Source organism: Chenopodium album, chromosome 7, assembly GCF_948465745.1.
Source record: "Chenopodium album chromosome 7, dcCheAlbu1.1, whole genome shotgun sequence".
NCBI classification, from domain to species: Eukaryota; Viridiplantae; Streptophyta; class Magnoliopsida; order Caryophyllales; family Amaranthaceae; genus Chenopodium; species Chenopodium album.
Window position 1 is genome coordinate 16241672 of NC_137840.1, and position 282571 is coordinate 16524242.

General features: G+C 38.1%; 1 protein-coding gene, 1 long non-coding RNA gene, 1 other non-coding gene and 2 pseudogenes across 5 annotated transcripts; 2 read left to right on the forward strand and 3 right to left on the reverse strand.

Annotated features, from left to right (window-relative positions):
• Positions 1 to 20890: 20890 nt before the first annotated feature.
• LOC145640952 (uncharacterized) lies at positions 20891 to 25026 on the reverse strand. 3 transcript variants are annotated; one of them, XR_014115033.1, is made up of 5 exons: positions 24548 to 25026; positions 23008 to 23138; positions 22339 to 22425; positions 22177 to 22244; positions 20891 to 22011 (listed from the first exon to the last, which is right to left on the reverse strand). It is a non-coding gene; the product is annotated as an uncharacterized LOC145640952 (long non-coding RNA). The 3 variants fall into 3 exon arrangements; XR_014115034.1 differs by lacking the exon at positions 23008 to 23138 and having other exon boundaries at positions 20891 to 21943; XR_014115032.1 differs by lacking the exon at positions 23008 to 23138.
• A 1862-nt stretch (positions 25027 to 26888) lies between these two features.
• LOC145640054 (uncharacterized) lies at positions 26889 to 225040 on the reverse strand (annotated as a pseudogene).
• Positions 31887 to 31984, forward strand: LOC145641290 (small nucleolar RNA R71; annotated as a pseudogene).
• On the reverse strand, positions 63193 to 68579 carry LOC145638942 (squalene monooxygenase SE1-like). Its single transcript, XM_081690019.1, has 8 exons — positions 68180 to 68579; positions 67498 to 67609; positions 67182 to 67356; positions 65129 to 65297; positions 64789 to 65007; positions 64386 to 64661; positions 63756 to 64034; positions 63193 to 63632 (listed from the first exon to the last, which is right to left on the reverse strand). Exons 1-8 carry the CDS (start codon positions 68423 to 68425, stop codon positions 63525 to 63527), a joined length of 1584 nt encoding a protein of 527 aa, XP_081546145.1. The 5' UTR covers positions 68426 to 68579; the 3' UTR covers positions 63193 to 63524.
• LOC145641350 (small nucleolar RNA R71) lies at positions 90091 to 90197 on the forward strand. The gene has a single exon (XR_014115386.1). It is a non-coding gene; the product is annotated as a small nucleolar RNA R71 (small nucleolar RNA).
• Positions 225041 to 282571: the final 57531 nt, after the last annotated feature.

Sequence of the window (282571 nt, forward strand, 5' to 3'; positions counted from 1 at the left end):
TGTTTGTTTTTGTTTCAATTTTTAGCGGAACCTTTCATAGGAGTCGGCTTCTCAAGAGTCAGTCGATCCTTAATCTCCAAGAGGATGGAGTAGCTGTCCTTGTGGAACTCGTACCTTGGAACGTACGATTTTCACTCTTTCTTTTTCTTCTAGGCCGGCTGATCGTAGTTATCAACCGCCCAGATTTGTTTTTTCTTTTTGCTCTCTTCTAGCTTTAGAGATGGCTGAGCGGGCCGACTCTCCTTCTGTCTGTCAAACTTCTTAGAGTCCGACTGCTTATTAAAGGAGCAGAGCTCGGTCGCCTGTATATAGGCGTCCGCCTCCATCAGGGCTCCTTGGAGGATGAAGATTTACTTTCGGACGAGTTCGAACTTGAAAGTCAACCCGTCCTTTAGACCTTTGAAAAAGTTTGTGAAAGCCAATTCGTCAGACAGTTCTTATATCTGGATTCTCACCAGATTGAACCGCTAAACGTATGAGCGCATCCCTTCTCTTTCTCCCTGCTGCACATGGCCTAAGTGAAGGGTCGTTTTCTTTGCAAGGATGTTCATAGAAAATGTGGAAGCAAACAAGAACGCAATCGTCTTAAAGTTGTTTATGCAACCAGCCGGTATGTTGCTAAACCAATGCTGGGCTATGCCCTTCAGGGTGGCTGGGAAGCATCGACACCAGGCGGCATCATCTAACCCCAGTAAGTACATGAGGTGGGTGTATGCCAAGAGGTGATCTTCAGGGTTGGAAGTACCATCATAGGTTCCAACCATGACAATTTTAACCTTGGCCGGCTGCTCGGCCTCTGCTATTTCCCTGGAGAACGCAGAGGGCTGTTCCCCAAGGTTTTGTAGCCGAAGCTGCCAGTCCAAGGGTTGATATTCATATGTCGCATGTCCTTCGAAGAAGGCAGGCTGGATGTAAGGTAAAGTAGGCGATCTGTATGGTGGTTGTGCCACATACTACGCCGAATTGATTAAGTGAGGCCCCGACTGTATGAAGGGACCGCTTGAAGGAGTCCTCAGCCCCGAAGGAGATTTCCTCACCGAGATGTTATAAAAACTGTCATGATAAGTTGACGTTGAAGCCGACTCTGACAGCTGTTGATTCCTTAGCTGGTCGATGTAATAACGAGCAACAGGAAATGTCTGTTTGCTACCATCCGGCTGAACATGCCGGATGGCTTTCCTTTCCCTGTTTGAGGGAAATGGAGTCTTGATAGGTCAAATAGAGGCCGAGGCCCAATCTTCTCCGGATGAGGAGTCGATTGTCGGTCTCGGACCGACTTCTTCTACCCAAACTTGGAAGGCATTTTAGCCGACTGCTCCTTTCTAGGGGCAGTTGTCCGCTTGTTGATTAGTCCTTTGACTTCACCCCTAAGGCTACTCATGTATTTCATGAGCTCATAACGAGTGACTGGGGCTGATCCTGCCGCCTGGGAGGCATCAGCCTCATGCCTTGTGGGCTTACTAGGTCCAGGGGGCCTATTAGTACCGCCTGGTTAGCATTGCGCTTCCTGCTCTCTTTCTGGCGGAGGCGCTTAGAGATGAGTAACCCATTAGGGGCCACATAGGTTTCGACATAAGCGTCGACACTTGAATCTGAAAGGAATGGTGTCCTTCGAACAAGTGTATTATTCTGATAGCGGGTTCATAATTATTAGAAAGCTAATACATTCAGTAAGGTCAAGTGATCGAAATGCCTGGGTGGAGGCCGCTTCCGATCAGTAATATTAATATAATTAATATTACAGCTTAATCTTGACTGAACCCTTCGGGTCACACCCAAGCAAAATATACGAACCGACTCGACGAATTAATTCAGAAGAAATTAATTCGTCGTCTGAGTGTTAAATATTTAGACGTCGGTAATTCGAGCTTGGAGCGTCGAAACCGGTCGTCGGAAGTCGAGTCAAAAATAATAAAAAGACGAGACGCGTAAAATAATAATAAATCGACCATATTCCCAAAATACCCCTAGCATCGGAATGCCCTGAGCATCCGAATGCTAGGGGCAAAAATGTCCAAGCATAGGTGGCTAGCAAGCGCACCAAGCCGAGCCTAGCATGGCTGGCTAGGTGCGTGCTAGCGCACCGTGCTAGCAGCCACGCACAGCAGCAGCTAGCAGCCGCGTGCACGTGGTGCGTGCAGCAGCTAGCTCCCGCAAGCTAGGCGTGCTAGCAGTGCACGCACTAGCAGCCACGCACAGCAGCAAGCCCGCACCAAGTGCGTGGCTTGCGCGCACAGCAACAGCCCGCATCTTGGTGCGGGGCTGGGCTCGGGCTGGGCTCGTGGCGCCACTTGTAGATTTATTATTAGTTTGCAATTTTAATTTAATTTAGCTTTAAATTAATTTGTGGAATTTCATGATCCCACATTGATGGGATAGAAATTCCCACTCATACTTTCCTCTATAAATACCAACCTTGGAATTTGGAGTAAAGTGCTTGAGTGGGAGTTAGAAAGAGCATTCCATATTTTGGAAAAACTCTTAAAATCCATTAACACTTGGGTTTTGGTCGGACCTTGCTAACTCCAAGGTAGCGGACCTAAAAAGTTGTGTTCGTCCTTTGTAGGTGGATACCGTTGGAGGCACGGCATTTGCGGTGCCCAAGGCTTTCAAGTAAGAGCCCGTTTTGAGAGGGCGAAGCTCACTTCAAGGGTATGATTCGTACTTCCATTTCTTGTGTTTATTTATTTATGTTTTATGGTTTTATTAATTACGAGTGGTTCCTTGGGTCGGGGTTGTTTCCGCGGTGAGTCGGACTCACCAAACCCCAACAGCGGTATCGGAGCCCCACTCGTTTATTTTTATAATCATGTTTTTCAAGGTTTATTTTGGCTTATTTTTCTAGTTTAAGTTGCTAATTAGATTAGTAGCTCGGTTTATTTATTTTAATCCCGTTTTTCAAGGGACTGTGATTTTAGCCAAATTCTGACCACAAATGCCTTTTTCAAGTGATTTTTTGTTTTTAACGAAAAATTTTAAGTCTTTTATAACCTTGAAATTAATGGCATAACTTGTTGATTATGTGGTTGATTATTTGCATTATTTTCTGCATTTTTAAGTCCCCTTAAAGCACACTTACTTGGTAGTATTTGATGCTTAAAGGTTGATTTATTTTCACATAATTGCAAACTAATTGCTTTTTAGTGTGAAAATTTTTGTTTTGAGGCTTCCTAAGTGTTAAAGATTCAATCTTTATTTGTGATAAGTGATTGAAACTTTAAAAACCACTAAATTTCATGTTGTTTTGTGTAAAACTTTGTTGTTTTAATCATTTAGAGTTGATTGGAAACATAAAGTTTCAATTTTTGTGATAGAAATTTGGTTATCTTCATGTTGGAAGATATAATTTTCAAGGATTCACAAAATTTAGATGTTGGAATTTTCATTTGAACATTAAAGTTCATATTTTTCCAACTTCCCCTTACTTTGTCAAATTCTCAAGTTTAATTTAAATTGATTAAATTAAAAGTGAGAAATTGCCTCAACTCTGTTATTACACCAAGCTAAACCAATTTAATTAAGAATGGTTCTTGGAATATATTTGGTTATTTGCACTTTGAAATTTTATTAAGTTAGACTTGTTTAAAATTTTTATTTTTTGCTCATTAAGTTAGTTCTAAAATTAATTTAGAATTAATTAATTATGTCTCGCGAAATGGGATCAAATCCTGAGGCCATGGCACGCAAAACGAGGCAAAGAACCACCCTTGACTAGCCGGGCTGCTATCATGTGGCTGCAAAGGTAGCTGCCCCGCCTTGCGTGCGGCCACACGCGCGGCAGCAGCACACGGCCGCAGTAGCCACGCACCAGCAGCCATGGTTGTGCGTGCGCGTGCGTGCGGCAGTGGCAGCAGCCCATGGCTGCTTGCCGCGGGCCGTGTGTGCGGAGTTTTTTTTGTGTGTGCATATGCTTGGTGCGGTGAGGTGAATAGCCGTAGTATGCTTGGTTTGCATGAGCCGCGATTATTTGAGTTTCCTTGGCAAAACGCTTAAAGCGAAAGCCACTTGAAATTCGGTTGGCTTAATATTGCTTATTTTGCAGTTTTATTTATTTTAATTTATTTTGTTTATTTTAATTAAAATTTTGGGAGGCTAGGCCTCGGTTTTGAGCGGCATTGGCAAAATTTTATTTTGACAAGTTTGGGTGCTACCGACTTAATTAATTGGATTAATTAAGGGAAATGCGGAATTTAGTTGGAGCTTCAATTATTAATGACGTCAATTACATAATCGGTTAAATAACTTTGACTAGTTTTAATTAGGCGTGTTAATCGGATTAACCACCTAGATTAGTTACTAGTGCGTGCGTTGTTTAAATGCATTTTACTTGTTTGATATTGTAAATTGCATGGGCCATTCACAAATAGTGAATGGATGAATGGAATATATATTCTCTCTCACAGGTTTTATGAAATGGCAACTAGTGGGACCCGATTAGGATAGAAAATATGGACTACGTGCCGTTATGTATTTTTGTAAATCTAAATACGGTCTACGCATCGTTAAGTATTTTTGTACCTTAATATTTAGATTATTCCTAGTCGTAGACACTAATATTTGCATAGTTTGGTTAAGTCTTGAAGACGTCGTATCTTGGAAGACAAAGCCTTGAATTGCAAATGAAGACCTTTTGAAGATTTGAAGAATTCAAGGGGTCATGCTAGTTGCCAATATGCATCTATAATTTCGCTTTATATTTTATGCTTATATATACATGTGAATTATTCGTTAGATGCATGTTTAGCTTTTCTTTATGTTGCGATGATTAGTTAAGTTCACTTAAATCAACCAACATAGAAATACTAGGTCCTTAATAATATTGAGTCAAACTTGTCTTTCCAAAACAACACTTACCAACCGAACGAGGGTGATGGTAGGCTACGCCAAAGCGAGGTGCCATCACATCTCCAAGGCTCATAAGGCACACCGGGTGTGCACGTTGGTTTTGGTTTAACTCATCGGTATGAGTGAGGAGTCCTTACATACCGTGGAAAAAGAGATACATCGTCAAAGATGCATTAGATGCGACGATTGTCTAACCAAGAGTGGCTTAGAGCCATTAGCAAGGCAATGCTTACCCTAGAAGATTAAGTGTTAAGACAAGTCAAAGCATGCTTAACCACTCTTTGTTTCTTCGGATCTTGGAATCGCCTTATTTTCACAAAATAGGGACAATTTTACGTGTAAATAAGACGTTAAATAAGTATTGAAAATTTGCATGAATAAAATTCAATCTTATTTAAGTAATTTTGAATGATTTTTCATTAAAATTCTTTCAATTGTAGAATCATGTCTTCAACCTCAAACAACTAGTTTTCATTACGCTCAATTCTCGACAAGGAGAAGTTGAGTGGTACCAATTTCCTTGATTGGCAAAGGAATTTGCGCATCGTTCTTATGCAAGAACAGAAAGAGTATGTCCTTGATGAGGAAATGCCCGAGGATCCCAATGAGGAGGTAACTCAAGCAGCCCTTAACCGATGGCAAGTAGCCGATCGTGATGTCAAGTGCGTAATGCTAGCCACTATGTCTCCTGAACTTCAGAAAACCATCTTCGAGAAGGAATCGGCCTATGAGATCATTTCTGAGTTACAGAATATGTTTCAAGAATAGGCTCAAACTGAAAGGTTTGAAACCCACAGGCAGATCCTTGAGACTAAGCTCAAGAAAGGAGAGCCAGTAAGCCCACATGTGCTCAAAATGATCGGATTATTTGAGAACATGGGAAGGCTTGATGCGGGGTATTCAACTAAAATGGCTATTGACATCATTCTCCATTCCCTTCACAAAGGCTATGACCAGTTCAAGATGAACTACAACATGCATAGCATGGAGAAAACCCTCACCGAGCTTCATGGGATGTTGAAGCAAGCTGAGCAGACGCTCAAGGATGAGGGAAGTCATGATATGCTAATGATTAAGAAGGGCAAGCCATTCAAAAGGGCAGGCAAAAAGAAGAAGGGCTTCAAGGGGAAAGGAAAGAAGAACTTTCCGCCTAAGCCGAAAGCTACCAAAGACAACAAGGAGAAAAAGGTAGCATCTTCTAAGTCTGATTCCGAATGCTGCTATTGTAAGAAGAAGGAACATTGGAAGAGAGACTGCCTAAAATTCAAGGAAGATAAGAAGAACGAAACCGTTGCTTCTACATCAGGTATTTACGTTATAGACTTTAACTTCACTAGCTCGGCTTCATGGGTATTAGATACCGGATGTGGCTCACACCTTTATTCCGATTCACAAGCTCTAAGGAACACTAGGAGGCTAGCGAAGGGAGAGATTGAGCTCCGGGTAGGAAATAGAGCAAGGATTGGTGCTATATCCGTAGGATCTCTTAGTTTGTCTTTGCCCACGGGGGTAGTTTTGGAACTTGACAATGTTTATTGTGTTCCCAGCATTACCAAAAACATCATTTCAATTTCGGCGTTGGACGCCAAAGGTTTTGAATTTCGAGTTAAGGACCAATCATGTTCATTTTATCTCGATAATGTTTTATATGGTACGGCACATTCAGAAAATGGTCTTTATGTGTTATCTCTAGACAAAGAAATTTATAACGTTAATAATCCTGCAAAGAAAGCTAAGACTACACCGTCTAGTCAAACTTACTTGTGGCTTTGTCGTCTTGGCCACATTAACATCAAACGCATCAAGAAGCTTCTTCAAGAAGGTATTCTTGACTCATTTGATTTAGAATCCTTTGAGAATTGCGAAGGATGTTTATTAGGCAAGATGATAAAGCAACCATTCTCCAAGTTGGGAGAAAGGGCCGGTGACTTGTTGGGACTAATTCACACCGATGTATGTGGGCCAATGAGTACACCCGCAAGGAGTGGTTATCGGTATTTCATAACCTTCACGGACGACTATAGTAGATATGGTTATGTCTATCTAATGTCGCACAAATCTGAATCGTTTGATACATTCAAGGAATTTCAGAACGAAGTTGAAAACCAACTCGACAAGAAAATCAAAGCGCTTCGATCGGATCGAGGTGACGAATATTTGAGCCAAGAATTCGATGACCATCTGAAAGAACATGGAATACTTTTAGAGTTGACACCTCCGGGAACTCCTCAATGGAATGGAGTATCTGAAAGGAGGAATCGAACCCTGTTAGACATGGTCCGATCGACTATGGGTCTTAGTAAACTTCCAATCTCTTTCTGGGGTCATGCACTTTTAACTGCAGCACTTACACTGAATCGTGCTCCGTCAAAGGAAGTGGAAAAGACTCCATATGAATTATGGACAAATAAACCTCCAAGGTTGTCTTTTCTCAAGATTTGGGGATGCGAAACATATGTCAAGAAACTCATGTCTAACAAACTTCATCCGAATTCTGACAAGGTTTACTTTGTGGGTTATCTAAAAGAAACCAAAGGGTATTACTTCTACAATAAATCCGAGAACAAAGTGTTTGTTGCTCGTGATGGTGTCTTTTTGGAGAAGGAGCATCTCTCCAAAATGACAAGTGTGAGGAAAATCAAACTCGACGAAGTTCGAGAGGACGAGCAACAAGGACAAGTTAACAATTAAAGTGCTCACGAAGCATCTGTTGACATTGGTCAAAATTAAAATATGCAAAGTCAAACCGACAATGAAAATGCTCAGTCCATTACCCTACGTAGGTCAACTCGGCCAAGATCTCAACCTGACAGATATCTTGGTGTTGTATTAACCGAAGATCAGGACATCCTAGTAGTGAATGGAGATGAGCCGGCAACCTACAAGCAAGCTATGACGAGCCCCGACTCTACAAAATGGCAAGAGGCCATGAAATCCGAAATGGACTCCACGTTTGAAAATCAAGTATGGGACTTGGTTGATTTACCCGTAGGTTACACACCTATCGGATGTAAATGGATTTTCAAGATGAAAACCGACAAAGATGGAAATGTATTCATTTACAAAGCAAGGTTGGTAGCAAAAGGTTACAGGCAAATTCACAGCGTTGATTATGATGAAACCTTTTCTCCATTAGCTATGCTTAAGTCCGTTCGAATTCTTCTAGCGATTACTGCATATTACAATTATGAAATATGGCAGATGGACGTCAAAACCGCCTTCCTCAATGGAATTTTGGAAGAAACTGTGTACATGACACAGCCTGAAGGTTTTGTCGACCAAAACAATCCTGAGAAGGTATGCAAGCTTAAGAAGTCCATTTATGGATTAAAGCAAGCAAGTAGAAGTTAGAATCTGCAATTTGATGAAGCCATCAGTAAGTTTGGTTTTGTCAAGAATCCAGATGAGTCTTGTGTTTATAAGAAGCTCAGTGGGAGTGACATCGACTTCCTAGTCTTTGTTAAGGTTTGGTGAGTCCGACTCACCGCGGAAACAAACCACGACCCAAGGAACCGCTCGCAATAATTAAAATCATAAAGCATAAATAAATAAACACAAAGAAAAGATAACGAATCTTACCCTCGAAGCGAGCTTCGCCCAAAAACCGGGGCTCTTACTTGAAAGCTACGAGCACGTCAAGCGCCGCGCTTCCAACGGTATCCACCCACAAAAAGGCGAACACAACTTTAAGGTCTACTACCTAGGGGTTAGCGAGGTCCGACCAAAACCCGAGTGTTATATGAGTTTAAGAGTTTTTCCAATATTATGGAATGCTCTATTTAACTCCCACTCAAGCATCATTTCCAATGCCCAAAGTTGGGTATTTATAGGGAATGATGGGAGTATGAAAATCTCTCCCATCAATGTGGGACAATGAGATTTTCTCATTTTATTTTAAAGCTAAAATAAAATTATTAAGCAAACTAGTAATAAATCAACAAGTGTCAAGTATACATGAGAGAGTAGGTGAGGACCACTTGGAGATGGGGACCAAACTTGCTCCCCACTCTCTCCCTTTATTCACGGCATTATGGCCCGAGCCCGGCCCGCACCTGGCCCGCACCCAGCCCGCACTTGGCCCGAGCCCAACCCGCACCTGCTGCTGCTATGGCGTGGTGCGGCTGCGGCTGGCCGTGGCTGCCAGCACGGTGCGCCGGCTCGTCTTGCCCTTAGCATTCGGATGCTCGGGGCACTCTGATGCTAGGGGTATTTTCGGGAATATTGTTGATTTATTATTATTTTGCGCGTCTCGTCTTTTATTATTTAGACTCGACTTCCGACGATCGGTTTCGACGCTCTAAGCTCGAATTACCGATGTCTAATTATTTAACACTCGGGCGACGAATTAATCCGTCGAGTTGGTTCGCATATATTTGCTTGGGTGTGACCCGAAGGGTTCAGTCAAGATTAAGCTGTAATATTAATTATATTAATATTACTGATCGGAAGCGGCCTCTAACCAGGCATTCCGATCACTTGACCTTGCTGAATATATTAGCTTTCTAATAATTTTGAACCCGCTATCAGAATAATACACTTGTTCGAAGGACACTATTCCTTTCAATCTCCCACTTGTCCTTCCGGACAAGTGTGCATTTAGTGTATAGCCCTTATCCTATGTCTCTTCATGTCTCTTCATGAACTACAGAGTAAGATTACTAGTCATCTCTGTTACGTCCAGAAGTGTTTCTCGAAATCCGAGTTTGACTGTCAATAAGCAGATGATTTCTAAAATCCATCTGAGCACGGCCATGCATTTTTCACAGTCTCGCTCTTCGAGAGGCCTTGTAAACAACAAGACATGTTCCCTATTGTTAGTAGGGGGACATTTCCAGTCTTGTAATGTAGCTTCTCTTACTAAGAGGACTCACCCCGCCCAATATCTGTCTTTATAATCCCTAGTTACGGCGAACGTTTGGCGGATACCAAAGCGGACCAGTACTCAAACAACAGATCTCCCACTACTCATGGTCAAAGGAAAAGAGTTCCAATAGTAATAATGAGAAAATACTTATGACGATTTTTAAATCTCTTAAAGTATCCTCATAAGTCGATCCAGTATGGTTCTAAACCAATACCTGTGAAAATGATTTATATCCTCATAGCACAAGAAACGGTGCTACAAATCATACTACACACTAATCTCTGATGGTCATCAATCGTCCACAAAATATGACCTTGATTAGGGATAATTTTCGATTAAAATATTCAATGTTCACTTAATAGGTGTTTCTTTATCCAAGCCATTGACTTGATACCCTATTTTGAATATTTATTAAAATCGGATGGGCTCATTATTTAATTTTAAACCACAATTAAATAGTTTTGTGGAATATTTAGAAATATTTTATTCCACTATGAAACTTCACAATGTTTCATCTTATGATAAATGGTTTTTCCCAAATGTTTAAAGAGTAATACTCTTCAAAAAACATTCATAGAAATCACACCCATATTTGATATGCTTGATTTCTTTCATGCAATTATGAATGTTGTCGTTCACTTATTGCATAGGTTTAGTTATAATTACTTTGCAAACCTTAGCATCTTCATTATCCACCATTTCCATAATAAGATGATAAAATTTTGAGAGTGTTAATGGATTACATGTGATTCAGGATTTATTGTCCAAGCAATGGCTCCCACTCATTTACATGATTTGAGACCTTCTACTTGATAACCTACAATCATTAATGTTCAACAACGAACCTTTCCATTTAACATCTATCTTATTATTGCCTTTAAGGCAACAATATTCCCAACATATATTTTAGTAGACTCCCCGATGATGCCTTGCTTGGGTTTTACTCCAAGCGACTCACAACGATTTGGGATACCCTAATCACTTGTGATCATGGAAATTTTCCTTAAATTCCCACACATTATACATGGATGCACATCCATGTTACCATTCTCAAGCCACGACACTTCTTGCCTCGTGCTTATAAATGGCTTCCTTGCTAAGGATCTAATCCTTGTTAAGGTTTGTGCTTGCAACATCAAAACTCAAATTATATTTGTTTCCATGCGTCAAGAACTCATTCAACTACTTATCTAAGTTCTTTGGATGTTCTTGACTATAATCTGATGATCTAATACTTAGATTAATGTCGATTGGTATTATATAAGTACTTCACATGCTCTAAGCATGTAAGTCATCTGACAATTCCATATCATAGCCTTACATGATGGATTTAATTCTAGAATGATTCTCAATTTTATTCCATCCATGTGACATTTAGCTCATACAGTTACACTGAGTCTTGCCAAATTGTTCGTTGTATGATATGATTGAAAGTCTCTTACTAGAGTCTTTCTTGTTTGATTTAGTACTTAGCCTAGCTTATACTTAGTTCAAACATTTACTTAGCTTCATACATATGAGTCGAAAGCCTTTCAAAGTCTTTCATGTTTAACATGGTAATTTCTTTTACTCATTTAAACATTTAATTAAGTCTATACCATAGAACATAATTCCCAACATGTACTAAGTATCGTCTTTAGCTCGGTCCATTGTCGAAAATACTTTCAAATCTAAACATTTAGCATTTGATGGTTGTTTCACAATAGAGTTCGTAAACTTCTTGTTGGACCATTACTTTTGCTCCCACTAAACTTCTTGTTCATCAGAATTTTTTATGTTTCTCCATAAGTCAATCCTCTTATTAACTTTATGAGAAAACACGTTCCAATTCCTTCATGCAATGCTTTCTTTAATCCCATGACGGATTCCATGTGCTTGCTTTCAAATCTAGCATTATTTAGATTTTCAAAACCCTTTGACTATTCCATAGTCACTTCTAAAATCCTATTTTGGCTAGGCTGTTTTTGTATCTATTTTGCCATATTTCATATGTGCAATTTTGCTAGATCAATCACGAAAAGACTTGAGCATTCCGATTGGTGAATGGGATTTTAAAATCAACTCTTTGATATTAATTATATCCTTTACAACCAATCTAGCTATGTATGCATATGCATTTCCACATTTGTTAGTTTTCTCCTTGAAAACTTATTTGCAATCAATGGGTCTTTCACCTTTCATGCAAATTAATCAAGTTTCAAACATGATTTTCAAACATGGAGTCTATTTCGGATTTTCATGGCTTTTAACCATTATTCAAAATTTGGATTTGTCGTAGCTATCTTACAAGACATTATTCCTTTACTATCTAATAGTAAGTAGTATGCTTGTAAGTCTTAGGTTTATTTCTAACTTAATAGAAAATTTATAGGATTCAATCCAAGCCTTTGGTGAATTCTATACCTATACGGGGCAATTGCATCAAACACTGAGTTTTAAGGCGCTTTCAAAGCCCTTTTATTATGTTGATCTTACTCCAACCTCTTTAATGTTTTGTGAGTAATGAATTCTCTTTTAAGGCACTTGTAAAGTCCTTTTGAGTATTCTTGATCAAGCATTATCACAAAGTCCTTTAAGGTCTTCCGAGATTCTCAGTTCTAGTTTGTTGCTAATATCGATGGTCATCGAGTTCATTTTCCTCCCACTTGTCGTTTTGGAAACGTGTTACTTTCCAGAAAGACACTACTTAGAGCAACAAACAATTTTTTTTGTTCTCAATTGGGATGTGGAGGTAATACCCGTAGTCTCACTTGAATGCTTACAAAGAGACATGTATATTGTCTTTGGGTAAAAGTTCGTTGTGAAACAAACAGTTAGCTCCTACTTGAGCTATCTTAGTCTTTATTGAGCCATTCAGCTCCCACTGAGTCACCTAGCTCCCACTGAGCCACTTTGCTCCCACAAAGCTAGTGAACTCCCACTGAGACTAAGAGCCTTAGACATATACTTGAAAAGACTTTTAGAAGTTATTTCTATCCATAACTGAATATGGCGTCCTTTCTTAGCTTCGACACATTGTTTAGTGTAACATTTGTCATTTGTGCAAATCTTTAAGAACTTTATAGGAAGGGTTGTGAACCATCATTGTTCGAGTCATTTTCAAATGACACCAAGGTCTCCGTGAAGACACACCATGTTCTTTGTGGAGTTATTTATGAAAATTTCCATTCATAACTTTGAGATATTCACGCTTGGCTCAAGCAAACATCGCTCGATCTAATCTAGACATTTTGATATCTTGCCAAGTCAATTCTGTACTTCACTGAACTCTTGAGCTACTCAAGTCAAGTTTGTTCACATTTGATGAATATAGCCATATCCTTTCAAATTCTTTGTGAAACGTTGAAGTAATTGAATCCTCTTTAGCCTTCGGAGTCAACTGTCTATACCAAGAACAATAGCTCTCTGCTTTATCGGTTTCAACAAGTAAGACTTTCTTGTCTTAGAACGATTCCAATTCAAGCAACTATCAAGAGCCTATTTAATAGAGCCTTGAGTACGTTCTTGTCGATGTGACATTGCTAAAGATGTCTGGAACGCAAATCAAGCCCATGACTTGAACTTAGTGAGTTTATCATGTTAGAGAAATGTTTGTTTATAATCAAGCATTCTTAACTCAACGCTTGGATAACCATCCCATTCAAATAAATCTCGCAACTATTGCTCATTACTTTGAATGTGAGTCTTTCCGTGTGTAAATGGATCAGTTGCTGATTATGGAACATAATAACCATTACTTGTTCCAGCCTTTGGCTTAAAAGGTCTTTAAACAAAACATACGATCTTACAACTGATGTAGCTCTTCTTGCTTCATTCTAAGCTTGTAAGTCGATAACTTAGCTTAACTTCAATAGTTTGAGGTCACTCTCATAGTGGAACACTCAAGCAGTATCCTATACTTGTGAAGATAACGAATTGCTAACTAAAATACAATAACATGAACTCATGAGTTGAAATGAAATCTAATTCCTTTTTTTCGTTCCTTCTTTCCTATATTTCTTATCATACAATATCTCATAATCTTACTTTAAGAATCATTTCTTTAAGTACCTTGACTCTTATACTTTGTTAGGCATAATCAAGCACCTAGTGCGCCGTAAAACAAAGTTCCATCTTTTCCATTAATTCTTACTCGAATTGCTACATCAATGAGTCCTACTCAATTGTGATGCGAAAAGATACGTTGGTTGTCAAACATTGACAATCTTGAGTTTGCAACTCAATACCTCATGTTTTATCAAAACTACCTAGTATTTTGAATACATGATGTCCAACCGTCCTTTCGGACTTAATTATAAAAGTAATTTATGAGAATTGTATTTTAGAAATGTTTTTCCTTTCTTTGAGAACTATTCTCAAGGATTTCCTTTACTAATCATGGAAACAATATTATTTGATTTGGAATACTATAAATATAAGTGTTAAGTATAACCATTTATCAAGAACATAATAAGTTTGAAATTTAATAGCATTCATGCAAACTTCAATCTTATTAAACGTCTTATATACGCATAATAATTGTCCCTATTTGGCGAAAATAAGGCGATTTCAAGATCCGAAGAAACAAAGAGTGGTTAAGCATGCTTTGGCTTGTCTTAAAAACTCAATCTTCTAGGGTAAGCATTGCCTTGCTAATGGCTCTAAGTCACTCTTGGTTAGACAATCGTCGCATCTAATGCATCTTTGACGATGTATCTCTTTTGCCACGGTATGTGAGGACTCCTCACTCATACCGATGAGTTAAACCAAAACCAACGTGCACACCCGGTGTGCCTTATGCCCCTTGGAGAAGTGATGGCACCTCGCTTTGGCATAGCCTACCATTACTCTCGTTCGGTTAGTAAGTGTTGTTTTGGAAAGGCAAGTTTGACTCAATATTTTTAGGGACGTAGGATTTCTATGTTGGTTGATTTAAGTGAACTTAACTAATCATCGCAACATCAAGAAAACCTAAACATGCATCTAACGAATAATTCACACATATATATATAGGCATAAAATATAAAGCGAAATTATAGATGCATATTGGCAACTAGCATGACCCCTTGAGATCTTCATATCTTCAAAAGGTCTTCATTTGCAATTCAAGGCTTTGTCTTCCAAGATACGCCGTCTTCAAGACTTCACCAAACTATGCAAAAACTAGTGTCTACAATTAGAAATGATCTAAATAATAAAGTACAAAAATACTTAACGGTGCGTAGACCGTATTTAGATTTACAAAAATACATAACGGCACGTAGTCCGTATTTTCTATCCTAGTCGGGTCCCACTAGTTGCCATTTCATAAAACCTGTGAGAGAGAATATATGTATTCCATTCATCCATTCACTATTTGTGAATGGCCCATGCAATTTACAAATTAAAACAAAATAAAATGCATTTAAACAACGCGCGCACTAGTAACTATTCTAGGTGGTTAATCCGATTAACACGCCAAATAAAACTAGTCAAAGTTGTTTAACCAATTATATAATTTACGTCATTAATAATTGAAGCTCCCACTAAATTCCGCATTTCCTTAATTAATCAAATTAATTAAGTCGGTAGCACCCAAACTTGTCAAAATGAAATTTTGTCAATGCCGCTCAAAACCGAGGCCTATCCTCCCAAAATTTTAATTAAAATAAACAAAATTAATTAAAATAGATAAAACGGCAAAATAAGCAACATCAAGCCTACTACGGCTAGACACGTCACCGCACCAAGCATGCACACACGCCAAGACAACGAACACACGGCCCACGGCACATGGCCGCGAGCTGCTGCCACGGCACAGCCGCGCGTGGCTGCTGCAGCCCGCATGTGCTGTCGCGCGTGTGCTGCTGCCTTGCGTGGCTGCTGCCGCGCGTGTGGCTGCAAGTAAGGTGGTGATGCCACCTTGGCAGCCACATATGGGATGTTGTGAAGCCCGGCTCGCTAAGGTGATGCATTGCCTCGTTTTGCGTGCCACGGCCTCGGGATTTGATCCCTTTTCGCGAGACAACAATAATTAATTCTAAATTAATTTTAAAACTAATTAGAGAGCAAAATAAAATTTTAAACAAGTCTAACTTAATAAAATTTTCAAAGTGCAAATAACCAAAATAATTCCAAGAACCATTCTTAATTAAATTGGTTTAGCTTGGTGCAACATAAAATTGAAGCAATTTCTCACTTTCAATTTAATCAATTTAAATTAAACTTGAGAATTTGACAAAGTAAAGGGAAGTTGGAAAAATATGAACTTTAATGTTCAAATGAAAATTCCAACATCTAAATTTTGTGAATCCTTGAAAATTATATCTTCCAACATGAAGATAACCAAATTTCAATCACAAAAATCGAAACTTTATGTTTCCAATCAACTCAAAATGATTAAAACATCAAAGTTTAACACAAAATAACATGGAATTTAGTGGTTTTTAAAGTTTCAATCACTTATCACAAATAAAGATTGAATCTTTAACACTTAGGAAGCCTCAAAATTAAAACTTTCACATTAAAAAGCAATTAGTTTGCAATTATGTGAAAATAAATCAACCTTTAAGCATCAAATACTACCAAGTAAGTGTGCTTTAAGGGGACATAAAAATGCAGAAAATAATGCAAATAATCAACCATATAATCAACAATTTATGCCATTAATTTGAAGGTTAGAAAGGACTTAAAATTTTTCATAAAAAACGAAAAACCCCTCGAAATAGGCATTTCTGGTCAGAATTTGGCTAAAACACAGGTCCTTTAGGGAAAAAAAACCTTTCCAGAACACGTTTTCCATCCAAAATTCACTAGTCTTGGGCGAAAATCTGGGTTCTGGGCCAAAATCGACATTAAAACGAGATTAAAATAAATAAAACCGAGCTACTAATCTATTTAGCAACTTAAACCAGAAAATTAAGCCAAAATAAACCTTAAAAAATATGATTATAAAAATAAACGAGCGGGGCTCCGATGCCGCTGTTAAGGTTTGGTGAGTTTGACTCACCGCGGAAACAAACCCCGACCCAAAGAACCGCTCGCAATAATTAAAATCATAAAGCATAAATAAATAAACACAAAGAAAAGATAACGAATCTTACCCTCAAAGCGAGCTTCGCCCAAAAACCGGGGCTCTTACTTGAAAGCTACGAGCACGTCAAGCGCCGCGCCTCCGACGGTATCCACCCACAAAAAGGCGAACACAACTTTAAGGTCTACTACCTGGGGGTTAGCGAGATCCGACCAAAACCCGAGTGTTATATGAGTTTAAGAGTTTTTCCAATATTATGGAATGCTCTATTTAACTCCCACTCAAGCATCATTTCCAATGCCCAAAGTTGGGTATTTATAGGGAATGATGGGAGTATGAAAATCTCTCCCATCAATGTGGGACAATGAGATTTTCTCATTTTATTTTAAAGCTAAAATAAAATTATTAAGCAAACTAGTAATAAATCAACAAGTGTCAAGTATACATGAGAGAGTAGGTGAGGACCACTTGGAGATGGGGACCAAACTTGCTCCCCACTCTCTCCCTCACCTTGTGCCACATGGCAATCCCAATTAATCCCATATTCCAACCTTCCCTTTATTCACGACACTATGGCCCGAGCCAAGCCACGAGCCAAGCCCGAGCCTGGCCCGCACCCAGCCCGTACTTGGCCCGAGCCCAGCCCGCACCTGTTGCTGTTGTGGCATGGTGCGGCTGCGGCTGCTGCTGTGCCTAGCCGCGGCTGGCCGTGGCTGCCAGCACGGTGCGCCGGCTCGTCTTGCCCTTAGCATTCGGATGCTCGGGGCACTCCGATGCTAGGGGTATTTTTGGGAATATTGTTAATTTATTATTATTTTGCGCGTCTCGTCTTTTAATATTTAGACTCGACTTTCGACGATCGGTTTCGACGCTCTAAGCTCAAATTACCGATGTCTAATTATTTAACACTCGGGCGACGAATTAATTTCTTCCGAATTAATTCGTCGAGTTGGTTCGCATATATTTGCTTGGGTGTGACCCGAAGGGTTCAGTCAAGATTAAGCTGTAATATTAATTATATTAATATTACTGATCGGAAGCGGCCTCCACCCAGGCATTCCGATCACTTGACCTTGCTAAATATATTAGCTTTCTAATAATTCTGAACCCACTATCAGAATAATACACTTGTTCGAAGGACACTATTCCTTTCAGTCGTATATGTCGATGACATTTTGCTCATTGGAAATAGCATTCCGTTGTTAGAGTCTGTAAAGGCTTGGCTCGGGAAATGTTTTTCAATGAAAGGCTTGGGAGAGGCTTAGTACATACTAGGCATCAAGATCTATAGGGATAGATCAAAGAGGATGATAGGAATGAGTCAAAGTACTTACATCGATAAGGTACTAGCTCGATTCCAAATGGAAGGAGCCAAGAGAGGGCACCTACCCATGTCATATGGCCTAACCATAAGCAAGAAGCAGTGTCCAAAGACACCTGATGAGCGAGAAAGGATGAGTCGTATTCCATATGCTTCGCTTATTGGATCGATCATGTATGCCATGATATGTACTAGGCTGGATGTATCGTATGCCTTGAGTGCTATGAGCCGATACCAATCAGACCCCGGAGAGGCGCATTGGTCTGCGGCCAAGAATATTCTAAACTACCTGAAAAGGAACAAGGATAAATTCCTGGTCTATGGCGATAAAGATGAATTGGTTGTTGAGGGATATACCGACGCAAGCTTCCAGACAGATAGAGACGACTCCAAGTCACAATCCGGATACATATTCTATCTCAATGGAGGAGCGTTTAGTTGGAAGAGTGCAAAGCAAAGCACAACCGCTGATTTTACAACTAAAGTCGAGTACTTGGCAGCGTCTAAGGCAGCGAATGAGGCAGTTTGGATTCGCAAGTTCATTGATGAACTTGGTGTTGTACCCTCCATCAAGGGTCCAATAGACCTCCATTGTGACAACAATGGAGCTATTGCTCAGGCTAGAGAGCCACGAGAACATCAGAAGGTCAAACATGTCAAGAGGCGATTTCACATGATTCGAGAATGGAAGACATTGGGTGAAATCAGAATTTGCAAAGTGGGAACGGATGACAATGTAGCCAATCCACTTACTAAACCCTTGTCTCAAGTGAAGCACAACAAACACATTGAGGCAATGGGAATCAAGCATGTCGCGAACTGGCTTTGATTTCCATATTATAGTGTTTTAATTAAATTTTGGACAATGTTAATGTAAAGCACTATGATGAACCATTCAGTTTTTGAAGTAATTAAATTTTTCATGCAATTTAAATCACTCCGTCTCTATTTAATTGTGGTTTAGTATTAAATAATGATTCCATTCAATTTTAATAAATATACAAAATAGGGTTTCAAGTCAATGGCTTGGATAAAGAAACACCTATTAAGTGAACATTGAATATTTTAATCGAAAATTACCCCTAATCAAGGTCATATTTTTGTGGACGATTAATGACCATTAGAGATTAGTGTTTAGTATGATTTATAGCACCGTTTCTTGTGCTATGAGGATATAAATTATTTACATAGGTATTTGTTTAAAACCATACTGGATCGACCTATGAGAATACTTTAAGAGATTTAAAAATCGTCATAAGTATTTTTCTTATTATTACTATCGGAACTCTTTTCCTTGACCATGAGTAGTGGGAGGTCTCTTGTTTGATACTAGTCCGCTTTGGTATCCGCCAAACGTCTGCCGTAACTAAGGATTATAACGAAAGATATCGGGCGGCTAGGTCCTCTTAGTAAGAGAAGCTACATTGCAAGACTAGAAATGTCCCCCTACTAACAATAGGGAACATGTCTTGTTGTTTACAAGGCCTCTCGAAGAGCGAGCCTGTGAAAATGCATGGCCGTGCTCAAATGGATTTTAGAAATCATCTGCTTATTGACAGTCAAACTTGGATTTCGAGAAACACTTCTGGACGTAACAGAGATGACGAGTAATCTTACTCTGTAGTTCATGAAGAGACATGAAGAGACATAGGAAAGGGGCTATACACTAAATGCACACTTGTCCAGAAGGACAAGTGGGAGATTGAAAGGAATGGTGTCCTTCGAACAAGTGTATTATTCTGATAGCGGGTTCAGAATTATTAGAAAGCTAATACATTCAGTAAGGTCAAGTGATCGGAATGCCTTGGTGAAGGCCGCTTCCAATCAGTAATATTAATATAATTAATATTACATCTTAATCTTGATTGAACCCTTCGAGTCACACCCAAGCAAAATATACGAACTGACTCGACAAATTAATTCAGAAGAAATTAATTCGTCGCCTGAGTGTTAAATATTTAGACGTCGATAATTCGAGCTTGGAGCGTCGAAACCGATCGTCGGAAGTCGAGTCAAAAATAATAAAAAGACGAGACGCACAAAATAATAATAAATTGGCCATATTCCCAAAATACCCCTAGCATCGAAATGTCCCGAGCATCCGAATGCTAGGGGAAAAAATGTCCAAGCATAGGTGGCTAGCAAGCGCACCAAGCCGAGTCTAGCATGGTTGGCTAGGTGCGTGCTAGCGCACCGTGCTAGCAGCCACGCACAACAGCAGCTAGCAGCCGCGTGCACGTGGTGCGTGCAGCAGCTAGCTGCCGCAATCTAGGCGTGCTAGCAGCGCACGCACTAGAAGCCACGCACAGCAGCAAGCCCGCACCAAGTGCGTGGCTTGCGCGCACAGCAGCCGTCCGCATCTTGGTGCGGGGCTGGGCTCTGGCTGGGCTCGTGTCTGGGCCATAGGGGCGGTCACTATGGGGAAGCTTGAGGAATATGGGAGCAAGTGGGTAAGGACAAGAAATATAATCAAGGTCATATTTTTAATCGAAAATTACCCCTAATCAAGGTCATATTTTTGTGGACGATTAATGACCATTAGAGATTAGTGTGTAGTATGATTTATAGCACCGTTTCTTGTGCTATGAGGATATACGTCCAAATTTTTTACGAAGTGTCGAATTTTGTAATTTTGGCGCACTTTCTCAAGTTTATCGACACTTTTTTGTGTCTAAAACCTCAAGTTTTGCGACGCTTTATTGTGTCCATTATCTTATATATTAGATGTTTTTTATTTTGGCGACGCTTATTTCTGTCTATATTCTCATTGTTTGTGACTTTTTTTTGTACAGATTCTTTACAAAAATATCTAGAATATAATTACCTAAAAATTATTTCACACTAACAATTTACTAGTATTACCAATATATACACGGCAAAATAAAGCCAGTTTTTTTTATTGCATATAAATATGTTATAGTACATGTACAATATCTTATTGTAATGAGTTTTCTATTAGGTAGTACAAGAAATATAATTCCAACCTATACTTCATTCAACACTAGTACTAGTGAAACAAATCTGCTCATTTCTTCACAAAAAAAAAAAAAAAAAAAAAAAAAAAAAAAAAAAAATACTTTAATCGATCTCCAATTAGTTGCTCCTTAATCTGCTTGCAAGGAGCGTAAAGCAAAGTTCATATTGTTTCAAATCATTGTTGGCCTTGAATTCACAGCACACCCTTTGATGTTTGTAGATCCTTCGGTAGGAACTAAGTGATTTAGTGTGGCCCGGGAAGACAGACAACAACATCATCATGGACCAACAACATCAGCAACAATATTATGGAGCAACAACGCAAGGTGGAGCGACAACAGTGTGATCAGCATCCTGCAACAACAACATCAATCTTTCTACAATTTATTGTTCTAATTTTGGTGCTATAAGTGTTAAGAAGGAACAAGGATGTTGAGAAATATCGATGAGAAAATCTAGTTGAATAGTGGAGATGCATTACCAAGACAATAGATGGGATATTCCACTCAGATATCCCCACACAACCATTTATATTTCACATCGACCAGCTCAAACTGAGTCTTAAACTCATTATTATGAAGAACGCAACTCCAGAAGATAAAATACAAGGAAAAAAGAGCTAGATAGCCAACATGATAACATGTACAATTTTTAAATAGTTACAGCACAATATCACTACAAATTACTATATGCAAAACATCATATTTTCAGCAAACTCAGATGAATACATCAAGGCTAAGCCTAGTACTTAAAACTTGTTTGATAACTTCACTACTATCATGCCTATAAAAGAAGAAGCCTTTATTGTTGACCAATTGCACATTAATAAAATAAAAAAAAAATTAAAAAACCAAAGGTCTAGGCAACAAATTACAGGTTACCTTATCAGGACGGATCCCCCTCTTGAATCATTAGGCAAATATCTATGTTAGAAATCAACCTTGAACTGAAGAAGCACCAAAAGTGATGGTGTTGGGAGCATCACATCAGTTTTGAGTAATTTAATCATTTAAACTGAAGATAGACATTAAAATAGTAATATAAATATGCATTACTATAAGGCAATAACTAGAAGCCACCCTCTTGTTTCAGAATAAGGGTATTCAAGCATAAGAAATCAGCAATTAAACTGATGATAGAAATTTAACTCAAGGGAGAGAAAACAAAAGATTGAGGCACCTTTGTAGGGCAATTTGCCTCTATAAACGTTTTAGCAAGCTGAGCAGCATCTGAATTCGATGTTACACCTTCAAAATAAAGAAAAAAAGAATAGAAAACAATCATTAAAAGAAGCTGAGTTTAGTCGTTTGGAAAATCTTTCTACTAGAGCTCTAGAAGCACCTCCAATTAATACAAGGCCATCTAGCTTCAAAGTTGTGCACGAAGCTAGTGCAGCATTAATTTGCTCAGTTGAACCTTCTGTACCACCTGCAAGAGGCAAAAAGTACAATGGCTTTAGTAAATATCCTTTCTAATATGGCCACCAAGGCTCTTGCAAGAAAAATATTTTTTTACAAAATCCAAGAGATAAATCCTACTCCAATGCAGTTGTGATCAAACATCTACAACTTACATAGACTAGCTACAAGAAAATAAAATCACTCTATTGTCCATGTCACATTCTACATCCCAGTTCTCCGCTTCTCATAAAAGAGAACCATATATAAAGTAATGTCATAAACAACTTTATGCAAAAACATTAACATAAAGGGATATGCAGCCTCCACTCAAGAGATACCAATCAATTGTCTACACATATCCTATGGATGTAACCAACAACTGCACAGACAAAACATGGTGAACCACACTGAAGGACTGTAGCAACAAGGACATTAATGTTTCTACAACTTATATTTCTAATTTTGATGTTATTTGTGTTTAGCAGAAACAAGTGATGTTGAGAAATATCGATGAAAAATTCTAGTTGAACTAGAATTTGTTTCACAAAAATGTAAAGCTCAAAATTAAACACCGCAAAGATCAATCTTATGTACAAGAAATGCAATTTACCATAACTCTTCGGCAAAGTAGAGTTTTCAGCCTACAATTCTATGTAATAAGCCAGCCTCTCAGTTAGGAAAATCTTGGAGTTGATATAACAGTTACAGTGTAGTCCTCAAGCTGTAATACTTATGGCATGTCTAAACAAAAATAAAGGCAAAACACTACCCAAAATTAAAAACGGTTTACAATAATAGGAACATAGGGAGCAGAAACAATTGGAACAAGCAAGCACTTCAAACAAGTAGCATAGTTATAACGAAAGCAATATTTGAACAATAAATGCAAATCAATACAGCCAAAATAATGAAGCTGAGTATTTTAGAATCTAACACTAAATCTGAAATAATTCATCTACAACTAAATAAAAGATTATCACCAAGAACTCTTCTTATTTAGAAAATTGAATTCATCCCAGCTAAGTTGAGAAATCACCAATAATAAATCACATCAAAGGAAAAAATAGAAAGCAAAGTTTCATATCAATTTCAGATATTACTACTCCCTAATCACCTATTAAGTTTATTAAGCTACGTAGCAAAAGCAAAACTATTACACTTATTTAATTAATTTAGAGAAAAAACTCTATGTAAAAGAATAAAAGAGGGGTTAAGTAGTGAGCATATTGAAATTTAAATATCAGTCAAATACAATCAAATTCCACTAAACTAATCACCTCTTGTGGAAATGAATCAAAGTATACTTGCTCTATCCAATTAGAATGATTAAGTCTAGCTATCAAACGGGCATTAGTAAAAAAAATTAGCATAGCCAACTGAAGTGATAACGGTTTAACACATAATCCGAATTTCCATCGATCATAGAAATTTAACAACCCTTCATTATATCAATCCACATTAAATCACCAACCATATGAAACAAAGCCACATTGAATAATAACTTAACCAACCCAACACTATCTAGATTTGGTTGATTGAATCAAAACTAATATTAATTCAATTAATAAGCGCAATTTAATCGAACATATAAATCTTCTACAGTGAACTTTTATAAATTGAGTTAAGGATGGAACTTGTAGTGAGTACTCTACTACACCACCTAATCGTATAATATGTTGTTGTTCAAGGAACTTAAGTTATTTTCTTATCCCAAATAACTATTGCCACCAAGATCAAATAAGCTAATTAATACAACTTCTTACACGATTTATCTATATACAACTAATTTGTCAAATTACAAGCTCCATTAATTTCTAGCAATGTAAGCTCACGGAATCAAAATCATAGAATTTTAATAACATTTAAGTATAAGAAAACTAATAAACATATAGAAGTCATAGAAAAGAAGCACTTCGACTAAATTATGCTTCAAACAGCACTAAGCCCATCAAAATTGCGCTTCAGCTGTAATAAAAGGCTAATTTTTAAAAATTGAATTAAAAAAGTAGCACAAAAAAAACCCTATAATATCTATTGTTCATGAATCAAACTCATAAATGAGCATAACTTTTTAACATTATTAAAAAATAAAATTAAAAAACAAATCCACGAAACTAGAAAAAAAATTGAATCCAAAAAAGAAAGGATACCTCATTATTATCAGTAGTAAAAGAGACAAAATTGGTTTCAATTGTAGATGAAGATCTGGATTTGAAATTGCTATACCTCAATGCTAAATTGATTCAGAGATACGAAGATCTGAAATTTCAATTGATGTACCTCATTTCAAAATTAAATCAAAGGGGCTATCTAAACTCGAAATTGATTAAGAGAGATTCAAACATTTGAATTTGAAACTGATGTAGAGTACCTCATTCGAGATTGATTAGTATAGAAACAAAGATCTGGATTTAAAATTCATGGCTCATTGAGTAGGTTTGTACTCTGAATGGAAGAGAGAAGAATAGTCAGGGTTTGTGTTTATGTTCAGTCGTTCGTTTTTCCCTAAATACGACAGTCGTGGGTTTTTTATTCACGTGTAAGCACGTGCTAGTTGCTCTCGACGCTTTTTAGAGTTGAAAATTAGTTTCGACCCTGAAAAGCGTCGCGAATACACGCATAGTATGAATATTAGTTGATGTTCCTTACCTAGCGTTGAGGGTTTAGCATCGAAAAAGCACTCGTTTTATAGTAGTGACATGTGGCACAAGGAGAGTATTGAGTGGGGAGAAAGTATGGTCCCCTACTCTCCATGTGGTCCTCACCAACCCATTTCACATGGTAATGCCACTTGTAGATTTATTATTAGTTTGCAATTTTAATTTAATTTAGCTTTAAATTAATTTGTGGAATTTCATGATCCCACATTGATGGGATAGAAATTCCCACTCATACTTTCCTCTATAAATACCAACCTTGGGATTTGGAGTAAAGTGCTTGAGTGTGAGTTAGAAAGAGCATTCCATATTTTGGAAAAACTCTTAAACTCCATTAACACATGGGTTTTGGTCGGACCTTGCTAACTCCAAGGTAGCGGACCTAAAAAGTCGTGTTCGTCCTTTGTAGGTGAATACCGTTGGAGGCACGGCATTTGCGGTGCTCAAGGCTTTCAAGTAAGAGCCCGTTTTGAGAGGGCGAAGCTCGCTTCAAGGGTATGATTCGTTCTTCCTTTTCTTGTGTTTATTTATTTATCCTTTATGGTTTTATTAATTATGAGTGGTTCCTTGGGTCGAGGTTGTTTCCGCGGTGAGTCGAACTCACCAAACCCCAACAGAATCATGGTCCGTCTGGACATGTACTTCTTCCAGAGGTCGGGTGGTCTCTGGAGGCGGCACATGATTATCTTGAGAAGCCATCTTAGAGGTACTCTCCCCACAGAAGGCACCAAATGTTTCAGGGTTTTTTGTGTCCCTTGGGAGAGTTACAGCTCAAGACTGGATTCACAAGGTTGCCTGTACCTGCAAAACAAATGTACCGCCGGATGTTCAGTGGTCCGCCTCCGAAGAGTAAAGGGTTCGGATTAAAATGTGCGAAAATTAAGTTATCTGCTCGGATTCCAAACTGAGGTGTTGTCTGTTTCTTGAGAACGACAGCTCAAAATTAATTGCAATAATTAATGTAACGTTGTTCCCATAAAAGAGGGAATTGTCCCTATTTATAGGGTCTTTTGGGGAAGTGTGCCCTCCCTAGGGTTTTATTACCTAGGGATTAGGGCACGCCGTTTTGCGGCGCCTCAAAGTTTTGGCCTTTAAAGGCCGCCATTTCAGTAGTGAAATCTGAGTGACACGTGTCGCTCATCTTAAGAGGCCATTTGGGCGTCTCTTAGGGCGACACACGTCGCTCTTTTATTGGTCCACTTTTGATCATCAAATACCCCAAATCAAGGGCAGTATCTGCCTAACACGTGTCACCATCTGAAAGGTCCAAGGGGGCACCCCTTCTAGTGACACATGTCAGGCTCTGGTTGAGCCACTTGGCCGGGTATAAAATACCCAAAACAGAGTGCGCTTAAGGGGAACGCAGCAGGCTGGAGCGCCCACTCCAGCCATTAGCGCGCCCGCACCCGCGCCCTTCTAGGTTGTCTTGAGCTTGATCAAAATATGGTGCGCACAGCGGTGCACACAATATCCATGATGATGATCGACACTAACTTGGAAAGTAACTAAATCCATTTTCAGCGGCTTCAACATCCACAAATCATGTGCCCACCAACTTGAACCCACCAAAGCTCTAATATAATCCTCCCAATCCTTCCAACAAGTTCAAGGAGACTTCTATTTTCAAAAATTTGCTACCAACATTTCTTGGAAATTATCCTCCATCTTCTCGAAGCTACCTTAAATCACAAATAACAAAGAAAAGAGGTTAGTATAAAAGTAACAAGAAGATAAAAAAATAAAATCAAATAAGGAAATGGAAAGAAAGTTAGAAATTTGGATTGGCTCCCGAGAAGCGCTTATTTAACGTCATTAGCTTGTCGTTCCCCACCCCTCAAGGTGGGTCATAGAGGGTCATATTATGAATGACTCGGACAAAAGCTCCATCATAGTAACGCTTTAGTCTATGGCCATTAACTTTGAAAGAGGGTGATGAGTCCATTGAAGAGATTTCCATAACTCCATTAGAAAAAAATTCTTGCACCGTGAAAGGACCACTCCATCTAGACATTAACTTTTCGGGGAACAATTTCATCTTGGAATTGTAGAGAGGTACCTTGTCGCCAACACAAAACTCTTTTTTCTCTATAAGCTTGTCATGACCTTCCTTAGAACGAGCTTTGTAATTTCTAGCACAATCATATGCATCAAGGCGAAGCTCCTCTAACTCATTAAGATCTAACCATCGTTGCTCTCCCGCACTTTCCAAGTCAAATTTGATTTTCTTAATTGCCCAAAGAGCACAATGTTCAATTTCCACCGGAAGGTGGCAAGATTTTCCATATACAAGACGATATGAAGTGGTGCCAATAGGTGTTTTAAATGCCGTTCGATATGCCCACAAAGTATCATCAAGTTTTTCCGCCCAATCCTTTCTGTTCCTAGCAACCGTCTTCTCAAGAATCAACTTGATTTGACGATTTAACACCTCAACTTGACCGCTTGTTTGAGGATGATAAGGGAGGCCGAAACATTGATGAACTCCATGCTTCTTTAACATTTTTCGAAAAGAATTGTGCACAAAATGTGAGCCATTATCACTAATCACCTCTTTGGGAACATCGAACCTTGGAAAAATGATCTTCTTAAACAATTTCAGCACCACCTTGTGGTCATTTGTTGGGGAGGCAATGGCTTCAACCCATTTTGAAACATAATCCACCGCCACAAGGATGTATTGGTTCCCATAGGAAGAAGGGAATTATCCCATGAAATCAATTCCCCAAACATAAAATACTTCCAACTCAAGGATTGGTTTTTTGAGGCATTTCATTAGGCCTTGAGATATTCCCGATGTGTTGGCATCGATCACATGTCTTAACAAAACCCCATGTGTCCTTAAATAGATGAGTCCACCACAAACCACTTTAAAGAATCTTAGTAGCGGTTTTAGAAACACCCATATGACCACCACTAGGATCCGAATGGCACATTTTCAACACACTTGGAACCTCCTCATTGGAACACAACGTCTAAGCAAACCATCAATTTCCCTTTTGTACAAGATGGGATAATCCCACAAATAATGCCTAACCTCTCTCTTGAGTTTCTTCTTTTGATTTTTGGAGAATGAAGGCGGGAACTCCCCACATGCAAGATAGCTCACCAAGTTGGCAAACCATGGAAATTCTTTTACATTAATGGCATACAAGGATTCTTCAAGCATCCTATCTTCAATTAGGGAACCATCATCTGGAACTTGAGAATTATCAAGGCGAGAAAGATGGTCCGTCACAACATTTTCCGCTCCCTTTTTATCTCTAATATCAATGTAAAAAGTTTGAAGTTCGAGCACCCAACGGATCAACCTTGGCTTTGATTCCTTCTTGGCAAAGAGATATTTAAGAGTCGCATGATCCATGAAAACAATAGTCTTAGAGCCCAATAAGTAACAACGGAACTTCTCAAAAGAATACATTATTGCCAAGAACTCCTTCTCTGTTGTTGTGTAGTTCCTTTGAGCTCCATTAAGAGTCTTTGACATATAATATATGACATGAAGATTTTTATCCACTCTTTGACCTAAACTCCTCCAATGGTTGTGTCACTAGCATCACACATCAATTTAAAAGGCAAATCCCACCTCGGGGCTTGAACAATTGGAGTAGAGATCAAAGCTTTCTTCAACTTGTTAAAAGCTTCCAAACATTTGTCATCAAACACAAATTCAACATCCTTTTGGAGAAGATCATTGAGAGGCTTTGCTATGAGAGAAAAGTCTTTGATAAACCTTCTATAGAACCTGGCATGTCCTAAAAATGATCTCACACCTTTCACATTAACCAGAGGTGGCAACTTCTCAATAACCTCAATCTTTGCCTTGTCCACCTCTGCCTTTGTGAGAAATCTTATGCCTAAGAACTATGCCTTCCTCAACCATGAAGTGACATTACTCCCAATTCAATACCAAATTCACCTTCTCACACCTAGCCTAACATTTCTCAAGATTTCTAAGGCATGCCTCAAAGGAAACTCCGCCTATGGAGAAGTCATCCATAAACACTTCCATCTCCTCCTCCAACATATTCCCAAAGATACTCATCATACATCGATGAAATGTTGCAGGAGCATTAAAAAGTCCAAATGGCATTCTCCCATAAGAAAATGTACCATATGGGCAAGTAAAAGTAGTCTTCTCTTGGTCATCGGGGTGGATAGGGATTTGGAAAAACCCCAAATAACCATCAAGAAAACAATAATACTTATGCCTTGTTAGTCTTTCTAGAATTTGATCAATAAAAGGAAGGGAAAATGATCTTTCTTGGTGGATGTGTTAGACGTCTATAGTCTATACACATTTGCCAACCCACCTTGTTGGGATAAGCTCACCCTTTTCATGCTTGGAGACGGTCATGCCTCCTTTCTTTGGAACGACATGAACGGGAGAGACCCACCTAGAGCTTGAGATGGGGAATATGATTCCCGCATCTAGAAGCTTAGTAATATCTTTCTTCACTACCTCCCCCATTTGGGGATGTAGATTCCGTTGTCGCTCAATAGAAGGAAGAGCGCCCTCCTCAAGGGTTATGTGGTGTGTGCATAAAGCGGGGCTTATACCCTTGATGTCATCAATGGTATATCCCAAAGCACCTTGGTGCCTTCTCAAAACATCACATAACTCTTGCTCTTGGATCTTGCTCAAAGATGCACTAACAATCACGAGATAAGTAGAATTTGGGCCTAAGAAATCATACCTAAGGTGTGATGGTAGAGGTTTGAGCTCTACCGTTGGAACACCTTTACCTACCTTGGTTGAGGCCACTTGCAAAGCTTCTTAGCTTGATCTTCATGCACAATTGCTCATCACTTCCTTCCAAGCTCTCATCAATGACTCTTTCAAGGAAAGCCATTTCTTTGCCATGCTCACCTATCTTTTCTTTGTTCAACAAAACACACTCAAGAGGATCATTAGAGGCGAGCAAGTGCTCTTTCATGGAATTCACAATGTCATCTAAAATTTTTATCCTCATACAATTCTCTAAAGAAGAAGAAGGGTATTGCATATTCTCATTCAAATCAAACGCAATCTTTTCTTCCCCCACCTTGAGAGAAATTTTAGCACTCTTGACATAAATCAAAGCTCTCGATGTTGCAAGAAAGGGTCTACCAAGAATGATGGGGATATTGGAATCTTCGTCCATATCAAGCACAACAAAATCTACCGAGATCAAAAATTTCCCTACCCTTAAAGGAACATTCTTTACCTTACCTTTTGGATTTTTAATGGACCTATCGGCTAATTGTAAGGTAATGTTGGTAGGTAAAATTTCTCCTAGCTCAAGTCTTTGATAGACCGAGTATGGCATAAGGCTAACACTAACTCTTAGGTCACACAAGGCATTATAAATTTGTGTCTTTTTAATAGCCTAAGGGACAGAAAAATTCCTGAGATCCTTCAACTTAAGCGGCATATTGTTCATTATGATGGCACTAAAATTCTCTATCAAGCTAACCGTTTGCGCCATATCACAAGTTCTCCTCCCACTCAAAATTTCATTAAGGAATTTTGCATAATTCAGCATTTTGTCAATGACATCGGTAAATGGGAGGGTAAGATGAAGTTGCCTAAGCATCTCTATGAATTTGCCAAATTGTGTATCTAATTTGTGCCTATTAAACTTTTGGGGGTATGGGAGCTTAGGCTTGATCACTTCTCTTACTTTCTCTCTTCCTTTCTCAATTGGTTTTACAACCTCATCTTCTTTCAAAGAGCTTCTTTATTCCTCATCCTCAACCAAATTCTCCTTAGTACTCTCATTACCCTCACTCTTCCTAGCCTCTACACTTTCAAGAATCCTACCAATCCTTGTCACTATGGAATTAATTGGTCTTTTAGGATCTACACCTTGAGATGATAGTGAAGAAGGGCTAGCATGCACTTTCAAAGCATTTTTCAATTGAGAAATTTGGTTCTCTAACATCTTTCTATAAGCCATCATGTCATTAAACTTCTTTTCACTAGATGACATTTAAGTGTTCAACACCTTGATTTGATTTTCAATGACATCCTCCAAGCTACAACTGCCACTTGAAGGAGATGATTGGCTATAAGAACTATCATATTGAATTTGAAACTTTGGGGTTAAACCGGGTGGGGGACCTTTTTTACCATGTTTTGAAAATTTCCCCTATTTTGATTGTTACTCTAATTTCCTCTAACTTGGTTTTGATTACCATAATCTTGATGGTTACAGTTGCCTTGGAAACCGCGATTTCCTTGGTTTCTATAACCCCCATTATGGTTATAATTATCAAAATTCCCATATCAAAATTCCCATTATATCTATGACCATCAAATCTAGGTAAAACATTATTATTAGACACAAAGTTCACATGGTCATTCTCATTGCCAACATAGTCATCACATCCATTAAAAGAAGCATTAGGACAACTAAAAGCATCATGGTCATATGATTCACACAAATCACAATACATACAAGCACTAGACATGTTGCTAGAAGAGGGAAAGGGATTTGAGTAGGGAAATATACCTCTCCCCTTATTTTGGGAGGGATGAACAGGTACTTTAGAAGAAGCACTCTCAAGCTTGGCCTTGATTGTGATCATTTCCTTTCCTAGTTCCGAGATTTGCGAAGACAAGCTGTTTATGGCATTGATGTGGTCAACCGAATACACTGAAACACCTCCTTTGCTTGTCAACTCTTTCTCCCCCTCTTTCCTATCCATGTAGTGTCTAACCATATCTTCAATTACATCCACTACTTCATCCTCCGTTTTATTCATGATAAGGCCTCCGGCACCAGCATCCATGCAGGACTTGCCTTAAGGACTCAAACCTCCATAGAAAATTTGAATGACTTGGTAAGTTGGAATCCCATGATGAGGGCATTCTCTTTGGTACTCCTTATACCTTTCCCACATCTCATAAAGATTCTCGCTCGGCTTTTGCTTGAAACCTTGAATGAGGGCTCTCGCCTCGGCCATCTTCTTTTGTGGATAGAAGAGGGATAAGAATTCCTTTGTAACTTCACCTCCTTGTCTAACCATTCTAAAGCACGCTCGATGAGAAAGAATGGGAAAATCTTTAGGCGGATGAATTCTTGAGAAACCCCGTTCACCTTAATTCTATTGCAATATTTCTTGAATTCCTTAAGGTGGTTGAGAGGGCTCTCATGCTTTGCACCGCTATATTGTCGCCTCTCAATCAAAGTAATCATGCCCCATCTTATCTCGAAATCATTTGCAGGTATCGTAGGTAGAGCAATCCCTCTCTCATACCTATAGGCTCTCGGAACTCCTAGTTCCTTTAATGACACTCTTGAATTTTCTCCCATGCTTCAATTGGCAATGGAGAACAACCACGTGCTCTATACACACAATCTCAAAAGAAACAATTAGTAGCACAGCTACAAATGTTGCCTAAAAGAAAGAAAATCTTTATGTATTTTTCAAATAAATGGAATAGACACGAGCAAAAATAGCAATCACCATGCCTTCCTCGGCAACGACGCCATTTTTGACACGAGGTAAACCTAGGTCGTTGGGGTCTAGATTTCCCGGCCAAAACAATATTTATAAAGCTAAACCAACCCGAGGTATAGGGTAAGTCTAGGTCAAATCCCAAGGGAAGGAGGGAGTGCTAAGGTTGATGCTAAGCTATTCCGAAAGCTAGAGAGTGGGTTGGTCTATACTAAGTTGAATCAATTTAATCGAACAACTACAAGAAAAGTATAAAGGATGATAGGGAATCGGGATTCACATGAACTCTCGATATACATGCTATTGGGAAGGAAATCGATCAATCATGCAAACGCGAAGGAAAGCAAGAAATTCAATCAAAATCACTCAAAAGGCTATTTCCTAGGGTCAAGCTAGATGTCTCTACAAATTACTCCAATAGGAAAATCATGAATTAAGCTTAATCAATAGTAATAGATTTCAAATCAATTGTTCGTGTCAATGAAACCTAATTTGCAATCTAGCACGATAGTTGAGGTTGATCACTCCTCAAGTTATCAAACACATGCACAAATTTCACTAACCAATGTAATCACAATGATGATTAATCATATTCCCCTAATTAATCATGAAATATTACATGTTCATGCTTCACCCTACCCCTAACAAGAAAACTACTCACTACTCATTGAAAATTCAAACAAGAAAGCTAAATCAATCACAAATTTCATCATCATCAAAGTAATCAAAATATGCTCAAATTTATCCAAATCTTATTAACCAAACAACAAGTAATTCAACTAAATTCAAAAATAAAACATCAAACATCAAATTGCATTAAATATAAAAAATAAGAAGATTTGACATAGCATTCATCAACATCATCAAGTTCCTCTCTCTAAAAATCCAAGAACAATCATCAAAATCTAGAGCTTCTTTCTTTAAAATTTCCACAATAATCTAATTTAATCTATTTTCTAATTAATTCCCTCTCTAAAATTAAGAAAAACTATATATAGTAAAACTAACTAAAGGGAAGTTAGTTAGATATTCCAAAAAGGACCTCAAAGAGTGTGGTCCCTCTCTTCCATGCCCGCCCGCTATAAAAAAGGGTACGGAACAGGGAGAAGAAGGGGACGCGGCCGCTCCAAGGTGGCGCGCGGCCGCGCAGCCGAGCTTGTCTTCGTGAGCTCGGGATGAGCCATGATGCTATAGGTAGTAAGAGCACTCTTGGTGGGTTCGACACCACTCCTTCATGCCCACACGGCATGAAAGCACAACCTTGATGAATAAACTCTTGAATTCCTTTGCTCTTGGACTTCAAATGGAGAAACGGGACATCTCTTTTGACTTGAAAACTCTAAGGAGATTACACTTGAGACTCTCAAACATCACCAAATTCCTATAAACAAAGAAAATCAAGCAAGTAAAGAAGAAAATGCAAAATACACTAGAAAAACAAGAAAATAAGAAAACTTCTAAGGAAAAAGCAAAGTAAAGAAAATGTAAGCAAAACTAGAGAAAATGGAGTTAAAGGAATACAAAAGTCATGTAAAATCATCCTAAAAGAATCTAAATGAGTGCCATAAATGACACTTATCAAGACTATCCTAATACACTGGAAGTGGCTGCTGACTGTTGTCCTCCTCTTGCACCTTTTCCACCTCTAATTTCTCTTCCTCCTCTTCCTAGCAGTGTGGGTTGTGTAGAGATATCCTGGTGTGCAGCAGGTGCACTCTCGGTTGCAGCCAAAGTGATTTGGACTGGGTTTCCCTCTTTCCTAGGCCTTCCCCTAGCCTTTTTCTAGGGCGGTTCAATTGTGGTATCTGCATTATCCTTATATGGGCATCTCCTCTTGATATGTTGTTTGGCTTTGCAGACATATCAAGACAATCCAATACCAGTCTTAGTTAAAAATCCTGGTTTCTTAGGGTACTTAAAGGGGTCCCTAGCTCTTTTCTTTCTTAGCCTCCTTAGTCCAATTTTGATGGGAGGTGGGTCTAGGGGGCAGAAAATTTTAGGACAATATCTTTCACCATGTTAGGCTAGAATTGATCTTGTCACATGTGTATACATTCAATTAAACACATATAATACACAAAATAACCAACTAACCACATATAATACATGTGAAACAAATATAGGAAGGGAAAGATAGTATACCTGCATATGCTTTAAAATAATTATCTCTAACAAACTCTTCAGCTTCTTTGTTTAGAAAGAAGATGGTTGCACATGCATGACAACATGGAATGCCTAGCATATTTCCTGCAGGTACAATTTTTTGCTTTCAAATTCACTACTACCTAATCAAGGCGGCGCAATAGGAGACATTAAAGAGAGTCTCTGCAGAAGGGAAGACCTCATAGTATGCAGCCTTATCTTTCTCCTTGTTCAACTTTGACTATATTCTGGGGTTAAGAATAGAATTGGACTTGAGCACTTCTTGCCTCTTCTTCACAAGCCTTTGCATGAGACCAAACCTGATCTATTCAAGCATGTACAAAAAATGCTTGGTTCTATCTTGAATAATGTAACCATTGAAGGTTTTAGCAATGTTGGAGGTGATGGCATATGTCTTGGTTTCAATTTTAAGGCAAGCTCTGCAAAAGGAGGGTAGGTTGTACTGCTTGAAATCCTCTACTGCATCAATGTTCATTTCAACCAACTCTTTCAAAGCATGATCATAGTTTGCCTTATTGTAACACTTGGCAATTTTCCAAAATTGCAATTTAAACTCAACTCCCTTATGTAAGACATGCCTGGCACAATGCCTATGCTCTGCTTTTGGCTGAATAGTTGACACAACATTTAGGATAGCCTGTCACATTTAAAGTAAACACACCAACAAATAACATCAAGCATGTTAAGCAAAAGCATTTAGATCATGGCAGATTATTAGTAAAACACAAGTTTTTGACATACTTGGTGCTCATCATAAATAATACGAGCTCCATCTCCTTCACCCAAGTCTAGGCATACTTGAAGATGTTTGAAGAACCATTCCTGGCTCAAGGTGTTTTCTTCCTCTTTTGAAGCCCAAGCTACATGATAAATTTAATCATTTTCATCCTTTCCCACATCACAAAGAAGCTAGCCACCCAAGAAAGTCTTTAGAAAACAAGAATCCAAAGCCAAGACCTTTCTACAACCTTCCTTCCACCCTTTAGCTAGGCCCTCAAAACAGATGAACAATCTTTAGAACACTTGTGGAGGAATCTTTCTCATTACTATGACTAACTTAGTGTGACTTCCAAGGCAGCTCTGTTGCAAACAAGGCAGGTAACCTCCCACCTTCTGGTAATGCTCAAACATACTCCCTTGAAGAAGTCAGTGTGCTGCATACTTCACCTTGTATGTAAGAACCCTAGTCACTATAATCTTGTAAGCCCTCTTAATGCACTCTACTCTATAATCTCCTTGGCCGGCCAATGGAGTCTAGTTTTGAATACAAAAATAAACTATTGAGCCACCCATCTGGCTTTCAACTGCCAATTCTTTTGCATGTTTTTTAACATGTGTGCTAATTACACACCCTTTTGACTAGCTATGCAGCCTTCCCAGTATGCCAAGAAGCATACACCTTAAAAGGACAACCCTTTATGCATTTTGCGCCAATTCTCTGACCCGCTTTCTCTTGTTACTGTCATTGATCACAAGATTCTTGCCCTGGAACACTTCATACTTTGAAACTGCTTCCTTGAAGTCATCCCTTGTAGAAAACCTTGATCCTAACTCTGCATCTAAACCATCAAACCCCCCTACAAAACCCTCTTCTTCAAACTCATCATCATCTCCATCAGTTGACTCATCATCAGTATAAACTCCCTTACGGAAGTTTCCTTCACTAACAGCCTTCCCCTTCTTACTACTCTCCACTAACACACCTTTCCCTTTATCTACTACAAAATTAAGGGGGGTCCTCTCCCTCACTCTCATCACTAATATACCCATACAGAAGCTCATTAAGCCTTAGAGGACTATCAAGTCTGTTATTCTGCCACTCATAGTCATCTAGCACCCTAGTTGTTTTTACCACATTAGTAGGTCATTATTTCGGGGTTTTTTGTGGAGTTGGGTGCTTTCCTAGACCTAGATCTAAAGTTGTTGTAGTATAGGAAAGAAGGGGTGAACTTGGGGCAGCTTTTTATTTGGTAGATGGGGCATAATTCTTTTATGGGCTGCTGCTAGTCAAGAATGCTTGGTTTTTTATAATCAATGGTGGGGCAGTGGATTTTTTTTGTTCTAGGACTTGACCTAACTTAAGTCAGTACAGTTGGTGGTCCCCTTTTTCACTACTACAAAATCTTAAAAAAGGACCCCTAATAAAAGACCCATGTTTGATGTAGAAGATCTTATATTAGAGATAACGGGTCTCTAATGTGAAATAGGCCCCACCACTTTTATCGGAGGAAAGATAAGAGATCCGTTGCTAAACATGACGGGTCTCTAAAATGCATTAGGGCTCACAACTTTATGGTCGGAAATGAATTCTCTTGTATTTCGAGATATTATTTCCTCAATTTTCTGATGTCATTTATCTCTTCCCTTCTCTCTCTAAATTCTTTGTTATCAATTCCCCTCTTCTTTTAAGGTCATATATTGAAATCATCTTCATTATTATATCATCTTTACCAATGTCACCTAAAAACATTTCATTTTCCCCTCAGCACTACCAGAATGAAATCATCTTCATTATTCTATCATCTTAAAGCTCATATATTGAAATCATCTTCATTATTCTATCATCTTATAATTGCCACCGACTTCATCACTGTAACTTATTTTTTCTAGAGAGTGTTTGCCCTTGGCACTACCAGAATGAAGATATGTTCAAGATTCGAAGTTTTTTGAGATAAGGTCCGAACATTTTGAGAAAGGGGAAACGCAGTCTGTTTGTTGTTGTCATGCCGACAATAGTAGCGACTAGTCTAAATTTTTTTAATTTGTCTTAGATCTAAATCGATTGTGCCAACACTGATTCAAGCAGAAACTGGTAACTATACAACTACTCTTTAATTTTATTATTATTTTTTAATTTAATTGCTAATTCATGAACTGAATTTTATACTTCTTTTTTGTTTGAGTAAATTTCTAGATTAGACTTTTAATGGTGAAAAGGAATTTAATTCGTTAGAGGAGATTTAGCGTTTGGTTATATTTTTGTTAATATATTACTCCCTCCGTTTTTAAATATTTGCTCCACTTTTCTTTTCCGGCCGTTTTTAAATACTTGCTCCATTTCCTTTTATGGAAAGCTTTTACAATATTTAATTCATTTCTCACACTTAGTGGACGCAACATAATACTCCATCTCCTCCTATTCTTCCACTACTTTTGTTTTTTATAATTTTTTATTTTCTCAACTACCCTACTACATCCATATTTTATTACTTCTTCCAATTTCTCCTAAAACTCCGCACATGGAGAAATGGAGCAAGTATTTAAAAACGGATGGAGTATTAGTTTAATTCTAAATCTATTTGGTTTGTTTTTTCACTAATATCCCTATTCTATGTTTTAATTTCTCTCTTTTGCCCTTTTGGTTTTTTGGGATTTTTTTAATTGAATTTCTTTGGTTAAATTTCGATGATACATCAAGATTAATTAAAATGGCCAAAAGCCAGTTGGAGCTCAAATTGATATAGTGAAGTGATTATGCATTTTAATTCGCATTTTTTTGCATAGTTATTTTCATTATTGAGTGATTCTTTTTAATGAATGAATTTGGTATGCATGTACTATATAATTGGGTTTAATTTTTTTCATTGTATGCATGCACTAACATTTAAATGAAATTGCATTGCAGATTACAATGATGAATTTGAATTTATCGAGCTGAGGAATGAAGACTACAAATCGACATCCACCAACAATTTATTAGTTCATTGATCCGTGCCATTTATGGCACCTTTAGGCTATGTTTTCTTTATATTTTTATGCTCCTTTGTAGTCGTTTATGTCATGTTTTTAGAGAATAATGCTCGACTCCCGTGTTTTTGTGTTAGTTTAGAGAAATGCATGCTTTTAATGGCTTTCTTATCATTTTATTCATTTCTCGGCTATTTCTCTTGCTTCTCCGTTTCTTTATCTTGTTTTGTAGGTACTTCGCGGGCTATATGCATGGGAATTGAAAATAGCACCCACTAGGATCAATATGCACTTTTCGGAATTGAATTTGAGTTTGAAACAAAGAAAAACGAAGGATTGCAAAGTATCAAATAGGACCTTTGTACATTGTTTTAGTCATATCTCAAGTTCTATTCATGGATTAGGGTGATTCAAGTTGGGTTGGAAACTAGACCTGAAGAGCTTTTCAATGATAGGTCGCACGCCTTCATACAATTCTTAGATCGGAAGTTACAGCCTTCTGAAGTTGGCCTTGGAAAACTGTCGTGGGCGCGGGGTTGTTGCGGCTCCAAAACTGTCGTATTTGGGCAGTAAGCACCCGCGGTTGTCCCGAGGGCGCGGGCATTGGCCCTGCGGGCGCGGGCTTGGGCCGCGGGCGCGGATATCGGGGTGTCCGTTCCCCTCCGCGGGCGTGGCCGATTTCTCCGCGGGTGCGGGTTTCTGGGTCTTTTACGATTTTAAGCTTCTTTTCTCCTTTTGTTTATATAGTTTTTGGTTTCCTTTATTCTTGATTCATGTAATTCTTTAGTTTTAGAATAGTTTTCTCTCTCTTAGATTGAGAGCTTCTCTCTCTAGATTAGGCTAGATTAGGAGTAGTTTTAGAAAGAGAAAGTGAGGAATTTCAATGGTGATTGAGAGATTAAAGATGCAAGTGTGACAATTGTGTTGGAGATCTTCTTAATTATCAATGAGCATTTCTAAACTCTATCTCATTCAATTGCTTTGTTTAATTTGATGTTTGTTTGGTTTGATTTTGATATTTGATGTTTGATTAGAGTAATTGTTCTTGATATTTTGTTGATTCTTGTTCTCTATAGTTGATAGTTGATTTGATGATGTTGTTTGAGTAGTTGTTGGCTAGGAATTGGGTGAAACTTGTATGATTGATTAATTGTGATTAATTTTGGAATTGTGTTGATTAATTGTTGAGATTAAAGTGATTAATAAAGGTTTGCATGTGTATAATTCAATTAGGCCTTGAGAATTATGCTAGATTGCATTGTAATTGCTAATGACATGAACAATTGATTTAGGAATTGCAATTATCAATTGGTTTTGATTGTGATTCTCTTAGTTTGTTATTCATAGTGAACCCTAGCTTAACAATTAGGAGATAGCTTTTTGATTCCTATTGATTGCTCTTATCATTTAGTCCTCACAACCTTTGATTGGCATGCTCTTCCCAAGTTGTTGCAATTGACATGATTACTTGTTGATCCCCGTTCCTAGTGTTTTATTTCCTTGGTTACTTGTTTTGTTAGTTGTTAGTATTCTCTCTTACCTTCGTCTTCGACCTAGCTTAGGCGCATAATTGAAAGTGCTTGAACATTACCGTTCCTTTAGGTTCGACCCTTGACTTGCCTCTATACTCGTATTTAGGTTTGTTAAGTGTTTATAAATTTAGTTTGACCGGGGGAAGATTAGATAACGACCTAGTTTTCCTCTCGTCATTCATGCTTTACTTAGCTTGTTAATTTTGATTTAAGTTAGTTTAACCTTGTAGATTTCAATTTCACTTAATCTATACTTGTAAATTTCAATTAGTTTGTAAATGAAATTTACTTAGTTTATGATTCGTATAATTTTTTTTTTCACGTATATCAAATTTCCCCAATTTTAATCTAGTTACAATTCCGCCAATATTAATGGAGCATAAAATTTCAAATTTCAAATTCGAAATAACAAAAAATAATAGCCCTCCGAACCAAATTTGTTTTCAAAAAACCTGAGATGTAAGAGACCCTCTATCTATAATATGGGGTCTCTTATATTTTACAAACAGACCTCGCTTCTTTAATGACTGGTCTTTTTCATCTAACAAACAGACCCTATTTCTATAGTAACGGGTCTCTTTCAATGTTTAGTTTAAATTCACTTTAACAACCTAACAGACCCCATCTCTGAAGCAACGGGTCTTTTCTTTTTTCAAACAAACCACCTCACTTGGAAGGGTCTCTTTATCAAACAGGCCCCTAAGATAGAGACACGTCCAAGAGTGGTCTCTAAGGTAGATTTAGACGGGTCTCTTTGCCTGTTTTTGTAGTAGTGTTTGGTTTACTTTTCTTTTTTTTTTTTTTTGGTTTGGATGTGTGTGGGGTAGATTGTGAATCTTGTGTTAGTTGTTGGAAGTGTGTTTCAATAGGTGGGGCTCCTTTGGTTCTAGTTTTGGCAATTCCATACCATGGTGGGGGCTCTTTTAGGGAGGGACTTTAATGAGATTCTCACCTATGAGGAAGGAAGGGAGGGGCAGAGGGAGAAAGAAGAGAGCTTGAAAATTTCAGGGAAGTGGGGACGAGTGTGAATTACGAAATTTGGGATACACTAGGGTCTGGTATACTTGGGAAATATGGAGAATCCCCAAAACCTGCGTTCAAGAGAGATTAGACCGATTCTTTGGGTCGGTTTCTTAGTGTTTGATGTTCCGTGAAGCAACTATGGAGCATCTCTTGGGATAAAAGTCGGATCATACTCCGATTCTGGTTGCTTGTGTGCCGAAAAAAACAAAAAAAAGGAAAAACAAAGAGTACAAGTTTGAAACTTGATGGTTGCTCGAGGAAGGCTGTGAAGAGGTGGTTTGAGCTGCGTGGGGTGAAGTTGGTAGGGGTGGTGTGCTGGCTAAGGTTTCAGCTGTGAGCATACAGTTAGCCAAATGAGGAGGGGAACTTTGCAACAACCTTGGTAAACAAATTTCTCAGACAGAAGCTACCCTTAAGGAAATTCAAGGCTGCCCAATTAATCTGGAGACTTGCGAAGAGAGTGTGAGAGTGTGAAGCCTACTGGTATCTAAGATCGAGAGTAGCTGAGGTCAAGGATAGAGATAAAAACACTCCTTATTTCCATCATAAGGCCTTTCAAAGGAAACGAAGAAATACCATTAAAGGTCTGCGTAATAAACTTAGTGTTTGGCACAATAAAGAAGAAGATTTTCTTAAAATTATGAGTGCACATTTCAAGGGAATTTTCACGTCCTCAAATCCTAATTCTTAGGATTTTGATCCAGTCCTGAAATATGTTAATGCAACTGTGACCAACGACATGAATGCAAGGCTGCTACGTCCTTATACCAAAGATAAAGTTATTGTGGCCCTAAAACATATGCATCCTAGTAAGGCACCGAGACCGGATGGCATGCACACGGTGTTTTATTAGCGTTTTTGGCACATTGTAGGTGATGATGTGGCGAGCTTTGTTTGTGGAGTCTTGAATGGTAACTCGCTTTCAGAGCATATTAATCATACTAATATTGCTTTGATCCCTAAAATTAAAGAGCCCCAACTTCCTGTTGATTTCCGTCCAACTAGTCTCTGTAATTGATTTATTAACTCATATCTAAGTGCTTAGTTTTGAGATTGAAAGATATTCTTTGTGATATTATCTCGGAACACCAAAGCACTTTTGTTCCACGCAGACTAATAAATGATAATGCTTTAATTTTGATGGAACTCTTTCATACCATGAAAACTAGAAGCAAAGGGAGGAAGGGCTTTATGGCTATGAAGCTCGATATGAGTAAGGCGTATGATAGAGTGGAGTGGGGTTTCTTGAGATAACTTTTGCTAAAAATGGGTTTTGATTGGAGGTGGGTGAACATGGTGATGTCTTTGGTGAACTCGGTTAGATACTCTTTCATTATCAATGGTGAAGTTGATGGTTCTATGACTACGTCTAGTGGGTTGAGATAGGGTGATCCCTTTTCTCCGTATCTGTTTATTATTGTCGCTGATGCTTTTTCCAATATGATTCAGAATAAAGTGACGGAAGGCAAGATCCATGACGCCAGGGCTAGCAGAAGTGGACCAGGGGTGTCTCACCTTCTTTTTGCGGATGACAGTCTTCTCTTCACTAGGGCCAACCAAACGGAGTGCTCAGTCTTAATTGATATACTCAACCAGTATGAAGCAGCTTTGGGACAAAAAAAAAAAATCAATTATGAGAAATCAGAAGTGTCCTTTAGCAGAGGAGTTCGGGAAGAGCAAAGGGAGGAAATCTTGAGTAATATGAGATATGTTGATAGGCATGAGAAGTGCCTTGGTATTCCTAATGTTCTGGGAAAATTTTAAAAAAAAAGTTGTTTTCGAGGCCATTCTTGATCAAGTGTGAAAAAAAATTACAAGGTTGTAAGGAAGAATTGCTCTCTCAAACCGGGAAGGAAATTCTTCTAAAAGTAGTCATTCAATCCATTCCCACATACTTGATGGGGGTCTACAAATTTTTGACGGAGATTATCCACAAAATTCACTCGGCCATGGTAAAGTTTTGGTGGGGGCAAAGCGATGAAAAAAGAAGAATACATTGGAAGAGTAAGGATTATCTCTGTACTCTCAAATGTCTTGGGGTTATGGGGTTTCGTGACTTATCTGTATTTAATGATGCACTTTTAGGCGAACAAGCTTGGAGGTTAAACTTGTAACAGAACCACTCTTCTTAGTAGAGTAATGAAAGCCAAATACTTCCTACACTGCAATTTCCTTGAGTCGTATTCGGGTCATGGTAGTAGTTACTCGTGGCGAAGCATTTGGAGTTCAAAAGAACTTGTAAAAGAGGGCTTGATTTGGAAAGTGGGCAATGGACAGAATATAAACACATGGTCTTACCCTTGGCTTGTTGATGATGAAGGTCGATTTACAACAAGCAACTAGTCCGAGCAGATCACAAGAGTCAGTGAGATTATATATTCGGATACTGGGGAGGGGGATCATGATGTGATTAATTCAGACTTTAATGACAGGGACTTGAGATGTATATTGTCCATTCCTTTGAAAGAGAGTTGCTTGAAGGATGAATTGACCTGGGAATTTTCGAAAAACAGGGAGTATACTGTGAAATCAGCATATATGCTTGGCAAGGGTTGTGACCTTGATGCTTTTCATCATGCCTGGGTCGATATCTAGAAATTTAATGTACAACCTAAGGCTAATTATTTCCTTTGTAGATTCTGCACTGAGCCCCTCCCTGTTCTAAGCCTGCTCAAATTCAGACATTTGACAGAAGATGCAATTTGCCCGTGGTGTGACAAAGAAGAGGAAAGCTGGAGACATGCCTTTTTTTAATGTGAAAGAGTACAGGGACTTTGGTCAGAAATTGATTACTTGAAGATGCGTAAACTGGAAAAGATGGATATTCACTAGTAGAAAAAATTAAAAAGGAAACCCCTAATTGCCACCGGTTCAGTCCAAACTATTTTAGTCTATATTAAAAATTAAAAAGGAAATCGAACTATTTTATTAATCTATATTGTAATTTTTTTTATTATATATTGCAAATTTTCGATTATATTGATTGATATTCGCTTTATGTTTTGATGTTGTTATTTATTTTAGTCTATTTAACTTTTAAGTGGAAAAAACAAATATATATATATATTTTGGGCACTTTTGAATTAATTTTTTTTGGCCATTTTTTGCACCGGTTAACCGGTGCCAATTCCGAGTTTCAAACCGATGGCCTTTTTAAACCACTTATTGGCACCCCCCACATTGACACCGGTTCAAACCGGTGCCATAGGCCAGGTTTGAACCGGTACCAATTTTATTTTTTCACGTAGTGATTGCTCGCAATTTGGTGGAGCTGGAGAGAAAATCAATCTGAGAAAAAAATACGGGGCATTTATCTCATGTGGGGTATTTGGCTTGATATTAATATGAGAGTTTTCCAGGGAAAGAGTACCCCAAACTCTGTGTTACTTGCTCGGGTTTCAAGGTTGGTAGAGGAAAATGAGAATTACAGCAAGGCTATATATACTTCCCCGGTTGCTGGTCAGAAGAGCAGCTCGAATACCTGGGTGGCACCTCCTACCGACTGGGTGAAAATTAACATTGATGCTACTCTGACAAAGGAAGGATGGGTAGGAGTGGTTGTTTTAGAACGAGAAAACCTTGACAAGGTTTTGTTCTCAGCTTGTAAACGCTGGAAGGCATGGTGGCAAATTGAAATTGCATAAGCTAAGCCCATTATATTAGTTTTGAAGTTGGGCAGTTGTAAGCGTCGTTTGTAGTGCGCCTACGTTAAAGCATGTGTGAATATGATTGGCACTCATAGGAAGTGGGAATTGACATATACGATTAGGGACAAGGAAATTAGGGAGCCGCCAAAAAGTTTTTAAGGAACTTGTAAACAGTTCAAGGATCATAAAAGGCAACCACGAATAAAGGGACAACGAGGCAACAACGATTGACCCGTGAAGGTTACACACCATTCATAATCCATGAGATTACTCACTCCATATGGTTCGGAACTACGAAAGGAGGATCGGGGATGATGGTACGAAGTGAGTCATGGAGTCACATTCGCCCGTATTGGCCTCTACTCGATTCATATTGTGAAAAGTGATTCCTGCGATCTCAAAGGCATACAAACAAAAATTCAATTTGCTCCAAACTATTATTAGGATAAATTGGTTTAATATTAATGCAACATATAATTCTAATATATTGTGATCACTTGAATTAACAACAACATTAAAAAGGAACCTAAACCGATTGTCCAAATTATCTTATTAGGCGTGATTTTCAATTACATATTCCTTTTAAACATGCAATATGGTGATCAATAAATAATAATAGAATAAACATTAATATTTGAAGCAATTTAACAATAAATTGTTGGTCAAATAAAATATAAATTATAAACCTAATATATCATGATACTAGCAACAAGAATAAAATAAGAGTAATTAAGTGATTAATTACTCACTTTTCGCGTTTCCTTGAATTGCTACATCATGAATAAACTGTTAGTAACTTCAATTAAAATATAAATCAAATTGAAACAATTAAATTAAATAAAAATTAGTGTTGATTTAGTCCAAACCATCATTCAATTATACCTTTCACACCTTGGTTTAAGTATAGAACTTTGGGTATTATATGGACTCCTTGGAGTGCTTAAAGGAAGGAATAGTGAAAGAATGGGAAGGCTAATGTTTAGGCTAAAGAGGGAGAAGAGAATTATTTGATGATCAAGCTTGTTAATGATTGAAAAAGGGGTTATATGACCTCTATTTACAATGAAAAAAGAAGGGTCGAAGAATTAAGATAAGATCCAAATTAAATCGGAATAAAACTCGATAGACAGCAGTTTTTTATGTTTTTGTTTTTATCATATCTTTTGATCCAGAAATCGAAATAAGATAAATAATATGTCGTTGGAAATATGTTAAAGTCTACTTTCTAACCCAATTAGAATCAGATTAAATTCGTTTGTATAATAAAAGATATGGCCGAAATAGTGGGACGATGTCAGTTTTGGATAGAGTTTGATATTTCATTCATATCTTTTTCGTTATAGCTCGGAATTAATATTATAATATATCATTGGAAATATAACTTCAAAGGATATCCAATCATCTAATATTTAGATAAAAAATATAAGGCACGAAAATAATATCTTTCTATCTTTGAATGTCTTTCAATTTGAATAGAATTAGGATTTTCAAAAAGAAAAGTTTTATCCAATTTCAAACTCTTTAATCTTATTTTTTCAAAAAGGATAATTAAGATCTTTTAGAAAATTATATAATATTATAATTAATCCTAATTGTTTTAGGAATGGGATTAAAGCTTTTGGACCCTCCACATGATCATTGGGTCGTAGGCAAGGTGGGCTTAGGTTCGGTTTGGGCTTAGTTTAATATTTTGGCCATAACTTATTTGTTATAACTCGGATTTGGGTTTATAATATATCGTTGGAAAGATCTTTTCGATCCCCATCCAAATATTCAATCATTGGACCCAAATTTTGGACCAAAATAAACTTCTTAAAACGTTTTTATAAAAAGGACACGAAATGAATTATTTTGGGTTTAAAGGCACAAAAAAGAGGAAAATAAGTTATGGTTTGGGGAAATGGGCTATGAATTGGGTTGGTTTATGAAATGAAAATATGGATTTAAGCACTCTAAGTTTAAATACTCAACCCGACCAATAATGGCGGTGAAAGGTTGTTCATCATCGGGTTTGGTTTTGGGGAGACATTTTTAGGTGTCTACAGCAGTAACTTTGGATGCAGGAAGATTATCATAGAATCAGACTGTCAGGTAGTCACCAGCCAATTAACAAAGGGAGCTTCTCACTTGACAGACCTTGATGCTATCCTTGGGGATGCAATGAAGCACTTCCTTTGAGCAAGTCTACTGGTCTCATGTGCAACGTGAAGGAAATGAAGTGGCTCATCATCTTACACGTTTTATTCCTTTCAATGTAGAGAAAATTTGGGAGAATAGTGTCCCTTTGGAAGTGTCTCCCTATGTACTCATGGATTCTCTTATTAATGAATGAGTTTTGAGCTTTGCTCCCTATTATAAAAAAAAAATATAGCTCTACAAATCTATACTTAACACCTAAAGCTGCTACCTCCAACGCATCTTCATCACCCTCCAACTTCCTCAATCCATTCACCATACTAAGCCCAGGAACCAAGAACAAAATACCTTACACTTCTTTATCCCCACTAACCTCCTTGGCTAACTTAACAAGGTCAAAGAAATTAACTAAATCTAGATCAATGGCTTTAGTTTTGCCAACACCTCCCTCATACACCAAATCACCATTATTAATGAATTTGAACAACCCACTATGCCAAAATTTCAAATTTATCGTATCATCCATTGCAACCTATAGTTTAAATGCAAACAAAACAACAATTACAAATCTACAACCATGTTATGACCTAGTAAAAGTGAGAATCAATATCCAATTAAGAAAAACTAAAACCAGAAATTCGAGAAATGAAATTCAATTATTTCAAATTAAATCGTAAAACACAGACCCAATTCACACAATTCAACCATAATTATAGGTTACAAATACCATTTACATGATTAATTAACACGAAAAAATGATAAAAATCCCAAATTTAAAGGATTTAGGGTTTACCTGGTGCACGCAATTTAGCTTCGTCTGTGCTACAATGGCATCTTCAACTACTTCTTTCACCGTCACTCCTTTTTTCCCACAAATGGAAACCCAGTTGTTGCATGAGATGATTTAATGGAAGAGAGGAAGCAATTATGGCGGGCTTCAATTTTTACAAAGAGTAGTTAAGTGAGTGACGTGGCAAATTTTAATTTTTAGGATAAGATAAGTTAACCTAAGGTTTTTCCAAGTCAACAATGCTACATCATCATTAAAAAAAAAGAAAAAAAATTTAACTTCTTTAACCAGTTCCCAGTAAACTGCGACTACTCTTGGCAAACACACCCAATATTTAGGATTATTAGATAATAAACCATAGTTGGGCTTATTAAAAGTAAATCAGCCATAGTTAGGATTAATAATATGTATTTTTCCTATATTTTATTGTAAAACTTTGGCTATATAATGAGAGTTTTACATAGTAGCACACTACTACATTTACACCCCATCTTCTTTCACTTTTTTTTGTTTTTGCTGCTTAAAACTTTCTATCTGTAAAAGTTTTTAGCCAATATCATCACGGTTATCAGCACGGATTGCTAGTCAGGTATATTCATACATACTTCTCAAAATTTATAACAAATAATATTATCTACTTCTAAATGTTTTGAGGAATATGTTCTACAGTTTTCCATATTTGGGACCCTCTATACCAGAAACTCAAATATTTACTGTATTATATATTGTGCAAATTTTACCTAAAAAACGATGGTAAAATTAGAGCTGTCAAAAGCTGACTCGACCCGAAATACCGACCCTACCCCGACCTATTAATCGACCCGTCTGAACCCGAAACAAATGGTGACCGAAGCCCGACCTGAAACCAACCCTAGACCCTAGTTGACCGGATTATTTTAGACCCAAACCCGAACATTAACCGACCTAGAAACGACCCGACCCGAATGTAACCCGTAAATTATTGACCTGAACCGAAATTGACCCCAACCCGTTTTAATCCGTCAAAACCCGAATTCAACCCGAACCAAATTTTGCCTAACCTGCTACAAACCCAACTCGAATTTCAACCCGACCTGTCACAAACCCGACCCGAATCAACCCGACTTGTTATTGACCCGACCCAAATTCAACCTGACTTGTTATTGAATCAATATGTATAGGTCGTTGTCTCATGTTGGTATTGGAACGGAAATTGAATCCTAACTCTATTCCTTCAATATTTCACTTTGAATTTTAAGAGGTTAATTTCACAACATGTTTTTAGGGACGAATTTCAGTGACAAAACATGTTTTCCGCAAATTATTGACTTGACTCAAACTCGATAATGACCCGACTTGATTATAACCCGCAAATTATTGACTTGAATCGAACCCGACTTGAACCCGAGAATGACCCGACCTGATTATAACCCGTAAATAATTGACTTGAACCGAACCCGACTCGAACCCGAGAACGACCCTAACTCATTTAAACTCGTAAAGACCCAAATTTAACCCGACCTATTTTTCACCTGACCCGAATGTAACTCGACCTTTTACTAACCCGACCTAAACCCGACCCAAACCTGATAAAATGTATAACCCGACGTGACCCGACTCAAGTATGACCCAACCCGAATCCAATCTACATATGTTATGACATTAACCCATATTGACCCGACCCGAGATGACCCGACTCACACTAACCCGACTCAAACCCGACCCGTTTACCTGAACAGCTCTAGCTAAAATTATCTTACTTATGATATCGTTACTATTCTTCCTTGTTTTTGTTCAATTCATGTTGATATTATGTATACACATATTACGTAAGATTTGGTTTTAGTTATATGATTGCACCGTAGTAACCTACGTAACTTTGTATGCATATTAACTATAATTGACAAAAATATGAATCGTTTCATATTTCTTATTTTTCTTGTTTTTAAAGACTTTCTGTGTTTATTTTTGTCTTCAAACCCATAATCTTTTAAAAATAAAGAGCTCTTATTCCCAGTGTGATAATCTTTTACAATTATAAAAATTTGTATTTGGACCATAATTTTTGCCATTATATTAGACTATTATATGATATTTTTACATTTGTACAAAATAGTTACGGATAAACCTACCTCTATAAAAGTCTGATTTTTCTCCCGATCGATGTCACCACAAATTCCTTAACATTTCCCACCTTTTAACCAAAAATCACCCAAATAATTTCAAAACCTTCTTCTCCGATCAATATGTTTGCCGTTGATGGCATTCAAAACACTCAAATCTTTACTTTTTTAGAAGATTTAAGGAAAATAAGACAATATTTATTTCTAATTGTGGCGCGAATAGTTTTGTAAGTAGTAATATTAATTTTTGTCATTATACACAAGTGAAGCTTGTTTATTTTGTTGTTTCGGTAGATTATAAGCTTGTTTTTGTTTTATTAAATTGTTATATCCAATCAATAATGCTTTAAATTCAAGTAAATCTCGAAGAAATCTCATAAACTTTAAAAATAAATGGCTATCATAGAATCAGTGACAATGGGTTAAAAAGAGTATTTAGCCTCACAATAGAAAAATATGGCAATAAATAATTATGAGAAATAAGCACATTCTTCGAGGCTATATCATATAAACATAAAAGTCAAACACATTTAAACCCGTGGAAATCAATATGATACCTAAAAAAGATAGATGGCAAACAATTTATTATTTTATTGCATGATAATTTGGGACATCTAACAACTAAGATAATGCAAAGAGTTATAGCAAATTCGGCTGGACATTCAATAAGAAATGTCAAAATTCCTCGACCAGCTGAATTAACATGTTCAGCATGTACACTTGGCAAATTGATAATGAGGGCATCTATGTTTTTCAAGGTTTTAGGGGCCATTTTAGCCTTTAAGAGTCCGAATTGAGCTTAGAATTGACAAAAAAATAACGTAAGTGTCTCGTTTTTACAAAAAAAAATAACTGCCCAGATACATTTTAATTACGCAAAACGAGGCACTTACGTTGTTTTTTTTTTTTGTCAATTCCGAGCTCAATTCGGATTATTAAGCGATAAAATTGGCCCCTTAAACCTTAAATGAGCATTTTTTTAACACGTAAATAGATGAAAATATTAAATGCTGCAATTTATAATTTATAGCAACTTTTGGTTTGCAATTTGCAAATTTTTTTTTAAATAGCTGTAATTTGCAAAATACAAGTTTGTTTTAAATGACTAATATTTGCAAATTTTCCTTAATTTGTGCTGAATTTGGGTTGTGATTATGGATTGTTTCACTTTGGGTTGATCCTTATGAGTGTTACGTATAAACCTACAATATCAAATATGGTGATGATCAAATCTCATTCAATTGCTCTTTAGGTTCTCGATACACCAAAACTTTTAACCGTTAGTATTATATTGAATGTAAACATTAGATGCACTTCCTAAAATAGTATAAATTTAGGGATTCGTGACAAAACACTCGCGAATCAATGTTTGTAATCTATGTTTATTTTTAAGGCAAAAACTAACGAACATTCCGGAGGCGTTGGATAAAATAATTAAAAGTAGAAATATTAACGTTAAATAAACGATAATTACAACGATTGACGCGTGATCTTGCCATGTATTCCCAAATAAATACTTGTACTATATTAGGAAATATTTTAAAGGGTTATCGAATGCCCCGGAGGTGTTTGTTAACAATATCCTACTTTTAAATATCTTTACAATTTTTTTTTTTGGAGAAAAGTAAATATCTTTACATTTTTAGCATTAATCTATTGATTTACACATGTTCTTAGAACACTATAAGCATTAATTAATTTAATTAATACGTGTTTTTGTCATGAATTCCTAAACCTTTTTAAATCCCTCATTTTGCAAACAAACCCTTTAAACGATATTCTGTTAAAAATAACCACCACGGTTAATTTTTTTTGTCTACAGAAACCTCCCCTCTTTTCCGACATTGACTATAACTTTTCGGCGTTGACCTCTTAGTTTCCTTATTTGCACCCTACATTTTGATGATTTTCCCTCCTTTTTTTGGTAGCCTAATTTTCCCTCTATAAAATCTACGGCAAGCCTCCCCAAATCAATTCACAAAAAATATAGGGAAAACTTACTCAAATCAAAGCAATTGAAAGGTAATTTAGGGTTCTTCATGTATTTCTTCCACAATTGCAGTGGCGATTTCACCATTCTAGGGTTCACTCTACCGTTCTTCTCTCCTCTGTAACTTTTCTCTTACTATGAGTTCTTTTTTCTACCATTAAACCTGACAACAACCAAAACAAAATCGAAGACATTCAACATATTAGAGCAACATTTGAACAATTATAGTCAATAAATTTAACAATCCATCAAAGTTTGTGGGTTTGGCCTCAACATCACAGTACAAATTATCCAACAAGCAGCAACAATTAGGTAAATTACGTTTTCATGCATGCAAATGAGTGCTAAATTGAAGAACATACCTTGGTTTGTACTTGTAGGGAATAATTTCAAACCTTAATCCCACTAGCTTGAACCCCACTTTGATCATACACTAAAGTACGGTGGCATCCAAAAGGGAAGAAGATAGAGCAAAAGAGTCGCCAACAAGTTTTAGGAACTTGTAAACCGTTCACAGGATGAAGGTTACACCCCTTAACGATCCAAGAGATCGTCAACTCCATAAGGTCATGAACCAAATAAGGGTTCGGGGATGATGGTACAAATCCAACATAAAGAGATTGAACTTGCCCTAATAATAGGCCTCTACTTTATTCTGCTCGTATTCATGTACGCTTTCTGACTAACATGCAATCAATAGGATTAACCCTAAACCTGTTTAATCTACGTTGGTTGAATATTAATGCACAAATAAACTATTATTGGCGATCACTTGAATTATAATCATATTAACCCTAACAAGATTATTAATTATCTTATTAAGCGTGATTACAAGTACCAAATTCCCTTTAAGCATGCATAAAAGGTGATCAAGCAATAAAAATAAATATCAAGCAACAATAATAATCATAATAATCACAAATAAAATAATCACCATTAAAATAATAATAATAATAATATTCATAATCATCATAAATTATAACAATTATAATCATAATCATGTTCATGTTAATATTAAAGCATAACAAAAGCAAGATCCTAGGCATGATACTAACAAGATTTATAACAAACCCTACCATGTCACTAAACAATAAAAATCAAATCTTTAACCCTAACATGATACTAACAATCATAAATATTAGGAAGAAAATAGGAAGTATCGTACTAATCATACTTAATATTAAAATTACCCTAGACATGATACTAGGAATATCATAATAATAATATAAACATGAATTCTACATCATAACATCAATAAAAATCATTAAAGCACTTACATCGATGCCTCGTACCTCTTTCTAATAACAAAATACACATGTTAGTAACTTCAAGGAAAATAATAAATCAAACAATTAAATTAAATAATTGAAAGAGAGATTTGGGACCAAACCCTCATAAATTAAACCTGTCACGTCTAGGGCGAAGGCAACTTCGAATATGGCTAGGTGTTTCTAGATCTTGCGAATGCGGAATTTTGTATGAAAACAAGGTAAGAAAGAATTGAATGTTTTTAGGAGATGAATGAAAGATTAAAGAATGCTAATTAAAAACTTATTGTAGATGAGAACTCATGAATGAGGATAATTGGTGAATGAAAATGTAGTTTTTAATACGATCTTTATAGAGAAAATCAACCAAAAAAGATAAATTAACAAAACAGAGTTTGACGCTCAGGAAACAGAGCTGGCGCCAACCCTGGCTAGCTGGCGCCAGGCACCAATGGCTAGCGCCTGGCGCCAAGCCTGGTTCCAGGCGCCAAGGCCTGGGGTTGGACGCCAAGCTTGATTTCGACGCGTTTTCGAAAATCTGATAAATTTACCGTACTTGAGGATAAAATAATATAATTTCTTCGAAAATGCTATTTGATTTTGATTAAAACTTTGAAAAGTCAACAAAGTCAACTTATCAATGCTAATTGAATTAGGAATGAAAAGAACCTTCTAGAAGATTCTAGAAGACTAAAACCATTCCTAATTGCATTAGGAATGATAAATCATATTAGGCCCTCCCCAAGATCATTGGGCCGTACATAAAGCTCAAACCGGGCCCAGTTTAGTAAATTGGTCATAACTTCCTCAATATTCATCGAAATTGGGCTTATAATATATCATTGGAAAGGTCTTATCAAGCCCCATCCAACTACACCACTATTGGACCCATATCATGGACCAACCAAACTGGATTGACTGTTTTCTTAAAATAAAGTTTTCAAAAACAGAGAGAAGAGAAAAGAAATAAAAACTTTCCGCAACACTAGGCTTTCCACACTTTCGTTTCATTCGATTATGATTCGACGTGAAAAGTACTCATCACCGGGTTTGGTTTTGGGGAGACACAAATGGGTGTCTATAGAAGCCCCTACTTTGACTGAGTTTGGAGAAACGCAAGTTTCGAAAACAAAAGTCAAAGTATCGATAGGGACGGAGAATGATTCAGAACATTCTGCGATCCTAAATCAATCTTGTAACGTCGATACCTGCAAAACTAACATTAGTTAAACAGATAAAAGAGTCAAGAAACGCGTATCTTGCACCGTCGAGCACACGTCTCTGAAAGTAACCGATTGTTGCTGCTTTACTGTTTTGATGACCTCCTGCAAGCTAGAGAATGTCATCCTGCTTGAAAAACCGCTATGCCCGTAATCGCTTCCAAATTAGAAGATTGCTTCGCCTGAAACTATCCTCCTCCGCAATGATAATATTCCACATCCTAGGGAATACTATCGAAGATTGCTTCTCTTGAAACAATCTCCATCCGCATTGATAATATTCTGCGTCCAAGGGAATACTATCGAAGATTGTTTCTCTTGAAACAATCCTCAGTTGTTTGTGACAACTCTCCATAATCCAGGGAACGCCACCTTGCTGTTTCGATGTTCACTCGTCTCTGAACAAAGAGCTTCCTTTTGATATGTTCACGCGCCTCTGAACAAAGAGCTTCCTTTTTTATATGATCTTTTGAATGAGGTGTCCACGCGTCTCTGAACGAAGAGTTTAATAATAGGATGCCTTTGATGATATGTCCACGCGTCTCTGGAGCAAAAGAGCTTGATGGAAATGTTCACGCGTCTTTGAACAATAAAGCTTGAATAATATGCCCACGCGTCTCTGGAGCTGGAGTAAAGAGCTTTGGTGGAAATGTTCACGCGTCTCTGAACAATAGAGCTTCGGTACTTGAATGTTTGTTGCGATAATGTTCTGAAGAAAAATTTCCGAAAACCAATGTTTGTCGATCTCTAAAGCTTGTCTGAATTTTATTTCTGCTAAAACCAGTATGCCGGTGTTTCCGTGATGAGCCAATTCTTAGGCGCTTCAAGCTAAGTGAGACGATCTTTCATCAGGTCGACCACTTATTGTGATTGTAATCAAACTGACTACTTATTCATGTCAAATTTCTTATAGGGGCTAACTGGCGCACCAAGGAACCCAAAATTGTTGTATGAAGTCGAAATCACCTTTCTGAGAGGCTTCGAGCTCTATCGCTGCTGAAATATCTCTAGCGCCAAGAATTGATTCTGTCGCCGAACGCTGTGATAGGGTCTTCCCTGTTCTGCTACACCTGTATTTATTTTGACTATCGAATTTTGCTAATCTTTTTAATTATCTTAGGGTTGACCTAAGGTTTAGCATTGCTTGACTCAATAACTTAACACGACTCAAGGTATAAACTTGACTCGCTGTGATTAACTGACTCGAGGTTGACTCGACTCAAAGTAAAATGACACGTGTGTTAGACTCAAATCAAAGTGATATGACACGACATGACTCAATGTGTACATGACTCGTGTGTGCATTGTAATGTGATCGTGCGACTCGAAAATGCAAAAAGCAAAAAGCAAAAATTTCCGTCATTTTTATGGAGGGTACCGACTTTCTCCCGAAAAAGAAAGACGCGAAAAAAGAATCGAAGTGTTGAAGATGCATGTTGAATGAGCATAGTCAAATGTCATTTGATACTGTCTCTCAAGGTGCAAGGATTAATCCATCCTAAGCTATCTCAATGGTTGACTCAATGATGAAAGTATTTGGGTAACTTAGGCACGGAGGCTAAGCACTTCATACTTCGTGATGCAATGATAATTATGATTGATGAGTGAATTTTGATATGACAAGGCATGCTTCAGCATTAAGATTTCATGACAAAGGGTTCCTAGGGGAAGTATATTTTGTCATGTATCTGTGTAGTGTGTGATAGTGATTCTAAAGCTAAGCCACAAGAGCTAAGTGTATGGAAAAAATATTATTTGTTAAAAGAGTCAAATGGTGGTGACTCTTAGGCTAGGTAAGCTAATGATATAGGGATCAAGCCCCCAAGTCTAGCTCTACATGAACAGGGATGAGCATTGGAGATCCCTTGATACGATCATGGTGTAAGTGTGTGAATGTGAATATGAATGCATATTTATTACGGTCGCACCTCGATGTGAGGTTGCCTACGTATCCGTTAGGAATCAGGCCAAACGTAGCTCTAGTCGAACCTCGCACAAGTGTGTATACCTCAAAAAGGTCTTTTTAAGGGTTGTAACGTGGTTAGGCTAAAGGTTATAGAAAAAAGGGATAAAGGCTCAAGACCCTAGATAAGCTCCCAAGGTGTGAAACCTCGCTTTCGAATCTTTATATTTTTATGCTTGAGTTTCTACTCTTTTTTAGCTCTCTTTTATCTTTTGCTTTAGCATTTATTTTATTTTTGCAAGTGTGGGCAATCCCGATCATGCGGTCTATCACTCACTTGGCATTCATGTTTCTCAGGCATGGTACCGAGCACTCGATAAGAGACGCAATTTGAGACGTGCTCATATCAAAGATATTTTCATATCAAAGACATTAGAACACTTGCCCTTTTGTACACTTTTATTTATTTATTTTTTGCTTATTTTTGCTATCTTTTGAAATACTCAAGCTTTTGTTTAGAATTGCATAAGTTGTACACTGTCTCATCCCAAGATTAGATAGATGTAGGTTGAAAGAAGAAGGGTCTATCGTTAGACGAGGCTCAAAGTGGTTTATGAAGAAAGGATTGTATATTTGAAAGGTGAAAGGAGATATGATGTGGCTACAAGGGTTGCCTTAAATCATTGGTATACCTTGTGTTTAATTCGACATTGTTATTTTTTTTTTTTTTATGCAATATAATGAAATGATCATATGTAAGGAAATAAATGCTCATTTTATTAAAGGAAAAGACTACAAAAATAATCTAAAGGAAAAGAAAAGGTGCCTATGCTAGACTTATTGAGGAAAGGGTAGATAAAAAAGAAATAGAAAACAGAGGTCACAAAATCTTGTCGTTGAAGCTCGCCTCTTGTCTTGTGTTTTTTCCTTTATCATCACTCGCTCTTGTTGTTAACTGGAGGTATGGGAAGCTTGTTGTTATCAATCAAATGTTGGATATCCTCCTTTAGCTTCCAACAGCTCTCAGTAGCATGACCTTTACCTTGGTGGTACTTGCAGTGTTCGTTTGGATTCCAACTAGGCAATCTTTTCTTGAGTGGGGGATCTTTAATAGGTCCAATGGGAGTAATGATTCCCTTGGCATGGAGTCGATCGAAAGCATCATCGTAGCTAATTCCAATAGGGGTAAATTCCCTTTTCGGTTGCTTTCGATTACCCATGGCTAGGATCTCACTAAGGTCGAAAGTACCAACACTATTACTAGAGTAGGTGTTTTCGGAAGGAGAAAGATAGTCGTTCTTCTTCCCTTTACAGCCACTGATACTATTGTTACTAATCTTCGCCTTCTTGTCGCGCGGAGGAACATGAAGGAGATTTGAATCAATGAGATCTTGAACACGATCTTTGAGGGCGAGACATACTTCGGTGGTGTGACCACGACCTCTATGGTATCGACAATAAGAATTTGGATCCCAATTGGGAAACCGCTTTTCAGGTGGAGGGTCTTGACTGGGACCAATGGGGTGGATAAGATCTTGATTGTGAAGACAGTCGAAAGCTTCATTGTAAGTCATTCTTATTGGTGTGTATTCTTCAATGGTCCGTTTTGCTTGTGGCTTAGGAGCATTGAGTTCTTCATTAAACCCTTGGCGAGAATTTTGTTCAATGGCCATCACCCAATTTGCTAATCCTTCTACTACATTCAAGAGCATGGCAATGACATCTTGCAGTTTTTGAATTTCCTCTTTTAGACTTGACGAGTCTTCCTTGGTATTATCTAAGAAAAGACTTTCATCCTCCTCAATTATGGCCACTTCATCGAGAGAGGTCATATAAGTTGTCTCGATCATAGGCTCTCCCACAGGTGTGATAAGAAGTGATGGATCAAAGGATGCTTGGTCATCTTCAATGGCTAGAATCTCAGAAGCTTCATTGTTATCGATCAGATCTAGAATAGCTTCTTTGAGTTTCCAACACTCTTCAGTGTCATGACCCTTTCCTTGATGATATTTGCAGTGCTTATTAGGATCCCACTTAGGTGGCCTGGCTTCTGGAACTGGATCTTTGATGGGCCCTATGGGCATGACTAGTCCTTTGTGATGTAGCTTCTCGAAAGTCGTTTCATAACTCATACCAAGTGGAGTGAACACTCTTTTTGATCTCTGGATTCGTGGTTTAGAGGCGTTCGTGGCATGTACTTCATTAATGGGAGAGGAAGAAGAAGGATGGTCGTTCTTCTTTCCTCTCGCACCATTGTCTTTCAAAAGGTCATCTTCAATGTCAATGCCTATATTATAGACAGCTTTGAAAGTATCTAACTTGTGTTGGTACTTTAAGTGTTTTGAATACTTCCCTTAGAGATTCTTGATAAACATCCTCACAGATTCTTTTTCGATAGGAGCCTTGACCATATTAGCGGAAGTTTCCCTCCATTTATTGAAGAAAGAAGTGAACCCTTCGTTTTCCTTTTGTTTTAACATCTCAAGTTGTCTGTGGTCTGTTTCGTCTTGGATGTTACACTTATATCTATCAACGAAAGCGTTTACTATCAATTCCCAGGTAGAGGTTTTCTCCTTGTCGAGGGAGAAGTACCATTGTTGGCAAACGGTTTCAAGAGATAGTGAGAACAGAGAAGGGAAGACCTTCTTATCGATGCCCTTAATGTTCATTATAGTTTCGAAAGCTCTTAGATGAAAATAAGGATTATCTGTTGCCTTGAATTTTGGGATGTCAGCGGCGTTGAACTTATGTGGAAGAAGTTCCTTGTCCAGCGAGACCCCTTGTGAACTCATGCCCTGAAATTTATAGTCACTAGATATCTTGCTTAGACTCTCTTGCATGAGGTTCATCTGTTGTTGCTTCACGGGATCATCAACCTTGAGTGCGAGAAGCTTCAGTGTTTCAGTCACGGTAGCCAGTTGGTTCTTAAGATCATTGACTTCTTCTTGAGTTGTCATTATCTTCTTAGCCTTCCTCTTTTGACGAATCGGTTTATCAAAAAGCGAGACTTGAATAAAGAGGTTGTCCTTGATTAATCGCCCTTCTCTCCTCGACCAAGTACTGTGAAAAAGGAATTTGGGGGTACTGATTGTTAATTATTTGACTCAAACTTTATTCAACATGCAATGGATGGAGGAAGTGAAGAAAGATGGAAGAATGTGAAGAAGATTTAGGTGGAGGGATATGAAGAATTAGGAATAGAATGTACTCCCCCAACTCAAATGACGGAAAGACCGACTCATGCATGGACCTAAGACATGGCCATGGTGATGTACTCAACGTGTGTGCTAAGACTAGTGAGTGTAGATGGTACGTTAAGACTCGTGTCATGACCATGTGGCTAGACTATGTGACTAAGACTCGATTAACGACTTGACAAGGTGTTATTGACAGCGAAAATTAACCGAATTAAACAGAGGACTGATTAATTAGACCCTAGGTGATGACTCGACCAATAATCCAAACTATCGGCCAAGCGATAGGACTGGCGTCACACTGAGGAGCTTGGCGCCAGACAACATAGCTGTCGTCAGGCGCTACATTCCACCGTGTGGCGCTACAGCTCAGACCTTGGCGCCAATATTGGAACTTCGGTCTGGGACTGTTTTTGGTGTTATTAGTCAACTGGGGTATGCCTAAAGTCGTACTAGGTCAATTCCGATTAAAATATTAGACTTTATTGACTCAAATTAAATAATTAATTAATTAATTAATTAGGCAAAGTTTTTTAAGTCATTAATTTATTTAATTTCAACACAAGTCAACAAACGGTTAAGAGTAACATAGAATATAAATGCACAACAAATAATGCACAATTAGTCAAGTAGGCACAATATGATGCAATGAGTTTGCAACCTAACCATGGCTCTAATTCTCTAAAGTTCGGGATATGGTTTAGTCAATAGAGGGTCCATGGTTAATTGTCCGGATGCACCGCGCGGAAGCCTAACCATGAAGGGTTGGCGCGAGTGGATGGGACACCGCGAGCTTTAGAAAAAACTCGCTTCCATGGTTTGGTGAATTCAACATCTCGGATGTACCCTTTGTTGCACGGAGCGTTCAATCGGGTAGATGGAGCATGAATTCCTAGAGGGTTATGTCCATATGTAGAACACATATGGGTTTCAGAAAAGTGAGAAAAAATTCAATCAGGAAGTAGGATCGAGCAAACAATACGAAAAACCGGTCGAAATTAGAACGCATATTTCTGGCTCGGTATTGGGGGAAATTGGCACCAACAAACAAAGACTGGCGCCAACTTTTAACTGTAGCGCCTGGTGCCAATACTGGCGTCTAGAGCTACGGCTAAAAGTGTGGCGCCAAGCTCTGGCCCCTGACGCTACTTCCCACATGCCTCAACAGCTTTCTGTGCTCGATAAAATCTTCCAGTTTCGCGCGGTATTATTTCAGTCCTAGTTGTGAAAGACATTCCTCAAATTTCCTACGTGTAAAATCCTATGTTTTTAACTCATTACGGATGGTCTTTCCAATGAGATCTTTTTTATGCATATGACAATAATGTTAATCAAAATTACGCACATGAAATACTTAGAACTTTTTGAGTCTCATCCACTCATTCTAAATCATTGCCGAAACAAATTCAGGAATTAAAATAGAAATCCTCCCCAGTGGAGTCGCCAAAAAACTGTAGGGAATAATTTCAAGCCTTAATCCCACTAGCTTGAACCCCACTGTGATCATACACTAAAGTACGGTGGCGTCCTAAAGGGAAGAAGATAGAGCAAAAGAGTCGCCAACAAGTTTTAAAAACTTGTAAACCGTTCACAGGATGAAGGTTACACCCCTTAACGATCCAAGAGATCGTCAACTCCATAAGGTCATGAACCAAATAAGGGTTCGGGGATGATGGTACAAATCCAACCTAAAAGAGATTGAACCTGCCCTAATAATAGGCCTCTACTTTATTCTGCTCGTATTCATGTGCGCTTTCTGACTAACATGCAATCAATAGGATTAACCCTAAACATGTTTAATCTACGTTGGTTGAATATTAATGCACAAATAAACTATTATTGGCGATCACTTGAATTATAATTATATTAACCCTAACAAGATTATTAATTATCTTATTAAGCATGATTACAAGTACCAAATTCCCTTTAAGCATGCATAAAAGGTGATCAATTAATAAAAATAAATATCAAGCAACAATAATAATCATAATAATCACGAATAAAATAATCACCATTAAAATAATAATAATAATATTCATAATCATCATAAATTATAACAATTATAATCATAATCATGTTCATGTTAATATTAAAGCATAACAAAAGCAAGATCCTAGGCATGATACTAACAAGATTAATAACAAACCCTACCATGTCACTAAACAATAAAAATCAAATCTTTAACCCTAACATGATACTAACAATCATAAATATTAGGAAGAAAATAGGAAGTATCGTACTAATCATACTTAATATTAAAATTGCCCTAGACATGATACTAGGAATATCATAATAATAATATAAACATGAATTCTACATCATAACATCAATAAAAACCATTAAAGCACTTACTTCGATGCCTCGTACCTCTTTCTAATAACAAAATACACACGTTAGTAACTTCAAGGAAAATAATAAATCAAACAATTAAATTAAATAATTGAAAGAGAGATTTGGGACCAAACCCTCAGAAATTAAACATTTCACGTCTAGGGCGAAGGCAACTTCGAATATGGCTTGGTGTTTCTAGATCTTGCGAATGCGGAATTTTGTATGAAAACAAGGTAAGAAAGAATTGAATGTTTTTAGGAGATGAATGAAAGATTAAAGAATACTAATTAAAAACTTATTGTAGATGAGAACTCATGAATGAGGAGAATTGGTGAATGAAAACGGAGTTTTTAATATGATCTTTATAGAGTAAATCAGCCAAAAAAGATAAATTAACAAAACAGAGTTTGACGCTCAGGAAACAGAGTTGGCGTCAGGCCCAAGGCCTGGGGTTGGACGCCAAGCTTGATTTCGACGCGATTTCGAAAATCTGATAAATTTACCGTACTGGAGGATAAAATAATATAATTTCTTCGAAAATGCTATTTGATTTTGATTAAAACTCTGAAAAGTCAACAAAGTCAACTTATCAATGCTAATTGAATTAGGAATGAAAAGAACCTTCTAGAAGATTCTAGAAGACTAAAACCATTCCTAATTGCATTAGGAATGATAAATCATATTAGGCCCTCCCCAAGATCATTGGGCCGTACATAAAGCTCAAACCGGACTCAGTTTAGTAAATTGGCCATAACTTCCTCAATATTCATCGGAATTGGGATTATAATATATCATTGGAAAGGTCTTATCAAGCCCCATCCAACAACACCACTATTGGACCCATATCATGGACCAACCAAACTGGATTGACTGTTTTCTTAAAATAAAGTTTTCAAAAATAGAGAGAAGAGAAAAGAAATAAAAACTTTCCGCAACACTAGGCCTTCCACACTTTCGTTTCATTCGATTATGATTCGACGTGAAAAGTACTCATCACCGGGTTTGGTTTTGGGGAGACACAAATGGGTGTCTACATTACTTAACAAAGTAATTAGGAATCCTTGGTTTGTGTCCAAACGACCTCTTTCTTCCTCCTTTATCCATTGAAAACAGGAAATACGTGGGTTCCAAGCTTGAGTAAAAAAAGCCCAAATTTTTACTCTATTTCAAGTAATTAGATGATGATTTTAATCTTGCCTTAAGTTATTGTTCACGAATTAATGGCGAGTAGTAGAGGAGGGAGAGAAACCCAAATTAATTTGATGGAATTGCAGAGCATTCATGGAAGAAAAAAGAGAGAATACAGAGGAATTGGAGGGAAAACAAGAGGGGAGAATAAGAGGGGAAAATCAAAGGGAGAGTGCAAATATAAAAATGCTTGGGAGCAACTTGGGAAAATAAGAGGTCAATGCCGGGAAGTTGTAGTCAATGTCGGAAAAGAGGGGGGGTTTCTTTTGACAAAAAAATTGATCGTGGTGGTTTTTTTTAACAAAAAAATCATTTAAAGGTTTTTTCTTGCAAAATGAGGCATTTAAATGGATTTTTTTAACAAATTTGCCAAAAGTATTTAAGGCTTATATGCATATAGTAGCATTATCCAATTTTAACAATACTCGGTGTTAATGAATTCACACTTGGAAAGCAGGTTGAATTGTTAATCTAGAACAATATCATCATTGCATTTATGTTCAGACTTCAAAGGGACGTCAAAATAACAAATTTCATATGTCCTCCCACGATAAATTAAAGTAAAATTCAATTTATTCTCCAAAAAACATCATCTAAAAATATCTAAAAAGAAAGAACAGTAGAACACCTTCTATCCTAAAATTGATACATGTTGACATATATACAACTTGAACATCACAATCAAGATGACAAATAACCAAAATTGCACCTTCCAATCCAAATTTCTGTAATTTCAGATCATGAAAAGAAGACAATGATACAGCGACAATAATTCGAGTGTGTTGCACTGGCAGTGAGCCCCTCTTATTTTTTAAGGGGTGTCAACAACGACAAGAAGATGAAGATGTTACAGAGGTCATGAATTAACAGGAGGAACTCTGTAATATGCAGGAACTATGGCAGGGAAAAACATTTTTCTCACCCCTTCTGCCTTAATAATTGGAAATATGATTCCGGATGCACCCTGTAAAAGAGAAAAAATCAGATCATGAACATTCATCAAGTATAATTAAAACAGGATTCACTCAATGGAACACATAAATCCTCTTTCAGGAAACAAACAGAATGAAAGTAAAGTTGGACATACAGAAATCAATCTGGCTCCAATCCATAAGCGTTTAGGAGAGGGAAAAGGCAGTAGTAGGCGACCAACTCCATAAATGGCAACAGCAAAGAAATGAAGAACCAAACTCAATGGCTTAGGATTCAGCCCAGACAGAAGAGAGATGGGTCCATTTGAAAAGACACCTCCAAGACTTAGATAATCAAAGCATGCTTGGCGCATCTCCTTTCTAGCTTGATCTGGGGAGGCACGGAAAACCTTGTATAAAGCACCTGCTAATGTGTTGATAGTAGATGCCACTGGCTGTATATCAAAAAAAAAAAATTGAGTCAGTTCTAAACGATACACATAAATCTCTATATGCAACCTGGTGAGCCAAATCAGTGAACCCTTGCAGAGACATGGGTATTCATGTGCATGAATGTCATAGCTAAAACACTTCTTTTTTTTTTTTTGAATGAATGAATCATAGCTAAAATAATTAAAACACTAATATCTCCAAGTACCTAGTAACAGCCAAAATAAACAAGAAAATTCAATCTTCACCCTTCAAAGTTTGATTCGTCAAATCATCAAATGAACTTTCTTTAATAACTAATAAACAGTTAATATTGGTGTAACCACTAAAACACTCAAAAGAGATAAAATAATTACTTTACGCAGAGTATAGAAGGATTCCAGGTATCGGCAGAGACTAGTTGCATCATTCAAGTCCTTCAGCGGCCTCAAAAGATCTCGCAGCAGTACAATATCAGCCAGAGCTACAGTCATTCCTCCACCTGTTAAAGGATGGCGCATGTTGAATGCATCTCCCATTAGTAATGCCCCGGGCTTAGGAAGAGGAGCTGCTGGCATGCTTTTATTTGGCATTGATTTAATGTTTCCTTTATCAATGGCTGTGAAAAAGGCATCATACAACTGTGGAGGTATCTGAAATGGCAGATCAGTTAATTAATAACTTTAAAAGTACAAGTAAAAAACACAGCTTTTGTAAGTACTCCCAGGAGCACTAATAATATAAGTGACAATAAACAAAGCTTTTTAGGGATCTACATACTTGGGGAGCAACTACAGTCTTCAAATACTTAGCCAGTTCACCACTAGCAACAGAAGGAACTTTTTCTCCTGGTACATCAACAAGACACCGGACTTCTGTACTACTAATCGGATAGAACAAGATTGGGGATGGATCTCCTAAAACAACATGTCCATGATTTTCATAAGGAAGTTGACAGTTCTCCAGAACGAGCCCCACAAAACATGAAGGCTGGTCTATCTGCCAGAAACCAAGCTTTATGAATTAGTTCTAAGATTTTTGAAAGATATACATAAATACACTGCAAGTAAGCAACAGGATTTGAGAAATAGAATATGTATAGTTTTTCACAGAAAATCACCTTAGGTTTGCAGAGTGAGCGACGCAAATTTGAGAAACAACCATCACACACAATGGTCAGGGGTGCATATGCACATAGCTCCTGTCCAGCTTTGGTCTTGTACCTCACACCCTTAATTATCCCATTTTCTTCAACAAGGGAGGTAACTGCGCCCTGCTCTAATTGCACACTGGAGAAAAGAAAGTTCAATGAGTCCCAAGTAAAATCTATTCTATACACAATGGCTCTCAAACCGAAATACACAATGAAAAAGGCAAAATTCAAGCTTCATCATCTTACCAGGTAATACTTTCAAAGTAATTGCTATATCTTACATTTATTTATATTTTTTCTATTATTCTAAATAAAATCCTCAAGATTGAATAAAAAAAAGTGTAAAAATGAATTATATGTACTATGGAGTAATTATATACCATACTAGGTCTATGTTACTCGAATACTCTCTTTTGATTCTCAACACTAAGACATTGGTAAGGCATTTTCACCCATTTGGACAAAAATCACGATTATTTGTCACAAAATAACTATGTTGGACAATTGGACATGTAAGCCTCCATGTTGGACACTCTTTCCTAAGAAATTAATTGATAAGATATGGTAGATACCTTTTCCTAAGAGATCAATTGATAAGACATATCCAGTGGCAAACTAGCAAGAGATAAGGGGGGACAACCCACTTTAAAAAAAAAAAAAAAAGAAGTACAAATACATAATCTTGTGAATATTGATTTATATCAAATGAGATGGTGCAGTGGCTAAAGCCTTGCTTGTAAAGGATGTAGATGTGGGTTCAAACCCCTATGGCTTCATTCAAGCCCCTACTTTTGAATAAGTGCAAAATGACTACTACATATAAAATTAAACTTGCAACATTTTACTTTTAATTGAGTATAACTTTCAATTGTTGCCTTCTTGGTGAGTGAGGTGAGTGTTGTAATCAAGAGACTAGAGTTCAATCAATGATGCAAGCATTTTACTTTTTTATTTACTATTATTATATATTATTTTAATATATAAGATAGTATTCTTTCCATTTTTTCTCTAAACAGTTACTCAAGATCTTCTGGAATCGAGAGGAAAGCTCTAACCACTTGAGTGATCCCTCACTCTTTGATTAAGAACTAGATAACTTTAACAAAATGTTGAACGACTTTAGAAGACACACAAATATCTAGAAGTAAATAGACAATAAACCACTATACTGTGATGTTATTAACGAAGAAATTGTACGGATAGGTCATACACTAAAGTTAGCTTTGTTTCTAGAGAGGATATGGTAAAATTATTTAAAGTAAAATTTTGTAGTCCAAAACAAAATTCAGATTCAGGGCAAATCATATACCAAATTCACTCAATAAATATTCATTTATTCACTTTGAACATTTGCTCCCTGATATTCCACCACCAATGTTACATAATCAATTTTGTTTAAGTAATGTACTCTGTAATTTTTATATTTACATGTTTCCTGAGATGAGCATATTTTTGTGAAATGGTCTATAATTAAGCCACAGTTAACAGTTCATAATTTCATATGATATATTGTGGAAAATACTTTTTATCACACTATGTATGTATATAGTACAATAGTGACTCATAAGTACAATACAAGATAATATTACATATATAATTTGAGACAAAATAATGATCAAATTACCGAGTAATCCAACTAAGTATTCCAAGTAGTATCCAATTATAACTTAAATAAATAAATAGATAAATTCATGCATAACAGCTTGTTGAAACTCAAATTTCATCTCACAGAGACTCGGGAAGAGAAAAAAAAAATCACATTTCAAGCCTAAACATTAAGTTGTTTAGGACAACGCTTTAAAATGTCATTCAAAAACCTCAAAATTTTCCCAGAACTGCATTCAAGTTTAAAATCCCAATCTGATAATAAGATGAGAACTACACAAGTGGAACATAACAATGACAAAATTGATCAAAATCATAAATTTTGAACCAAAGACAAACAAAAACAGGTTTGATATAATGTATCAACAAAAAATAGAAACAAAATCATCCAAAAGACAAGAACATCATAACATACTTGGGCAAGGAAGCAGCTTTCTCCCTCATCCTCTGAATAAAACGGCCATTATGAAACCCTCTCCCAGAAACGTCGTGATGAAATTTCTCCAAAGGATAAGAAAGTTTAGTATTTTTCCCATCTTTGAAGAGAGCATAACCAAATACGCGTTGAGCATCAATGTTTTCTACACAATCTGTTATCACACCAATAAAATGGAAATAATCACAATCAACATTAATCATGGTAATTGTTACTAAACATTGTTCTAAAGTCGTTTCCAAGAAATTCGGAAAAATTAGAGATATATAATAGCTTGATAGGAGTAGTTATTTACCTACAAGTCCCAAGTCAATTAACTTGAGATATCCACCTGGTTGTAAAAGCTCGCCAACAATACGATCTGGCTCTGCTAAGTCTCTCTCTATAACGTGAACTCGTCTACCATCCTACAAAAAAATTTCAAGTTTCTAATTCAGCAATTATGATAACTACAAGCCATACTCGACAAATCACAACAAATAAAGTAAAAACACTGCAAACAAATTTTTGAATACTCCCTCCATCTCTAAAAATTCTACCTATTTTGACTTTTTGACAAATCAACCAGCAAATAGAATAAAAACACTTGCAAACAAATCATTGAAATCCTGATAATCAATTGTATACTCCCTCGTCTCTAAAAATTCTTCGTATTTTGACTTTTATTTTTCTCAAATTAACCAAGTAAGCTTGCAAACTAATGAATGAAATCCTGTTAATCGATTATATATCACTCCGTCTCTAAAAATTCATGTTTCGAACTTTTTTTTTTGTTAAACAATTTGAAAAGGAAGAACTTTTAGAAATGGAAAGAATGCAAAACAGTTGTTTAGTAAATCCGAAATTAAATAGTTAAGTACTACGAATAATCCTTTGAATTAACGAATTTTTAAATTAGCATATCAATTTAGAACTAAATTTATAAACACAGGTCAACGAAAAAAAAAACAACAAACGAAATTCAAAAATCATAAGACCTTTCCAAGAGTATGAGCAAGAGCAGCACCAGCAACACCAGCACCAACAATAATGACGTCAGAACTAGTCACATCGGATCTACATTCACCGGCGGAAACAGCGGTGGTAGTTACGCCGGAAACACCAGTTTCCGACGGACATTTATTTTCACTCCTCTTACTCGATCGAAAATTCCAGACAAACGTCACGGTCAACAATAAAGCGATCACCCCTCCAACTCCAATAATGTACTGATCGAGCAACATTCTCGAAGATTAACGAAGTAAGAAAAAAAAGGTTGCAATTGCTTCGTTTATTCTCCTCGAAAATTGTTCGCCGCCGTCGACGGAGGCCGGAGTTCTATCTCTCAAATGATCAGAATTTGGAGGCGTGTTTGGAATAAAATTAAATTTGATGAATGTATTTGTTTAAATGTTTATGAACAGATCAGAGATGGCATCGTTATATAAAGGTTACAGCTCAGCAGAGTTCCAGTCTGCCAGAGTATCTTGCGATTATTTTTTATTATTTATTTGATTTGAATACAAAAAAATTTTTGACAAAATTGAATACAAAATTAAAAAATTTAGATAATGGAAATGCAACTGAAAATTTAAAAGGAGGGAACAGGACGTAAATGTCTACGTTACTTGCGCCTATGGCCTACAGCCTACTTACTAACTTACCTAATTGTTTGATGCCTCGCAAGTCACGGCCACGGGGCTAACCAGTTTAACAACTTGTACTGTATGTTTTTGTTAATTTTTGTACAGTAGTATTAAGGGTAATGTTAGACCATCTTTAATGGTGAGAATTAAGTTTTAGTATTGAAACAGAAAATGAGTTGGTTTTTACCTTTAATAGTGATACCATACGTCCATACCTACTTCTTAATTTAACAATTCATGTGAAGTCTAATTTCTCAATGGTGAGACTCTCTTAAAATAATACAAATATCACTTTCAATTTATGATCTGCCAAATCTATTTCTTTTTTAATATCAAATATTATAAGATTAAAAAAAAAAAGTAAAACTTAAGTAAATTACAAAATATATTAGAATATTGACAAAGGCCTACACTTTTTGTAAAATGAGACTCAAAGTTGAGTACTCCCTCCGTGTTTTAATAAGTGTTACACTTCTTTTTTTAGGCAAAAAGTTATACTAAAATATTATATCTCTTTTGTTTTATGGTCCCTACCCAAACTCACTACTACTTATTTTATTACTTCCTCCGTTCTGTTAATATTGCAACAAGGAGAAAATTACGCATCCCAAAACACATTTTATCTGCTAAATATCTATAAATGTGTAAGAGTAAAAATTATAAAAACTTGATATTGTGAAAGTATTTTATGAGACGAATCCAACAAGATCCCACTTGACTATATTTTGCTTAACGTATAACTCATATTATATGGTCAAACAAGAGTGATGAATAGTGCAAAAAGTCCATTGTTGCAATATTAATAGAACGGAGGAAGTATATTTTTCCTCTCACATTCATTATTTTCAATAAATTATTAACCACAATATCTTTCTTTTACAATTTTTGAATACTCCAACTACTTCACTTATCTCTTATTTTATTTAAATTAATTAAATTGCCTAAAAATATGTATCGGTCAAATTGTAACACTTAAAAAAACATGGAGGGAGTATCTAAACTTAGCAACTTTCTTTTGGGGTTGCTAAATTTAGATACCAACTTAATGGTATACATTGCAAAAAATACTCTCTCTTCTCTCCTAAAAATACTCACTTGAGTCTCACCATTGGAGAGTGTCTTATACTTCTTCCGTTTTTAAATACTTACTTCATTTCTCCATGCGCGGAGTTTTAGGAAAAATTTTAAAAGGTAATAAAATAAAGAGGTAGTGGGGTTAGTGGAAGGTAAATTAAAGGAAAGAGAATCTAAAAGTAATAAAATTAGGTCCCACTAGGTGAGAGAAATAAATTAAATATTATAAAAGTTTTACAAATAAAAAAATGGAGCAAGTATTTATAAACAACCACAAAAGGAAAGTGAAGCAAGTATTTGAAAAAGGAGGGAGTATACTTATATGTAGTCTTTACGGGTACAAATAAACATTAAACATCTTTTATTAATTGGTTGTAGTTTAGAGATGTGTGACAAAATTACGTACAAATCACTGTATTTTATGAAAATAATTAATTTTACTTCCTCATTTAGCTTCTTATACATAGCAATTAGGGTTGTATATAAAAGTTTCCAAGTATTAATCCACATATTAGTGCTCAAATCCAATGGCAATGTTTAAGGGAAAAGAAAAAGAGTAGTGGGCTAAGTTTGTTGTTAAAGTAAAGTTGGTGGGGTAATAATTTAATGATAATAAATGACACAAAGGTAAATTAGTGGATAATTTAAAATAGTTGCGGGAAGTTGGTTTAGAAACTTTTAAATTTGATTTTGGCAGTCATGGTGAGCGCAATTATCAATGCTCTTTTCATATAGAGGTGTGTCTAAATCATTTTCCTTAAAACATAGTGCCATGAAGAGCATATCCCATATGAAAAATTGTGGAACGGAGATATTAAGTTTACTATAGGATAATAATATGGTTACCTTTATACTAGTCAATTTAGGTTAAAGATCAACATATTCAAAAATTTATTATGAGCTAGCTGTAATAATTTTTACATGGTGTAATTTTGTGATTAGAGCAATTTTATCAATTAATAGTTTTTAATTATTGGAAAAATGGAATCTAATAATCCTACCTTTAGTCGGTGTTCCATAAACAATCTCACCTTATGAAATTCCAGAAACAATCCCACTTTTGACCCCCATCTTCCATTAACAAATCTGATCGATTGAATTATTTTGATAACCTATTTTCGATCTTAGGTCATAAAACACATATCGGATTTTAATAGGTTTATATTAATTTTTAATAATAAAAAAAAGCTAATTAAAAAAGGAAAAAAAAAAAAAAAAAAAAAAAAAAAACCAGCCCCAACTCGCCCATCGCATCCCTTCCTCATCCCTGTCACCGCCACCGCATCCTCTCCCCATCCTCGCCCTTGCTTTCCTCGATGACCCAACCTACCCTTCCAAGGCGCCTAAATCTAACCCCTGAAACCTGAATATCATCACCCGCAACCACTGTAGCAGCCGCTTAGCATCCCAAAAATCCAACCTAAACCGCAGCCCATATCGCGCTCTTATTCTTCGCATGATAGCACCAAAATCCCTCTTTCTCCTCCTCCTTCTTCTTCTCTTTCTCTCTTCTCTTTGATATGTTTCTCTCTCCTCTTAGTTCATCAATTTCCCTTTTGATTCGATTTTTTAGACGATTGAAATCTTAATTTATGTTTAATTTCAAACCAAAAATCGAATTGAGAGACGATTGGGGCTATCGAGGTTGAGTATTCAAGGTTGAGGGTTGAGTTTTCAGGATGGGTGGTGTTTTTCGAGGCTGTGGGTGGAATTTTTTCGGGCTTGAGGTGGAGTATTTCGTGGCTAAGGTTGATTTTCAGGACTAGCGAGGCGGGGGGTGGGTTTTGGGGATGGTTATAGGATTTTCTGGTGTACGTGGTGGCTTGGTGGGTGGGTGTGGCGGTAAGGGGTGAGTGTTGGGGTGGCCATGGATGGTTATAGGATTTTTCAGCGTGGTGGCTTGTTTTCAGGCTAAGTTTGTTGTTAAAGTAAAGTTGGTGGGATAATATCTTAAAGATAATAAATGACACAAAGGTAAATTAGTGGTTTTTAGTGGATTATTTAAAAATAGTTGCTGGAAACTAGTTTAGAAACATTCAAATTTGATTTTGACACACTCATTGTGAGAGTGCAGTTATCAACGCTCTTGTCATATAAAGGTGTGTCTAAAGCATTTTCCTTAAAACATTGTGCCATGAAAAGCTAGCATATCCCATATGGAAATTAAAATTGTGGAACAGAGATATTAAGTTTTCTAAAGAATAATGATATGGTTACCTTTATACTTACAACGAAGTGCATTAAAAATAATTTTTATATAGTGTAATTTTGTGATTAAAGTAATTTTATCAATAAACAATTTTTAATTATTTTATTAAAGTAATTTTATTAAAAATAATTTTGAGAGTGAAGGATAGCTCAAGTGGTTAGAGCTCCCTTCCCGATTGCAGGAGATCTGGGATCGATTCTCACCCCTGCCCTTGTGGCTCTCTAAACACCAAAAAAAAATAAAAAAAATAAATAATAATTATTATTTTATTAAATGTTAACAGTACACTTGATATGCAATACATATTTGGGAGTATCTTTTCAGTTTATTTACCAAGTCAAAACATTGTGTTTGGCAAGTTAGTGGTGGAGAGGAGTTTTTAGCTTTGAAATATAGGGTTTCATAAAAAATTAATATAGTTGATGAATTATTAATATTTTTCAAAAGCTACTATATATTAATTTATTTTATCATATCATTATATAAAGGGATTGTTTTCTCCCCTAGTCATATAAAAATAGTTTCAGGCCCAATAAATTTTGATAAAATTCAGATTAGTTCAGTTCAGATAAGTTACAATAAGATCTAATAAGTTAAATAAAGTCTAATAAGTTTCTACAATAAGGTCTATTAACAAGTTCTAATCAAGTCTAATGATATGGTCTAATAAGGTCTAATAAGTTCAATTAAGGCTAATAAGTTTTAATAAGGTTCAATAAGTGTAATAAAGTCTAATATGTTCGTTTAAGGAAAAATGAAAACTAATAATCCCACATTTTTCTTTTTATGCTAAAAAAATCCCACCTTTTCGAAGTCTGGAAACAATCCAATCTTTAACCACCATATTCTCAAAAGAGGTCTTATAGTCCTTTGTAAATTGATAACTTGTTTTAGAAGGTGACTTGCCACATGTCAACTTTTGATTGGTCCAATTTTAATTTTTTTAATTAAAAAAATAAAACAAAAATAATATTCCCTTCCTAGCTCCCCACCACTGCTTATTAAACACCACATGATCACCATTTCATCCCCTTTCCTCACCTCCCTTTCTCGGTTTCACTACCATTGCTATCCCAATTTCTGCCTCCCTATTCACCGCAACCTTCTTCACCTCCTCCCTCGTCGTTGGCTTCTCCTCCATTGAGGTTTCTGTAACACCCTGTATTTTTATACGTATTTTATTTAATATATATATACATTTTATACGTATTTTATTTAATATATATATATTTTATAAGGGTATTTAAATAACTCTACCATTTTAACTATGATGTTTTAATTATTTATTCCATGTAAATTGGGAATATTTTACAAAAAGGAAAAGTCGTTTAATTAATTAATTAATAGAAGTTGGGGTTTTATTTTAGGAAATTATGATTTGTAACAAGTTTTAGTAGGGAAGGGATTAGGAAAAAAATAAAGGAGGAAAGTTTAGGGTAAAAGGGGAGATAGAGAAGGGGTATAAATATCTCTCTTATGAGGCAATTCAACGTTGCCCAGAGTGGAGAAAACCCAAGGTAAACTTCTCTCCCTTTTCTCTTTATTTTTCTCTTTCTTTTTTTTTCTTTCTCTCTCCTTCCCTTCCCCTCTTGTCATGCACACCACCACCGGCAGCCACCACCACCACCGGTGGGCCGCCGGCCACCAGCACCAGCCGGCAGCAGCGACGACCACCGGTAGGTGGCGCCGGCCCCCCTGCTGTTGGCAGCCCCTTTTCGAAAAAAAAGAAGGGTTTTTCTTGTTTAAAAATCAAATCTTTATTGCCTAAAACTAATCTATGATATAGTCTAATTATAAATTATGAGTTTGGAGGTTTAATTTTGATGTTTGGTTATTGTAATTGTGTGAATTAATTTTCAGATTTGGTTTTTAATTAAAAAGCCCCAATTTTTGAAACCCTAGGTTCTTGTTTCATGATTTATTGAAAGATTATGATGTATAATAGGGTAGGTCTTTGTTTTAAATGTTTTAAAACCAAATTACAGCAAGTTTTAAGTATAATAAAGTGCTGGAATTTTATGTAGAACACTTGATATTAGGTTTCTTGAAGAAATTTTAATTACCCATTAATTGGGACTTAATTTATGGTGTTTTAAATATAATTCCAGCTTATTCTAAGTAAATTATGAAGGGTTTTAAAATAGTATATATTGCTGGAAATTTGTTTAGAGTGGATATTAATACTCTATTATGGATTTAATGTGTAGGAGACTTTGAAGTAAGCGATTTCTACTAGTCGTGGCAGTTTTAATAACGTACTCAAGGTACGTACGCGTCCTTAGCATAATTCGGTGATGTAGAATCATGCTAGGTTTGTTTGTAATTGATTATAAGTAGAATCATGCTAAGGTTTATGTATGGAATTGTGAATTTATGCTGTTTGTGATTGAATGGTGAAGCATGAATTATTTGTGATGGTTTATGGATTGGAAAATTGTATTTTTGGCATGTTGTGTTTGAACCACATTTTTATTTATGGCATGTTAGAAGGCATGATTAATTAAACTACATGTTTAATTATGTTTGGAATATTGAAAAGGAATTTTATTATGGTTCAAATAATTTTTATTGATGCTTTAAGCATGAGGAAGAAGCTATATAAGTGTCTATGTACACAAGGAATAAATTGTATGTTGGTGCCTTTGTGCACTTAAGGTGTTTTTAACACCGAGGGATAGGATTTTTGGCGCATTATGCGTTTAAGGTGTCTTTGACACCGAGGTAGAATTAAAAAGGGTTCAACATTAAATATTATGTGGTCACTTATTATTCAAGAATTAAATTGGTATGTTTGTTTGATTGAATTATTATTGTTGATTGACTTATTATGCTTTGAGAGTCATCATCAAGTCTAATAATATGTAAATAACGTAAAGTGAAAGAGATTACGCACCAAAACTCTTGGAACGTATATACCTTGAGTATGAACAGTGGGGGGGGGTTATAGGGTTTTATATTTAACCATAACTTCCAATGGAGTACAGGACGCTGTATATTCTTTTTTATTATTTATTATTATGCGCAGGAATTCCGCCACCTTTGTGTGGTTTTGTCGCTGGCACGGTTAGCTCCCGTGCCAGTTAACCTCAAATTTATTTGGGGGAGGTTAATAGGTGGAAACCCGTTCGATGCGTAATCAATGCAAAATGAATTAATTAGGGTCTAGTCATTGTATTGTGTTGATTGGTGTATTTGTGAACAGGTGCAATGAGATAAGTGGGTGTTGATAGGTGAAAGCATGTTAGTGTGGCTATTTTTCGCTTATGTACTCAGCTTTGCTGATTGTGTGTGTTTGTGTTTTGGCCATGTCTTTACCTTGGCCCTATGATGACCCATTTTTAATGGAGAGTAGTGGAAGCAAGTAGAGATAAACTTTTCAGGTATTGAAGCATGATCATGATTGGGCATGAGTGAAGAGTGAATCCTATTAGTTTTCATTAGATTACAATGTTTTTATGCTTTACTTATTTATGATATATTATGTGTGGACTAACATAAAGGTTTGATTTGGGAACGGTTTTTGAATAAGGGCCTTTAATGGTTCCAAGTTGTAGTTTGATTTTATTTGACTTGTTCGTTTGGTTTTAAACTTTATTTTCGTTTGGTTGACTTTGGGTTGACTTGTTTAATCGGTTTTAAATTTTGAGTCTTCCGCTGTGTATCTTTGATAATTGCCTTAGCCGTTTTCACGGTGGCGGTAATGTCTTAGTTATTCCTAAATCGTATTTTTAAAAGAGTAAAATGAGTATTTAAAGAAAGGAATTTCTAGGGTGTTACAGTTTCATTAGGGTTTTTTGGGTTTGGGTTCCCATTTCAATTAGGTTTTGCGGATTTTCTTGGTTAGGGTATCAAATTGGGTTTTCTATAGGTTTGGGTTTCGTTTTCTATGTTTAAATTTCATTTTGGGTTTGGGTTTAATTTTGGTGTTTGGGTTTAATTTTGTGGGGGATGGGGGGGGGGGTTAGGGGCTTCGTGGGTGGTCGGGTTTAGAGGTTTCATGGGTAGTCGGGTTTTGGAGTGGCTGCGACGATTGACTTTCGGGTAAGGGGTTGTAGGATTTAGGGGTTAAGGGGTTTTCGGGTAAGGGATGGTCATGTTAAGGGGTTTCAACTTTCAAAGTGGTTGGGGGGAGGTTGGTGTGGTGGTGGCTATGGAAGGGAGTTGGTATGGAGGTGGCCATGAAAGAAGCTTGAGGGAGGGCAATTATTTGTTGGCAACTATTTTTTTCTGTAAAAACAAGTCACTTACGTTATTTTTTTTTTTTGCTAATTATGAGTTTAATTCGGACCATTAAGGTCCAGAATGGCCCCTAAAACCCTAATCGAAAATTTTTCGACACATAAACTGATGAAAAGTTGAATCGGACCGCAATTTACAATTTATAAGAACTTTTGGGCTGCAATTTGCAATTTTTTTTTAAATGGCTGCAATTTGCAAAAAACTAACTTTAAATGGGTGCAATTTGTAAATTTTCCTAATTTGACTCTAACAAGATTTGAAACAGAACTAGTTTAATCTCGAGCGATGACCTAGATTTTGTTTAAATATAAATGAAAAATTACCTTAAGTTTTAATAACATCTTGATAACATTATGTCAAGTTCAAATAACAAAATATAAAGTAGAAAAATTATGGGGATAGAAAGAGAGATGCAATAGTATATATTTTACAATTAAGTAGTGATTTGTATAATATGTTTAAAAACTTTTAAAATCCAAGTTAATGATAAGTTACAACTCATAAATGTTAATTAAGTGATAGAGTGATATATTAATTGTGGATTAAATACAAATACAATAGAGTAAAATGAATTATTTACCGTAAATCAATGTGGTTGTCCACTTGATACAACAACAATGGTTATAAAAGTTAGAAATTCCAAGGGTTGTGAGAGATTAAATATGGTCCAAATAATTAGGTTCTGTTCAGTTCATCTTATAACAATAATGTACGGTAAAAATAATTTCAGTTCAATAAATATAATTTCAGTTCAATAAAAATAAGTTTAGTTTAGTAAAATTAATTTCAGTTCATTTAAAATAATTTTAGTTTAACAAAAATCAGTAACTTTAACGCCCTGTTCACTTCACCTTATTTTTTGCTAAACTAAAACTATTTTTACTGAAATAAAATTATATTTGCTGAACTTAAATTATTTTTACTAAACTTAAATTAATTTTACTGAAATGATATTATTTTTGCTGAACTGATATTATTTTTTTTTTTTTTACTGATTTTCTATTATAATTCTTCTTAAAAAAAAACTGAATTTACTGAACTGAACTTATTTTTAGTGAACTAAAATTATTTTTAGTGAACTGAAATTAATTTTACTGAACTGAACTGAAATTATTTTTACTTAATATTATTTTTTTAAGGTGAAATGAACGGGACTTAAGCTAAAGAAGAATTATAATAGAGAATCAATAAAAATAATTTCAGTTCAACAAAATTAATTTCATTTTAGTATAAATAATTACACTAAAGTAAAAATAATTTAAGTTCAGCAAAAAATAATGTCAGTTTAGTAAAATTAATTTTAATTCAGCAAAAATGAGATGAAGTAAACGGAACCTGAGCTTATATGTGACGTTATGTCATCATTCATGTGGTGTCATGAAATAAATCTCATTGTGACAAGGAGTGAAATATGTCATCAACATATTGTCTCCATGAGATTTAATAATATTATAGATTTAGCAAGTTGAAACATCAAGAACTTGAGTTAGAGAGTTAGATCCATACTTAGGTCCTCATTAAACATTTTGTACTGTTTTAAGATATTTTATCTAAAATATAATCGGTGACTTGGTTTCTTGTTATAAAATTTAATTTACGGTGAACCTTTATGTTATAAGCTTATGAATTCATAAATTGTAAGTTAAATCGCACCATTTAAATATGTTTTTAAAGATTATTAATTCCTATATGGATTTTTATTTCAATCCAATCAAACAATTATTGTGTCAAATCCATTCATTTGATTAAAGTCTAATGCTATATGTAGCCATAAAGGCTATATATAAACACTAGATTAAACCCCGTGCAATGCACGGTTGTTAAATAATTCTAATGACAATAAATTTTATCAAAAATAATGTAGATATAAATATTATAAATAGAATTAGTAGTAAAAAGTATGAAATGTTGTGAAAGAAATTAATTACACATGTAATAGTTATAATGGGCAATTTGATATTTAAGGACATTTATTTAGATTTTATACAAACTAAAAGTCATAATTTAATTACAATAAGTTTTTTTTAGTAAGTGGTTTTAGAGTTATAATATTTTGCCAAGTATTCTCTAAGTTTCGCCTTTAGTATAATGTAACTGATTAAATACATTCTTGAAAATTGTATAAAATTAGGAATTCATGACAAAAACACGCATAATAAGTGTAACTAATGTGTATATTTTTTGATTTCTTAATTTTTCACGATTTTCAAGTGTAAATTTAATGCTTATATGTAGCCATAAAAGCTATGTATAACATTTTTGTTGATTAAATATTGTAATTGTATAAGACAACCAAAATGAGACAACCAAAATGAGTTGCAATTGAAGTACTATTTAGATCTTTGTGAATACTTAATTACTACGTATATCCTTATACTTCATGAGATATAGTCTAATTTTTTTTTTCTCTAAAATATGGTTACCCATCTCTTTATTAAAATATACTAGATGAAGCCCGTGCGATGCACGGTTTGTTAGTAGTTTTTTAAAAAAATATTTTTCATATTATGTGATTTTTGTTATTATATTAGCTTTAAAATATTAGATAAAATTCTTAATCTCAAAAGATAATATTTTGTATTTTATTAATTTAAACTTTAGTATCTTATTCGTCAATTTTGCTTACATGACATTTGAATTATTTAATTGTAAAAGAAATTAATAATCTCTTATTTAATTGGCTACAACTTAAATTTATAATCTTACATGGCGCGATAAGAAAATTAAATCCTACGTGGCTCTCTAAAAACTCGGGGAAAAACTCCCCTTTATATATATATATTAGATTGTATGAGTATCATTTAATTTACATAATCACATTCATTACATTATGAATCTATATTGCCTTTCTACACGTTTCTATATTAGACTTAATGCTTTTCTACACGTTTCTATATTGCTTTGACAAACAAGTACATTATGAATCTTTCTTTTTTATTGGAGTAATTTCGATTATGTAAATAAAAATCCACACGTGTTCCTAAATTCTAGCATCTTGTGAAGTCATGGAAAACGACTTTAGGTATGAAAGTATGACATTATTATAATTATTTTAATATGATCATCAAATTTAAGATGTGCATTAAATGCATAATTGCATACCACTGCTATACGACCATACTTCATTGTATACAGTTGGAAATTTATTATTGTACACAAACTTTAAAAAAAATCGGGTGTACAATAATTATTGTACATCCATTATAAAGATAACCTAAAGTGATTAAAAGTTACCCTTGAAATGAATAAAAGTTGCCCCAATATGAGTTAAAGTAACCCAATTCAAATAAAAATTATCTACGTTTTATTAGTAAAGAATCAAATTTTAAATGACTAAAAATCAATTATTAGTGATTGAATGTAATTAAATTACCTTTATAAAACTTCTGTTGTTGTTGATTTATATCAAAATTGTATTATGTTTAAAGTTACCCAAAAAAAGACAAAAAATTACCATAAAATTAGTTAAAAGTTACCCTTGTACTGCTCGATGTACACTAATATTAGTGTAAACCGGATGTATACAAAAATTTTTGATTATTGTATGGGAATACTGGGATATGCATATCATATAAGATTTGAGTGTTATTGACATGTTGATATGTTGTTATGAAAGGTTTTTAATTCACAACGGTGCCACGCTTCCCTCGAGGGAGCTATTTACGGGTTCATTTTTGTTAAATCCCCTAATATTATTATTTAAACTTAGGGTTTATTTATTTATTTATTTTTATTATTACAACCAATCAAAAAGTCATCCAAGCTTCCCTCTGTATTGTCTTCTAATATATGGTTTCTGCCCTCGTGGGAAGCGTGAATACTCACTCGACTACTTGAGCAGCCATTATTGGTACAATTCGTTGATCGCGAAATGCTCGTGTGTTTATACTCTCTGTTCCAGAGAATTGTCTATTGGCCCTTCTAAGATTTCTAGAGGATGGATTGAATAATACTTTGTATATTTTTATACGTAGGCCCCGTTCAATTCACCTTAAAAAAATAATATTAATTAAAAATAATTTCAGTTTAGTAAAAATAAGTTCAATTTAATAAAATTCACTTTTCTTAAAGAACAATTATAATAGAAAATCAGTAAAAATAATTTCACTTCAGCAAAAATAATTTCAGTTCAGTAAAATTAGTTTAAGTTCAGTAATTTTAAGTTCGGAAAATATAATTTTGTTTCAGTAAAAATTATTTCAATTCAGCAAAAATAATAAGGTGAAATGAACGGGGCCTTACACTAAATTATACATCATAATGTATGATAAAATTATAGATGAAACTATGAAAGTATTGATTCTTTTGAGATATACTCACACACTTTGATTCACCAAATGTATGCACCGAAGATTCTAATGTAGTCTTATGACTACTACAAATTTTTACAATAGACATCTAAGATTATTTATTTTTTGATTCATATTTAATTCGTAATTTTAAGTAAAATCATTTTTTAATTATTTTATACATATTTTTTATTTTCAGACTTTCAAAAATATCAACAAATAAAATTGGAGGATAAAAATTATTTAGAATTCTTTAGAAATTATTTTTAATTTATATTACTAATTAAAAATAAATTATAAAAAAAAAAAATCCTAAGACGTCCATTTTTAAAAATTGTGGTAGTCAAAAATCATAAGACTATTAGAAATTTCAATGTATACACCATTTTATTTGGGATGTTTTTTCAAAGAATGATACATGCTAGTTTTTGTAAGTAAGTAGAAGAACTATTATACTGATAAGTGTCATTTATGTCACTATTTTTTAGGATTTTCTAGTTAGTATTTCATAGTTTTGATATATTTTTACTTGCTTTTATTAACGTTTTATTACATTTGTCATGTTTGCGTGTGAAATGTCGTTATTGTTCAATTTTGGCTTTTTTGCATATTTTGGTTGCTTATTGCATTAGATTAAACTTTATTGTTTGTTCTTATGTTTAGGAACACTTGGATAAGTTCATTGTTCAAGATTGAAGAAATATAAAACATAAAAGAACAAGTAATGAAGAAATGTGCACTCAATTTGCAAAAGATCAAACTTCAAACACCTATATCTTTTGATCTACAAAACATTTTGGACTGATTCCAATTGGAGATGAAAGCTTATCTCGCCCAAAAGGTCATATGCTCAATTCCGATCTAAAATGAAGGAGTTATGTTCTTTTAAAGCTGAGCAGTTTTCTCTAGCGCGTAGGAGCGAGCGCGCAGTCTAAGAGGAGCGCCTGCTCTAAAATTTCTAAAACAATTCTGCCTCTTTTAGCTGCATCTAGGAGCACCCGTGCACAAACTTTGGAGCGCCCGCTCCTATACGTGTTGTTCATGGGCAATTTAGTAAGGAGTATGAATATATTTTTTTGCTCATTTTAGAGGTAGGAATTCATATTTTAAGTAGTTTTTAGATTAGGTTTGGGTTTTTAAAGAGAGAAAAACTCAATACTTAGAGAGAGAAAGTGAGAAGCATAATGGTTTTCATGGATTTTAGATAATCAAAGGAGGAATTAGATAATTTGAATATCTCCATCTTATATCAATGAACATTCTTACTCTCTTTTCTCTTTATGCTTTATTTAATTGCTTTGTTAATCATGTTTGAGTAGATTTCTTTCTACCAGATGTTGAGTGAAGCTTTGTAATGGTTAATTGAGTTTATTTGAGATAAATTTGATGATAATTGTGTGATTAAATTGATTATATTGATGATGACATGTTGTTTGTTTTAGATTGAATTGATCTCTCATGATATCAAACTTATTAATTACATATTAGTTCTAGTTTGATAAGGGATTTTAAATTAGAATTGATATATTTGATTGTATTTTGGGTAAATTTTCTTTTGCGCACCTAGTCAATGAGAGATTTAGGTTAGGAATTATAGAGGTGCTCTTGAGTGCAATTAATTCCCATTTTAATTCTTTCTTTGCATGATTGATTATTAAATGGATTCTCATTAACTTGTTAATTGTTTGAAGTTGATCTTTGCCCCTAGCAGACTTTATAATATCTTGTTCTTCATATGTGTATTAGTTTAGTTGTAGTGTCCTTTATCCATAAAACAACTTCAGCGTACTTAAGCATTAGATCGAGAATAATCTAACATTACCGTTCCGTGTGGTTTAACTCCCAACTTACCACTAGAATTTTTTAGGGGGTTAGTTTAGTATTATAATAAATTTTTTTTGGCCGTGAGGAGGGTAGTCAATGACCTAATTTTCCCGCGTTCAAAATGGCGCCGTTGCCGGGGAACGGTGTCAATGTTGATTTTTTTTTATTGCTTGAGTCTAGGTCTTTGTGTATACTATTGTTTTTATTTATTTTATTTATTTGTTTGATTGTTTTTGTTAAAAAAATGGCATGTTTCTCATTTCTTCAATATGATAATGAGCCTTTTTGTAACTATTTCAATAGACTTGAGGGATTTGTTGATCCTAGTTGTTGTATTCTTTAGGGGACTTTTGAGATTTGTTATTTTGGTATGAATGAGAAGACTAGGAATATTGTTGAAAGCATGTATAATGGTTAATTAGAGCATTATCAATTGATGATGCTTTAGATTTTTATGGTTGGTTTGCTAGGGATGTTTATAATAGGGGTAATCATGTTTCTAATATTGATGTGCAATGTCTCGATTCTTCTAATGTTAACATGAATTCCCATGATTTGTCACATGATCTCATTAGTGAACCTAAAAGAAATGATTTTAACTCTATTTTCCCTAATGTTCATGATGATGAGGTGCATTCCAATGTTGATGAGCATGGTGTATTTCAATATTCTTCATTATTTAGCATGCTTTCTTATGATGTACCTTTTTCTCCCAATAATGAATCTTGTATGCTTGATTGTGCCTCCTCTCCCCATGGTGATGATTATACTCATCCTTTTGATGTTGATGTTTACAATCTTGGTTGTGATCCTTCTTCCTTTATTAACCCTCAATTTTTTTCATCTTGTGAGTCTTCTATTGATTATTTAGAATCCCTTATTAGGCGTGTTGAGCTTGATTCTAATTTTGGGCTAAGTAAGGAGTTGTTTTTAAATTGTATGAAATGTCAATTGGAGATGATGAAAAGTAGTGAGGAGCGTATTGAGGAGGTAATGAGGAGAAAGGAAGAGATAGAAAGCCAGTTGTCATCTTTGTTGCATGATCTTAAATCTTTCAAATACCATGTGTGTGTTGAGGATGATGATGATGATGTTTTAATGCAATCAAAAGAGTGTGAGGAAGACATTAGTGAGATTTTTAGTGAAGGAAAACGAGTTGAGAATGAATTAAATGATGATTTTGTGAATGCAAACCCCCTTTCTTATTTTGATGAATATCAAGTGCATATTTGTGATTTTTCTATCCATGAGTATTTGGACTCATTTGAGGTTATGTACCATACATTTTGTGAGGTTCAAATAAAAAACCATAGCCTTTTTGAGTGAGTTCATTGAGAATGTTTCATGGGAAAAAATGAGTTTGAGATGAATTTGTATCCATTCTGCATGGTTTTGAGATCTTAGGCATTTAGATTTCTAAGGGAAATGTTGTTTATCATTGTGATAGGGAAGATGAGGTTGTTTATCTTGGAGATTGGTTGTTTGAGGGAAATGTAGATCATGAGTGTTCTTCTTTTGAGAATTCAATGAATGATTTTCATTTCCTTATTAATGATGTAATGCAAAGGTGGGGAAAAAAAGATCAATTGTGAGACCATTTCTCATATCCTTTCTTCTCACATCCATTTTTCAAGGAACTTTAACCATATCCCCCTACTATGCTATGTCCCTCCCTTTTTTCGTCAAGGAGCCTATTGGAGACTCTCCTTCTATTTGTGATATTCAAGCTCCCCACTCAATGATAATTGAGGAAAAGGGTGATTTTGCCACCCATAAACATTTTGAGGAAAGTTTTCCTTCTTCTTCTTCTTCTTATTTTGTTGAATTTTCTTTCGATTTTTCTTCTTTTTCTTTGCATCTCTCTCCTCATTTGCGTGCACTAACCTTTCTGTATGTCCTCTTCCCCTCATTTTCCTACTTGTTATCTTATGAGACGTGTAGTAGTGCATTTGACAATCTTTTGCGTTCGTTGCAATATTATTTACTAGAGCGGTCAAACTTAGACCTTAAACAAGCCTTTCTCGGGAAGTAACCCGTGCTTTATTGCTTTTATTCTCTTTTCTTTTTAGAATAGTTTGTGACTCATGGAATTGTTTATGTGCTTTATGTTAGGTACATAAATTGACATACTCTTATGCATTGGTTTTGACCAAGAACCAAGGAAATTTGGCTCCACTTTTGCTAGCACATGGAAAACAAGATTCAATTTTAGAGGTAGTTGGTAGAGGGATAATCGGTCGTCGGACAATCACCCTAAAACCAAACAATATTTCTTTCTAAACAAACCTAAGACAAGTCTAGGGTAAGTAAAGGATCGTATCCACATGGAATGGGTAAAGAACACCAAGAGTATGAAACGGTTGTAAGCTAATTCGGTCACAAATTGGGGGTTTTGATTAAATAGCTACTATGGAGACAAAAACTAGGGGGAAATGGGACACAACACCTACCAAACCGATGGGCCAAAACAATAGGCAAGCATGAACACAACTTGGGTGAAAGAAAGGGCACTCAACATTGCCTTCTTTCGAAGCCATAACATTAAGCATTCCTAAACCAAACTCAACTAATAAGATAGGCCAACCAAGTCTTAACGATGTGAAGTAGACTACTAACTCGGGTTTGTCTTTTGATCGGTCCAAGAAAGCATTAAGGCACAAACAATTGGGTTTTGTCACCTAATTGTTGCAACTAAGACTACTACATCATTCAAACAAGGAACCGTAATCAAGAGGAATTTAACATAATCATATAAGAAAAGGCTCACAACTAGACTCCATCTCTCAATGCAAGCATAGAAGTGAATATATGAGCAAAAAGTGGCCATCCAAATACACATGCAATTAACCAAATCTTTAACAATCAATTATAAACCCAAAATGAACATGCAAGCACAAACATCAATCAACCCATGGCTAGGTTAGGTCTTCACCCAACCCCTAGCTATTAAATACTCATAAATCATGGTGAAAAAAATCTAGCAATTTAATCTAGGGTTAACATGAATTCAATTAAAATAGGAGATAGATTAAACAAGGATGGTTGAACATGCAAGAAAAATTAACAAAGATTAAGCAAGAACTAAGATTAATCAAAGATAAAATCAGAAAAATAAATAACAAAGGAGAGATAAAGAGATTACTAATTGATGCTTCAAGATTGAGAAAAATTGTTGCTGGAATTGATAGAACAAACTTCAAATGATTCTTAAAATGATTGAGTTTTGAGGAAAACTAAACTAATTAAAGAGGGTTAGAGAAACTAAGGACCTAAGAAAACTAAAGGGAATTAAGAGAGAAGAAGCCCCATATAAATTAGCCCTCAAAAACTATTTATAACCCCCAATTACATAGTAAACTCCGCAATAGAAAGCTCGCAGGACCTATCGAGAGCGGCCTCTCCAAGGCATGGAGAGGCCTCTCCTAAGGGTTGGAGAGGCTTCTCCATGTCTTAGAGAGGCCACTCTAAAGTGGGAGAAATTGGGACAGAATGTTCCGTAGCAGGGTGGAGAGGGCTCTCCAAAAAGGTGGAGAGGCCGCTCCCCTATGTTGGAGCGAGAGGCCTCTCCATGCGAAAATTCTTGAATCTGTCAAGGGAGGCAGGAACTTTTGCATCAAGGTGGAGAGGCTCTTCGATGACATGGAGAGGTCTCTCTAGGTGGAGAGGCCGCGCCAAGATCAGGAGAGGCCGCTCCTCATTATTTCCTCACTTGTGCAACAATTTGGCAGGAACTTTTGGTGGAGCTTGGAGAGGCCTCTCCAAGGACTAGGAGAGGCCTCTCCACAGCACATCTCTCTTTCTTCTTGACTTGGCTCCTTTTCCTTGGATTCTTTCCATCATCTTCTTGCTTCTAACCTTGGTTCATCATCCATAGGCTTCAATTGGTCGTCTTTGGACCTAAAATCTCAACAAAAACACTAACAACCCATGAAGTATAGGATACACAAAAATTGCACAATAATAGAATAAAAGTGAACTAAAACACTGATTTATCAAGTAAAGAAGGGTCAAAAACACCCTAAAATCATACTAAATAACAAGTTATCAAATCCCATCAAGCTAAGCTTTTGCTCGTCCTCAAGCAAAACAAACATTTCAAACCAAAAAAGGAAAATAACTTGTTAATAATCAAACCAAGGGAGGCAACAAAGAGGAAGCACAAATACACAAATCCGTATGGTAACAACCATAATCACTTTTAGCACAAGTGAAAAGAAATTTAAACCCCTAAGTCGCCTTGGAGGACGAGTTTTTATCTTGTGAGGATTTCCAATGAGCATAACCCGCAACTCACACAAAAACCAAAACAAACCATCAATGGTTAGACAAATTCCAAAGTTTTTATCGCCCAAGTTAACTCATCGGGATATGAATCACAAGCAAGATAAGTGAGCAACTTTTGAGAATTACCAATCATATAAATGTACACATGAGTTGGGGGTAAAGAGAAGAACTAAGCAAGGTTACACTAGGCTATTTCCTTAGACCTTTTACTAGTTTATTAGAGCACATCTAGATATTCCAAAGTTATCACAAGCCCTTTTTCGGTTATAAAATCTCAAAATGCTAGTCCACCTCCTAAAATGCACACCCAAGGCCCTTTAACTACACTTTAAATCGAGAATTTCACAAGATATAACAATGTAGAAACGGTGTGGGGGATATCCACAAGTTAACCTCTAAAGAAGAGAAAATAATTTTTTTTGAGAATTTAGGGGGGAGTTTTTGTTCTCCCTTTTTTTTTTTTTTTTTTTTTTTTTTTTTTTTTTTTCTTTTTTCTTTTTATGCTCTTCTTTTTTTCTCTCTCTTTTTTTTTTTTTTTTAATTTCATTGCCCTCGCTTCTTGTAACTGTGAGCGGCTCTTTCCTTATTCAAAACATGTGGTTGTTATGCCACTTATTACACATGATACAAGTAGAACCACTTCCCTAATAGAGTTTCATTTCGGGGAGGAGGAGGATGCACATCAAGGGCACAAGGGACCACAATCTAAATCAAACATATATTTCTTTGGGCAAACTTAGATAATATCCTATGCTAGATGTGCAATTGAGCTTTCATCGGTTTTCATTTCTTAGACACTAATGCAATCAAGGTTAATAATTCTCTAAATGACCCCAACTCTTGCATACACCCTTCTAAGAGAACTTTACTCATCACTCAAGAGTCAATCAAGAAAAACACATAAATATCGTCATTTGAGTCTCATCCTTGGGCATTTTTTTTGTTTTTCATTGTTTTGGAAATATTCACAATACTAACTAGAAAAGGGGAAACTAATATTCACATTATAAGAATTTGGATTTCAAGGAAGCAAATTTGGATTTAGGGCCTTGGATATTAGAGAAGTGATGAAACAACCAAAACAAACCAACGTTTCAAGAAGGCATGCAAATGACTCCCCCCAAGCTATCATAAACATTGTCCTCAATGTTAAGCAATAAAAGCACATAAAAAGGGGGAGAAAGAAGACTAACTCAAGGATCGAGCCTTCTTTGAAGCTTTAACCTCCCTGGTACCTTGGTTCTTGTTGGTTATTGTTGGAAGACTTGAACTTTGTGTTTTTTTTAGTAAAATAAAAAATACTCGGGTTGCCTCCCGGGAGCGCTTCTTTAACGTCACTAGCTTGACGCAAATTCGAAAAATATCCTCAAGGTGGGATAAAGTTCAAAACTATTTCGTAACCATTGTTTTCATCATTACAACTTGCCATCTTAGGCAAAACCAAATTGTTTTCATGACTAACACCTACTCCATTTTCATTTTCAACTTCTTTTGAATGCTTCTTCTTCCTTTTTCTCTTTGATTTTCTCTTCCTCTTTTTTTTGAAAGCTTTGATGTCACCCTCTTCATCCTTGTGAGCACTAGACTCACCTTCTTCAAGCATTGTCTTGAGACAAGCAAGCATGACAATCACCTCATCAAATCTATCCAAACCTTGCTTTAACTCATGGACATTAAAAAGAGGATTAGTAGCACAAAGCATTCTCAAATCATGCAAATCATTATCACTAATAGCATCTAGTGTCATGCAATATTTTGTGGGGGAAGGACTTCCTCTCTTGGGATCAATAGTAAGACAAATTTATCATCACCCACATTCAATGTGAGTTTTCCTTCCCTTACATCAATGATTGCACCACCCGTTGCTAAGAAAGGTCGACCTAGGATGATAGGGGAAAGAGCATCTTCCGTCATTTCTAGCACAAAAAAACAACCAAAATGATGAAATTACCTACCTTAAAAGGGACATCCTCAACCTTACTTTTAGGGAATTTGGTGGATCAATTGGCAAGTTGAAGAGTGACATTAGTGGGTACTAAACCACTTATACTAAGCTTCTCATAAACCGAAAAAGGCATCAAACTCACACTAGCTCCTAGATTACATAGGGCATTTTAAAAAGAAATGTTCTAAATAGAGCAAGGAATAGAGAAACTTCTGGGATCTTTTAGTTTAGTGGGTGAGTGGTTATTGATAATTGCACTACAATTTTCGGTTAAGCTCACTGTGGTGGACTCACTCTAACAACCATCTCATCCTCACTTGACTTAGATACCTCACATTGTTTTTCTTCTTTGACCTCCTCACTCTCACTCTCATTTTGCAAGCTCATTGGTGGAGTTTCATCTATGCTAGTTCTACATCTATTTATGATTGCATTACAATGTTCCGTTGGATCAATGGCTTGACTAGGAAAAGAGGTGCTAGAATTGCTACTTTTAAGAGCATTACCTAGTTGAGTTATTTGAGTTTTTAGCATCTTTTGATACTCTCCTCTAAGTCATTGGTCTTCTTGCTTTGAGCATTAACAAAATTTTCCATTATTATTTCTAGACTTGACTTAGGAGGGGGAGCTTGAATCATGAGAGGAGGTTGAGGGATAGGAGCAAGGGTAGGTCTATTTCCTCCATTAAAACCGGGTGGGTTATTGTTAAAAGAACATTGACCTTTTTAGTGGTATCTATTGTCATTTTGATGGTTCACTTGATTATTTGACACATAGTTACCATTACTTTGGTTCCTATAATTTCCTTGATTATTGTTTTTGGCCACTATATTAACCTTGATCATTTCCTTAGGTTTGCCCCCCTTTCCAACCAAAGTTTGGGTGATGTTTCCATCCCTCATTATAGGTGTTGGAATAAGGGTCATACCTAGGATTGGTTTGACTATTGTTGATTGCATTAACTTGTTCCATGGAAGGGAAAGGGGAGCATGAATCATTTAGCAAATAGCATTTCAAAGTTACATGATCATTACTTCCACAAGTATCACATGACATCATTTGTATTGACATATTATCATTTAATGAACTAGATGCATATGAATATTCACGTGGGGAAGGGGATAGAGAAGAGGATTGAAGTTGATCAAATTTAGAAGACAAAGCATCTAATTTTGAATTAATCAAGTTGATAGCATTTACCTCATACTTTCCCCCTTTCTTGGAAGTGCTTCTCTCATCGGCGCTCTAATCGGTTTAGTTTTGAACTATATCCTCTATGATCTTTAGTGCCTCCGTGGGTGGCTTGTTCATGATAGGTCCACCCGATACCCCATCCAAGAGTATGCAGCCCGATCTCAAGAGACCTCTATAAAACCCATAGAGAAAGAGCCAATCTTCCATGCCCTTGTGGGGGCATTATTGTTGGCAGCTCTTGAATCTTTCCCAAGCATCATAGATAGACTCGTCGGGGTCTTGTTGAAAGTTTGATATCTTAGACCTCAACTCCGCTGTTTTCCCAAGAGGAATGAACCTCCCAAGGAATGCAGAAGTCACCTCGTTCCATGTGTTCAATGAGTTTGGAGGCAACCTATCAAGCTAATCACTTGCCTTGCCCGTTAAAGAGAATTTGAACATGCTTAAGAGAATGTACTCCGCAGTCACCCCATTTGCCTTCACGGTGCTACAATACCATGTGAATTGCTTAAGGTGTGCAATGGGATCCTCATGATTTGCCAAGAGAATTGATGACCCTCAATCAAGGTGATAAGGGCGGGCCTTATCTCAAAGCTGTTTGCTTCTATAGCGGGAGTGGCAATCCCACTTGCTTCTTGATATGGTGGAGGAACACCAAACTCTCTCAAAGTTTTGTTCAGAAGAGCCATTTCGAATTGGTGAAGAGGTGGAGAAGTTGGAGAATTTGTCCTCAGTGACTCTAATGGAGTGGTGTCTCCACTAGGCTCACTATAACTAGAGTGATCGGACTCAACTACCACTTGTGACTTGCTTGATGTAGCACCACTATCTATAACCCTCTTTTCTCTTCGATTTGCCCTTACCAATTTTTCAAGCTCAAGGTTCAACGGCACAAGAGGAAGTGCTCTTTTGTTGCGTTTAGGCATAAAACAAAGAATATTAGATGGGAGATTAGTAGGTTAGTCAAAGAAAACAAAGAAAAATAAAACTATACAAATGAACTAGACTCACATATCTCACAAGTAACTCAATGCTTAACGCCATTTCCCGGCAACGACGCCATTTAAGTAGAGGGATAATTGGTAGACGGACAATCACCCTAAAGCCAAACAATATTTATATCTAAACCAACCTAAGACAAGTGTAGGGTAAGTAGAGGATGGTATCCACAGGGAATGAGTAAAGAACACCAAGAGTATAAAACGGTTATAAGCTAATTCGGTCACAAATTGGGGGTTTTGATTAAATAGCTACTATGGAGACAAACACTAGGGGAAATGGGAACCGACACCAACCCAACCAATGGGTCAAAAAAATTGGCAAGCATGGACACAAATTGGGTGATAGAAAGGGCACTCAACATTGCCTTCTTTCAAAGCTACAACATTAAGCATTCCTAAACCAAACTCAACTAACAAGATAGGCCAACCAAGTCTTAACAATGGGAAGTAGACTACTAACTTGGGTTTGTCTTTTGATCGGTCCAAGAAAGCATTAAGGCACAAGCAATTGGGGTTTCTCACCTAATTGTTGCAACTAAGACTACTACATCATTCAAACAAGGAACCGTAATCAAGAGGAATTTAGCATAATCATATAAGAAAGTGCTCACAACTAGACTCCATCTCTCAATGCAAGCATAGAAGTGAATATATGAGCAATAAGTGGCCATCCAAATACACATGCAATTAACCAAATCTTTAACAATCAATCATAAACCCAAAATGAACATGCAAGCACATACATCAATCAACCCATGGCTTGGTGAGGTCTTCACCCAACCCCTAGCTAATTAACTACTCACAAATCTGAAAGGAATAGTGTCCTTCAAACAAGTGTATTATTCTGATAGTGGGTTCAGAATTATTAGAAAGCTAATATATTCTGTAAGGTCAAATGATCGGAAAGCCTGGGTGGAGGCCACTTCCGATCAGTAATATTAATGCATAATTAATATTACAACTTAATCTTGACTGAAACCTTCGGGTAACACCCAAGCAATCAACGAGCCGAAGCGACTAATTAATTCGGAAGGAATTAATGAGTTGACCGAGTAATATTTATTTAGACGTCGAAAATTCGAGCTTAGAGCGTCGAAACCAAGCGTAAAAAATCGAGTCGAAAAAAAATAAAAGACGATACGTGCAAATAGTAATAAATCAACATAATTCCCAAAATAACCCTAGCATCGGGGTGCATCGAGCAATCCGAGTGCTAGGGGCATAATGCATAGCATGGTGGTTAGCATGCGCACCAAGCCAAGCCTAGGCTGGTTGGTGCGTGCTAGCGCACCATTGCTAGTAGCCAAGGCAAGCCTCAGCACCTAGGGGGAGCAAGCAGCAGCAACCCGCACTTGGAGTGCGGGTCTTGCTGGCTGCAAGTAGCAGCAACCCTGCCTCCATTGTGCGGGTAGCTGGGCCGAGTGCAAGGGAGGATTAAATGAGAGCCTTAAAGGGAGAGGACATGTGGCTCTAGGAGAGGGAGAGAGTTGGGAGCAAGTTTAGTCCCCCCTCTCCAAGTGGTCCTCACTTGCTCTCTCATGAATAGTTGACACTTGTTGATTTATTAATAGTTTGCTTAAATAATTTTATTTTACCTTTAAAATAAAATGTGAAAATCTCACTATCCCGCATTGGTGGGAGAGACAATCATACTCTCATCATTTCCTATAAATACCCAAGTAAGGGCATTGGAAATGATGTTTGAGTAAGAGTTGGAAAAGGGATCACAAGTAAGTGAAAACCTTTGAACTCAAGAGTTGGAAAAGGTATCACATTTAGTGAAAGCCTTTGAACTCAATTATTCGGGTTTATAGGTTGGGTCTTGCTTACCCCAAGACATTGGACCTTATCGATGATCGTTATTGCGGGTGGATCATCGTCAGAGGTTTCGTAATTTCGAAGCTAGCTTTCCAGTAAGAGCCCAAGCAGTCGGGCGAAGCACGCTCAAAAGGTAATAGTTTTATCTTAATATTGTGATTAATTTAATTATGTTTATGGTTATATTTATTGCGAGTGCGGTCTTGTTTTTAGGTTTGTTTCTGCAGTGAGTCGAAATCACCAAACCTCAACAGCAATATCGGAGCCTCGCTTGTTTATTTTTAAAATCATAATATTATTCAAGGAGTTTTTATGGCTTAATTTTTCTGGTTTAAAGTTGCTAATTAGATTAGTAGCTCGTTTTATCCATCTTAACCTCGTATTAGAGCTAACTTTAGCTCCCAAACCCAGATTTCGACCCAAAAATAGTGAATTTTGGGTGGATTAGGCATTCTGGAAATGGTTTTACCCATTTAGGACTCGGTTTTTAGCCAAAAAAACAACCAAAAATGCACTTTTCGAGGGGTTTTTCATTTTTACAAAAAATTTTAAGTCTTTCTAACCTTGAAAATTAATTGCATGTTTATGGTTGCTACGTAATTGGTTCAATACATATTTTATATGCAATTTTAAACCTCTTTAGGCATGATTACTTGGTGGTAATTTGTGTTTGAAAGCTTGGTTTTATTTTTCACATAATTGCAAATTGATTTCATTAAGTGTGAAATTGTTGTTCTTTGAGGCTTCTAAGTACTAAAGATTCAATCTTTAATTATGTTAAGTGATTGAAACTTTGAGTTACTAAATTCCATGAAATTTTGTTGAAATTTGTTGATTTAATCATTTTTTAATTGATTGGAATCATAAAGTTTGAAACTTGTCATAGAAATTTGTTTATCTTCATATTGGAAGATATAATTTTTCAAGGACTCACAAGTATTAAAATTGGAATCTTTATTGAACTTATGCTCATTTTTCCAACTCCATTTTATTTTGTCAATACTCAAGATTAATTTAAATTGATTAAATTAATAGTGAGTAATTTCCCTCTTATTTTTGTTGCACCAAGTTAAACCAATTTTTATTAAAGAATGGTTCTTGGAAATAGTTTTGGTTACATGCACATGGATGATTTTATTTAAGTTAGACTTGTTTAATTTTTCAATTTTCCTCATTAAAATTAGTTCTAAAATTAATTTGAAATTAATAAATTGTCACTCGAAATTTGGGATTGAAATCCGGAGGCTATGGCACGCAAATCGAGGCAAAGCCTCCCTTGGCTAGCCGGGCTTCATAGCAGCCCGCATGTGGCTGACAAAGGGACTGCTCGATGGTTGTGTGCGGCCATGTGCGTGGCATGCGCGCCCAGCCACAGCGGCAACGCAGCAGCGTGCTGCGGCTATGCTACGTGCGTGCTTGTTGCTGCCGTAGCGCAACAGATGGCTGCTATGGTGCGGTAGGGTGTGCGAGCGTTTTGAGTGCGTGTGTGTACTTGTTGTTTTGGTGTAAAGGGGCAAGCAGCCGTGGCCTTGTGTCTATCACCTTATACCCGTAGCAAACGCTACTAGGCTTTACCTAGCTAGTGCTTTGTGGGGTGGTGAAGGCACGTGCGGCAAGCCGTATAGTGCTAGGTTGTTAGACAACCTTGACTTTCATATGGCACGTATGTATTGCATGAACCACTTGAGTACGGTTGGATTTGTGTTTTCTTATTTTGCCGTTTTAATTATTTCATTAATCTAATTTGGTTTTAAATATTTTAATAAATTTTGGAGGCTAGGCTAGTATTATGAATGGTTTTTCATTAAAATTCTTTCAATTGTAGAATCTTATCTTCAACTATCGACAACAATCTAATATTCCCAGATCTTCCCGAGAAGTTACCATTTAGCTTGAATTTGGTGAACTTTAAGGAATGAGAGGAAGAACTCCGTTTGACCCTCTGCAATTGCTACCTAGATCATACCTTGGATACACACATCCCGAGTTTCTACTCAAAAGGTGTTATGAGCGATGAGGCTCATGAGGAGTGGAGTTATGATTGCAAGAGAGTCTCTCGACTCATGGAAAACTCCATTTTGGAACAGAGGAAGAAGAAATTCTCCAACTGCCTTCCAGATGTACTCCTCAAGGCTCTAGAAGATGTGGTCAATCTGAGTGTCACAAAGAGTGACAGGGGAAACTATGATGGACTTGTGGAAGAAGTGACTAGGTCACTGTCTAACATGAGGATCAAGCCACTGCAAGATGGATGTCTCAGCAAAGAGAGGCAAGAAGTATGAGCTAGGGTCTATAGTGCAAGACTTAGAACCGGGATGCCACTTCAAACCCATGTGCAAAAGATGACAAGGTTATTTAACCATCTGGAACTGATTGGTAGACCGGTGGAGGATGAGCAAGCGGCTCATATGCTTTTAAGCTCACTCCACTCGGGGTACGTTGCAACTAAGATGCGACTTACCAACAATCGAGACAAACTGTCCTACAAGGAAGTTGTCCAAGAGCTCCAGAAAACCTATTCTTGCAAGGCGGCTAAGTTTACTCTAAGGCCCAAGAAGAAGGAGTTCATGAACAAGGCTAAGATGCGCTGCTTCTATTGTAGTAAGCAAGGTCACTACAAAAGATAATGTAGCGATTATCTGGAAGATGAGGCAAGCGGAAAAGAAGCCTCAATCTCAGGTATCATCTTGACACTTGAGTACAAGCAATTTGTAAGGTATTAGATACCGGAAATTGACTCACTTTATGCTCCTATTTCAGGAACAAAGTGAGCGGAGCTTTTTAAGTGGACATGAATGCACAAGTGGAAGAAGAAGATAATCTATCCAAAGAAATCTTGTAATCTCATGTGTTTTGTCTAAATTCTTAAACTTGTTGAGTTTTATCTACCATACTTTGATCTTGTGACGTTGGACGTCATTTTAACCTTGATCGTAAGACTTTTGTTTCATGTCTTGTTTATATTTATGGAAATGGCACTTTTGTGTGTTTAGACAAAATTGTTTATTATGGTACCAAAAGAGCTAAGACCAAGGAGTCAAATCAAACTTACTTGTGGTATTTTCGTCTTGGCCACATTAACAAAAAACGCATCAAGAAGCTTCTTCAAGAAGTCGTTCTTGACTCTTTCGATTTTGAATCTTTTAAGAACTGCAAAGGATGTTTATTAGGCAAGATGATAAAGCAGCCATTCTCCAAGTTGGGAGAAAGAGCAGGTGACTTATTAGGTCTAATACATACTAATGTACGTGGACTAATGAGCTCTGCCACAAGAAATGGACATCGATATTTCATCACTTTCACAGAGGACTATAGTAGATATGGCTATGTCTACCTAATGTCGCATAAATCTGAATCGTTTGACATGTTCAAAGAAGTTCATAGTGAAGTGGAAAATCAGCTTGGCAAGAAAATCAAAGCCCTTCGATTGGATCGGGGTGGTGAATACGTGAGCCAAGAATTCGATGACCATCTGAAAGATCATGGTATACTTTCAGAACTGACACCTCCAGGAACTCCACAATGGAATAGAGTATCCGAACGAAGAAATCGAACTTTGTTAGACATGGTAAGATCAACCATGGGTCTTAGTGATCTTCCTATCTCTTTATGGGGACATGCACTTTTCACAGCGGCACTAACATTGAACCGTGCTCCATCGAAAGCTGTAGAAATTAAAAGACTCCATACGAGTTATGGACGAACAAACCTCCTAGGTTAACTTTTCTAAAGATATGGGGATGCGAAGCATATGTCAAGAAATTGATTTCTAACAAACTTTATCCCAAATTTGATAAGGTTTACTTTGTGGGATACCTAAAAGAAACCAAAGGGTATTACTTCTACAACAAATCGGAGAACAAAGTGTTTGTTGCTCGCGATGGTGTCTTTTTTGGAAAAGGAGCACCTCTCCAAAATGACAAGTGGGAGAAAAATCAAACTCGACGAAGTTCATGAGGATGAGCAACAAAATCAAAATGACAGTCAAAGTGCTCAAGCAGCATCTGTTGACGAAGGTCAAAATATGCAAAGTCGAACCAACAATGCAAATGCTCAGTCCATTACCCTACGTAGGTCTCAGAGGCCGAGATCTCAACCTGATAGATATCTTGGATTATTTTTAACCGAGAATCAGAACATCCTAATCATGGATGGAGATGAACCGGCAACCTACAAGCAAGCAATGGCAAGCACCAACTCTGCTAAATGGCAAGAGGCCATGAGATCTGAAATGGATTCCATGTTTGAAAATCAAGTCTGGGACTTGGTTGACTTATTCAAAGGCTACATACCTATCAGATGTAAGTGGATTTTTAAGTTAAAAATCGACAAATTAAAGAGGGAAATGTATTTATTTACAAAGCTAGATTGGTAGCAAAAATTTATAGAGTTCATGGTATTGAGTACGATGAAACCTTTTCTCCAGTTGCAATGCTTAAATTCGTTTGGATCCTCCTAGCGATTGCTGCATATTACAATTATGAAATATGGTAGATGGACGTTAAAACCGCCTTCCTAAATGGTATTTTGGAAGAAACTGTGTATATGACACAACCTGAAGGTTTTGTCGACCAAAACAATGCTGGAAAGGTATGAAAGCTTAAGAAATCTATTTATGGATTAAAGCAAGCAAGCAGAAGTTGGAATCTGCGATTGGATGAAGCCATTAGTAAGTTTGGTTTTATCAAGAATCCAGATAAGTCTTGTGTTTACAAGAAGGTCAGTGGGAGTGACTGTAGACACCCATTTGTGTCTCCCCAAAACCAAACCCAATGATGAGTACCTTTCGCGTCGAATCATAATCGAATGAAGTGAAAGTGTGGAAAGTCTAGTGTTGCGGATAGTTTTAATTTCTTTTCTCTTCTCTCTGTTTTTGAAAACTTATTTTAAGAAAACAGCCAATCCAGTTTGGTTGGTCCATGATATGGGTCCAATAGTAGTGTAGTTGGATGGGGCTTGAAAAGAGCTTTCCAACGATATATTATAAGCCCAATTCCGATGAATATTGATGAAGTTATGGCCAATTTACTAAACTGGGTCCGTTTTGAGCCTTATATACGGCCCAATGATCTAGGGGAGGGCCTAATAAGATTTATCATTCCTAATGCAATTAGGAATGGTTTTTAGTCTTCTAGATTCTTCTATAAGGTTCTTTTCATTCCTAATTCAATTAACATTGATAAATTGACTTTTGTTGACTTTTCAAAGTTTTAATTAAAATCAAAGAGCATTTTTGAGGAAAATACGATTTTATCCTCCTGTACGGCAATTTTTATCTGATTTTAAGAAAATGCGTATTTTTCCAGATCAGCGCCAAACGCCAGCTGTAGCGCTTAGCGCTACGCTTGGCGCCTGGCGCCAACAGCCAGCGTTGGCGCTGGTTCGTTTTTTTGTGCGCCAGACTCTGTTTTAATAATTTTATCTTTTTGGCTGATTTTCTCTATAAATAACGTCGTAAAAACTCCGTTTTCATTCACCTACAACCAGTTTTCATTCTCTAATCATTCACCAACTCTCATCAAGAATTTCTTGATTCTCTCTCTCTTTCTAGCCTTGATTTTTACAAACACAATTCCTCATACATTAGCACTAGATACACCTAGCATTATTCGAAGTTGCCTTCGCCCTAGACGTGAAAGGTTTTAATTTTTGAGGGTTTGGTCCCAAATCTCTATTTCCATTATTTAATTTAATTGCTTTGTTTATTATTTTCCTTGAAGTTACTAACGTGTGTATTTTGTTATTAGAAAGAGGTACGAGGCATCAAAGTAAGTGCTTTAATGGTTTTTATGGATATTATGATTTAGAGATCATGTTTAGGTTGTTATTATGATTCCTAGTATCATGTCTATGGTAAATTTAATATCTAATATGATTGTCGCGATGCTTCCTATGTTCTTCCTAATATTTATGATTGTTAGTATCATGTTAGGGTTAAAGATTTGATTTTTATTGCTTAGTGACATGCTAGGGTTTGTTATTAATCTTGTTAGTATCATGCCTAGGATCTTGCTATGTTTTAACATGATTATTATTATTATGATTATTATTATGATTATACTTTATGATTTTATGATTATAATTGTTATAATGATGATTATTTTTAATTATGATTGTTATGATTATGATAATTATTATTGTTATTTATTATGTTGCTTGATTATTTATTGTTATTGCTTGATCACGCCTTTTATGCATGTTTAAAGGGAATTGGTACTTGTAATCACGCTTAATAAGATATTTAATAATCTTGTTAGGTTAATATGATTATAATTCAAGTGATCGCCAATAATAGATTTATTTGTGCATTATATTCAACCAACATAGAGTAAACAGGTTTAGGGTTAAACCTATTGATTGCATGTTAGTCAAAAAGCGCACATGAATGCGATCAGAATAAAGTAGAGGCCTATTATTAGGGCAGGTTCAATCTCTTTTAGGTTGGATTTGTACCTTCATCCCCGAAGCCTATTTTGGTTCAAGACCTTATGGAGTTGACGATCTCTTGGATTGTTAAGGGGTGTAACCTTCACCCTGTGAACGGTTTACAAGTTCCTAAAACTTGTTGGAGACTCTTTTGCTCTATCTTCTACCCTTTTGGACGCCACCGTACTTTAGTGTATGATCACAGTGGGGTTCAAGCTAGGGGATTAACGCTTGAAATTATTCACCACAGTGACATCGCCTTCTTAGTCTTTTATGTCGATGACATTTTTCTCATTGGAAACAACATTCCATTGTTAGAGTCTGTAAAGGCTTGGCTTGGAAAATATATTTCAATGAAATACTTGGGAGAGGCTCAGTACATACTAGGCATCAAGATCTATAGGGATATATAAAAAAGGATGATAGGATTGAGTGAAAGTACTTATATTGATAAGGTACTAGCTCGATTCTGCATGGAAGGAGCCAAGAGAAGCCACATACCCATGTCGCATGGCATAACCCTAAGCAAGAAGCAGTGTTCAAAGACACCTGATGAGCGAGAAAGGATGAATCAGATTCCATATGCTTTTCTTATTGGATCGATCATGTATGCCATGATATGTACTAAGCCAGATGTGTCATATGCCTTGAGCGCTACGAGCTGATACCAATCAAATCCAAGAGAGGCGCATTGGACTGCGGCCAAAAATATCCTAAAGTACCTGAAAAGGAACAAGGATAAATTCATGGTTTATGGTGGAAGAGATGAATTGGTTGCTGAGGGTTATACCGATGCAAGCTTCCAGATAGACACAGACGACTTCAAGTCACAGTCTGGGTACATATTCTATCTCAATGGAGGAGCGTTTAGTTGGAAGAGTGCTAAGAAAAGCACAACTGCAGATTCTACAACTGAAGTCGAATACTTGGCAGAATCTGAGGCAGCTAAGGAGGCAGTTTGGATTCACAAGTTCATTGGTGAACTTGGTGTTGTACCCTCCATCGAGGGACTAATAGTTCTCTATTGTGACAATAATGGAGCTATTGCTCAGGCCAGAGAGCTAAGAGAACATTAGAAGGTCAAACATGTCAAGCGGCGGTTTCACATGATTTGAGATTGGAAATCAGAAGGTGAAATCAAAATTTGTTAAGTCAGAACGGATGACAATGTAGCCGATCCACTGTTTAAACCATTGCCTCAAGTGAAGCACAACAAGCACGTTGAGGCAATGGGAATCAGGCACATTGGAGATTGGCTTTGATTTCCTTATTTAAGTGTTTTAATTAATTTTGGAAATTCTTAATGTAAAGCACTATGATGAACCATTCAGTTTTGGAGTAATAATTTTTTCATGCAATTTAAATCACTCCGTTCACAATTTAATTGTGGTTTATAATTAAATAATGAGTCCATTCAATTCTTGGAATATTCAAAATAGGGTATCAAGACCAGTCTTGGTAAGGAAACACCTGTTAAGTGAATGTTGAATATTATAATGGAAAATTATCCCCGATAGAGGTCATTTAAATGATGGACGATTCATAACCAGTTGAGATTAGTGTGTAGTTTGATTCATAGCACCATTTCTTGTGCTACAAGGACATGATCGTCATAAATCATTTGCACATGTATTGGTTTAGAACTGTACTGGATCGACCTATGAGAATACTTTAAGAGATTAAAAATTGTTATAAGTATACTTCTCATTATTGCTATCAGAACCTTTTTCTTTAACCATGAGTATTGTGAGCTTTCTTGTTTGAGTACTAGCCCTCTTTGATGATTGTCAAACGTCTGCCGTAATAGGGGATTATAACGGCATCACTCGGGTGGCTAGGTCCTCTTAGTAATAGAAGCTACATTAGAAGACTGGAAATGTCCCCCTTACTAAAATAGGGAAGATATCTTTGTTGTTTACAAGGCCTCTCGTAGAGCGAGACTGTAAAAATGCATGGCCGTGCTCGGATGGATTTTAGATTTCATCTCTTTATTGACAGTACAAAACGGAATCAAGAAACACTTCTAGACGTAATAAGGATGACAAATAAATCTTACCTAAAAGTTCATAAAGAGGCATTAAGTGACATAGGAAAAGGGCTATACACTAAAAGCACACTTGGGAGATTGAAAGGAATAGTGTCCTTCAAACAAGTGTATTATTCTAATAGTGGGTTCAAAAATATTAGAAAGATAATATATTTAATAAGGTCAAGTGATCAAAATGCCTTGTTGGAGGCCACTTCCGATCAGTAATATTAATGCATAATTAATATTACAGCTTAATCTTGACTGAACCCTTCGAGTCACACCCAAGCAATCAACGAGCCAAAGCGACGAATTAATTCGGAAGGAATTAATGAGTCGACCGAGTAATATTTATTTAGACGTCGGAAATTTGAGCTAGAGCGTCAAAACTGAGCATTGAAAGTCGAGTCGAAAATAATAAAAGACGAGACGTGAAAATAGTAATAAATCAATATAATTCCCAAAATACCCATAGCATCGGAGTGCACCGATCAATCCGAGTGCTAGGGGCATAATGCATAGCATGGTGACTAGCATGCGCACCAAGCCGAGCCTAAGCTTTCTGGTGCGTGCTAGCACACCATTGCTAATAGTTAAGGCAAGCCTCGGCACCTAGGGGCAGCAAGCAACAGCAGCCCGCACTCGGAGTGCGCAGCATGCTAGCTGCAAGCAGAAGCAGCCTGCACTTGGAGTGCGCGGCTTGCTGGCCGCAAGCAGCAGCAACCTGAAACTCCATTGTGCGGGTAGCTAGGCCGAGTGCAAAGGAGGATTAAATGGGAGCCTTGAAGGGAGAGCACATGTGGCGCAAGGAAAGGGAGAGAGTGGGGAGCAAGTTTGGTCCCCCTCTCTCCAAGTGGTCCTCACTTGCTCGCTCATGAATAGTTGACACTTGTTGATTTATTACTAGCTTGCTTAAATAATTTTATTTTACCTTTAAAATAAAAATGTGAAAATCTCACTATCCCACATTAATGGGAGAGACAATCATATTCTCATCATTTCCTATAAATACCCAAGTAAGGGCATCTAAAATGATGCTTGAGTAAGAGTTGGAAAAGGGATCACAAGTAAGTGAAAACCATTGAACTCAAGAGTTGGAAAATGTATCACATTTAGTGAAAGCCTTTGAACTCAATTCCTCAGGTTTATCGGTCGGGTCTTGCTAACCCCAAGACATTGGACCTTGTTGATGATCGTTGTTGCGGGTGGATCATCGTCGGAGGCTTCGTAATTTTGAAGCTAGATTTCAAGTAAGAGCCCAAACGGTCGGGCGAAGCACGCTCCAAAGGTAATCGTTTTATCTTAATCTTGTGATTAATTTAATTATCTTTATGGTTTTATTTATTGCGAGTGTGGTCTTGTTTTTAGGTTTGTTTCCGCGGTGAGTCGGACTCACCAAACCCCAACAAAATCATGGTGAAAAACAATCTAGCAATTAAATCTAGGGTTAACATGAATTTAATTAACTAGGAGATAGATTAAACAAGGATGATTGGAGATGCAAGAACAATTAACAAAGATTAATCAAAGATAAAATCAGAAAAATAAATAACAAAGGAGAGAGAAAGAGATTACTAATTGATGCTTCAAGATTTCGAAAAATTGTTGTTGGAATTGATAGAACAAACTTCAAATGATTCTTAAAATGATTGAGTTTTGAGGAAAACTAAACTAATTAAAGAGGGTTTAGAGAAACTAAGGGCCTAAGAAAACTAAAGGGAATTAAGAGAGAAGAAGCCCCATATAAATTAGCCCCCAAAAACTATTTATAACCCCTATTTACATAGTAACTCTGCAATTCACTAGTAGTTAAAGGCAAAATCCCACCGGTTCAAAACCCCCTTATGCCATCGGTTTTGAACCGCTGGGCATTTTAGGGGTGGCAATAATCTTCTAAAAAGCCACCAGTTCAAAACCGGTGGCAATACTTGTTTACCGGTGGCAATAATGATTTGCGGTTTTGTTATTTGGATATTACATATAAATGCCACTGGTTAACCGGTGGCAATATCATACATGTTTATTTTTTTTCTACAATTATTATAATAATACTATAAAAAAATCTGTGTAAAATACAAGGCAAATACCATCATAATTCACAATCAATATAATAGGAGCGCAATGAAATATAATTTCATTATATTCAACAATACAATATTGTACAATACAAAAAAACAATAAAAAATTACAATGAATTATAATCAACAATAAAATTCAAATTTAAATTATTATAGTACAATCTAAAAAAAATAAAATAAATTACAACATCAAAAACATTATTCTTCCAAATCAAAGTCTTGAATCCTTGTTGCATCAATTAACACCTGCATGAATTAAAACCCAAAAATTAATAATCTCACAAAAAAATCACCTAATAAAACCCAGAAAATTTGCCTAACAAAACCCAGAATATCGCTTAACAAAAATAAAACCCAGAAAATCGCCTAATAAAAATCGCATAAAAAATTAATACGAAAAGGATGAAAAACCAAAAAAATCTCATGTAGATCCGAAAAAAACAACAAGAACAACAACACCCATCAATAACCACCACCACCATAAATTTTCAACCAAACATCAAACAATAAAACCTCTAGATTTGAAAAAAAAACAACAACATAATGAAATTAAAAATAAAAAAGAAAGAGATAATACCTTAATTAAACCACACAAGAACTCGAAATTAGGTTCACGAGGCCACTATTGATGTCGACCTTGATGGTGGTGGGCTTTAAGGGGAAAGAAGAAGAGGGCGATGGTGGTGTTGTTGTTACGGACATAGATCAAAGGGGATATGAAAGAAGATAATGAAAAGGAGAAGAGGAGATCGAAGATAATGAAAAGGAGAAGAGGAGATCGAAGAGATAGAGAAGGAGAAAAGGAGATCAGACGAGAGAAGGGAGAGGAGAGAGAAGGAAGGAGAGAGAAGGGAGAGGAGTAAGGAATGAAAGAGGCGGAGAGAGGGGAGAGAGAAAGAGGGTCATTAGGGTTATGTTCGGGGTTTATAAAGGGGGGATTATAACTTTTTCCACCGGTTCAAAACCGGTGGGATTTATATTCTTCCCAACGGTTCGGTTTGAATCGGTTGCAATACTATTCCCTCACAATCCTGCCTATTTTTCCCCTTTTTTTCCCCACTAGTTTTTAAAAACAGGTGGTCTTAGGGCGATGCCAATCTTCTTTTTTCACCTAGTGATAGAAAGCTCGCAAGACCTATCAGGCGCGGCCTCTTTAAGGCTTGGGGAGGCCTATCCTAAGGTTTGGAGAGGCCACTCCATGTCTTAGAGAGGCCGCTTCAAAATGGGAGAAATTAGGACAGAATGTTCTATAGCAGGGTGGAGGGGGCTCTTAAAAAAGGTAGAGAGGTCGCTCCCCTATGATGGAGAGGCCTCTCCTTTCAAATTTTCTTGAATCTGTCAAGAGAGGCAGGAACTTTTGCATCAAGGTGAAGAGGCCTCTTTAATGACATGGAGAAGTCTCTCCAGGTGAAGAGGCTGCTCAGGCCGCTCCTTCTTATTTCCTCACTTTGCAAAAATTTGGCAGGAACTTTTGGTGGAGCTTGGAGAGGCCTCTCAAAGGACCAGGAGAGACTGCCACTACATGAAAATAACCTTTTCGTAGCGATTATTTTAACCTTTAGTATCGATTGTAATTGCAACAAAAAGCTTTCCCAACGAATGGTCATTCGATACAATACCCCCCGTTGCCTTAGCCTTTAGTAGTGGTTTTCAATATCGTTGGGGTTGGCCTCAATAATCGATACGAAAAACTACATCCAATCGTAGTGATTATTGTAGCGATTATAATCGCTATAAATGTTCAACTCATTTTCTTCAAAAAAAAAAAAACATGCGTATGATCTTTACAAGATTCGAACATGCAACCTCAAACTCTTATATTAAATGTTTCACCAATAAGCTATGACATATTTTATGTATTCTTTGTCATACAATATTTATATATCTAGTGTTGAAAAGGCTTTTCGTATCGATTTTTAGGATTTAGTGGCGATTGTAAATGATACGATTTTTTTTTGCATATTTTTGTTGCTTATTGCATTAGATTAAACTTTATTGTTTGTTCTTATTTTTAGGAACACTTGGATAAGTTCATTGTTCAAGATTGAAGAAGTATAAAACATAAAAGAACAAGTAATGAAGAAATGTGCACTTGATTTGCAAAGATCAAATTTCAAACGCCTATATCTTTTTATCTACAAAACATTTTGGAGTGATTCTAATTGGATATGAAAGCTTATTTTATTTCTTTCCAACGATAGGTCATATGCTCAATTCCGATGTAAAATGAAGGATTTATGATCGTTTGAAGCTGAGTAGTTTTGTCTAGCGTGTAGGAGCGGGCGCGCAGTCTAAGAGGAGCGTCCACTCCAAACTTTCTGGAACGATTCTGTCTATTTTTACTGCAGATAGGAGCACCCATGCACAACCTTTGGAGCTCCCAGTTCTTTACGTGCTTGTAAGCGTCGTTCGAAGTGCGTCTACGTTAAAAGCATGTGTTAATATGCTTGACACTCATAGGAAGTGGAAATTGACATAATGATTAGGGACAAGGAAAGTAGGGAGCCGCCAACAAGTTTTTAAGGAACTTGTAAACCGTTCACGGATCATAAAAGGCAACCACAAATAAGGGACAACGATAGGCAACAACGATTGACCCGTGAAGGTTACACCCAATTCATAATCCATGAGATTACTAACTCCATATGGTTCGGAACCACGAAAGGAGGATCGGGGATGATGGTACGAAGTTAGTCATTGAGTCACATTCGCCCGTATTGGCCTCTACTCGATTCTTATATTGAAAAGCATTCCTGTGATTCCAAAGGCATGCAAACAATAATTCAATTCGCTCCAAACTATTACTTAACTAAATTGGTTTAATATTAATGCACACATAATTCTAAAATATTGGTGATCACTTCAATTAATAATAAGATTAAAAGGACCCTAAACCGGTTGTCCAAATTATCTTATTAGGCGTGATTTTCAATTACATATTCCCTTTAAACATGCAATATGGTGATCATAATAAAAATAGTAGAACAACATTAATATTAAAACCAAATTAATCACAATTCCAACAACATAAAATCGTTAGAAAAATAATAAAAATAAAAGGAGCATGATCCTTACTTTGATTCTGTTTGTTTGCAACTACAAAATAATAAACGAGTTAGTAACTTCAAGGAAATAATAAAACGATGATTAAATTAAATTAAATAAAGTAAAATTGATTTTGGGGCCAAACCCTCAAACAATTCTACCTTTCACGCCTTAGCTTAAGGATAGAACCACGAGTAAAGTATGGACTCCTTTGAGTACTTGAAGAAGGAATTTTGAAATAAAAAGGGGTAGGCTAGTGTTTAGGCTAAAGCATAGAAGAGAGGAGAATAAAATAAGAGAATTACTCGGTGCCCCGTTCATCAGAAATGAGGGGGTATTTATAGGGAAAATGTGCTGAGGGAGCACACGGAACCCTAAAATGATAAAAACCCTACAAAAGTATCCCGTGACACGGTCAAACTGTACCGTGACATGGGAAGCCCCACCGTCATACGGTACACTTTTGGCGTGACGCAGGAAATTTTCAGAAAACGGGATAGAAAACGCGTCAAGGGTTTACGCGGAAAAGACACGGAATGTCCCGTGTCACGGCAGACTTCCCGTGTCACGGGAAATCCACCGTCAGACGGGAAGGATTCCCATGACACGATAGGTACCTGCCGTGGCGCGGGAAATTCCAGCCCGTTTTTCCGTCTAAATAAATTTTTAACCCTAATTTCCTTCGGCATTTTAAGTGCCGATTGATAATTTCGGGCCTTTTCTGACTTTTTATTATTCGGGCTAAAATAAGAAAATAATTAAATAAAAATAAATAAAGGGTTTGGGCCAAAAACAAATAATAAAACAATAAAATAAAAAAGCTTTGGGCTAGAATTCATTAATAAGTTTGGGCTGAAATTAAAACTATGCTTTTACCAAACATCAAGACTAATCCATGGACTGTTCAAAAATATGAATTTAATAAAATACGATTTTTTAAGCACTCTCGGGATTAAATACTGAACCCGACCAATAGTGGCAGTGAAAGGTTGTTCATCATCGGGTTTGGTTTTGGGGAGACATTTTTAGGTGTCTACAGAAGCCCCCACTTTGATTGAGTTTGTAGAAACGTCAGTTTCGAAAACGATAGTCAAAGTAGCCGATAGGGACGGAGAATGATTTAAGACGTTCGGCGATCCTAAATCACTCTGTATACGTCGATACCTGCAGAAAAACGTTAGTTCTACAGATAAAAGGAGTAAAGGGATAGAATACGTATCTGACACCAGTGTATCGGTGACAAATGAGTTTGGTATTTTCCTATGCTTGAAGGAATCCACCGGATGACGTTTGTTGAAATGCTTTCCATGCTTGAGGAAAGCCAACTGAAGAGTTTGGTAGCTTTCTAAGCCTGAAGAAAGCTACCAGATAATACTTTCCATGCCTGAGGAAAGTCGATGAACGAATTTGGTGTCATTCTATGCTTGAAGAATTTCACCGATAATGCCTTCCATGCTTGAGGAAAGCCGACAAAGGAATTTGGTGGTTTTCTATACTTGAAGAAAAATCCACCGATTACGCTTTCCATGCCTGAGGAAAGCCGACTTGGCGGTTTTCTATACTTGAAGAAAAATCCACCGATAACGCCTTCCAAGCCTGAGGAAAGCCGACTTGGCGGTTTTCTATAATTGAAGAAAAATCCACCGATAACGCCTTCCAAGCCTGAGGAAAGCCGACTTGGCGGTTTTCTATACTTGAAGAAAAATCCACCGATAACGCTCTCCAAACCTGAGGAAAGCCGACTTGGCGGTTTTCTATACTTGAAGAAAATCCCACCGATAACGCTCTCCAAACCTGAGGAAAGCCGACGATTGCTGAAATTTGTAAGTGTATGATGGTTCGATTATCCCCGAATGTGGGCCGCAGATGATTCACACCTTTAAGCCGATTATTCGACCGTCTTAAGTGCTTAAAATGCCGAAAAATGGACTTTGATGCTTGCTAGGGGTAAAATGGTAATTTTAGTCCCCTTCAAGTATCAATTAGAATTTTCCGCGTAATTCCAGCGAAAAATAACCGCCGAATAATCTCGAAAAATCATTCAAACTAGTCAAAAACGCCCGGAATATTCGCTGACAATGCGCAGGGTTGCCGTGCCACGTCACTTGTTTGCCGTGACACGGTCACATCTCCTGTCAGACGGGATGAAATCCCATGTCACGGGAATATTTTACATATATTTTTTTTTGCTGTTTGAATCAATCAACGGGTGAATCATTGTGCTTTTTATCGATGAATCCCAACACGCCACGTCATCAGCGTACCGATACACGATAACGGTAACCGTGGCACGGTGAACGGGGTGCGTAACGATTACTTTTTTTTGGCTTTAAATTCACACTTCTAATTCACTTCTTTCACCATTTCGCCATTTCCTTGTTCATCTTCTCTTTTTATCTTCTCCATTTTTATCTTTTTGCTCACCAAATCGCCGCGCCACGGTTAAGACAACCGACGGTCGTCTGGCCTCACCGTGACACGTCGATTTTTTTTTCTTTCTCTTTTTTTTTTTTTTTTATTTTTGCTTTTGCTACGAGCTGCTACTGTTCATCTTGCTGTTGTTCGTCGGTGCTGTTGCTGCACAACAGGGCTCCGGCGACCTTTGTTCTTCCCGCGACACGGTTTTTAATTCCCGTGACACGTCGATCTTCCACCGTGCCGCGACCAAGCTCAACCGTGTCACGGAGGCCGCGCAGATTTTCGAAACTTTTCGAGCTTTTGGAGCTCAAATTTTCGCCAATTTTGCTCTAATTTTCTGCCACTTTCCTCATTTTCGACTCTCTACAAGGATCTATGTAAGTTCCTCTTAATTTTTATCTCAAATTTGCTTCAAGTAATTTCATGAAAATTCCTTAAAAATCAATTTGGGGATTTTTATTTTTGAGGTTTTATGTTGAAATTCTTGCCATGATTCTACTTGTATATGTATGTATGTGTGTTTATGAGAAATTTGAGACAAAAATTGCATGATTTGATGGAGAATTGAGCAAATCACCATTTTTGGGTACTACTTAGTGAAATGATGTTCATGTTACTTCTTTGTACTTGAAATGGTGAAAAAAAAATGGTGGTAAACCCTGTGATGTGTTGATTCATTTTTTTTGTGCAACTTCGAAACATATTTTGCGTATGTACTATATTGTCATGGAGAACATAGTATCACGCGGCTAGGAGAACTGTAGTATTAGTTTGTCATGGAGAAACTAAATACCATAATTTTGCCAATTTTTAGCCTGGAGGTAAAAATTTAGCGTATAATTTGATAAATAACTAAATAACTTAGGAAATGATGCTAAGTATTTAGATCTTTATTTTCATAAAAATGCAACTTGAATTAAATGTCTTAGGAAATGATGCTAAGCATTTAGATTTTTATAATAGCATGCCTAGGCGACGAGATTGCGATCTTTCTACTCTCGGCCGACGTCGGACTTTTCGGGAGGACACTCCCACCATTCCTGAGGGTATGGACGACGATTCTTTAGAGTCCGAGCCTCGGGCATCCACGAGTAGAGGTAGGTGGGTTCCACCTCCGTGGACTCCAGACCAGTTGGTTTTCTGCCGTGAAAACCATGTCTCTCATCGCTCACTCTCCGGCATAGTCGATGGCACGCTTCGCCACCACGGTTCTGGAGCCGGCGATTTGATCCCTCGACTTCACCAGATCATTACGAGGGATCCTGCTACGAGCGGTTGTAGGGTTTTGCAGTCCCCGGGATTGCGGTGCGACGGTCGTTCGCGCATTGTTGGAGTATTTCTGGGATACTACCAACACTTTTCATTTTTCTTAGGGGGAGATGACGCTGACCCCCCTAGACTTCAGTATGATCAACGGGCTGCGCTTTACTGACCGGGCTGTAGCTCAAATGTCTGATCTGTCTTGGGGATCGGCTGAGACAGCTGATTTGTTGGGTCCGATCGTTCAGCACATCATGTCCCGACCAGTGTCTCGAGGTGGTCCTAGGAGCGGACGATCGAAGGTGGCTTCAGTTTTAGCTCGTGGCTTCGACATGGAGGATACGACGGCTGAGCAGCGAGTGCGGATCTTCATCCTGATCCTGATCTCTATGACCCTTTCTCCCAATAGGAGTTCACGTGTACTCCTTTGCTACCTCCCTGCTCTGGTCAGGATCCATGAGATAGGATCCTATAGCTGGGCCAGCCTTGGATACGCTAATCTCCTCTTATCGCTACGTCATGGCTGTCGGCAGCTGAATGACGAGTCTCCCATCACCGTCTATGGTCTGTGGAGAGTCATAGAGGTGATGATCTTTTCCCTTTTTATTTCACTTTAACTTGTTCGACTCATGTGCTAAAGATTACTTTTCATCGCAGCTATGGTTCTACGAGTACTTCCCAGGCTTGGGTCCTCGCCGACGTCGTGGAGCGGTCCATGATTTCCCTATCGGGGCCAGCTGGCGTGATCGAGGAGAGTCGCGGGTGGGGTCTGTCCCTACACTGCGTGGGCTGCTACGCCGAGGCACCTCTTCTGTCGGCGTAAGACTCAGTTTTGTTGCTATTATTTTCCCTCTGACGTTGTTTCCGTTGTTTCACGCCGACTTTTTATGGTTTTCAGGTTGCCATTGATGTCCAGTATCGTCCTTGGTCCGGGACGACTGATCTACCTGAGGCCTTGCGTCTTTCTGTGCACCGCACCATTTTTGTTGGTATCGGACGCTTTGTCTGGTATTTGGGGGAGCGAGTCGTTCGTCAGCATAGCGGCGATCGTTTTGTGGTGCCCTCATCTCCACCAGAGTCGATGCTGGACTCACGCTTGTTCAAAGAGTTGATCAACAGGGGAGAGTGCTATACTTTTCCATGGCAGAAGCTTGTACACATGGAGAGTGACTATGCGCGGGATTTGCTTCCCTCTCTGGCTCCTCTACCCCGTCTTCTTGAGGTATGATTTCTTTTGAGGATCTTCTTTATTAGTCTCTGTTTTAAATAGTCGAATAACTTGATTATTCGATCATATTTTCAGACGACTATTTTCCCTGTGGGGAGGATCGAAATTCCTCCTCAGTCTGTCCGCTATCCAGGGCCGATCGGTATCACCGAGGACCATATTACTGATGCGCCAGAGGGTTACAGACAGGCGCAGGAGTCTCTGCCCGATGTCTTTGAGCCGGTGAGTTTTCTTTGATGCATTATTCATCCTTTTAACACTGTTTGTTACTGACTTTTCTTTGTTTTATCCTCAGCCTAACCGCCCGGAGATGATGGGACTCATAAAGCTGGTTGACGCCCTGAAGTATTGCATCATCAAGCTTCGGCGTGGTGCGAGTTGTCAGAGCTCTAGCGACGTTCTTGAGGTATCATTCATTTTTTTACTTCTACCATTTGTTTAATTTTGCATTGTTGACACCTTTTGATTTTGTATCTTCCAAAAGCGACGGAGGTCCCGCTCGCGCTCGAGGCCTAGAGGCTTAGACGAGGAGGAGCTTGGTCGTGGTAGACGATCTCCTGAGATTCACCGGCGTTCTCATTCTCAGCGAGAGCCTCAAACTACTCAGCCATTTCAGGAGGCTCAGTGGCAGCAGCCTCAGTCTTCCCAGCGCTTTCCAGGACAGAGTCAGGGGCAGCGACAGTTGTTTTCACAGCCTCCACAGCCTGAGCTTGGGTCTATTTTGACTCCCTTGGATCCTGGTTCATTTTCAGCTCCATTCCCCGGGATTCCTCCACCGGTGTCGGGTTTGTTCTCAGTTCTGATGTATGGGACGATGCCTTCACCGACGATTCCTGCGTATTTGAGCCAGTCTACTCCGTTTTCCGGTTGGACGGGTCCTGCCTTGAGTTTGACTACCGTTGGGGTCACAGGAACTAGTAGGGATACTACTCCCCGTACTCGGATGATGGAGGGACTCTTCGGCTCACCGTTCCCATATGCGCAGGGTGGAGATGATACTGATTCTGGCTCTAGAGACTTTTGACCGAGGGTTTTTATTTGTTCATACTATGATGACACTTGACATGTTTATTTATTACGACTCTTTTGTACATTATTCACAGTTTATGTATTATTATTGTGTGTTAGTGTGTGCTTGAAACTCATTGTGTGTGATCGTGTATTTATTATAAGTGGAGTAATGGAGGGTACCGACCTTCCCCAAAAGAAAAGGAAATAAAAAGACAAGCAAAAATAAATAAAAGGAAATAAAATATTATAGTGAGGAATAAATACCTTCCCCAAAAATTAAGATGATAAAAATATTAAAATAAATAAAATTACCTTCCCCAAAAGAAAAAGAAATAAAAGACAAGATGATAAAGAAATACAATATTAAAGTGATGAATAAATAAATAAAATAAAGATAATAATAAAAGAAATAATAATAATAAAGATAAAAAAGTTAAGAATTTTTTTAGATATAAAACTCTCAGAAAACTGAAAAATAAACGGTGAAGAAAAAATTCTATATAAAAAAATCCGGATAGATACGGGAAAAGATGAAAAAAGAAAACGCGTGGGGTTCCGTGACACGGCACTGTTCACCGTGTCACGGCAGAACTTGCCGTGTCGCGGCAAAAGTTCCCGTGACACGGTAGGACGTGTCGTGTCACGGTACGCGTATTACTCAGCGGTTTGTTTTACGCGTATAAAAAGATAAATTCTGGGCAGTGTCGAGCGCTTTTGCTATAAAATAAGACCAGTTTATTCATGATATGCATAATTACGAGCCACAAAATAATTTAGAATTTCATATTTCAATAATCATGTCTCAGAATTTTGATAATACATTGCGTGATTGGTCTTATTCTTTGACCAATGTTGAAAAAAGAGAGTTAGAATTATTTCATGCCAGGGGTTTGCTAGCCCTGCGACATGTAGCTATTGAACATGATTTTCTTAGGGCAGCATTAGATTATCGGAGTCCAGAAACACACTGTCTCAAATTTGATTATGATGAAATCTGTCCCTTACCGGAGGAATTCGGCGCAATCTTTGGATTTCCTGCTAGAAATCTTATTGCCATGCCTACCCTACGTGAATATTATTACCAAGATTTTGAACGCCATCTGAATCTAACAAATCCAGATTTAAATAGAATTGTTTGTGGTAATGAAGTAGACTTAGAAAAACTTGCTAATTTATATTTTAATCGCTCTATCTCTGAGTCTTATCATGTATATCGTAGAAGGACATATATTTTTTGCATGTTTAGCAAGCTCTTATTTGCAAACGGTAGGGTAGGACATGCTTGTCTAGCGTCTGTGCTTGAACATGTCGAATCTGGAAGATCTCCTATGCCGACGTGCCTTGGAGAGACATTTCGTGGCCTCGACGAGGCAAAAGCTGACCGGAAGGCCATCAGGAAGGGCTCTCTGGTACTACTGCAGGTAAAAATACGCTCCGAGTAGCCCCCGTGACACAAAACAGGCACCGTGTCACGGTGGGTGTCTGCCGTGACACGGCAAAACCTGCCGTGTCATTAATAATTTTTTTTTTTTTAATTTTTTTTTGTTGCCGTGACACGGGAACTTCTCCCGTCAGACGGGATAAAATCCTGTGTCACGGGAATATTTTACATGTTTTTTTTTTCGACTGTTTTTTTTTTTTTTTTTTTTTTTGTGCAGATTTGGTTGATGGAGCGTTTGGAACTATTCGAAGCCCCCGATGATGTTGAAAAATATGGCCCTAACGACCTAGTCTGGAGGAAAAAGAATTACTCTGCGAACATGTCGTATGAAGATTGGAAAAATTTCTTTGCAAAGAGAGAATTTTCCATTTGTTGGGTGGTGCCTTACTAGGATGGTTGGCACGAATGATACACCATATTGCCGTGTTCCTAGTATCTCAAAACTGACCTTTTATTGCCCTTCTCGATTGATGTGGCAGTATGGACTTGAACAAGTAATTCCACGCTATAACGATAGTCCTCGTGAAGTATCGTTGCATGAAAGTAACGTTCACAAGTACGAGGCTTATTGGATTGGAAGACCTTTGTGGACCGTTTCTGCAAGTGACCAAGCTCCTCCTCCTTTATCTAGTGCATACAAGGCATGGTTGAACCCTAGAAGTAGGAGGGAACGATTCGGATCACGCAAGTCTGATGTGAAGAGTCGTCTTGGAAATAAGAAAGCTCCTCCTAAAGATCGTCTAGGTCCGAGAACACAAGGGATTGAGTTTAAAACTCCTATAATGCCAAGAAAGAAGAATTATGTGAAAGGAAAGGGTAAAGAAAAGATGGTCTACAGGGAGAAACAACCGAAAAAATTCAAGAAGGGTGAAAGGGGTGAAAGTTCGACTAGGGGTGTGACGGTTCGGGCTACGAAAGACACATTAATGGTGAAGGCCGACCTAATTGACCAAGAGAAGGATGTTCCTAAAGAGAAGAGAGATTAGATCAATAGTGCTTTGCTTTTTATGATTTTTAATTTTTATTTAAAATAAGGCATATGATGCCAATACTTGTAGTCGCATTTATTTTAATAAATAATAGCACATTTATTTCAGCCTTAAAAATAAAAATTACAATGAATTTTATTTATTATTTATTTATCCGAGTCAAGGAGTCGGACGCAATGGAGGAACGAAAAAAATAAAAAAAACTCGTACAAACAATGAATTCGCAACGAACGCGTCACAAAAAAATACGGAAAATCTGAAATTCCACCGTGTCACGGTGAAAAATCCCGTGACACGTTACAAATTCCCGCGCCACGGCAATTCCTTTTTTTTTTTTTTGTTTTTTTTTTTTTTTTTGCCGTGACGCAATGCTGAACTGACGCGCATATTTGATCAACAGAGGGAGGATTTTTATTTTTTAAAGTGGTCGGGCCCCCTTGAGGGGTTGCCTACGTATCCTAAAAAGGAATCAGGCCAAACGTAGCTCTATTGGGTCATGAACCCATGCGACTAGGCATACAATTTCTTGAGTTGATCCAAGTTGGTTAAATTATGGAAGCCGTTACCGTCCATGTCTACCAATTGTGCCGCTTCGCCAGACAGGATGGCTTTAACAATGTACGGGCCTGACCAGTTCGGTCTGAATTTTCCTCTTGGATCTAACACATTTTTACGAAGTGCCTTAAGCACTAGGTCACCCTCCTTGATATTCATGGTCTTGACTTTCTTATTAAAATGTCGCGCCATATGCTGTTGGTAGGTTTGGACATGATGCAAAGCTGCCAAGCGTTTTTCATCAAGTAAGACCAGTTCATCGTATCTTGCTCTAATCCAGTCGACTTCATCTAGTTGGCTTTCCAATGCGATTCGAAGAGAAGGGACTTCGAGTTTAATTGGTTGTACAACTTCAACTCCATAGATCAAAGAGAAAGGGGTAGCCCCCGTTGATGTACGAACAGAGGTTCGATAACCCCAAAGGGAGAAATGTAGCTTACTTGGCCAATCCTTGTAATTTTCTGTCATCTTTTCAATGATAGTTTTCACATTTTTGTTGGCCGATTCGACTGTACCATTTGTTTGTGGTCTGTAAGGTGATGATCAGTGATGCTTGATATGATATTTTTGTAATAATTCCGCGCATTCGGCTTGGAAATGTGTTCCATTGTCACTGATCATCTCATGTGGTACCCCATAACGGCATATGATATTTCTCTTAATGAATTGAGCTACATGTTTGATGAGTCATATTTATATAGAGTTTATAGGCAAGTTTATGCTAAGTTTATAATAGCTTTTAGGTCTTTTGTTTCTTTTTAGATCGTAAATACATAAGTTTTTTATTTTGTACTCTATTACGCTCCGTTTGTGTTTTTCTTAATGTTTCAGGTAATTTGATAGACATTTGGACGCTTTTGTAGTGTTTGGAGTTGAATAGGACAATGAAAGGATGAAAAGTCAATGAATCGAGGTTGTTCAATGAAGGATATATATTTGTGCAATATTATTTTGAGATTAATATGCATAAGGAATGAATATAATATCCACAAGGGTTGCTATGCATCTTTCGGAAATGAATTTGAGCTAGAAACGAAGTAAAACGATGTTTTACAAAGTGGCAAAACTGACCTTTTCTAACTCTTTTGATCATAACTTGAGTTATACGTATTGGATTGAAGTGATTCAAGTTGCGTTAGAAACTAGACTTGAAGAAATTTCCAACAGTAGGTCACACGCCTATATACAACATATAAATTAGAAGTTACAAGCCTGTGAAGTTGACACAATGCCTAGTAGCCCCGAGCGAAAGCTCGCAAGGTAGCTCGCATAGGCCTCGAGCAATAGAAGCCTCGAGCGAGAGCTTACTCGACCAGGGAGCTATAGCTCCAGTTTACCCACAAAAGCAGCAAGCAAGGGGCATCGTAACACCTATTTTGCTTGGCCCTCGATTCCATCGAGTTCTATCGTCCAATCGTTTGACAACTTGTGTAATTTATATTTTACTTTTTTTTAATTATTTTTAGATTAGTTTTAGGATAATATAAATACTCCAAGGGATATTATTTTTCCCTTATGCTTTTTTATGCCTTTTTATACTTTTTATTTTACGTTCTTTTTAGCTTTCTCTTTAGCCCTAGTTTTTCATGGACAACTCCATGGATTCCTCCATGGATTTGTCCTTGAATTTATTACTTTAATTTATAGAGGTAATATTATTTCTTTAATTTTGATTATTCTTTCTTTATTAGTTTTAGTTTTAATTATTTATTTCATGCTAGAGTAGTTTATTTCTAGGGTTTGGGAATCCATGTTTATACTATGAATCGTGATTGGTATTTTTAATATTTTGATTATTGATTTCTCTAATTGATAGTGTTTTCTTATTAATCTTACAACTTGATCAATTGTTTGATTAATTCTTGTTAATAAGAGTTTGAATCGAAAGATCTTACTTTTAGAGGCTTACCTACAATTAGCAATTATGATTATGTTAGCGACCGAACTACATATGTTGAATTGAGAGCGTTAAGACCCGATCGTAGGCTTAGCAATTGCTCTAGATAATTGATTGATTGAATTGTTATTGATATTTGATAGATTTAGAACTATAAACATGGTGAACTATAACCCTAGGTCTTTTTATTAATTATTTTATCCCTCTTTTAATTTAGACTATTTTTCTATCCCAATTTCTTGACATAGTTTAGTTTCTCCAATTTCTTAGAAGTTAGATTGAATACCATCTCTCTATGGATTCGACCCTACTTACCCTACTACATTGTTAGTTGGTTTTGTTAGGAATTTATTTTTGACAGGTGTACGACAACCTATCAAATTTTGGCGCCGTTGCCGGGGGGACGGCTTAGTTTTATTTAGCTTCTTATTTGGTGAGACTAATATATATATATATATATATATATATATATATATATATATATATATATATATATATATATATATATATATATATATATATATATATATATATATATATATATATATATATATATATATATATTTTATTTTTTATTTTTTTCTTTTTTTTTCTACTAATTCTTGTGTTTGCAGGTTTCTTTTGCTCTTTTGTGGATTTAATTAATGGCTATTTTTTATTTTCCACAATTTGAGAATGAGGCGTTTTGGAGATATTATTATAGGCTTGGTGACTTTGTTGGTCCTAATCAGGGAATTGAAGAATGGGATATGTGCTTAGTGATTTATGAGGGTTTAAATGAAGAAACTAGGTTTATTGTTGAGTCTATATTATGTAGTGGAGGATCTTTTTATTGGGATTTAATTGAGTGGTTAGCTAAAGATATATATGAGTGGGAAATGACATTGTATGCTAAACCAACTCTAGAAAATTTCTCTTCCTTCACTAATTTGACCAATACTCCATCCTTTCGCTATTGTCCCCATTGCAATTCATATGATCATGCTGCCTCTTCTTGTTCTTACAATAACTCTTTCATGCACGTTCCGAATCCCTCTCCCAAGTATGAAGTGGATTCTATTGTAAAATCTATCGCCTTACCATACATTTATGATGATGATGAAGGGTGGATTAAGAATGAAAATTTTCAAGAGAGCGTTTATGAATTAATAGATGTTAAGGATGAGAACGAGATGGTTATGTGTGATATTTTTGTGGATGATGAGCCATAATTTGATGAATTAGTGGTTGAGGAACCATTAGTTACAAAACTTCAAGCTAAAAACTCTTGTGTTGACAAGCTTTTAAAAGACGTATCTCCATTGCATGACGGTGGAAAATTAGACCTTGATGTTCATTCTAAAAGATTTATATTGCCCAAAGAACAAGTAGAGAGAAGTTGTAAATTCTTTCCCTTTTCTTTTTATTTTGATTATTCTTCCTATTCTTACTCTTCTTTTTCCTTTAATTTCTCTTCTGATTTTTCTAACCCCCTGTATTTCAAGATTTGTGTGCTTGCAGTCAAACCATATGTGGTGCTCAATGATATGTTTGCAGGGGCGTATGATAAGTTACTCAAGGCATTGGATTCTTCTGATTGACGAATTGAGTAAGGTCATGCGAGACCTTAAAAACCAGCGCTAATTGATGGGAGGCAACCCAATTTTCTTTCTTTGTTTTTTTTTTTATTTCATTTTTTTCGTTATTTAAATAATAATGCTAATGTGTGTTCTAGTGATGACGTCTTTTGCTAGGTACAAACATAGCTAAGTTCCTTGGTTATATCGGCTACCGTATTACAACAACTGATTGTGGTGGAGGTGTCTATACCTTTTGACGCTCCCTTCGCTTACCCACCCCTTTGTGAGTTGGACCTCTCCCTTATTTATGCTTTAGTTCCTCTTTGTTCACATTGAGGACAATGTGATGTTTAGCTTGGGGGAGGATGATTGTCATCATTACTTTGTGCATGTTAGTTGTGTTTTAGTTTAGCTTTTATTGCTTTGTAGGTGTTGTATGGTTTGTACCATTCATTAGGAGTGAGAGTTTACATACAACGAAAAAGAATGTATTGCTTTCTTAGTTTTTTTTAGTTGTTTCGATAGTGCATACTTGTGTCTATTTTTCATATTTTTGACTTCGAACCGTGTGCGGATTTGGTTTGACTCTCTTGATCTTCTTTTGATCTCAGTTATAATTCTAAAATTCAGTCGGTCTGTGCTATACATTGCTAACTACTTGATATTGTGTGAATCAATTGAATGGTTTGTGGAAAGATTGGTTGTCCCATATCAAGTATAGCTAGCCAATTCTCTTGCTAGGTCACCTTACTTTGTGTTTGTGTGATTGATGCAATTTGTTATTTCAATGACTTTGGCTTTAGATTTATTAGTAATTTGATTACAATTCATGCATGCTGCGCTTGATAAAGGCCATGTTCTTTAGGTAACCTTCAGAAGATATTGAGATACATTTGTTCCCTTTGCGCACCCATGTTGTTGCCTTGTCCATTTATTGATATATAGCTACATAACAAGCCTCTTTAGCCCCATTGGTTACTATTCCCAAGTCTAGCTAGCTTGGGGAGCTTATTGATGTGGTGTCGTTGTTTGAGTGTCAAGCTTTAATTGATGCAAAATATGGTGGAATATATATTGAAAAAAAAAAGGTTGTATTTTTAGTTGAGAAGTGTTACTTGAAGATGTGAAGAAAAAAAGAAAGAAAGAAAAAAAAATAAAAAGCTTTTTTATATGTACTCATTGAAAAAGCCGAAGCATTGAAAGAAAAAGGCAAAGAAAAAGGAAAAAGAAAGAAAAAAATTATTCATGACGATGTATAGTTGATTTCAATCTTGGTTTTTTATTATGTTTGGAGAAAGTTGGTGATGTCAATTGGAGTTAGATCATTATTTGATCGCGTTTATTTTTTGCTCCCCAAGTTGGCTCTTTACTCACATTTTCCTAAATATTATCATACCCCTTTATCTTTGCCCCATTACAAGCTTATAAATTCCTTTTGATTGGCATGTTTGTTTTGTGATTGAGTGAACATTATCTCTTGCTATCGTCAAGTTACCCTTTATTGCATCAAATATTCATATACTACAAGGTGTGTGGTGACGACTAGCTTGATTGGGAAATCGTTTGTGGCCAAGTTTGGTTTCAATTGTGGATCGTGATGTTGAGTGGTTCTATTTGTATCCGAGCTAGATTTTGGTCTTAATAACTTTGGTTTAATTGTTTGCTCGAGAGTTAGGTCGGTCTTATTCTGGTTCCCCGGAATTCCTATTTGTCTTGTTTCTCCGTCTTGAGTCTAGTGTTACTTGGGGACAAGCAACAGTTTAGCTTGGGGGAATTTGATGAGTCATATTTATATAGAGTTTATAGGCACGTTTATGCTAAGTTTATAGTAGCTTTTAGGTCTTTTGTTGCTTTTTAGGTCGTAAATACATAAGTTGTTTATTTTGTACTCTATTACGCTCCGTTTATGTTTTTCTTAATGTTTCAGGTGATTTGATAGACATTTGGACGCTTTTGTAGTGTTTGGAGTTGAATAGGACAATGAAAGGATGAAAAGTCGATGAATCGAGGTTGTTCAATGAAGGATATATATTTGTGCAATATTATTTTGAGATTAATATGCATAAGGAATGAATATAATATCCACAAGGGTTGCTATGCATCTTTTGGAAATGAATTTGAGCTAGAAACGAAGTAAAACGATGTTTTACAAAGTGGCAAAACTGACCTTTGCTCACTCTTTTGATCATAACATGAGTTATACAAATTGGAATGAAGTGATTCAAGTTGCGTTTGAAACTAGACTTGAAGATCTTTCCACCAGTAGGTCACACGCCTATATTCAACGTATAAATCAGAAGTTACAAGCCTGTGAAGTTGACACAATGCCCAGTAGCCCCGAGCGAAAGCTCGCAAGGTAGCTCGCATAGGCCTCGAGCAATAGCAGCCCCGAGCGAGAGCTCACTCGACCAGGGAGCTATAGCTCCAGTTTACCCACAAAAGCAGCAAGCAAGGGGCATCGTAGCACGTCTTTTGCTTGGCCCTCGATTCCATCGAGTTCTATCGTCCAATCGTTTGACAATTTGTGTAATTTATATTTTAGTTTTCTTTAATTATTTTTAGATTAGTTTTAGCATAATATAAATACTCCAAGGGATATTATTTTTCCCTTATGCTTTTTTATGCCTTTTTATACTTTTTATTTTACGTTCGTTTTAGCTTTCTCTTTAGCCCTAGTTTTTCATGGGCAACTCCATGGATTCCTCCATGGATTTGTCCTTGAATTTATTACTTTAATTTATAGAGGTAATATTATTTCTTTAATTTTGATTATGCTTTCTTTATTAGTTTTAGTTTTAATTATTTATTTCATGCTAGAGTAGTTTATTTCTAGGGTTTGGGAATCCATGTTTATACTATGAATCGTGATTGGTATTTTTAATATTTTGATGATTGATTTCTCTAATTGATAGTGTTTTCTTATTAATCTTGCAACCTGATCAATTGTTTGATTAATTCTTGTTAATAAGAGTTTGAATCTAAAGATCTTACTTTTAGAGGCTTACCTACAATTAGTAATTATGATTATGTTAGCGACCGAACTACATATGTTGAATTGAGAGCGTTAAGACCCGATCGTAGGCTTAGCAATTGCTCTAGATAATTGATTGATTGAATTGTTATTGATATTTGATAGATTTAGGACTATAAACATGGTGAACCATAACCCTAGGTCTTTTTATTAATTATTTTATCCCTCTTATAATTTAGACTATTTTTCTATCCCAATTTCGTGACATAGTTTAGTTTCTCCAATTTCTTAGAAGTTAGATTGAATACCTACTCTCTATGGATTCGACCCTACTTACCCTACTACATTGTTAGTTGGTTTTGTTAGGAATTTATTTTTGACAGGTGTACGACAACCTATCAATGTTACGCCGTCAGCTTAGCATATGAGGCCGCTTCGACCCATTTGGTGAAATAGTCGATTGCTACGAGAATGAATTCATGCCCCCCTTGTCCTGGTGGTGTTATTTTTCCAATGATGTCGATGCCCCAAGTGGAGAAAGTACATGGAGAAGTATATGTGTAGAGAAGCGAAGGTGGGACATGCTGTAAATTTGCGTAGACTTGACACTTCATACATTTCTTGACGTAGTCGTGACAATCTCTCTCCATAGTATTCCAATAGTAACCTTGTCGTTGAATCTTTTGGACTAACATTTTTGCATTCATGTGTGTTCCACATATACCGGCATGAAGGTTTTCCATGGTTTTATGTGCTTCTCTCTTGGCTATGCATAAGAGATTTCTTCCCATTACAGTTCTCTTGTGGAGTTCTCCCCTAATGAGCACATACTGTGAGGCCAGGAGCCTCAAAGCACGGCGTGCCCTTTTATCAGTATTAGGAGGGTATTCTCCTCTTGTCACATAATTATGGATGTCTGTATACCATGGCTCTTTATCTTCTTCTTGTGGTTCTTGTTTATCGTCAAGTGCATGAACATAAGCCGGCTCATATCTTCTTTCTATGGTCAGTGGCATTCTGATTGTATCAGTTGGAATTCGCACCATTGATGCTAATTTAGCTAGTGCTTCGGCGAATTGGTTTTCTTCTCTTGGCAAATACGTATACTCCACTTCATCTAGTTGCTCCGTGAGAGTTTCTAGATGAGCTTGATACGTGGCGAGACTTTCGCTTCTCACTTTCCATCTTTTGGAGATTTGGTTAATGATTAGTGAAGAATCACCATAGATTCTGAGTTTCTTAATTCCCAAGGCGACAGCTGTTTCTAACCCTAAAATGCATGCTTCATATTCTGCGGCATTGTTGGTGACATCAAAGTCGAGCTTCATGGAAATTGGGATGTGCTCTTCATTGGGTGATACGAGCAAGACTCCCACACCACATCCCTTTTGGTTTATAGCTCCATCGAAATAGAGCGTCCAACTATCATCTTCGGTCATGAGTAAATCTTCGTCAGGGAAATCGTACTCATCTTCTTCTTTTTCAGCTTCTTCTAGCGGAAAGTCTGCTAAGAAGTTAGAAACCGCAGAACCTTTGATGGCTTTTTGTGGCACAAATCTCAAGTCAAGCTGAGCAAGATTGACTATCCACCTTGATAATCTGCCATTGAGTGTTGCTTTTTCGAACAAGTATTTGAGAGGATCCATCTTGGACACGACATGCATTGTATGAGTGAGCATGTAATGTCTTAGCTTCTGTTCGGCCCATACGAGTACGAGACACAACTTCTCAAGTGGTGTGTATCGCGTCTCATATCCTTGAAGTTTCTTGCTCAAGTAATATATTGCATTCTCCTTGCTTTCGATCTCTTGTGCTAGCATTGCCCCCATCGTTTCTCTTGTGACCGTAAGGTAGAGTCGAAGAGAAAAGTCAGGTATTGCTAGCGCTAGCACGGGTGGGTTTGCCAAATACTCTTTGATTTTGTCGAAAGCCTTTTGGCAATCATCATCCCATGTGACTGGGACATTTTTCTTGAGCTTCTTGAATATAGGTTCACATATCGCTGTAAGCTTTGATATGAACCTACTTATATACTGCAACCTTCCAATGAAACCTCGAATCTCCTTTTCATTTTTGGGTGGTGGCATTGCCATGATCGCCTTTACTTTTGTAGGATCTATTTCAATCCCTCGAGAACTGATCACGTATCCAAGTAATTTTCCTAACGTGACTCCGAATGCACATTTTGCTGGATTTAATCTCATGTTGTACTTACGGAGTCTTTCAAAGAACTTGCGAAGTGCAATAATATGGCCTGGGCGATCTTTAGACTTAACGATCATATCATCGACATAGACCTCCACCTCTTTGTGCATCATGTCGTGTAACAATGCCGTAGCTGCTCTTTGGTAGGTGGCACCCGCGTTTTTCAACCCGAATGGCATTACCGTATAGCAATATGTACCCCATTGCGTGATGAATGTGGTTTTCTCCATGTCTTCTTCGGCCATCAATACAAGATTATATCCGGCGTAACCATCCATGAATGACAGGAGTGCATGATTTGCTGTATTATCGACCAGAATGTCAATGTGAGGTAGAGGGAACCCATCTTTTGGGCTTGCTTTATTGAGATCCCTGTAATCAACACACATTCTAACCCTTCCATCCTTCTTTAGCACTGGAACCACATTTGCTATCCATTCCGGATATTTGGATACCTTGATGAAACCTGCGGCCAACTGCTTCCTGATTTCTTCCTTCATTTTGAGAGCCACATCCGGTTTCATACGGCGCAACTTTTGTTTGACAGACTTTATACCTGGAATGAGTGGTATCGTATGCTGAGCTATATCCTTGTCAATTCATGGCATATCTTGGTATGACCAAGAAAATACATCAACAAATTCACTAAGCAAGTTAATTAGCTCTTTGCGTTCATCTTGACTTAGTGTTAATCCAATTTTTACTTTTTAACAGTCGTATCATTGGAAATGTTAACTGTTTCTGTATCTTCAATAACTGTTGTTTTATTTTCGTGTTCTTCCATTGCTTTTATTATTTCTTTGTCATTTTTATCATTAGCAAAGCAATATTGATCAGGGCTAGGGGAATGACACGCATCGTAAGCAAAGGTACTCATTTTATTGAATTCATTGGCTAATACATCAAGAGAGGCAAGGTCGGCTGGGACCTCACCAGAATCATTAGGACTAGAAATAGAGGACTCAACAAGAGACTCAGGGTTGAACTCTATAGCAGAAAGAGGGTCGGCCTCAGACTCTAAGGACTCGTCTACAGACTCAGACTCAGACTCGGACTCGGACTCGGACCCAGACGACTCAGACTCATCAAACATAGGACCCTCGCCAGCGATTATTTCCAGCTTCTCTCCACTCGGCGTAGTGACCCTCAATGTCTTGCGCCATCCCTTTGAAATGTTGTCAGCTTGGACGATTAACTCGGAGGGGTCAAAATCCTTGTTTGCTATGATAGCTTGAACGAGCTCGGAGTTATCATTGCAGACCGGCATGGACTCATTTTTCTCCATTCCAAAAAGAAGGTTGATTCCTAGATCATCAGAGTTCAGGCTAGCTGGCTTCTCGGTTGTGAAGAGGTCTTCGTCTTCATCAATGAAGTCACAATCGAAGAACACCTCGAATCCTGGTTCACGGATCCCATCATGGACGAATGGTTCAGGGAATTCATAGCATGGGAAGTCTTCCCCTTCTTTGATGTACTGGCCATTGAGGGTTAACGGATATGGATCCATGGCCATTTCTGTCTTCGTGATTCGAGCATTATTACGAGCCTTCATCTTCAATGAAGCTTATTTCAGATCTTCTTTTGTTGGCTTGAATCCCAAGCCAAAAGTATCCTTCTTGAGTGCACTAGGATGGCCCCAAGATTTAGCCACTTTCTTATTGAGTCCAAGAGTCATTCCAGGGAAATGACCTTGCTTCTTCAGAATGGCATTGATACTGGTGTTTGAATAGGGATCGAAGTCGAGGTGGCACTTTTCCTCCTCTTCAATCACGAGAACATCATCTAGTGAAAACCCCCAAAGATCTTCATCTTCTTCGTCATGTTCAACATGGACGATAGGAGTATCAATAACTTGAATGCGCATAGGAGAAGCATCGATAGTAATTGGAACCCCTCCAACTATGGCTTTCACTTTCTGGTGAAGCAATGATGGAATCGCCTTTAGCTCATGAAGCCAAGGGCGTCCTAACAACAGATTGAAAGAGGCCTTAATGTCCACCACCTGAAATTTGGTGTGACGTTCAATGGCCCCAGTAGTTATATTCAGTATGATAGTACCCACGGCTTGACGACGAGTATTATCATAAGCGCGAATCCCTTGAGTGGAGCGAGTCAATTCTTCATTCTTTATGCTCAAATTCTTTGCAGTACGGAGTGGGCGCACATTGATTGCAGAGCCATTATCAACCAGGTTCATAGGAACATTCATCTGCCTACACACCACAGTGAGGTGTAAGGCCTTATTATGTTGATCCCCTTCCGGGGGCAGATCCTTATCAGAAAACGAAATCAGATTGCTAGTACTTGGCAACTCTGTAGTAAGAAAGTTGACCAGTCCTTGAGGAGTCATGTCATCATCAACTCCTATCTTCAGCAGAGCATTCATCACAGCCTTTCGATGCTCGTGGGAAATGGCCAAAAGCTTCCATACATTCATCTCCACCTTGGTCTTTTGTAGTTGTTTGACAACATTGCTATTCACAGGATCGATGGGATCAACTATCGGATGTGATTGTGGTGAAGGTGGAGGTGGATTAGGTTGTTGCAACCGTCCACTTCTGGTGAGAACCTTGACCTCAAAGTCCCCCCAAACGTCTTCACTGGTTCCAAGAGATGAACATGCTATATCCTTGAGATAGATGTCTTCATCATCACTATCCCAAATTCCATTCACTTCTTCAGTACTTGAGATAAATACAACTTCCGGCAGAGGTTCATTCACAGGTTTAATGAGTATCGACGGATCAAAGGAGACTTCATCTCCCATGATAGCCAAAGCATCAGAAAGAGGACCTGTTTGAATGTTAGGCTTCTTGCCCCCTGGAGGGACAGGAAGTTGATTAGCATCGATCAGGTCTTGGATTGCATCCTTCAGCCTCCAACACTTCTCAGTATTATGACCCTTGCCTTGATGAAACTTACAATAAGCATTGGGGTCATAGCTAGCAGTCCTATTCTCTGGCCGAGGTTCTGGAAATGGTCCGATTGGCATAATCAGTCTTTGACCATGTAAACAGTCATAAGCAGCATCATAAGTCATTCCCAAAGGCGTGTAAACCGTCCTTTGCCTTTGAAATCTTTGGGGAGGAGCATTAAGGGCCAGCACATCATTAATATTGATATTATTGGTAGCATTATTGGGCTTAGAAGACGAAGAAGAAGGAGTGTCGTTCTTCTTGTTTTTCCAAGTGCTGTTGCTATTGTTGCTACCAACAGACTTCATTAGTTCATCTTCGATATTGATTCCAATATCGTATACAGCTTCAAAGGTACTCAGAGGCAGAAACTTCAAGTGTTTCTTATACTTATGAGTCAGATTGGCAATGAACAAGCGAACCATTTCTTTCTCCTTGGGGGGATCCACCAGGAGCGCAGCTGTTTCCCTCCACCTGCTTAAGTAAGTGGTGAAGCCTTCATTCTCTTTCTGTTTGAGAATGGAGAGTTCACGTTCAGAAGTCTTGGCCTGGATGTTACACTTGTAACGATTCATAAAGCTTTCAGCAACATCCTCCCAGGCCGCGACATTCTCGGATTCCAAAGAATAGAACCACTGTTGACAGGCATGCTCTAAGGAAAGAGGGAACACCGTAGGGAAGAGTGTCACATCTACTCCCTTAATAGCCATAGTTGCAGAAAAAGCCTTCAAGTGGAAAAGCGGATTATCAGTAGGCTTGAATTTGGGGATGTCAGCAGTGGAAAACTTCTTAGGAAGCTTCTCTCTTATGGACGAAGAGGTGACAGGCTATTCCACATAAGTGAACTCTTCAGAAATCTTGCTCATCTGTTCCTTAATCTTGTCCATTGCGGCAGTAGTGACATTGTTTTGATTGTCTTGTTCTACAGTGCTGACTCTAGTGGTGAGTGTCTGCATCATGTCAGACAATCTTTCAATTGTCCTGTTGACGTTCTCAATGTCTTCCTTAGTGGCCATTGGTTGAAAGTAGACCGGAGATGAATCTTGTGGAGATGATTGAGGTGGTTTCCTTGTACGCCTCTTTGGTATAAGAGGTTGTTGAGGTATGGACTCGAACCGTAACAATCTACCCCTGCTTCTTGACCAAGTATTGTGACACCGAAACAAACACACCTTTAATGACCAAACTTAACCTTGACCCATCCGGAATTTTTTTTTTATTAAAAATCTATAATTTTGAAACTCTACTTATCATTATTTTTTTTTAAAAAAAAAAAAAGTAAAAATACATGGGAGGATACCATCCGACTTACTCTGAAAAAAAAAACGACACAAAAACGAGACTTCCCTAAAATACGGTCAAAAAAATGGTGCACGACTAAAAAAAAGTGTGTGAACACGATATGTGAGTGATTAAGTGAGGTTATAGACGTGTGTTTTGACTGTATAGCTAGACACGACACAAAACTGGACACAACATTTGCACAAAAATCGAAAAAAGGACTGACAGGACACTTTCCTGGGCACCGTGTCACGGTACAGATTGTCGTGACACGGTGCAGTCTACCGTCAGACGGCAGACAACCCCGTGTCACGGCACTGTTCACCGTGGCACGACAGTAAATGCCGTGACACGGTGCGCAGTTCCAGGTCAGTTTTGTGATTTTTCCAGATTTTAACCGATTTTAGGTCCGTGCTATTTACTATGTGAGAATAAAAACCCTGGGTCATGGGTTAAACAAAAGAGCAAACACATGAAGGTTAGCACCAAACAGCCACATAGCATTTAGGCACGATGATGTAAAAAAAGTTCGCAACCTAGAGTCAAGATCTATGTTCAACTATTGGTCAAGCTTTGGGTGTCAAAAGGGTACCATGGTTAAGAGTTTGGACGCGTTAGCAAGGCAGCCTCCCTTGAGGGTGTATGCCAACGGGCGGCTCCGCGAGTTTGTGATGAAATCGAACTCGACTCCATGGTTTAGGTGGATTTAATAACTCGGATGAACCCTTATTGCCATGAGCGTTTTTGGGTTGATAGAGCTTAAATCCCCCGGGGCTAAGACGCATGTAGAACACATACGTTTTTTCAGAAAAATCGAAGGAAGTCGACTGTGAGGAAAGAAAATAAACCACCGGACTGATTTTAGGACTGCCGTGACACGGCAAAAATTCCCGTGTCACGGTACTGTGCACTGTCAGACGGTGCACTGTACCGTGACACGGCAGATTTTGCCGTGGCACGGCAGTCAGAAAATCTGACTGGTGCCCTGTATTCCTTCGCGCGCAACCAAGTTATCCAATTTTTCCTACGGGACAGACCTGAATGCGACGTTAAAACGTCTATGCAGATGCAAATATGCCAAATTAATCACATGAATATTTTTTTCAAGAATCTTTCAAGTCTCATCCACTCATCTTAATTAAATACCGATCACTCAAATCGATAAATAATTAAGAATCCTCCCCAGTGGAGTCGCCAAATTGTAAGCGTCGTTCGAATTGCGCCTACGTTAAAAGCATGTGTGAATATGCTTGGCACTCATAGGAAGTGGGAATTGACATAATGATTAGGGACAAGGAAAGTAGGGAGCCGCCAACAAGTTTTTAAGGAACTTGTAAACCGTTCACGGATCATAAAAGGCAACCACGAATAAAGGACAACGATAGGCAACAACGATTGACCCATGAAGGTTACACCCCATTCATAATCCATGAGATTACTAACTCCATATGGTTCGGAACCACGAAAGGAGGATCGGGGATGATGGTACGAAGTGAGTCATGGAGTCACATTCGCCCGTATTGGCCTCTACTCGATTCTTATATTGAAAAGAATTCCTGTGATCTCAAAGGCATACAAACAATAATTCAATTCGCTCCAAACTATTACTTAACTAAATTGGTTTAATATTAATGCACACATAATTCTAAAATATTGGTGATCACTTCAATTAATAATAAGATTAAAAGGACCCTAAACCGGTTGTCCAAATTATCTTATTAGGCGTGATTTTCAATTACATATTCCCTTTAAACATGCAATATGGTGATCATAATAAAAATAGTAGAACAACATTAATATTAAAACCAAATTAATCACAATTCCAACAACATAAAATCGTTAGAAAAATAATAAAAATAAAAGGAGCATGATCGTTACTTCGATTCTGTTTGTTTGCAACTACAAAATAATAAATGAGTTAGTAACTTCAAGGAAATAATAAAACGATGATTAAATTAAATTAAATAAAGTAAAATTGATTTTGGGGCCAAACCCTCAAACAATTCTACCTTTCACGCCTTAGCTTAAGGATAGAACCACGAGTAAAGTATGGACTCCTTTGAGTACTTGAAGAAGGAATTTTGAAATAAAAAGGGGTAGGCTAGTGTTTAGGCTAAAGCATAGAAGAGAGGAGAATAAAATTAGAGAATTACTCGGTGCCCCGTTCATCAGAAATGAGGGGGTATTTATAGGGAAAATGTGCTGAGGGAGCACACGAAACCCTAAAATGATAAAAACCCTAAAAAAGTATCCCGTGACACGGTCAAACTGTACCGTGACAGGGGAAGCCCCACCTTCATACGGTACACTTTCTCGTGACACGGTACACTTTTGGCGTGACGCGGGAAATTTTCAGAAAACGGGATAGAAAACGCGTCAAGGGTTTACGCGGAAAAGACACGGAATGTCCCGTGTCACGGCAGACTTCCCGTGTCACGGGAAATCCCACCGTCAGACGGGAAGGATTCCCGTGACACGGTAGGTACCTGCCGTGGCGCGGGAAATTCCAGCCCGTTTTTCCGTCTAAATACATTTTTAACCCTAATTTCCTTCGGCATTTTAAGTGCCGATTGATAATTTCAGGCCTTTTCTGACTTTTTATTATTCGGGCTAAAATAAGAAAATAATTAAATAAAAATAAATAAAGGGTTTGGGCCAAAAACAAATAATAAAACAATAAAATAAAAAAGCTTTGGGCTAGAATTAATCAATAAGTTTGGGCTGAAATTAAAACTATGCTTTTACCAAACATCAAGACTAATCCATGGACTGTTCAAAAATATGAATTTAATAAAATACGATTTTTAAAGCACTCTCGGGATTAAATACTGAACCCGACCAATAGTGGTGGTGAAAGGTTGTTCATCATCGGGTTTGGTTTTGGGGAGACATTTTTAGGTGTCTACAGTGCTGCTCGACATTTTGCAGAGCTTCTTAGGCAATTTAGTAAGGAGTATAAATAGATTTTTTGCTCATTTTAGAGGGAGGAATTCATTTTTTCAGTAGTTTTTAGCTTTGGGTTAGGTTTTTAGAGAGAGAGACTCTCAATATTTAGAGAGACAAAGTGAGAAACACAATGGTTTTCATGAATTTTTGATATCAAAGGAGGAATTTGGTAATTTGAAGATCTCCATCTTATATCACTGAGCATTCTTACTCTCTTTTCTCTTTATGCTTTCTTTAATTGCTTTGTTGATCATGTTTGAGTTGATTTCCTTCTACTAGGTTTTGAGTGAAGCTTTGTAATGGTAATTGAGTTATTTGAGATAAATTTGATGATAATTGTGTGATTAAATTGATTGAATTGATGATGGCATGTTGTTTGTTTTAGATTGGATTGATCTCTCATGATATCAAACTTAATTGCATATTAATTCTTGTTTGACAAGGGATTGTAAATTAGAATTGATATATTTGATTACATTTTGGGTAAATTTCTTTTATGCACCTAGTTAATGAGGGATCTAGGCTAGGAATATTAGAGATTTCTCTTGAGTGCAATTAATTCCCATTTTAATTCTTTCTTTGCATGATTGATTATTAAATGCATTATCATTAACTTGTTAATTGTTTAAAGTGGATCTTTTCCCCCAGTAGACTTTATAATATCTTGTTCTTTATATGTGTGTTAGTGTAGTTGTAGTGTCCTCTATCTATAAACCGACTTTGGGGTAGCTTAAGCATTATATTGAGAACAATCTTACATTACCGTTCCCTGTGGTTTTACTCCCAACTTACCACAAGACTTTTTTAGGGGTTAGTTTAGTATTATAATAAATTTTTTTTGGCCATGAGGAGGTTAGTCAACGACATAATTTCCGCGCGTTCATATATCGATCTGAAACCTTAGGTTAATCCTCCCTTACTTAACAGGTTAGCCACTTTGAAAGTGGATGGGTGGAGAGAGGAGAAGGGAAGGGGGGGGGGAGAGTATTCTCACTCTCATAGGGAAGGGTAAGCATATATGTTACCCTTGATATTTTGATGATAACAAAAGTCAAACTTATGATTTGACTAATGTCTTGATAAGTTGTGTAGTTTAATAAGTCAAGTTGTAGAGCTATTCAAGACAAAGTAAATAGAGCTTGAAGGAATAGAAGATCAGTAGCAGTGTTCCTGTGAAAGAACAAAAGCTTTGGAGTAAAAGCAGGAGAATGAAGACTTGAAGCAGAGACTTCCTAAGAGAAATTATATATAAAGTCTAAATTATTAAATATTTTTGGGTTTTATGTAAGTGAAAGTAATTTGAAGTTGGATGCTTAGTAGAATGCACATAATCTTTGGATATAATATTATGGTTGCTTAATTATAGGAAAATTAGTTTTTGGTGATTGATATTTGAATATATATCTTTATTTTTCAGAAATATCTTTCTAAAGAGATTGCAACTAACTTCCTAAACTTGCGCTTCTGGTGATTGATTAAGTCTTCCACTAAACAAGGAAGTTGCTTCCAAGTGGTTCAATGTGCTCTGAGTTTTAGGATATGATTCAAGTATTGGAAGTGGTGGAGACCGGTGGCGTTGATGTGCAGCGGTAGTGGCGTAACACGATTCAAGTATTGGAAGTGGTGGAGATTGGTGTGATGTGCATCAGTAGTGGCGTAATTGAAGGGAGTAATGCTCAATCATATTTTCTATCTTATTTGTTTTCTAAAATGAGTTAAGAGTCGCATTCTACTTCAAGTAGATAACTTTCTTATTTACTTTCATTAGAGTATTTCTTTTAAGAGTTGTAATTGGGGATTGGAAGTTTGATTGAACTCTAAGAGAAGTCAGAAGAAAAAGAGAGAGAAGAGAAAGAGAAAAGAAGAGCAGTAGGTTGAGGGACTTACTGTTGGGAACTCCAAGTTCGTTGAGGAACTTGGAGATAAAGTCTTTATCTTGTAATAGGTTGATTGCACTATTCTAGTAAAGAATCTTTCCTAAAATTTCAAGTGGTGTGGTTTTTCTTCTAATTGAGGCCAAGAAGTTTTCCACTCTAAAATCTCTCTGTGTGACTCTTAGTTCCTTTAGCTTAGTTTTTATATTTCCGTAAAAAGTTGGCTAATTCTCTTCATACTACAATTCACCCCCCTCTTGTAGTATTCTTCTAAAGTAACAATTTGTATCAGAGCCTAGTGCTCTTGAAATCAGGATACCCTGAAGAGGAGTATCTTGGCATAAGATGAATACTCACCAAAAGCTCGAAGAAGGATACTCTACTCAAGGACCTCCTATGTTTAATGGGAAGTTCTACACACACTGGAAGAACATGATGCAGATCTTCATCAAAGCACACAATTATCAAGTATGGAGAGTCATCGAAGTAACCAAAACTAATGCTGAAAATGAGGTAGTTCCTAAACTAATGTCTTAATATGAAAAGGAAGATTTTGACAACATGGAAATTAATGACTTGGAAGTTAAGTTACTTCATTGCAGACTTGGACCACATGAACACAACCGTGTTATAGGGTGCAAGAAAACTGAAGAAATTTGGGATTTACTTCACGTTACCTATGAGGAAACCAATGAAGTGAAGCGTTCAAAGATTGACTTGCTTATGTCAAAATATAAACGCTTCGAGATCTAACCCAAAGAATCTATCTAGGAAATGCTTACTAGCTAGATTCATTAACATTATTAACGAGCTAGTATCTCTTAGTAGAAAAATTCCTACAGATGGACAGGTGAGAAAGGTGTTAGAAGCCTAACTCAAGATGAATGTTGGAGAGCTAAGGTGATCGCCCTCTCGAAAACAAATGACTTCACAAAGTTAAATAAAGAACAACTTACTTGTTCCCTTATGACTCACGAACTTCATCTGGGAACTAGCAACAGTGAAGGTAACAAGAAGAAAGGGTTGGCACTAAAGTCTGACTAAGAGGATTTTGAAGTGGATGAAGAAGAAACTTCAATGATGGTCAGAAGATTCAAGAGCATGTTCAATAGGAACAGTCGAAACACAGGGAACTTCTAGAAGAAAACTTCAAACACCAAACCTGACAATGGCTGTCACAATTGTGCATCAACATATCACTTCATTAGAGATTGCCCCTAGTGGGATATAGAGAAAAGAAAAGGCAAGGATAAGGAACAAGGGAAGGAAAAGTACAAAACTCCTTTTTCTAAGACTGTTGTCTATAAAGCAATAATAATTGCCTAGGGAAACTATGAAAGTGAAGAATGTGAGGATCAACCTAAAGAGGAAACTGCAAACCTATGCTTGATGGTTAAGTCAGATGACAAACGTGCCTATCTCAAGGAACTGGAAAAGGAGGTATGTGAAAGTAAACTAAATCCTGCTCAGCTTAGAACTTTGTCTAAGGATGTGTTGATTGACTTATTAATTGAAATGGAAGTAAATTTGAATGATGAATGCATGCAAAATGATGAATGTCAAAAGGTTCTAAAAATCTGGAAAGATCATAGTGCTTGGCTTGAAACAGCACGAGATGATATCTAGACCAGATTTGGTGAACTATATGACAAACATCTTCTAATGATTGAAATGCCTGAAAGAGTTAAAAAGGAAAATGTCATGTTAAATGTGGAGCTTTCCTAATACAAACTTATCAATACTGATATTAGCTCTAGTAGTTCCTCTAATGTTCCTATGTAGAAATTTAATGTTGGGTTTGAAAAACTCAAGCTAAATATTTAAAAACTCTTAAGGATCTCCTTGAAAAGGAACTGTAGGGTAGAAAAAATAGAAGTATTGATCCTACGACTACTCCTAAATGGATCAAGGATGCTCAAGTTAAGAGAACTGAAGGAGTTGGGTATGAGTCCAAAGAGAAAGGAAAACAAAATTTATTTTTTTTTTTATTTTTTTTTTTTTTTTTTTTTGTAGATTTACCCAGTAGCAAAGTTTATACCTTTTGTGGGAAAACGGGACATTTGCATTTTGACTATAGAAAGAAAATGGAACATGCTAAAGAAATGTTAGACAAGTGTGAGTAAATTAAACAAATATTGATTCAACTTCAAAGGACCCAAGGATCCTGGGGTACCTGAAACTAATGCTTAAGTTTTCTTGCAGGTCCTAGTGAGGGGGAACAACCTTTTATACCTCGATAGTGGTTGTTCAAAGCATATGATAAGAGACAAATTATAATTCTTTTCACTAGAGGTCTATCCAGGAGGAAATGTGACTTTTAGAGACAACAAGAAAGGAGAAATCATTGCTAAAGGCAAAATTGGAAAGTCCACCTCCCATGCAATATAAAATGTGTTCTTGGTCGAGGGCTTGATGCACAATCTTCTCAATATATAACAATTATGTGGTAGAGGAAATTTGGTAAGCTTTACTTTAGATAAATGTCATATCTTCAATAAAAAAAATCAAGAAATATTATTCTACAAGGAACAATAAAAGAAAATACTTACATAGTAGACCTTGACTCAATCCCAAAGAGTAGCCTCACATGCTTGAGTGTTATTGAAGATGACTCTCTACTCTGGTACAAACGTTTCAGACATGATAGCTACTATTTAATTGATAAACTCAGGTCAAAGGACATGGTAGTAGGATTATCCTCTATCAAGTTCCTAAATGATAAAATTTGTGATGCTTGCGTAAAAGGAAAGCATGTCTGAAGCTCCTTTAGATCCAAAAGGATGGTGAGCACTTCAAAACCATTAGAATTAAATCATATAAATTTATGTGGTCCCATGAGATTTTAGAGTAGGAGTGGCAAGAAATATGTGTTGGTTATTATTGATGATTACTCTAGATTTACTTGGGTGATATTTCTAACAAGTAAAGATGAAACTTTTGATGAATTTGTAGCATTTGCCAAACATGTGCTGAAACGAGTGGATTCTCTATAATTCATTTAAGATCTAACCATGGTAAAAATTAAAATATTCAAAGTTTGATGAGTTTTTCAAGGAACAAGGCATAAATAACAATTTCTTTTCTCCTAGAACTCCTGAACATAACAAGGTATTTGAAAGGAAGAATCGAATGCTGGAAGATATGGAAAGAAAAATGTTGATTGCAAGCTCCTTTCTAAGGAACTTCTGGGCTGAAGTAGTCAACACATCATGCTACATAATCAACAGAGAAACCATTAGGGAAATACCAAACAAGACTCCCTATGAATTGTTCAAAGGGAGGAAACCAAATATCTTTCATCTTAGATCCTTCAGGTGTAAATGCTTTGTTCACAACAATGGTAAAGAAAACCTAGGAAAATTCTACGAGAGAAGTGAAGAGGCTATTTATCTTGGCTATACCTCAAATAACAAAGCTTACAGAGTTTATAACAAGAACTCCCGTGCATTGAAGAAAACATTCATATTATCTTTGATGAGTATAACCCATTTAAGAATGTACAGGAACAAGATGATAATGGTTTTGAAATTATTTTGATAAGAAACAAGGACAAAGAAGAAATTTAAATTCATACCAGAGAAGAGCAAACAATTCCAGAAGAAAATGAACTAGAAAATGTTAAAGTTCCTCAACATGAAATTCCATAAGAACAAGAGGAACCAGCAGTTGAAGAAGAAGGTGAATGAACTGAGTAAAAAACTCCTTATATAGGAGTTTCAGCAAGAGAATTTTGGCGTAATCCATTCAAATATCAAGGATCTCATCCCACTGATCTCATCATCAGAGATTAGTAGAGGAACCCAGACAAGATCTTAGATGAGGAAATTATGCGCATTCAATGCATTTATCTTCATCTAGAACCTCAAAATCATCAGGAAGCCTTGGAAGATTCTGATTGGATCGTAGCCATGCAATAGGAACTAAGCGAGTTTGAAAGAAACAAAGTCTTGCATCTTGATGCCAAAACAAAGGACAAGAAGGTCATTGGACTCAAGTGGGTGTTCAAGAACAAGCTGGACAAATATGGAATAATAGTGAGGAATGAAGCTCGTTTGGTTGTGAAAGGCTACAATCAAAGGGAAGGTATTGATTTCGAACATACCTTTGTAGTAGTAGCTAGATTAGAAGCTATTAGAATACTTATTGACTTTTCTTCTTTTATGGGTTTTCAAACTCTATAAAATGGATGTGAAATGTGTTTTTCTCAATAGTTACTTGATGAAGGATGTGTTTATAGAAAAACCTCTAGGTTTTGAAAATCCAAAATTTTATATTCATGTTTTCAAGCTTGATAAAGCCCTTTACGGTATTAAGCAAGCTCCAAAATCCAAGTATGAAAGGCACTCTAAGTTCCTTTTGCAAAATGATTTTAAAAGAGGAAAAGTGGACAAACTTTGTTTTTAAAATCTCATGGAATTGATCTTTTAGTTGTACAAATTTATGTGGATGCTATTATTTTATGTGCAACTAATGATGTCTTGTGCAAGTACTTCACTGAACTCATGAGTGGTGAGTTTGAGATGAGTATGATGGGAGAATTGAATTTATTACTTAGACTACAAATTAAGCAGACCGAGTGATTCTAAGAGTTTACAGGTACAATTTACAGAAATTTGAATCACATTCATATAGCACCTAATCCCAAGATCATGCATAACACATAAAGAATTAGAATTAATACCTTTATAGCGTGATTCCACGTGTGATAGAACAAGAACAAGGGAGAGAAAGAACCTCAAATGTTATTCCTCAACTTGGTCCACGGGCACGGATTAAGACTTCCACTAATGCTAGTTAGTTGCAATTGAACCCTTCAATTGACCTTCTAAGGAGAAGAACGGGCAACAAACCAATCACGAACCACCACACGCGTCACTAGGGGTGGCCGGCCGTGAGTCCAAGGGGAAGGAGAAAGAGAGCCGTGGGTTAGAGAGAGAGTGAGAGGGTTTTGGGATTTTCGGTTGCTTGATTCACAATCAACAGTTAATTATGTTGTTTCTTACAACCCTAGGCATGGATCTTATTTATAGATCTCATCTCTAAATAAGTGTCCATGACCAAGCCCAAAACCTAACTCTAATCTAACTATGCTAGCCCAATCTAATTTATGATTAGTTACTTACTAATAAGGCCCATAAATGGGCCTCTAACTTGTTTAACCAAATACCCTTGTTTGTGACCTCATAGGATCCATTCTAGTGGGCTTTGGGCTATTTGACTAGACCAAAGATCATTGATCATAGTCTAGCAACAGATAATGACGACCCAAAAGAACAAACTTATTATCTTCATAATAGTGATCCTAGATATATCTAGTAATTGCACTTATTGAAGACATAACTCCTTCAATCTCCCACTTGTCAGAGACAAGTGCGTAGTATTCAAATTCCTTAAGTCAATGTGTGTCCGTTTGATAATATGATTGCATCTCATGTCATGATCATATTAATCAACAAATCTTTTCTTGAAATCAAAATTAGAATTACAAAACAAACGATTACTATGTAATCCATTTGAGCACGGCCATGAATTTTCTGAATTCTCCCTCTTCAAGGGGCCAAGACACACCCCTAATTAAATAGGTAGACTCAATCCAATCTTGTGGCAACCAAGGCTGCCACCCAACTCATGAAGTAACCAGGAAACACCCTTTATAATCTCCAGATGCGGCTAGACGTGTGAGTGTGCCATAGCTAAATCAATCATTGAATGGAATCAATGTTCCACTCATGTCAAAGGAATCCACTAATATATTCGAAGCTCTATACTTGAACTTCAAAGTAGGTCTATAGTTCGATCATGCATCATTCATGCATATCCATGTGATTGACCGAGCATTATCACTATGCCCCTATAGCTCATGAAACTGCGTTGTCCTATCAACTTTACATGCTAATCCAATTTATGAAATCATTTATGTACAATTTAATGATTCTGAACTAGGAACTTAAATAATATATGGATTTTGTTCACCCGTGGGTTTCATTCACCAGGTCATCGACTTGATGAGCCCATCAATCCATAATTATTTTGGACATTTTATTTAATATCATAACCATAATTAAATAAGATTGAAAGATTATTTCAATTGATAAACATAATTCTTGAAGTTGATGTATTACTTATGTAATATGCTTTCTCAAAACATATACATCTTAAATTACATAAATTGCTTCAATCCAAGAACCTTAGTATGACTCTCATACCTTGGTCATGGAAGGGTTTTAGTAAGTAGAGTTCATGAGACATTCTCATAAACATGAATTTTACAACTTCTACATTTTATAATAATATTCATCTCCATACACTAAGAATTCTCCTTCGTCCTTTTGCAAGGGACTTAGGAATTTCTAATTTGTATTCCAACATTACATTGGATTTTGATTGAAATTTATCATCACTTGTTCTTAAAACACATGAATCAAACAGACGAGTATAGTCCATGATATGCATGATGCATCCTTTACGAACTGCATAAGGAGCATCACTCAAAACATTAATTTCATCAACCTTTCTCAAAGCATTGAATCTTTAATCAATGTGTCATGTTACATGGGATTGAAACTCCTTTTAATATAATGTTGAACCTTATAAGAATCTTATCAATATAAGTTTCTTAACCAAGCTCAAATATAATTGAAAACCTATCTCTATAGATCTTGAATCCTAACTTTACTTATTTTCCTCTTCCAGGTTTTCATACAAAATACATTACCCACCACTTGACTCTTCAACCAATGAATAAAGGCTCTTTATACTAGACCAAGAAGACTGTATAGCTCCCACTAAACATCTTGTATACAGGTAAATGGAGCATGAATTATCATAGGGTTATGTCCATATGTAGAACACATATGAGTTTTAGAAAAGTGAGAAAAACTCAATCAGGAAGTATAATCGAGCCAACAGTGCTAGAACTGGTCGAAACAAAAAGGCAGATTTCTGGCTCGGTATTGGAAGAACGCAACGCCAGCAAAAATAGACTGTCGCCAGGATATGAGCCTTGTCGCTAGGTGACAGAGCCATATCTTCAGCGACAGGCTCTGTTTTCTAGACGCCAGTTCCTACATGCCTCAGTAGTTGTCCGTGTTCTTAGAATTTTCCAGTTTTTGCAGTATTATTTTGATTCTAGTTGTGAAAGATATTTCTCAAATTTCCTACGTGTAAAAATCCTATGTTTTTGACTCATTACAGATGATCTTTCCAATGAGAACCTTTTTTTTTATGCATATGACAACAATGTTAATCAAAATTACGCACATGAAATACTAAGAACTTCTCGAGTCTCATCCACTCATTCTAAATAATTGCCAAAATAAATTTCAGGAATTAAAATAGAAATCCTCCCCAGTGGAGTCGCAAAAAACTGTAGGGAATATTTCAAGCATTACCCCAAACTTGAACCCCACTGTGATCATATACTTAAGCATGGTGGCGTCCAAAAGGAAGGAAGCTAGAGCAAAAGAGTCGTCAACAAGTTTTAGGAACTTGTAAACCGTTCACAGGGTGAAGGTTACACCCCTTAACGATCCATGAGATCGTTAACTCCAATAGGTCTGGAACCAAGACTAGTAGTTGGGGGATGAAGGTACAAATCCAATCTAAAAGAGAAAGAACCTGCCCTAATAATAGGCCTCTACTTTATTCTTCTCGTATTCATGTGCGCTTTCTGACTAACATGCAATCATTAGATTAACCCTAAACCTGTTTAATCTATGTTGGTTGAATATTAATGCACAAATAAATTTATTATTGGCGATCACTTGAATTATAATCATATTAGCCTAAACAAGATTATTAATTATCTTATTAAGCGTGATTACAAGTACCAATTCCCTTTAAACATGCATAAAAGGCGTGATCAAACAATAACAATATATAATATCAAGAAACATAAGCATCAGCATAACAATAACCATAATTAAAAATAATAATAATCATAATTAAAATATTCATGTTAAAGCATAATAATAGCAAGATCCTAGGCATGATACTAACAATATTAATAACAAACCCTAGCATGTCACTAAACAATAAAGATCAAAGTTTTAGCCCTAACATGATACTAACATGCTATTAAGAAAGAAAATATGAAGCATCATAGAAATCATACTTGATACAAGGAACTCATTCTTTACCCTAAACATCATACTAAGAAAAACATCCTAACATGATACTAGGAATCAAAATAACAACCTAAACATGATATCTATATCATAATATCAATTAAAGAATTAAACCACTTACTTGGATGCCTCGTACCTCTTTCTAATAACAAAATACGCACGTTAGTTAATTCAAGGAAAATAATAAATCAAAGCATATATTTAATTGCTATAGAGATTTGGGACCAAACCCTCAGAAATACCAAACCTTTCACATCTAGGGCGAAGGCAACTTCGAATTATGCTAGGTGTGTCTAGATCTCGTGAATGTGGAATTTTGTTTGTGAAAAGTTAGTTTAGAAAGAGAGAGAGAGAGAATATATCAAGAATTTCTTGATGAGAGTTGGTGGGAATTTATGGGAATTGGTGTGAATTGATGATTAAAAATAAAGGTCTAAGGACGCTATTTATAATGAAAACAGTCCGGATATGATAAAAAAGAATCGGAGTTTGAAAAGGAATAAAACACGTCGATGTCGCCACAACAACCCCTGTCGCTGCGCGACAGGGTCTGTCGCGAGGCGATAGCCTGACGTTCGGCGCTGCAGACGATTTTTCCACACGTTTTTTTTTATTAAATTAAGTCGTAAAAGTCCGTACGAGGGGTAAAATCGTGATTTCATTTAAAACACTTCTTTTATTCTAAATAAAGCTCATAAAACTTAATTATCAATCCTAATCACATTAGGATTCAAAAGAATCTTCTAGAAGATTCTAGAAGACTATAATCAATCCTAATTGCATTAGAAATGTTAATTCATAATAGGCCCTCCTCTAGATCATTGGGCCGCAAACAAAGATCAAACCGGACCCAGTTTAGTAATTTGGTCATAACTTCCTCATTATTCATCGGAATTGGGCTTATAATATATCGTTAGAAAGCTCTTTTTGAGACAAATCCAGCTACACTACTATTGGACCCTTGTTATGGTCCAAAATAAACCGTATTGACTATTTTCATAAAATAGAGTAAGTTTTGAAAACAGAAAGAAATATTTTTATAAAAACTAACCGCAACACTAGACTTTCCACACTTTCACTTCATTCGATTATTATTCGACACGAAAGGTATTCATCACTGGGTTTAGTTTATGGGGAGACACATTTGGGTGTCTACACTAGTTGACAAACCACCATGGTCGGGGAGGAAGCTGTATAAACACCTATACCCAAGGCCAATGACGCCAACCAAACACCACAAAAAACACCACCAGCAACCATCGATCTTAAAGGATCTGCCGAGAAACCCAAATCCACCATCTCGCAAAAATCCAACCCCATTGGGTCGACGTCTGTTGCAGCTAAAGCAATGTTGAAACCATTCAATTCGGTAGGATCTAGTTCCATTTTCAAGTACGGTATGCCATTGACAGGCGCAAACAATGAACCCATTGTTTCAGCACCCATAGCTTAAAAACCACAGCTCGTAAACATGCCAGCCATTCTGCAAAACCTCTCTAAGTGCAGTAAGGAGCAGTTGGCAGCAATGACAATAATCCTTTCTAACTTTGGTAAGGGAGTGAGCTCGTCACCAGTAGCAGTAGCTACAGAACCAGCGGTGAAGAAGGCAACACCATCAACCCTCACTCCCGATCAGAAGGAGCTCATCCAATAGAGGAAGAAGGTGTTGGAATTGGAAGATCGGAATCTGAACCAAGAATGGAGCGTGGAGGAAATAACCCAGGCTAAGGGAAGCCCGGAGATGAGTCGTCCGGAGCAGGTCACCAGCCTCTGAGCAAGGGCCGAGCCTAGATAGGGAGAAGCGAGCACGGATCCAGGTTATTCCAGATAATTCCCCATTTTGCCGGTAGATTATGGAGGAACCGATGGAGAAGATAAAGATGTCAAACTACAAGTACAACGAAACTACAATACCTAAGAATCATATCTCAGCTTTTGAGATCCACATGGTGCTCTACACCATGCCGGACTCAGTCTGGTGCAAAGCTTTCCCGCCGACTCTAGAGGGACTGGCAGCGGAGTGGCATGGAACCATTCCCAAGAGTTCCGTGTACTCATACAATCAGCTGAAAAGGATGTTTATGGAGCATTTTATCACCTTGGTAGATCGAACTAAGATGACAACTGAGTTGATGTCACTATTTCAGGGGAAAGATGAGCCCCCGAGGGAATTTATCACCAGATTCAACAAGGAGGCAACAACCATCCCAAACATGAGCCAAGAGGTAGCGTTGCTGGCAATGCAGAGCAGTTTGCTAACAGGCTCACCGTTAAGAGCGTATATGGGGCGTAAGAGCCTCAAGACGTTAGCTGAAGAGCTAGGTAAAGCGCACGAGTTCATCAAGGAGGACGAGACTGATAGAGCAATGCTGAGCAGGAAGGCGCCAAACGACCAAGTTAAGCTGGAAAAAGTCACCCGGGCAGAAAACACAGCAAGGAATGACCAACCCAGCAAAGCTAAGCAAGGTCACAGGGAGGCAGATCGAGCTGTTCGGGTGAGAAGGGTAGACCCGAAGAGGGGAGGAAGACCTAGAAGGTTTGACTAGTATACCCCGCTCACTCACTCGAGATCCCACATTTTCAACGTGAACAAAGCTGATGACAAGTGGCAAAGACCTCCAAGGATGGTTAATAGGAACCGTGATCCCAGCAAGTGGTGTGACTTCCATAGGGACCACGGCCACACAAGTGATGAATGCACACACGTGAAAGACAACATAGTATACCTAGTTCAAAGAGGGTATCTGAACTAGTTCAAACAGCAGGCTGATCCCCTTAAAAGAAGAGAAGAAGACAGGGTAGCCTGTGACCAGAAAAGGAGGTCATAGAGGTCCCGGTGAGGATAGAGACAGAGACAACAAGCCAAAAGGCAGGGTGTATGTGATCAGCGGAGGACCGATGCATGGCGGAACAGTGAACAGGGCGTGGGCAGACCTGCGAGTAATGATACATCAGATAAACCATAATGAGAAGTGCAGGTGGCCACCTCTTTCCCCGCAGTCGCGAGCTACATTTGATGAGCATGAAAAGAAGGGCATAATCTATCCTCATGATGATCCTCTGGTAGTAACGATGAGAATTGCAAAATGGGAGGTAGACCGAGTATTGATAGATTGGGGGAGCTCATCCAACATCATATATATCAGCGCGTTCAAAGAGCTGAAGTTAGACAGAAAGGACCTAAAAAGGGTGAGTTATGAAGTCACCGAGTATAACGGATCTAGATTGACCCCGGAAGGTATAATCGAGCTCTCAGTCCGAGTAGGAGAAATATCACAAAGATACGATATTCGAGCAGATTTTCTGGTGATAAACTCTCCTTCACCTTACAATGTGATCATGGGGAGGCCACTCATCCACAAGATTGGTGGAGTGGTTTCCACCTATCATCTTGCCATGGCTTACACAACCAATGGAGGGCGGTAAGCAAAGCTCAAGGGAAGCCAGAAAACAGCTCAACAATGTTACATAAAAAGCATCCTGCTAGGACCAGACAGCAGCCACTCTTAGAGCAAAGATCCGTTGAACAAGTTGAGAAAAAGTCAAGAAAAAGAAAGGGCGAAGAATATCAAAGGGAGAAGGATAAACAAAAGCTGGCCATTGAAAATTTTGAGCTTGCAAAGGAAGAGATGGCTAGACCGCTTCCCAGCGGGGAGCATGTTACAGTTGAGCTCACAGAAGGTGATCCTTTAAGAACAGTAAAAATTGTTAAGGACATTGATCCTGGAGTGGGGGTGCACCTCATAGAATTGTTGAGGAAGAACAAGGACATATTCGCATTTTTAGTAGATGAGATGCCCGAAATTGACCCTGCAGTTATGGTCCACAGGCTGAACGTGAAGGAAGATGTTAAACCAGTAAGGCAGAAAAAACAAAGCTTCTCCACGGAGAAAAATCGGGCGATTCAGGATGAAGTGGAAAAACTCCTAGAAACTGGGTTTATTAAGACCTGCGATTACCCGGAGTGGCTAGCTAACGTGGTCATGGTGAAGAAGGAAAATGGCCAATAGAGGTTGTGTATTGATTTCACAGATCTTAATAAAGCATGCCCAAAAGACTGTTACCCGCTGCTGCGAATCGATCAGCTGGTAGATTCAACCAGCGGGCACGCCCTGTTAAGCTTCATGGATGCCTTCTCAGGATACCATCAAATCAATTTGCATAACCCAGACCGGTATAAAACCGCATTCATCACCGAGGGGGGAGTGTACAATTACATAGCTATGCCCTTCGGGTTGAAGAATGCTGGAGCTACTTTTCAGAAGACAATGGATAGAGTGTTCATGCAGTAGAAGGGTAGGAATGCTTAGGCATACGTGGACGACTTAATTGTTAAGAGCGTTATGCAGGCAGGGCATATCATGGATCTGGAGGAAACATTTTCCACCCTAAACAAGTATAACATCAAACTTAACTTCCACCCTAAACAAGTATAACATCAAACTTAACCCGAAGAAATGTGTCTTCGGGGTAAGCTTGGCAAAGTTTCCAGGCTTCCTAGTCAGCGATAGAGGGATAAATGCAAATCCGGAGAAGGTTGAAGCAGTCCTGAGCTTGCCCGAGCCTAAGTGCATTAAGGAGATCATGCGATTGACAGGCAAAATGGCCGCACTGACCCAGGTTCATCAGGAAGTCAGCCGACAAAGCTTTACCGTTCTACCAGCTGCTGAAAGGGAACATGTAATTTAAGCGGGGAGCCGCAGAAAAAGAAGCCTTTGAGGGCATCAAAGAGCATCTGACTAAGCTCCCAACAATGATCAGCCCAGAGCTGAAAGAAAAATTACAGTTGTACATTTCTGCGTCAATTCAAACAATCGCAGTTGTTCTCCGGGTAGAGACACAAAAGCAGCAAAGACCAATATACTTTGTGAGCCATGTGCTGACTGAGGCCGAGCAAATGTACCCATTGGTGGAGAAGTTTGCTTTTGTGGTAGTAACTATAGCAAGGAATTTGAAACCATATTTTGACGCGCACATAATACAAATCCTCACAATTCACCCACTAATGAAAGCATTACAAAAAATGGACGCGTCAGGCAGACTCTTGAAGTGGGCCATTAAGCTCTCCGAGTATGAGTTTGAGGTCAAACCTAGGGCAGCTATCAAAGGGCAAGCCCTAGAAGACTTCATCATGGAAGCCTCGTACGAGGAAAAAGAAGATGATGTTGGAATTCGGAAGGTGGAGGTAGATGGATCATCAGCTCAAACAGGGAGCGGAGTAGGGATCATAATGACATCCCTATAAGGAAACATATTTGAGTATGCCATTAGTTAAAATTTAAGGCATCAAACAACGAGGCAGAGTATGAGGCGACTTTGACAGGCCTGCGTAGGAGTAGCGCAGTCATGGCCAAGAAAGTCCATCTGCAGACAAACTCTCAGCTTGTAGCTAGTCATCTAAAGGGGGATTGTAAGATTAGGGAATCCACAACGCTGAAGTATGAAACCAAGGTAAAGGAGATGGCAACTTAGCTAGTCCACTTCCATATAGACTTGGTCCCGAGAGCGGGAAACTCCCAAGCTGACGCGCTATCAAAGTTAGCTTGTTCCACCCTGCAGAGTCTCACAAGGACGTTGATGGTGGAAGTCCTAGAGGAAAGATGTATCGCTGAAAAGGAGCAGGTGAATTGCATCGGGAAGCAACGAGCTTGGTTCACAGACATAATGGCATACAAAGTTCATGGCTTACTGCCGGACGATGAAGTGCAAGCTAAGAAAGTGAAGTAAGACACTAACTGGTACGTGGTGATGAAGGATAAGTCTACTATGTCATTCTTCAAAAAAGGACACCATAATATGCAGACATGGCATGTTATTATTGGTCAATTTTTCCTTTATTTTAAAACGCCAAAATGTATTATACATGTATGTATAATTGAAAATACATGTATTTTTTGTTAAGAATACATTGAAAATCAATTTTTATTTTTAAAAATCATCCAGAAAATTTAATTTTATAATCAAAATTTAGAAAATCAAATATCATCATTGTTGTTCTTGATTGTGTAGACACCCATTTGTGTCTCCCCAAAACCAAACCCACTGATGAGTACCTTTCACGTCGAATCATAATCGAATGAAGTGAAAGTGTGGAAAGTGTAGTGTTGCAGATAGTTTTAATTTCTTTTCTATTCTCTCTGTTTTGAAAACTTATTTTAAGAAAACAGCCAATCCTATTTGGTTGGTCTATGATATGGGTCCAATAGTAGTGCAGTTGGATGGAGCTTGACAAGAGCTTTCCAACGATATATTATAAGCCCAATACCGATGAATATTGAGGAAGTTATGGCCAATTTCCTGAACTGGGCCCGGTTTGAGCTTTATATGCGGCCCTATGATCTAGGGGAGGGCCTAATATAGATTTATCATTCCTAATGCAATTAGGAATGGTTTTAGTCTTCTAGATTCTTCTAGAAAGTTCTTTTCATTCCTAATTCAATTAGCATGGATAAATTGACTTTTGTTGACATTTCAGAGTTTTAATTAAAATCAAAGAGCATTTTTGAGGAAAATATACGATTTTATCCTCCTGTACGACAATATTTATCTAGTTTGAGAAAGCGCGTCAAAAACAGTGTTGGCGCCAAACGCCAGCAATTGGCGCCTGGCGCTAAGCATTGACGCCTGGCGCTAGCTCTGTTTCAGTTGCGCCAATACTCTGTTTTGTTAATTTTATCTTTTGGCTGATTTTCTCTATAAATAACGTCGTAAAAACTCCGTTTTCATTCACCTACAACCAGTTTTCAATTCTTTTTCACTCTCTTTAATTATTCGCTAATTCTCATCAAAATTCTCTCTGATCATTCATTCATCTCTCTCTTTCTCTTTTCTAAATTAGTCTTTTATATACAAAATTCCGCATTCGCAAGGTCTAGAAACACCTAGCCATATTCAAAGTTTCCTTCTCCGTAGACGTGAAAGGTTTAATTTCTGAGGGTTTGGTCCCAATTCTCTATTTCAATTATTTAATTTAATTGTTTTGATTATTATTTTCCTTCAAGTTACTAACGTGTGTATTTTGTTATTAGAAAGAGGTACGAGGCATCGAAGTAAGTACTTTAATGATTTTTTTAATTGATATTATGATGTAGAAATCATGTTTATATTGTTATTATGATATTCCTCGTATCATGTCTATGGTAATTTAATATTAAATATGATTGTCACAATGCCTCCTATGTTCTTCCTAATATTTATGATTGTTAGTATCATGTTAGGGTTAAATATTTGATTTTTATTGCTTAGTGACGAGTGGAAAATGTATGTCGTTATGTACCCCTTTCCCCAAGTCAAACAAAATTTGTAAACACCTACCCAACCTTATATGAATATAGGGCAAGTTAAGGGTCGATCCCTAGGGAATGCAATGATGAAAACTAGAGTCTAAGTCAAGCTACCTCGAAGATGGAGTTGATATTATGGTTGGCACTATGGTAAAAAAAAGCAAGTCTAATCAAGTAAAACAAAGGTCTAAACACTAGGGATATGGGTTCCACATGCAAGTTCAATGATAATGCTAGTTTAGAGCTCAATCAATTAATTAAAGTATTGCAATGGACAAACAATAGTAGCAATCAAGAGAGTTCAAATGCTATCTCCTATAGGCCAATCTAGGTGTCACTATGAAAGGCAAATCAAGAAGAATCACAAGCAAACCCAATCAATTAGAGCAACTTTCAATTCGATTGTTCATGTCATTAAGAGTTGCAATGCAATCTAGATTAATCTTATAGGTTGATCACTCCTAGTCTAATCAATCACATGCAAAACTATGTCAACCAATTTAATTGCAAGAAATCAATCAATCAAAGAGCATCAACTAGCATTATCATTAATCTAACATGCTTCCCCCTTTCCCTAGCAACTAATCTACTCACTAATCATGGTGAAATTCAAGAACAAATAACTAGAAAGTGCTTTAATCTTCATTTCTATATCAAAATCTAAGAGAAATAAAAAATAATCAACAATATCGAATTCAAATCCAAAGAAGAACAAGTAACAAGCAAAACTCTAATAGCAAGTAAGTAAAAGATGAAAGAAGGAAGAGATTCTTACTAATATTGATGATTGAAAAAGAAGAAATCCAAACTTGATTGGTCAAATGTTGAGTTACAAATCTAAAACAAAGAACTTCTCTCTAACTTCTCTCTAGATTCTCTCTCTAAAACTAAGCTAATGAAAAATTATCAAAAAAGTTCCTTTCCAAAAGGAAATACAATTCTATTTATAAGCAAAGAAGATATTGGCAGCTCCCGCGCCCTCTCTCGATAGACCCGCGCCCGCGGAAAAATGGGTACAGAACCCTCCGCGGGCTATCTGGGCAGACCCCGCGCCCGCGGCAACAGAGATCCTCGCTCGCGGCAGTGAAACCTGCGCCCGCGGTTAATCCCCTGCTCCCAAAGCCTGATCAGGGGGCCGCGGTCTCTCAGAATGGAGCGGCCTCTTCATTTTATCCGCGCCCTCGGAGAGCCCGCGGGGCAACCGCGGCAAGTTCCTACCAAGTTTTGGCAAATTTTGAATAACATGGGCCCGCGCCCGCGGCGAGATGACCCGCGCCCGTGGCCTGCTGGATTGCCTTGGAAACCTCTCCGAGGCATCTCCAAGCCCTCTCTAGCCAAATGCTTCTTCCTTGCTTGATCATTAAAGTCCCAAATTGAGTCCTTTGCCAAAGTGATTCTCACAATACCTACACAAGTACACAAAGAAAGGAAATAAAAGGGAAAAAGAGACAAATAAAGGAAAACACGATAAAAACACGAGAATCATAAAGAAAAGAGGGAAACGAGAAACTAAAGGAAAAAGGACCAAAAATAAGAGAAGAAAGTATGAAAAGGGGAAAGAAATAACCCTAAAAGACTACCCTATGAGTGCCATAAATGACACTTATCAAATTCCCCCAAGCTAGACTTTTGCTCGTCCTGAGCAAAACAAAGGCTAAAAGGAATAAGAAGGGCTTATTCGAAGCAAAAAGAAAAAGAGGGGCGAGAATTTACACTAAGACTCACTGTCGTAGGAATCACGGTTGTTTTTAGCTACAACAAGCCATTTAAACCCCTAGGTCGCTCTAGAGGACGAGTGATGCTCTCGTAAGGGTATCCTAAGAGTTTACCCATAACTCTCCACCAAACCCCCAAGAGGCAAGCCAGAGAAGGAAAATAAAGAGGAAAAAGGAAACAAAATCTTTACAAAATGGACTTTACAAAGAGACTATAATTCAAATGAATAACAACCTTTCTAAAGAGAATTATGGTATGCACGTTATAAGATACCTAAGGTTGATTGAAACATAAATATGCTAAGCATAGGAACTAGTTATCACATTCCACTTTCATCCCAAACGGTCTTACCGCGTTCCCCCTACTAATCTCATGTCTCCCCTTAATGAGCATCTCATAGATTCCACGAAGGAACCGGAAAAGGATCAAATTTTTGGGCTACTCGACATCTTGATTTCGCATCCCCTTTCCTTAGTCTACAACCTATGATTCCCTCCACCGATGAAAGACTTAACTCCTAGGTCCAAAGGTCTTCCCCAAGGTTGTAACGCAAGGCAAGAAGGGTTAAGGTAGGCTTAAAATTTAAAATTTGGTGGTTATCCTAAATTGTGAAGCAAAGACCAGCCAAATCTCAACACCGAACTTAAGTAATCACCAAACAAAAACGTATTAACACCCCCAAGCATATTCAAAGCAACAATCTACAATCATTAGAACAAAAAGCGCAAGCGCTTTCCCCCCAAGCTAAAAGAAACATTGTCCTCAATGCATAGAGAGGAGAAAGACACTTATTTTTTTATTTTTTTATTTTTTTTTTGTTTTTTTTTTAGAAGGAATTTTCACATTAATAAAATTGTTTGAAATTCCTTGAACTCCTTAAAAGCATTAGTCCTTGCCCATTTTTTTTTACTAAGGACGGGTTTTACATAAGCATTTGCCATTATTTACCAAATATAAACAACTCAATTATGTGTACCAATTCAAACCAAACCCCAACTTCATAGACCACAATCACCAAACATTGACCCTTGATTCACAAAAACCAAAAAGAAGGAGAACAAAACAAAAGGCTCAAGATATCTAATTATGCGGCTTGAAAAGAGGGAAAAGGGTTCAAAAGGGTAACAAGTAGGCAAATGTATCCCAAACCAAAAAGTGACTATCCTAGAAAGAGAAAATTACCTCCCTGAAAAACTTGCCTTTGTCCTTCCTAGGTAGTTCGGTCACGGTCTTAGGAATCATACGCTAAAATTCTAGATTAGGTTTGCGAAAATCAAGGATCCATGCCGCTCATGCAAGAGTATGATGAAAGCTTGAACAAATATAAATCTCACATGGTTGTAGCAAAGACTCACTAAGGGTGTCAAATCAAAGATAGGGAGCAACTACCAACATGCCACAAACGAGAAGAATCCGGTTTCATGATCCCCCTAGTTCTAGACAACTATCTTAGCATGCTTTATCCTAGAATCAACCAAACGTAATCTAAAACCGTGCATACCATTATTACCTAAGAAGACCATTATTCAAAAGCAAAAGTCCAGTGCATACAAGTCCAATTTTCAAAAAGAGAAAGAGTGAAAATAAAGCCTCAAAAAGTTATGCACACAAACAAGATTAAAAGAAAAGGAAAGAAAAGAAAAGAAAAGAATGGAAAACTTAGACAAGGACAAGAAAGGGAAAGAGGAAAAGAGCAAAGACGCAATCATAACACGTTTATCCCAATCGACATACAAGCGGTCTAATGGCCACATCGCCAAAGACCCCAAACACACTAGGTGTTAAAATCATACATCCTCAAACCGTTCAACTTCTCCTAAATCTAATCTTAATCTAAGCAACCAAGAAAATGAAGAAGTGAAAATAAAAAGGGAAAATAAGAAAGGCCTCACCAAGCATCCGCTCTAAATTAAAGTACCCAAGGAGTAGGAATGTGCATCTCCAAAAGGTTCCGCAATCCAAAGCATAGGCTACGAGCAAGGTGAGTTAAAGAAAAAGGCTATATATACAAAATGAAATTGTTAGTAACTTCCAAACAAAAGCAACCAATAAAACACTTAGATACAAATTATATACAAAGACCTAGAGAAACCATCATCATCAAAATTTCTATTTATTCTTTTTTTTTTTTTTAAGAAACTTCCAAAAACATCAAGAAATGAACCAAAACAACAAGCAACAGACCAACAAGACCATTAGCAAAAATCAACCAAAAGCCTTATCAAAGACTTCCCACCGAGCCCCAGGTGCTTCCCCAAACCAACATAAAACATCCTTTTTGACCCTCCCCCCTCACAAAATGAAGGCATCGACCGCGATGCCTATAATCATGAAAAATAGGGAAAGGGGAGAACAAAAAGGGGAACAAACATGCATAAGGGGACTATTGGCCACTAGGGCCGGCACCATCATCACCCGTATCCCAACCTCCGGTGTAACCAGGAGGAAAACCATAATGACCCTGGAATAGGTCAAGTTCGGATCGGGTTAATTGGTCATAGGGCTCAGGCTGAACAAGGGGCTCGGGGTGATGGGGGTGAACATAGTAATATGCGGGATCACCCCGATAATCATTCCCCCCCGAGACCCTATAATCATAAGGTGGGAAATCACGTCTTGGCATATCGGGGTCCTCCACCCCGGGCCAATATGGGTACGTAGGGAGGTTGTCACCACCCCATGAAGGTATCGGCCCTTGTTGGGGCGGCACATAAGGGTAGTTGACCGGAGGTGTGACCTCCCCCCTACGCACATTAGCGTCATACAATACGCTAGTTTTATAAGCCAAAGTTTGGTGGTCCGAGTACATACCTTGCATGCTCAATTGCATGTGCTCCATTTGGTCTCTCATGGCCTCCATCTCTCAGAGATAAGAATCCCCTTGGAAACCTTGCTGCTGTTGTTGTTGTTGTTGTCGTCTTCTTTCTCTTCTTCTTCCTTGAGCATGATCATGAAAATGCTCATGCTGTTGTTGTAGAGGCGGTTGTTGTTGCTCTTCATCATATTCATCTCCTCCTCCGTCCTCCTCTTCCTCATCATTCTCATCACCCCCATCAATCTCATCATCCTCCTCCATCTCATCCTCAATCCTCCCATTGTCCCTAGGGACCATCCAAATGTTCCTAGCCTCACGAAGGATGGAGGTGGCGGCCGGGTTAGGGAGAAGGCAATGGTGGGTATTTCTCACTAGCCAAGAGTAGGTGCCGGTTCTCCTAGTGCTAGTTATGAAACGTAAGGTGTTAACTTGATTCAAACTAATCCACACGTCTTCCCTCCTTCCAACCGGAACGCAAGACTTCAAGAACCCCTCTTGCTTAAAATACGACACAAGACGTGTCACCATGCCCCCACAATGAATTTCCCCCGTTTTGACCCCATGCATTATATCCTTGCAACAATTCATGAAGATATAGCCAAAATTAATCCTTGATCCTAACTCCGGCTTGGTAGCCATCCATAACACCATAATCTCCTCCCTAAACAACTTCCCCAAATCTTGCTTATTAAAAACCGAATACCCAAGAATTCTATGAAGGATCCTAAGGGCCGGATGGATAATCTCACTAGCAAGAGACTTTTTCGAATCAAACTCCCTCTTGTTGGCTATGGTTCTCCACCAAAAAACCTCATTATACTCAGATTGGACAAGGGAGATAAGGGGCTCGAAGATATCACCATTGGGGTTGAAAACAAGGGCTACATTGAACTCGGCTAGGTTCATGGTGTGTTTGACATTGAAGAGTTGGAAGGAAATAATAAAATCGGTTTCCCCCACCTTATTGAACTCAAATGTGGAGAAAAATTCAATGGAAGGCTCTAAATAGGTTCTAGGGGCCGATTTTAGAAACTCACCCAAGCTAAGGTTATCAAGGAGGATGTAAAGGTCATTTTTAATTCCTAACTTGGCCATATCCTCACGATAGTAATGCCGGGAGGGTCTAAACTTCCGGTCTTTCATTTTGTTATAGATGGGGGTTTGTTTAGACCGGTTCCAAAATTTGAGAGGGGGTAAAGGAGGAGGAGGAGCATCATCTTGAGTTGTGGAATGCGGTTGGGGATGAGGGTTTGAGGAGTGGCCTTGAGAAGATTGGCCGGGGGATTGGTTTGAGCGCTTCTTGCTACTTTTGACTCTTCTTATCAAATCCATTTTAACAAAATTCACACAAGTCACAAGAACACAACAAACTCCCTCAAACAAATCAACTTCCTCCAAAAATTACTCACAAACCTCCTTACAAATCCAACCAAACCACCACAAACTACAAGGTACCTGTTCCAATCAACACAACAACCAAAATCCAACAACAAACTACAATATCAACAATCATTCAACAATATAATCATGAATCAACAAGAAAAAGTAACAATCACCCAAATATACCAATTTTCCCATAAATCAACCATAAAACACAAAAATCATGCTCAAATTCAAGGTAAACAAACCAATGTAAAGAAATCAATTGAAATTGGCAAAAATATTACAAAGGTTAGAAGTATACCAAGATTGGAGACTCAAATTAAACTCAAAGCACTTCAAAGACCCAAAATTTCCCAAAGAAGCACGAGAAAGAAGAGGAGGGGTGTTGAAAATGGAGGAAAATGGAAGAATTTGTGAAAAATTTGGGCAAAAGTTGAAGGAATTTGTGAGAAATTGATGTTTTGGGGCTAGGGTTTGAGAGGAGGTAGAGAGAGAAAGGGGAAAAATTAGGAGAAGATGAGAAAATAAGAGAGGAGAGAGAGAGAAGAGGGGCGCGCCCGGGTAATAAACCCAGATCGCCGCGCCCTCTCCCGAACATGCCGCGCCCGCGGTAAATCTCTCGCGCCCGCGGCAAGACCGCGGGGCAACCGCGGGGACTCCCTGGAATTTTAGAATTTTAGTACCTGATGGGGGGCCACACCCTCTCTAGATTTGTCGCGCCCTCTCAAAAACCTGCCGCGCCCGCGGAGAGACCGCGGGGCAACCGCGGGAAGTCCCTGGAATTGGGTTCCAAATTTGCTTGAATTTAGGCCGCGCCCTCTCCAAACATGGAGCGCCCGCTCCAAAACCTTCCGCGCCCGCAGAGAGACCGCGGGGCGACCACGGGGACTTCCTGGAATGAAGCTTCAAATTTGGTCGAATTGAGGCCCGCGCCCTCTCCAGCAGGGGGCGCCCTCTCCAGAATCTCCCGCGCCCGCGGAGAGACTGCGGGGCAACCGCGGGAACTCCCTTTTTTTTTTCAACAAGCGATGATAATGCTCGACCTACAAGACAAACACAAAACTAACTCAAAAATAAAATCAAAAACCAATCAAGGAAAAAAAAAGAAAAGAAAAGAAAAAAAAAAAATGAGATGAGAATCCGGGTTGCCTCCCGTAAGCGCTTTTGGTTAACGTCGTGAGCTCGACGTGCACCACCATCTCAAGGTGGCGTGAAAAGAATCATCTTGGGAACAAGTCCAACAAACACTCCGTCATAGTACTTCTTGAGCCGATGACCATTAACTTTGAATGAAGATGAGGAGTTCAAAGGAGAAATCTCCACGGCACCATTATCAAAATCATCTTTCACCAAGAATGGTCCACTCCATCTTGACATGAGCTTTTCGGGAAACAACTTCATCCTTGAATTGTAGAGGAGGACTTTGTCACCTACACAAAACTCCTTTTTCTCAATCAACTTGTCATGAACCTCTTTGGAGCAAGCCTTGTAGGTGCTAGCACAATCGTAAGCATCAAGTCGAAGTTCCTCTAGCTCATGAAGATCCAACCACCTCTTCTCCCCCGCACTAGCTAAGTCAAAATTTATCTTCTTGATAGCCCATAAGGCACGATGTTCAAGCTCTACCGGGAGATGGCACGATTTTCCATAGATAAGGCGATATGGAGTGGTACCAATAGGCGTCTTAAAAGCCGTTCTATAAGCCCAAAGAGCATCATCTAACTTGTTCGACCAATCCTTTCTATTCCTTGCAACCGTCTTCTCAAGAATGAGCTTAATTTGACGATTGGAGACCTCGACTTGGCCGCTCGATTGAGGATGATATGGAAGGCCGAACCGTTGATGAACTCCATGTTTCCTCAACATCTTTTGGAAAGCATTGTGAACAAAATAAGATCCGTTATCGCTTATCACAGCCTTAGGCACGCCAAATCTTGGGGAGATGATTTTGTTGAACAACTTCAGCACTACTTTGTGGTCATTAGTAGGGGAGGCAATGGCCTTAACCCATTTAGAAACATAGTCCACAGCCACAAGTATGAATTGATTACCATATGAAGACGAGAACGGTCCCATGAAGTCAATCCCCCAAACATCGAACACCTCTAACTCAAGAATGGGTTGCTGAGGCATTTCATTCCTCTTGGAGATATTCCCAACCCTTTGACATCGGTCACATGACTTCACAAAGCCCCATGAGTCCTTGAAGAGATGCGGCCACCACAAACCACATTGAAGAACCTTGGTAGCGGTCTTGGAAACACCCATATGCCCACCACTAGGGTCCGAGTGGCACATCCTTAAAACACTAGGAACCTCTTCATTCGGAACACAACGCCTAAGTAAGCCATCAACCCCTCATTTGTATAGGATGGGATCATCCCACAAATAATGTCTTGCCTCCCTTTTGATTTTCTTCCTTTGGTTCTTTGAGAAAGAGGGTGGAAACTCCCCACATGCTAGAAAATTCACCAAGTCGGCATACCATGGGAGTTCCTTTACCTCTATGGCATATAAGAAGTCATCAAGCATTCTATCCTCAATTGGTGAACCATCATCATGAATGTGATCACCCTCAAGGCGAGAAAGATGGTCCGCCACAACATTCTCCGCACCCTTCTTATCCCTAATCTCAATCTCAAAAGTTTGCAATTCAAGCACCCATCGAATCAACCTAGGCTTGGACTCTTTCTTGGCAAAGAGATACTTGAGGGTCGCGTGGTCCGTGAAGACTATGGTCTTGGAACCCAACAAGTAACAACGGAATTTCTCAAAAGAGTGCACAATTGCTAAAAATTCTTTTTTCGTTGTTGTGTAGTTCTTTTGAGCCCCATTGAGTGTCTTGGACATATAATAGATCACATTAAGCTTCTTTTCTACACGTTGTCCCAAAACACCTCCAATAGCCCAATCACTTGCATCACACATCAATTCAAAAGGAAGATCCCACCTTGGGGCTTGAACAATAGGAGTGGAGATAAGGGCCTTCTTCAATTTATCAAATGCCTTCAAGCATTTGTCATCAAAAATGAACTCAACATCCTTTTGAAGAAGGTTATTTAGGGGCTTAGCAATAAGTGAAAAATCCTTGATGAATCTTCTATAGAAACCCGCATGACCAAGGAACGATCTCAAACCCTTGACATTCACCGGAGGTGGAAGTTTCTCAATAACTTCTATTTTTGCCTTATCCACCTCAATGCCTCTATTTGAAATCTTGTGCCCAAGCACTATACCTTCTTCCACCATTAAGTGGCATTTTTCCCAATTCAAAACAAGATTGACCTTAACACATCTTTCCAAACACTTCTCAAGGTTCACAAGGAACTCCTCAAATGAGACACCCCCCACCGAAAAGTCATCCATGAAAACCTCCATTTCCTCCTCCAACATATCCCCAAAGATACTCATCATGCACCTTTGGAATGTAGCGGGATTATTGCATAACCCAAAGGGCATTCTTCGATAGGCAAAGGTCCCATAAGGACATGTGAAGGTAGTTTTCTCTTGATCATCGGGGTGAATGGGGATTTGGAAGAATCCCGAATATCCATCGAGGAAACAATAGAACTTGTGCCTTATTAGTCTTTCAAGCATTTGATCAATAAATGGAAGAGGGAAATGATCCTTCTTGGTGGATGTGTTTAGACGTCTATAGTCTATACACATCCGCCAACCCGTGACCGTCCTAGTTGGAATGAGCTCACCCTTCTCATTCTCAACCACGGTCATGCCCCCCTTCTTTGGAACGACATGCACGGGGGAGACCCACCTTGAGCTAGAGATGGGGAATATGATTCTCGCATTCAATAGCTTGGTGATTTCCTTCTTAACTACCTCTCCCATTTGGGGGTGTAGTTTTCTTTGTCGTTCGATAGAAGGAAGGGCGCCTTCCTCAAGTGTTATATGGTGTTGGCACAAGGCGGGGCTTATACCTTTAAGATCATCAATTATGTACCCCAAAGCACCTTGGTGCTTTCTCAAAACACCACATAACGCTTGAGCTTGGCTCACGCTCAAGGATGCACTAACTATCACGGGATAAGTGGAATGAGGGCCCAAGAACTTATACCTAAGGTGTGATGGTAGAGGTTTAAGCTCTACCATAGGCACACCATTACCTTCCTTTGATGTGGCCGCTTGCAAAGCCTCTTGGCTTGAGATTTTCAAGCACATTTGTTCATTCACTTCTCCCATGCTTCCATTAAACAATTCTTCATAGAATGCCACTTTCTTGCATGGTGTACCTACTTTGTCCTTGTTCAACAAAACATTCTCAAGAGCATCGTTAGAGATGAGCAAGTGCTCATGCATGGAAGACACAACATGATCAAGTGAATCAATCATCATGCAATTTTCTAAAGAGGAAGATGGATATTTCATGCTTTCATTCAAATCAAATTCAATGACCTCAGCTCCTACCTTAAGGGAAATCTTTGCACTCCTCACATCAATCATAGCACCCGAGGTAGCAAGGAAGGGTCTACCTAAAATGATTGGAATAGTAGCATTTTCATCCATTTCAAGCACAATAAAATCCACCGGGAACACAAACTTCCCAACCCTCAATGGAACATCTTCTACCTTACCTTTTGGAAACTTGATTGAACTATCGGCTAATTGCAAGGTAATGTTAGAAGGTAAGAGTTCCCCTAGTTCAAGCCTTTGATAAACCGAATATGGCATTATGCTAACACTAGCTCCCAAGTCACATAAGGCATTATCAATTTGCATCTTGTTAATGGCACAAGGGATGGAGAAGTTTTCGGGGTCCTTAAATTTGGGTGGCATTTTATTCATGATGATAGCACTACAATTTTCGGTCAAATTGATAGTTTCCATAACCTCACAAGTCCTTTTCCCACTCAAAATATCCTTGAGGAATTTGGCATAATTTGGCATTTGGTTGATCACATCGGTAAAAGGTAGAGAAAGATGAAGTTGTTTTAGCATATCAATGAATCTCCCAAATTGCTCATCCAATTTGTGTCTCATGAATTTTTGTGGGTAAGGGAGCTTGGGTTTCACAATTTCTTTCTCTACTCTCACCTCTCTAGGTGTCTCAACCACAACCTCATCCAATGATGCCCTATCCCCCTCATTCTCAACCAAGGCTTTCTTAGGAATCTCCTTATCCTCACCCTTCCTAGACAATCTCTCCTCAAGAACCTTACCGCTCCTAGTAACAATAGCATTCACGTGTTTCTTGGGATCAAGACCTTGGGAAGGTAAAGAAGAAGGGCTTGCATGATCTTTCAATTCAAAGCATTAGCAAGTTGAGAAATTTTATTTTCAAGCATTTTATTGTGGGTCATCATTTCATTGAACTTCTTATCACTAACGGCCATGTATGTGTTCAACAACTTGGTTTGATTCTCAATTATTTCTTCCAAATTGGTCCTAGGTGAAGAAGGTTGGGAATAGGAATTTTCTCCTTGAGTCCTTGGAACAAATCCGGGTGGGGGACCTCTTTGAGCATTATTTTGAAAATTGCCCTTCCCTTGATTGTTCCAAGTACCCCTATTTTGATTTTGTCCATAACCTTGATTATGGTTACCACCACCTTGATTATGGTTACCACTACCTTGGTTGTGATTTCCATAACCTTGGTTTTGATTACCATAATTTTGGCTTTGATTTTAGCCACTATAACCTTGATTATTATAGCTACCACGAAAACCTTGGTTCCCTTGGTTTCTATAACCACCACCTTGATTATAGTTGTCAAAATTGCCTTGGTTCTGGTAATTCCTATTCCATTGACCTCTTTGATTATCAAACCTTTGAGCATTATTATTTGACACATAATTCACATGCTCACTCTCATTGTTATCAAACTCATCAACACATTCATTAGGACAATTACTAGAGTCATGATCATACGATCCACATGCATCACAAAACAAACAACCCATAGGCATATTATGTGAAGAGGGAGGGGGTTGAGAGTTAGAAGGAGTACCTCTCCCTTTAAATTGGGAGGGAAGATTCGTAGCTTGGGATGAAGTAGAAGTGCTCTCCAACTTGGCTTTGATTGCGGTAATCTCCTTTCCCAAGTTTGTCATTTGGGAGGAAAGGTTATTGATCGCATTTAGATGGTCTACTGAGTACAATGAAGATTGCTTGCTTGAAGAGTCTCTCTCCCCATCTTGCCAATCTCTATAGTACGTCACCACGTCCTCAATGATGTCCACCACTTCTTCTTCGGTCTTGTTCATGATAGGACCCCCGGCCCCCCCATCAAGGCATGACTTGCCTTGGGGACTTAAACCGCCATAGAAGATTTGGACCACTTGGTATGTTGGGATTCCGTGGTGAGGGCACTCCCTTTGATACTCTTTGTATCTTTCCCATTCTTCGTAAAGGCTTTCATTTGGCCTTTGCTTGAACCCTTGAATCAAGGCTCTTGCCTCCGCCGTCTTCTTTTGAGGGTAAAAACGGGACAAAAAGGCCTTTGTAACATCATCCCATGTTCTCAAGGAATTGGGCTTCACCACTTTATCTAACCACTCTAAGGATCTTCCTATGAGAGAGAAGGGGAACAACTTGAAGCGTATGAACTCTTGAGAAACTCCGTTGACTTTGATGGTGTTGCAATATTTTTCAAATTCTTTAAGATGGTTCAACGGGCTCTCATTCTTAGCCCCACTATATTGCCTCCTCTCAATTAAGGTGATCATGGCCAGCCGAATCTCGAAATCATTTGTCGGTGTTGTAGGCGGAGCTATGCCGCTCTCAAACCTATAAGCACCGGGTATTCCTAGCTCCTTCAAGGCCACTCTCGGATTTTCTCCCATGCCTTGCTCTTCTTCAATCTCTTCTTCACTTGAAGAACTATACCCCAAGGAGAATCGATTAGCTATTCTTCTTCTTAAGAGAGTCCTCTCAATTTCCGGGTCAAAAGGCACAATGGATCGATCACGAGCTCTATGCATGCAAAACTTCAAAGAAAATATTAGTAGCACGGCTACAAGTGTAACCTAAAGAAACAAAATCTTTTTGTATATATTTTTGCAATTAAAATGAAGTAGACTCAACAACAAAAGCTAAACAACAATAGCAATTCCCCGGCAACGGCGCCATTTTGACGAGTGGAAAATGTATGTCGTTATCTACCCCTTTCCCCAAGTAAAACAAAATTTGTAAACACCTAACCAACCTTATATGAATATAGGGCAAGTTAAGGGTCGATCCCTAGGGAATGCAATGATGAAAACTAGAGTCTAAGTCAAGCTACCTCGAAGATGGAGTTGATATTATGGTTGGCACTATGGTAAAATAAAGCAAGTTTAATAAAGTAAAACAAAGGTCTAAACACTAGGGATATGGGTTCCACATGCAAGTTCAATGATAATGCTAGTTTAGAGCTCAATCAATTAATTAAAGTATTGCAATGGACAAACAATAGTAGCAATCAAGAGAGTTCAAATGCTATCTCCTATAGGCCAATCTAGGTGTCACTATGAAAGGCAAGTCAAGAAGAATCACAAGCAAACCCAATCAATTAGAGCAACTTTCAATTCGATTGTTCATGTCATTAAGAGTTGCAATGCAATCTAGATTAATCTTATAGGTTGATCACTCCTAGTCTAATCAATCACATGCAAAACTATGTCAACCAATTTAATTGCAAGAAATCAATCAATCAAAGAGCATCAACTAGCATTATCATTAATCTAACATGCTTCCCCCTTTCCCTAGCAACTAATCTACTCACTAATCATGGTGAAATTCAAGAACAAATAACTAGAAAGTGCTTTAATCTTCATTTCTATATCAAAATCTAAGAGAAATAAAAAATAATCAACAATATCGAATTCAAATCCAAAGAAGAACAAGTAACAAGCAAAACTCTAATAACAAGTAAGTAAAAGATGAAAGAAGGAAGAGATTCTCACTAATATTGATAATTGAAAAAGAAGAAATCCAAACTTGATTGGTCAAATGTTGAGTTACAAATCTAAAACCAAGAACTTCTCTCTAGATTCTCTCTCTAAAACTAAGCTAATGAAAAATTATCAAAAAAATTCCTTTCCAAAAGGAAATACAATTCTATTTATAAGCAAAGAAGAAATTGGCAGCTCCCGCGCCCTCTCTCGATAGACCCGCGCCCGCAGAAAAATGGGTACGGAACCCTCCGCGGGCTATCTGGGCAGACCCCGCGCCCGTGGTAACAGAGATCCTCGCTCGCGGCAGTGAAACCCGCGCCCGCGGCTAATCCCCTGCTCCCAAAGCCTGATCAGGGGGCCGCGGTCTCTCTGAATGGAGCGGCCTCTCCATTTTACTCGCGCCCGCGGAGAGCCTGCGGGGCAACCGCGGCAAGTTCCTACCAAGTTTTGGCAAATTTTGAGTAACATGGGCCCGCGCCCGCGGCGAGATGACCCGCGCCTGCGGCCTGCTGGATTGCCTTGGAAACCTCTCCGAGGCCTCTCCAAGCCCTCTCTAAGCCCTCTCTAGCCAAATGCTTCTTCCTTGCTTGATCATTAAAGTCCCAAATTGAGTCCTTTGCAAAAGTGATTCTCACAATACCTACACAAGTACACAAAGAAAGGAAATAAAAGGGAAAAAGAGACAAATAAAGGAAAACACGATAAAAACACGAGAATCATAAAGAAAAGAGGGAAAAGAGAAACTAAAGGAAAAAGGACCAAAAATAAGAAAAGAAAGTATGAAAAGGGGAAAGAAATAACCCTAAAAGACTACCCTATGAGTGCCATAAATGACACTCATCACTTAGTGACATGCTAGGGTTTGTTATTAATCTTGTTAGTATCATGCCTAGGGTCTTGCTAAAATTATTATGCTTTAATATTAACATGAACATGATTATGATTATAATTGTTATAATTTATGATGATTATGATTATTATTATTATTATTTTGATGATGATTATTTTATTTATGATGATGTTGTTATTATTATGATAATGATTGATTATGATTATTATTATGTTGCTTGATATTATTTATTGTTATTGCTTGATCACACCTTTTTATGCATGTTTAAGGGGAATTAGTACTTGTAATCATGCTTAATAAGATAATTAATAATCTTGTTTAGGGATAATGTGATTATAATTTCAAGTGATCGCCAATAATAGTTTTGTTTGTGCATTAATATTCAACCAGCATAGATAAACAGGTTTAGGGTAATCTTATTGATTGCATATTAGTCAGAAAGCGCACATGAATACGATCAGAATAAAGTAGAGGCCTATTATTAGGGCAGATTCAATCTCTTTTAAGTTGGATTTGTACCTTCATCCCCGAACCCTTATTTGGTTCAAGACCTTATGGAGTTGACGATCTCTTGGATCGTTAAGGGGTGTAACCTTCACCCTGTGAACGGTTTACAAGTTCCTAAAACTTGTTGGCGACTCTTTTGCTCTATCTTTTTCCCTTTTGGACGCCACCGTACTTTAGTGTATGATCATAGTGGGGTTCAAGCTAGGGGTTTAATGCTTGAAATATTTCCTACAGTTTTTGGGCGACTCCACTGGGGAGGATTTCTATTTTAATTCCTAAATTTGTTTTGGCAATGATTTAGAATGAGTGGATGAAACTCGAAACGTTCTAAGTATTTCATGTGCGTAATTTTGATTAACATTATTGTCATATGCATAAAAAAAATTTCATTGGAAAGACCATCTGTAATGAGTTAAAAACATAGGATTTTACATGTAGGAAATTTGAGAAATATCTTTCACAACTAGGACCGAAATAACACCGCGCGAAACTGTAAAATTTTATCGAGCACAGAAAGCTGCTGAGGCATGTGGGAAGTAGCGCTAGGGGCCGGAGCATTGGCGCCGGCATTTTAACTGTAGTGCCAGACGCCAGCATTGGCGCCAGTCTCTGATTGCTGGCACCAACCTTCCTCAATACCGAGCCAGAAATATGCGTTCTAATTTCGACCAAATTTTCGTATTGTTTGCTCGATCCTACTTCCTAATTAAAGTTTTTCTCACTTTTCCAAAACCCATATGTGTTCTACATATGGACATAATCCTTTTGGGAATTCATGCTCCATCTACCCGATTAAACGCTCTGTGCAACAAAGGGTACATCCGAGAATGTTGAATTCACCAAACCATGGAAGCGAGTTATCCTAAACTCGCGGTGTCCCATCCACTCGCGCCAACCCTTCACGGTTAGGCTTCCGCGCGGTGCATTTGGACAATTAACCATGAACCTTCTATTGACTAAACCATATCCCGAACTTTAGAGAACTAGAGCCATGGTTAGGTTGCAAACTCATTGCATCATATTGTGCCTACTTGACTAAATGTGCATTATTTGTTGTGCATATATTTTATGTTTCTCTTAACCGTTTGTTAACTCGTGTTTAGATTAAATAAATTAATGACTTAAACAACTTTGCCTAATTAATTAATTAATTAATTTGAGTAAATAAAGTCTAATATTTTAATCGGAATTTACCTAGTACGACTTTAGGCATACCCCAGTTGATTAATAACACCGAAAACAGTCCCAGATTGAAGCTCCAATATTGGGGCCAAAGTCTGAGCTGTAGCGCCACACTATGGAGTGTGGCGCCTGGCGACAACTCTGTCGTCTGGCGCCAAGCTACACAGTGTGACGCCAGTCCTGTCGTTTGGCCGACAGTTCGGATTATTGGTCGAGTCGTCACGTAGTGTCTAATTAATCAGTTTGCTAATTAATTCGGTTAAGTTTTGCTGTCAATAGTACTTATTTGAGTCGTTAATCGAGTTTAGGCACTAAGTCCCATGGTCTTACACAAGAGTCCAAGCATGTCACTTACACTCAACGCACACACCAATACACATACTTTGACCTAGTCTAAGAGGGTCATACATGCGCGTTTTTTCCGTCATTTTTTTTAGGGGGGAAAGTCGGATATTAATCCTCCAATTTAAAAAAAAATATACTTAGTTCCCTAAAAATATGTACATTACTTTTGCCAAAAATATGCACCCATTTTTTATTTTTATTTTATTTTATTATTTTTTATTTTTTAAACAAATCGTAAAGTCAAGTTGATTCGAGTCAAGTAATTAAAACGCAAAATGGTTTAATTTACAGCGCGTGGTCGAGGAAGGAAGGACGGTTAATCAAAGACAACCATTTTGTACAAGTCCAACTTTTCGACAAACCCGTAGCTCGCAATAGGAAAGCTAAGACTATAATGGCAACACAGGAAGAAGTCAATGAGCTTAGGAGCCAACTGGTTACCGTGACTGAGATACTGAAGCTCCTAACACTCAAGATCGATGATCCCGTGAAGCAACAACAGATGGACCTCATGCAAGAAAGTTTAAGCAAGCTGTCTAGCGACTACAAGTTTCAAGGGCTTACTGTAATACCCCGTATTTTCATACATATTTTAAAATTAATTAATTAAGAATTATTTTATAAAAAGGGTATTTTAGTAATTTCATTATTTGGGGCCAAAATAATATTTGAATTTTAGCGCCAAATATAAGTATTTAATCATTTGAATAATTAATTATTTTCGGATTTCTAAATTAATAATATAGGTTTAATTATCTTTTTAAGGTCGGTCCATATTTTACTAACTATTTTAAGAGAAATATTTAATATACATTATGTATTTAACTAATTTTGATATTATCTAAAATATTTATTTATTCAATTATGTTATTATTATTGATTGTTATCACTTTAGTTTGTTAATTATTATATTTTAAATTATCCTCTTATTTTCTTCTTCATTATCTCATTTTGTTCCTATCTTTCTTCTCCCAACCATATGTATATCCATTTTTCTTATCTTTTAAACCAACTATTAATCTAGACTTAATTTGATTCAAGTACCTTAACAACCCCAAAAACTTATCACATTTTCTAGTAATCATATCACACCTTAAACTCTATCCTTTCTACACCCTAGCCTATAAATACCCCTTCATACCTCTCACATTCTTCACACCAATTCTCTTCTTTTCTTCTCCTCAATTTTACACAAATCATCCTATTTATCTTTGAAGCCAATTTTCGGGCACTTCTGCTTAGTTTTTGGGGTATGGACGTTTCACAAAAAGTTTGAAAAGTCCTTGAGGTTAGGCTCAAGACTCACCCAATTCCAAGCTATATCAAAGGAGTTATAGCCACTGCAAGTTCTGCCTATTATTTCCTACACAAATCCAATTCTTCTCTTTTCCTTGGTTTCTTATTTTTTCTTCTTCTCTTCTCTTATTCAATTATTATTATTTTACTATGGGGCATTTATAAAAATTATTATGAGTAGTTTTAATTGCATAAAATCATATTTTTATGATGTTTATGAGAAATTAATTAAAAGGTTCATGTACATATAGTTGGGGGGTTTTTAATTATTTGTTAACCTTATATTGATTAAGGTTATATTTATTTGTAGGGTGTGTTCGACCAAGATTCTTGAGGTTCTTTTGGTGTGTATAGCTAAGCAAGGATCAAGGTACGTTAGGTGGCTAGATACCTTTGAAAGTGATTGGTTTGAATAACATGTTTTATTTGATTTGATTGGTGATTGAATTAAATTGATTTGAATTATGATTTTGAAATAAATCATGTTTTGAGGTATTGATAAAAGTATTCTGGTTTTTAAATCATGTTTTAAATGGTTTGAATTACTTATCGTGTTTAAATAAATGATTTGATTTTTAAAAGGTTTGTTGAATTAAATAAAAGGTTTTTCAAGGAAAAGTTATTGATTTTGGAAAGCTATTAATATGAGATTTTATTCTGAAGTATTTATTTAAAATGTTTTGATTTGGAAAGTATGTGGACTTATCAAAAAGGAGTTTGAATTATATTGGATTTGTTGGATCTTAAAAGGATTTGTTGAACCATTGAATTATTATTGTTATTAATGCTTTATAAGCAGGTTGGTAATCCCACTATGCGGGTTTGGTTTATTGATAAGGCCTTGGCTTTTGTATGACCGGGTCTTTCCTCAAGAATAGCCTTGTAATATAAGGATACTAGCTTGGGGGGTGTGCACACTTGGGTGAGGAATTGGATTTAAAGAAATTGGTTCAAAAAGGAATTGGATTTTTAAAGGAATTGGTTTATCAATTATTTTGAATGTTGAATCATTGGAATTGGTTTTGAATCATGAGTTTTGGAATTAGTGGATTATTTATTAGAATCGGTTTTAAAAGCATGTTTGCAAATAAATTGAGTTTACATTATCTTGCACTTATCGTACATAGCATATTTTGCTAATCTGTATTTCCTGTTTGTTTTGGTTCGCCCTGTTTACCGCAATGGTAAGCAGTGTTGACTATTTTCAGGTGGAGTCATGAATGAGCATATGGGAGCCCCGGGATTTGCTTCACCTAGTTTAAGAATGTTGGTCTTGTCTTTATTTAGAGTACTCATAACAATGTTACTATTTTCATAAGTATTAATAAAAGAAAGTTGAGTTTCCGCTGCAAGTTTTTGTTATTGAGTTAAGTATTTTGAGTAGCCTTGCGTAATCACGCGGCTGTAATACGCCCAAGTCTATCTCTATGGTATAATTATATGTATTATACTGGTATTTCCGTAGAGGGAGATTTGGGGGTGTTACACTTACATCACAAGGGGTCTCAATGGACAAAGATCTTCTTCCGCAGAAGTTCAATGCCAATGACATCCCAAAATTCAGAGCAACTGATAACCCTTATTTTCATTTAAGAGCATTCGAAACAATAATGAGTAATAAGGGTATCGATAAGAAGGTTTTCCCCTCTCTGTTCTCACTATCACTCGAGACCGTTTACCAACAATGGTTCTTTTCTCTCGAGAAAGAAAAGACCTCTACCTGGGAGTCCATAGAAAACGCTTTCGTTGATAGGTACAAGTGCAACATTCAGGTTGAGACTGACCATAGGGAGCTTGAAATCCTCAAACAGAAAGAGAACGAATGCTTCACCTCTTTCTTTAACAAATGGAGGGAAACCTCAGCTAAGATGATTGAGGTGCCAAGTGAAAAAGAGTATGTGAGGCTGTTCTTCAAAAATCTTCAAGAAAAATATTCCAAGCATCTCAAGTATCAAAATAATCTCCATACCTTCAAGGCCGTCTATGACATTGGGATCAATATTGAAGACGACCTGGCTAAGTTAAAAGCTGCCAACAATAACTCCAAGAGTGGCTGGAAAGGAAAGAAGAACGACAATCCTTCTTCTTCCAAAACCACCCACTCAAACCATGTAAGCACTTTTAATTTAGGTGAAGTCCTTGCTATTAATAATCAAGGACAAAAGAAACCATTTAGGAGGAACTTTACTCCTATTGGCATAAGTTATGACACCGCATTTGATCGATTAAATGCAAAAGGTCTTATAACTCCTATCGGACCATTTGGGGACCAACCAGTCGAAAAAAGGTCGGCTAATTGGAACCCCAATACACACTGTAAGTATCACCAAGGTAAGGGCCATCTCACCAAAAACTGTTGGAAGCTTAAGGAAGCTATCCAAGACTTGATTAACAACAACAAGCTGCCGTTGCCCCCTGCCAGTAAGAAGCCAAGCATTGATATTGCACCTCTCGCTCATGCCCTGGCTATCTCTGACGAGGAAAATAAGGTTGACCCCTCGTCTCTCATTAGACATGTCTAAGAAATCTACGCCATAGAAAAGGAAGAGGAAACCTTTATCGATGTCAAGGATAACCTTCCAGAACCGGCAAGTAAGGAAGATATACAATTGCTCACACTGTCTATGATGGAGGTATCGCATTTACTAAGTGAAGCTCTCAAGGATATAAAGGAACCCCAAAAGAAGTATGACGAGGTTCCACTTCTAAAAGATAAACCTAAAAGAGAATACACGCCAGTGAGAACGACTTATGAGGCAAAGCGTTTTCCCTTACAAGTCACTGAAAAACCCAAGAAGAGTAATAGAATCTACACTCCAATTGGGATCCCATATGCACAAATGTTCGAAATGCTCTCCAAGAGTGGCGAAATCAAACCTCTCGAACCAAGACCATTTGAATCATTGAAAAGGACGGATAGATATTACTGTCAGTATCATCAATCAGGGGGTCACACTATAGAAAACTGTTTCAAATTCAAGGAATTGGTTCAGGTAATGATTGATGAAAGAAACTAGTCCAACTGCAACAAGAAGATGATGCAACCATTAATGGAGGTTGGGACAGTGATGAAGAAGATGTCTACTTAAAAGACATAATAGGATCTCCACCTTCTGTGTCGTACGCCACGGATGACGTTTGGGCTGAAGAAGACTCATCGATAGACGTCCTCACAAGATCTTGGAGAATGCAACCTCCCGTTTAAACATAACCTATGACAACCTCACAACAAGTTCCCATACCTATCATTGAAGATAATGATATTGTTAAGCAGTTTAAGAAGACAAAAGTTGAGATGAACGTATGGAAACTTTTGGCAACATCTCGAGAACATAGGTTGGCTGTAATGAATGCCTTGGACAAAATTGGGATAGATTCTGACACTACTCCTGAGGGATTAGCCAACTTCCTCACAAGGGATCTTCCTAGTCCAATTAATTTCATCACCTTTTCTGACAAGGATTTACCCCCAGAAGGTGACAAACATTACAAGGCATTAAACCTCACAGTAGTTTGCAAGAGGATGAATGTTCCTATGACTCTTATAGACAATGGATCGGCCATCAAAGTATGTCCACTTAGAACTGCGAGGATGCTAAGCATAAGGGACGAAGATTTAACTCCGTCTACACAAGGAATAAGGGCCTATGACAACACTCGTCGTCAAGCTCTTGGTAAAATTACCCTGAATGTAACGGCAGGAGCAATAGAACATGCTACTACTTTCCAAGTAGTAGACATTAAAGCTTCGTTCAATTTGTTGTTGGGACGCCCTTGGCTTCATGATCTAAAGGTTGTCCCTTCATCTCTCCACCAACAAGTAAAAGCTATAGTTGGGGGAATTCCTATCACCATCGATGCTTCGCCTATGAGGATCAAGGATGATGAGGTTGAATCCAGCTAAGGTTGAATCCGATCATTAATGTGGAGAACGACAAGGATGATGAAGATTTATGGGGATTTAAAGAAGAAGTCTCCTTAATCCAGAAGGATGAAAGGACCCCTCTTTGCCATGACCCCCATTCCAACATGATTGTAAATGCCATGTTGAAGAAACAAGGACATTTTCCTGGGATGACCCTAGGAAAGAAGAAAGGAGCAGCAAAATTGCTGGAGTCATCTGGCCTCCCTAAGTTAGACACTTTCGGACTTGGTTTCGAACCGACTCGAAAAGATCTCAAGCGAGCCCAGGAAAAGTCAAAAGCATGTAGGGATGCTCGCATTCAAAAGAAAGCAATCCCAATGGATCAGTACTCTCTTACGCTTAATGGTCAATTTATATAAGAAGGAGAGGACTATTCATGCCATGAATTTCCCGAGCCATTTGTTGTAAACGACATAAGACAACCGAGATTTGAGATTTTCTTGGATTGCTACTTCACTGATGAAATCCCAACTCCTGTCCACAAGGAGAAAGCACCCCCATGCTTTAACTTTAACGTCATGGGATTACTGTTTGGGCGAGAAAAGAATGAGCCAACTTATAAAGAGGATAACTCCTCGCTCATTCAAACAGTCCTACAAAGCGAAAGCTTCGATCCCTCAAAGTTAATCACTCCAGCTGAAGGATCGCTACAAGGGTGGCGCAAGACGATCAAGGTGACTACTCCAAGGGGAAGGAAGATATCCATCACGACAGGGCAAAGGCCGATAATTGAAGAGTCGTCTGAGTCAGAGTCTGAGTCGGAGTCTCTCCCCCTAGAGTCTTCTAAGTCCTTGGTAGTAGTACCTTCCCCTTCTATTTCTTCTCCTAGAATAGTTAGTGATCAAGTCCCTGAGGACATATCACTCTTTAATGTAATGATCTCAGAGTATAATAATATTTCTTCTTCTCCTTATTTCTCGTGTTCTTCTCTAACCCAAGATGAAGAGAATTGCTTAATTAACAATGAAAAAGACAAAGAAATTATTAAAGCAATGGAAACACTCGAAAAGAAAACACCGGTAATTGAAGAAACTGAAACGGTTGATATCTCAAATGATCCAATCCATAAAAGAGAAGTTAAAATCGGATTAACACTGAATAAACAAGAAAGAACCGATTTAATTAACTTACTTAAAGAATTTATCGATGTATTTGCTTGGTCATACGAAGATATGCCAGGCATTAATAGAGAAATAGCTCAACACAGTATACCACTAATTCCAAGAATGAAACCCGTAAAACAAAAGTTACGTCGAATGAAACCCGACGTAGCTCTTAAAATAAAATAAGAAGTTGAAAAACAAATAATTGTAGGTTTCATCAAGGTATCCAAATACCACGAATGGGTCGCTAACGTCATCCCATTTCCGAAGAAAGACGGAAGGGTAAGAATGTGTGTCGAATATAGAGATTTAAATAAGGCAAGTCCAAAGGACGACTTCCCTTTGCCACACATCAATATTCTGGTAGATAACACGGCAAATCACGCGCTCCTCTCGTTCATGGATGGGTACGCAGGTTACAACCAGATTCTCATGGCAGAAGAAGACATGGAGAAAACAACTTTTATAACACCATGGGGCACTTACTACTACACAGTAATTCCATTCGGGTTGAAAAACGCGAGTGCTACTTACCAACATGCAGCAACTGCCTTACTCCATGACATGATGCATAAAAAAGTCGAGGTATATGTCGACGACATGATTATATAATCAAAAGACCATCCAGGCCATCAAGTAGCCTTAAGGAAATTTTTCGAAAGGCTAGGAAAATATAATATGAGGTTGAATCCAACTAAGTGTGCTTTTGGAGTCACCTCAGGCAAGCTTTTGGGTTATGTCATAAGCTCTAGAGGAATAGAGATAGACCCAACCAAGATCAAAGCGATCATGTCAATGCCACCGCCCAAGACTGAGAAACAGATTTGAGGATTTATTAGCCGGTTTCAATATATAAGTAGGTTCATATAAAAATTGACAACAATATGTGAACCAATCTTCAAAAACTCAAGATGAAAGTACCGGTAATATGGGATGACGAGTGTCAAAAAGCCTTTGAAACAAAGCCTATCTCGCAAATCCTCCCGTATTAGCACTAGCACTTCCCGAAATACCTCTTAGGTTATATTTGACGGTTACCAAAGAGACAATGGGAGCTATGCTAGCACAAGAATTAGAAGGAAAAGAGAATGCAATCTACTATATAAGAAAGAAGATTCTCGAATACGAAGCACGCTATACACCACTCGAGAAGTTGTGCCTCGCTTTGGTGTGGGCCACAACCAAGTTAAGACATTACATGTTAGTGCATACCATCTTCGTAGTCTCCCGATTAGATCCACTCAAGTATCTATTCGAGAAATCTACACTCAATGGACGCATATCGAGATGGATAGTCAATCTAGCCCAATTTAATGTAAGGTTCATGCCACAAAAAGCTATCAAAGGATCCGTGGTGTCGGACTTCCTAGCAGATTTTCCAATAGAAGACTCGACGCCAATACAAGACAACGAATTTCCAGACGAAGTCCTAATGGTTACTGAAGACGATACTTGGACCTTATACTTCGACGGAGCCTCGAACCAAAAGGGATGTGGCGTTGGAGTATTACTAGTATCACCTAAAGAAGAGCATGTTCCAATCTCCATAAAGCTTGATTTCGACGTAACCAACAATGCTGCTGAATATGAAGCATGCGTGGTAGGCCTTGAAATAGCTTTGGCATTAGGAGTAAAAAAGTTAAGGATATTTGGAGACTCTTCTTTGATTATCAATCAGATATCTAAAAGGTAGAAAGTAAGGAGCGAAAGTCTAGCCCCTTACCAAATCTATCTGGAAACTCTTACCGATCAGTTAGAGAAGGTAGAATACACATATCTACCTAGGGAAGAAAATCAATTTGCCGATGCCTTGGCAGGATTAGCCTCAATGGTTAGGATTCCCACGGAAATTGAGCAAATGCCTCTAACTATAGAAAAAAGGCACAAACCAGCATACATTCAGGCTATAAAAGACGGCGAAGTAGTCCAAGGCGAAGAAGAAGAAGAAGAAGAACCATGGTACACGGATATACTCAATTATGACACCAAAGGAGAATACCCTCTCCACGCTGACAAAAGAGCAAAACGAGCATTAAGGCTTTTGGCTTCCCAATATGTACTAATAGAAAACGAGTTACATAAAAGGGTACCTAAAGGTCGAGCCCTCTTATGCGTAGGAAAAAAGGATGCACGAAGAGCAATGAGAATAGTCCACGAAGGAATTTGTGGCACTCATATAAATAGCAAAATGTTAGTCCAAAAAATAATGCGAGAAGGATATTATTGGACTACAATGAACAGGGATTGCCATCAATACGTAAAAAGATGCCCTAAGGGCCAAATTTATGCCAATTTACAACATGTTCCTCCATCCTTGCTCTACACCTACACATCGTCATGGCCATTCTCTACATGGGGAATTGACATCATCGGCAAAATCACTACCCCAGGAACAGGAGGCCACAAATATATCTTAGTAGCAATTGATTACTTCACAAAGTGGGTCAAAGCGCAATCATCCGCTAAACTCACTGCAAAACATGTAGCACTCTTTATCGAGAGAAATATTAATTGTCGATATGGAGTCTCTCATGAAATGATAAGTGACAATGGAACTCACTTTCAAGCCGAATGTAAAGAATTGCTACAAAAATACGGCATTCAACATCATTATTCTTCCCCTTACAGACCTCAAGCAAATGGAGCAGTCGAGGCAGCTAATAAAAACCTAAAGACTATCATCGAGAAAATGACGGAAAATTATAAGGATTGGCCTGACAAACTTCACTTCGCATTATGGGGTTACCGCACGTCAATTTGCATATCAACAGGAAATACGCCATTTTCCTTGGTATATGGAATGGATGCCGTACAACCTGTCAAACTAGAAATACCATCTCTACGCATTGCGTTAGAGAGTGAACTCGATGAATTTGAATGGACTAGGGCAAGATATGAAGAATTTATTCTACTCGATGAGAAACGACCAGAAGCTCTGCATCACACTCAGTGTTATCAAACTCGCATGGCTAGGAATTTCAATAAGAAGGTCAAGACAAGAAACATCAAAGTAGGAGACTTGGTGTTAAAAGCACTAAGGAAAAATATTTTAGATCCAAGAGGAAAATTTAGACCTAATTGGTCTGGACCCTACATTGTCAAAACAATCCTGTCAGGAGGTGCATCAAAACTAACTGATATGGATGGCAATGAGTTCTCAAACATGACATATCTTGACCAACTTAAGAAATACTACCTATAATTACTTGAGTAGGATACTCAAGAGAGCTACGTTTGGGCTGATTCCTTAAGAAAGGATACGTAGGCAACCCTTTAAGGGTGAGGCCACCTTATTTTTCGACAGTCTCGTGTCCCAGAATTAGTTAAAAATTCGACAGAAGATCGGCAAAATATCGGCGTCGCAGAGTAAGCTCTGGCGCCAGCCAACAACCATCAGCGCCAGCCGATGGAATTGATGCCTGGCGCCAGACTGCTCTGGCAGGCGCCAGTTGCAAATAAGCGTCGCCAATTTGCAGATAAATTCTGGGAAAGTTTCGGTGTTTTTCGGAAAATTTTTGACTTCCGTACTCGAAGAATTTCTGGAAAATTAATTTTTTTTTTTCGGTTTTCATTGCTTTAATAAAATAAATTTAAAGTACATAATTTAATTAAAAGCTGAAATTTCATTAATAAAATAAAATTACATTATTGATAGAATTTTAATAAAGCTTAAATAAATTAACTTTAAATGAAAAATATAAACTAAGCCTAATAATTTGAAATTAAGCAATGCTCCTAATCTTTCTTTTATTTCCTAACCCTTTTCCAATTTTTGTCTGCTTCCTCCTCCTCATCCATAACCTTAGCTAATAGGCATCCTTTAGAGGACCTACATTCAATCTTAGAATAGATGGTCTCCCCTTCAGCTAGGACTCCATGCTTCTTTTCTACCCAAGCTTTTTTCTATGTGGTGTCAGCTTTCCTTTTTCCTTTATCTTTGGTAGTACTTTTCTTCCAAGGCATTGCTAGTGTTTTGAATTCAACTCTTTCACCTAAGCGTTCCTTGGCGGGAATCACACTGTCACCTAGACGACTTTTCACTTCATTTCTACCCTGATCTTTCTTCGAATCCTTCGAAGGTTTCTTCAGCAACCACTTCTTCACATCATTGGGCAAAGAAGGAGGAACCTTTTGGGTAATCACTTCCCATAAAGGTCTAGCACTCCAGTAAGCATCAAATATGTCTACTTCATGGGAAACAGGGTACTCATAGGGAGGACGAAGATCCCCGGAAGGAATATTCTGAAGCAAGGAATATTCTCAATATTGTCCGAAGGGCTAATTAATTCTAGCCTTTCCATTAGCCATATTTGTAAAAAAAATTGCAATGCTAACAAATTATTATTACAATACAAAAATATTTTTTTGTTTTCTGTAATTAAAAATATTAATTTTCTACCTGTAATAAAATTGGAGAGCCGCGAAAAGGTGCTTTTGGGTTCCTTTTCAATTCATCGAGACTAATCATGGACTCTCCAACTATAAATGGCATCGGATTTCTCCCTGATTCAATTTGTTCTAGAACGGTGGTTATAATTGATTGGCCTTCATTATTTTTACCACTACTAAGAAAAAATTGATTAAGCATGCAAAATAAGAAAGCCCTTCTTCTATATATATGAAAAGATTCAGAAAGAGGTTTATCAAAATAATGGCGTGCAAATTCTTTCAAATTAACTATGTTGCCATCTACTATTTTTGATAAATCCCTTTCTTTTAAATTAAAGAAGCGCTCAAAATCCTTATAATAATATGCATCTACTCTAGGGATTACTATGAGGTCTATTGCAGGGAAGCCTAAAATAGCACCAAATTCTTCTGGCAAAGGGTTAATCTCATCATACCCTATTCCAAAGCAATGAGTATCAACATTCAAATATTCTAGAGCGATATGAATGAAATCTAGGTCAAGATCTACCCCTTTGATGCCATAAATTCCCCCAAAGTGAAACAAATCTAATTCTTTTCTGTCTCTAACATTAAGAGATCGACACCATTCATGGGTGTATTGAGTGAAAGTTTTGGTGACTAGAGACATGGTATTATTTTCCTAAGGCCAAGAATTATTTTATTTGCTGCAATTATGAAAAGAATCGGCTGGGCAGGGGGCTATTTATACACAAATTACGAGCAGTTTTAATCAGGATGAAATACGGAGACAGCGCCAATTGGCGTCAGACTCCGCAATTGGCGCCAGACGCCAAAGCTTGGCGCCACACGCCAAGTGTAGCGCCTGGCGCTACACCTAATTGCGTGGCGCCATGTTGCCACGTCAGGCGCGCTTTCTTAAATCGCGTTTTTACCTTAAACTCGAGTCGACTAATGACTTTACGGCTCCGATTATCTTTTTTTCTTAAAACATATTTTTATTCTTTTTTAATATGACTATTATATTAATTATATTATTCTTTTTTGGATTTTATTTATTTTAATTTCCAAGTTTTTACACACCCAACATTTTATTTGCCTTTTCCTTTTTTTCATTTTTCTTTTTGGGGGAGAGAGTCGGATACCCTCCATCAATAATAAAAATGACGGATTTTTTTGGATTTTTTGCGCAAAACTGTTTGTCGCACTTTTCTTGCACACACAAACATGCACATAATAATAGAAAACATAAATAAACTCATAATAGTATGTTTATACAAAATATGTCTAAAAAAAATGAGTTGAACTAAAAGGCAAAGTTCTATACAAAGTCAAATAAATAATAAAAAGCACAGGTACGAACCACCTCGCGCGAGAGCTGACAAAGAAATAAACCAGTAAACATGCATAATATATGTGGACAAAATTTGCAAATAAATAAGCTTACTCGAGTCTGGTGGCGAGATATCGACCGCTTTACAAAGCGCAGCCGAGGAAATCATCTCCCCAATCGGCCTATATCTCCCCTGGTAGTGGATAGACATACGAGGTGGCACGAACTCAGCGGCATCGTGCGGACAAAGTAAAACCAAGTCAGTGTAGCATTACTTAGGGGCTACTTAACAAAAGATAAGAGCTGAAAAATCGTACCGCCACATCTTCAGCTGGTACGGGAACTTGAGCTAACAACGGCAGTAGCTCCTCTGCATAGCATCACCCAGGGATCGTGCAAGATCACCAAGGGGGATTAGTTCCCTCTGACATGCTCAAACAACCTCGCAGCACCAGAACACTCAGCCACTCGTTGGGGTTGTTCTATCTTCTTGCAACATATTTTGGGTTCCTTGCTTAAAGCGCTTAAGCATTGGCTCATTGACAAAAGGCACCGACATACTGGTTCATTCGCAAAAGGCAATGACATAGTGGTTTATCAGCAAAAGGCACCGACGTACAGGTTCAAAGCAACGGAAGCGCCTACGTACAGGCATAGAAAGAGCAAATTTCGGGCGAGCTTTTAAAGATCGACAAGCGGAGATCTTCGGTAATTTCCTTTGGAAAATTAGCATCAAATGAGGATGGCTTCAAGCGAGGATATCTTCGACAACATTCCCTAGCTTGTGGAGAGTTGTCACAAACAACTGAAGGTAATTTCAAGTGAAGTTGTCTTCGACCTTGTTCCCTTAGACGTGGAAGATGGTCGTAATGCGGAAGGAGTTTGTTTCTAAAGAAACAATCTTTGATAGTATTCCCTTTGACGTGGAATATTATCAATGCGGATGAGGATTGTTTCAAGAGAAATAATTTTCGATCGTATTCCCTTGGACGTGGAATATTATCATAGCGGAGGAGGATCGTTTTAGGCGAAGCAATCTTCTAATATGGAAGCAGTTACGGGCGTAGCGGTTTTCAAGCGGGATGGCATTCTCTAGCTTGCAGGAGGTCATCAAAATAGTAAAGCAGCAGCAAATCGGTTACTTTCAGAGACGTGTGCTCGACGATGCAAGATACGCGTTTCTTAACTCTTTTATCTGTTTAACTAACGCTAGTTTGCAGGTATCGGTGTTGCAAGAATGATTTAGGATCGCAGAACGTTCTGAATCATTCTCCGTCCTTATCGATACTTTCACTTTTGTTTTCAAAACTTGCGTTTCTCCAAACTCAGTCAAAGTGGGGGCTTTTGAAGACACCCATTTGTGTCTCCCCAAAACCAAACCCAGTGATGAGTACCTTTCACGTCGAATCATAATCGAATGAAGTGAAACTGTGGAATGTTTAGTGTTGCGGATAGTTTTAATTTCTTTTCTCTTTCCTCTGTTTTGAAAACTTATTTTAAGAAAACAGCCAATCCAGTTTAGTTGGTCCATGATATGGGTCCAATAGTAGTGCATTTGGATGGGGCTTGACAAGAGATTCCCAATGATATATTATAAGCCCAATTCCGATGAATATTGAGGAAGTTATGGCCAATTTACTGAACAGGGCCCGGTTTGAGCTTTATATGCGGCCCAATGATCTAGGGGAGGGCCTAATATAGATTTATCATTCCTAATGCAATTAGGAATGGTTTTAGTTTTCTAGATTCTTTTAGAAGGTTCTTTTCATTCCTAATTCAATTAGCATTGATAAATTGACTTTTGTTGACTTTTCAGAGTTTAAATTAAAATCAAAGAGCATTTTTGAGGAAAATATACGATTTTATCCTCCTGTACGGCAAAATTTATCTAATTTGAGAAAGCGCGTCAAAAACAGTGTTGGCGCAAAACGCCGCGCCAAGCATTGGCGCCTGGCGCCAATAGCTGGCGTTAGCGCCAGCTATGTTTCAGTTGCGCCAATACTCTGTTTTGTTAATTTTATCTTTTTGACTGATTTTCTCTATAAATAATGTCGTAAAAACTCCGTTTTCATTCACCTACAACCAGTTTTTAATTCTCTCTTATTCTCTTTAATCATTCGCTAATTCTCATCAAAATTCTCTCTAATCATTCATTCATCTCTCTCTTTCTCTTTTCTAAACTAGTCTTTTATATACAAAATTCCGCATTCGCAAGATCTAGAAACACCTAGCCATATTCGAAGTTTCATTCGCCCTAGACGTGAAAGGTTTAATTTCTGATGGTTTGGTCCCAAATCTCTATTTCAATTATTTAATTTAATTGTTTTGATTATTATTTTCCTTGAAGTTACTAACTTGTGTATTTTGTTATTAGAAAGAGGTACGAGGCATCGAAGTAAGTACTTTAATGATTTTTTTAATTGATATTATGATGTAGAAATCATGTTTATATTGTTATTATGATATTCCTGGTATCATGTCTAGAGTAATTTTAATATTAAATATGATTGTCACGATGCCTCCTATGTTCTTCATAATATTTATGATTGTTAGTATCATGTTAGGGTTAAAGATTTGATTTTTATTGCTTAGTGACATGCTAGGATTTGTTATTAATCTTGTTAGTATCATGCCTTGGGTCTTGCTATTATTATTATGCTTTAATATTAACATGAACATGGTTATGATTATAATTGTTATAATTTATGATGATTATAATTATTATTATTTTGATGATGATTATTTTATTTATGATGATATTATTATTATTGTGATAATGATTGATTATGATTATTATTATTATTATGTTGCTTGATATTATTTATTTTTATTGCTTGATCACACCTTTTTATGCATGTTTAAAGGGAATTAGTACTTGTAATCATGCTTAATAAGATAATTAATAATCTTGTTTAGGGTTAATGTGATTATAATTTCAAGTGATCGCCAATAATAGTTTTGTTTGTGCATTAATATTCAACCAACATAGATAAACAGGTTTAGGGTAATCCTATCGATTTCATGTTAGTCAGAAAGCGCTTATGAATATGATTAGAATAAAGTAGAGGCCTATTATTAGGGCAGGTTCAATTTCTTTTAGGTTGGATTTGTACCTTCATCCCCGAACCCTTATTTGGTTCAAGACCTTATGGAGTTGACGATCTCTTGGATCGTTAAGGGGTGTAACCTTCACCCTGTGAACGGTTTACAAGTTCCTAAAACTTGTTGGCGACTCTTTTGCTCTATCTTCTTCCCTTTTGGACGCCACCGTACTTTAGTGTATGATCACAGTGGGGTTCAAGCTAGGGGTTTAATGCTTGAGATATTCCCTACAATTGTTCATCATTATTCTTCATTTGTAATACCAATCCCAAAATCTTTTTCGGAACTCAAATCAAAACACTAACCAACAACTCATCCAAAGATCATATTTTTTCTGGGTTTTCAAATCTGCTTCTTTAATTATATACAATTTTCGGCTTTAGGGTTTGATAATTATAATTTATGTAAAAACCAGGTTGTTTGTCTCTCCCATGTGATTATGGATTTATAGGCAATTAGGGTAGCAATAAAGGTGCAGAACATGGCGGTTTTTCGGTGCACAAAGATCCGGTGGCGGCAGTTAAAGGTTCTGGCGAGTTTTAAGCAATTTTAGGTGTATTTTCGGTGCATTTTTGGAGTAGGTTTGGTGCGTTTTACCGGCGTCTTTCCTGGTGGTTTTTTTGATTTTTATTGAAGAAGTTTAGGGGTGTGTTTTTGGCGGCTTTCAGGCAAATTTACAAGGGTTTAGGCAGCTATTTTCATGCGACAACATTGGCATTTCGGCGTGGCAGTTCTTAGATAGTTTGGCGATGTGTTTGGATTGAATTTAGTCAATTTCAAGAAGAATGTTTGGGACTGGGTGGATGAATGAAGAACATTGATGAAGAATATAATAAATGTTTGTGAATGAAGAACATTGATGAAGAACAATGATGAACACTTTTAATTTTGTGATTTTTTTTCTAAATAATTGTGATTTTTAATTATAAGTATTATTATGATAATTAAATAATATTATAACAATAAATTTTCATAATATAAATTCATGTATTAAAAAGAATACATGATATAAATACAATTTCAATGCATTATTAAAAATAATTCAAAATAAAAATAAAAATACTAAATGCAATCCAATTAGATTTTTCCATGTCAGCATTTTATGGTGTCATTTTTAAAGAATGACATTGTAGAATTTTTAGGTGATGAATGGGGAGCTCAACAAGAGGGGCTTCTCAAAACAAGGTGTATCCCAGAGTGGGAGCAAGAGAAAATCATGGAAGAGGCACACTCAGGAATATGTGCCAACCGCATTGGTGGAAAGGCACTGGGAGTAGAAGTTCTCAAAAGGGGTGCATACTGGCCAACTCTAACGCAAGATGCACTAGCATATGTGAAAAAGTGTGACAAGTTCCAAAAGTATTCCCCAGTCATAAACCAGCCAGCAAATGATCTTACCCCAATCCTCAGCCCGATCTCGTTTGCACAGTGGCAAATGGACATATTTGGACCCTTCACCACTAGGTCAGCGGGCAGGAAGTACCTCATAGTGGCAGTAGCCTATTTTACCAAGTGGATAGAGGCCGAGCCCACTAAGTACATAAAGGCAACCCAAGTGAGGACGTTCATATGGAAAAACATCATCACAAGGTTCGGGGTGATGCAGTGCATAGTATTTGACCACGAATGCCAATTCGGCTGCGACACCATCAAGGATTACCTAAAGGACATGGGCACCAAATATGCAAGTGCCTCAGTCTATCACCCGCAACGTAATGGCCAAGCCGAAGCGGCAAACAAGCTAATCTTAACAACCCTGCAGAGAAAGCTGGAGGAACACAAAGACTTATGGGCTGACCTATTCCTAGAGGTGTTATGGGAAAATAAAACCACTGAAAAAGAATCTACCGGAAAAAGCCCTTTCACTCTAGCTTATGGGGCTAACGCAGTTGTCCTAGTGGAAGTGCAAATTCCCAGCCTGAGGATACAACACTATGAGCCACAGGGAAATGAAAAGTGCATGCTGGAGGAGCTAGACTTCCTGTCGGAAGTAAGGCTAAAAGCAGCTCTCAAGCAGGCAGCTCAGAAGAGCAAGATTTCCAAAGCTCCTGCCAGGAGACCTGGTCCTCAGAAGGACAGTAGCAGTGGGAAGAGGAAACCATTATGGAAAGCTGTCAGCTAATTGGGAAGGCCCCTTCATCATTCATGAGCATGTAGGACCTGGTGCATTGCTCCTCGCAGATCAAGAAGGTCAGGTCTTAAGGAATAATTTCAATGCTGATGTGCTAAAGAAATATTTTGTTTAAAGAGGCAAAAAGTTAAATAGAAATGAGGATAATTGTTTCAATTTTTCTAGAACCCTGTTTAGTTCATGTTATATCAATTAAGGCATTCAAACCATTTTAGTTCAATGAAATACCAGCCTCTCGTGAGGAGTATAGTACATAAACTAGCCTGAATATATTATGCTTTAGCATCATGTACTAACATGCAGAAAAAAAAAAAATAATAACACGTAAGTGCTGAAGACAGAAAGCATCATAGCATGGCGCAGCAAAACAACGTTACACGACAAAAGGGCATCCCTCCCTAAAATTTCACCTTACATGCTCAAAGTAAAACAGGGCACCACCTCGGGGACGCCTTAGGGGGAGGCCTGACACGTTCAACTTTAGCAGGGAAGGTCTGAAAAAAAAAGGAGAAAAAGAAGAAGGGTGAGCTGTGCGGGCAACACTAAGGTCCTCTTAGTCCCACCCAGCTCACCTCTTTGAGGGGGAGAGGAATGGATAAGAAAATGATAAGCCCTTTCAAAGAGAAGCAAGGGGCACAAAGCAATAAGTCGTAATACAAACAAGTTGAACGACACAGACAAGTCACAGCGAAATAAGCTGGATGACATAAAATGAATAGTCAAAAGCTGGTTGACACGAATAAGTCTCATCAGAGCAGACCGAATGATGCCAAACAGGCAACAATTGAATAAACTAGTCAATATGCACGCAAGTCTCTACAAAAATTAAGTAGAGTACGTAAAGCACAAGCATACAACGCAAACAGGGCAGAAAGAGCAAAGCTCATCAAAGTCCCTGCTGAACATAGCATAAGGTAATAAAACAAGATAGCCCTCAATAGCCAAATCAGGAAAACAGGGAAGCCTAACCTACGAGGCTTCACTGAGCGCAACAAAGGGGTTGCAGTGCTAAGGTCTAGGTACTACTACACCTTGGCTCAGTAGCAGGTTCAAACAAGCACGCATACCACAAAACAATCAGTGGACGAAATAGCAGATAAATCATCAAGTACATAAAGCACACAGCTGAACCCCTACCCACCAGGACAGGGTAAACATCTAGCAAGTCAGTTATAATACGTGCAAAGCTAAGCCCTTGTCCACCAAGACGAGGAAACACTCAGCAATATATGTTAAGGAAACATAAATTCAATTAAGTTACGCTGGACAGGCCCAACAACAAAAGATAAAGTATTCTGAGAAGACACAAGAAAATATAATCTTTGGCGGCTATTGTAATACCCCGTATTTTCCTAATTAATTAATTAAGAATTATTTTATAAAAAGGGTATTTTAGAAAATTTATTATTTGGAGCCAAAATAATATTTGAATTTTGGCGCCAAAAGTATTTTGAAAAATAATCATTATTTTGGATAAGATATATTATCCATTTATCCTATCTTAAAAACTGGATTATTTACATATTTCGGATATTTAAATTAAAGCAAAAATTATATTTTAATTAATTAATTATTATGGCCGAAATTACCTAATTACTAGCAAAGATTTTCGAATTTTTCATTAATGGGAAATCAAATTTTCTTGGTTATTTATTGGTAAATAATTGGTATTTAATTAATTAATTAATTTTTTAATTATTATTATATATTTTTATAGAATTATTTTATTCCTTATAACCGAGAAAAATCTTCCTAAATATATCTAGAGGAATTCGAATATTTGAGCTATGGTAAGTTCAATATTTTTGGCCCTCATGAATTTTTTTGGGAAATGTATTTGGTAAAATTATATTTTTAATTATCTCCAAAAATCTCCTATTTTCATTAATTCTAATTCTCCATCTTTTTAATATCCAATCATCATATTTTTTTTGCCATTCATTCTTCTTAATTATTCCCCAAGTAATTTTAATTTCCTTATTTTTTTTCATGACATACATATCTTCCATATTCAGTTATACACAATTACCTTAATATCTAAACTTTCCTTAATTCTTTTACTCACTTCTCCAAGTAATCTCATAAACCCTACTTGCCATAATTCTTCCCACATTCTCTTGCCATAATTCTTGCATGAGCTAGCCTATAAATACCCTCCATACCTCTCATATTCTTCAAACTAAAAACCTAATTCTCTTCTTCTCTCTTGTTCTTCTTTTCCCTAAACATTTTCATGCTTTTCTTCTCCTCTTTTCAAACAGTACAAATATTATTCTTTTTATCTTTGAAGCCAGTTTTCGGGCACTTTTGGTCAGTTTTTGGGTTATTGATGTACCACAAGAGATTGTTCCTCTCAAAAAATACTTGAGTTTAGGATCAATAATCACCCAATTTGGAGTTATATTGAAGGAGTTATAGCCTCAACAAGTTCTGCCTATTCTTTCCAGCGTAAATCCAATTCTTCTCTTTTTCTTTTTCTTTTTTTTTTTTTTTTTTTTTTTTTTTTTGAGGAAATTCTTCTCTTTTCCTTGGTTTCTTATTTTTTCTTATTCTCTTCTCTTATTCAATTATTATTATTATTATTATTATTATTATTATTATTATTATTATTATTATTATTATTATTATTATTATTATTATTATTATTATTATTATTATTATTATTATTATTATTTTTATTATTATTATTATTATTATTATTATTATGAAGGTTTTATAAATAATTATTATGAGTAGTTTTAATTATATAAAATCAGATTTTCAATGATGTTTATGAGAAATTAATTTAAAAGGTTCATGTACATATAGTTGGGGGGTTTTTATTTTTAACCTTATATTGATTAAGGTTATATTTATATGTAGGGTGTGTTCGATCAAGGTTCTTGAGGTTCTTTTTGTATGGTTTTTCTAGCAAGGATCCAGTGGTGATTCCAGGAATTGCTCGTTATGGGTTCGGATTCTCCAAATTAACAGCGATATCAAATGTCACAATTCAAATAAAATTTTCATTTTTATTCGAGTGTGCACAATACATGTAAATTACAACAGCAAAAAAAAAAGTTTAACTAAATTAAAATTGAACTTGGCTTTATACGATTTTTGCAATTTTGACACACGTTCTTTCCAAAAATACTATAAGCCTTTCATATCCAAACTGTAAAACACGATACTAGAATACATACGTATTAACATTCTACTTTCTACTTCACGAATTTTGATTTCACTGTTTTACAATTCATATCATTTATCCAATTACCCATTTACTCCTATTAATTAACAATTGTACAAATCCAATCAAGCATTCACAAGTTCAATTATTCAATTAACAATATAAATATAACAATTTTTTAGTTTAATTGACTATTTAAAACTAAAAAATAAATAAATTAAAAGCTATACTTAAAATGAAGAACAGATACAAGCCTCCAAAAGATGAAGAAAGCCCACTAATTGAATGTTGACGCTCATTCTGTTTAATTGGGGACTGGGGGAATTGGAAATAAGAGTTAAAAACTTTATATTCAAAAGAAAAATAAAATAAAGAAGTGCAGGGTTTAGTGAGTTTCGAACCCGGACCTTCCCTCTGAAAATGTAAAGCACTAACCAGTTTTCCGCACATTAACTAGTTATAATATTTGCATAGTTTAATATATAGCCGTTGTTTTAAGTATTTCTCTGTAAAAAAAAACACATATTCGTTTTTTTCCAGATCTAGTATGGGTTCAGCTGAACCCATACTGGAATCGCCACTGCAAGGATCAAGGTACGTTTAGGTGGCTAGATACCTTTGAAAGTGATTGGTTTGAATAACATATTTTACATGATTTGATTGGTGATTAAATTAAATTGATTTGAATTATGAATTATAAATAAATTATGTTTGAAGGTATTTATTTTAATAAAAGTATTTTGAATGATTGATTTTTAAATCATGTTTTGAATGGTTTGGATTACTTATCGTGTTTAAATAAAGGAATTGATATTAAAAGGTTTGTTGAATTAAATAAAGGTTTTTCAAGGAAGAGTTGTTCATTTTGAAAAGTTATTAATATGAGATTTTATTCTCAAGTATTTATTTACGAAGTTTGATTTTGAAAGCATGTGGAATTAATTAAAAAGGATTTTGAATTACATTGGAACTATTGGATATTAAAAGGATTTATTGAACCATTGAATTATTATTATTATTATTATTATTATTATTATTATTATTATTATTATTATTATTATTAATGTTTTTTAAGCATGTTAGTAATCCCACTATGCGGATTTGGTTTATTGATAAGGCCTTGGACTTTATATGACCAGGTCTTTCCTCAAGAATAGCCTTGTAATATAAGGAGACTAGCTTGGTGGGTGTGCACACTTGGGAGAGGAATTGGTTTAATTGGTTCAATTGAATTTATTGGTTTATTACGAGGAATTGGTTTTTAATATGAGGAATTGGTTTTTAAAATAATTGGTATTGGTTTTATTGATTATTGATATTAGAATATTGAGAATCGGTTTTGAATCATGAGTTTTGAATTTATTGGATTAATTATTGGAATCGGTTTAAAAGCATGTTTACAAATAAATTGAGTTTACACTATCTTGCACTTATCGTACTTAGCATGATTTGCTAATACGTATTTCTTATTTGTTTTGGTTCGCCCTGTTTACCGTAATGGTAAGCAGTGTTGACTATTTTCAGGTGGATTCATGAATGAGCATATGGGAGTCCCGGGTTTTGCTTCACCTAATTTATGAATGTTGGTCTTGTCTTTATTTTTGAGTACTCATAACAATGTTACTATTTTTATAAGTATTAATAAAAGAAAGTTGAGTTTCCGCTGCAAGTTTTGTTGTTGAATTAAGTATTTTGAGTAGCCTTGCGTAATCACGCGGCGGTAATACACCCAAGTCTACCTCTACGGTATAATTATACATATTATACTAGTATTTCCGTAGAGGGAAATTTGGGGGTGTTACAAAGTGGTATCAGTTTCAACGGTCCTAAAAACATTAAAATTAGAGTAATAATAAAAATTGTGGGTAGACTTAAGAAGGGCATATAGGATAGATAGAGTTTTGCATTTGTGTGAGAGTCAAAAGCTTTATTTTTATATAAACTATTTTCCTATTTGTGGGAAGATGAATGAGAAAAGTATGCTCGAGTTCTCTATGGAAGCCTATCTGTCCAGGAAAGGCTCGCCTCAACGTCGTAAGTAACTTTCCTAGGGGACGCGGGCTCGACTGTTCTATAATCATGATTCAAGTACATATTTATTATTTTTGAAAATTAAAAAAAATGAAATTATTCAAAACTTGAGTATGCGATTATGTGTGCATTAAAGTTGGTGTTAAAACTCCTTAGGGAATGGTCAAGAAGTCCGAAATTTTGGAGTTATTACCCATGGTTGGGTGATCTTTAGTTATGCTTGGTTTATTGAATTATGAATTGCTTATTGCAAATGGATTTTGAATTGAATTGTTTGTTGATTCGACATTTAATTAATTGTTTTGCAAGTGTGTGTGAAACAGAGGGAAATGATTGATGAAATGAGACAGTATTACTTTAACTTGCATTACTTGAAAGATAATGGAATCATAGTTAGTGAGTTCATAGCCGGAATTGTCACTCTGGCCTTAACCCTTTATGAGAAGTATAATTTGGATATGTGATATGTGGCAAGTATTTGGATCATACGAGTGTTACATGTAGTCAATATGGTTGAGTTGTTATTTTTGAGATTAAAGGATTTGATGATTACTATAGGATAAATGAGGAGTTATTTTGGATTGTTATCATGAATATTTGGAGGATTTGTGTTATCAAGTCTTTTTTAATTTTTGGAATATGATTTATGTTGATTAAGGAAATATTATTTGTGGTATGTAATGATGAGTTCAACTAATTCTATATAGGTGTTGGAGTAAGGTGTTTATTTTTGGGAGATACGAATTGGATATTAGCATTAATTTATGATAGTTTGTATCTAATGGTGGAAAGTATCCATATAGTGTGAGGATGACTATTATGGTTATTATTTAAAGTAAAATGGATGATGGTTGAATCTTTGAAGAAACTTAATACAAAAGTTAGAGGATTTTGAGTCAATTCAAGTGAAAGGATGTATTTGAGACAAAAGGTATTTGTTTTAAATCGAAGTTTATTTTGAAGAAATAATATCTTGTGAAGGGATTTATTGAAGTTAGTTAAAGAAATTATTGTTTGGATGGTTACTCAAAGGATTTTACTCTAAGGGATTGACGAAAAAGTTAATTGATATAGAGAAGTTATTAATGATGGAATAATCAATGATTGCATTGAGATATTAAGGAATTGCCTTAAAGATGAGTTATGGACTATAACAACCAGATTGAGGAATTTGAAGTTATGAGAAAAGATGATTGAGTTTTGAATGTTTAAAACAAAGTATTATGAACTTATGAAGTGATCAAGAGTTAATGATTACGATTTAAGGAGGTTTTACCGGGATTTATGAATGTGTTGGGGAAATTGTTAATACTTTTGGAGGATACCTTGAGACAAGTTACTAATCTACAAGCGATAAGAGGGTCAAGATAAAATGTGTTCCTTTTATGCTTGGTACCTATGACAGTGTTTGCTATGAATTGAAGTGAAGTTGAATATGTGATTATTGAGTTTCTTTATAAAAAAGTAAGACTTTTATTGAAACAAGTATTTTATTACAAGTAAGCAAAATGAATTTTCAAATACACAGTTTTCAAAATAAAGTTTTGTATTCTTTGTTTTTAAATAGTTGTTTGGATTGAAAACTTTCATATATTTTTAAAAATCTTTTATTAAGTATTTTGATTTCACTTTATACCTTGTAATTAAATAAATATGAGACTTTTACAGTGTTTTCAATGATTTCTCCTAATGTAAGTATTTTAAATTATTTTTCGAATGACTTATAAAAATAATTTTCGAGTTTACTCACTACTTTTATTCGTATTCAAATAATTTTATAACCTAAGCTCTTTGGATGTTTGAAACTTTCTGGTTTTCCTTACTTTGCTTAATGATTGTTGATAAATTGTTATTATAGTTGATTTATTTAGTGAGCTAATGTGTTGGTCGAGTTACGGGGGCGTAACTCCTTTTAAGGGGGGTAGAGGGCGATAGAGTTTTGCGCATCTACTTTTTGAGTCATTTTTGAGTTATTTTAAGTCTTTCTTGAGTTTGGTGTTGAAAGTGTTGAAACGAGCCTGCTACTCCTCATCCTCACCATAAAAACTGCTTACACAGCTGGCAGCAGCCTTCCATCCACCATCATGGTGATCAGCCAATAACTTAGCAAAAGCAGGAGAAAGAGAAAAGGCCTTAAGTGCCTCCTTCCTAGCAATTTTCAGCAGCTGTATGACCAGCCCGCAGATTGGCAATCTCTGCTTCCAACGTCTGCACCCTGGCATGAGAAGTGTGCAGCTGCTCCTCACAGCTCGCCAATTTGGTTTGGGTGAGCTAAAATTCTTCCAACTGGAGCTGTAGGGCGTCCGCCCTCTCCCTTAGAGGAGTCACCTCACTGACCATGGCATCCCTCTCAGTACGAGCCTGCTGAACTTCCAAATTCTTCTAAGAAAGAATTAGGCCTTAATTTTGGTACTCCTTCTCCATTGTAAGCAAGGCATTGGATAAATCCCTAACAGACCTGACAATCTAAAGAAAGGAAGAGAAAGGAAAGAGCAAGCCAGAATAGAAATTAATTAAAAATAAAAATAAGACAAGGAATTAACAAAAGAATAAGCAAAAGAAGAAAAAGAAACCATAATCAAAGAAGAAAAGACTAAAAGCAAGGACTAACCTTCTACAAGTCATGATAAGCCGTAGCTGCAGAAAGACTGGTCGTGCTGTGAGTAGAATCAACGGGGAGACGAACTCCCTGAGTAAGACGATACCCCAAGGTACCACCCTTCTGGGGATCATCCACGAACAAGGATTCATCAGCCCTCACATTCATCTCAGGGCGAAAAGGAGCATTCTCAGCTTCAACAGGGCACAACAAGAGACAAAGGTGGGCATCAAAGGGGACCTTAGAAAATACAATGGGCCCTGTAGGGCAGAAGGTACCCCCAGCAGAGATTGAGGTAGCAGACATAGGGTTCTTAAAGGCATCACGCAGGAATTGGTGAACACAACGATTAAGTTCACTAAAATACTGAGTATCGACTCCCCTGTCACTATTCCCACCAGGAAGCCCAGTGTTAGCAGAGTGAGAAGCAAAAGGATCTAGGCCAGAGGAGGTACGAGCCTTTTTCGCAGCGGTCTCATCCTCAGCAAGGACAGAAGGCACAAGATCATCCTCCAAATTAATTATTGGATGATACTGCTTGTAAGTACCCCCCGCTTGAGAGTGCCCGCCCCTGGTGGCACTTTGAAGCTACCCCCGCAGTCTAGAGGGATGCGGCAAAAACTTTTGAAGCTCCAAGATAGTCTTATCGGGAAGCTAGAAGTCAGGAGCCCCAACAAAAGGAGATATAGTATCCTTCGCAGCAGTAATAGTATCGACATCAATAGAAAAGAGCAGAACATGCTCAGCAGAAGAAGTGGGCTTTACACCCGCAGCAGTAGTAGCCTCAACCTCATCATAGGGAAGCTTGAGAAAATTATCCGCAAAATCATTAGCGGTATTCTTTGGATCATCAGAAGCTTGATCAAGTGGTCTCTCAGCAACAGAGGTCTGAGGTGCCACCCGGCCAAAAGCCGCATCAGACTGCTTCTCAAAAGAAGCACCCTGCGCCACTAACGCCTCAGACTCTACAGTCGCTCTTCGAGGGGCAGGACGAGTTTCACGCCTACTCCCAACAATAGAAGAGGAGGGCTCAGCTTCAGCACGACTGGATCCCGCACGATCAACAACTGTCACATTGCCGAAGACAGCCCGCAGTTCAGCTAGAGCAAGACGCACCTCATTCTGCAAGGAACCAGCGTACACCTCCATAGTATCAAAAAGCTCTGAGGGATTGTCAGGAGTAGCAGTCAAAGGGCCCTTCCAATTATCAGTCAGCCCAAGAATGCATCCGTCCAATTTATCATAACCTGAAAATGGGAGACAAAGAGACAAAACAACATAAGGGCCAAGGCAAAAAGGGAAAAAAGAAGGAAGAGAAAGAAAAGCAATACTTACCAGCCTCATGCGTATAGCACAAACGCATTGCAAAGAGCTGCTCGTTGCCCACAATGTATATAGAGTTGGGCAGACAAATCTTGAGAAATTTTGAGTCACAAGTTCCCGCTCCCTGCAGAGCGTCAAAGGCCTCCGTCTCACGGGTAGACTCATATGGGAAATAGTAACCCCGACCATGTTGGTACGAATCTCCTAGAAATTGTGCGGCACGGCAAAAGTAAAGGGCACCTTCACCTAGAAGAACTTACCAGTCCAATCCCTAAAGCGACAAAGCTTTGGGAAGGACAGAACTCTGCCATCCTTGGGAGCTACGTAGTACCACCCAGACTCTGTCCCAGAGCAGACCTTTTCAGGCTTTTTAAAGACTTAAATAGGTGTAGGGACTCAGGATACCTTCAAAACCGCAGGAACCATAGCAGGCAGATCAAGGTGTGAAAAGAAGCTAGATGCAACAAAGATATACAAATGTTGAAGGCACGAAACACCTTCTCCAGAGTAGGGTCAAAGGGAAACCTCAGACCCAAATCCAGCTGAGAAGCAAATACAGTAATATGACCAGCAAGGGGAGCAGACAACTTTGCATCGTCAACGGGCAAGACCAACTCGTAGCCCTCACCAAAAACCTTAAAACTTCTTTTCCACAGAAGCAAGGTTCAGCTTCCTGGCATCCTTACGCTAGTTGGAATCCAGCACGCAGTTCTTCGGCCCGTAGCACTTGTCATTCAAAAAGAAATTGGTTTTGCCCTCCTCTACAGGCTCCACAACGTAAATGGACTGGAATTCATAAAAAGCGCGGTCACCAAAAGACTCAGTCATTCTGCTCGAGTTAACGGCTGGAGAAGAAGATGGTGATGAAGTCGCAGCACTGCCACCCCGTACTACATAATGGTCAAACCGATTCACATCAGCCATGTCATCAAGCCAAGCAAAACTATTTAAAGGCTGAACATGGGGAATAGGGCTAACAAGAGACACATCAGGGGGATTAGCCTTGACGGCTTCAGCTAACATTTTTATGGCGCATTGCGCGCAACCTTAAATGGGTGAGATGGGACAAAGGAATTCCATCCTTTACTAGCACCCTCTCGCAGTAAGGATTAAAGAAGTCAGGACAAGGCTCCCGCCAAAAAGGGTGAAAACACTACCCTCAGCAGGACGACTACTGCCTGACCTAGATTCAACAGTAGGAGTCGCAGCAGTACCCGTCCTGCTCACAGCGGAGGGACAATCAAGGGGCATAACCATTTGTATAGGAGTGGAGGAAGAAGAAAGAGAAACAAGAGGAGTGTGCGCAGAGCGCTCACCGGAAGGAGAGGATCGAGAAGGAGAATCTGACTCAGTGGCCTCTTGAGGCTCACTTATGTTCTGACTATCAGAAGCGTTAGACATTGTGAAATCTACAAAGACAAAAAGCCCACAGAAAGGAAGAATAAGGCAATGAGGCACCGAAAATTGAAAATTAGTTTATGGAGACAAGAACAATGGAGGAATATAAAGAGGGAATCAAGAGCGCAATTACAACAACAACAACAACAAAAAAGGGGTAAAAATCGGACAATGATAATTGAAACGAGTCAAAAGACACAATTTTGTGAAGAAAAATGCAAAAGAAGAAAAATTAGGTAAGTACATACAACAAAAGGTACAAAGTAAGTACCTTTAGAGCAAAAGTTGCAGAAAGCAACAGAGTACTACAATAATGGCAAACACAAGAACTCGAACAGAAGTGAAGTTCAAAACTGCAACTAAGAGGAAAGAAAGGCAAATTAGTTAGAAGACAAGAGCAAAGATGAGAAAAGTAAATATGAAAGGAAATTGAAGCAAAAGAAAAGATGAAGGTAAAAAGAAATGGGGGACAGTGAATTTAATACGGAGTTAATGGGCGGTTGGGCATGAAGTAAAACCAAACCGCCATGTCACTTCGGTAAAATCAAAACTGCAGGATTGGATGATCGACACGTGTCCCATTCATGCAAATGTTGTTCCCACCCAAAAAAAAATTTAATAATAAAATATAATTTATCAATGAAAGACTTCAGCGGGAGTGATCGAAATTCCTCTCAGCAAGATCGTCATTTCTTAGACTTCAGCTGGAGTGATCGAAATTCCTCTTCTCAAGATTGTCCTTTATTAGACTTTAGCGAGAGTGATCGAAATTCCTCTTAACAAGATCTTCATTTCTTAGACTTCAGCAACAGTGATCGAAATTCCTATCCGCAAGATCGTCATTTCTTATACTTAAGTGGGAGTGATTGAAATTCCTCTCAGCAAGATCGCCATTTCTCAGACTTCAGCGGGAGTGATCGAAATTCCTCTTCTCCACAAGATCGTCATTTCTTAGACTTCAGCGGGAGTGATTGAAATTCCTCTCAGCAAGATCGTCATTTCCCAGACTTCAACGGGAGTGATCGAAATTCCTCTCTGCAAGATCGTCATTTCTCAGACTTCAGCGGGAGTGATCGAAATTCCTCTCCGCAAGATTGTCATTTCTCAGACTTCAGCGGGAGTGATCGATATTCCTTTCAGCAAGATCGCCTTTTTTTAGACTTCAGCGGGAGTGATTGAAATTCCACTCCGCAAGATCGTCATTTCTTAGACTTCAGCGGGAGTGATCGAAATTCCTCTCCGCAAGATCGTCATTTCTCATACTTCAGCGGGAGTGATCGAAATTCCTCTCAGCTAGATCGTCATTTATTAAACTTCAGCGGGAGTGATCTAAATTCCTCTCCATAAGATCGTCGTTTCTCAGACTTTAGCAGGAGTGATCAAAATCTCTCCCTGCAGTTTTAGCAAGCAACGACCAAGTGTGCGCCAAACAGGTAGAAATAAAGCCATCTTAAACATCCAATAATACGATAGAGTCCTCACCAAGATAACGACCTGACCACTCAAGTCTCCAGATCGCATCAACAACTTAGATACTGGAGGGGCTAGGAGTGTGCAGGGTAATTTGGGCCAGACAACCCGTTGAGCCATGGCCGATAAGGCTACATGCTTAGAATAGTTGGCATGAATGACCTCATACCATCTCTTAAGGGGCTAGTTATAGGGGATAGCTCCTGTTGAGCTATTCCTTCCATTTGGGCTTAGATAGGAAGGCTCTGCCATGTAAAGAGGAGTCGACATAAGTGACCTCATACCACCTCTTGAGGGGCTAGTTGTACAGGATAGCTCCCGCTGAACTATCGCCCAGCTCCCCACGGTGCGCACTCATGGCCGAGAGAACAACTGCGACGGGCTTACCAGCCTGATGGAGTCAACCCGCAGAGCTGACCAGGTCAAACTCTCCACAAAGGAGATCGTACACCTATAAATAGAGGGCAAAGTACAACGGAAAAGGGGTTAGACACACAAGTTATTACACTCTCTATATCTCTCTAAGTACATTTTCTCTCTCTAAACACTCTCTAACTTAAGCATCGGAAGGGGGTTCCTCGAGCCACCTTGAGGGTAGGTTGTCGACGGGGCCCTGCTCATCCAGCAGAACCCTTGGATCCATACCTGGAACAGCACCCAGCTGCGGCTTTAAGCCAGGTGACACCTTAGACTTCTGCGGTAAGAAAGCCACTTGATCAAGCTTTGGATGATTTGAAGAATACCGCTGATGATTTTGTGGATAGGGTTCTTGAGTTTCCTCCTTAGGGGGGCTGAGACAGCTGCCACTTCGAGTAAAAAGCCCACTACTTTTGGTGAGCATGTTATGATCTTTCCTCCTAATACCAATATTACTACTGTTCCTAAGGACACTACTGGACCTTCTCTTGGTTCCTTTGATATCTAGCTTCCTGATGAGACTATCATGGAGATTCCTAAGTTTCCACCACGCCCTTCTAGACTGCGAGGGCGCCTGCACAGTGCTAGCAGGGGTGGGCATTCTCAGCCTGGGGGTGCTCACAAGCAGGATCAGCAAGTTATAAATTTGGAGGATGACTCTATGATTTCCCCCCACCCCGACGCTGATGAGCCCGCAGCTAAGAAGGCTCGCACCTCTTCTAGCCTTGATCTGTTTGCCTCTCAGTCTTCCAATACTGGACTTCCTGGTGAAAACGCTTGTAGGGGGACTGACCTTCAGAACTCTAGCGAATTTAACCATTGCGTTCACCAATTTATGGATGATGCCTTTGAGAATCTGCTTTCTACGACCTCGATTTCTGCAGGCGACACCTTTCGCCCTACTGGGCCCATCGAGTTTTCTAAGGAACCTATTGATGGCTGTCTCCGTCCCCTAGCGTGTCCTGCTAGAGATGAGGATACTCCTTTCCGTCTTGGGATGAACGTCAAGGCTGATGAGTCCCTGTTTGTGGATGACCCCTCTGAAAGGTGGCACCTTTGGGTATCATCTTACTTAGGGAGTTTGTCTCCCTGCTGATTCTTCCTGCAACTCGGTCAGCCTTCCTATGGTCACTACGTGTCATGACTTGTAAAAGGTCAGCATTTGCTTTTAGTCTTTGTTTCCTTAGCTTAGGTTTCTTTATTTTTCTTATTTTCCTATTTATGCCCTGGCTTATTTTAGCCCCTTTCTGGTTTCATTCTGACTTACACTTTTTCTTTTTCGTTCACTTGTAGCTGGTCAGGTCTGTTGGTGATTTATCCAATGCCTTGCTTACGGTGGAGAAGGAATATCAGAATCAAGGTCTGACCCATACTCAGAAGAATTTTGAGGTCCAGCAAGCTCAATCTGAAAGGGATACTATGGCCGGTGAGGTGACTCCTCTAAAAGAGAGGCGGAGGCCCTGCATTTTCAGCTGGGAAAATTTCAACTCATTCAGACCAAGCTAGCTGACTACGAGGAGATGTTGCGGACTTCTTAGGCCAGGGTGTAGACGTTAGAGGCGGAGATTCCTGACTTGCGGGATGGGCATGTGGTTGAGTTGGAAGCTGCTAGGAAGGAGGCTCTTAAGACCTTTATGCTTTCTCCCGCCTTTGCCAAGCTGTTGGTTGATCGCCATGATGGAGACTGGGAGGCTGTAGCCCGCTACGTGAGTAGCTTGTATGGCGAGGGTGAGGAGCATCAGGCTCGTTTTAATGCTTTCTGGGCTAAGGTGGAGCTTGCTGGAGAGGCTGGCCTGTTTGATTGCCTGTTAACCACCCTCGTGTTGTCAATTGCCAGGTTCCTGGCCATGCTACGTTAAACTTGGAGGTATTTTTTGTGCCCTAACGTTGTTGCGGCCATTGAAGTGGAGACCTTGGCATTTTGGCAGCTGTCACCTTCCTACTCCAGCAGTTCCTTTAAGTTTCCTTCACCCAGATCTGTGGTAACTAGGTAGTTTTTTTACTATCTTTGGGGTGTATAGCCGCCAAAGATTATGTTTTTCTTTTTTCTTTGCCTCCTCAAAACACTTTGTCTTTTGCTGTTGGGCTTGTCCAGCTTAATTTGAACTTATGTTTTACCAATTTACTTTGTTGAATGTTTCCTTTTCTCGGTAGACAAGGGTTCAGCTTTTGCAGATATTATGACTTTCCTGCTGAATGTTTACTCTGCCCTAGCCTTGTGGGCAGGATTTCAGCTTATTATTGTATGTATTTGATGGTCTTTCTTGTATTTCGCTCCATTAATTGCCTTTTAGTCTATGTGTTTGTTTTGTTGCGCTGCTGGGCCTTGGTGCAGTAGTGCCTAGACCTTGGCTCCGCAGCCCTTTTGTTGTGCTCAATGAAGCCTCGTAGGTTAGGCTTCTCTGTTTTCTTGGTTTCGCTTCTTGACTTGGCTGCTTGTGCATTATGTACTCTACTTGATTTTTGTGGAGACTTGCTTGCATACTACTTAGTTTATTTGGCTGCAACCTGTTTTGTCGTGACTTATTTATGTCGACCAGCTTTTTGGCTGCTTGCTGTGTGTCGTTCAGCTTGTTTTGCTGCAACTTCTTTATGTCATTCAGCATTTTTTGCTGCGACTTATTTTTTTTGCCTTCTACTTATCATTATAGGGGCTTATCACTTATCCTCCTCCTCTTCTCCCCCTCAAAGAAGTGAGCTGGAAGGGATTAAGAACACCTGTCAGGTTGAACGTGTCATGTCTCCTCCTCAGGCGTCCCCGAGGTGGTGCCCTGTTTTACTTTTAGCGGGCAAGGTAAACTTTGGGGTGAGTTGTTCTTTTTTACGCTCATTACTATTTTGTTATGTCATGTTACGGTGCTTTCTACTTTTAGCACTCATATGATTTCTGCATGTTAGTTCGTAATTGTAGACACCCATTTGTGTCTCCCCAAAACCAAACCCGGTGATGAGTGCCTTTCACGTCGAATCATGATTGAATGAAGTGAAAGTGTGGAAAGTCTAGTGTTGCGGAAAGTTTTAATTTCTTTTCTCTTCTCTCTGTTTTTGAAAACTTATTTTGAGAAAATAGCCAATCCAGTTTGGTTGGTCCATGATATGGGTCCAATATTAGTGTAGTTGGATGGGGCTTGACAAAAGCTTTCCAACGATATATTATAAGCCCAATTCCGATGAATATTGAGGAAATTATGGCCAATTTATTAAACTGGGCCCGGTTTGAGCCTTATATACGGCCCAATGATCTTGGGGAGGGCCTAATATGATTTATCATTCCTAATGCAATTAGGAAAGGTTTTAGTCTTATAGATTCTTCTAGAAGGTTCTTTTCATTCCTAATTCAATTAGCATTGATAAATTGACTTTTGACTTTTCAGAGTTTTAATTAAAATCAAATAGTATTTTTGAGGAAATTATATGATTTTATCCTCCAGTACGGCAAATTTATCTGATTTTCGAAAACGCGTTGAAAATAGGCTTGGCGCCTGACCCCAGGCTTTGGCGCCTGGAACCAGGTCTGGCGCCTGGCGCCTGGCGCTAGCCATTGGCGCCTGGCGCCAGTGTTGGTGCCTAGCGCCAGTTAGCCAGGGTTTGCGCCAACTCCGTTTTTTGTGCGACAAACTATGTTTTGTTTATTTTATCTTTTTGGCTGATTTTCTCTATAAATAATGTATTAAAAACTTCGTTTTCATTCATTAACAATCAGTTTTCATTCGCAATCATTAATTCATTAGCATTCTCTAAATCATTCATCTTTTTCTTCTAAACTTTGTTTTCACATACAAAAGTCCGCATTCGCAAGATCTAGAAACACCTAGCCATATTCGAAGTTGTCTTCGCCCTAGACGTGAAAGGTTTTAATTTCTGAGGGTTTGGTCCCAAATCTCTATTTCAATTATTTAATTTGATTGTTTTGTTTATTATTTTCCTTGAAGTTACTAACGTGTGTATTTTGTTATAATTAGAAAGAGGTACGAAGCATCAAAGTAAGTGTTTTAATGGTTTTAATTGATGTTATGATGTAGATATCATGTTTAGATTGTTATTATAATATTACTAGAATCATGTCTAGGGTAATTTTATTATTAAATATGATTGTTACGATGCTTCCTATATTCTTCCTAATATTTATAATTATTAGTATCATGTTAGGGTTAAAGATTTGATTTTTATTGCTTAGTGACATGCTAGGGTTTGTTATTAATCTTGTTAGTATCATACCTAGGATCTTGCTATTTCTATTATGCTTTAACATTAAGATGATAATGATTATGATTGTTATAATTTATGATGATTATGAATATTATTATTATTATTATTTTAATGATGATTATTTTATTTATGATTATTATTGTTATGATTATAATTTTATAATGATGATTATTGTTAGTGTTATGATTATTGTTCATGATTATTATTGTGATTATTTATTATGTTGCTTGATATTTTATTGTTATTGTTTGATCACACCTTTTATTGCATGTTTAAAGGGAATTGGTACTTGTAATCATGCTTAATAAGATAATTAATAATCTTGTTTAGGGATAATGTGATTATAATTTCAAGTGATCGCCAATAATAGATTTATTTGTGCATTAAATTCAACCAACATAGATAAACAGGTTTAGGGTTAATCCTATTGATTGCATGTTAATCAGAAAGCGCACATGAATACGATCAGAACAAAGTAGAGGCCTATTATTAGGGCAGGTTCAATATCTTTTAGGTTGGATTTGTACCTTCATCCCCGAACCCTTATTTGGTTCTAGACCTTATGGAGTTGACGATCTCTTGGATCGTTAAGGGGTGTAACCTTCATCCTATGAACGGTTTACAAGTTTCTAAAAAACATGTTGGCGACTCTTTTGCTCTATCTTCTTCCCTTTTGGACGCCACCGTACTTTAGTGTATGATCACAGTGGGGTTCAAGCTAGTGGGATTAAAGCTTGAAATTATTCCCTACAATTTTTTGGCGACTCCGCTGGGGAGGATTTCTATTTTAATTCCTGAATTTGTTTCGGCAATGATTTAGAATGAGTGGATGAGACTCGAAAAGTTCTAAGTATTTCATGTGCGTAATTTTGATTACTATTATTGTCATATGCATAAAAAAGATCTCATTGGAAAGACCATCCGTAATGAGTTAAAACATAGGATTTTACACGTAGGAAATTTGAGGAATGTCTTTCACAACTAGGACTGAAATAACACCGCGTGAAACTGGAAAATTTTATCGAGCACAGAAAGCTGCTGAGGCATGTGGGAAGTAGCGTCAGGGGCCAGAGCTTGGCGCCAGTATTTTAGTTGTAGCGCCAGACGCCAGTATTGGCGCCAAGCGCTACAGTTATAAGTTGGCGCCAGTCTCTGTTTGCTGGTGCCAATTTCCCCCAATACCGAGCCAGAAGTATGCGTTCTAATTTCGACAAGTTTTTCGTACTGTTTGCTTGATCCTACTTCCTAATTGAATTTTTTCTCACTTTTCTGAAACCCATATGTGTTCTACATATGGACATAACCCTTTGGGAATTCATGCTCCATCTACCCGATTGAACGCTCCGTGCAACAAAGGGTACATCCGAGATGTTGAATTCACCAAACCATGGAAGCGAGTTTTTCTAAACTCGCGGTGTCCCATCCACTCGCGCCAACCCTTCACAGTTAGGCTTCCGCGCGGTGCATTCGGACAATTAACCATGGACCCTCTATTGACTAAACCATATCCCGAACGTTAGAGAACTAGAGCCATGGTTAGGTGGCAAACGCATTGCATCATATTGTGCCTACTTGACTAATTGTGCATTATTTGTTGTGCATATATATTCTATGTTTCTCTTAACCGTTTGTTGACTTGTGTTGAGACTAAAAAAATTAATGACTTAAAGAACTTTGCCTATTTAATTAATTAATTAATTAATTTGAGTCAATGAAGTCTATTTTTTTTAATTGGAATTGACCTAGTACGACTTTAGGCATACCCCAATTGACTAATAACACCGAAAACAGTCCCAGATCGAAGCTCCAATATTGGCGCCAAGGTCTGAGCTGTAGCGCCACATTATGTAGTGTAGCGCCTGACGACAGTTCTGTTGCTTGGCGCCAAGCTCCACAGTGCGACGCCAGTCCTGTCGCTTGGCCGACAGTTCGGATTATTGGTCGAGTCATCACTTAGAGTCTAATTAATCAGTTTCTAATTAATTCGGTTAAATTTTGCTGTCAACAGTATTTATTTGAGTAAATGATCGAGTTTAGGCACTAAGTCCCATGGTCTTACACAAGAGTCCAAGCATGTCACTAATACTCAACGCACACACCAATACACATACTTTGACCTAGTCTAAGAGGGTCATACATGCGCGTTTTTTCCGTCATTTTTTTTAGGGGGGTAAGTCGGATATTAATCCTCCAATAAAAAAAAATAATAATACTTAGTTCCCTAAAAATATGTACATTATTTTTGCCAAAAAATATGCACCCTTTTCTTTTTTTTTCTTTTTTCCTTAAAATAAACCGTAAAGTCAAATTGATTCGAGTCGAGTAATTAAAACGCAAAATGGTTTATTTACATCGCGTGGTCAAGAAAGGAAGGATGGTTGATCAAAGAAAACCTCTTCGTACAAGTCCAACTTTTCGACAAACCCATAGCTCGTATGAGGAAAGCTAAGGTTATAATGGCAACACAAGAAGAGGTCAATGATCTTAAGAACCAACTGGCTTCCGTGACTGAGACACTGAAGCTTCTCGTACTCAAGATCGATGATCCCGAGTTTAAGCAAGTTTTCTAGCGACTACAAGTTTCAAGAGCTTACATCACAAAGGGTCTCGGTGGACAAAGATCTTCTTCCGCAGAAGTTCAACACCAGCGACATCCCAAAATTCAGAGCAACTGACAACCCTTACTTTCATTTAAGAGCATTCGAAACAATAATGAGTATTAAGGGTATCGATAAGAAAGTTTTCCCCTCTCTGTTCTCACTATCTCTCGAGACCGTTTGCCAACAATGGTTCTTTTCTCTCGAGAAAGAAAAGACCTCTACTTGGGAGTCAATAGCAAACGCTTTCGTTGATAGGTACCAGTGCAACATTCAAGTCGAGACTGACCATAGGGAACTTGAAATCCTCAAGCAGAAAGAGAATGAAGGCTTCACCTCCTTCTTTAACAAGTGGAGAGAAGCCTCAGCTAAGATGATTGAGGTGCCAAGTGAAAAAGAATCTGTGAGACTGTTCATAAAAAATCTCCAAGAAAAATATTCCAAGCATCTCAAATATCAAAATAATCTCCATACCTTCAAGGCCGTTTATGACATTGGGATCAATATTGAAGATGACTTGGCTAAATGAAAAGCCGCCAACAATAACTCCAATAGTGGCTAGAAAGGAAAGAAAAACGACAATCCTTCTTCTTCCAAAACCGCCCACTCAAACAATGTTAGCACCTTTAATTTAGGAGAAGAACTTGCTATGAACAATCAAGGACAGAAGAAACCATTTAGGAGGAACTTCACTCCTATTGGCATGAGTTATGACACCGCATTTGATCGATTAAATGCAAAGGGTCTTATAACTCCTATTGGACCATTTGGGGACCCACCAGTGGAAAAGAGGTCAGCTAATTGGAACCTCAATGCACACTGCAAGTATCACCAAGGTAGGGGCCATCTCACTGAAAACTGTTGGAAGCTTAAGGAAGCTATCCAAGACTTGATCGACAACAACAAGCTGTCGTTGCCCCCTGCCAGTAAGAAGCCAAGCATTAACAGTGCACCTCTAGCTCATACCCTGGCTATCTCCGACGAGGAAAACGAGGTTGACCCCTCATCTCTCATTAGACCTGTCAAAGAAATCAGCGCCATAGAAAAAGAAGAGGAGATCTTTTTCGATGTCAAGGATAACCTTCCAGAACCGGCGAATAAGGATGATATACAGTTGCTCACACTGTCTATGAGGGAGGTATCGCAACTACTACGTGAAGCTCTCAAAGTTATGAACGAACTCCATAAGAAATATGATGAGATTCCACTTCCGAAAGATGAACCTAAAAGAAAATTCACACCAGTGAGAACGACTTATGAGGCAAAGCATTTTCCCTTACAAGTCACTAAAAGACCCAGGAAGAGCAATAGAATTTACACTCCAATTGGGATCCCATATGCACAAATTGTCGAAATGCTCTCCGAGAGTGGCAAGATCAAACCTCTCGAACCGAGACCATTCGAATCATTGAAAAGGACAGATAGATATTACTGTCAGTATCATCAATTAGGGGGTCACACTATAGAAAACTGTTTCAAATTCAAGGATTTGGTACAGAAAATGTTTGATGAAAAGAAACTAGTCCAAGTTCAACAAGAAGAAGATGCAACCATTAATAGAGTTTGGGACAGTGATGAAGAAGATGTCTATCTAAAGGACCTAGTAGGACTTCCACCTTCTGTGTCATACACCACAGATGACATTTGGGCTGAAGAAGACTCATCGATAGACGTCCTCACAAGATCTAGGAGAATGCAACGTCCCGTTTCAACACAACCTATACCAACCACACAACAAGTTCCCATACCTATCATTGAAGACAATGACATTGTTAAGCAGTTTAAGAAGACAAAGGTTGAGATGAATGTGTGGAAGCTTCTGCCAACATCTCAAGAACATAGGTTGGCTGTAATGAATGCCTTGGACAAAATTGGTATAGACTCTGACACTATTCCTGAGGGACTAGCCAACTTCCTCACAAGTGACCTTCCTAGCCCGATTAATTTGATCACCTTTTCTGACAAAGATTTACCCCTAGAAGGTGACAAACATTAAAAGGCATTAAACCTCACAGTAGTTTGCAAAAGGATGAATGTTCTCATGACTCTTGTAGACAATGGATCGACCATTAACGTCTGACATTAGAACTGCGAGGATACTCGGTATAAGGGACGAAGATTTAACTCCGTCTACACAAGGAATAAGGGTCTACGACAACACTCGTCGTCAAGCTCCTGGCAAGATTACCCTAAATGTAACGGCAGGAGCAATAGAACATGCTACTACTTTTCAAGTAGTAGACATCAAAGACTCATTCAACTTATTGTTGGGACGCCCTTGGCTTCATGACCTAAAGGTTGTCCCTTCATCTCTCCACCAACAAGTGAAAGCTATAGTTGGAGGAATTCCAATCACCATCGATGCTTCGCCTATGAGGATCAAATCTATAGAAAATCCAATTATTAATGTGGAGCACGACGAGGATGATGAAGATCTATGGGACTTTAACAAAGAAGTCTCCTTAATCTAGGAGGATGAAAGGACCCCTCTTTGCCATGACCCCCATTTAAACATGATTGTCCATGCCATGCTGAAGAAACAAGGACACTTTCCTGGGATGACCCTAAGGAAGAAGAAAGGAATGGCAAAACCGCTGGAGTTACCTGGCCTCCCTAAGTTAGACACTTTCGGACTTGGTTTCGAACCGACTCGGAAAGATCTCAAGCGAGCCCAGGAAAAATCAAAAGCACGTAGGGATGCTCGTATTCAAAGGAAAGCAATCCCAATGGATCAGTACCCTCTTACGCTTAACGGTCGGTTTATAAAAGAAGGAGAGGACTATCCATGCCATGAATTTCCCGAGCCATTTGTTGTAAACGGCGTACGACAACCGGGATTTGAGATTTTCTTGGATTGCTACTTCACTGATGAAATTCCAACTCCTGTCCACAAGGAGAAAGCACCCCCATGCTTTGACTTTAACGTCATGGGATTACTGTTTGGGCGAGAAAAGAATGAGCCAACTTATAAAGAGGATAACTCCTCGCTCATTCAAACAGTCCTACAAAGTGAAAGCTTTGATCCCTCGAAGCTAATTACTCTAGCTGAAGGATCACTACAAGGGTGGCGCAAGACTATCAAGGTGACTACTCCAAGCGGAAGGAAGATATCCATCACGACAGGGCAAGGACCGATGTTTGAAGAGTCGTCTGAGTCAGAGTCTTTCCCTTTAAAGTCTTCTAAGTCTTTAGTAGTAACACCTCCCCCTCCTATTTCCTCTCCTAGGATAGTTAGTGATCCAGTCCCTGAGGACATATCACTCTTTGATGTAATGATCTCAGAGTATAATAATATTTCTCATTCTCCTTACTTCTCGTGTTCTTCTCTAACCCAAGATGACAAGCATTTCTTAACTAACGATGAAAAAGACAAAGAAATTATTAAAGCAATGGAAACACTCAAAAAGAAAACAGCAGTAATCGAAGAGACTGAAATAGTTGATATCTCAAATGATTCAACTCATAAAAGAGAAGTTAAAATCGGATTAACATTGAACAAACAAGAAAGAACTGATTTAATTAACTTACTTAAAGAATTTATCGATGTATTTGCTTGGTCATATCAAGATATGCCAGGCATTAATAGAGAAATAGCTTAACACACTATACCACTAATTCTAGGAATGAAACCTGTAAAACAAAAGTTGCGTCGAATGAAACCCGACGTAGCCCTTAAAATAAAAGAAGAAGTTCAAAAACAGATAACTGCAGGTTTCATCAAGGTATCCAAATACCCCGAATGGGTCGCCAACGTCGTCCCAGTTCCGAAGAAAGACGGAAGGGTAAGGATGTGTGTCGACTATAGAGATCTAAATAAGGCAAGTCCAAAGGACGACTTCCCTTTGCCCCACATCGATATTCTGGTAGATAACACGGCAAATCACGCGCTTCTCTCGTTCATGGATGGATACGCAGGCTACAACCAAATTCTCATGGAAGAAGAAGACATGGAGAAAACAACTTTTATAACGTCATGGGGCACTAACTGTTACACGGTAATGCCATTCGGGTTGAAAAACGCGGGTGCTACTTACCAACGTGCAACAACTGCCTTACTCCATGACATGATGCATAAAGAAGTCGAAGTATATGTCGACGACATGATTGTAAAATCAAAAGACCGTCCAGGGCATCAAGTAGCCTTAAGGAAATTTTTCGAAAGGCTGAGAAAATATAATATGAAGTTGAATCCATTTAAGTGTGCTTTTGGAGTCACCTCAGGCAAGCTCTTGGGTTACGTCATAAGCTCTAGAGGAATAGAGGTAGACCCAACCAAGATCAAAGCAATCATGTCAATGCCACCGCCCAACATCGAGAAACAGATTCGAGGATTTATTGGTCGGTTGCAATACATAAGTAGGTTCATATCAAAACTGACGACGATATGTGAAACAATCTTAAAAAAAACTCAACAAGAATGTACCAGTAATATGGGATGACGAGTTTTAAAAAGCCTTTGAAAAGATCAAATCCTATCTCTCAAATCCTCCCGTATTAGCACCAGCACTTCCCGGAATACCTCTCAAGTTATATTTGACAGTTACCAAGGAGACAATGAGAGTTATGCTAGCACAAGAAGTAGAAGGCAAGGAGAACGCAATCTATTACCTAAGCAAAAAGATGCTCGACTACGAAGCACGCTATACACCGCTCGAGAAGTTGTGCCTCGCCTTGGTGTGGGCCACAACTAAGTTAAGACATTACACGTTGGTGCACATCGTTTTCGTAGTCTCCCGATTAGATCCACTCAAGTATCTATTCGAGAAATCTACACTCAATGGACGCATATCAAGATGGATGGTCAATCTAGCCCAGTTTGATGTAAGGTTTATGCCACAAAAAGCTATCAAAGGATCCGTGGTGTCAGACTTTCTAGCAGATTTTCCAATAGAAGACTCGACGACAATACAAGACAATGAATTTCCAGATGAAGACTTAATGGTCACTGAAGATGATACTTGGACCTTATACTTCGACGGGGCCTCAAACCAAAAGGGATGTGGCGTTGGAGTGCTACTAGTATCACCTAAAGAAGAGCATGTTCCAATCTCCATAAAGCTTGATTTCGACGTTACCAACAATGCTGCTGAATATGAAGCATGCGTGATAGGCCTTGAAACAGCTTTGGCATTAGGAGTGAAAAAGTTAAGGTTATTCGGAGACTCTTCTTTGATCATTAATCAGATATCTAAAAGGTGGAAAGTAAGGAGCGAAAGCCTAGCCCCTTATCAAACCTATCTAGAAACTCTTACCGATCAATTAGACAAGGTAGAATATACATATCTACCTAGAGAGGAAAACCAATTTGCCGATGCCTTGGCAAGATTAGCCTCAATGGTTAGGATTCCCACGGAAATCGAGCAAATGCCTCTAACTATAGAAAAAAGGCACAAATCAGCATACATCCAGGCTATAGAAGACGACGAAGTAGTCCAAGGCGAAGAAGAAGAAGAAGAAGAAGAATCGTGGTATACGGACATACTCAATTATGTCACCAATGGAGAATACCCTCCTCATGCTGACAAAAGAGCAAAACAAGCATTAAGGCTTTTGGCTTCCCAATATGTACTCATAAACAACGAGCTACATAAAAGGGTACCTAAAGGTCGAGCTCTCCTATGTGTAGGAAAAAAGGATGCACAAAGAGCAATGAGAATATTCCACGAAGGAATTTGTGGCACTCATATAAATGGCAAAATGTTAGTCCGGAAAATAATGAGAGAAGGATATTATTGGACTACAATGAATAGGGATTGCCATCAATATGTAAAAAGATGCCCTAGATGCCAAATTTATGCCAATTTACAACATGTCCCTCCATCTTTGCTCTATACCTACACATCGCCATGGCCATTCTCTACATGGGGAATTGACATCATTGGCAAAATCACTCCCCCAGGAACAGGAGGCCACGAATTTATTCTAGTAGCAATTGATTACTTTACAAAGTGGGTCGAAGCGCAATCATACGCTGAACTCACTGCAAAACATGTAGCACTCTTTATCGAGAGAAATATTATTTGTCGATACGGAGTCCCACATGAAATTATAAGTGACAATGGAACTCACTTTCAAGCCGAACGTGAAGAATTGCTACAAAAATATGGCGTTCAACATCATCATTCTTCCCCTTATAGACCTCAAGCAAATGGAGCAGTCGAGGCAGCTAATAAAAATTTAAAGACTATCATCGAGAAAATGACAGAAAATTATAAGGATTGGCCTGACAAACTTCACTTCGCATTGTGGGGTTACCGCACGTCAATCCGTACATCAACAGGAAATACGCCATTTTCCTTGGTATATGGAATGGATGTCATACAACCTGTCGAACTAGAAATACCATCTTTACGCATTGCGTTAGAGAGTAAACTCAATGAAGTTGAATGGACTAAGGCAAGATATGAAGAATTGATTCTACTCGACGAGAAACGACTAGAAGCTCTACATCACACTCAGTGTTACCAGACTCGTATGGCTAGGCATTTTAATAAGAAGGTCGAGACAGGAAATATCAAAGTAGGAGACTTGGTGTTAAAATCACTAACAAAAAATGTTTTAGACCCAAGGGGTAAATTTAGACCTAATTGGTCTAGACCCTACATTGTCAAAACAATCCTGTCAGGAGGTGCAGCAAAACTAACTGATATGGATGGCAATGAATTTTCAAACATGACAAATCTTGACCAACTTAACAAATACTACCCATAATTACTTGAGTAGGATACTCAAGAGAGCTACGTTCGGCCTGATTCCTTAAGAAAGGATACGTAGGCAACCCTTTACGGGTGCGGCCACTTTATTTTTCGACATCTCCGCGTTCCAGAATTAATTAAAAATTCAACAGAAGATCGACGAATTATCGACGTCGCAGAGAAGAGCTTGGTGCCAGCCAACAGCCGTCAGCGCCAGCTGATGAAATTAGCGCCTAGCGCTAGACTTCAATGACAGGCGCCAATTGCAAATAAGTGGCGCTAATTCGAAAACAATTCTGGGCAAATTTTGATGTTTTTTTCGGAAAATTTTCGACTTCCGTACTCAAAGAATTTCTGAAAAATTAATTTTTTTCGGTTTTCATTGCTTTAATAAAATAAATTTAAAGTAAATAATTTAATTAAAATCTGAAATTTCATTAATAAAATAAAATTACATTATTGATGGAATTTAAATAAAGCTGAAATAAATTAACTTAAAATAAAAAATAATAAACTAAGTCTAATAATTTGAAGCTAAGCAATGCTCCTAATCTTTCTTTTCCTTTCTAGACCTTTTCCAATTTTTGTCTGCTTCCTCCTCCTCATCCATAACCTTAGCTAGTAGGCACCCTTTAGAGGACCTACATTCAACTTTAGAGTAGATAGTCTCCCCTTCAGCTAACACTCCATGCTTCTTTTCCTCCCAAGCCTTTTTATCTGTGGTGTTAGCTTTCCTTTTCCCTTTATCTTTGGTAGCATTTTTCTTCCTAGGCATTGCAGGTGTTTTGAATTCAATTGTTGCACCTAGGCGTTCCTTGCAGGAATCACCCTGTCACCCAAACGACTCTTCACATCAACTCTACCCTGATTTTTATTCGAATCCTTCGAAGGTTTCTTCAGCAACCACTTCTTCACATCATTGGGCAAAGAAGGAGGAACCTTTTGGGTAATCACTTCCCATAAAGGCCTAGCGCTCCAGTAAGCATCAAATCTGTCTACTTCTTGGGAAACAGGGTACTCATAGGGAGGACGAAGATCCCCGGAAGGAATATTCTGAAGTAAGTCGTATTGTCTTTTTACCCTACAAGGGTAATAATAAGTCACTTGAGACAAGCTTGGAAGACGACAGAAAGGTTGCTTGTTAACACCAACCATCCTTTCTATTTTCCACCATGGGACGACCCACTTGATAGCAAAATCACGTGATTCGAAGACTTTTCTCCACCCATGGCGCCCAATCTTAGGGAAATGTTTCTTCCTTCTCACGAAGAAATTGGGAGTATACTTCTCAATATCGTCCGGAGGGCTAATTAATCCCAGCCTTCCCATTAGCCACATCTGTAAAAAATTACAATGCAATTAAATTAGTATTACAATACAAAAATATATATTTTTTATTTCTGTAATTACAAATATTATTTTTCTACCTGTAATAAAATTGGAGAGCCGCGAAAAGGTGTTTTTGGGTCCCTTTTCAATTCATCTACACTAATCATAGTCTCTCCAACTATTAATGGTATTGGATTTCTCCCTGATTCAATTTGTTCTAGTACAGTGGTTATAATTGATTGACCTTCATTATTTTTACCGCTACCAAGAAAAAATTGGTTAAGCATGCAAAATAAGAACGTCCTTCTTCTATATATATGAAAAGATTCAAAAAGAGGTTTATCAAAATAATGGCGTGCAAATTCTTTCAAATTAACTATGTTGCCATCTACTATTTTTGATAAATCCCTTTCTTTCAAATAAAAGAAGCGCTCAAAATCCTTATAATAGTATGCATCTACTCTAGGGATTACTACGAGGTCTATTGCAGGGAAGCCTAAAATAGCACCAAATTCCTCTGGCAAAGGGCTAATCTCAACATACCCTATTCTGAAACAATGAGTATCAACATTCCAAAATTCTAAAGCGGTATGTATGAAATCTAAGTCAAGATCTACCCCTTTGATGCCATAAATTCCCCCCAAGTGAAATAAATCTAATTCTTTTCTGTCTCTAGCATTAAGAGATCGACACCATTCATGAGTGTATTGGGTGAAGGTTTTGGTGACTAAAGACATGATTATTATTTTTTTCTAAAGCAAAGAATTATTTTATACGCTTGAATTATGAGAAGAATCGGCTGGGCAAGGGGCTATTTATACACAAATTGCGAGAAGTTTTAATCAGAATGAAATACGGTATCAGCGTCAATTGGCGTCAAAACCCCGTAATTGGCGCCAGCCTTCAGCGCTTGGCACCACACGCAAAGTGTAGCGCCTGGCGCCACGCGCCATATTGTAGCGCCAGCTGGCGCCAAGTTGCCACATCAGCCGCGCGTGCTTAACTTGCGTTTTTACTCCTAATCTCCAGTCGGCTAATAACTTTATGGCTCCGTTTATCTTTACTAAACATTTCTTTTAATCTTTTTTTTTTCTTAAATTATTAAAATAGCTATTATTTTTAATTATATTATTCTTTTTGGACTTTATTTAAATTAAATTCCAAACACCCGACATTTTGTTTGATTTTTTCCTTTATTATGTTTTTTTTTGGGGGGAGAGAGTCGGATACCCTCCATCAATAATAAAAATGACGGAATTTTTTGCGCAAAATTGTTTGTCACACTTCTCTTGCACACACTAACTACACATAATAATAACAAACAAATAAACTCATAATAGCATAAATATACAAAATATGTCTAAAAATAGTGAGTCTAAGGCAAAGCTATGAAAAGTCAAAATAAAATATACACAGGAAAAAACTACGGCGCCGGAGGACGTATGCCCATCATATCATAAAATTGCGCCGTACGAGGAGTCACCTCTCCACCAGCTCCAGTCTCCGTAGGAGGAGGTAGACTCAAGGTAGGTCCACTCCAGCCAGGATCAGTGGACCTACCTGAGGCTGAGGCTGCGGAGGCTGCTACGATGACGAGCCTATCTCGTACATCCCACCTCCTCTGAAAGCCGAGGTAGCCTCTTCTAGCGGTGCAGCATGAGCACCCTCAGAAAAAGATCCCGAGCCCTCTGCAACGTCAGCACGAGCAGCCTCGGAGCGACCACCTCTACCCCCTGACGAAGTATGGCGACGTCTCGAGCTAGACCTCGCTGGATCCCTCCACCCCTCAGGTCTCGTGCGGGTGTGAGAAGCAATAGGCTGGCCCTTCAAAAAGAATTAAATCAGAAACAAGGTAAAATTGAAGCAGCAATGTAAAAATAAGTAAAGAAAGACTACCTCTCGGATGACGTCATCCCGACGGCAAGTGGTCGCATTCCTCATCCGGACGAGCTGGCTCCGGAAGGCATTTGTGCATCGTGCCATCGCCGAAACCACCTCGCGTGAAAACTGTTAAAAAAAATAAGTTAGTAAACATGTATGATATATGGACAAAAATTGTGAATAACTAGGCTTACTCGAGTCTGGTGGCGAGGAATCGACCGCTCTACGAAGCGCCCGCCCTTGGGAGCCGGAGGAATCATCTCCTCGATCGGCCCGTACATCCCCTGGTAGTGGATGGACATACAGGGTGGCACGAACTCAGCAGCACCGTCTTGATAAAACAAGAAAAAGTCAGTAAAACATTACGTGGGGGCTACTTCATGGAAAGAAAAAGCTGAAAAATCTTACCCTCACATCCTCAGCCGGTACGGGAGCTGGAACTAACAAAGGTAGTAGCTCCTCAGCATAGCACCGCCCAAGGATCACATAGGACCGCCAAGGGGTACCAGCTCCCTCAGACATGCTCGACAACCGTGCATCATCGAACATATGACGTGGTAGAGGAGTAGGAACGACGAAGACATCAGAGGAATGTTGTCTAGCAACCCTCTCTCCTAAGTACGCAATCGCTCCATAAGTCCCCAAAAAATAGCGAAGCTCAGCAGAATACTGTGCGGCTAACCCAGGGACTGTCCAACCGCCCCACGGCCGGTACACCACCTCAGGCCCCTACAAAGAACATCAATCAGGCGAGAATATACCTAAAGCACCGTGAAAAAGCAAATAAATAAAAGTCGTACTGCGATGATCCAGTTCCGGACGTGTGTAGAAGACACATCCACGTGGAGGCCAACTGTAAATCCTCGCGGCGATGGTCTCGCCGGCGCAGCAGAAGGAAAGTACTCGTAGAACCAGATCTACAAGGAGTTAAAATTGTGAGTAAATGCTAGCTAAAATGTAGAGCTAAACTTTATAGGGAATAATTTTTACCTCTACGACCTTTTAAAAGGCAGACAAAGCGACGTTCGTCCCAAAGGATCGGTGTCGACACGAGTCCCTCAGCGCACGAACAAAGTCAGCATAGGCCAAGCTGGCCCAGTCAAGTCCCGATCCGATGAAGATTGCGGACGGCAGGAAGATAGTAAAGCAGCGCCCTACTAACTTTGTCAGGGGAGAATGTCCCTGACAACAACATCAACGCAAAGATACGCACCCGCTGCTCTCAGGTGGTCGCATCGTCATCAAGAACCGCTGCCAGCGTCGAGCGGCGAATTCCCCTAGCGCTAAACTGAGTCGTCTCGACCTCAGCTCGGGCCTGAATAGCGATCGGCCCCAACAGCTCCTCGAACTCCGAAGAAAAGACGTTGATCCCACTGTCGAACGGCAGTGGCACAGAAGTGAACTCCAGTCCTGTAATGAGACTGAAGTCTGTAGGGGTGACCATCGTCTCGCCCAGGGGAAATGGAAGGTGTTGGTGGTGTCCTAGAAGAACTCCACCAAAGCACGCACTATATGGTGACCCCTGCTGGAGGCAACTATAGCATCGGAGGTCTCGAACAGAGTAGCTAGTCTGCAAGACTCCCATAGGAGTCTCGTCTCAAGATCCCTGGCGATGTACATCTTGTACAAATCGCCCAAACCATCACAGCCGAAACCGTGATACAGCGTCCTCCCGACCGTGATGCCCCGTCTCACCCTCTCAGAAATGTGGTGGACGGAGGCGAAGAACAGGGTCCGCTCATCCCACTCCGGGAGTCGACCAAGCGAAGTGGAAGGTGCGACGTCATCCTGTACGGGCTCATGCTCCCGTCTGGTGTTTCGGGACCGTGAACCCGAGCCTCGCTGTCTAGTCATGCTACATTGTGCAAAATCATCATAAATTAAGGTTCTATAGTATCTAAGGTTCGCCTAGCCGCATGATACTATGTTCGTAAAAAACAGAGTACGTAGTACTAAAACAGAGCACAAATTCAAATTGAGAATATACGGCGTTTTTCAAGCAATCAAACAATTTCTTGCAATACTATAGTAATTATTGTGACAAATTGGACGAGAATTGCTTGCAAAAACATCAAGAACAAGTCACATTGTTCTTCACGACCTTAGGAGGTCCAACAATGGCAAATTGCTTCACCAAATTGAGTCAAACAAGTCTCAAATTACTCCCAAGGCAATGTACAAACATAATCAAGCAATTTCATGGCATAAAACTTGACAAACAAAGCGAATTGAGCATTATAAGTTTCGAATTTTCATGAAATTCGTGAATAAACATGCCAAAAATTCATAAAAACCGATGAGAGTTTGAAGAAAACTTACATAGATCGGGAAAATAGATGAAAAGAGCTTTAATTTGCAACAAATTTGAGCGAATTTGGTTGAGAAACGAGCAAGAACCGAACAATTGAAGCTTTCGGGTTTTTTCGAGCAGTTTCGCGACGAGCAAAGCAGAGAAATGAAGAGGAAAGGGATATTTAAGGAAATCCCCGTGCTGGCGCCAAGCCCTATGCATTGGCGTCAAAAATTAGGCTTGGCGCTTGGCGCCAATATCAGTGCCTGGCGCTAAGGCTAATTAAGTGGCGCTGATGGCTTATTAGTGGCGCCAGAGCACCCAACCACCTGATGGGGTTGTTCTACCTTTCTGCAACATATTTTTGGGTTCCTTGGTACGCTAGTTAGCCCCTCTAAGAAATTTGACATGATTTAGTAACCGGCTTGATTACGTAAAGTGATCGACCTGATAAAAGATCGTCTCACTTAGCTTAAAGCGCCTAAGCATTGGCTCACTAACAAAAAGCACCGACATATAGGTTCAAAATCAAAAGGCACCGACGTACAGGTTCAAAGCAACGGAAGCGCCGACATATGGGCATAGCGGGATTGGTTTAGGATCGCAGAACGTTCTGAATCATTCTCCGTCCCAATCGCTACTTTGACTTTTGTTTTCGAAACTTGCGTTTCTCCAAACTCAGTCAAAGTGGGGGCTTTTGTAGACACCCATTTGTGTCTCCCCAAAACCAAACCCGGTGATGAGTGTCGTTCACCTCGAATTATGATCGAATGAAGTGAAAGTGTGGAAAGTCTAGTGTTGCGGAAAGTTTTAATTTCTTTTCTCTTCTCTCTGATTTTGAAAACTTATTTTGAGAAAACAGCCAATCCAGTTTGGTTGGTCCATGATATGGGTCCAATTGTAGTGTAGTTGGATGGGGTTTGACAAAAGCTTTCCAACGATATATTATAAGCCCAATTCCGGTGAATATTGAGGAAATTATGGCCAATTTACTAAACTGGGCCTGGTTTGAGCCTTATATACGGCCCAATGATCTTGGGGAGGGCCTAATATGATTTATCATTCCTAATGCAATTAGGAATGGTTTTAGTCTTATAGATTCTTCTAGAAGGTTCTTTTCATTCCTAATTCAATTAGCATTGATAAATTGACTTTTAACTTTTCAAAGTTTTAATTAAAATCAAATAGCATTTCTGAGGAAATTATATGATTTTATCCTCCAGTACGGCAAATTTATCTGATTTTCGAAAACGCGTTGAAAATAGGCTTGGCGCCTGACCCCTAGCTTTGGCGCCTGGTACTAGGTCTGGCGCCTAGCGCTAGCCATTGGCCCCTGGCGCCAGTGTTGGTGCCTAGCGCCAGTTAGCCAGGGTTTGCGCCAACTCTATTTTTTGTGCGACAGACTTTGTTTTGTTTATTTTATCTTTTTAGGTGATTTTCTCTATAAATAATGTATTAAAAACTCCGTTTTCATTCATCAACAATCAGTTTTCCTTCGCAATCATTAATTCTTTAGCATTCTCTAAATCATTCATCTTTTTCTTCTAAACTTTGTTTTCACATACAAAATTCCGCATTCGCAAGATCTAGAAACACCTAGCCATATTCGAAGTTGCCTTCGCCCTAGACGTGAAAGGTTTTAATTTCTGAGGGTTTGGTCCCAAATCTCTATTTCAATTATTTAATTTGATTGTTTTGTTTATTATTTTCCTTGAAGTTACTAACGTGTGTATTTTGTTATTAGAAAGAGGTACGAAGCATCAAAGTAAGTGTTTTAATGGTTTTATTTGATGTTATGATGTAGATATCATGTTTAGATTATTATTATGATATTCCTAGTATCATGTCTAGGGTAATTTTAATATTAAATATGATTGTTACGATGCTTCCTATATTCTTCCTAATATTTATAATTATTAGTATCATGTTAGGGTTAAAGATTTGATTTTTATTGCTTAGTGACATGCTAGGATTTGTTATTAATCTTGTTAGTATCATGCCTAGGATCTTGCTATTTCTATTATGCTTTAACATTAAGATGATCATGATTATGATTGTTATAATTTATGATGATTATGAATATTATTATTATTATTATTATTATTATTATTATTTTGATGATGATTATTTTATTTATGATTATTATTGTTATGATTATAATTTTATAATGATGATTATGGTTATTGTTATGATTATTGTTCATAATTATTATTGTGATTATTTATTATGTTGCTTGATATTTTATTGTTATTGCTTGATCACACCTTTTATTGCATGTTTAAAGGGAATTGGTACTTGTAATCATACTTAATAAGATAATTAATAATCTTGTTTAGGGATAATGTGATTATAATTTCAAGTGATCGCCAATAATAGATTTATTTGTGCATTAAATTCAACCAACATAGATAAACAGGTTTAGGGTTAATCCTATTGATTGCATGTTAATCAGAAAGCGCACATGAATACGATCAGAACAAAGTAGAGGCCTATTATTAGGGCAGGTTCAATATCTTTTAGGTTGGATTTGTACCTTCATCCCCGAACCCTTATTTGGTTCTAGACCTTATGGAGTTGACGATCTCTTGGATCGTTAAGGGGTGTAACCTTCATCCTATGAACGGTTTACAAGTTCCTAAAAAACTTGTTGGCGACTCTTTTGCTCTATCTTCTTCCCTTTTGGACGCCACCGTACTTTAGTGTATGATCACAGTGGGGTTCAAGCTAGGGGATTAACACTTGAATTTATTCCCTACAGTAATGTTAAAGCGTAATATACTTAAACAAATTTACGCAATATACTCCTTACGTATAGGCTCGTATTTTATTAAATTGAAATGGCTTAAAATGCCTTAATTAACATGACTTGGACTAAACATAGTTCTTTGCACAATCAAAGTAAAGTTTTCCAATTTCTATTCGACTTTTTGCTTTTTTAACAAAATATCTTTTATTACCTGACCTTCTTGATCTGCAAGGAGGAAAGCACCTGGTCCCACCTGCTCATGGATGATGAAGAGGCCCTCCCAATTGGCTGATAACTTTCCGTGCTAGTTTGCTCTTCCCACCGCTGATGTCCTTCTGAGTACTAGGTCTCCTGGCAGCAGCTCTGATCACGGGTTAGATAGGTCGTTAAGCTACTACCCTAACCAAATTAATCATTTATAATACCTAAACCTACACTAAACTAGTTAGTGGCAATTAAAGGCTCGAACCACTAGGGAAGCACGCTAATCCAACATCAATAATCACTAATGCAAGAGTGAAAAGGGGATTGTTTTAGTTGGTTTTGTTGAGTAAGAACACTAAAACTACAAATAAGCACGAAAATGATGGTTAAAATCAAGGGAAAAAGACGCTAGGGATACGGGGGTGTGCAATATGATTAGAAAGAGGGGAATAATGGTGATTATCATGAAACACATGCCAAAGAACACAATATTCTACCTAAACAATTCATTCTCATGCAATACTCTAGGCAAATCAATGAAAGAGGTCTACACTAATAAGGATCATTCTCATGCATCCTATTAGTTACAATCAAATCAAGAGAATAAAGGAGCACAATCCATAAAAACTCCACTTTAATAACTCATTCTCATGCAATCATTAAAATAGAGATGATCCTAATCTAGTTCAAATCACTTTCATGAATTTAAACTAGAAAACATCAAATAGAGTGCAACAATAATCTCAAGCTAATAAAAATCATGTCTTTCATCAATATATGGAATAAGTTCAATCCAACCATCATCATTCATCCAATATCAAATCATATCTTCCACCCCCTTCCCCTAGCTAAAAGTTTAGCCTAGAGAAGGGAGATTAAACATAATATCAAAACTAGAAATAAACTCAAGAAACTCAAAACAAAACATGATTAAAATCAATGAAATCAATAACAACTAGATAAACTAATAAGATTGACAAGAATAAGTAACAATAAAACAAATAAATAATACTAAAGGAAAGGAGAAGAGATTATTATAGAAAGGATTAATGAAAGATGAAAACTTGGATTCTTGCTTGATTGATTGAAGATTAAAACTTGAGCAAAGTTGAATACAATAAAGGATGCTTGAATAACAATCTATTTTCTCTCTCTAGATTAGGCTAATGTTCTATGGAATTAGTACTAAGTGTCCTCTATTACAAAGAGTCCCGTCTATATATATGTGGCTCCCCCAAAAGAAAGAAACTTGGACAACAAGGCGCAAAGAAATCAAAAACCCAGTTGTGCGTGCCCGCACACGACATATGCTCGCCCGTGCAGTAGGTGTGTGCGCCCTCTCAGCATAGTGCGCGGCCGCAACTTTGAGGGTACGGCGAATTCAAGCGCGCCCGCACAGTAGACCTGCGCGCTTGCGCAGCAGCTCGCACGCCCGCACAATAAGTCGCGCATACTCTCTGGTTTGGCTCTGTTTCGTCAGCCTGGCTGCGCGGGTTCTGACAGGGTTGCGCGCCCGCAGAGCCATTGATGCATGCCCGCACAGCAGCCGCACAGCACCCGCGCACAACAGTTTGCTTGGCTCCTTAAAATCCTCTTTTTTTCGGCACAAAATACCAACAAAACAAAAGCATGAAAATCAAAATAAAGACAAGGCGAGAAGACTAAGAAAAGGGAAGATAAAGGAGAAACGAAAAGAGGAAGCAAAATAGGTAAAAATGCTTAGAAAAAGGGCCAAACAAGTGCAAATCAGGGTAGAATCCTTAGAGAAAAAGGATAAAAGAGTGGCATAAATGCCACTCATCAAAATCCCCCACACTTGCCTCTTGCTTGTCCTCAAGCAAGGAAAACTGGAACAAAAATACAAACACAACAAACATAACATGACAAGGTTTTAGCAAAACCAATCAAGCCTCAAGGTAATGAAATGCTCAATTTGGACTCACATGCAAATAAATGCACCAAAGAATACTTATCTTTCTCAATTGAAAGAGGGAAAACACGTTCCAATATGCTCAAGGTTGAAAAAGACAAACCTAAGCTAAGCGTAGAGAACTAATGATTTCATTCTCCGCCCTAGCCCCAACCAAGACGGTCCGCGTTCTCTCCACTAGCTTCAATTCATCCCCTAGCTAGCTCCTAATGATTCCTCGAGGGAACCGGAAAAAGAAATTTTTATGTGGAGTCATAAGGTCATCCCGACATCTCAACTATGCATACTCTCTCCATAGGGTTGAAATCTATCTCCCTCCACCGTTCTTTGACCACGCCCCTCTAGAATCCAAGGGTCTTAAGTAGGGTTGTAATGTCATGGCTAGGGGTTATGGTTGGAAAACAATTTGAAAATTTTGGTGGCAATTCCTAAGTGAAGAGTAATAGTGGCCATCTCTCAAGAACATCCTAAGCATTGAACCTATTCTCAAACTTACAACCTTTCAAAACAAACCACACCACATTACTTCAATCTTTTTCATTTTTTTTTTTTTTTTTTTTTTTTTTTGCTTGGTTTTCATAAGTTTCAACTTTCTTGCCAAACCTTTTTGCGTACTCTTTTCATGAATAATCTTTCAAAACCTTATTTGAACCAAATTACACAACTTTCTTGCTCAATTTCAACATTATCAAACTCGAACCTCACAAGCCAATGCTTCACTAACTACAAGGGTTGGTAGAACATAGGCCGATAGATTTGTAATATGGCTAAGTCAAGAAAGGGGAAATAAGGCTCAAATTGGTTATCAAGTGGGTGAATGTAAAAATGAAAATCAAATTTGTAACAAAACACAAAGAAAACAAAGAAAAATGAGAAGAAATGCCCTCATCCTCCTCTAGAGTTATATGGTCACGATCTTGGGAGCTAGACGCCAACACAAATATTAAGACATGCATAGTTAAGGATCCTAAATGCCGATCACAAGAATGATGAAGGCTATAACAAATGACGCTCACATGGGATAAGAAATATAGCAAATACCAACCAAGGGAATCCTATCCACCATAGAGAGTAACACCATCTTACCACTTTCCCGTGAACTAGGGGTTCAAACGTCCTCAAAATTTCTAAACCGGGCTACCTTAGCTTACAATGTGTCTAATTCAACCTAAAGCATTCTCAAACCGTGTAAACCCTCATCAACTAGGAAGATAAGCATTCAAATACACATCGTCAAGAGAGGAAAACCAATCCAAAAGAGTGAGCAAATTACAAATCAAAAATCATTTCAAATTGTCATAATTATGCTTGTAACACAAAAAGGGTAAAAAAAACAAAAGAAAGAGGAAGAAGTCAAAAAGGTTCACATACGAGGCATATAATCCAATTAAATCCCAATCGTCATACAAGTGATCGTTCGATAACAACATCAACGATCCCAGGTTCCATAGAACCAAAAGCAAACATCCTCGAACCATTCAACTTCTTCCTAAGCTAAACCTAAGCTAAACACCCAAATAAAAAGAAAATAAAAGAGAGGAAAGGTCTCACCAAATGCCGATTGAAATGAAGACAAGATAAATTATGCAATCTCACCGAGGGGGCTCGATTTGCCCCTTAACTTCCTTTATCTCCATTTCCAAGCTTGAAAAGTGAGCCAAAATGAAAGAAACGAGTGAGATTAAACAAAAATAAATAAAAAAGTTAAAAATCAAAGAAAGAAACTAAGAATTTAAACAAAATGAAGAAATAGAAATAAAATAAAACAAACTAAAAAAATTTTAGATTAAGGGAAATTTGGACTATCGAGAGTTTGGATTTTTCTTCATGGGAGCGCTATCACCTACACAAACACTTGAAAATTCATTAGCAAAATCTTATCAAAATCACCCAGAGACATCATCATCACAATCAAGAAGATAAATCAACATCAAAACATGATAAAGCCAACCGAACCATGAGAGCTCTACCACCTACAATGAAATGCCCCCCACACTAGTTTGATGACCAGCCTTCCCCCACACTATAAAAAAAACATCCCTTTGCCTCTTACACACCCTCCCACACTAAAACAATGCACCGTCCGCGGTGCGCCAAATTAAAACATTGGGAGGGGGCAAAGGGGAGAAATAAAGAACAAGGGGGGCTAGTGGCCACTAGGGCCGGCTTCATCATCATCTCTATCATCCTCGGTGTCGTAAGAGAAACTGTCCGAAGGGACGCCGTGTGGGTCCCAACCGCCGGTTAAACCCGGAGGCCAACCATAATGACCTCGGAAGAGGTCTTGTTGCCATTGAGGCAACGGGTCGAAAGGGGCGGAAAGCTGAAGAGGGGAAGGGTGGGTAGGGTCGACATATGGATAGTTGGGGTCACCCCTAAAATCGCTCCCCCCGGGGGCACGATAATCATACCCAGTTTCCGTCGGGTAGTCTACTCGGGAAACACCGTGGGAGGAGGGCCCTTGCTAATAGGGCCAAGTAGGTTGCGATCCCTACCACCCAAGGACCGGGCCTTATTGGGGTGGCCAATAGGGGTAATTTACCGGGGGGGTGACTTCACCCCTATCCACGGCCGCACCATAGAGAGCTTGAGTTTGCATAAACATATCCTGTTGGTTCTCCATTAGGCTCTGCATGCCAAGTTGCATGCTCATCATTTGTTGTTCAAGGCTATTCATGCCTTGATGCTGTTGTTGTTGCTGATGATGATGATGTTGTTGTTGTTGTTGTTGTTGTTGTTGCTGTTGTTGTTGTTGTTGCTGCTGTTGTTGCTGCTCGACTACCATATTCCTTGCGCCACCTAGAGCAGTGGGTAGCACACCATTGTCTCGCAGAATTTTCCATACATTCCTAGCGTTCTGCTCCAAGGATGTACGGCTAGGGTAAGGCAAGATACAATGGTGCTCGCGGTCAACCATCCAAGCATGAAAATTGTTGGCATCTGAAGTTCCTTGGACCCAATTTGAGTGCATGAGGGGAAGAAGCGATCATAGTTAAGCCTCTTGGCAATCCTTGTAATCATCCCACCAAGGGCAATTTCTCCCGTCTTGTGACCCGACTTGATTGCCTTGCAGCACATGATGAACCAGTACCCCATATTGAGCCGCCCTTTGAATTCCTACCTAGTAGAAACCCACAAAGTAAATAGCTCTTCATGCGAGAGCTTACTCAAGTCTTGCTTGCTAAACACCGCAAACCCCAGAATGCGGTGTAGAATACGGAGCACAGGGTGGATAATATGGTTGGCCACCGAATACCTAGTGTTGAACTCTTCAAAATCGGTAATCGTTTGCCACCATCGAAATGCATCGTACTCTAGAAATAGGCTCAATGAAGGGGCAAGGAGGTCCGCCTCGGGGTTCAAATCCAACAATGCATTAAGATCACTAAGAGTCATAGTGTGCTGGTTGTTGAACAGTTGGAAGGAAATTTGGAAGTCGTTGTTCCCATAGGGCTCCTTTTCAAATAAGGCCAAGAATTCGAAGGTGGGCTCCTTATATGTTCGAAATTGATGCTTGATGAACTCACTCATCCCTAAGTTGTCAAGAAGCGACCTTATGTCATCGTCAATCCCCAAAGCTCTCATGGAGCGTTGATCATAGTGTCGGGAGGGATTTAACTTTCGTCCTTGAAGGTCATTAAAGAAAGTAGCATGGACCTTGTTCAAGAATCTCAATCGAGGGGGAACATTTGATCCTTGAGCTTGAGTTTGTTGAGTACTCGGTTCCTCAACCCTTAACCTGAGCTCCTTTTTGCTCTTCCTTTTGCTCATTGTGTTCTCAAGCAATACAAACAACACAACCAAAAGAGAACTCCCTTCGAACCCAACCAATAATTGAAACACAACAACAACAACCCAAGTCTTAACAATCTGCAAAAAGGTTAGTACCAACAACTAACCACACAAATATAGCTCCCAAGACAACTAGAATCAACAATAAAGCACTCAATCACAATACATTATGATAATAAGCAATTCTCATGAAAATAGTTGCATTATCATCAATACTAACACAAAATTGCTCAACTTAATTTCATGAAAATGGCTTCCAAATCAATAATGTTAACAACAATGTCCCAAAATCACTAAATATGACACTAATAACCAACAAATCCTTAACAAAGAAAATAAAAATCACATGAAACTCACAAGCTAGTTCATACTTAATAACTAAAAATTTTGCATAAACAAGTGAAACTAAGTAATAAAATAGCAAAATTTTGAGTTATACCACTTAGTAGAAGCTTGAACACCACTAAGAACCCCCAAGAACACCACCTTCAATTAAGCTTTCAAACCATGAAAATGGAGGATTTTTGGGTATTTTGGAAAGAGAAAGTGGGTAAATTTGTGAGTAGAGTGAAAAATTTTGATGGATTTGAAGGAAAATCAATGGAATTTGTGAGAAATGGGTGAAATTGGAAGGTTAGGGTTTAAGTTTGTGAGGATAGAGAAGAGAGCATGAAATAAGGGTTGTGAAATTATGAGGACGAAATGGGGAAGAAAATGTTAAAACCCGATTTTCCCAGCTCTGCGCCCGCACAGAGGTCACGCACTAGGTCGCGCATACTCTCTGTCTCGAATCTCCAATTTTGAATTAAGTTGTGCGGGTTCTGACAGTGCTTGCGCACTCGCACACCTTCCCATGCGTGCCCGCACAAAGGTCGCGCACTAGGTCGCGCAAACCTTATGTCTCGAACTCCAATTTGCAAATAAAGGTGTGCGGGTTCTGACAGTGCCTAGGCGCCTGCACACTTTACACTGCGCGCCCGCACAGATGTCGCGCACAGGGTCACGCAGAGTAAAATTCAATTTCTTTCTCCTCACATCTTCGATATAGAAAATCCTTTGCTCCTTCATCATCCATACACCTGTAAACCAAAAAGGGGGAAAAATCAAATTCGAATTCAAATTCAAAAAAAGAAAGTGAAATCGGAATATTTAAAAAAAGAAAAATATAGAAAGGAGTTAGAAACTCGGGTTGCCTCCCGAGAAGCGCTTCTTTATGAGGTCACTAGCTTGACCATGAGGAAAATTCTTCAATTGGGAGGCTTGGGATCCAAAGGATCAAGCATTATACATTCGATGATACCAACTTCTTCCTTGCAAAAGTAATGCTTTAAACAATGACCATTAACCATAAACTTGTTACCATCCGTATCTAACTCAAAGGAGCCATAAGGAGTAGTCTTTGATATCACAAAAGGACCCGACCACTTTGATTTAAGTTTACCTGGAAACACACGAAGCCTTGATTTGAAAAGAAAAACCTTTTCTCCAACCTTAAAGTTCTTGTTTTGAATATGTTGGTCATACCACTTTTTGGTCTTCTCCTTGTATAACCTTGAGCTCTCATAAGCATCATCTCTAAGCTCTTCAAGTTCATTGAGCTTAAGCAATCTCTTCCACCAGCCAACGATAAATCCATATTGAGCTCTTTGATGGCCCACCAAGCCTTGTATTCTAACTCAACCGGCAAGTGACAAGCCTTTCCATAGACCAACCTATAGGGGGTCGTGCCAATTGGAGTCTTGTACGCTGTCCTAAGAGCCCATAGTGTGTCATCAAGTTTGAAAGACCAATATTTCCTTGATTTGTTCACCATCCTTTCAAGAAGATTTTTTATTTCACGATTCGAGACCTCCACTTGTCCTTGAGTTTGAGGGTGGTAGGGTAATCCAACCTTGTGATGAACGCCATACCTCTTGAGAAGAGCTTCAAATTGCTTTTAAGCGAAATGGGAGCCTCCATCACTAATTAGAACCCTCAAAAACTCCAAACCTAGGAAAAACGATCTTCTTTAGAAGCTTAAGCACAACCTTGTGATCATTGGTAGGTGAGGGTATGACTTCAATCGATTTCGTCACATAATCGACCGCTACCAAGATATATAGATTCCCACAAGAAGAAACGAAAGGCCCCATAAAATCCACCCCCCAAACATCGAAGGGTTCAACTTCTAAAACACTTTGTTGGGGCATTTCATCCCTCTTGGTAATGCCTCCGCTCCTTTGACATCTATCACATTGCGCAACGAATTGGTGGGCGTCTCTATGCATTGTCGGCCACCACAATAAAGATTGAGAGATTTTTGCCACTATTTTGTCAACACCACCATGTCCTCCACATGGTAGTGAGTGGCAATGCTCAAGAACTCCTTGAATTTCATGATCTGGAATACACTTCTAATAAAGGCCATCTCCACATTGCTTGAATAGGTATGGGTCATTCCAAAAGTACCTTCTAACTTCCTTGAAAAACTTATTCTTTTGTTGAGAAGAATACTCCGGGGGAACGACTCCACACGCAAGATAGTTGGCTATATCCGCGTACCAAGGGGTAGAAGTTGACACTAAAGCCATGAGAGCCTCGAATCCTACCTCATCATTAATCGGTACATCCTCCTTGTTCTCAAAAGGTAGCCTAGACAAATGATCCGCTACATAGTTCTCCGCTCCCTTTTTGTCCCTCATTTCCATGTGAAAGTCTTGGAGAGAGAGAACCCAGCGGATCAAGTGAGGCTTTGCTTCTTTCTTGGTCATGAGATACCACATCGCGATGTGATCCATGTACACAATAACTTTTGAGCATATAAGATAGGACCGAAACTTATCGAATGAAAACACTACCGCTAACATCTCTTTCTCTGTTGTTGTGTAATTCTTTTGAGCCTCATCTAGAGTCCTACTTGCATAGTAGATGACACACGATTACCCTTCTTTCTTTTGACCAAGAACGGCACCTACTGCAAAGTCACTAGCATCGCACATTAGCTCAAAAGGCAAGATCTAATTCGGAGCTTGCACAACGGGAGAAGAAATGAGAGCTTCCTTGAGCTTACGAAACGCCTCAAGGCAAGCCTCATTGAAGCTAAAAACAACCTCATTTTTGAGTAATTCAGTCAAAGGTTTGGCGATTGAAGAAAAATCTTTAATAAACCTTCAATAAAAACCGTCATGCCCAAGAAAAGCCCGTACCCCCGTGATGGAAGTAGGAGGGGGCAATTTTCAATCACCGAAACCTTGGCCAGATCAACCTTAATGCCATTTTTTGAAACCTTATGGCCGAGAACAATGCCCTCCTCGACCATAAAATGGCACTTTTCCTAATTTAAAACCAAACTCGTCTCTTGACACCTTTTCAAAAAAATTCAAGGTTAAAAAGACAAGTGTCAAAAGACGAGCCACCAACACTAAAATCATCCATGAAAACTTCAATTTCTTTTTCAAGCATCTCAGAGAAAATGGAAGTCATGCATCTTTGAAAAGTAGAGGGAACATTGCATAATCCGAATGGCATTCTTCGGTATGAAAATGTCCTGTATGGACATGTGAAAGTAGTTTTCTCTTGATCACTTGGATGGATAGGGATTTGGAAAAATCCGGAATACCCATCCATGAAACAAAAGAAAGCATGGTTAGAAAGCTTTTCAAGAATTTGTTCCATGAAAGGGAGAGGAAAATGATTTTTCTTAGTGTTTTTATTCAATCTCCTATAATCAATGCACATTCTCCACCAGGTCACCATCCGGGTGGAGATTTTCTCTCTCTTATCATCCTTGATTATGGTCAATCCACCCTTCTTTGGAAATACATGAACCGGGCTAACCCATTTGCTATCGGAGATAGCATAGATGATGCGCGCCTCACGTAGTTTTAAAATTTCTTTCTTCACAATCTCTTGAAGGTTGGGGTTCAACCTTCTTTGGAGGTTCAATAGAGGTGGAATGGTCATCTTTAAGATGAATACGATGCATGCATAAAGAAGGGCTAATACCTTTGATATGATCAATTTTATACCCTATCACATCCCTATATTTTCTTAAAACATCATGAAGTTTTTCCAAATTAAGACCATCTAGGGTAGTATTGACAATAATAGGGTATTTTCCCTCCTTATCAAGAAAAGCATATTTCAAAGAAGGGGGAAGGGGCTTGAGTTCTACCTTGGGAGAAGGCTTAGAACTCTCCTCTAATCTCTCCTCCTTGGACTCAAGCTCGATCTCAACTTGTTGTTCAACTTCCTCCTTTGAGGATTCCTCCATTGCCATGAAAAACTCTTTAGCCTCTTGAGAGTGGAACTCTTCTTTGCATGTAAGAGCTTCTATCATTGGATCTTGAGGCCTCATCACGACCCTCTCCAAGAGATCTAGCTCCTCATTCACAAAATCAACTCTATAGCATTTTTCAACCATGGGGGTCTTGAGCAACTTAGAAAACTCAAAGACAATATTTTCGTCGGCCGCCTCACATGTGATGGTGTTGTTCATGCAATTAATGACCGCCCTTAAAGTTTTAAGAGCTTCACGTCCCAAAATCAAAGGAGTGTTAACATCTTCCTCCATATCCATCACTACAAAGTCACAAGGCACGTAGATGTGTCCCACTTGAACTGGAACATCCTCAAGCTCTCCACAAGGTAATTTCACCGACTAATTGGCCAATTGAATTGTCTTCCTTGTAGGGATCATCTCTATATTGAGTTTTTGAGCAATGGATAGAGGGATTAAACTAACACTTGCTCCAAGATCGACTAAGGCGCCCCTAGCTTCCATGTTCATTATTTTCACCGGCAAAGTGAAACTTCCCGGGTCTTTTTCCTTCTTGGGCATCTTATGTTGGACAAGAGCACTCACTTGATGTGGAAGGGTGATAAGCTCATCATTGAGCTTCCTCTTGTTGGTGAGAATATATTTGAGGAACTTGAAGTAAGATGGCATTTGTGTCACAACTTCAAGAAAAGGGAGGTTGATATGCAAATTCTTCATGACACTAAGAAATTTTGCAAACTTGTCATTAAACTTCCTCTCCGCAAGCCGACCAGGAAAAGGAACCGGTCCATCTAGATTCCTAGCCTCACTAGGAATTGAATTTGTCTTCTCATTGTCAAGCTTATTCTTCTCCGAACCTCCTTCTATCTCATCACCCTTTTCTTTCTCACCTCCCTTGTTTTCATCCACACTCTCCTCTCTTCCCTTCTTTTCCTCACTATCCCCTTCATTTGGCCCTTCATAGGAAGTTTCCTACCTCAATGTGATCGCCTTGCATGTATCGGGTTTTGGGTTGTGAGATGGGTTAGGTTGTGGTTGTTCGGGTAGAGTAGATGTGAATTGAAAGGAGTTCTCTCGGCCAATTGAGCTAGTTGTGAATCAACCATCTTGTTGTGAGCTCTTATCTCTTGCATTTGTTGCCTAAAAGATTGAATTTGCGCATGCATGGCTTGGAGGAGTTGAGTTTAAGTTAGCTCCGCTTGAGGTGCTTGTTCTTGATGATTTCTTTGAGGTTCTTGGGTTTGATTGTTGTATTGGTTGTTCCTTGGATAGCTTCCTCTTGGGTTTTGGGGTTGAGATGGAGGTGGATTTTGATATTGAGGGTTGGAGTTGTAGGAAGGTTGAGCTTGTTGGTTCCATTGTTGAGGTTGAGGTAAAAACCCGGGTGGTGGTTGTCTCCAAGCTACTCCACCGCCGCTTCCTCTAAATCCCTCTTGCCTTGTGTTGTATGCCGCTACATGTTCGGGGCTTAAACCTCCACAATAAGATGTATCATGGTTCGTTCCTCCACAATTTTGACCGGAGTGTGCTCTCGTGAGGGTGTCCTAAGAGTTAAATCCACAACTCTAAAAAAAAACCAAGGCAAGGCAATAAAAAGAAAAAAAAAAGAAAGAAAACACAAAGTTCATATTTTGACAAGAGATAGGAACAAGCACCAATGAATGCAAACCTTTCTATATAGACAAATGTATGCACGTTCCAAGATGTTAATGGTTGATTGAAACATAACATATGCTAAGCATAGAGAACTAATGAGGACTCAATCCACCCTAGCCCCAACCAATCGGGTCGTGTTCTCTCCACTAGCTTCAAATCAACCCTTAAGCTAGTTTCTCATGATTCCACGAAGGAACCGGAAAAAGATAAAAGAAATGAAAAACTTTGAGAAGGTAATCTCGACATCTCAACTATGCATACTCTCTCCATAGGTTTGAAGTCTATCTCCCTCCATCGTTCTTTGACTCAACCCCACTAAAGTCTAAGGGTCTTTTATTGGGTTGTAAAGTAAGGCTAAGGGTTAAGTTAGGGTAAAAATTTGAAAATTTTGGTGATATTTCCTAAGTGAAGCAAAAGAGTGGCCTACTCTCAAAAACAAACTCAAGAAGTCACAAAATATCAAACAAAAATACCAATAATGCCATCTCCCCCAAGCTTATTCAACACTAACACAATATATACCAAAAACAAAGTAACGCTCCTCCCCCCCCCCCCCAAGCTTGAACAAAGCACTGTCCTCAATGCTTAAACTAGGGAAGAAAACGAAACCAAACTAATATAGTATCCTAGAGTCAACCAATAACACTCTCAAACCGTGCATACATTTACCACTTAGGAAGAAAAACATTCAAGGATTCAAGTCCCAAAACAAAATGTCCAAAATAAGAACAAACAAAACACATTTTGCCAAAATTACCTTGAAAGTAAACAAAAATCTTTTTGGATTTTTCAAGATAAAAGAAAAGACATGGAAATGCATATACTCTAATGCATGGCATAAATGAATCAACATCCCACCAAACATGATAGAATACCCTCCCCCAAGCTTGAGTGAGACAATATACTCAAATATAAACAAAATAATCCATGGGAGGGGAAAAGAAAGAAATCAATCCAACAAACCAACACAAGTCCAACGAGTCACCAACCATTAGAGAAAGAGCTAGGAAAGATATTATCGGATATTAGTGGGTGTAATTACCCGCAAATGGATCAATTTAACCTTTCAAAGCCGGTTTCCTCTTGAATTGAATCTTGATTTCCATATGCTAGCAAAAATAGGCATTAAACTTCCTTAATTCTTGATCCAAACCAATGCATAAGTGTATATCAAGTTATGTACCTAGCAAAAGGCACACAAACATTTCCATGAGAGAAAATCTAATCTAAAAAGAAAAGAAAATGAAAGCAATTAAATCCTCGGGTTACTTCCCGAGAAAGGCTTGTTTAACGTCCAAGCGAGACCACTCTAGTAAATAATATTGCAATGAACGCAAGAGCTTGTCAAATGCACTACTACACATTTCATAGGATGACAAGTAGGCAAATGAAGGAAGGAGGACGTGCAACAAGATTATTGCACGTAAGTGAGGAGGAAGATGCCAAAAGAAAGAAGAAAAATCAAAAGAAAAATCAAGAAAATAAGAAGAGAAAGAAGAAGAAAAATAAGGCAAACTTTCCTCAAAATATTTTTGGGTGGCACAATCACCCATTTCCTCAATAATAGGAGGATGAAAAGGAAAAGTCTCATCAAACAAGAGAAGGTCCTCAATAGGCTCTTTGAAAAAAGAAGGGAGGAACATGGGATAGTAGGAGATTTGGTCAAATTTCCTTAAGAAAGGGACATGAGGAAGGGGAGGAGAAACAATGGTCTCACAAAGCCTCACATCACCAATGAGGGCATGAAAATCAATCATAGAATTATCAAAAGAACACTCATGACTCACATCTCCCTCAAACAAAAACTCTCCAATAGAAACAACCTCATCCTCCTCTCTATCACAACAATGAACAACAACTCCCTCAAGATCCTCAAAGCCTAGAGTCTCTAAACCATGCATGAAAGGATAAAGGTTTCTCTCAAACTCATCCCTTTCCCATGAAGCATTGCCAATGAACTCTCTCAAAAGGATATAATGATTTGTTACACCTTCAATGAACATACTAGACATAACCCTCAAATGAGTCCAAAGACTCATGGATAGAAGGGTCACCAACATGCAAGGTAGACTCATAAAGATGGGGAAGGGGGTTGGAATCCTCAAAATTGACATTTTCTTCATTCAAAACTCCTCCACCACCACTCAAGGGACTCTCAATCTCTCTTGATTGCTCAAACTCATCATCATCATCCTCATGAAATCCCTCATTCAAACATGAAGACGGATCACTCACATCCTCACAAAGGGAAGCTCTCAAAGGGGGTGAATAAGGAGAAGGATGGCAATCAAGCTCAAATGGGGAATGAAAAGGATCAAAATCCTCTCATCACAAGAAAATCTCCCCTCACCTTCACACCCTTGCCCTACATAATCCTCAACAACACTCTCACACTCCAAGTGAGGTGCCTCACGTCCATCTAAATCAAACATAGCATTCATCACTTGGGCAAGCCTCACTTCTCTCAATTTTTGTTCCTCTTGAAGCTCTTGGAGTTGTTGGGTGAGATATTGCATTTGAGAGAGAATTTGGGCATCAATGTTATTGGGTTGAGGTTCATGATCAAAGTCAAATTGCACATCATCAAAATTAGCACAAACCTCATCAAAATGAGCATAAGGGGGAAAGGTGTCAATTTGCATACTTGGATCATAACAAGGCACATAAGAAGTATCAAGAGAATTCATGCAAAAATTAAAAGAATCTTGGCATTGATAATCAAAACAAGAAACATGAGATTCTCTATCTAAAGAATCCCTAGCAAGCCATGTGAAGAAATCCCAAGAATCATGCATAGACAAATGACAAAATCTACCATTATTCATGTCCTCAACCATTCCCCTAGTATACTCATTCATGCCCCAATAAGCTATACCACAAGCATCACTAAGAGAACACCCATGGTAACTAAGGAAATCATCTAGTCTTTCAAAGTAAGCATAGAAGGGTTCACCATCAAATTGAGGAAAAGATAAGCATGCCATTTTTATACAAAGAACAAAGAAAAGCAAACAAAAATCAAATAATATACAAGAACCTAGCTAATCTAATCAACACAAACTAATGAACGCCTTAGTCCCCGGCAACGGCGCCAAAATTTGATCGAAGGTAAAAGTATGTCGTTGGGACTACTAACCCTAACCAAATTAGAAATTTATAATACCTAAACTTACACTAAACTAGTTAGTGGCAAGTAAAGGGTCGAACCCAAAAGGAATAAGTGTATTAATTTGTGCCAACTAGACTACTAGGAAAGGTCGTGAGATAGAGAGAGATTAAACTAAACACGACTAAGAACGAACAACTAAAACTAGGGAAAGTGGAATCCAATCACATCAATGTATTAAACAACATCATACAAATAGATGAAAATGACCTCGATTAGGAACATCAACACATTTAACTCACTCTCACACAATTAAGCATCTTAATTATCCTACTAAACTAATTCACTCTCGTGCAACTAGCCTAGCAAAGGTATGGAAGAATTTAGGGCTCTCAACCAACTCACTCTCGCACAATTGATTGAAAGCACAATTAAGAGCATAGAATCGATTAGCTAGAAAGATTCTAATCCATAAAAGCATCACCCATACACAATAATTAAGAAACAATTTCATACTAATCACAATCAATCATTCAATTCATTAATATAACCTTCATCCAATTCCCTAGAACAAGACCTAAGCTAATATAATGAAGAAAGACATGGAAAACAAGGTAAAATAAGAATTAAAAACAAGATTAAACAAACAAACTAATTAATCTACTCAAATCAACAAACAAAAAGCAAAAACTAAGAATTAAGCAAAGAAATAAAGATGGGAGAAAGTTAGAAAATGCTCATTGAATAGATGAGAAGAAGTTCCACAAAGTTGCTTTTTCAACCTCTCAAAAACTCCATGGAAATCTAAGCTTTCTCTCCCTACAACTACTCCTAAACTAGAGAGAGAAAATCCTAATCTAACCCTAAGAGAGAGAAAAAAATAGGCTAAAACTACTCTAAAACTAGGTAAAATAATGTTGATTAAAAGTTAAGAGAAAATAACTACAAATGGGGGAATTTATAATACAAGTTAAACAAAATAAAATAAAAATAAATAAAACTAATTAAGACTAAATTAAAAAAAAAACAAAACTAAATAAAATAAAATAAAATGAAATGGAAAAAGAAACCTCAAAACCCCCAAAATTCCCACCAGACCCACGAAATCCCACCACTTTCTCCATTCACTTCCTTCATCACCATCACCACGCATCATCACCCTCCATCAACCATCAACAACAATCATCAACGGTAATCATCAAGCATCATCCTTCACCTTCAATATCAACCGTTCGATCTCATTAATTATCATGTATGAGGCTCGTGAAGTGGTTCGGTCGAACCATGGGTTGGTGTGGCCGAACTACGGGGTTGATTCAGTCGAACCATGGGTGTGTTCGACCACACCTCTTCAATTTACAAAACTTTGAAAGTTTCTGACTCGTACTTCGACCGAACTCTTATTGGTTTGCTCGAACTTGATTAATTTGCCATTTGCTCTTATTTTGCTCTATTTCTTGCGCGAATTGGTAGGGTGATGGCCGGAGTTGAGTGGCTGCGGTGGTCGGAGTTGTGGTTTGGTGAGGTTGCTGCGGCTGGTGAGAGTGGTTCGTGTGAGGGATGTTGCGGGGTTTTGTTGGTGGGCTGAGAGTTGCGTAAGGTAGCAAGGGATTGTGGTGGTGATTGCTGTTGCGGATTGTTTGGTGGTGTGGTGAAGGTTGTAGGTGGAGCTGGTGGTTGTTACGGGGGTTCAGGTGGTTTGGGTGGCTGTTGTGGCTGCGTGGTGGTTGATTGGAGTTGCGGGTCAGTGAGAAGAGGAGAGGGAAATCAGGGGAGTGTGGTGGTGATTGCTGGCGGTTTTGTGTGAGAGAGCAAGGGCTGCTGGTGGTTGTTTAGTGTGTGGAAAGCAGTGGAGCAGGGGAGAATTGATGTGAAGAGGTGGATTTGGTGGTTGCGGCGGCTGTGGAGACTGAGATTGGTGGTTGTGTGGTGAAGGATAAGAGGTGGGCAACTACGAATATGACTTTGAAACCCGGAACACCTACAACCAAAATCACGAGGGTATTACCATGAGATAAAATAAAATAAAATAACTTTTAAAAAATAAAATCAAAAGAAATTAAATAAAAATAAAATAAAGAAAACAATTATGAAAATAAAATAAAATAAGAAAATTAGAGAAACTAGGAATTATTAACTAAAAATACGAAAATAAACTAAAAACTATTAAAAACTACTAAAATACATAAAATAAAGATAGAAGATGAGAATAAGCAAATAATAGAAATAAAGAATAAAAAGAGTTAAATTATTGGAAAATAAGCCAAAAAATTACTCAATAAACACCCTAGAAGTGACATAAAAGTCACTTATCACTCACTTGCACTCCAGAAAATTGCTCAGATTGGACCATTCGAGTATATTGTGGATGGATTGAGAAGTTGGTTTTCGTGACGGGTAGCAAAATCCCTCCCGTGAGCTCATAATCCTTCGAATTTCCAAACTCACGAAACAAAACATTATTCTCTTGTCCCGCCATTGATCCGCTTGGTGAACTTAAAGAGTAAGTATCACTCTCACTATCAACTATATCACCAAAACCTCTTCCCTCGTCTTGATAAAGCCTACGAACTTGTCTCAAGGTTTGGTTAATTTCGTGGTCAATTTGATGTGAGGGTGTTCTTTGAGACCTCCTAAGCATTTACCAAAGCTAAGAAAACAATTAGCAATGACAAGGATGATAAAACAAAAAAAAACAAAATGAGGAGAAAGTAAAATGACTTTAACAAAAGCAATAATAGACGCTAAACAAGCCGCTTCCCCGGCAACGGCGCCAAAATTTGATCACGTGTTAGATAGGTCGTTAAGCTACTACCCTGACCAAATTAATCATTTATAATACCTAAACCTACACTAAACTAGTTAGTGGCAAGTAAAGGGTCGAACCACTAGGGAAGCACGCTAATCCAACATCAATAATCACTAATGCAAGAGTGAAAAGGGGATTGTTTTAGTTGGTTTTGTTGAGTAAGAACACTAAAACTACAAATAAGCACAAAAATGATGGTTAAAATCAAGGGAAAAAGACGCTATGGATACGGAGGTGTCCAATATGATTAGAAAGAGGGGAATAATGGTGATTATCATGAAACACATGCCAAAGAACACAAGATTCTACCTGAAAAAGACCCTATGGATACGGAGGTGTCCAATATGATTAGAAAGAGGGGAATAATGGTGATTATCATGAAACACATGCCAAAGAACACAAGATTCTACCTAAACAATTCATTCTCATGCAATAGTCTAGGCACATCAATGAAAGAGGTCTACACTAATAAGGATCATTCTCATGCATCCTATTAGCTTGAGATTATTGTTGCACTCTATTTGATGTTTTCTAGTTTAAATGCATGAAAGTGATTTGAACTAGATTACGATCATCTCTATTTTAATGATTGCATGAGAATGTGTTATTAAAGTGGAGTTTTTATGGATTGTGCTTCTTTATTCTCTTGGTCTTTCATCAATATATGGCATAAGTTCAATTCAACCATCATCATTCATCCAATATCAAATCATATCTTCCACCCCCTTCCCCTAGCTAAAAGTTTAGCCTAGAGAAGGGAGATTAAACATAATATCAATACTAGAAATAAACTCAAGAAACTCAAAACAAAACATGATTAAAATCAATGAAATCAATAACAACTAGGTAAACTAATAAGATTGACAAGAATAAGTAACAATAAAACAAATAAATAATACTAAAGGAAAGGAGAAGAGATTACTAAAGAAAGGATTAATGAAAGATGAAAACTTGGATTCTTGCTTGATTGATTGAAGATTAAAACTTGAGCAAAGTTGAATACAATAAAGGATGCTTGAATAACAATCTATTTTCTCTCTCTAGATTAGGCTAATGTTCTATGGAATTAGTACTAAGTGTCCTCTATTACAAAGAGTCCCGTCCATATATATGTGGCTCCCCCAAAAGAAAGAAACTTGGACAACAAGGCGCAAAGAAATCAGAAACCCAGCGATGCGCGCCCGCACACGACATATGCGCGTCCACGCAGTAGGTGTGCGCGCCCTCTCAACATAGTGCGCGGCCGCAACTTTAAGGGTACGGGGAAATCAAGCGCGCCCGCACAAATGCCGCACAATAGGTTGCGAAAACTCTCTGGTTTGGCTCTGTTTCTTCATCCTGGCTGCGCGGGTTCTGACAGGGCTGCGCGCCCACACAGCCATTGGTGCGCGCCCGCACAACAGCCGCACAGCACCCCGCGCACAGCACCCCGCGCACAACTGTTTGCTTGGCTCCTTGAAATCCTCTTTCTTTTGGCACAAAATACCTACAAAAAAAGGCATGTAAATCAATATAAAGACAAGGCGAGAAGACTAAGAAAAGGGAAGATAAAGGAGAAACGAAAACAGGAAGCAAAAATAGGTAAAAATGCTTAGAAAAAGGGCCAAACAAGTGCAAATGAGTGGAGAATCCTTAGAGAAAAAGGATAAAAGAGTGGCATAAATGCCACTCATCAAGCTCCCGGTGCTTGACTCTCTTGTTGAAAGCCTTAGAAATTCTGCTCTTCTGGGCTGCCAGCTTGAGGGCTACTTTTAGCCTCGTTTCTGGTAGAAGGTCCAGCTCTTCTAGCATGCGCTTCTTGTTTCCTTGTTATTCGTAATGTTGTATCCTCAGGCTGGGGATTTTCACTTCCATTAGGACAACTACTTCAGCCCCGTAAGGCAGGGTGAAAGGGCTTTTTCCAGTAGATTCTTTCTCTGTGGTTCTATTTTCCCATAACACCTCTGGGACTAGGTCATCCTATAGGCCTTTGTGCTCCTCCATCTTCCTCTATAGAGCTGTAAGGATCAGCTTGTGCCATTACTCTGCGGGTGGCAAACTGAGGCGCTTGCATACTAGGTGCCCATTTCCTCCAGGTAATCTTTGATGGTGTCACAGTCGAACTAGCACCCGTGATCAAAGACTATGCACTGTGACACTCCGAATCTCGTGATAATGCTCTTCCATATGAAAGCTATCACCTGGACTGCCTTTATGTACTTGGTGGGCTTAGCTTCAATCCACTTTGTGAAATAACCTACTGCAAAAAATGGATGCATCAGGCAAACTCGTACTTAGAGAGCTCAATAGCCCATTTCAAGAGTCTGCCTGATGCATTCATTTTTTGCAATGCTTTCACCAGCGGGTGATTTGTGAGGATTTGAATTGTGTGTGCGTCGAAGTAAGGTTTCAGCTTCCTTATTGTCGTTACCACAACAAAAGCCAATTTTTCTTCCAGCGGGTACCTCTGCTCGGCCTCGGTCAGTAGGTGGCTCACGAAGTATATTGGCCTCTGTTGCTTTTGTCTTTTTGCTAGGAGAACAGCTGCGATTGTTTGGATTAAAGCGGAGATGTACAATTGTAGTATTTCACTCAGCTCTTGGCTGATCATTGTTGGGAGCTTGGTTAGGTGCTCCTTGATGCCTTTGAAGGCTTCCCTTTCTGCCGCTCCCCACTTAAATTCCCTGTGTCCTTTTAGCAGCTGGTAGAATGGTAAGGCTTTGTCGACTAACTTGCTGATGAACCGAGTTAGTGCTGCCATTCTGCCTGTGAGTCGCATGATGTCCTTAATGCACTTAGGCTCTAACAAGTTCAGCACTCCTTCCACCTTCTCCGAGTTCGCATCGATTCCTCTTTCGTTGATAAGGAAGCCAAAGAATTTTCTGGAGCTCACCCCAAAAACACATTTCTTTGGGTTGAGTTTGATGTTGTACTTACTCAGGGTAGCAAATGTTTCTTCTAAATCCATTATATGCACAGCCTGCGTGATGCTTTTGACAATTTTGTCATCAACATACAACTTAACATTTCTACCCTTCTGGTGCATGAATACTCTGTCCATTGTCTTTTGGAAAGTAGCTCCAGCATTTTTCAACCTAAAGGGCATAGCTACGTAATTGTACACTCCCCCTTTGGTGATGAATGTGGTTTTCTTTCGATTTGGATAGTGCAAGCTGATCTTGAGAAGGCATCCATGAAGCTCGACAGGGCGTGCCCGCTGGTTGAATCTACCAGCTGGTCGATCTGCGGCAACGGGTAGCAGTAGTTGAGGCATGCTTTGTTGAGATCTGTGAAATCAACGCACATCCTCCACTGGTCGTTTGCCTTCTTTACCATGACTACATTGGCAAACCACTCCGGGTAATCCTACCTTAAAAAGTTTCTCCACTTCCTCCTTAATTGCTTGATTCTTCTCCGTGGAGAAGCTTCGTTTCTTTTTCCTAACTGGTTTGATGTCCTCTTTCATATTCAGCTGGGTCAATTCCAGGCATCTCATCCACTGAAAATGCGAAAATGTGCTTATTCTTCCTTGAAACTCTATGAGGTGCACACCTACTCCTGGATCAATGTCCTTTCCAATTTTCACTGTTCCTGAAGGGTCTCCTTCTGTGAGCTCGATGGTCACATGCTCCCCACTAGGAAGAGGTCTAGCAACCTCTTCTTTTGCGGGCTCGAAATTTCCCATAGCTAATTTCTGCTTATCCTTCTCCTTGTGATACTCTTCGCGGTTATGTAACATTGTTGAGATGCCTTTTGACTCTCTCTGAGTTTTGCTGATTGCCCTTCATTAGTTGTATACGCCATGGTAAGGTGGTAGGTGGAAACCACCCCGCCTATCTTATGGATGATCGGTCTTCCCATGATCACATTGTAGGGTGAAGGAGAGTCTATCACTAGAAATTCTGCTTGAAAATCGCGTCTTCTTAACCTTTCTTCTACTCGGACTGAAAACTCAATTATGCCCACCCTTTTTAGGTCCTTCCTATCTAACTTCAGCTCTTTGAACGCGGTGATGTATATGATGTTGGCTGAGCTGCCCCCATCTATCAATATTCGGTCTACTTCCCAATTTGCGATCCTCATTGTCACCACCAGAGGGTCGTCATGAGGATATATTATACCCTTCTAATCGTGCTTATCGAATATAGCTTGTGGATGCGGGGAAAGAGGTGGCCACCTGCGCTTCTCATTGTAGTTTATCTGGTGTATCATTGCCCATAGGTCTGCCCGTGCTTTGTTCACAGTTTTGCCATGTATCGGCCCCCTGCTTATCACATACACCCTGCCCTCTAGTTAACTATCTATGTATCTGTCCTCAGTGGGACCCCTATGACCTCTGCGATCACGGCCTTCCCTGTCTTTCTCTCTTCTTCTGGAGTTCTTAGAGTGTTGTTTGAACTGATTTAGGTATCCTCTTCTGACTAGATCCTCTACGTTATCCTTTAGGTGCGTGCATTCGTTAGTGGTGTGGCCATGATCCTTATGGAAGTCAAACCACTTGTTGGGGTCACGGTTTCTATTAACCATCCTTGGGGGCCTTTGCCATTTGTCGTCGGATTTTTTTACGCTGAAGATGTGGGATCTCGAGTGAGTGAGCAGGGTATACTGATTGAACCTTCCAGGTCTTCCCCCTGTTTTCGGGTCTGACCTTCTTACCCCCACAGCTCTATCCGCCTCTCTACGACCTTGTTCAGCTTTGCTGGACTAGTCAACCCTAGCCGTGTTTTCAGCCCTAGTGACTTCTGCCCGCTTAATTGGATTGTTTGGTGCCTTCATGCTCAACATTGCTCTGTCATTCTCATCTGCTTTTATGAACTCATGCGCTTTTCCGAACGCTTCAGCCATCGTCTTGAGGCTCTTGCGCCCCATGTACGCTCTAAACGGTGAGCCCGGTAGCAAACCACTCTGCATTGCCAATAATACTACCTTCTGGCTCATATTTGGGATAGTTGTTGCCTCCTTGTTGGACCTGGTGATGCACTGTCTCAGGGGTTCGTCCATCCCCTGAACCAACGACATCAGCTCAGTGGTCATTTTGGTTCGATCCACCAAAATAATGAAATGCTCCATGAACATCCTCTTCAGCTGATTGTAGGAATACATGGATCCCTTTGAGATGGATCCATACCACTCGGTTGCCAACCCTTCCAAGGTTGGTGGGAATGCTCTACACCAGACTGAATCAGTCATAGTGTACAACACCATGTAGTTTTTGAAAGCTGAAACGTGGTTCTTAGGCGTGGTAGTCCCATTATACTTGCAGCTAGGCATCTTTATCTTCTCCATTGACTCTTCCAGAATCTCCCTGCAAAATGGGGAATCATCTGGAATGACCTAGATCTGCGCTTGCTTCTCCCTGTCCAGACTCGGCCCTCGCTTAGAGGCGGGTGACCTGCTGCGAGCGACCCGTGTCTCCGGACTTCCCTTAGCTTAGGCTACCTCCTCTATACTCCATCTCAGTTCAGGTTTCGAGCCTCCAGCTCCAGCACCTTCTTCCTCAGCTAGACGAGCTCCTTCTGCTCAGGGGTGAGAGTTATGGGCGTTACCTTCCTCACCGATGGCTCCGTAGCTATTGCTACTAGTGGTGAGCTTGTTCCAAGGACTGCCGTTATCGCTGCCAACTGCTTCTTACTGCACTTAGTGAGGTTCTACAGAATGGCTAGCATGTTGACGGGCTACGGTTTCTGGGTTATTGGTGTTGAAATGATAAGTTCATTGTCCGTGCCTGTCAATGGAATTTCAAACTTGAAAGAAGAACTGGATCCCGACGGATCGACTTGAATCACCGCTGCTTTAGTTGCAGCAGGCGTCGGTCCCATGGGATTGGATTTTTGTGAGATGGTGGATTTAGGTTTCTCGACAGATCAATTTGGATCGACTGTTGCTGGTGGTGCTTTTTGCGATGTTTGGTTGGCATCATTGGCCTTAGGTACAGGTGTTGGCACAGCTTCCTCTCCGGCCATGGTGGTTTATCAACTAGTCCCTTGCTCAGTTGGTGAACCTAAGGTTAGATGATCCTTCCCCTCCTTCTAGCGTCAATTGTTCCAAGTATAGATCCAAGGGTTCTACTAGGTGAGTTGGGTCCCGTCGACAATCTACACAAGAAAACATACGTAAACTACCCTCGGGGGTGGCTCGAGGAACCCCCCTCCGATGCCTAAGTTAGAGAGTGTTTAGAAAGGGAAAGTGTACTTGAAGAGAGATAGAGAGTGTAATAACTTGTGTTTCTTACCCCTTTCCATTGTACTTTACCCTCTATTGATAGTTGTACGATCTCCTTTATGGAGAGTCCTACCTGGTCAGCTCTGCAGGCTAACTCTACCGGGTTGGGGAGTCCCTCTTAGTCTTTCCTTCGGCAATGAGTGCGCACCCCGAGAGCAGGGTGATAGTCCAGCGAGAGCTATCTTATACAACAATATCTGTAAAGATAAACCCTTGTCCACCAGGACAAGGAAACATTCAGCAGAATATGTTAAGAAAACACAAATTCAAGTTAAGCTGGACAGACTCGGTAGTGAAAAGATAAAGTGTTATAAGGGAGCATAGAGGAAACATGATCTTTAACGACTATAAACCCCAAAGATAGTGACAAAAACTACCTAGTGACCACAGACCTGGGTGAGGAAAACTCAGAGGAACAGCCGCCAAAACCTTTATTGCCCACTAGCTAAGGTCTCCACCCCAATGGTTGCAGCAACGTCAGGACACAGCGGCACCTCTAAATTCATCATAGCATGATCATGAACCTTGCAATCAGCAACACGGGGATGGGTAGCAAGCAAATCAAACAGGCCAGCTTCTCTAACGGCCTCAACTTTAGCCTAAAAGGTAGTAAAGCGAGCCTGCTGCTCCCCCACCCTCACCATACAAACTGCTCACACAACGAGCTGCAACCTCCTAGCCTCCATCATGGCGATCAGCAAGCATCTTGGCAAAAGCAAAAGCACAAAGGACCTAAGTGCCTCCTTCTTAGTAGTCTCAAGCTCAGTCGCTTGCCCAGCCCGCAAATCGGCCATCTCCGCCTCCAACGTCTGCACTCTGGTCTGAGAGGTCTGTAACTGCTCCTCGCAGTCTATCAGCTTGGTCTTGATGAATTAAAATTCTCCCAGCTAAAGCTATAGGGCATCTGCCCTCTCTCTCAGAGGAGTCACCTCACTAGCCATCACATCCCTCTCATAACGAGCTTGCTGGACCTCCAAATTCTTCTAAGTAAGGGTCAGACCTTGGTTCTAGTACTCCTTCTCCACGGTAAGCAGAGCATTGGACAAGTCACCAACAGACTTGACGAGCTTCAAAAAAGTAAAAAGAAAGAGCAAGCTAAGGTTAAAACCAAAAAAGGGCAGAAAGTAAGCCAAGGAATAAAATAAGAGAATAAACATGAAAGGGAAACAAAAGCTAAAAAGGAAAAAGTTAACAATAGAAACTAACCTTCTGCAGATCATGGCATGCAGTGGCCACAAGGAGGCTAACTGAGCTGCCAGTAGAGTCAGTGGGGAAACAAACTCCCTGCGTAATACAATACCCCAGAGTGCCGACATTTTGGGGATTGTCCACAAACAAGGATTCATCAACCCTAAGATTCATTAAAGGGAAAAAAGGAATTCTCAGCTCCAGCAGAGCACAGCAGGGGCTGGAGCGAAACATTAATAGGCACCTTAGAGAACTCGATGGGCCTATTAGGGTGGAAGGTACCCCCAGCGGAGATTGAGGTCGCAGAGAGTGGGTTATCAAAAGCATCGCCCAAAAATTGATGGACGCAGCAGTTAAGCTCACTAGAGTTCTGAGTGTCAGTTCCTACACCATCATTCTCACCTGGAAGCCTAGTGTTGGCAGAGTGAGAGGCAAAAGGATTAAGGGCAGAAGAAGTACGAGCCTTCTTAGTAACGGGATCATCGGCATTGGGAGAGGTCACAAGATCATCCTCCAAATCTATGACCGGCTGATCCTGCTTGTGAGTACTCCCAGGCTAAGAATTCCCACCCTTGCTAGCACTACGCAGACAACCTCGCAGCTCGAAAGGGCGAGGTTGAATTTTGGGAAGCTGCATAGCAGTTTCATTAGGGAGCTAAAAATCGAGGACATCAACAAAAGGACCAGTAGCATCCTTAATAACAATAGTAGCATCGGCGTCATAAGAAAATAGCATAACATGCTCAACAGAAGTGGTGGGCTTTTCACTCGCAGCGGCAGTAGTCTCAGCCTCCTCGGATGGGAACTTAAGAACACTATCCGCAAAATCATCAGCATTATTTTTTGAATCATTCAAAGCTTGACTAAATGGTTGTTTGCCACAGAGGTTAGAGGTGCCTCATGGCCGAAAACCGCAGCAGCCTGCTTCCAAGGAGAAGCATCCGGCGTCACTAACGCCTCAGACCCTAAAGCAACTTCCCGAGGTGCAGAACGACTATCACGGTGACTCTCAATAGTGGAAGAGGAGGGTTCAGTCTCAGCATGGTAAAACCCTACGCGGTCAGCAGCTGTCATTGTACCAAAGACAGCCTGTAGCTCAGCTGTAGTTAAATGCACCACCTTCTTCAGAGAGCCAGCATAAACCTCCAAGGTATCAAAAAGCTCCGGAGGATTATCAGGGGTGGCAGTAAGGGGGTCCTTCCAATTGTCAGCCAACCCAAGAATGCGCCTGTCCAACTTGTCATAACCTGAAATTCAGGGGGCTAAGAGACTGAAAAGCATAAGAAAAGAGAAAATAAGAAAAGCATTCATAAAAGGCATAAAAAGAAAAACAAAGCTTACCAGCCTCATGTGTGGAGCACAAACGCATGGTAGAGAGCTGCCCATTGCCTACAATGTACAGGGATTAGGCAGCCATATCTTGGAAACTTTGCATCACTCGTTCCTGCTCCCTGCAAAGAATCAAAAGCTTCAATCTCACGAGCAGGCTCGGAGGAGGAAACGGTAACCCTGACCATATTAGTGGGAATCTCCCAGAAGTTGCATGGCACGGCAAAAGAGAAAGGCACCTTAACCAAAAAAACACTTGCCAGTCTAGTCCCAAAAGCGACCAAGCTTCGGGTAGGATAGAACTCTGCCCTCCTTGGGAGCCACATAGTACCACCTGGACTCGGAACCAAAAGCAGACCTTTTCAAGCTCATTAAAGACTTGAATAGGTGCAAAGACTCAAGATACCTTTGAAACCACAGAAACCACAACAAGCATATCAAAGTATGCAGAGAAGCGGGGTGCAATAAAGCAATGTAGAGGTTAAAAGCGTGAAACACTTTCTCCAAAGTGGGGTCAAGGGGAAACCTCAAACCCAAGTCTAACTGAGAGGCAAACACTGCAATATGACCAGCAGGGGGAGCAGACAGCTTTGCACCTTAGCAAGAAGGACTAGCTCATAGCCTTGGCCAAACCCATAAATTCCGCCCCATAAATGCAAGATTCAATCTCCTGGCATCCTTACGCCAGTTAGAATCCAGCACGCAGTTCTTGGGACCATGGCATTTGTCATTCAGAAAGAATTCAGATTTCCCCTTCTCAACGGGCTCAACCACATAAGTGGGCTGGCAATCATAGAAGGCACACTCACTGGGAGACTCAGTCATTTTGTCCAAGGCAGCAGCTAGAGAGGGAGACAGTGAAGCTGTAACAGCGTTCCCACCGCGTACTACATAATGGTCAAAACTATAGCGTGTCATCCATGTGATCAAGCCAAGCAAAAGAGTTTAAAGGCTAAACATGGGGAATGGGGCTACCAAGGGAAATGTCAGGGGGATTAGCCTTGACCATGTTATCCAAAATCTAATGGCGCATTGCGCACCTCCTAAAACGAGCAAGGTATAGGGCACGAACACCCTGTCCTAGATTAGTTCCCATTCACAATAAGGGTCGAAGAAGTCAGAACGAGGACCAGGCCGAAAAGGACAAAACGCACTGCTTTCAGTAGGGCGACTACAACCTGGCTTGGGAGGAGAAGAAGAAGCCATGGCAGTACCTGCCCTACTCGTAGTGGGGGACGATCAAAAGGCATAACCATTTAAATAAGAAGGGGGGAAGAAGCAGGAGAAGTAAAAGAAGTGTGCGCAGAGCGCTCACCTAAACGAGAGGACTCGGAAGAAGAAGAGTCCGACTCGGTGGCCACGCGAGGCTCACTCATGTTCTGACTATTAGAAGCGTCAGACATTACAAAATCTACAAAGACAAACCCTAAAGAAGAAGAAGAAGATGGGGAACCAAAAATTAAAGATTAGTTTATGGGACAAAGACAATGGAAGATTAAGAAGAAAGAATTGAGAATACAAGTACAACAACAACTAGGAGATAAAATTGGATAATGGCAATTGGACAGCGGCAATCAAAGCATACCAAAGAACGCAATTGTATGAAGGAAAATGCAAAAAAGAAGTGAAATTAGGCATGTACATACAAGAAGAGGTACAAAGTTAAAACCTTTATAGCAAAAAGTTGTAGATGCAACAGAGTACCACAACAATTATGACCCAAGAAACCATATTGAGAATGGAGTTTCAAACTGCAATAAAAAAAGAAGAACAATTCAGTGAAGAAGAAGAATATGGGAAAGAAAAAGAAAATGTAATAGGAAAGTAAAGGAAGGATAAGGATGAAGAAAGTAATAACTTACCACAACAATGGATGAGTGATGCGCAGCTGAGAAGAAAATGAAGAGCGAACATTTTTGAAGTGAAATAAAGAAGGCAGGGATGATGAAAATATGATGAGGGTAAAAGAAGTGAAAATGGGGGACAGTGAATTTAATACGGAGTAAATGGGTGGTTGGGAAAGAAGTAAAAGCCAAACCACCATGTCACTTTGCTAAAATCAAACTAACGGCTCGGATGACCGACACGTGTCCCACTCATGCAGCATTGTTTCCAAAAAAAAAATTAGCGGGAATGATCGAAATTCCTCTCCGCAAGTTTGTCATTTCTCAGACTTCATCGAGAGTGATTGAAATTCCTCTCCGCAAGTTTTTCATTTCTCAGACTTTAGCAGGAGTGATCAAAATTCCTCTCCGCAATTTTGTCATTTCTCAGACTTCAGCGGGAGTGATCGAAATTCCTCCCCGCAAGCCCGTCATTTATTAAACTTCAGCGAAAGTGATCGAAATTCCTCTTTGCAAGCTTGTCATTTCTCAAACTCCAGCGGGAGTGATTGAAATCCCTCCTGGCAGTCTTGGCATTCCATAGCGAGTCGTGCACATCATAGGCAGAAGAAGAGCCATCATCAACAACCAGCAACACAACCGTGTCATCACCAAGATTACAACCTAACCTCCCAAGCCTCAGGATTGCATAACCAATCCAGAGACTTGAGGGGCTAGGAGTGTAAGAGGTAATTTGGCTAGAAAACCCGTTGTGCTACGGCCGATAAGGCTACACACTCAGAATAGCTGGCGTGAATGACCTCACGCCATCTCTTGAGGGGCTAGTTGTAGGGGATAGCTCCTGCTGAGATATTCCTTCCAGCTGGGCTCAGTAAGGAATGCCTCACTACGCAAATAAGAGTCGGCATGAGTTGCCTCATACCACCTCTTGAGGGGCTAGTTATATAGGGTAGCTCCCGCTGAACTATCACCCAGCTGTCGGGGTGCGCACTCATTGCCGAAAGAACGACTATGAGAGGCTCACCAACCCGATAGAGTCAGCCCGCAAGGTTGACCAAGCAGGACTCTCCACAAAGGAGATCATACACCTATAAATAGAGGACAAAGTACAACGGAAAAGAGGTTAGACACACAAGTTATGACACTTTCTATATCTCTCTAAGTACACTTTCTCTCTCTAAACACACTCTAACTTAGGCATCGGAGGAGGGTTCCTCGAGCCACCCCTGAGGGCAGTTTATGTGCGTTACCCTGTACAGGTTGTCAACGGGACCCAGTTCACACCAGCAAAACCCTTGGATCCACACCTGGAACACAATTTATTATATATAAAAAAATAAAAATGTAACCGGTTCTTTAGGTTGTAGTAAATTATCATGTTTAAAGCGGATGCCCCCAAAGTTTGTATTATTCATAAATAATTAAAAATTTGACTTGTTTTTGGCGGACCACTCAAAGTTTGTAATTTTTTGAAAATTAATCCTTTCTTTTTTGGTTAAAGCAAAGGATATTATTTGCGTAACACAACAAATTCCGTTGTTACAATTAACAAAACAGAGGTAGTAGAACATTAACGTTCTTGAGAGTACATCTTCTCAGTTAGTTAGTGTACTTATATTCTAAGAATGCACAAGAAAAATAAGAATTAATGTGACACAATGACACACATAGTGCTAAGTCAACGAAATTTAGATAGATTTAAATTATTTTAGAGTTCTATTTTCGATAAACTTCCAATTTTTCATATCATCCAATAAGAATACTATAGACACCTAAAAATGTCTCCCCAAAACCAAACCCGATGATGAACAATATTTCACCACCACAATTGATCAGGTTGAGCATTTAATCTTTGGAGTGCTTAATCCATATTTCCATTCAATAAACCAACTCAATTCTTAGCCCATTTCCCCATACCATAACTTTCCACTTTTCATGCCCACATCAAAAAACCGAGCTTAATATGATTATGTGGTCCTATAATTTTGATCCAAATATTATTTAGTTGGATAGGCCTTTCAATAAACTTTCCAACGGTATATCATAAGTCCAATTCTGATTTAAAACGAAAAAGATATGAGCAAATCACTAAGCTCGTCCCAAAATCGATACCCTTTCACTAAAACGGCCATATCTTAAAATCTAAAAATTATTTTGACCTGATTACAATTGTTTTGGAAATTATACTTGCTATAATTTCCAATGATATATTATATGTCTTGTTCCGAGTTACGGACCAAAAGTTATCATAGTTTTAAAAATGTGTAAAAACAAAACAAAACAAAACAAAAAAAAAAAAAAAAAAAAAAAAAAAAAACTGTAATTACCATGCAGCAGCTTAAACACCGCGCCACGGTATAAGCTGACATGTCACGGTGCCTTGTACCGTGACATGGCATTCTTCACCGTATCACGGTGCTTTCACGTGTTTATTCAGCATTTTCTCTCACGCGCTAAAATTAATTTGAACGCATTTTTTGGCAGAATTGCACACCGCGACACGATGTGTTGTAGCGTGCCACAATGGACATCACCGTGTCACGATTCCAAGTTAGGTTTTTTCCGCGGCACTTATCACTTCTAGGGTTTCGTGGAATCCTGAAAGGAATGGTGTCCTTCGAACAAGTGTATTATTCTGATAGTGGGTTTAGAATTATTAGAAAGCTAATATATTCAGTAAGGTCAAGTGATCGGAATGCCTAGGTGGAGGCCGCTTCTGATCAGTAATATTAATGCATAATTAATATTACAGTTTAATCTTGACTGAACCCTTCGGGTCACACCCAAGCAATTAACAAACCAACACGACAAATTAATGAGTCGCCTGAGTATTAAATATTAAAACTTCGGATATTCGAGCTTCGAGCGTCAAAACCGAGTGTCGGAAGTCGATTCAAAATAATAAAAGATTAGACGCGCAAATAATAATAAATCGACATTATTTCCCAAAATACCCCTAGCATCGGAATGCCTCGAGCATCCGAGTGCTAGGGGCATAATGTACTAGCATAGGTGGCTAGCATCCGCACCAAGCCGAGCCTAGACTGGCTGGTGCATGCTAGCGTAGGGGTGGCAATTGGGTCGGGTCGTGTCACTTTCAGGTTCGGGTCAGTTCGGGTTCGGGTTGAAAACCCCCAACCTGATACTGACCTATTTAACTTTTCGGTCAGAATTTTGAACCCGGACCTGATCTTTTCGGGTTCGAGTCAACCCGATTACAACCTTATTTTATTAACTTTTATTTTTTATTTGAAAAAATTAAGATGATAATTGTAAATTTTACTCAGATTTGTCTCCTTAGTCTTCAAATCATTTATTCGTCAATAAAATTTTACAATTACAGATGGTAAAACCTAATACAATGTACTTTATTTTAATTTTCTCAAAAAAAAAAAAAAAAAAGGTACTTCATTTAAAAATGGAACTTCACAAAGTACAAGTTTATATGAAAATTGAAGTTACATCTTCAAAATAAAGTAAAATAAGGCTAATTTTTTTTTTTTTTTTGGAGAAAAGTAAAATAAGGCTAATAATATCAACATGAAGTGTCAATTGCATGTATTTGTTGGTAAATCATGGAAAATTCGCAAATTGCATGTCCTGCTAAACAATAAAACTGGAAAAATTCACAGGGAAAAAACATCCAACAAAAATAAGGATGAAATTATTTGAAATCAATAAATTGAATAACCAATAAAAGGAAGAAAAAATTAAAAAAAAATAAAAAGAAATAAACATACAGTAGAATAATTTTTAAAAATATTTACAAAAACGAATAGCTTAAACAATACGAGTGACTAACAATCTTCAATTAAAAACAAAAAATACTTCAGCAAGTATGAAGTTTAAGTTAATGAAGATTGAAAAGATAAATATAAATTTCTATCTTAGTTAATGATAATCAAAGTAAAAGAATGAAACACAAATAAAGAAGGTTAGAAGAAAAGATGAGAGAGAGACATGTTAGCGGCGGTGGAAGAGTCAGTGAAATGAAAAATATGGTTTTAGTGAAAAGAGTAGTTATTTATATATGCTCCACATTAGGTATAGTGGCCCAAAAACTAACATATAGTAACCAGAGTTCTTACACGTAGAATAAAGGCATACAATGTGGATCTGGCCCAACAACTAAACATGTTCTTATTTTTTCGGGTCAATTCGGGTTACTTTCGGGTTGAAATTTTCAACCTTAACCTAACCCATTTAAATATCAGGTCGGATTCGTGTCGACCCATTTAAGTATTCGGATCGAAAACCTCAACCCTAACCCGCTATTTTCAGGTCAGGTTCGGGTCGTGTTTTCGGGTTGAGTTAGCTTTTGTCAGCCCTATGCTAGCGCACCAATGCTAGCAGCCAAGGGCAGCCACGGCCGCAAGCAGCAGCAGTAGCCCGCACAAGGTGTGCGTGGCTTGCTGCCCGCAAGCAGCAGCAGCAGCAGCCCGCACAAGCGTGCGAAGCTTGCTAGCTACGAGCAGCAGCAGCCCGCATCATCTTGGTGCGGGTAGCTGGGCCGTGGGCTAAGGGGAAGCATGTGAAGGGAGGCTCTAAGTGTGATGGACATGTGGCATAAGGAGAGAAAGAAGTTGGGAGCAAGTTTGGTCCCTCCCCCCTCTCCAAGTGGTCCTCACTTCCCTTTGCATGCATTAATGACACTTGTAGATTTATTATTAGTTTGCTTATTTATTTTATTTTAACTTTAAAATAAATTGTGGAATTTCATGATCCCACATTGATGGGATAGAAATTCTCACTCTCACTAGTCCCTATAAATACCCACCTTGGGTTTTTAGGGAGAGTGCTTGAGTAGGAGTTCAATAGAGCATTGCATTAGCAAAAACTCTTAAACTCATATAATACTCGGGTTTTTGGTCGGACCTCGCTAACCTCGAGGTAACGGATCTAAAAGTTGGTAGTTGTTTTTGCAGGTGGATCTCCGTCGGAGGCTCTTGTATTTTCGGGGCTAAGCTTCTCAAGTAAGAGCCCAATTTGTGGGGCAAAGCACACGACAAAGGTAAATCTCCTATTTTTCCCTTTTGTGTTTATTTATGCATTAGTGATATTATTTGTTGCGAGCGTGATCCTTGGCTCGGGTTTTTTCCACGGTGAGTGGGACTCACCAAACCCCAACAGTAATATCAGAGCCCCGCTCGTTTATTTTAAATTATCATATTTTTTCAAGGTATTTTTACGGCTTAATTTTTCTGGTTATAAGTTGCTAATTAGATTAGTAGCTCATTTTATCCATTTTAACCTCGTATTAGAGCTACTTCAGCTCCCAAACCCAGATTTCGACCAAAAAATAGTGAATTTTGGGTGGAAAGGGCATTCTTGAAATGGTTTTTTCCTTTAAGGACTCGGTTTTTAGCCAAAAAACAACCAAAAATGCATTTTTAGAGGGGTTTTTTGTTTTAACGAAAAATTTTAAGTCTTTCTAACCTTGAAAATTAATTGCATATTTATGGTGGTTATGTAATTGGTTCAATACATATTTTATATGTAATTTTAAACCTCTTTAGGCATGATTACTTGTTGGTAATTTGTGTTTGAAAGCTTGGTTTTATTTTTTCACGTAATTGCAAATTAATTGCATTATGTGTGAAATTTTTGTTTTTGAGGCTTCTAAAGTGCTAAAGATTCAATCTTTAATTATGTTAAGTGAGTGAAACTTTAAAAGCTACTAAATTCCATGAATTTTGTGTTGAATTTTGTTGTTTTAATCATTTTTGGTTGATTGGAAACATAAAGTTTCAAACTTTGTGATAAAAATTTGTTTACCTTCATATTGGAAGATATAACTTTTCAAGGATTCGCAAGTGTTAGTAGTTGGATTTTTTCATCTGAACATTAAAGTTCATAATTTTTCAACTCCTTCTTACTTTGTCAAAATCTCAAGATTAATTTCAATTGATTAAATTAATATGAGAATTGCCTTATTTATTTTGTTGCACCAAGTTAAACCAATTTAATTTAAGAATGGTTCTTGGAAATTATTTTGGTTGGATGCACTTTGATAAATTTTATTTAAGTTAGACTTGTTTAAATTTTTCATTTTTTGCTCATTGAATTAGTTCTAAAACTAATTTAGAATTAATAATTTTTCCACGCAAAATTGGGATTGAAATCCCGAGGTTATGGCACGTAAAACGAGGCAAATACCTCACTTGGCTAGCTGGGCTGCATAGTAACCCGCATGTGGCTTCCAAGGAGGCTGCCCCCTTGTTGCGTGCGTGCATTGCGTGGCTGCTACTCGCTGCCAACATCGTGGCGCACTAGCTAGCAAGCAGCATCAGCACGGCACATCAGCAGCATGGTGTTGTGCGCGCTGTGCGTGCTGCCAAGCTTGGCTAGCCACGGCTGTTGTAAGCTTGAGAAAATGTGTGTATTTTGTATTGCTTGGTGCGGCAAGGGAGTGCATGTGGGTGTGCTACGTGCTTGAGGCACGATGCGCACAACCCCACACTTGGCACTTAAATCCCGGATTTTAAGGCAATGCTATTTTGTTTATTTTGCCGTTTTATTTATTTTAATTAATCTTGTTTATTTTTTATTAAAATTTTTGAGGCTAGGCCTCAGTTTTGAGCGGCATTGGAAAAATTTATTTTGACAAATTTTGGGTTCTACTGACTTAATTAATTGGATTAATTAAGATGGATGCGGAATTTAGTGGGAGCTTCGATTATTAATTACGTCAATTACATAATTGGTTAAACAACTTTGACCAGTTTTAATTAGGCGTGTTAATCGGATTAACCACCTAGATTAGTTACTAGTGCGCGCGCGTGTTTAATGCATTATTACTTGTTTGTTCTAAAATGCATGGGTCATTCACAAATAGTGAATGGATGAATGGAATGTATATTATCTCACATGTTTTATGAAATGGCAACTAGTAGGACCCGATTAGGATAGAAAATACGGACTACGTGCCGTGATGTATTTTTGTAAATCTAAATACAGTCTGCGTACCGTTGAGTATTTGTGTACCTTAATATTTAGATTAGTCTTAATCGTAGATACTAGTAGTAGCATAATTTGGTTAAGTCTTGAAGACGAAGGTTCTTGGAAGACGAAACCTTGAAATTGCAAGAGAAGACCTTTTGAAGACTTGAAGAATTCAAGGGGTCATGCTAGTTGCCAATATGCATCTTATACTTATGCTTTATATATTTATGCTTGTTCTTATATATGAATGATATGTTAGATGCATGTGTAGGTTTTCAAAAAGTTGTTATGATTAATTAAGTTCACTTAAATCAATCAACATAGAAAACCTAGGTCCTTAATAATATTGAGTAAAACTTGTCTTTCCAAAACAACACTTGCACATCGAATGAGGGTGATGGTGGGCTACGCCAAAGCGAGGTACCATCACTACTCCAAGGAAAGTAAGGCACACCGGGTGTGCATGTTGGTTTTGGTTGTACTCAACGATATGAGTGATGGAGTCCATACATCTCGTGGCAAAAAAGATATATCGTCATGACGCATTAGATGCAACGATTATCCAACCAAGAGTGGCTTGGATCCATTAGCAAAGAATTACTTACCTTGGGTATCAAGTGGTAGGACAAGCCAAAACATGCCTAATTACTCGTTGATCCCTTGGATCTTGGAATTGCCTTATTCTCGCCAAATAGGGACAATTTTATGCGTGAATAAGACGTTTAATAAGATTGAAGTTTGCATAAATTCTCTTAAATTTCAAACTTATTATATTCTTGATAAATGGTTATACTTTGCACTTATATTTGTAGTACTCTAAATCAAATAATATTGTTTCCATGATTGGTAAAGGAAATCCTTGACAATAGTTCTCAAAGAAAGAAAAAGCATTTCTAAAATACAATTCTCATAAATGACTTTTACAACAAAGTCCGAAAGGACGGTTGGACATCATGTATTCAAAATACTAGGTAGTTTTGATAAAACATGAAGTATTGAGTTGCAAATTCAAATTGTCAATGTTTGACAACCAACGTATCTTTACGCTTCATACATAAATGAGTAGGACTCATTGATGTAGTAATTCAAGTGTGAATTGAAAGAAAAGATAGAAATTTGTTTTACGGAGCACTAGGTGCCTGATTATGCCTAACAAAGTGTAAAAGTCAAGGCACTTAAAGAAATGGTTCTTAAACTAAGGTTATGAGATATTGTACAATAAGAAATATAGGAAACAAGGAACGAAGAAATGGAATAAGATTCCATTTCAACTCATGAGTCATGTTATTGTAGTTAACTTAGCAATTCGTTATCTTCACAAGTATCAGATACTGCTTGAGTGTTCCACTTTGAAAGTGACCTCAAACTATTGAAGTTAAGCTAAGTTATCGACTTACAAGCTTATAACGAAGCAAGGAGAGCTACATAAGTTGTAAGGTCGTATGTTTTGTTTAAAGACCTTTTAAGCAAAAGGCTGAAACAAGTAATGGTTATAATTATGTTCCATAATCAGCAATTGATCCGTTTACACACGGAAAGACTCACATTCAAAGTAAAAGTAATAGTTGCGAATTTATTTAAATGGCATGGTTATCCAAGCGTTGAGTCCAGAAATGCTTGATTATAAACAAACATTTCCCTGATAAACTCACTAAGTTCAAATCATGGGCATGATTTGCATTCCGAACATCTTTAGCAATGTCACATCGACAAGAACGTACTCAAGGTTCTATTAGATAGGCTCTTGATAGTTGCTCGATTCAAAATTGTTCTAATACAAGCAAGTCTTACTTGTTGAAACCGACAAAGCAAAGAGCTATTGTTCTTGATATAGACAATTGACTCCGGAAGCTAAAGAGGATTTAATTAATTCAACTTTTCACACAAGATTTTGAAAGAATATGGATATATTCATCAAATGTGAACAAACTTGACCTGAGTAGCTCAAGAGTCCAGTGAAGTACAGAATCGACTTGGTAAGATATCAAAACGTCTAGATTAGATAGAGCAATGTTTACTTGAGCCAAGCATGACCATCTCAAAGTTATGAATGGAAATTTTTCATAAACAACTTCACAAAGAACATGGTATGTCCTCATGGAGACCTCGATGTCATTTGAAAATGACTCGAACGATGATGGTTCACAACCCTTCCTATAAAGTTCTTAAAGATTTGCACAAATGACTAATGTTACACTAAACGAAATGTCAAAGCTAAGAAAGGACGCCATATTCAGTTATGGATAGAAATAACTTCTAAACGTCTTTTAAAGTATATGTCTAAGGCTCTTAGTCTTAGTGGGAGCTCATTGGCTCGGTGGGAGCTAAGTGACTCAATGGGAGTTCACCAGCTAAGTGAAGCTAGGTGGCTCAGTGGGAGCTGAATGGCTCAATAAAGACTAAGATAGCTCGAGTGGGAGCTAACTGTTTGTTTCACAACGAACTTCTAACCAAAGACAGTAAACATGTCTCTTTGTAAGCATTCAAGTGAGACTACGGGCATTACCTCCACAACCTAATTGAGAACATAATGTTTGTTGCTCTAAGTGGTGTCTTTCTGGAAAGTAACACATTTCCAAAATGACAAGTGGGAGGAAAATGAACTCGATGTCCATCGAGCTTAGCAACAAACTAAAACTGAGAGTATTGAGAATCTCAGAAAACCTTAAAAGGACTTCGTGAGAATGCTTGATCAAGAATACTCAAAATGACTTTACAAGTGCCTTAAAAGAGAATTCATTACTCACAAAACATCAGAAATGTTGGAGTAAGATCAACATAATAAAAGGGCTTTGGAAGCGCCTTGAAACTCAGTGTTTAATGCAATTGCCCCGTATAGGTATAGAATTCACCAAAGGCTTGGATTGAATCCTATAAATTTCTATTAAGTTAGAAATAAACCTAAAACTTACAAGCATACTATTTACTATTAGATAGTACAGGAATAATGTATTGTAAGATAGCTACGACAAATCCAAATTCCAAATAATGGTTAGAGGCCATGAAAATCCAAAACAGACCCCATGTTTGAAAATCATGTTTGAAACTTGATTAATTTGCATGAAGGGTGAAAGACCCATCGATTGCAAATAAGTTTTCAAGGAGAAAACTATCAAATGTGGAAATGTATATGCATACATAGCTAGATTGGATGAAAAAGGATATAATTAAATTCACGGAGTTGATTTTAACACAAACCCATTCACCAATCGGAATGCTTAAGTCTTTTCGTGATTGATCTAGCAAAATTGCACAAATGACATATGGAAAAATAGATACCAAAATCGTCTTCGCAAAATAGGATTTTGGAAGTGACTATGGAATAGTCTAAGGGTTTTGAAATTCTAAATAATGCTAAATTTGAAAGCAAGCTCAAGGAATACGTCATGGGATTAAAGGAAGCATTGCATATAGGAATTGGAACGTGTTTTCTCATAAATTTAATAAGAGGATTGGCTTATGGAGAAATATGGAAATTCTGATGAATAAGAAGTTTAGTGGGAGCAAAATTAAAGGTCCAACGAGAAGTTTACGAACTCTATTGTGAAACAACATTCAAATGCTAAATGTTTAGATTTGAAAGTATTTTGACAATGAACCAAGCTAAAGGTGATACTTAGTATACATATTGGGAATTAAGTTCTATGGTATTGACTTAATTAAATGTTTAAACAAGTAAAGGAATTTACCATATTAAACATGAAGGACTTTGAAAGGCTTTCGACCCATATGTATAAAACTAAGTAAATGTTTGAACTAAGTATAAGCTAGGCTAAATACTAAGTCAAACGAGAAAGACTCTAGTAAGAGACTTTCAACCATATCCCATAGCGAACAATTTAGCAAAGACTCAGTGAAACTGAATGAGCTAAAATGTCAAATTTATGGGATAAAGATTTAGAATCATTCTACAATTAAATCCATCATGTAAAGTTATGATATAGAATTGTTACACGACTTACTTGATTAGAGCATGTGAAGTACGTATATAATACCAATCAACTTGAATCTAAGTATTACATTATAGTCAAGAACATCCAAAACACTTGGATGAGTTAGAGGATGAGTTCTTGACGCATGGAAACAAATATAATTTGAGCATTGATGATGCAAGCACAAACCTTAAATAAGGATGAAATCCTTAATAAGGAAGCCATTGGTAAGCACAAGGTAAAAAGCGTCGTGGCTTGAGAAATGGTAACATGGATGTGCATCCATGTATAATATGCGGAAAGTTAAGGCAAATTTCCATGATCACAAGTGATTAGGGTATTCCAAATCATTGTGAGCCGTTGGGAATGAAACCCAAGCAAAGCATCATCAAGAAGTCTACTAAATTATATGATGAGAATATTGTTGCCTTAAAAGGCAATAATAAAGAAGATGTTAAATGGAAAGTTCGTTGTTGAACGTTGATGATTGTAGGTTGTCAAGCTGAAGGTCACAAATCATGAAAAAATGAGTGGGAGCCATTGCTTGGACAATAAATCCTAAATCACATGTAATCCATTAACACCCTCAAAGTTTTATCATCTTATTATGAAAATGGTGGATACTGAAGATGCTAAGATTTGCAAAGTAATTATAACTAAACCTATGCAATAAGTGAACGACAACATTCACAAATTGCGTGAAAGAAATCAAGCATATTAGATATGGGTGTGATTTCTATAAATGTTTTATGAAGAGTACTACTCTTAAAACATTTAGGAAAACCAATTATCATAAGATGAAACATTGTGAAGTTTCATAGTGGAATAAAATATTCCACAAAACTATTTAATTGTGGTTTAGAATTAAATAACGAGTCCATTCGATTTTAAAGAATATTCAAAATAGGGTATCAAGACAATGTCTTGGATAAAGAAACACCTATTAAGTGAACATTGAATATTTTAATAGAAAACTATCCCTAATCAAGGTCATTTATATGGTGGACGATTAATTACCAATATAGATTAGTGTGTATTATGATTTATAAAACCGTTTCTTGTGCTATGAGGACATAAATCATTTGCACAGGTATTGGTTTAGAACCATACTGGATCGACCTATGAGAATACTTTAAGAAATTCAAAATCATCATAAGTATATTTCTCATTATTGCGATCGGAACTCTTTTCCTTGACCATGAGTATTGTGAGGTCTCTTGTTTGAGTACTAGTCCGTTTTTGATGTCGGTGAAACGTCTGCCGTAATTGGGGATTATAACGACGACTATCAGGTGGCTAGGTCCTCTTAGTAAGAGAAGCTACATTACAAGACTAGGAATGTCCCCTTACTAATAATAGGGAACATGTCTTGTTGTTTACAAGGCCTCTCGAAAAGCGAGACTGTGAAAATGCATGGCCGTGCTCAGATGGATTTTAGAAAAAATCATTTGGTTATTGACAGTCAAACTCAGATTTCGAGAAACAATTCTGGACGTAACAGGGATGACGAATAATATTACCATGTAGTTCATAAAGAGACATAGGAAAGGGGTTATACACTGAATGCGCACTTGTCTGGAAGGACAAGTGGGAGATTGAAAGGAATGGTGTCCTTCGAACAAGTGTATTATTCTGATAGTGGGTTTAGAATTATTAGAAAGCTAATATATTCAGTAAGATTAAATGATCGGAATGCCTAGGTGGAGGCCGCTTCTGATCAGTAATATTAATGCATGATTAATATTACAGCTTAATCTTGACTGAACCCTTCGGGTCACACCCAAGCAATTAACAAATCAACACGACGAATTAATTCGAAAGAAATTAATGAGTCGCCTGAGTATTAAATATTTAGACGTCGGAAATTCAAGCTTAGAGCATCAAAACCTAGCGTCGAAAGTCGAGTCAAAATAATAAAAGATGACATGCGCAAATAATAATAAATCGACATTATTTCCCAAAATACCCCTAGCATCAGAATGCCCCGAGCATCCAAGTGTTAGGGGCATGATGTACTAGCATAGGTGGCTAGCATGCGCACCAAGCCAAGGCTAGGCTGGCTGGTGCATGCTAGCGCACCAATGCTATCAGCCAAGGGCAGCCAAAGCTGCAAGCAGCAGCCCGCACTAGGTGTGCGTGGCTTGTTGCCCGTAAGCAGCAGCAACCCGCACAAGCGTGCGAGGCTTGCTAGCTGCGAGCAACAGCAGCCCGCATCATCTTGGTGCGGGTAGCTGGGCAGTGGGCTAAGGGGAAGCATGTGAAGGGAGGCTTTAAGTGTGAGGGACATGTGGCACAAGGAGAGAAAGGAGTGGGGAGCAAGTTTGGTCCCCCCTCTCCAAGTGGTCCTTACTTCACTTTACATGTATTAATGACACTAGTAGATTTATTATTAATTTACTTATTTATTTTATTTTAACTTCAAAATAAATTGTGAAATTTCATGATCCCACATTGATGGGATAGAAATTCCCACTCTCACTCCTCCCTATAAATACCCACCTTGGGTTTTTAGGGAGAGTGCTTGAGTAGGAGTTCAATAGAGCATTGCATTAGCAAAAACTCTTAAACTCATATAATACTCGGGTTTTTGCTCGGACCTTGCAACCTCGAGGTAACGGACCTAAAAGTTGGTAGTTGTTTTTGCGGGTGGATCTCCGTCGGAGGCTCTCGAATTTTCGGGGCTAAGCTTCTCAAGTAAGAGCCCCAATTTGTGGGGCGAAGCACGCGACGAAGGTAAATTTCCTATTTTTCCCTTTTGTGTTTATTTATGTATTAGTGATATTATTTATTGCGAGCGTGATCCTTGGCTCGGGTTTTTTTCGCGGTGAGTGGGACTCACTAAACCCCAACAAATTCCGTGTTCATTTACTCTATAATACCCTGCTGGTTTTTGTAGTTCGGGCACCAAATCATTCTATCTTCCTTTCTTATACATCAAAACCTTTTTCTCTTCTCTATTTCTTGCTTAGAACTAATTTCTTACCTTCCCTATTCTTCCATCATACATCCCTTAAGCACTCAAAGGAGTCTGTACAACACCCGAGGTTCCTTCCTTAAACCAAGGTGTGAAAGGTAGAATTAACTGAGGGTTTGGACCAATATTAATTTTACTTTTATTTAATTTAATTTCCATTTGATTTACTATTTATTGAAGTTACTAACATTTTATTCATGATGTAGCAATTCAAGAAAACGTGGAAAGTGAGTAATTAATTTACTTAATTACTCTAATTATTATTTTTATTGCTAGTATCATGATTAGGGTTATTATTATGATTTGATTTGACTAACGTTATTATGGTTAAACTGTGTCGAAACCCATTTGTGTCTCCCCAAAACCAAACCTAGTGCCGGAAAGACGGAAATGCCCCTTTCCAGCTCACTCTGTCAGTGAGTACCTTTCACGTCGAATCATAATCAAATGAAGTGAAAGTGTGGAAAGTTTAGTGTTGCGGATAGTTTTATTTTCTTTTCTCTTCTCTTTGTTTTTGAAAACCTATTTTAAGAAAACAGCCAATCCAGTTTGGTTGGTCCATGATATGGGTCTAATAGTAGTGTAGTTGGATAGGGCTTGAAAAGAGTTTTTCAACGATATATTATAAGCCCAATTTCGATGAATATTGAGGAAGTTATGGCTAAATTACTGAACTGGGCCCGGTTGGATTATATGCGGCCCAATGATCTAGAGGAAAGCCTAATATGGATTTATCATTCCTAATGCAATTAGGAATGGTTTTAATCTTCTAGATTCTTCTAGAAGGTTCTCTTCATTCCTAATTCAATTAGCATTGATAAATTGACTTTTGTTGACTTTTTAGAGTTTTAATCAAAATAAAAGAATGTTTTTAAGGAAAATACGATTTTATCCTCCTGTACGGCAATTTCTACCTGATTTTAGAAAACGCGTTAATATTTTAGTTAGCGCCAAACGCCAGCATTAGCGCCTGACGCTAAGCTTGGTGCCTGACGCTAATGTCAGCTTCTGGCGGTAACCTCGTTTTACGCGTCAGAACTCTGTTTTGATTTTTTATTTTTTTGGCTGATTTTCTCTATAAATAGCCTTCTAAAAACCCCGTTTTCATTCACCAACTCTCATCAAGATTCTCTTGATTACTCTCTCTCTCTCTCTCTCTCTCTTTTCTAAACTAGTCTTTTCTCAAATACAAAATTCTGCATTCGCAAGACTTAGATACACCTAGCCAAGTTCGAAGTTGCCTTCGCCCTAGACGTGAAAGGTTTTAATTTATGAGGATTTGGTCCCAAATCTCTCTTTCAATCTTTTAATTTAATTGTTTTGTTTATTATTTTTCTTGAAGTTACTAACGTGTGTATTTTGTTATTAGAAAGAGGTATGAGGCACCCAAGTAAGTACTTTAATGGTTTAATTGATATTATGATATAGAAATCATGCTTAGACTATTATTTTGATTCCTAGTATCATGTTAGGATGTTTTCCTTAATTTGATGTTTAGGGTGACAACAATAAATTTCTAGTATCATGTCTAGGGTAACTTTAATACCAAGTATGATTAAAAGTATGATGCCTTTTATGTTCTTCCTAATATTTATGATTGTTAGTATCATGTTAGGGCTAAATATTTTATTTTTATTGCTTAGTGACATGTTAGGGTTTGTTATTAATCTTGTTAGTATCATGCCTAGGATCTTGCTATTATTATTATGCTTTAACATGATTATGTTAATTATGATTATAATTGTTATACTTTATGATCATGATTATTTTAATTATTATTATTTTAATTATTATTATTATTATTATTTATTTAATTATAATTTATGTGCATTAAATTAAACTATCATAGATAAACAGGTTTAGGAAAATCCTATTGATTGCATGTTAGTCAGAAAGCGCACATGAATACGATCAGAATAAAGTAGAGGTCTATTATTAGGGAATGTTCAATCTCTTTTAGGTTGGATTTGTACCTTCATCCCCGAACTACCAGTCATGGTTCAAGACCTATTGGAGTTGATGATCTCCTGGATCGTTAAGGGGTGTAACCTTCACCTCATGAACGGTTTACAAGTTCCTAAAAAAACTTGTTGGCGACTCTTTTGCTCTATCTTCTTTCCCTTTGGACGCCACCGTACTTTAGTGTATGATCACAGTGGGGTTCAAGCTAGGGATTAACGCTTGAAATATTCCCTACAGTTTTTGGCTACTCCACTGGGGAGGATTTCTATTTTAATTCCTGAAATTTATTTCGGCAATGATTTAGAATGAGTGGATGAGACTCAAAAAGTTCTAAGTATTTCATGTGCGTAATTTTGATTAACATTATTGTCATATGCATAAAAAAGATCTCATTGGAAAGACCATCCATAATGAGTTAAAACATAGGATTTTTACACGTAGGAAATTTGAGGAATATCTTTCACAACTAGGACTGAAATAACACTGCGCGAAACAGGAAAATTTTATCGAGCACAGAAAGCTGCTGAGGCATGTAGGAATTAGCGTCAGCGAACAGAAATTAGCGCCAGAATTTTGACTGTAGCGCCATACGTCAGCTCTGTCGCCAGGCACTAAAGCCAAAAGCCGGCACCAATCTCTGTTTGCTAGCGCCAAATTCTTCCAATACCCAGCCAGAAATATGCGTTCTAATTTCGACCAGTTATTAGCATTGTTCGCTCGATCCTTCTTTCTGATTGAGTTTTTCTCACTTTTCTGAAACCCATATGTGTTCTACATATGGACATAACCCTCTGGGAATTCATGCTCCATATACCTGAGTGAACGCTCTGAGCAACAAAAGGTACATCCGAGAATGTTGAATTCACCAAACCATGGAAGCGAGTTTTTCTAAATTCGCGGTGTCCCATCCACTCGCGCCAATCCTTCACGGTTAGGCTTCCGCGCGGTGCATCCGGACAATTAACCATGGACCCTCTATTGACTAACCCATATCCCGAACTTTAGAGAACTAGAGCTGACAGGGTAAAGTCGTATCCCCTAATCAAAAATAATTACCTAAGTCCTCTAGCTAAAATAGATAGGGAAGTAGGGTCGATCTCCACAGGGAAACAAGTCTTTTTACTCCTAATTAATTAATATAATCTAAATTATCTAAGTAACCAATATTTATAATCGAACAAGTAACTAAACTACTAAGATTGAGAATAGAGAGAAAACAATATATGAAAGGATCTAGGGTATAGGTTCACCAATAAATAATACTCCAGGGTAAAACATAGTAATCAATCATTAACATTGCATAAATAACACGATTAACAGGCTCTCGCAATTTACTAATCACCATAGATCTAACATGCTTTCGCAATTTACTAGATTTAAGTTCTTATTGAAAATAGCCTTTAATATCAAATTAACATCTGCTCGATTCATCAATTTAATATTGCTATACTTTTACAAGCCACAATGGTAAAACGTTAAAACAATTCAATAAGAAATTATCATGCAACACCAATAATCAATAATAGTCAATCATCAATGCATCAATTAACCATATTGTAAAGGGCTTTCGCTATGTATTACAATCACACAATTAATTTACCGGTATTAAATCTCATCTCTCGAATCTCGACTTAACCATTTATAAATTAATATGCCTATTGAAACTAGACCTAAACATTAATCCTCATCTGTCGAATCTCGAATCAATGTTGTCAAACTTATGCATAAAAGACAGGCCTAATCTAGTCACAGAGCATTAAATCAATCAATAGGAAATTAATCTAGTATTGATAATTAACAACAATAAATTACCCCTTCATATTATTTATTAGATCCCCATAAACCCTAGAAATTAAACTACTCACAAATCATCATGACTAAACTAATCAAATAAATAAATAAAAGCATAATCAAGAAAGCAATTAAAATAGCTGAAATTAAAAGGGAAGAAATTGTTACCAAAAAGAAATCTGAAATTAAAGGAAGTATTAAGAACAAAAGTTTAGAGAGAATTTAAGAGAGAGAAAAATACTAAGTAGAGAGAGAAAGTCTAAGAAAGAAGGTAATCTAATAATTCCGTACAAATTCGTATTTAAACGTTTTCTAAAACAAGAATTAAAACTAAACTTAATCAGGTCTTCCAGAAACGCGCGCCCGATCAGGCGAAGGGCCGCCCGATCGGGCGCGCCTTTTTCTTCGCATTCTTCCCAAGCAGCATCGCCCGATCGTGCTAGATGCTCGCACGATCGGTCGCGCCTTAGCATGCACAGCACTATGGTTTGCCGCGCCCGATCGGGCTAGAGGTTGCCCGATCGGGTCTTTGCTCCTCTTGAGGCTTGGACTTCGATTGGGCAAGATTTCTCGGCCCAATCTGGGTTTCCTCTCGAGTCTCGAATACTTGGTCCAAATGCCTCGGGATCCCAATTACCGAGCCCTTAATCACCGGCTCTCACCGATCCTGGGCTCCAAAAGTGGTCGCGTCCTTCTAGCTTCCGTAGTTGATCCATAAAGCCTGGGAAAACGCTCCAAGAGTGCAATTTCCTGTAAAATACAACTAAAACTACGAAAACACTATAACACACAAATTAGTAATAAAAGTGGCCCAGAAGAGCCAAAAACACTACTAATAATGACCAAGGGACGAGGGTAAAACACTATATAAAATGGACATATCAAACTCCCCCAAGCCAAACCTTTGCTTGTCCCTAAGAAAAGATCTCATCAATGAATCAATAAATATGCTTCACCCCAACCATAAAAATCAAGCACAAACGATTCAGGGTAAATCAAATAAACATGCTTCAGAGTCAACCAATCAAATCCATCCAATTACCTTTCTTCCCTAACAATTGTCAAACAAAGCAAACCACAAGAGCATATAGAATTCAAGACTAGTGCTCACACACTCAACTGTCATTTATGTGGCGAGTAAAAGATATACTCAATCGCTCTCCATCCAACCCCTTTACGTGAACAATGCCCTCCCAACTCACACTCTCGTGTGTATAAAACAATGAACGCTCAATCCTACTAGTCGACTCGAAATATGCCAAATCATGACTTGCATTGATAAACAACACTTTCACATTCATACAATTCTATGCACAAAGGTCGGAAGGTCTTTAAAGCTTGTAATGTAAGGCTAGGGTAAAGGGTAGGATAAATTTGGGAATAAGTGAGAGAAAAGCTATGCTTAAAGGAGTCGTATCCTAATAAAACCCATGATCAAAATAAATAGTGATCATACATCTCCTACATAACCAACTCTAACATCAACCAAATAAACTCCAATCATAATAAATAAACCCAACTCTTACAATTTCACTCATAAGAATATAATAATGAAGAAATAGAGTGAATAAACAAACTTTATTTTCCAAACTTGAATTTTTTCATTGAGGCTCAAAAAAATTTTCTTCTTTTGATCAACCTCCAACTAGAACATTTGAACATTTTTTTTCTTTTGAAGTTCACTTATTTTTTCACATTTTTTTCTTTGAATTTCTCTTTTTTTTTTCATAATATCATGCTTTATTTTTTCAAGAAAATATAACTCTCAAACTCATCAAAAATAAACATGAATAACAACAAAACAACTTCTCAAATCCCACCCAAATTGTGCTAATAATAAGCACACTACAAACTCCCTCACCTCACTCACTAATAGCTCCCCCAAGCCAAGCTTGAGACTAACCAATGGGGCAAAATAGGCTTGTAATGCGGCTAATAAACAACAAAAGGTCAAGGCAACAACCTGGGTAGCAAGAAGGGAACAAATGTATCTACAATATCTGGAGGCTACCTAAAAGAACAAATGCCTTCGTCCTCCACAATGTGCATAATAATGAATCATATAAATATTACTAGTAGTTGCAAACCAATACTCAAATTCATTGACATACCAGGAACTATGGAACTATCACACATTCCTTACCAAATCAACTAGCTAGTCAAGCACTATATTCACAAGTAGTTGGACAAAATTGACGCAGGTAAAGGTTTCAAGGCAATCAAACATCAAATCATGATCAACTAATACACAATGCCTATCATCAAATACCAAGAATAAAAACAATTTTCTCAAGTAAAAGGCACAGGGAAGCATAATTTACAATTCATTGGAACGTATTTTTGAATTTTTTTTTCAATTTTTTTATATTTTTATAAATATAAGAAAGCAATAAAACTAACCTAGAAAGCAAGAAATCTAACCTAAGAAAACACACCAAAAATAAAAGAAAAGAGAAAAAGAAATATATCAAACAAAAATCTCCCCTAAGCCAGAATCAGACAATGTCCTCGTTGGCTCAGAAACTAGCCCAGCATAGTTAGTCCTCATCATCATCCATCCTCTCATATCCTCCTCCATGACACGAACCGGCACCACCCTGGCTTGGTCCAGCACCACCATAACCAGAACCACCTGCAAAGTAGTTAGGGTCCACATTCCCACCCATACCCCCAAAAGGAGCATCACTCCCATATCCGTGGACTGAAAAGTAGTCCACATAAGTACCATACGCACCGGGGTGAGAATACCCTTCTTAAGGGTATTGGAACCAATCGGGAGTAAGTGAATCGGGAGGAATAGCCCCCCGACGGGCATAATCGTCATACATGGGGTATAGGCCCCTCCCGAGGTTCCTCTCTATGTAACCAACCCGCCCATCTAAGGTGCTTTACCTAGAATCTAGGTTTTGCATCATACCCTCAACTCTCCCTTGCCCCGTCTCGATGCGGTCTAATTGGCTCCTAAAAGCCAAAAAGCCATAAGGGGCATTGGGGTCGACGTTGTAGTCGACCGAGGAAGTGGGCATGCCATAGGTGAAGGGTGGAGGTGGTTGGTAGTGTGGTGAATAGTGAGTGGGGGAATGGTCTAGGGGGGATTGGTGGGGTTGTGGTGAAGGGTGAGGTGGGAGAACCTCACCTTGACCATTAATCTCGAAAGTATAAGAAGGCTTCCCCTTCTCAAATTTGGTCAAGGCGGGGTTGGGTAAGGTAAAGGCTTGGTCCCTCCTACCCGATTGTCGGTGGACTATCCACCAAGTATCACTCCCCACGGGTTGCACTCAGTTCAAACTCCCTAAATAGAGTAGGTCCATGAGGTTTTATCCTACAACTTTCCTATGCCCATCCGGGTTCCAACCTAGGTGTTTTCTAGCAATGTGGGTCACTAACCCCCCAAAATAAATAGGTGCCCTAGACCTACTAGCATCGGTCGCATTGGCCGCCCTTTGGAAGTGATTGGCTATCCTATGGGGTATGTTCAATTTTTCGGCGGTAGGAATTACATAGGATGCCAAAAGTTCCAATTCATCTCTCCTAACATTTGCCGGTTCATGCCTCCCAAAAATAGTGAGGCCGGCAAATCTTTGCCAAAGTTTTGGGACGGGATGTTGAATCCACGTTCCTTTGGCATGCTGGAGGTTAACTAAATCCTCCCCAATTAGCCTCTTATAGACCACGGCGGTGTGGTCTTGAGAGGGTTCAATCGGTTTATCCGATTTTAAATCAAACAACTTTCCGAATTCTTTAAGAGTTAGTCTCACATCGTTGTTTAATAATCGGAATTGTACATGAGTAATTAGTGCATTCATTTTAATAACATTAAAACTTGAAATAAATTCCAATGTTAAGTAGTCATAGGTATCATGGCACATTTGAAAGAAACCACTCATGCCTATACCTTTGAACAATTTTCCTAAATATTTATCTAAGCCTAACCTAACTAGTGTGGGATGATGAATAAAACGGGTAGAGATTACCTGGCGATCAATGAGGTTTAGCATCCTAGCCTGTTGCTCCTCCGAGGTAATGACAACCTCCTCCCATCCCAGAATTTGAAGATCCGGGTTGACCGTTGGTTGTGGTGCCCTCGAACTCTCACCCCTTTGTGTCCTTGAACGTTTTGAGGCCATTATATGAGGAAAAATTTGATGCTTGGAGTTTTCTCTCTCTAGGGGTTTGAAGGTAGTATGAGAGAAAGTGGGAGAAAATAGGTGGGAAATGTAGAGAAAGATGTGAGGATTAATAATATGTAAAAATATTGAGCTTTTGATGGATGAATTTGAGGAGATCTTGAAAAAGAAGTGAATTTGAAGGTGTAAAAATGGAGGTTTTAGAGAGAGAAAGTAATGGGGAAGAAGATGAAATAAGAAGAAAGTGAGGAAAGAAAGAAGAAAAAAAGTTTAAAGGGACGGTCAAAATAGGCACGCCCGATCGGGCGAGCCTCGCCCGATCGGGCGGATCATTTGAAATTCCAGAATTGAAGTTGCGCGCTCGATCAGGCGAGCTCCGCCCGATCGGGCGCGAACACGAACGAAAAATTCGCCCCATGGCTCGCCCGATCGGGCGAGCTTCGCCCAATATATCTTTTCCTTCACTCGATTTGCGCCCGATCGGGCGAAATTTCCTCGAGTTTTTGACTCTCCTTACGCGCCCGATCGGGCAACCTCGCCCGATCGGGCAAAGTTTGCTTGACTATCCAGCTCTCCTTTCGCGCCCGATCGGGCAACCTCGCCCGATCGGGCGGAATTAAGGCTGGAATTTGCCTTGCTTGCGCGCCCGATCGGGCGAGCTCCGCCCGATCGGGCCCGTGCCCGGTCAGATTTCTTTTGCTTTTCTTCGTCTTCAAATTCTTCTAAGTCTTTTGACCTCTTAAACCTATACCTATACAAAAACACTTATAAACAGTAAAATTTCACTCTCCTCGCCTCTCTAAAGAAAAAAAATAAAAAGAAAACTAGTCTAGAAAGCAAGAAATACGGCTTGCCTCCCGCAAAGCGTTGGTTTATCCAGGTCCCGCACGACCTTCTTACCAAGGACAGTATCTAAGACCCTTGGCCTAACGCTTGATCGGGTGGTTTCTCACCCGGTCTAGTGGTGTTCAGGCTGCGATGTGGCTTTCTGACATACCCTGTGGGACGCCAAATCACCTTATCTGGTGGATCCTCCTTGACTTGGACTGGGGGATCTTCAATGCTACGCACTAAAAATCCTCCTTCGATCGAAGGTTGCTCCAAATTGTCATTGCGTTCAACACTTGCAACTCGATCTGGCGGAACACTTACCGTGGGCTCGATTCGCACAACTTGCTTGATCGGTTCCACCCTTTCATCCTCAAAACCAAGACCAACATTGTAGAGTGCTCTTTCTATTGCATCGACTTCCTTCTGCCATTTGTCTATCTCATCTGAAAAGGATGCAACACAAGATACCGCCTTCAAGGGATCTTTTTCAAGAGCTTGGGGCTTGTTAGAATAATTTACAACCACATTAACACTGAAACATTTCTCCTCAGTCATGGAGCTTTTAGGGGCATTATTCAGATTAAATATAACTTTATCATTCCCTACTGATAGTGTTAACTTACCACTTCGTACATCTATGACTGCTCCTGCAGTGTTAAGGAATGGTCTACTCAAAATAATTGGGGTTTGCATATCCTCAGCCATGTCAAGAACAACAAAATCTATAGGTATATAAAATTTACCTACTCTAACGGGGACATCCTCTAAAACACCTAAGGGGTATTTGAAAGAACGGTCGGCCATTTGTAGAGTTATATTGGAAGTTTTTAATTTACCCATATTCAACTTAGAACACACAGATAATGGCATGACGCTAACACTAGCACCCAAATCACTTAATGCATTATCAATCAAGAGATTGCCAATATGACAAGAGATAGAAAAACTACCCGGATCTTTTAATTTAGGTGGAGACTTATTTTGAAGTACGGCACTACACTCTGCAGTGAAAGCTACCGTCTCTACCTCACTAATAGACCTTTTTCTCGTCAATATTTCTTTCATAAATTTTGCATACGAGGGGATTTGTGTGATCAATTCAGTAAAGGATAATACTAACATATCTGATTCTACATTGCAGGGTACAACTCCAGAGAAGGTGGCTACTTTAGTGTATCCCAATGGATTCACCAAAAACTGTAGGGAATAATTTCAAGCTTTAATCCCACTAGCTTGAACCCCAGTGTGATCATACACTAAAGTACGGTGGCGTCCAAAAGGGAAGAAGTTACAGCAAAAGAGTAACGGCGCCAAATTTTGACAGGGTAAAGTCGTATCCCCTAATCAAAAATAATTACCTAAGTCCTCTAGCTAAAGTACATAGGGAAGTAGGGTCGATCTCCACAAGGAAACAAGTCTTTTTACTCCTAATTAATTAATATAATCTAAATTATCTAAGTAACCAATATTTATATTCGAATAAGTAACTAAACTACTAAGATTGAGAATAGAGAGAAAACAATATATGAAAGGATCTAGGGTATAGGTTCACCAATAAATAATACTCCAAGGTAAAACATAGTAATCAATCATTAACATTGCATAAATAACACGATTAACAGGCTCTCGCAATTTACTAATCACCATAGATCTAACAGGCTTTCGCAATTTACTAGATATAAGTTCTTATTGAAAATAGCCTTTAATATCAAATTAACATCTGCTCGATTCATCAATTTAATATTGCTATACTTTTACAAGCCGCAATTGTAAAACGTTAAAACAATTTAATAAGAAATTATCATGCAACACCAATAATCAATAATAGTCAATCATCAATGCATCAATTAACCAGATTGTAAAGGGCTTTCGCTACGTATTACAATCACACAATTAATTTACCGGTATTAAATCTCATCTCTCGAATCTCGTCTTAACCATTTATAAATTAATATGCCTATTGAAACTAGACCTAAACATTAATCCTCATCTGTCGAATTTCGAATCAATGTTGTCAAACTTATGCATAAAAGACAGGCCTAATCTAGTCACAGAGCATTAAATCAATCAATAGGAAATTAATCTAGCATTGATAATTAACAACAATAAATTACCCATTCATATTATTTATTAGATCCCCATAAACCCTAGAAATTAAACTACTCACAAATCATCATGACTAAACTAATCAAATAAATAAATAAAAGCATAATCAAGAAAGCAATTAAAATAGCTGAAATTAAAAGGGAAGAAATTGTTACCAAAAAGAAATCTGGAATTAAAGGAAGTATTAAGAACAAAAGTTTAGAGAGAATTTAAGAGAGAGAAAAATACTAAGTAGAGAGAGAAAGTATAAGAAAGAAGGTAATCTAATAATTCCGTACAAAATCGTATTTAAACGTTTTCTAAAACAAGAATTAAAACTAAACTTAATTAGGTCTTCCAGAAACGCGCGCCCGATCGGGCGAAGGGCCGCCCGATCGGGCGCGCCTTTTTCTTCGCGTTCTTCCCAAGCAGCATCGCCCGATCGGGCGCGCCTTAGCATGCACAGCACTATGGTTTGTCGCGCCCGATCGGGCTAGAGGTTGCCCGATCAAGTCTTTGCTCCTCTTGAGGCTTGGACTTCGATTGGGCTAGATTTCTCGGCCCAATCTAGGTTTCCTCTCGGGTCTCGAATACTTGGTCCAAATGCCTTGGGATCCCAATTACCGAGCCCTTAATCACCGGCTCTCACCGATCCTGGGCTCCAAAAGTGGTCGCGTCCTTCTAGCTTCCGTAGTTGATCCATAAAGCCCGGGAAAACACTCCAAGAGTGCAATTTCCTGTAAAATACAACTAAAACTACGAAAACACTAGAACACACAAATTAGTAATAAAAGTGGCCCGAAAGAGCCAAAAACACTACTAATAACGACCAAGGGACGGGGGTAAAACACTATATAAAATGGACATATCAAGAGCCATGGTTAGGTTGCGAACTCATTGCATCATATCGTGCCTACTTGACTAATTGTGCATTATTTGTTATGCATATGGTATGCGTTCTTCTTGACCATTTGTTTGACTTGTGTTAAGACAAAATACACTGCTTATTGGATAAAAGTACTTTGCTTAATTAATTAATTAATTAATTTTGGTAATTAGAGTCTAATAATTTAATCAGAGTTGACTTAGTACGACTTTAGGCATACCCTGTAGAGTAATAATACCGAAAGCAGTTCCAGATCAACGTTCCAGTACTAGCGCCGAGATTTGGACTGCAGCGCCACTCTGTGGAGTGTAGCGCCTGGCGACAACTCTGTCGTCTGGCGCTACACTACATAATGCGGCGCCAATCCTGACGTTTTGGCGACAGTTCGGTATATTGCTCGAGTCATCACTTTGTGTCTAATTGAACAATTTGCTAATCAATTTGGTTAAAATTTACTGTTAATAATACTTTATTAAGTCATTAATTGAGTCTAGGCACTAATTCTCATGGTCTTACACAAGAGTCAAAGCATGTCACCTACACTCACTAGTCTTAGCACACACTTTCTATATGTCACCATGACCATGTCTTAGGTTCATGCATGAGTCGGTTTTTTCCGTCATTTAAGTTGGGGGTACATTCCATTCCTAATCCTTCATATCCCTCCATCTACATCATCTTTCTTCACTTCCTCCATCCATTGCATGTTGAATAGAGTTTGAGTCAAATAATTAACAATGAATATCCCCAAATTCCTTTTCCACAGTACTTGGTCGAGGAGAGAAGGGCGATTAATCAAGGATAACCTATTTATTCAAGTCTTACTTTTTGATAAATCAATTCGTCAAAAGAGGAAGGCTAAAAAGATAATGGCAACTCAAGAGGAAGTTAATGAACTTAGGAGTCAATTGACTGACGTGACTGAGGTGTTAAAGGCTTTAACCCTCAAAATTGATGATCCTGTGAAGCAACAACAAATGAATCTCATGCAAGAAAGCTTGAGCAAGCTATCTAGTGACTATAAATTTCAGGGCATTAGTTCACAAGGGGTCTTGGTGGATAAAGAACTTCTTCCGCATAATTTCAATGCCAACGACATCCCGAAATTCAAGGCAACTGACAACCCTTATTTTCATCTAAGAGCTTTTGAAACAATAATGAGTGTTAAGGGTACTGATAAGAAAGTGTTTCCCTCTATATTTTCTCTATCTCTTGAAACCATTTGCCAACAATGGTTCTTCTCCCTTAACAAAGAGAAAACCTCTACTTGGGAGTCAATAGTGAATGCTTTCATTGATAGGTACAAGTGCAATATTCAAGTTGAAACCGATTATAGACAACTTGAGATGCTAAGACAAAAAGAGAATGAAGGCTTTACTTCTTTCTTTAATAAGTGGAGGGAATGAAACTTCCGCTAAGATGATTGAGGTGCCCTCCGAAAAAGAATCTGTGAGGATGTTTATCAAGAATCTCCGAGAGAAGTATTCGAAGCATTTAAAATATCAACATAATTTGAATACTTTCAAAGTCGTTTATGACATCGGAATTGAAATCGAATATGACCTCGCAAAGCAAAAAGCTACTAACAATAGTAACCACGGTGGCTGGAAAGGAAAGAAGAACGACAATCCTTCTTCTTTCGAAAACACCCACTCTAGTAATAATGTTAGTACTTTGGACCATAACGGTGTTGTAGGGAATAAATTTCAAGCTTTAAACCCCTAGCTTGAACCCCACTGTGGTCATACACTAAAGTACGGTGGCGTCCAAAAGAGAAGAAGATAGAGCAAAAGAGTCGCCAACAAGTTTTAGGAACTTGTAAACCGTTCATGAGGTGAAGGTTACAAATATCAAGCAACATGATAAATAATTAATATCACAAATTATAATAATCATAATAATAATCATAACAATAATAATAATTATAATCATAAAATCATAGTCATAATCAAAATAATAATAATCATAAATAAAATAATCATCATCAAAATAACAATAATAATAATATTCATAACCATCATAAATTATAACAATTATAATCATAATCATGTTCATGTTAATATTAAAGCATAATAATAGCAAGATCCTAGGCATGATACTAACAAGATTAATAACAAACCCTAGCATGTTACTAAGCAATAAAAATCAAATCTTTAACCCTAACATGATACTAACAATCATAAATATTAGGAAGAAAATAGGAAGCATCGTAACAATCATAATAAGCATATTTGATATTTAAAATTAGCCTAGACATGATACTAGGAATATCATAATAACAAGGTAAACATGATTTCTACATCATAATATCACTTAAAACCATTAAAGCACTTACTTTGATGCTTCGTACCTCTTTCTAATAACAAAATACACACGTTAGTAACTTCAAGGAAAATAATAATCAAAACAATTAAATTAAATAATTGAAAGAGAGATTTGGGACCAAACCCTCAGAAATTAAACCTTTCACGTCTAGGGCGAAGGCAACTTCGAATATGGCTAGGTGTTTCTAAATCTTGCGAATGCGGAATTTTGTATGTAAAAACAAAGTTTAGAAAAGAGAAAGAGAGATGAATGAAGAGAGAAGAGAATGAGAGAATTAATGATTGCGAACTGATTGTAAGTGAATGTTAATTAAAACTGACTGTTGATGAGAATTGGTGAATGAAAACGGAGTTTTTAATACATTATTTATAGAGAAAATCAGCCAAAAAGATAAAATAAACAAAACAGAGTCTGGCGCACGAAAAACAGAGCTGGCGCCTACCCTGGCTAACTAGCGCCAGGCACCAACACTAGCGCCTGGCGCCAGGCGCTAGGCCTGGTTCCAGGCACCAAGCCTGTTTTTAACGCATTTTTGAAAATCAGGTAAGTTTGCCGTACTGGAGGATAAAATCATATATTTTCCTCGAAAATGCTATTTGATTTTAATTAAAACTCTGAAAAGTCAACAAAAGTCAATTTATCAATGCTAATTGAATTAGGAATGAAAAGAATTTTCTAGAAGAATCTAGAAGACTAAAACCATTCCTAATTGCATTAGGAATGATAAATCATATTAGGCCCTCCCCTAGATCATTGGCCGCATATAAGGTTAGTAAATTGGCCATAACTTCCTCAATATTCATCGGAATTGGGCTTATAATATATCGTTGGAAAGCTCTTGTCAAGCCCCATCCAACTACACTACTATTGGACCCATATCATGGACCAACCAAACTAGATTGTCTGTTTTCTTAAAATAAGTTTTCAAAAACAGAGAGAAGAGAAAAGAAATTAAAACTTTCCGCAACACTAGACTTTCCACACTTTCACTTCATTCGATTATGATTCGACGCGAAAGGTACTCATCACCGGGTTTGGTTTTGGGGAGACACAATTGGGTGTCTACAGGTGTTTTAGCCATGGACAATCAAGGACATAAAAAAGAAACCCAGGAGAGAACTCACACCCATTAGAATGACCTACGATGCTGCTTTCGACCGTCTCTACGATCAAGGATTAATCAAACCTATTGGCCCTACCGAGGATCCAACGCCAGAAAATCGATCTTCGAGATGGAATCCCAACTCCTATAGCAAGTACCATCGAGGAAATGATCATACCGCTGATGAATGTTACAGGTTTCAAAACCTCATTCAAGACCTCATAGAGGAAAATAAGATCCCATTGCCTCTAGCTAGCGAGAAGACTGGATGATGTCGGAGCAAACGACATAAGACAAGAGGCGAGCTTCAACGACAAGATTTCATGACCTTTTTTTTTCTTTCTATTTCTTTTTCTTTTTTATTTACCCTTTCCCGAATAAGTCTAGCATAGGCACCTTTCTTTTCCCTTAGATTAATTTTGTAGATTATTTCTTTTTCCTTTAGTAAAATGAGCATTTATTTCCTTGCATATGATCATATCATTACATTACCATAAAAAAATAAATCATTGTCGAACTAAGCACAAGGTATACCAATGATTTGAGGCACCCCTTGTAGCCACCTCATATTACCTTTCACCCTTCAAATATACAATCTCTTCTTGATAAACCACTTTGAGCCTCGTCTAACGATAGACCTGTCATTTTTCAACCTATATCTACCTAACCTTGGGATGGGATAGTGTGCAACTTATGCAGTTTTCAATATCATAAAAAGCTTGAGTGATTTCAAAAGATCAAAATAAATAAAAAAAAGAAATAGAAAATAATAAAATTGTACAAAAGGGCAAGTGTTCCAATGTCTTTGACATAAACATGTCTTTGATATGAAAATATCTTCGATAAGAACACGTCTTGGATTGTGTCTCTTATCGAGTGCTCGGTACCGTGCCTGAGAAACATGAATTCCAAGTGAGTGATAGACCGCATGATCGGGATTGCCCATACTTATAAAAATAAAATAAATAAAGCAAAAAAAAAAAAAAAAAAAAAAAAAAAAAGAGAGAGAGAGAGAGCTAAACCTCAAGCATAAAAATACAAATATTCCAAAAGCAAAGTTGCACACCTTGGGGACTTATCTAGGGTCTTCAGCCTTTTATTCCCTTCTTCTTCAACCTTTATCCTAACCACGTTACAACCCTTAAAAAGACCTTTTTGGGGTATACATACACTTGTGCAAGGTTCGGCTAGAGCTACGTTTGGCCTGATTCCTAACGGATACGTAGGCAACCTCACATCGAGGTGCGGTGACAGGGTAAAGTCGTATCCCCTAATCAAAAGTAAATACCTAAATCCTCTAACTAAAGTAGATAGGGAAGTAGGGTCGATCTCCACAGGGAAACAAGTCTTTTTACTCCTAATTAATTATTACAATCTAAATTATCTAAGTAACCAATATTTATATTTGAGTATGAAACTAAACTACAAAGAATAGGAATAGGGAGAAAACAATATATAAAAGGATCTAGGGCATAGGTTCACCAATAAATAATACTCCAGGGTAAAACATAGTAATCAATCATTGACATTGCATAAATAACATGATTAACAGGCTCTCGCAATTTATTAATCAACATAGATTTAACAGGCTCTCGCAATTTACTAGATCTAAGTTCTTATTGAAAATAGCCTTTAATATCAAATTAACATCTGCTCGATTCATCAATTTAATATTGCTATACTTTTACAAGCCGCAATTGTAAAACATTAAAACAATTCAATAAGAAATTATCATGCAATACCAATAATCAATAATAGTCAATCATCAATGCATCAATTAACCAGATTGTAAAGGGCTTTTGCTACGTATTACAATCACATAATTAATTTACCGGTATTAAATCTCATCTCTCGAATCTCGACTTAACCATTTATAAATTAACCTGCCTATTGAAACTAGACCTAAACATCAATTCTCATCTCTCGAATCTTGAATCAATATTGTCAAACTCATGCATAAAAGATAGGCCTAATCTAGTCACAGAGCATTAAATCAATCAATAGGAAATTAATCTAGCATTGATAATCAACAACAATAATTTACCCCTTCATATTATTTATTAGATCCCCAAAAAACCCTAGAAATTAAACTACTCACAAATCATCATGACTAAACTAATCAAATAATTAAATAAAAGCATAATCAAGGAAGAAAATAAAATAACTAAAGTAAAAGGGGAAGAAATTATTACCAAAAAGTAATCTGGAATTAATGGAAGAATTAAGAACAAAAGTTGAGAGAAAAGATTCTAAGAGAATAATTAAGAGAGTAAAGAAAGTATAAAAAGGAGAAGAAGAAGAAGAGATCCTAAATTCGTATTACGGAGGAGTATTTATACTCCGTACAAAAGTCCTAAACTAAAACAAATTAAAACTACGTTAAACGTCTCCTAAGAAATACACGCGCCCGATCGGGCGAGGCACCGCCCGATCGGGCGCGCCTTTTTTATCATAGTACAAATCTCGCGCCCAGCCGGGCGCGTCACTAGGCGCCAGACTAAGCTTCTCCCGCCCGGCCGGGCGCGCCTCCGGGCGCCAGCCTTTTTGGCCGGGCGACTCATTTGGGCCACTATTTGGACTTCGATTGGACTCCAACTCTTCGGGACAATCTGGGTTCCTCTTTGGGTCTTGAATACTCGGTCCAAATGCCCCGGTATCACCTATACCGAGCCCTTAATCACCGGTTTGATGGCTCTAACCGGCCTTGGGCTATAAACTCTGGTCGTGCTTCTCCAATGCTCGTGATTGCTCCAAAATATCTCGAGAAAATACTCAAAAAGTATAAATCCCTGCAAAAGTCAACCAAATCTACGAAAACACTAGAAAACACCAATTAGTAATAAAAGTGGCTCTAAAGAGCCAAAAACACTACTAATTATGACCAAGGGACGGGGGTAAAATACTATATAAAATAGACACATCATGCGGCCGTAATAAACATGCATTCATATTCACATTTACACACCATGATCATATAATATCAAGGGATCTCCTATGCTCATCCCTATTTACTTAGAGCTAGACTTGGGGGCTTGATCCCTACATCATTAGCTTATCAAGCCTAAAGAGTCACCATCATTTGACTCTTCTTGAAATAATATTTTCCCACACACTTAGCCCTTGCGGCCTAACCATAGTGTCACTTTCACACACTGCACAAATACATGACCAAATATACTTCCCGTAGGAACCCTTTGTCATGAAAACACCGAAGCATGCCTTATCATATCACTCATCACTCATCATTGCATCGAAGTATGAAGTGCTTAGCCTCCGTGCCTAAGTTACCCAAATACTTTCATCATTGAGTCAACCATTGAGATAGCCTAGGATGGATTAATCCTTGCACCTTGAGAGATAGTATCAAACAACATTTGACTAAGCTCATTCAACATGCATTCGAAAACTTCGATTCTTTTTTTCGCGTCTTTCTTGCACCTTGAGAGATAGTATCAAACAAGGCTGTCGTCTGGCAACAACATCTGGCGTCTGGAAACAGAGTTCAGCGCCTGACTCTAGATCCTAGCGTCTGGCAATAGAGCCAATTCTTGACGCCATAGATATTTCAGTAGCGACAGAGCTCGAAGCCTCTCAGAATGGTTATTTCGACCTCATACAGCAATTTCGGGTTCCTTGGTACGCCAGTTAGCCCCTGTAAGCAAATTGACATGATTAGTAGTCGGCTCAATTACAATCGTAATAAGTGATTAACCTGACAAAAAATCGTCTCACTTAGCTTAAGCGCCTAAAACACTGGCTCATTATAAGAACCAACGACAATATTTCCAAATATGGATTGTCGTGCATTCTTCTGAAACGACAATATTTCCAAATACAGATTGTCGCGCATTCTTCTTAAATGACAATATTTTTAAATATAGATTATCGCGCATTCTTCTTAAACGACAATTTTTCCAAAAATTGGATTGTCATCCCCAACTGACAATATTTTCCAAATATGGATTGTCGTGCATCTTCTTCAACGATAATTTTTTCCAAGATTGCATTGTCATCTCTGGCAAAGTTTCCAAGCGTGGATTGTCGTGCTCCTTCTCTGTTTGGCAATTTTTTCCAAGTTCGAATTGTCATCACTGGCAAGTTTTCCGAGATTGGATTGCCATACACCCAGTTCCCTATGGAAAAATTTCTCAAAGGATTATTGTAGGTCTCTATTCATCATAAATTTCGGCAAAGGTTTCTCAACGTGGATTGTCATTCATTTCAGTAAGTGGCAAATTTTCCCAAAGTGGATTGTCGGTCAACACTTTTTTGCAAATGCTCCAAGACGCGGATTGTCAATAGTGGCAATATTTTCCCAAAAGGATTGTCACATAGCATTGGAAAATTTCCAAGGTGGATTGCTTTCAAGAGTTATATTCCAATATGGGGATTGTCGATCGTAGCAAAGTTCTTATGACAAATTGTTACGAAGCATTGGCAACTTTTCCCAAAAATTGGATTTTGGCAAATTTTCCAAGATATGGATTGTCGCTTCATCGTGGCAAAATTTCCAAGGATGGATTGTTACGAAGCATTGACAACTTTCCCTAAATCAGATTGTCATACATCACACAACAGTTATGTTGGCAACTATTCCCAAAGAAAAGAGGATTGTCATCACAGCAAAAGCACCGACATAATGGTTCACAAGCAGCAAAAGCGCCGACGTACTGGCATAGCGGAAGCAAAGTTCAAGCGAGCTTTAAAGATCCACAAGCGTAGGTCTTTGGTAATTTTCTTTGAGAAATTATTGCAACAAATGAGGATAGCTTCAAGCAAGGATATCTTTGGCTGCATTCCCTAGCTTGCGGAGAGTTTTCACAAACAATTGAAGGTAATTTCAAGCGAAATTGTCTTCGATCGTGTTCCCTAAGATGTGGAAGATGGTCACAAAGCAGAAGAGGATCGTTTCAAGCGAAGCAATCTTCGATAGTGTTCCCTGGCTTGTGGAAGATTATCATGGCGGAATTGGAGGCAGTTACAAGTGTAGCAGTCTCAGAGCGAGATGGCATTCTCTAGCTTGCAGGAGGTCATCAAAACAAAAGGCAGCAACAAATTGGTTACTTTCAGAGACGTGTGCTCGACAGTGCAAGATACGCGTTTCTTAACTCTTTTGTCTGTTTAACTAACGCTAGTTTGCAGGTATTGGCGTTATAAGAATGATTTAGGATCGCAGAACGTTCTGAATCATTCTCCGTCCCTATCGCTACTTTGACTTTTGTTTTCAAAACCTGCGTTTCTCCAAACTCAGTCAAAGTGGGGGCTTCTATAGACACCCATTTGTGTCTCCCCAAACCAAACCCAGTGATGAGTACCTTTCACGTTGAATCATAATCGAATGAAGTGAAAGTGTGGAAAGTTCAGTGTTGCGGATAGATTTAATTTCTTTTCTCTTCTCTCTGTTTTTGAAAACCTATTTTAAGAAAACAGCCAATCTAGTTTGTTTGGTCCATGATATGGGTCTAATAGTAGTGTAGTTGAATAGGGCTTGAAAAGTGCTTTCCAACGATATATTATAAGCCCAATTCCGATGAATATTGAGGAAGTTATGGCCAAATTACTAAACTGGGCCCGGTTTTAGCCTTATATGCGGCCCAATGACCAAGAGGAGGGCCTAACATGGATTTATCATTCCTAATGCAATTAGGAATGGTTTTAATCTTCTATATTCTTCTAGAAGGTTCTTTTCATTCCTAATTCAATTAGGATTGATAAATTGACTTTTGTTGACTTTTTAGAGTTTTAATCAGAATAAAAGAATGTTTTTGAGGAAAATACGATTTTATCCTCCTGTACGGCAATTTATATCTGATTTTAGAAAACGCGTCAATATTTTAGTTAGCGCCAAACGCCAGCATTAGCGCCTGACGCTAAGCTTGGCGCCTGGCGCTAATGTCAGCGTCTGGCACTAACCTCGTTTTACGCGTCAGAACTCTGTTTTGATTTTTCATCTTTTTGGCTGATTTTCTCTATAAATAGCCTTCTAAAAACCCCGTTTTCATTCACCAACTCTCATCAATATTCTCTTGTTTACTCTCTCTCTCTCTTTTCTAAACTAGCCTTTTCTCAAATACAAAATTCCGCATTCGCAAGACTTAGATACACCTAGCCAAGTTCGAAGTTGCCTTCGCCCTAGACGTGAAAGGTTTTAATTTCTGAGGGTTTGGTCCCAAATCTCTCTTTCAATCTTTTAATTTAATTGTTTTGTTTATTATTTTCCTTGAAGTTACTAACGTGTGTATTTTGTTATTAGAAAGAGGTACGAGGCATCCAAGTAAGTACTTTAATGGTTTGATTGATATTATGATATAGAAATCATGCTTAGACTGTTATTTTGATTTCTAGTATCATGTTAGGATATTTTCCTTAATTTGATGTTTAGGGTGACAACAATAAATTCCTAGTATCATGTCTAGGGTAACTTTAATACCAAGTATGATTAAAAGTATGATGCCTTTTATGTTCTTCCTAATATTTATGATTCTTAGTATCATGTTAGGGCTAAATATTCGATTTTTATTGCTTAGTGACATGCTAGGGTTTGTTATTAATCTTGTTAGTATCATTCCTAGGATCTTGCTATTATTATTATGCTTTAACATGATTATGTTAATTATGATTATAATTGTTATAATTTATTATCATGATTATTTTAATTATTATTATTATGATTTATTATGTTGCTTGAATATATTTATTGTTATTGCTTGATCACACCTTTTATACATGTTTAAAGGGAATTGGTACTTATAATCACGCTTAATAAGATAATTAATAATCTTGTTAGGGTTAATATGATTATAATTCAAGTGATCGCCAATAATATATTTATTTGTGCATTAAATTCAACTAACATAGATAAACAGGTTTAGGGTAATCCTATTGATTGCATTTTAGTCAGAAAGCGCACATGAATACGATCAGAATAAAGTAGAGGCCTATTATTAGGGCATGTTCAATCTCTTTTAGGTTGGATTTGTACCTTCATCCCCGAACTACCAGTCATGGTTCAAGACCTATTAGAGTTGACGATCTCCTGGATCGTTAAGGGGTGTAACCTTCACCTCGTGAACGGTTTACAAGTTCCTAAAAAAACTTGTTGGCGACTCTTTTGCTCTATCTTCTTTCCCTTTGGATGCCACCGTACTTTAGTGTATGATCACAGTGGGGTTCAAGCTAGGGATTAACACTTGAAATATTCCCTACAAATTGCTTCCCATATTAATGTTGATTTTATTATAATTTTATGATCACAATATTGCATGTTTAAAGGGGTCGGAATATGTAATTTAAAATCACACCTAATAAGATAATTTGGACAACCGGTTTAGGTTCCTTTTTAATCTTGTTATTTAGTCGAAGTGATCACTAATATTTTAAAATTATATGTTGCATTAATATTCAACCAATTTAGCATAATAATATTTTGGAGCGAATTGAATATTTTGTTTGTATGCATTTGAAATTGCGGGAAATACTTTTCATAATAAGAATCGAGTAGAGGTCATGACTCACTTCATACCATCATCATACCATCATCGTGGTTCCAAATCATAAGGAGTTAGTAATGTCATGGATTATGAATGGGGTGTAACCTTCACAGGTCAATCATTGTTGCTTTTCGTTGTTTCTTAATCGTGGTTGCCTTTAATGATCCGTGAACGGTTTACAAGTTCCTTAAAAACTTGTTGGCATCTCTCTACTTTCCTTGTCCCTAGTCGTATTATGTCAATTCCCACTTCCTATGAGTACCAAGCATATTCACACATGCTTAACGTAGGCGTGCTTCGAACAACTCCTACAAATACCACATAACCTAAGCTCTTACCAAGAACTCACAACCTTATAAGAAAGTGAGTACAATATTTTTTTTGTTGGTTTACAAGTGTGATTGTTAAGTAATTTTTAATCCATAAGTAGAAAGTTCAAATAACATATATACTTTTTTCATAAATAGTTTATATATTCTTCTATAATATATTGCAGTTTTACAAAAATCAATGGTATCCTACGTCAAAATATTCTAAATCAAAAGATATTTACATCTTTTTTTAATGTACCCCTCTTACATGTTGGTATCAATGAGATGATTTAAACTTTGGTATATATATAGATAAAAGGTTTATCTTAAAAATTTTATAAACAATTCGAGCATCGTCTAGGGCAAAAACATATCATTGATATAAAACATATCTTTTAAAATTTTGAATAATTCATTTTTAATAGGAAAAATTGAAAAGAATAATCTCATCTTTGCGTGACCTACTCAAAACGAGCCAACCGTCTTTACGTATTTTGCGAACAAGAGCTAACCTTTTGCCCCTATTTTCTCAAAATAAGTCTTTAATCGGTTTTATAACTTGTTAACTAGTTTTAGAAAGTGACTTGCCTTGTGTCACCTTCTAATTGGTCCTTTTTATAATAGTTAAAAAAAACCAAAAACAAAATTAAAAAAAAAAACTGATGAAAAAAAAAAAGAACCAACTCTCCTACCTCCACGATCCCTCACCTGAATCAGCCCCCACCACCATCGTGCCACCCTCCATAACTACCCCTATCCCTGCCGACTGAGCCATCACCACGCACCCTCCTTTCATCCCACAGTCACCGAGCCTTGTCCACAACCACCAGCCCCATGCCACATCAACCATCGCAGGAACCTAGCAGTCGCCCATCACCGGGCACTCTCCTTCCTCGCACAATAGCATGCCTCCATGTTGTTTCAAAGAATACTACAAGAAGGGGGGGTTGAATTGTAGTATGAGAATTTAGCCAACTTTTTGCGGAATTAAAAACTAAGTAAGCTAAAGGAACAGAAAGATTAACTAAAGGAACTAAAGAATGCAAGAGAGATTTTTACGTGGAAAACTCCTTGGCCCTAACAAGGAGAATTGAAAAACCACGACCACTTGGGATTTTGGGAAAAGAATCTTCACTAGAATAGGGCAAATGGTCCTATT

Coding starts and splice junctions, on each gene's coding strand:
- LOC145638942 (XM_081690019.1), bottom strand. CDS start 68,425: ATGTTGCTCGATCAGTACATTATTGGAGTTGGAGGGGTGATCGCTTTA. Junction 64,662..64,788: donor AGACTGTAGTTGCTCCCCAA/GTATGTAGATCC, acceptor CTGCCATTTCAG/ATACCTCCACAGTTGTATGA. Junction 64,035..64,385: donor CCTTCTATACTCTGCGTAAA/GTAATTATTTTA, acceptor TTTGATATACAG/CCAGTGGCATCTACTATCAA.